This window comes from Catharus ustulatus, chromosome 1 (assembly GCF_009819885.2).
Source record: "Catharus ustulatus isolate bCatUst1 chromosome 1, bCatUst1.pri.v2, whole genome shotgun sequence".
Taxonomy (NCBI): domain Eukaryota; kingdom Metazoa; phylum Chordata; class Aves; order Passeriformes; family Turdidae; genus Catharus; species Catharus ustulatus.
This window is the reverse complement of record NC_046221.1, coordinates 50367840-50656197: the sequence shown is the minus strand read 5'-3', so window position 1 is coordinate 50656197 and position 288358 is coordinate 50367840. Positions and strand designations below refer to the sequence as shown.

Here is a 288358-nt window from a genome sequence, read left to right as displayed (position 1 = left end):
AATCGGGAACCCACTAATGACCCAGCAAGCATTACAGAAAGCAGTTCAGATGACAACATCATCCTGTCCGTGCAACACCACTGTGTTAGCAGCCCCTTTCCTCTGACTGGAATAATTTTCCCTAAGCTCTATGGCCCTGATGCTAGAGCACTGACTTTTGTAGGGCCTTACACTGGGTTTTGGACACTCACACAGAGACCATACGTAACAGCATTTCTGCTGCTGTTCACCCAGAGGTATTCTGCAATCTGTTAGACCTCACTGCTGGGAAATATTGACCTGATGTCCAGTCTAGACTCTGTTCTCAGATATTATCCATCCTTGTACTCCCAAGCTGTGGTAACTGTAGGTGGGCTGCTTGGTCATCAAGTGGCTGGTTGTAGGATTTTTAATTTCTCTTATGTAAGATCAGCTTGAAAATCTGATAAAAGCCTGTGCTGTCTCCTCGAAGGGCAAGATGCAGTAAGAAGTTTTTGACAAGGACCTGTCTCTTCCCAAGGCAGAATGAAGGGCTGGGTGTAACAAACACTTCAAGTGTCATTGCCATTACTACACTTTTGTGATTAAGTCAAGTTGCATATTTTCAATCTGTTCCCCAATTACTCCTTTTCTATTCAGTCCAAGAAGCTGAAGCAGGAAGAAACACAGTTTACTCCCTTGTAAAGGGCTAGGAGGCTTATCTAACTCTTTGTATTTAGATGTCGTTTACATTTATGAGCTTACCCAAATCACAGAAGGGGCAAAGATACTTAGCCTGCTGATTGCTTTGGTCATATAATTAGCATGGACAAAAAAGTCCCATCATTAAGCTGTTGTACAATCACTCCTACACCACAGAAGATGTCACCAATCTACTAAGGGTTAAGGAAACAATGATTGTCATGTAGAGAGACTTAGGAAACAGCAAACTTCAAGGATCAACCAGATTTGTGGATCTCAGCAGAGAGCTGCGATTAAGATGTAATATTACTTAAGAGGTAACATTTTCTTAAGTTCCCCTAACCCAGTGTTACCGTCCATCAGTATTACAATGGAAATTTTTGCTTCTCCGTTCTCTACAGAGACAGTGTACCTTACCAGCAGGAAAGATTAAACTGTCTAGCACAACAAGCTGTCCTTTTCCTGTTCTTCTATTATCAAAACCCATTGAGATTAAAGCCATAAGAAACTGGAAGAAACACATTCATTTGCTTAAAATTCATGGTCTTACAAAGTTAGATTCCTACATACCTTTAACAGAAAAAGCAGAATTACAGCAGTTCCCTCAACGGTAGTGAGAGAGTTTGAGAAATATTATACGCATTTCTTGAAAGAACTTACAATATAAAACATATTCCTAGGATGCCCTAAACCAGCAGACACTCAGAGAATAAACAATTCTAGGCCTCATTTGTTTAAAGATTAAAAGTACTTATCACATTTTCAAGATCAAAAGGGGCTTTGAGCAGCTTTCCCTTCGACAGGATTCTTACCCACCATCTTCCACGCATACCAGTCAGCAAAATTGTCTGAAGGTGAGGGATATTTCAAAATGCTTCCCTGCTCCACATGCCATCACTCAAAAAGCCATTATGACTAAGACTCAAAAATACAGCCTTACTACATCAATTACACATGTTCGATCATACTGATCTCAATTTTACATTAGCAAGGTGCTTCTAGATGCATTGCTGGTAAGCTCCTTCTAAGGTCTGAAAACCAGAAAAAGTCACCGCATTGTGCAGTCATCTCATGATTGTTCTCCTGTCTAATACTCCTGTTTTTCATTCACTTCAAAAGGCACCCATCAGGCCAGCTGCAAATCCCCTAGGAATAGAACTACTTCTCAGGTGACAGTCCTCCTTGACAATTAGTAGAAGTGATTTATTTGGAAAAAGGCCTTTTTGCTTTCCTTGGGCTTGAACAGACATTATAAACCCAAAAATATTTTTTTTTAAAGTAAATACATCAGTTTTTCCAGCTAGCTCAACACAGCTATGGCCCTTTCACAGGCAAAGCCAAGCACTCTGAAGGGATTTGAATCTGCCCAGGAGCAAAATTTTGTGACTTGGTTCCAAGTGATATCCAGAAAATCACAAACGCCTGTGCCCCACGTGAGCTAGTTATTAATTTAGTCAGCAAAGTTGCAAAACTCCCTGGAGCATCCCAACACCATGACAGTGGGAACAGCCTAAGGGACAAAGGATAAAATAAATGGCTGCACAGAGAAAAATGCTGTGGGGAGCTCTCTGTGGCACTCTGTGTCAGAGCATAGGTACTTTCCATTGATTTTGTCTGTACTATCAATAAGATTATCTCAATCTTTCTGGAATTGTGCTCAAAAGCAGAGAAGTGGCCCTTCCAAGATCAGAACTATATAGGGAAAGAAGGCCCTCTAGGGTGTCCCCATCTTTTTGTGCAGCCTCCACAGACAACACAATGAGGCAAAACCCCATTAATATTGTCTCGGGTTACAATACAGGGTGTGATAAAAGGTCTATTCTATCACCATCTGTTGAGGGTGGGGGCAGTGATGCTTATCTCCGTGAAAGATGTTCTGCTAATGGGCCATCCATTGAAACCAGACAGGAGCATTGTTCATCTCTTCACAACCCATCCTTCCTCCAAGGAGGTATCTTCTGCTAATGGCCCATTGAGTCCCAGTGTGTGACTGATAAAATTACTTCATCCCATTGGAATTTGCTCCAGCCGGGGGAAGGGCCCAACATTTATTACCAAGATAAAACAGAGGTTTTGGGACACTAAGGCAACCCCTTCTCCACTGGACACAGGGAAGCTGGATTTCTCCACATCACCGCTGGACCTCCGGAAGGAAACTGCACCTTCTACAGGACCACTGCTTCAACTGAATCCCGTCTGTCACTACAGAAGGACCACAGCCACCATTTAATCAAACTGCTACCAACACCCTGCCTGATGGGGTGTCAGGTTGTACTCTGACTTTGTCAGGGCTTGGGGTCTGTTTCTTTGTAGTATTGTATTTCTATTTTAATTTCCCTAGTAAAGAACTGTTATTCCTAATTCCCATATCTTTGCCTGAGAGCCGCTTGATTTCAAAATTATAATAATTTGGAGGGAGGGTTTTACATTCTCCATTTTCAAAGAGAGGCTCCTGCCTTTCTTAGCAGACACTTGTCCTCCAAACTAAGACAAATATACAATTGCAGGAATTTAGGGGAGCATTTTTCCTATAAGCCTTAAATAGATAACATTTATCATTCCTAGTCAAAAACACCTTTCTTCTACTCAACTAAAATCACCTGCTACTTAAAAAGCAAAACTGCCTCAGAATAGATGTGTCCCTGTAAAGAAACTATAGAACACAAATTTGGTGTCCATCCCTTCCTTCACCAATGAGTCATGTCCTCAGGGGTGACAGCCAAACACAGAGAAAATAAAAGCTTTCACAGCCCAGAGAACAGTGAGAAAAAGCAGAAAAGTGAAAGAATGGAGGGCTGAAAATATTCACTCCACAAAAAGGTCAATTTTTAAACTCTCTGCTTTGCCCATGCTAATCAGCAGCATGAAAACTTGTATACTCAGATCTGTGTTTCAGCCCAGAGGAATAGGCTCAATAAATACAGCAACCATGAAACTGCTGAGGACAGGTAGCCATAATTCTTTTTACAGCTTTAATCTGCTAAATGATAAAGTATATGACTGTTTGTGTTTCATTTTCCTTTCCATTTTAATAGGGAGAACAATAGCTACACACCCTTACGAAACTCTTCAGCAGCTTTAGACTGCAGAAGCCAGACTTTCGAGTTTCATAAATTGAAGCTGGGTGAGGATCTACTTCCGTGCTGCTGTGACTAGACACCATCTAAATCTCTAGTGTTTCTGTTTCAGATATAACAAAAATGCCTTTTGCTTTGCCCATCTCCCCTCCAGCCTTAGGCCTGGTAGTCCATACTAGAGGCTCTGTTAGAGATCATCTTTGGTGGAAATGAGCAGATCTTGCAGCAATCATATTCAACTCGATTGCTGCTGTTGTGCTTCAGCCTGGCATTGACCCATGTTGCCACTCCCCCACATAGGAAGAGTTCACTGCCTTTTGCAGGATACTGTGCTCTAGATTTCACTGCACGTATAACAGCACATCTCCTTTGAAGCTGTCAAGACCTCATCCCATTGATGATTCATTAGTAGCAATAGAAGACCAAAAATACCAAAATGGATTCCTCAGCCCTGGTCATATTTTGTAAAGTTACTTTAGCTACTGCTAAAACATGTGTACCCTTGTCATTATGAGATTATCTTTCAGTCCTAGTACAGGTAAATGTATTGCTGAAAGCTATTTTTGAGTGAAGGATTCACTTCACCAAACAGACAAAGGCAGGTACTACGGGGCGGGGGTGGGGGGGGGAAACAACACTATGAACAATAGGAGACTTTTTTCCTTGGCAGGATTCAGCAAATTATATGTTACTGAAATACATATAATTGCTCAAGCCAAGCACACACAGAAACAAGGAGACAAAGCCAAGAAAAGACTGCAGTATAAGTTCATGGGGAGCTTTTACACAGCGGGGCTGGGGGGCACATATGACCTTAATAAAGAAACAGAGATGCTGATTAACACAAAACCACCTGTCTAAATTCCCAGCAATGTGAAATCAAGCAATTAGAGGCAATGACGTAGCATCAATTCACATCAAATTACAATAGCCAGAGCATAGGCAGAAAAATCAGACCTTAAAGGACACATGCTAAGAATGCCCCAAAATTTATCACTTATCTCCCCACCCAAAATTTTCCAGCAGCAATCACCACAGTAGTCATTCTTCCTGTCAAAATATACAGTAAATGACAGGAGAAGTAAAAAAAAAAAAAAACAAAACAAACCTTTCCACAAAAATATATTCCTAAAAGAAACCCAGCAGTGAAGAGGAAAAAAAAATGCAATTCCAATCCATCCCTTTTCATAGAGTTTGACTTGATGATCCTTGTGGATCACTTCCAACTTAGAATACTCTGCAATCCTTATTAAAAGCAGTTTCCCTCCACAGATGTTAACAGACAATAACCAAGAAACTTAATTCTCACTGGCTTCAGCTGTTCAACCCTAATCAAATATACTTACAGCAAGGTAAGGAAAAACAAACACTGTGTTATGACAGACATCCATAACACTTTCCTGGTCAGGTTAACAGCTGGACAACCAGCAAAGAAACCAGCTGGAAGGTAGCCAGGCTTGTTATCCTGCAGCAAAGCTGCTGTAATTTAGCTGGCACCCAGAGAAATCTGCAAGATTTGAGGCACCTGAGAGACCACAGTTGTTTTGTGACAAAAGAGGAGAAAAATCCCAATTTTTCAAGTGATGAATGGAAGAGGTAGAAAAGTGGTGCAAACACCTGCAGATATCAGCAGTTCTGCAGTCACCAGCCCCCTTCTGTGGGAACCACAAATTAATCCACAAGGAACCTATGTGCAGGAGCAGTGAATCCAACCTAAGATCTTCAGTTCCGAAATGAACTCTTAATGACTAATTAAAGGCCAAATAATATTATCATTACTCACATTGCCCAGTATCTTACACCATGATTAGTCCCTTTGGCTTCAATTAGTTGCTACCCTGATGGGTGCTGACTAAATGCCCAATCTTAGATAATTCTGAAAAACTGCCTTACTCAGTGAGTTTTCCTACCAAGTGCATGGTTGCTCTGCAGACAGTTGCCTCATTCATGGTGAGTAACCCAGAGCTTTGAAAGGTCTCAATTATACCCTTCTTGTTCAAGAAAGCTGCTTTTTCCTGGAGACAAACTTTATGAATCATCACTGTATGCACGACCTGGGGAACAGTGGCTCACGTGCAGCCTCACCAGAGGGGTTGCAAAGTTCGTGGAGCATCTTTTCTCACCTCCTGAGAAGGTACCATTTTTAAAAGCCCACATTGCTAACAATCAGCTATGTTCAGACTGTGATGTGGGAGAGTGCACTGGAGAAACCAGTTTCTTATGTTTTGCTTTCAGATTTTAAGAGAGGTAGGGTAGACACCATAATGTCAATTATGTTTCAGTGAAGAGCCTGCTCAGAAGCATATAAAATGTTTCAAAGAGGCATTTTACAGCTACTTATCTTATATATACACCTTCTGCACATGGCTGTGTGAATGTCGAACACAGTCCAAAACAAAAATACCTAAGGTATTTATAAATTCCCAGGAAGGAAAATGCATAAAAATCATCTGTTATTTTTAATTTTGTAGCTTTCTGAGTAACTTCAGAAAAAGGGCAAAGAAGTCTTATTTTTTATGACATCTTGTGGCTTCTGTTGAGCACAAACATGATGCTTTGTGTTTCTTGTGCAGCCATTCCAGCTTGCACTGGAATAAGACATTGGTTTGCATTCATTTTGTATCCAAATATCTTCATTTGTGTATAGCACTGGTCTTATTCCATAGCAAGACCAAATTGACATGATGCTCTTGAACACTTCATGTCTTTCAATTTCATGGAGGAAAATAACACGAATTCCTTTTAGACTGCTCTTCTCCACCCTTTCCTCAATAGAAAGACAGGCTTTCCCATGACCCCTGTGAGCAAAGACCATCAGAGGATTGTTTGGAGAGCAAGCCATGGGGCAGCAGCATGATGAAAATAATTAATTATTTGATGAAAAGTTCCCCTTTTCATCTGTAACTTCAAACCATAAAAATCGCTCAAATTTATTTTGTCACCTTAGATGAATTTTCTAAGCATGGAGGACCTTTTCGGTGCCAGGGTGCTCAGGATGACCCTGCAGGTCCCCATAATGTTCCAGAACACACCTCTAAAGCAGAGGGTCAAGCACACTCTCCAGAGCTCCCATGGTGACCAGATGGTCACACAGAGCTCATTTCCTCATTTCCAGCTTTGCTGCTGGGCTTATTTCACAGTTGGGTAAGAGGATTTGTCTCCCCTGTGGTAAGTAGGGAAGGTACATGGGAGCTCAAATTGCAGAAATTTCGAATATGTCATGAGCTCTTTTCCAGGTTGAGCCTTAGCCAGCTGTCAGACAAGCAGCAGCTGCCTTTGCTAGCAAGATATAGGCAAATGAGGAAAAGTGCTGTAGGGGGTTGGGGAAGTTTTTACTCTTTCCCTCGGTGGAGAAAAATCTTTCCATTAGCATGTTAAAGGAACGTGGCCCGGGCAACTCCCTGGTTTCTAATTACTCAAGACAAAAGAGGGGGTGGGGATGAATAGCTATAAGTTGCTTTGTCCTTGTGAGGAGCCACTCGCGCTCGCCGGCCCGAATGCGGAGGAGAGAGCTTCTTTTTTTCTCCGTGGTGCGACCAGACCCTGCACTCCGATGCTGCTGCAGCTTCCTGCTTCTGAGAACAGCGCTGGGAACCGGGACAAAAACAGTGAGCAGAGGTTTCTTTTCCTTCACCCTTCTTCCGCCTGGGACCCCCTGCCGCTGCTGCCTGCCTACTTCTGCAATTGCCGTGACTGAGAGAAGAGAGAAGGCCATTCCGCCCCCGCTCCACCGGGACTGTGAGGAGGAGAAGAGCGTCTGACTGGACAAAAGGACTGAGACTGAGTTTCGTTCTGTTTTGTCACTGATCTTTTCATAGCTGATGTTGTTCTTGTTTATCTTGTAGATATATCAGTAAAGAACTGTTATTCCTATTCCTTTTGCCTGAGAACTCCTTAATTTCCAAATTATAATAAACTGGGAGGGCGGGAATTTTCACTCTCCATTTTGGGAAAAAGCTCTCACCTTTTTCTTTTCTGGCAATACTGTCCCCTAAATCAGGACAAGTGCCCAAGTGAAATAAGAGAAAAACCTCTTGTCTTCCTTCCTCACATCTTCCGAGTTGGAGGCTCAGGGTTAGAGGGTCAATTGGCTACAAACTGGGGATACAGTCCTGCTCACCTGCCCCACCTTGAAGCCAGCAGCTTTTCCAGGTTTGTTTTTTTTAAATATGACTGAGCCAGCAGCCAAGAAATCTGCCACTAAAGGTGAAGAGAGCACATTAGCAGTTCCACTGTGGCTAAAGGAACATAGCTGATAGAAATGTGATGTAAAGTGTAGGTACATCTGCAAAGGACCATCAGAAGGGTGGGAAAACACAAGTTATTCAAAGCATGGACTAGGCACTTCCTAAGTAGCCTGTAGCCATTTAATCGTACCAATCCTTATAATTTTTCAACAGCAATAACAACAACACAAAAAAACAAACAAACAAACAAAAGCAAACAAACAAAAAAAACCCCTGCCAACTAACACCACTCCTCACCTATTCTCACCCAAACCCCTGGACTGTGCATGCACATCTCCATTCAGAGCAGTAAGACCTGAACAACCCTGGCAATGACAGAGCATCCTCCAAATTCACAGAGGGCTCTGTATGACCCAGGAAAGCTCATAAAACAACACAAACATAGCAAAGATTTTAGTAATTAAATGGAGACCATCAAAAGTCCTTAAAGTTTTAGTTTATTAAGGGAAGCTGATGCAGTTCAATGGTTCCTGAGAGGACCATACCAACAGAAAGTTTGCAGCATCTGGAGTATTTTTGTCTACCAGATATTTGGCAATGTATCTACGTACACTTATTAAAAGTGAAAACGTATACAAACCTTGGCAGTCTAGACACCCGCCATGGATTTATACATGCTGTTCCTAAGTCTATTTATTTTCTCACATGCCTAGAGCAAGCCCAGAAGGCCTCAAGTAAAACCTGCTAGGGTGCAATACCACTGCCACAGGCAGAGGTAGAAAATAAATGACTTCAGGTGCTTTGGGAGCATTAGCGGTACTGCAGGCAGAGAGGCAGGCAGTGAAAAATAAATACAGCTAAACAGTCAGAAATAGATTCCTCTTGCTCCTTCTGACTTCCCACTGGGGAAGTGGATGGCAAATAAAAGCCCGGAAAGGGCTCCCACAGTTATCAGTGGCCATAAATGAAGAAACTAGCACTTTTCCTTTTAAATTCTTCAGCTAACACAGTAAACATTGTGAAAAAGAGACACTGAGCTGGGGACAAATCCTGCACTGCTGCCATGACCAGGACATGGACTGCCTGAGAGCAGCCAGCTCCAGGGCCAAAACAATTTGGTCACGAGGGAAAAGTAATGCATCAAGTTAAGGATTCTTTGAGTTGCAAATTAAATGCAAAGGAGACTGGTGGCTTTACAGACACTTTACAAGCAGCCAGAGTTAGGGACAGTGACATTCTGTAGGTAGGAGAAAGGCAGCACTTATTCCCACGTCCTTTTCAGGGATCCCTTCTCAGAGGGCGATTTCATTTTACCGTTAGATTTCAGCCACAAAGAATTCCTTTAGAGAGCTTGTGAACTCAATTAGTCTGGACTGCAACACTTGCTATTTCAGGAAGTGCGTAGCTGATGGCTTTCAGAGGCTTTCAGATGGCTTTTCAGAGTATCCGTCACTCTGCACACCCAGGCTGGGTCTAACAGGACAAGCAGACTAGCGCCTGCCATGGAGTAAGTGCAAACCCCACAATGACTCAAATTATCATATACCTGCCACACACACAGGCTCCTGGAACACGGTCAGGGGTGCAGGACTCCAGATGAGGGCAGGTGCTGAGGGGCTGGTGTGGTCCTGATGGAGGCATTGCCTCCATCTGGTGCTTCTTGTTTGCTGCTGGTGGTCTTCAGTAAGAAAGATCCCAAACAAAATGGAGCTCATTTCTTCTTAGAGTTGGACATGAGGAAAAAGCCCAACTTCCTGATTTGTCCGTGGGCCTTCCATTATAGAGGTGGCCGCAGCAGATCATGCATTTTCTGTAGGTGCTGACTGGGAACCACCAAGTTGGGTTGTTTGCAGCTGCACCCCTCCAAACTTCATTCTTTGGGAATTAAAATTCAACTTCCCAGAACTGACCTGGTACGTCTACCCATTCTGGTGTTTAGAAGGTGCAAATTCTGTTTGCCAAGCTTTTTCAACCTCTTTTTAATCACATATAATTTAAAGATATTAAGAATGCTTTCCTTTCTTCCATATACAATTTCCAGCAAAGTATTTCCAGCTCAGTCAACATACTGCACCTAAGAACAGCTAAACTGTTCTAAGTCTGTGTTAATTTGCCAAAATGCCCCATATCAAAGGTTCTATGAGTCCATTAAGTATCACAAAATAAAGAACAGCTTTTGAGCTGTATGAAAAAACTAGATGTATGCTACCAGTATGAAAACACATGAAGAGGAATCTATGTGTGACTACAGTCACCCATCTAAGCATCCAACACCATGCCAGAGTTTACTATTTCCAAATATTCAAAGACTTCCGTCTCTTCAGGCTTTTTACATCAGGTAATCCCATGGGAAATTTAACCACCTTTTAGAAAGAAAGAGAGAAAATATCCAGCTTTTCAGGCCTTAGAAAATATTCCCATACAGACCACAAAACTCAGAGCAAAGATTAAAAAGAACCAATGTGGTTATTCTCTTCCAAACCTCATACCAGGGCATCATTTGGAGCTGACAGCCCACTTACATGTAATCAGCACAGAACCCTCACTGAGGGTTGCAATGCTGCAGAGCTGGCGCAAGCAACAGAAAGACAAAAGCAAATATGCTAACTTTCATTGATTTCATCCCACACTCCTAAGGTCTTCGGGAGAATCATTGAAAGAAAGAATACCAGCAGCTTCTCGATTAAAATCATCAGCAAATTAAGAATTTATGAGTTGTATTTGATTTTTGGCCTTCTTTATGGAGAGATTTTTGAAGTAGCACTGTAAAAACATAGCAAGGAATTTTAAAAAGTAGTAGCTTGCATTATTAACATGAATGAATTTTGAAACACCAGATTTACTTTTAACTTCCATGCTGCTCCATTATTAACTTCACTGTATGCTGTACTTGCTGTACTGTGTAGAAATATGCTGAAGTAATCTAATATGAAGATGTAAAAGGCTTGGATGCTTAGGACAAGTTCACATCCATCTTTAGAAATAATGTTCTTGCAATCCTTTTGACCACTAGGAATGAAAGAATGTCATGGTGTCTGTATCTAGCAAGGTTCAAAAAGGACCACTTAGTCAGAGAATCACTAAGTCAGAGGAGCTCAGAACGGTATAATCCACCCACGTAGGTGCAGCCAGACCCACCCCCACCCTTACTCAGAGCAAAGTATACCAGCTGGGCTTGGAAAATGGGTGTCTGCATGGGGAAAATGTTAGGTAGGAAAAGCACCATGTTTGGGGTTATCTGGGAGCACTCAATAGTTGCCTGCCCTTGCTTCCAAACTGGCTGTGACTCCAGGTGCTCTCTGCCAGTGGGAAATGGCAGGCTGGCACCCTCCAGAACCTGGCAGATTACATGACAAGCCCTTCAGAAAATCAACCTGGGCATTATGCTATCAGAGCCTACTTCTTCCAACTCAGAAGCTGCCCTCAGCTTTTGGAGCAGGGTCAGCTTCTGGAAGGTTGGAGCTTCCCACGTGCAGCAGCACAGACAGGCACAGAGAGAGAGAGAGGGTAGACATCCCACAGGATGCAAATGAGGGAGATCTTCTGCAACTCAGAAAAATAAAGCTTCACTGCACCATGCTGCTGAGGCTCAGCAGTGGTGAGGCTACAACAAGCTGTGTGTGTCTAGGGATGAAAGGGGTTTTATTTTGTGGTGAAAAAGGGAGGAAATGCTCAATTTACTAAAATTTTACTTTTAAAACTACTTCTCATTTAGAAGCAGAATATTTAGTGAGATAAGATGTGGCTGTATTGAAACAGCATGGCCAAGAGCAGGCTGAATTTCTCTGCAGCAGACATGCATTGTTTTCTAGGTAAGAAAAGGTTAGTAAAGTTTTCATGTGGATGCAGGAAGATTTTGTGGCATTTAGAGAATTAGCATGGAGGAGAACTCCATGGTTCAGGATATTTCTAGTACATATTGCAGCAGAACTGCAAGAAAAAAGAAAAATGAAAAAACAAAAGCATTAAAAATATGTGTCGTTAAGCTACCAAAACAGAGAAAAACAAAACCAATAAGAAGGTGTAAAATTCTTCACAATGCAATGGTTTGGGGGGGAAAAAAAAAAGCACTTAAAAAGAGATTTTATACTGCCATGCCAAAATAGAGCCAGAGTTACAGTAATTTCACGATTATAAGCCCACCTGATTATAAGCCGCACTTCCAGGTGTCGGCAACGTTTAGTTCTTTGTCCATATATAAGTCACACCGGATTATAACCCTCACTTTTGTCCGCAGTGAGGATGCTCGCACAACTTTCACAAAGTTGCCAATTAGTAACAGAATTGCAGGATCACGGGGTTTACTGGTTCACCGCCAGGGCCATGTGGGCTCGGATCAGCAGCACCGCCCTGCCACCAGGGCCGGGTGGGCTCCGGCTCGGCTCAGGGCTGCTGCAGACTCACAAGTTTGGGTTGGGGGTTGGCAAATTTCTGAACTTCATCCATATATTAGCTGCTCCTGAGTGTAAGCCACACTTCCAGGTTGGGACCAAAATTTTAGTCAAAATGGTGTGGCTTATAATTGTGAAATTACTGTAATTAATGGCTATTCAAGAAGAGTACAGTAAATTCACGAATACAAGCCGCACTGAGTATAAGCTGCATCACCAGGTGTTGGCAAACATTTTGGTTTTTGTCCATAAATAAGCCGCACCTGAGTATAAGCCGCTCTGTCGTTCACAGCGAGGACCCGTGTGCAACAAAGTTGCCAAATAGTAACAGAACCGCAGCAGGGCGGGGTTTACTGGCTCGGCTCGAGCCATGAGGGCTCAGGGCTGCCGACAGGGCTGGGTGGCCCAGCTTGGCACTGCCGCTCGGCGGGGCCGCTCGGGGCCGGCCGCCGCTGCTGCTGGGCTCGGTCACCCCAGCCTGGCGCTGCCCCGCGGCGGCAGTGGGGACACAGAGCCCGCCCCCGCACCTGCGGCGGTGATGGGAGGCAGGGATGTAGCCTGTCTGCTCCTGCAGTGGCGGCACGTGGGGACGGGAGCCCCCCGAGCTGCGGGGCCAAGCGGAGAGAGCTGCCCCACCTTCCCCCGAGCCGCAGGGCCAAGCAGGAGAGAGTCCCCGCTTCCGCTGAGCCGCGGGGCCAAGCAGGAGAGAGCCGCTGCTTCCCCCAAGCTGCAGGGCTAAGCAGGAGAGAGCTGCCCCTGCTTCCCCCGAGCCGCGGGGCCAAGCCGGAGAGAGCTGCCCTGCTTCTGCTGAGCCGCGGGGCCAAGCAGGAGAGAGCCGCTGCTTCCCCCGAGCTGCAGGGCTAAGCAGGAGAGAGCTGCCCCTGCTTCCCCCAAGCTGTGGGGCCAGCAGGAGGGAGCTGCCCCGCCTTCCCCACCCCCTGTGCTGCCTGCATGGAGCAGCTCCACCCGCCGCACAATAGAGTAACCAATTTGTAACAACCGCGTAAATGCAAGGTTTTACTGGCAGGAGCTCGACTTTGCAGTTTGCACTGACTTGGTTTGCACTCCCGGGATTGAAAATGTCAGAAAATTATTCACATATTGGCCGCTCCTGAGTATTAGCCGCATTTCCGGTATGGGAGCAAAATTTTGGTCAAAACAGTGCGGCTTGTATTTGTGAAATTACTGTACTGTAAAAATGTTAGTTAGAAGGGCTTTCAATTAACAAAATGCTATTTGTAGGGAGAACCCTAAGAAAAAGATTAATCTTCTTTTGGGTTTAACAAAATGATCATGAGGTCTAGTCTGGAAGCCCTAATCAGATCTTATTGCTCACACCTTATCTGCTGGAGTTCTTTGGGGAAAAAGGTGAGCCAAGCCTTTCAAAACTGCAGAGCTTCTGAAAATTTTTGTTACCAAGAATAAGACTCTGTTTAGCTGAACTTGCAGCACTGGGTGATTGCAACAGAAGAGTGAGATCAGTATTTTCTAGTCTGAACATTTGATCTGAGGCAGAAGTGTCATTTGCTTCATTTTTGCTTTCCAATCTGAAATACAGCCCCCCCATTCTGCAAAACACACTCCTCCTGTTGGTCCTGACACAAGTTTGGCATGGTAGTAAGGAAAAACTTAGAAAAATACTTAGAAAAACACATGGCACCAAGATCATGGTGTAGCTCTTGTAGGAGGGGAAACACGGAAGAGAAAGAGAGCATCTCCTCTCAGCAGAAAAGCAATCTCACTGATGAATGAGACAAGATAACTAATAGCTCAAGGAGAGCAGATCAAAGGCTGAAAACTAAAATCAAAATACTAATACGAACCACCCAGGCAGGCTCCACTAGCACAGAGCATGGTACACAGACCCGTGCAGGCAGGAGGAAAAGCAGCAAGCTTGCTTGCTTTGACCTCCATCAAGTAGGAGAAGAAGAAAACCGGAAAGTCAGGCTTCAGCACAAAGGGGTGCAAAAGGAATCACAAGCTACAAAGTCCAACCTGAAAAGGTAGCCCACAGGTAGAAGCAAGGGTCTTGTCTTTGCCATCTCACAGCCAAGCCTAATGAGGCCCCAGCTTCACTAGCTAAAGGCATTTCACGATGTTTCCTCAGGGAAAAGAACATTTGAGAAAAAGGACAGTGGCACACACAATTTTGCATGATTTTGTGTCAGAGAGCTGATCATCTCCCAGGGCTGACTTTAGGAAACTTGAAGACTTACTGGTGAAAGGTAGAAAGTTTGATTTAAAACCTAACAACAGAACTTGCTCCAGAGGGTTTGAAGCACATTATCCTTTACATAGCCATGCTGACTTGCACTGGACTGTTAGTAAGAAATACACACCAGAGAGAGAAAATATATTCTTCCTCAACACTGCCAGGGCAAAATACTCTATGCATGTCATCAGATGAAATGATTCAAGTTGCTTAGAACATGTTTTGTAGAAAGAAAATAAAACAAAAGAGAAATACCTTTTTTGGCACTTATATGTCTTGCCTGAAGCCAAAATGTAAAGCAAGACTACAATAGGCAGCCTACCCCTTAGATAACTTTGTCTTGAAATTCGGTTTCCTGAAAAGGGTCTGTGGTGCTCTGAGGAGGGCAGAATTTACAAGCAACTTCTCTGGAAAGTTGCTAAAAACCGTCTCACACAACTGTCAACTGCCCACAGATCAAAAGGATGAGCAGTCAACTCAGCTAGCTGAAAACTTTATTGACTTTTGCATGGCTTTGTCTGACAGGAAGTAGGACAATCCTTACATTTGGAAGAGGTGAAGGGATTGTTATGTTTCTTTGTTTCATGTAGAAGAGCCTGAAGCATATCCGATGACACTGCATTTTGCTTACATTTGTACTCTGAATATACCCCTTGGGACCATGAAGTTTGTGCTAAGAAAAGAAAAAGAGCAGAAGAAAGAAGCTTCTGAAGCCACATGAAAATATTTGAAAAATCTGATGAGGATGGAAAGAGCACAAGAACTTGCAGTGCAGCTTTCTTGTCAGGAGACTTTCAGAAAAAGATCTGTCAAATTAATGCTACTGGGATGATAAAATTCATATCACACTGTGAAGGAAAGGAAAATAACCCAGTAGCAAAACCTGGGAATAGAAAAAGAAGTTAAAGAGTTCTTCACTGCAGCACTTTACCTTCTTGTAATGTTTTGCCCACATATCTATGTACTAGTATCTTTTGATCTGTATCCTCTCTAAGTCAGTTCACAGTGGGCTGTAAGGCAACATGCAGAGCAGAGCAAACCATCCAGTTCACATACAGACTGGAAGAAGACAAGGATTCAGGCTCCAGGAGCTGACACAGCAAGTGTAAAAGGTGCCTTGGCTTTTACCCACTGGCACCCTAAGGCTGTTTGTAGCTCAAAAACTTCGAACTAAAAGCATTTTCATCAGCATTTCAGGAATGCCTGTGCTATTGATCTGCCCAACTGGAAAGCATCAACTAGATTGTTTAGCTATTCATGCCAGCTACTGAAAGGCACATTTGCCAAAACACTAAGGTAGAATCTAAAACTGGTCATATTTCAGAGAAGAAAGCAACAGCAACAACCCACCAGCACTAAAAGGCAATCTGGAGGGAGACAGTGGTTCTCCAAACCCACCAACATTTAGCCATCACAGGGTACTTAGACCAGATTTTGCATCCAATGACTGCATCAGACTCGGAAATCTTTTTATTTTCTCTTCTTCTTTATGTATTTTCTCTTTTTTTCTTTTTATTTCTTCTTTTTTATTTTTTGCTTTTTCTCCCCTCACTTTTTTTCCTCTTCCCCCTTCTTTTCATTTTTTTTTTTTAATCTTGGACAATAACATGCATATAAAAGCAGTTCCAGCTGCACAGCCCCTCTGGACCTGTCTAACCTTTGCCAGCCTGTCAGCCCCAGCAGGCTGTATAGGCAATAATAAGCAAATCATCCTTCTCTCTCCACCAGCAACCTGTTTCCCAGACTTATGTGCACCAGGAAGGTCTGCTGGGAGATGTGTTACTTGTAAGCTGTAACTAACTAACCACACCACCACCTTGATATTGAATCCAAATTCTTGCCTAACACAGTATTGGCCTAAATATTTAGTACTTGTTAGCACAGATGGCACCTCTTATCATGCATTTCCGAAGGAGGAAGAAAATCTGAAATAAAAGTTCTTATGTGGAGAGTCATTTCATGTCTGACACAGGGTGGTAAAGAGTCACAGTTAGCAGAACTTACAGACCTTAGAAATTATGCAGATGGCGGGAAAAATCCCATCATCTCCTTGTGCAAGCAAGCTGATGTATCGGTCATCTGAGAAGTAATTCAGCAGCAGAATAGAGCACTGCCTGAACCTGTTCTGCTAAGCAGCAAGTTTCAGCTGCTTCTTTGCATATTACCTCTCTCTGCAGGTTGCCACAGAATAGTGCCCTAAATTCTGGCAAAGCTGCTATATCTAAGTGAAGAAAAACTTAAGAATTTTGTCCAACCCCTAATCCCTCAAACAGGCCACCAGAAGGAATGCTGCAGTTTGGCTCTTCAAGAAGTTAGGCAGGCTGTGACGTTCACTAAGCATCCCCTGCAGCCCAAGCCCTACAGCATCCATGCAAACCCTGCAATCTGTTTATTAGGTCCCTTACAACAGTGCTGCAGAGGGATGAAAGACCTTATCAAAAACTGACTTTTTTTTCAGGAATGAGCTAGCTCTGTCTGTCAAGAAATATTGAACAGTTTTGATGGTCAGTAACAAAGGCATTTGAAATCTCATTGCAGCTTCAAGTGTTTTAGTATCTGGAAGCTCAGTGTATTCCTCCAAAGGTTTGCAGGCACAGAATTAACCAAAATACATCATCTCTCTTGCAAATAGCACTGTTTCTGATATCTTTAGAGATAATACTACAGTAATCCTCCTGATTCATGTGTTTAACTGCTCTAATTACATTCCCTACAGTTTAATAACATGAGCAGTGAGACTATAGGTGTATCAACAGAGTTTTGGATTTGTGAGCAAAGAAAGTTTGGGATTATTAGTAGAATGGGAGAAAAGAAAAGGTCACACACTCAACTATGCCTCTGAGGACACTGCTGACAGTCTGTGAGGCAAGAGAAGTGATTTCTCAATATAGTATCATGAGTTTTCTGATAAGAAGCAGCAGGGACTTTACTAGCAAAGCTGTAGATCCATCTTGTCACATCCAGAGGGCTGTGGTTGTAAGTTTAACCCATTGAAAAAAAAGGCAAGCACATTTTGTAACATCTGCTGTTTAAAGATAGTAGCTGCAGAATGTACACTCTTCATGTTCCTATTGGCTGGAGCAGAATCATTTTTTTTGACAATAGCTCCCATGGGACTAAGTTTTGGATTTGTGCTTTCAAAAACAGCATTGATAGTTCAGCAATGTTTTAGTAACTACAGTAATTTCACGAATACAAGCCGCAGCAATTTGACAAAAATTTTGGTGGGAACCCGGAAGTGCGGCTAATAGTCGAGGGCGGCTAATATGTGAATAATTTTCTGACATTTACAACCCTAGACGTGCCAGCCAGAGTGCCGAGCCAAGCACCTGCCAGTAAAAGCTGGCATTCCGCGATTGTTACAGTGTTACTGTGTTGCCCTGGCTCCCTGCAGGCAGCACGGGGGGCGGGGAGAGAGGCAGGAGAGCTCTCTTCCCTCCTCTGCCGCAGCCCGGGGGAGGAGGGGAGGGGGGGCGCCGCCATTGCCGCTGTTCGGGGAGGACGGGGGTGGGGGGCGCCGCCATTGCCGCGGCCCGGGGAGGAGAGGGTGGGGCCGCGCTGTCATTGCCACGGCCCGGGGAGCCGACGTGGGGGGGCGCCGTCGTTGCCGCGGCTCCGGGAGCCGACGGGAGCCCCGTGCAGCCATTGCTGTGGCCCGGGGAGGCGGGTGGAAGCATGCGCCGCCATTGCCGCGTCTCGGGGAGCCGACGGGAGCCCCGCACAGCCATTGCTGTGGCCCGGGGAGAAGGCGGGGTGCTTTGTCCGCGCCCGCCGCCGGCGCCACGGGCGCGGGAAAGCTCTGTCCCCGCCCGCCGCCGCTGCCGTAGGAGCGGGGGAAGCTCCGTCCCTGCCTGCCACCGCGGGGCAGCGCCGACCCGGGGTGACCGAGCCCAGTGGTAGCGGCAGCCGGCCCCGAGCGGCAGCACCGGGCTGGACCACCTGGCCCCGTCAGCAGCCCCTAGCGGGCCGAGCCTGCACAGCCTTAGCTCAGCCAGTAAACCCCGCCCTCCCACGGTTCTGTTACTAATTGCACGTGGGTCCTCGCTGCGAACGACAGAGCGGCTTATATTCGGGTGCGGCTTATTTATGGACAAAAACCGAAATATTTGCCAACACCCAGAGATGCGGCTTATACTCAGTGCGGCTTGTATTCGTGAATTTACTGTACTTAGCAGTGCTTAGACAGGCGTCAAGTCCCTTTTTGCTTCTCATATTGCCCTGACACTTGGGCAGGCTAGGGGTACTCATGTAGGTGGAAGGGAACCCCAGCTGACCAAAGGAACCCATAACCTATTGCAGCATTCCAGTATATGAAGCTGGGGGGAAGAAAGAGGAAGTGGGGACATTGAGTGATGGCATTTATCTTCCCAAGTCAGTGTTACTTATGATGCTCTCCTAGGGATGGCTGAAGACCTGCACCCCCATGGGAAATGGTGAATGGGTTCCTTGCTTTGCTTGCATGTGCATCTTTTACTTTACCCATTGAACTGTCTTGATCTCAAACCACAAATTTTCCCAGTTTTACCATTCAGGTTTTCTCCCCAGATCTGCCATGGTGGGAGTGAGCGACTGTGTGTTTCTTAGCTGTTGGCTAAGGTTAAGCTGCAGCATAACTGCAGTAGTACCTAGACTTTTTTAATCATTAATAAGAAGCTTACTTTCATTGGATATAAAAACCTTGAAACAGTGGTCTCAGCAAAATGATGGCTGTTAACTGCACTGTTGGTCCTTCTGTCCAATGCTTTTCCCAAGAAGGTACTGTATCCTGCCCTTTCCACAGAAAGTGTTTGGTTGGTATTTTGTGGAGGAAAGCAGAGAGGTAGCTAAAGAACTTTATAGCTGACATTATGAGCTACTAGTGAGATTAAACATATTTTTCCCAAGCACATTTACCAGAGATAATACAGAATAAGTTTACAATTCTATTGTTCCAGCTCGCTGTGCTTGTGAAAGTGCAGAAGACAATCTGTAGCTTCTTATTTCCTATCTAAGCAACTGTCAGACTCTATCTCTACTAATAAGAAAGGGTATAATTACATGCTGCTACTTTAATTAGCAGCAGATGCCTATGCTTATGAAATAAAATGTAAGATTTTTCTAAAGCACAGAGCCTTGTGCCTTGCAAGAGCATTTTTGCAGCTTCTGAAGGCTTTGTTTGGCCACTTCAACTTGCTTGGGGCAGGACATAGGGCACTCACAGCCAGTTGTGTGCATTAGACCACTGGCTCAGAGCCCAGCTGTCCCAAACACATATTTGGGAGAGCTGCAGGGCAAGGATAAATCAGTTTCTAATGTGCCTTTTTCACACTCCCAGTGCTGGAGCAAAGCAAGTTCTTGTCCCTGATTCAAAGACCAAGAATGCACAGCTTATTTTGGACTACCTACTGCAGTGTCCCAGAGGCTGTTTTCTGCAGGATGTGGTTGCAGAGCAAACAACACAGGGAAAAATCCTTGACATGAATTTCTGATCTTATCAAGGTGCTTCAGCAGCACACAGTGATGCAATGCAGCATTTTTCTTCAGAAGGAATAACAACAGGGGCTATTGCTGAGGGTCCTTCTTTGCATATAAGAGGAGAAGAGCACCAACAAAACAAAATAAAATTCTGAAAACATATGCAAACAGAGAATATAGATGAGAATAATCTTGTTCAGGATATAAAGTACTTGTTAGATGAGTTTCTAATTTCCATTATTCAGTATTTTTATCCTTGTTTCCATGGAAACAGCACTTGTGCAACAATGCTGTCCTGCAAGGGAGCAAGTGGATGCATACATACTTCTGTACCTCTGTGAATTCTTCTCCTGGCCTCCAGCAACTTTGAACAAACCTGCCAGTAAAGCTGAGGTTCTGAGGACAGTTAGATGGAAGGAGTTTTGTGAAAATATTCAGGTAAGGGAAAAGTGATCTTGTAAGTTTTCCAGCCAAAGAAATCTCACTAGATAATAGAAAATTTGCACAGGAGGAGAACAAGGCCACCCCCATAACTGCTGCAACTTCGGAATGTGCTTCAGTAGAAAAGCCCATAGTTTCTTGGACATTCAACACTATATCACACTGCCTGCCACAAGGCACAGATCTGTGGAAAATCTGTTCTTGGGTTTGGAACTCAAGGCTCCTGCTTAGAAACTGTCAAAATGCAAGAAAACCTGCATGAAGGCTTGCCCATTCGTTGAGGTACCATGCCCTGTCACCTATACCCAAAGAAAATGAAACAGGTAACTAAGTTTACCCCATCTCTTCTTTCCTCCAAAACAAAGTACCATGCTGCCTCTCACAGTCATGTACACAAGAAAAAGTCAGATTATCAAAGTAAGTTTAGGGGAAAAGGTGAACATCCATCACTACGTTCCTCATTTCAGGAAGATATTAAATCCTTTAGTATACCTTTATATTCATAGCTTTTATGCTTCCCTGTCACAGTTGGTAAGCCAATTACAAGAACTAAGTTATACAAGACTGCACCCTAGTAGGTTGCAAGAGCATGCAAGTGTATAACCCTTACCTTTGTCTTCTTTTCCTACACTTCCCAAAAGCTAATCTGCTCTCCACGAGCACTGCCTAGCTATTTCTCTGCTCGCTGCAGTAGATGCTGTCAGCAGAGACACACACCAGATGCTTTCCCAGAGAGCACAGTTTTGCTCTTGCCAGTACTCCGTGGCTCTCAACCAGAAGTCAAGGTCATTCCAATCGTAAATTTCTGTTTGTATTTGGTCCTCCCCATGCACAGAGTTAACTCACAGAATGCAAAGCAAAGCTGCCCACAACAGGTATCACTCAGAGCACATATGGAGGCAAAAGAATCTGCTTGAAAGAGACACTTGCAAGCTGGAGCATTTGCATTTATTCCAAAGTTTTAGGGACTAGTTTACCATGTAAGTTATTTGTGACAAAACTTCATCAACCTCATCTTGAATGGGCTTTAAGAAATCATCCATGCTTAAGAGTAGCTGTATAAAATCCCTGTGACCTGTATTAATCGGCATTCTAGGAGATGAAAACTCTATTTACACCTACAGTCATTTTCAAAGTGACCTGTATGACTGTTGAGCAATATTTGAGGATTATCCTGTTCTCAACAAAGGCTTTGTAATTTCTGCTATACACAGATAGTTTCAGTAACCTGTGTGCAGGTAACATGCAGTAACAGGGAAAAATCGACTGAGTGTGGTCCAAATGCCTGCTCATTTTCTGTGACATGTGATATGAATATTATTATAGCTGTGCAGGGAGCAGATCTCCTCAGACCACCTCAAAAAAACAGCAAGCACAGCTCAAGGGAAGTACACCAGGGCACAAGAAGTTTCTACTCTTATTACCCCGAGCTTCCAGCGCACACCCTCCCACTCCTCTCCACAGTGGATGAGAGGCCACACAAAACACAGCCACCATGGAGCAACAGAAGGCAAATAGTCCAGGTAAATTCTCCATGGGCATAAACTCTACCATAACCAGCCTCTTAGAGCATGTATCATATTAAGGACCCTACCATCAGCTCTACCTCATGGTATAAACCAGTACAGTTTCAATAAGCACCTTTGGGACACTTTCCCTTACCCAACAGCATAAACAGCTATCCAAAATTGCAGCCCTCATTCAGAAGGGAAGACTCCCATGTATGCTATTGCCCCCTCTTCAGAGATTAGAAAAAGTGTCTAATACTAGCAAGATTATTAAATGATGGTGTGGGTCATTGCTATCAGTATTTCACACAACCTATTGCCTGTACCTTAATTAAAAATTAAGGCACAGGGTGTTATTTTGCAGAAAATTAGGCTAGGCTGGAGGGACTCCATTGTTAAGTCCCATTGACAACCCTGTGATGAAATGCCACATGTTTAACATAGCCAAAGTGTTTGTGTATGTGGGTGTGGGTTTTCCGTTTCGGTCCCTGATGAATTTGCCAGGACCAGAGAGTGCTAACATGTAGCTATCTCTCAGAAAACCAACATTTTTCATCAGCCGAGAAAGACCGGAGGCCACACTTGACGATTTTCCACGAGAGTTTATTTCATGCGAAGGGAGTCAAGCATGGATTGTCTCAGAACAAAGGGCAGACGCCTATATTTATAGGTTCAAGAAAGATTCAAACTACAACCAATAGAAGTTTACACAAAGAACAGCATCCAATCTAAGTGAGAAGTTCTAAAGGTAAACTAACCAATTAAACATCCTAATTTCTAACCAATTATCTTCCCAAGTGTTAGGAGAGTGACCAAATTCTTAAGGAATCTGGCTCAACCTTGGTATCTAGGATACCTTATCTATTATAGCAAGTTCCAGGGGCCAGAAGCAGAAGGTTTTGGAGGAATTGTATTATCCACATGTGGGGACTATGAAAATTCCAAAAACATTCTTTCTCTAGAGACTTACAGGTAGCACTCCAATTTCTCTAATATTTTCAGAAAAATCTCTTTCTGCAGCAGAGCAAAACTTACTCTCCCATCAGCTTGCATCAACTTTGTCTTGATTCTTAACAATGCAGCTCAAAATTTTCCACACAAAACTGATGATGCCGGTGAGATGCAGAGATTTAACAGCAGCGCAGTGCATAGTGGATGATCAGGGTTTGTGTTATGCCTTTCCATCTAATGCCATCTAGTGCTAAGGAACTGCCAAGCACTCTGTTAGGTATTCCTTCTACATTTGGGCATTGGAAGTGCCCTGCAAAGTTTTGTTTACTTCAAAGCAAAATGAAAAAGTGTTTCGATGGGGCCATATAACAATAGTGGAAAACAGCAAGGTACCGGGGGTGTTTTTAATCTGGATCTACAGCTGTTTCTGTGATAGATAACATACTCCTTTCCTCCTTATGGAAATTAATACTTGCTGGAAGCTGCTGGCTAATGAAAAATTTATTAATAAAATATAAAATGTTCCTTCACTAATGAAATATAACTAGTGACTGCAAGAGGCTGATTAGAGAAAAAATTCAGATTTCTTAAATAAGAAATTAAATTTGCTTTGAGATACTCCCATCTAGCACCAGGTGTTAGGCTCTTGCACCTTGACCTGCTGTCTCTCCTTTGCTTTACAGGCTGCAGGTTTACACCACCCCTTTTTGACTCCAATGCTGAAAAAAATAGTTTCCTTCACCTTTAAATTTCTTTTCTGAACTCTCTCTGTACAGCTAAAGCTCCTTTTCCCCTCTCCCTTTGCCACCATTGATTTTTCTTCCGTTTCAGTTAGTATTTCAGTCCTTTCAGCTTGAATTCTCCTTTCCTTGCACCACCTAAAATGTTATGATTCATGTTGTCAAAGTCTTGAGGCCTTTCTTCCATGCTTCCTTCTCTTCCAAAACTCATTTTATTTACAGTAATTTCACGACCATAAGGCGCACCGGACTATAAGGCGCACCCGCCGGGAGTCGGCAAAATTCGCAACTTTGTAGATCAGATAAGGCACACCGGACTATAGGGGGCACTTTTTTTTTGCAGTGAGGCTCCGCCCCCAGCTCCCTCCGCGCGGTTGCTGGCCGAGGCCCCGCCTCAACCCGGCAGCCATTGGCCCCGGGGCCCACCTGTACCTGGGAGGGGCGGTGCCGCGGGGCCCCAGGCCCGCCTGCATCCGGCGGGGCCGGGACATGGCCGCCACCCCTCCGTGCTGCCTCTCCGGGGCCGGGCTATGGCCGCCGCCCCTCCGTGCTGCCTGCACGGGGCCGGGGGGTGCCTGTGTAGGGGCCGTCCCGCCTGCACGGGGCTGGGGGATGCCTCTGGACGGGCGGCTCCACCTGCACGGGGCCGGGGGGTGCCTCTAGAGGGGCCGTCCCACCTGTACGGGGCTGGGGGGTGCCTCTAGAGGGGCCGTCCCACCTGTACGGGGCCGGGGGGTGCCTCTAGAGGGGCCATGGTGCCTGCACGGGGCCGGGGGCTGCCTGTGTAGAGGCGGCTCCGCCTGCACGGGGCCGGGGCGTGCCTCTGGAGGGACGGCTCCGCCTGCACGGGGCTGGGGCGTGCCTCTGGACGGGCGGCTCCGCCTGCCCGGGGCCCGGGCGTGCCTCTAGAGGGGCCATCCCGCCTGCACGGGGCCGGGGGGTGCTTCTAGAGGGGCCGTCCCGCCTGCACGGGGCCGGGGGGTGCCTCTGGAGGGGCGGCTCCACCTGCACGGAGCCGGGGCGTGCCCGCCGCTGCTCCGCCCCCCCTCCACCTGGCAGCCATGGCCTTGCCGGCTCCCCCTGTGGCTCGCAGCTCGCACTTCCGGGTAGGCAATTTCTTTGAACTTTGTCCATCAGATAAGGCGCACTGGACTATAAGGCGCACTTCCGGGTTCCAGGGAAAATTTTAGTCAAAAGGGTGCGCCTTATAGTCATGAAATTACAGTACTTCCTATTTCCTCAATCATCTCTCCCTCAGCTTTCCTTCCATTTTCTCCTGGCCCCTTCTTCTCTCCTCCACTTTGACATCTTCCCTCTCTAGGTGTTTTTCATTGTCCTAGTGCAACCTCTGCTGTTAGCATTGCCCCCGCCGTGACAGAGCGGTTACTGCCAACACACTTTTCTCCTGCCAGCAGCACAGGACCTTTTTTTCTACTCCTCCTCTTAGAATGGGTTATGATGACACCCACCCTCCACTTTGTTCCGCAGTCACCTCATTGCTGCAGCTGTTTAAACCTAATCAGTTAATTTTGAACTGCTCCAGGTAAGCAGACATCTTATCACGCCAGATGAACTTAAATCACACTGGGTATATGCAGAAAGACACTGACCAAATACACAAACTAAAAGTAGAAAATTTCCCAAAACTTCTTAAATTCAGAAGGCCAATAAAGCAGCTTAGGATGACCTGTAATCACACCTATCCCTTCACCTTGGCAGTACAGTGCTCCAAGTTCGGTGTGCAGCTGGTCAAGAACGTGGGTATGGGCAGCTGATGGAACTGTCCCTGCATTTGGCTGGTTTTACAGTTCAGGCTCCAGGTCATTAAACAAGGAGCACTCATGGTATCTACACATAGTTAAATTTGATGATGCTTAATTAAAAAACAATTTGCCTATCCTCCCACCAACATAAATTTCAAATCTCTTTTTGCATGTACAGTAATTTCACGAATACAAGCCGCACCGTTTTGACCAAAATTTTGCTGTCATACCGTGAAAGCGGCTAATATTCAGGTGCGGCCAATATGTGAATAATTTTCTGACATTTTCAACCCTGGGAGTGCAAACCAAGTCAGTGCAAACTGCAAAGTCGAGCTCCTGCCAGTAAAACCCTGCATTTACGCGGTTGTTACAAATTGATACTCTGTTTCATGGCAGGTGGAGCTGCTCTGTGCAGGCAGCACAGGGGGTGGGGAAGGCGGGGCAGCTCTTTTCTGCTAGCCCCGTGGCTCGGAGGAGGCAGGGGCAGCTCTCTTCTGCTGGCCCTGCGGCTCAGAGGAGGCAGGGGCAGCTCTCTCCGCTTGGCCCCGTGGCTCGGAGGAGGCAGGGGCAGCTCTTTTCTGCTGGCCCCGCAGCTCAGGGGGGGGCAGGGACAGCTCTCTCCGCTTGGCCCCGCGGCTCGGGGGGTTCCCGTCCCCGCGTGCCGCTGCCGCAGGAGCAGGCAGGCTACATCCCCGGCTCCCATCGCTGCTGCAGGTGCCGGCGGGCTCTGTGCCCCCACTGCCGCCGTGGGGCAGCGCCGGGCCGGGGTGACCGAGCCCAGCAGCAGCGGCAGCCGGCCCCAAGCATCCCCGCCGAGCGGCAGCGCCGAGCTGGGCCACCCAGCCCTGTCGGCAGCCCCGAGCCCTCATGGCCCGAGCCGAGCCAGTAAACCCCGCCCTGCCGCGATTCTGTTACTAATTGGCAACTTTGTTGCACGCGGGTCCTCGCTGCGAACACAGAGCGGCTTATACTCGGGTGCGGCTTATTTATGGACAAAAAACGAAATGTTTGCCAACACCCAGCGCACTTATACTCAGTGCGGCTTGTATTCGTGAATTTACTGTATTTGCACCAAAAAGATATGTTGGTTACATGGTTTCAGTCTGCCCTCTGCTGCAGGCTCAGCAGGTAGCTCTGTGATGTTGCTCATCTTCTGAGAATATAAACAGTATGGGCTGGCTCTGTCTTACAACTCATATTTTGTGCGCATATATGTGTGTATACACAAATGTATATTCAACTCAGAAAAGTCTGCTAGCAAAAAGTAAGAGATGCCACCATGTGAGGGGAGATTTTAAATCCTTTAGTAGGAAATAACAGAAAAACAAGAGCTAAGTAGGCCCACCCTCAACCTGACAGTGCTGCAGTGAACTCCCCAAGTGTAAGGTAGTTGGCATTTACACCTCAGCCTCCCACCTCACATGCCACGTACACTCTTGTTGACAAACACTGAAAAGCAGGCAGAACAACAGCAAATCTCATATTAAATAACCTGTAAATATTGTACAAGCCAAAACACAGGGTAGTTATCTATCTCCATTCCAGTGGAAGCCAGACACTCTAGCTCACACATCACAAGCAAGTCTTCCTGTCATCTGCTTTGGCACCAGGGTTGTAGGTCCACAGAGAACCCCACTGCCAACACTGAAGCCAGAAGGGTCTCCCCACTGCTAGCAGCATGCCTGAGTTGGGGCAGGAGAAGCTGGAGCTCAGCCATGGAAGAGGAAGCCATTTGCCTTCATATTGTTTGTATAACAGCCCAGTGCTTTCTCCCTGGATCACACAATGCTGCTTGTCCCCAACAATTTCAAAGGCATCCTTCCAGAGTGCACCGAGGCCAGGCTGTGTCATGGGACAAAGATTACTTGAGATTAAAGGTTGCTTCTGTCCTCTGACCTGAAGTTACTTGATGTCAAAGGTTGCTTTCTAAGGCAGATTTCCAGAATGAGATTAAGTCCAGACTCTGTCACAGGACAGCAGTTAATTGAGATCACGGGACTTGCTCAAGGAGAAAGGTTACTGGAGTTCATAGGTTGCATGAGGCCAGAATACAGAGGTTATGATGGGTCAGAAGTCCTTTCAGGACAGATTACTCAAGGTTCTGCAAGGTCACAAGGCCAAGGTTAATTTATTTCAAATGTTACTGAAGGCCAGGGAGCAGAGTTTAGGTGAGGTCAAAGCTTACTTCCAGTCAAAGATTAATTGAAGCGACAGGCTCCTCAAGGGCAAGTATTACTTGAGGACACAAGACAGAGGATCCTCAAAAGCAAAGGTTACTTGACGTCCAAGGACAGATGCTCCTCAAGAGCAAAGGTTCCTCACAGTCACACAACAAAAGTTACTCTGGGACAAAGGTTACTTCAGATCACCCAACAGGTTACTCTGGATGAAAGGCCACTTGAGGTCAAATCTGGTTTTGGTATAAATCTCACCAGTGCCCACGATGCCATAGCCACGTCTCAGCACGTTTCTGTCACCTAGATGCTGTCAGATGTCACGTGCATGTGTTCCAGGAGCACGATCCAAGACCAGCTGGTCTCGCCAGGGCCATACCCATGTGCTTGCTCACTACCTCAACCTCCAAGGAAAGGGACTGCAGGCAAGCTGCCCACTGGGAACGGTCCTTCCACTGCTCTGCTTTCCCAACAACACACCACACTTTGCTGGAAAATGTGCTGTTAGGAACAGGCTACCTTCACACCAGCAAACACTCCAGCAACCTAACAGCACTCCAGCACCCAGGAATACTTTAACTTGGAACTGCAAATGTAGACAGGCACTGCCATACAGAGCTGCTGAATAGATTAAAGGCGAAAGGACTGAAGGGACAAAAAGCAGTAATTTGTGGTGAAGCTTGGTTCTGATTTTGCAATGGCAGGTGCCTCTTCCTTTTCATGCTTAATAGCAAAGAGTTTTTCTTCACAACCTGTCTAATAAAACTGCTGACCGGCCTCTCACAAGGATTTAGAAACACTAAAAAAAACCAAACAGGAAAAGAAAAGCACAATATGACAACTGAGATACAGTTGTTGGCACCAAGGACTATTATACTCAATATGGGGAATTAGATGCAAGATTAAAGTCATAACTTGAGATTAGCAATAACTCTATGCTTGCCACTAAGTTACTAGAGTTACAAATTTGAGTGCAAATCAGAAAAATGTCAACTTGAGTATAAAGTTTTTGACTGTCAGAACATAAAAGTGTAAGGGTAAATACTTAAAGCAGTGCAACTAAAAAAACTAATACATTTTTTAAATCTAGCAGTACTTAGCTATCACGATGAACAAGAAGTCACTTTAAAAAAACCAAAAAAGCAAAAAAACAAAAACCTGGCCATTCCAAATATACTTTTCAAAAGTCATAGTAAACCTAAAAAGTTAGCATATTAAGTAACATTAGTCAAAAGCAGCAAGAACCCCAAATCCTTCCCCATAAACAATACAAAAAAGCAATTTTGAGTGTTGCTCTGCTGTAATAGCTCATCTTTGCAGGCACCGAAACTCTCAAAATAATTTCTTTTAAACTATACACAGTGAACTCCTGAAAATTCAGGCAGTTTCACTCAATAGTATCAACCAAAACTCAAACCCACAATTGTTCAGCCTAATGTATTTTAATGGTCTGCCAGGAAAAATGCATGCCAGAAAACAGCTTCTGAGATGCAAGTAATTTCAGAACTGTTTTGGTAACAAGCAAGCATTGCTCTCTGCATCCAGTAATGCAGAGAAAAAAAAAATCCTTTTCCAAAGGATTTTCTTGTGGTTTTCAGCTGACAATGGGTGAGATTGTTACAGTATATCAAGGTTCAAATATTGCCTCAAGGTACTCTAAAATAGCAAAGGACTCCATTCAGTCCAATTCAAACTAAATCTCACAAATCTAAAAGCACTCAAAACAATGGGACGACAGTAAAAAAATCACCATTAGCTTGCAGTGTCACATTAGTGCTCAGGAAAGAAGACACTTTTTGCATATGGGCTAAAACCATGTTAATAAAGAAAAAAAAAATTGAGGAAAGACCCATTAGCCCTGCAACAGTTTGGTATTTTACTGATGATCTGCTATTAGCTTGCTTCCTAAAACTTGCCTGTCTCACTAACTGCATTGAAAGCTTTCATACAAGATAAAATAAATCCTTGACTTCAAAGTCTCTGAAAGGATATGATTGTAAACTTTTCCCTCCACACGGCAATTGAAACAAGCATGGCATTATAAAGTTTTTTGAAAAAAAATTTAAAAGAAATTGACTTCTTCGAGTGCCCAAGGGGACAGTTTATCTGCTGTTATTAGCTGCCCTTATAAACCCTTTTTCCTGCTACCTATGCTTTAATATCCACGACGCTGGGAGTCTCGTGTAAGCCAGCCTGAATATGAGTTAACAAAAAAAAACAAACCTTGGAATACAAGTTTCTGAAGGCAGACAACCATTAAATGAACCTTAATTATTTCCTCCTCATATAAACAGAGGGAAATACACTCCACCAGCTTTGGAAATAAACATAACTACCAGGATCTGGATGTGGCTGTTATTACAGAGCAGCTGTACACCTTGACCACAGCACAAATATCTTGGGAGCCCATTACTTGTTTCCATCCTTTCCGAAAAAACACTTGTTTGAACCCAAAGGACTCAAGAGAAGCACCATGAAATCAGGTTTTCTAACTGATTTTTTTAATAAACTATAGAAGAACAAGGTAACATTTCAACCAAAGTCATGATAACTGCATGCTTAAAAGCACATACATAATACGTCTCTGGATTTTTCTGTTCTGTTTAGGAAAAAAAAAAAGGAGAAAAACTGAACATAATGCCTAGATTTCTACACATATTCAAATAATAGACTAAAGCAAGCAGAAACAAAACTGGAAAAAAATGTTTTGACAGTAATTCCAGATCTATGAAATTTTAAAAAGTAAAATTTCAGTTCTAAGAATCTTTAAGCTGGAACAAATTACTTTTTTATACAGCATGAAAATAAGTTTTATCAATTGAGGCACTATAAACAAACTTACACAACAGCTCAAATGCATCTAATGTGTGAACTGAAAAACCTACAGCCCATGGCATACTAAAAGTTTAGAATTTAAAAGGTTGTATTAGACTTTCACTTGCTCACATTGACACAGTGAAATTAGTGGAAAACTACTGTTTTTCCAGTTAGAATAAAATCAGGTTCTGATTGCTGTTTCCAGTTATCTCCCTAGCTTTTTCTAATTGTTCTCGCTTGCCTCAAGTCTTCTTACCAGGAAAAAAAAAAATGGGGCGGTTTCTGTGCCACCCCATTCAGCAATGTTTACAAAGAAATGCAAAGCACCTGTCTTTATGCAGCAGTTTCATCTGTGGTGCTGTATTCCCTTACTCCATCATATTCCCCACATCACTGAGCTTCTACAGATTTAATAAATTTGTTTAGAATTATGTACTCAGTAAGTTCTATAAAGGGTACTTATTTCTACCTTTTGTTCTACATTTTCTATGGAGGTTAGTGATTAGTATTAAAGACAAGGAGGATCCACAAAGTAATCAGGATGATCACACAGCAAGAGGAACTTGAGACAAAAAGAAAGGAGCTCATATGAATTTAAATGCTGCTTTCTTTATGAGGAAAAATATTCATGATCCAGGGAGATTTCCACCCAGATGCTAAAATAACTGGCACCCCTAAACACCTACAATAAAATATACCTCAATATCTCAATCAGGCACTTTAATAGAAAGACAAAGGAGCAACTTTTAGCAACATAGGTACTGTGATAGTTATTCTGTAAGGCCAGAACATCTTGTATGAAGTATTCAGGAAATTAACTGTCCCCATAGAACCAACTCTTTTCAAGAGCTAAATGAGAGTCCCGCCCAAGCCTGTTAGAAAAATAAAAAGCTGAAAAATGGTTAGCAAATATTTGGTAGAAGTCATTAACCCCAAACTCAGATTCTTCACTATCTTATGCAAAATGCAGTGCAAGGTTATTTATCCCTTGAGATGATGGATCCAAAAGTCAGCATTCAATGTGGTTTATTTTTCAAGATTTTCTTCCCCCCCTTGCCCGAGAAATTTTTTTCCACTGATAACAAGCTCCCTGAGGGAATACAGAAAATATTTCAAGGGAAAAAAAGCAATCATTTAAAAAATAAATTGCAAAGTCCCAGCAATCAATAATTGCCCTATTTTGAGCAATAACACATTTCCCACCACCACTTCTTTGCCAAACAAAGTCAGAACAACTACTCACTGGTCCTGTAAGATCTGTGACCTCCCTTCTTTTACATAGTATCCTGCACATGACAGTAACCATTCTTTAAAAATTGTAATAAATGTATTTTGGTTCAATGCACTTCAAAGTTATTGGAAAACTCTACCTGTAAGACTTTATCTACCAACACTTAAACAGTTATTATAGATTCTGCCACAAAAATACAGAATCAAGGAAAAGAGGTGGAAATTCACTTGTAGGGCTAAAACCTTGAGAACTTATTTATGTTATGCAAGTCAAGGGATAAATGAAACAATCTACAGACACACAAAACACTTTTTTGATAATGAGAATGCCAAGTGTTTAAACCGTTCTTAAGTAATTTATTTCTTTTTATTGATGATTTACAAGGCCTTGATTATTAGACAAAATAGCATATTTTAATTAAACTAATTAACCTAAAAAAATACAAATGAAGAAGGAAATGCTATATGGTTCTATAGAATATATCATACCCAGTGCACACACTGCTTTTTTTCATCTGAACCTATTTGTTACTTACAGGATTCTCGCATACAAATATTTTGGTCTAACCAAAATATAGTATACTGCTTCAGACCACTGAATTAGGCTCAAATTCTGGCATTACTCTATGGTCTAAACCACTGCAGTAGATCTTTCAAAGAGTTTAGTGTCATAAAAACTGATCTAGACATTTTGGAGCAGTTAACAAGAGACAGGAGTTATAGCTACATACAGTTCAGTATGGTGTACACCAAAGGAAGCTAGAAGTTTTAGTACACTTATTGCCAACTTCTCCCAGATTTTAACAAGCAGAGTTTCTCTGCAGAGACATTATTGCTGATGGTAATAAGGCTGTTGAGGAAAAGGGTATCCAGGTTGTTGAGGTGGTGGATATGGTGGTTGTCCAGGAGTTTGATATACAGGTGAAGGTGCATATGGCAGATTATACTGACCATACATGTATGGATTATAGCCCATTGGCATTGGCATCTGGCAATACCTGTGTGGGGGCAAAAAAAAGAGCATACCTGAGTTGAAAAACATTGAAGATGGTAATTTACAAAAACAACTCATTAATAGATACAAACACACCGTGCAATCTCCACAAACGTTTTCCTTTCATCTTCCTTCAAGTGTAGCAGGAAATGTGGTAACTTTCAAGGAGCAAACATGAAAACTTTTACAGTGTGTGGAACAGAAATGACGAGAGAAGGTGGAGCAAAGGCAAGTTGCTGGAACTAGAACTTATCTAAATTGATTCTTGAATGTTTAGTAACACTGTGCATACTTCAACAATTGTTGAGCCTCCTACCCATGAAGAGTACAGTTGCCTTCAATTCCTTGTGATGACACCAGGAAGATGGGAAAAAGCATCAGAAGAAAGCACACTACTCAACTGGAATTTTATCTGTATTTTTCATTATCTTAGTATCATACTAAAGACTTGAAAAATTAGATATACCAACGGTTTTGAGATAAACATCACCAAATGATAATACAAGTGTTGGCAATAATCAACAAACTATGGTTAAGGAAATGCAGTCCTATTTTCCTTCTCCTTTAAAGACGACAAACTGTAAACACTTAAAATGAACCTTCCCACAAAAGGAACAAGCAAATGATTCCTACAAGAGTTACATGATTAAAACTAACAAAAGACTAAAAAAACCCCAACCCAAACAAACAAAAAACCCCCAACCAACCAAAAAACTAACAAGCAATAAGACCCCTTGCTTTAAACAGCAAACACATCTTCAACTTTAACTAACGTTAAAATGTCACACACAAGAAAAAGTGGTTTTAAGTAATACGATAAAAATCTGCTTAAGTGCTCCCACAACTTACCCTGGGTAACCATGATAAGTTGGGTAAGGTGGTCCCTGTGCCTGTGAAGATGCAGTGCTTGCTGCAGGTGCACTGGCTCCTGGAGCAGGAACTGGAGCAGCAGCAGGAGCTACAGTTGTTCCAGAGGGGGCTAATGCAGAAGAGGAACTGCCTACTGCAGAAATCACTGGTGGTGGTGGCCGTGCCGGTGGCTGTGGTTTAGTCCCCTAGCAAGAGAAAGTGAATTAAGCTGGAGCTTCTTTATTGAAGTCTTGGAATCAAAAGCTCTGATTATATGATTGACTTTTATTTTCATTTTAAACAGACATTCTATATTTCATCTATACAGATAACACAAAGTATCTAAAAGGTAGTAAGCTTTTAATTTCTAATCTAAAAAATGATGAGCATGAGTAGTACATAACACACCTCTCTGCAAAGCCTTAAGAATTTGCCCTCTATTTCACTTCAACACATTTCCAACTACACCAGTATATTAAGGAGTGAAACACATGAATTGCAGATCAGTTTAGAGCTCTCAAGTACGGACCCAGTATTTTCAACCCACTAATTCTGCAGCATGTATTTACCACCATCGTTCTTGGGGCTGGAGTGGGAGCGGGTGATGCTGCTGGCTTATTTCCTGCTGCTGGAGTGGTCTGATACATAGGCAGTGGAATGGAGGGAGCGCTGGGCTCCCTAGCAATGCTTTGCTGCAAATCTCTATTTAAAAAAAAAAAAAAAAGCAAACATGCAGCTTAGTTTAAAAATCATTTGTTGTACACTGCATCAAATTAAGCCAAAAAGATGCCGTACACTAAATCTAATATTTAAAGCATGATCACTGAGCTAGCTCAAACTAAATTTGGAGTCCAAATCACTTCCATGGAAACCATCCTCTAGCCAGCTCTCTGATAAACTGTTACATGTATTTTCTAATAAAGTCTTCAAGTTTTAACTCAGTGCTGAGTATAGACCACAACATTGGCCAAAACAGTCAAAGAGCACAGTAAGACTCAGCAGAATGTTTTATCAAGACTAACCCTACAGCCTTAACACTGAACATAAACATAGTAGAATTGTGAGATATTCAGACTCTGCATTGGTTAGGTAGCCATACAGCTTCCAAACTGCATGAATGTAGGAAGCCAAATAAAGGCAGAAGGAGTTGCAACACAGACTTTGTTTACAAGCACAGAGCCCAGAACAACACTACACAGGATCAAGTTAGGAAAGGTAAAAATTGAGGGTTGAGCAATCCATTTCTAAGATGGCAAGTACACAGAACAACTGCAGTTTCACCAACCAAAATTCCAGTAACAAGAAGTCGTTTCTTATGAAAGGCTATGTACTTTGCTAAAGAACACTTATTAAATGGCAAACTTTCTCAGTTATGCTCTCCTCTTGAGAGCCTAAAAATCACATCTGAAACATACTATACTGCATTTGATCTCATGTAGGGGACAACGACAGCATCAAACACTCCTCCTCCCACAAAGGACAACATCTGCTGCTTTCCCCAGCATTGTAAACGATCCACATATCTAAGCAATGATAAAGTATGAGACTAGAGCATACTACAAAGCAGAATTAGAATACTAATGCTTTTCCCCCATCACACTGAACCCATGGAAGAAAATAATATGATAAAGCATCTAATTTCTCAAACTAAATTGACAGCAGGAACAGGGTGTAGAAATCGTAAGTTCCTCAAAGGAAAGAATAAAATTACTAACAAATGCATGCCAAAAAGAACAGAGAGTGAAATCACAGCATGAAACAGATTCATGGTGAACTGCACATAGGAACAGTAGAGCAGACTTCAAAGTAGATTTTTCCATTTATTTCTCCTATCACTTTCCTAGGAAAGAGGAGAGTAGGACTAGGTTTAAAGTACAGAGGTAATAGGCTTAGCACACCTGTTCTTCCTTTCTCATTTCAAGTGCCATAATAAACATGACCCCAAAGAAAAATTTCTGATAAAACTTTAATGTTTCTGCAATGCTTAAACAAAACATCAAAATCTTACTTGAGCAGTTCATCTCTTTCAGTCTTGCGAGCAAAGATAATGTCACTGCACTTGTTCTGGAATTTCAGCAGGATTTCTGTCAGCTCATTGTAAAACTAGTAAAGAAAAGTAAAAATACAATATGCTAAATCAATACTTCCAGACTCCACACTTGCATACTTCTACATATTGACCCAGTTATAGGCATCATACTATTACAGTGCCCAGAACCTGCCATTCCAATAAAGTTTACCAGTACATTCTATTACAGTTTTCATAAGCAAAATTAGTCAGCTGTTGAATATCACAGAATTTTGTGGGGGTTTGTGTGCGTGTGTAAACATAAAAATAGTCTAGGATAACTAAAAAAATTTATTAAAACCAGAGCAAAAATAGATATCTTCTGGCGATGAGCTATTTATTTTTGTAAAGGATAATTGTTTATTGTTAATATTATTGCTCTCAGTTCCATGCATTTCATTTGTACAGATATCTCAGATGTTGAGTTTTTCCACCTAATGAGTTATCAATAAACCAGTAAAAAATACTCAGTACAGAAGCCATAATACAGCTTCCAGAAACCCAGATCAAAAAAAGCAAGTTAAATACAGCTCTCATTATTTCTCATGTATGGAGTAACAACATTTAAAAACCAGCTTTATAAGGTGATTAAATACCATGGGAGAATAGATGAAAGAATTTCTCAGATAAAATGGCTCATCTGGGTGCTTCAGCATAACTTACCTGTAATTAACAGCTTATCCTATTGCTCAGAAAAGCTTACTTTTCAGATAGGAACTAAGCATTTCACAGTTCTTGAAACAAACAAAATTCAAGCAACTCACTGTTCTTGTTTCAGCAATAAAATCCTCAAAAATGCACCTGTCAGCTACCAAAGTTTATTATGATTTTTGATTAACATCTCATTGTACACATGAAAAAAGTCATTTCAAGCATTACCATACCTTTGTGCCTTCTTTTAAATTTGCTACAAGTTCCACAAAGTTGTCATTCGCTACAGCTAAGTTCTTCAAGACTTCTTCTCTTATATTAGATTCATTGTTTGATTGTTTCATCTTTGAAAAATCCTGATGTGCATTCTTAAAAGAAGAAAACAAATAAACATGCAAATAATGCAAGCTAGTTCCATGTAAGATGTTCTATGTTTTGTTTTCTTTTTCCTCTTACTCATTGCTTCTGTTTTCCCCAACACATGCTTCTCCTCATCTCCCGTCCACACTGGACTTCCATAATTGCAGTAATTTCACGATTATAAGCCACACCATTTTGACTAAAATTTTGCTCCCACCCCGGAAATGCGGCTTACACTCAGGAGCAGCTAAAATATGAAAAATTTTCTGAAATTTCCAACCCCGGAAGTGCCAGCCAGGGTGCTGAGCCAAGCACCTGCCAATAAAACCCAGCATTAAGCAATTGTTACAAATTGGTTACTGTGTTGCACAGTGGGTGGAGGCAGGTTCCCTGCTGGCAGCGTGGCGGCGGAGGGGGGGGAAGGGAGGCGAGGGCTCCACGCTGCCATCCCTGCAGCTCAAGGGGGAAGCAGGGGGCTCCGTGCTGCCATCCCCGCGGTCCGGGGCAGAGGCAGGGGGCTCCTGTCCCCACCTGCTGCCGCAGGAGCAGGCAGGCTCCGCCCCCGCCTGCCACTGCAGGAGCGTGGGGGCTCCATTCCCACCTGCCACCGCGGGTGCTGGTGGGCTCTGTTGCCACCTGCCGCTGCGGGGCAGCGCCGGGCCGGAGTGAGCGAGCCCAGCAGCAGCGGCGGTTGGCCCCGAGCGGCCCCGCTGAGTGACAGCGCTGAGCTGGGCCACCCGGCCCCATTGGCAGCTCCGTGCCCACATGGCCCGAGCCGAGCCAGTAAACCCTGCAATTCTGTTACTACTTGGCAACTTTGTTGCACACGGGTCCTCGCTGCGAACAACAGAGCGGCTTATAATCAGGTGCGGCTTATGCATGGACAACGAACGAAACGTTGCCAACACCCGGAGATGTGGCTTATAGTCAGTGCGGCTTGTAATCGTGGAATTACTGTACTACCTGCAAAGCGCAGTGACTATTACAAAGTGTATTTCAGAATTGTACATATGTTAACTCACTGGGAGTAGGTATCACCAGTTAATTATCCATTCTGTTGTGGGCTGCCTTTAATAATTCTCAAGACTCATCCTGCAAACTGTCTTTCCACGGCTATACTAATTTGGTTCTCTCCTGTGCTAACTTCCGTTGATATTCATAAAATCATACTGAAAATCAATATTTTTAAGAAGCATTACTTCAAATTTGGTTGATATTGACAAGCTACTAAAAGGACAGGGAAGAGGAAAACTTACTGAAGGATCACCTATTTACACCTAATTTCTTACAAGAAAATAAACTAGCAAACTCAGACTGTTTCAATGGCCAAAGCCAACAAACTCGAACTCCAGGACATTCAAACATTAAAGTAATACCCATCAAGATTTTTAAATATCCAAATATAAAATCCTTGCTAAACATGGTGCATATGGTAATTTTTTCCCTATTGGAAAAAGTCTCCATCATTACTCAAGTCTTTCCTCCAAGCACTAAGGCTTCCTCTTTTGCCAGATGTTTCAGGTACCTGCCTCTGATAAATTAAGACTGAATTTATAAATAAACTTTGGGAAATGCTATTAAGTTTTACTTCAATAAGCTCTGCACACACTGGAAGTCAAGCATATATTGTAAAAAGCAATAAATAAACTAAGCTGTACTTCAGAGATCCAAAATGTCTTCTAGTAGACAGTAAGGACAAGTCTACTATTATCCCAGACAGAACTAAAATGGAGTGAAGGGGAAAAAACAAAACAAACCCAAAAACGTTTTAACACACCACTTAAAGCTTCTTTCAAGGACAAAATCATCTGCAGAATTGTGCCAAAAAAGGTCCAACAGAATTTACACTGGAGTTGCAGGGAGAGCCTGCTAAACATTCCCATTTCTTTCTAGTGATCACAAAGACATCTCTGCATTGATTGAGGAGTATAAAGGAGTATCAACTGACATATGACATATGAATAAAAAGCAAAACAGACCAGAAAACAAAGTGAGACTTCCAAAGTACTAGACAGGTAGAAGCGTCATTGTTCTTAGTTTAGGAGAAAGGAAAACATGCATTGTACCTGAATGTTTTTGAGAAGTTCTTCCTGCTTTTCTATGGACTCCTGAACTTTCTGTGTGTAACTTCCATAAATTCTGTCCAACTCAGCCACAGAGATAGCCTCCTCATTTATAGCACCATCCTGCGCAAGTGCAGTCAGGAATTTGCTTGTCATGTCAAAATTAACAGATTTCAGGTCATTTTCCAGTTGTTCTCTCTCCTTCTTAACTTCATCCAAATTGGCCAGCAAAGTTCTTAAGACATTAACAACCTAGGCAGTATAAATGTCCTAAGTCAGCAAGTTTAGAGGAACTATTGGGGAAGTATAACCTATTAATAACTTGTTTCCATCTTGCACTACTCACAGATGCTGCTGGCAATATTTCTGCATGAGTATTTGTTTATGAATGTGTTTAAGGTGAGAAACCAGGAAAAATGTGACAAAACAAAAAAATTTCGAGAGTTTCTCCATCTATATTCTCTTCTACATGTTTGCTTTTGCTAATTGAATTACTGCAAAACGTTAGGAGTTTTTTTTTGTTGATCAGATACCTTCCAATAGGATATTCTAAGATGGCAGCCAAAACCATTGACTTCAAATCATTACTATGAGAAAAATAATATTGCTGTAGATGAGTCATTAACTTCTTGGAAAGCAAATTGATGTAATTTCCTAATACTTTAAAATACTGAGCCATGTCTTATGTTGCCACAAGAAGCCACGTACTACATCCCACTTCCCTACGCAACAAAAATATTCATTGTTCCTTTTATAATAGTTAACGAGTCTGTCTTACTGTCCATGGTGATTGACTTCGTTCATATTAAATGTAACAAACTATTCTCAAGAAGATTTTAAACAAGAAGACAACTTCTTTTCCAAATGTTAGGTACCTCATGTATCAACTGAGACAGAAACAAGAGCAGTTAGGGATCAGTTTTCTTACCAATTCATGCAAGTTTACTTTGTTAGACAAATAGCACTTCTATTCAAAATAGAGACAAATTTCACTGCTTTACCTCATTTCCCTGCAGTGTTTTTGCTGGGTTGGCAGAAGGAATGGCTGCATTGAGTTCTGCCTCTGGCTTACACAGAAGTGCAATCGTATCCCGGTGAGTCTGATAGCGCTCTTTCACCTGCCCATCTGCTTGCATAGCTTTATTCAAAATATTATGGTAATTGGCTCCCTCTGGGGGCAGGAGAAAAAAAAAAGAGAGTTTATATAATTTCAAAATTTGTTTCAACCAATCTTGCACCTCAGCAGCTCTTGTGTTTTTCAGCAAGTCATCACACATTTTTATAAGCCTGCACAGTATGTAATACTTTTATATAACACTTAAGCTTCCAAATTATGCTTTAAGAAGTGCATAAACTAGGCACCTCTATTAATTCTCTAGTGAAGCATACAAAGGTATATGAATGAACTCTGGTTTGAGCTACTCTGCAGATTTAAACCTCTAACTTTGCAAGACCAAGTCAGTGGTATCAGTCCCTTGTTAGCTTCAGAAAATAACATATATCAGGCACACAGAAAAATTGGTATAGTGATGGTCTTAAGTAGTTTGACCTAATGCTGGGGGAAAAAACCCAAAACAAAACACCAAATTAAAGAGACAACACACTGATGGAAAAAAATGTTAAGAAGGAAAAATACATTGAAGTATTTAAGAGGCAATTGAAACCAGATCCTTAGGAAGGCAGTCATTTTTCATTTCATTTGCGTTCTGAAACTTCAGCATGCACATGTATAAAGCAAAGTGACTCAGAGTCCCCAGGCAGGTGCAAAGAGGAGTTGCTTTACTGTAAAAACCAGGCCTTTTAAAGCAGTTAGCCCATTATCAGTTTACATAGTTTTAAGGCACAACAAGCCCAAGTCAACCAGTCACCATACACCACTGATGTGGACATGTGGCAGTCACGCAGCATGTCTCTCTATCCCTATTCCAGCTGAGTGACTCTCCCATAACTCCCTTCTACACAGCCTAAGTAGCACGCCTGGTGCCATGATTTTGCAAGGATAACAAGGCCCTTATTTTATAAGGTTTTACCTATACGCAACATGCATGTACACACCAAGGGTGCAAAAGCAGCAGCAAATTCCCTGCTGTCACATCCTCTTTCAGCTCCAAGTAACAGTGCAGACTGTAATCAGGATATTTCGACATAACCTGTCTAAACTAAAATTTGTGTATTTATAGATAATATCAAAGCACTGAAAACTACTTTAATTGACACTACGGACATCTTTAAAATCCAAAGCAAGAAACATGGACTTTACCTGCCCTCAGAGGCTTATAGAGTTCATTGGATGGTGTTCTCTGCCAGCGTTCTTTGAATTTTGTTCGCAGGTCATTGTCTGTAGCTTCTTCTTCATCTAATAATCTCAGAGACTGCAAGAATAAAAGGTTACATGCATTAAGAGCTGTTTTAAACATAAAATACCTTCAAAATAGGCAGCTACTGTAGAAAACAAAATCTGCCTACACATTCTTGTAAAATATACAGTAATTTCACTAATATAAGCTGTACCCCTTTGACTAAAATTTTGGTCCGAATCCAGAAGTGTGGCTTACACTCAGGAGTGGCTAATATATGGACGAAGTTATGAATTTTGCCAATCTGGAGGTGCGAGCCACGAGAGCTGCAGAGCCCCAGCAACCATGGATCCCTGCCAACCCCGTCATCCCTCGCACCACCTGCCACGTCCCCGCCCGGTCCACGCCCAGGGCTGTGCGGTGCTGTGGGCCCACCAAGGCCTTGCCCGCTGTGGATCTGGCAGGCTCGGCGTGGTGCCAAGCTCACCCCACGCACACAGCACAGTCGCGGACACCGGCAGGCCCAGGCTCCACACTCCCACCTGCTGCTGTGCGGCGCGCAGGGCAGGGGTCAGACAGCGGCACTTCCACCCACAGGGCCCCTCCAGGCAGCTCCGCTGGGCTTTCAGCCCCTGACACCGGCAGGCCCGGCCTCCGCGTTCCCACCCGCTGCCGCACAGCGCCCAGGGCAGGGCACCGGCTCGGCCAGAAAGCAGCGGGGCTCGTCCAGTGCTGGGGCCACCCTGGCACCGAGGTGAGCCGGTACGGCACTCAGGGGCGCTCCACCACTTGCCAGGAAACTTTCCTGCCTGTGGCCCCCACCGCCTCTGACAGTCCAGGGCAGTAGGTCCCCAGCCCGCACGGCCCCGTTGTCCTCACCCGCCTGGGCCATGTCCTCCCTTCACCTGGGTGAGAACAAAGCCAGTAGGTTTAATAAAAGTGAGTGATTTTTCTCTGTATTTTTTTTTTTAGTTTTTAGGTTGCGTTTAAAGGCTACCCCCGATCTGTGAAAAATGTTTGCCAATTGAGCACCTGCCAGTAAACACCGCGATTGCGTGATTGTTACTAATTCATTACTTTGTTGCACGTGGGTCCTCGCTGCGAACGAAAGTGTGGCTTATAATCTGGTGCGGGTTATATACGGCCAAAGAACAAAAAGTTGCCGATACCCGGAAGTGCGGCTTATAATCAGGTGCAGCTTATAATTGTGAAATTACTGTAATTTGACAACTAAAATCAGGCATGAAAGGGACAAATCACTCAAATTTCTTTAGAATATTTTCCCAGTGCTTGCCCCTCTCCACCAACTCTTTTGAAAATAAAGTATTTGTAAGGAAGCATATGTTTGTCCACATGTGGCAGTACAGTTTTTGTATGGGTTGAACACTTTAATAGCATATTTTTAAAGTTATAAGCAAAGTTATTAAAGTTAAAAGCATTTGAATAATTGTACACTTTTCCCATTGTCATTTAAAGCAAAGCATTCAGTGAAGATGTATTTTAGAATGCTTTAGGGTTTTGGGCTTACTTCATCTAGAATTTCTTTGTTCCTTTGCAGCAGTTCAGGTAGATCTTTGATCAGTTGATCAACAGTCTCAATTCCCCCCTGCTCAATCACAGACTTAGATTTGTTCAAAATAGACTGAGGAACAGTATCACCAGACACATCTTCAATAGCAGCAGGAAGATTGAGGGAAGCCAACACACTAAAAAAGTCAAGATGTTAAATTAAACAACTTTAAACAACTGAAAATAACACTGCTATCTAAATAAACAATCACAGAGTCAGCTATAATGGAACTGGAGAATAATGTATGCCTAGACTGAAATTTCAAACACACACCTCACTAAAATTACATTTCAAAGCTCTTAAAAAGCTAAATCCTACTCTTTCAGCACTTACAAAACACGGCAAACATTTTAAGTAATGACTGGTAGATAAAATTAACAACTGCCTTAAGTTACATTGCTATCTCTCAGCTTGGTACAATTTTTTTTATAATTATTTATTTTAAAGAACTTTTTTTTTTAATGGTCACTGAAATGATGGCTTGGGTTTTGAAAAATCCTTCTAGATTAATGGTACTGGAACTTTTTCTGAGTAAGTGTTGGACTCCTAAAAATGAGGAAAGATGGAAGAAATATAAATACTACTTGTTTTTCATAGACTTTCAGATTTAACACCTACAGAAAAGCAGTTCTAAATCCCCCCGTTATGGTTTAAATTCGCCAGCTTACTATACAGTAACGAAAAAACACTACTATAATCTGGACATCCACAGGTTGCAAGACACCCAGGGTTTACAGGCCATGCACGACCCCTCTTGATAAACTTAAGAAGAAGCCATATTTACCCATTTGCCAGATTTGTGGCTTCTCTCATCTGGGCTATTGACCTGTTTACTAGATCTGCCCTCCTCTGGTTATAAACACTCACAGATTGCTGCACTTGCAATGGAACCATCTTCTCAAACAGGTCTGCAATTAAAGTAGTATAAATTATACAAGCTGTAATATGAAAGTAGAAGCACAAACATCTTGACAGTTTTTTTGTACAGGTTGTACTACAGAGACTGACTTAACAGCTTAAGATAGTCTCCTTCTACTCCCCAAGATATCTTAAAAACAATCTATTTATAAAGACCTTCAGATTTCAGTTTTCAAGGTTGAATTGAGTTCAAAATATAGTAATTTCATGTGTATAAGGAGAATCCTTTTGACTGAAATTGTGATCAGAACCCGGAAGTACGCCTTATACGCCGGTGTGCCTTATATATGGACAAAGTAAGGAAACTCGCCGGCAACCCGGAAGTGCACCTTATACTCCAGTGCACCTTATACTCGTGAAATTACTGTAATTTAAAGACATTATCTTTACACCAATTGTAGGGTTACAAATCAGATTTGCCTTAAGGCTTCATATCTAATTTTGTTTCATTAAAGGAAAAATACGAGAAAGGTAAGAAAAAATGTTTTCACAATTCATCTGTAGAGCAAACAAACTGAAATTTTTCAGCTTTGAGAGAGCAGCAACAAGGTTAGTTAATATTGTATAACTTGGTACTGTTCCCTACAGAACTTCTCCTTCTGAAATTAAAAACACTGGTTTAATATAGAAATTTTAGATATAGAATTGCTGATAAAATTGTAGAAAGATCTTTAAGAGAACTGAACACTTCACGTAAGATGTTTCAACCAGTGCTTTATTACACTTATAAAGAACAACAACAACAACGTAGAGAAGAAAAACAGCAGTTTCAAAAACACAGTTGTACACTTAATAGAATGCAAAAAGTAAATGTTTAATTTTTCATGGTACAAATGAATTTTGTTGACCATGTGTTTCAACACAGCAAGCACACTACAGACTTCGCTTACCAGTGAATTTCTGACTGAGTGGAACAACAACTGGAGTAGACTTCACAAGACTGGCTTTTCCAATGGACTCCAAATCTTTCAGGTCAGGAACCCGGTCATGGTAAATGAAGTCGTTATCTTTTTTGGCAGCTGCAAGTGCGCGGTTGATTTTGTCAACCAGATCTTTAACATTTATATATTCATCATAACGAGATGCTACCGTTTTCACCAAATCTGCTGCATGCTAAAAAAAAATTTAAATACAGTTAATATAATAAATTTTCTCTCTTTCATATATTCTTAAGAAAACAGATGAGTACACAAAAAGAGGTTTCAAGCTCCATCCTGCACAAAGTTGATAAATGCATAATGGTAATTTTCAAGATGTCAACACGATCGTCTTATAGAAGTCTGTCAAATTTCCTGCACATCAGTAGATACACTGCACATGGATCTTCGCAATCAGTTGAAGCAGCATTTCACATATTTATTTTCCAAAAGATTTGGGGACTTGAAGGAAGTAGTTCATATTAGCCATTTTTTCCCTACTGTACTTATAATATGAGACCACCTTATTCATTTCAACATCTCTAAGTCCCTCTAGAAACCAGTTTAAGGGGGTAAAAAATATAAAGACTAAAAAGAGAAGTGTTTATATGATTTTTAAAAATTCCTCAGCTTTAAAGCAGAATATCAGCAAAAAAATGAGGTATAGGTCAGATAGACTTTAACTTTTGGGGGATTTTTACAAACATTACGTAGGAAAATTTATCAACAAATCTGTTGTATCAGCTGTACTGAGATATGAAGGCTATGCAAACAGATTTAACACGTCAAGCAGTATCAAATTGACCAAAAATCACTAAAACACATCTTTAAAAAAGTTAGAGAGGTGTCTTTCATCTTTCCAGCTGATAATAACTTAATTTGTGCGATAAACATGCTTAATAATTTCTGAATAAGTTTCATTCTTAGTTATTTGGATTTCAGAACTCCAATCAGCTTTTCAGGATTAAAAGCTTTTTTCATATTTTTCAGAGAAGAAAGTTACTCACCTGTAATCTCCCAATTTCTTCACCAAATTTCTTCTGTTGTTTTGCCAGGATAGACTGATGATATTCTGCATTGGCCTGCATAATGCAGTGCTTTGCAGCCAGAACAGGAAACACCTCCTGGAAATAAAAATACTGACCAGGGGAAAGTCCAACCACATAAACCACCACAGACAACATGGGATGCAGGAAGAAAAAGGAAGAAGAAAGGAAATTAGGATCACCCAATTAATGGTTTAGATAGGTTAAAACATTAGATGTAAATGTCAGAGATCACGTGGCTTTGCATGGATTAATTATTTGTTTTAAACTGCTGTTGTAAAATTCTTGGCATCCATTATTGTAGATGAACCATGATTTAAATTCAAGCCAGGAAGTCACAACATTTACTTCGAAGATAAGAAATGCATGTATGTAGTAGAAAGGACACTTGCAAGAACACTCCCAAACACCCCCAGACAAAGTCAAGACTGTGTTCTTAAGAAATGGAGGTGGGTGGAAAGATAGGTCTTCTAGGGGTTTTTGGTTTGACTGTTTTTTAATTAAACAAAGTAACTACACTTAAAACAGCAGCAGACCTATCAAGAAAGCAATTACAATTAAGAAAGGAAAGAACAAATAAAGAAGACCAGTAACCACTGACATGGAAAGCAACTTAAGTCATTTTAGATTTTTTATAAATGCACTTATCTTTGCAGGAGTAGCAACCAAGACATGATGAAAACATTACACTGCAGCACACAGACATAGTCTTAGATCAAGGATTTGGCCTTACTGTTTTATTTCTTAAATCAAGGAGCACTGGAAAACCAGAATAATGCTTTAAAGACCTCAGTATGCAAACACCTGCTTCTTCATATTTGTACAAACTTGCTGCTCCCCCAGAGATGGAAAAACAACATTTAAAAAAGGGTAAATTTGGATGACAAAGTTGTCTGGAAGGCCTTGCAACTGGAGTCCGATGCATCCAATCAACCTTGATGTCACACTCCTAAACATGTAGCTGTTCTCAGAGCTGATGTTAACCAGCAAACCTTACGTTCTTTCAAATAATCACTTGACAGATTACTGGAACAAGGCTTAGAAAGGTACACAACAATGAAAGATATAGTAATGACTTTATTATATCTCACTGCCTGTTAAAAATCATCGCAATGTAACACCTATGTGAGAAATGTTCAAGGAACATGAGAAAGATCTTTCTACCTCTTCCAAAACCGACAGCATTTAAATGGGATATTTTACAAGTATCAAGATTGTTTTGGGGTAGTGCAAGAGAAGGCAAGCAGAAGGACAGAAGACACACACTGACTTCCAATCGTGTTTCTTGCTAACAGGTAAATGAATGAATACAGTACCTCTGTATTCACGCTGTACTCAGCATGAGAGTAAATTTCACATGGAAACACTAAGAAGCCAATTAAACCCAAATAGAAAGTGTAAGTTTGTAAACAGATTTAGCAAGGCATTAAGTTCTAAGAATACATCCTCAAATAACACCATAACCATTTCAAGTTAACTTTAATGAAATGCATTACAAATAAATGCACTTCATGTAATAAAATCTTGCTTATTAGAAAAAAAACCCACACTCTTTTGCCCCCTCAATTCATCACTGTTTTTCAAATTACAGGTTCATTTCCCTTAAAAGCAGCAACATGTCAGCTTGAGAATATATATTTTAAGTGTCTTTCACTAAGTCCATTGTAAATAATAACAGTTATTTACAAAAAACAACATATCCCTCATCATTTCCATGAGTTACTAACCTTGGGCAAAGTATCTTTATATTGACACTGTTTGTAAGCATCACCATAGTAATCTGCAGCTTGATTTGCTAATTTAGCTATGATACCATCTTTCATTTTATCTGTGGTGAGAAAGAGAAAAAACAAAGAACAATTAAGATCATTATCAGTTTTTATAACTGAACAAGGGATTAGTTCATCTTCAAATAGCAATAACTGCATTTTAAGTGTACAGCTTTACATTATAACTCAAAGGTGGGATCCCATTCGTCCCTCTTGACATCCAGCAGCAGTTTCCAGAATTTCTACTTCAACTATGACACCAAAGGTTCAGTCAGTTGAACAAGAAATCTTCTGGCAGCTGCAAGCATTTATGCAGGATTAAGAGTAATGCTTTACCTCAAACCAAAGGCAAGCTGCCAAAAAAGCCACAACAACCCCACTCACAAGTCTACCAGCTTGCTCCCAGCCCTTCCTTGTGCCAGCACAAGCACTTGTATAGCCATAGTCAAAGAATTTAGCTGAAATCTAGTTAGCAAAATAGGCTTTATTTTCAGCAGGATCTGTTCCTAACCCAGTTCCATGTCAGGACTCTGAAACAGAGACTGGTCCTTTCCATTGCAGTCCACACCACTGCTAGCTTACAGCCAATACAGAAACATCATTCCCAGACATAAATAACCACAGCTCCTCAAAGTCATATACACTATTCTTATCAGCACATATGCCTATCTGCAGTGGTATCCACTGCCTCACATCCTTATCCTGCTCCTGAAGCCAAAACTGCTGGAACTCTGTCTCCTTTTACAAAGGAGATCTGCACTATTGGTAGTGCAGGCCAGAGGTTGTATCCTTTTATAAAGAAGATAACCTCTGGCCGGCACTAGCAATTCAACCTTTCAAGAGAAGGTTAGTAATCAGTGAAAACACTGGCTGTCTGCTCTAAAAAGCTGCCCTAAGAAACAAGCACCCCCTGACACCGTGACCCTTAGGTACTGGCATACTGATAAACGTGACTGTGGACTATGGGGAGATTAGGAATTCTGCAAAGTATGCTTATCTGCCAATATTCAACCAAAAGAATTCCCAAGTGACATGCTCATATCAGCATATTCACATATCTATCTACAACATTTCAGACATGAGCCGTTACATAATACATTTAGCTTCTATGAGGTAAACATGTTTAAGGTATGCCAGAAAGATCTTTTCACTGTGGAAGAGGATTTAGAGGACAAACTAGGAAAAAATAGCTTATGAAATACACCACATGTCTTCTTTGCTAGAATGTTCAAGTCTGGTGCAATACATATTGAATAAAACTAAACCACACAAAAAACATATATAACTTTTCTTTCCAGTCCTACCAATTGTGCAGTAGTTGCATCTTCCCTCCTATAGCTGGACCATTACGAAAGGAAAAAAATACTGGCATATTAACTACATTTCCATTAACAAAGAAAATGTTAGAGAGACTCATTTATCCACGCAGAGAACTCAGAACATATCTTTCACCATCAGAGGCTTTAGTTTTCACTCATGTATCTTTAAAATATTGCAGCTACAATGTAAGCCTTAATTCAGAAGAGCAAACATGTTCAGACTTAAGACACCTAAAGAAAACATTAGGAAAGGCTCAGAAATTAAAATAACTAGGTCAATAGTTATGTAATTTGTAACCAGTTTGTCTTCTGCCAAACACTCCTGCTTTCTTTCAACTTCTAAATAAATTCAGTTCTATCACAAATACCATTGTAGTTGGAAAGTCATTAAATGGACAAATCTCATATGAGAGAAAACCCAGAAAATTCCAAGTAAGATAAATAGTCAATGCAGCAAGAAGCTTAATTTCTGTTCTGAAATCTAACTTTGAAGGATTTGCATTTGAAAAACAGGTTTTTGAAGTTAATCATATCGTAAAACATGATTGTTCACAAAATGTCTTTCCCCTCAGAGAAAAGAATGGAAATCCAGCACAATCTACAGCCTTCATAATCAGATGATTATTAACCTTACTGTCCTTCAAACACTGCCAAACACTTGTGATCTTAGGAGTAATCAAAAAAATCTTCAGTTCACTGGGCACATCTGGGGTTTGCATTAGCCTTGTTTTGTCTTTTTCATGTTTTTGAAAAGAAGAAGTCAAGATGGTGACAATCAATTTGTCACACAAAATAAGGGAAGAACCTGCTTCGCTCCTGAAGGAAACATTTCAGGCATTTGTTGTACAAATTTATTTCAAAGCAATGTCCAATCAGCCATGGACTAAAATACCACTACCAGCATGATAACAAACAAACATAATTTATCAGCTGGTTGAAGGATGACAGTTTCTTGTTGAGATTCTCCTAAAGGAAGAAAGGCTACAAGAATTTTCAGGGACCTTCCCTGTGAAGACAAGAAACACCGCAGTTAAGATAACCCACAGTAATAATCCAAAGTATTCCAAATTATGTCAGGAGAGAGAGCCATCTGTGGGCAATCACATTTGACATCTATGTCCTTAGTTCTACTTTTAAGTATCTGTAACTTCTAGATAAACAACTTTTCCTAAACAAAGAGAGAAGAGCAGAAGAGTAAGAAATTTTGTATCAAAGATAGTACCATTTCACCGAAAAATTCCTTGAACCATAAGTTCTCGAACAGTTATATTAAGATAGCTAGACTGTGAATGTGTATTTCACAATCAATCCTTAACATCTAGGGAAATTATTTTTTTGTTCTACCTGCAGAATTTCCCTGAGTTCAACTGGGCATTCTAAAAGATTTGGTAAAAGAGTTCCTCTCTGAAAGCAGGAGCAACAAAACAGAATTTGTTTGCCTTCAACTCTCAGAAAAATACCTTTGTTTCTAGCACACTAGTTTCTTTCTAAATTCTCGTGAAATAACTCCCTAGACAAGGGAGAAGGGAAATACTTGCAAAACCCCTTATGCACCATTTTTACTACCCTCAGTTCTTTCAGAGAATGTCTTCTGTTTTCAAAGGGGGAAGGGAAAAATATTATTATATCATTTGTAAAGATTAAGACTAATGTTTTGGATGTAAAAAAGTAGGTAGAACAACTGCACTGTCAGGTGAACCTTAGACATATTCTTAAGGGACATTTGTATTTTGTGTTTAATGACCTGCAAGGAGCATGGGGAGAATCTGAAAAGGCAAACAAAAACTTCTGAAACACCCTTAGTGTCCTTAGTGCAGGCCCTTGGTAACTTAAAACACTTCCAATTTTTTGGGGAAGTTGTAACATACACTTAAATATACAAGCCAAAAACTAAAATATACCTCTTGTCGCTTTCAAAAAAAAGACTTCTTGAGCTTGAGCCAGCATAATAAGACTGAGAGTCCCAACTGTATCTGGAGAGATGTCCACTGTAGGCTCTCGATTCAAGGCTGACAAAACTGTGTCTTTAATGTGTTGAAAAGCACCACTAGCAAACTAAAACAAAATAACATTAGCATCCATTCTTTACATACACATTTTCTCACTAAGAAATATAATATATATAAAAATACCAAAAAAAGTTTCTTTGGTGTATGGTCTCCCATTTATTGTTTAGCCAACAAAAACAACTTCTTGAGACTTCTTGTTCTTGTAGCCAATGAGACCGTGTCTCTTACAATGAGACGATTATCATGACAAACTCTAAATAATGGCATATTGGTTACACTTAACAGCCTAAGATTTTAACACATTCCAGAAAGAAGTAAGATTATTACTGCAATATTGTGAAAACTAAAATTTATACTAGCTAAGATTTTTAAACCTTAAGGTGAAAGTTTAGTTACCAACTTGCTTGAGAGGGAGTAAGTACACAAGACCAGGTTCACAGTCAATCCATCTTTCCAATTAAGGGCAGGAAAATATGTACATATATATATTAATATACGTGTTTATAGTTTTAAAATTGAGAGATAGTTGTTTGATGTTTTAAGAATATTAATTCTGAACTCATTAACAGAAGCAGGGAGTCGCTGTACCTGATAGTGCTTAGCTGCAGCTTTTAGTCCTTCATCGCTGTCCAGATTCTGTTCTGCTGCAATCTGGCTTGCCAGTGCTCCACAATTGAACAAAACACAGGTCTTCTCATATCCCAAACTTGCCAGAGCTGCACGCAAGACAGACAGTTAGCCAGACTTTTAAGAAAATAAACTTCACTTCTCTAGCATCCTACAGATGAGGCCGACACTATTATTATCAGTAAAGGTATCAATAGTTTCAAGTAAAAACAAACAAAACCCCAATCTTACTGAACTTTTCAAGTTGAAGTCATCTTCATTCTGAAGGCTTTGCAAAGTCTAATTTAGTACTACCACAAAATGTTTCCATGCGAGTAACTACATAAAGTGACACAAAGCATAAAATCAACAGCATGAAAATGTATATAAAATAATTTTGAAGTCTCTCTAACCAGAGTGCAGCTTTCTTGCTCTTGAAACATTACCAAGCAGTCATCTGGAAACATGAACTTGCACACATTAATCACCTTGCAATAACTGACCAATTACAAAGACTTTTACATGTTCTGTTTTCTATGTATTAAAATGTAGGGAATTTTTCACTTTTAAAGCTATTGTTTCAGCTGAAAATGCTGACAAATATCTTCTTTATACATGTAATGAAACAGTTAAGGATTTACATGATTAAAACTTGATCTCACTAGACAGCAGTGTAGACTGTCCAGAAACGACCCCTGCAGTACTTCATAGGCCCAGAGGATGGAGCCCACACCTCTAGAACCAGAAATACCTGAACAGGAACCATTTTGATTATTAATTGCTTTCAAAAGGTTAGCTGCCCTACACAAGTGCTTCACAAAAACAAATAGTATAGATATTAGGTTCCTACTAGTGTCAAAAAGTGTCCAGACATTCCCCTTGGAGGACTCTTAGTCCTCCAAGAGGTGACAGACGGTGAATTTTCAATTTCACAAACCTAGGTACAGTTATCCTTAAAACATGAAAGTACTAAAGACATACATTTGTTTCATTTCACTGACATCCAGCCTCCTTAAACAGCTACACATTTATCTAACACTTCTCTGAAGTTTCTATGTTAGTGCTCACTAACCTGCACTAAGTTTTCAGCAAGCAAGCCTAAATCTGACATGTTATTTTTCCCACTAGTTTCCAGCGTAACTCACTGACACTGTCATTATTTTACCAAGATAATCCCCCTTCTTTAAGTTTATTTTCCAGAATTTTTCTAAGAATAAGTTCTTGAATTCAGACAAAAGTTGTTTAGACTTTGAAAAGACTAAAACACAAGACAGGAAAGAAAATAAGGCTTGAAAGCTTCTGAGATGCAGAATTACTTTGGACCTCAAGTGTGATTTACTATAGTAATACAGATTCTCCACAGACTCACCTGCTTACGGCACCACTTATTAACTTAGTTAATATAATTCAGATTACATCCCATGCTGTGAACTTGGTCACTTTTGAAGCAGTCACAGCAGTCAGCTACCACCATGACACAGACTTTGGATCCAACGAGGGTGGGAAGCAAACAGTTCAGCACCACAGCAGGAGCCAGAACTCCTAAGTTGCATCCCTGCATCTTGTTGCCATGGAATTCTCAGGAGTTTTACACTGAATTTTATTCTAGAAACTTCTCTTAGAAGTCAAGAGAAATTTTGCTTCCTTGATTACAGATAGCTTTGTTTTACACTGAGAAACCTCACCACCAATTCTGTTCTCCTTTTGTTAATTTCTTTCGACCAAGGTCTGCTATAAAGTTTCAAAATGACCCCTATCCCGTTGCTTGTAAACTGCACATCACACCCACATCTAAATTAAAAACTTTTTTGATATTTGACACAGACTGCTGCCAGTCTCTGGCCATCTACCTCGCAGATGATTTAGACTAGTATATAATTAACCTGCAGACAAGCAAGTTTCCTCAAGCTGCAGTAGTATCACATTTATTCAAATTCTTACAGTGAACATAATTGTTATGGCTACTGATTTTTTTTCTCACAATTATTACAGATGTCTGGTGATTCACAGACTATGTTTACATCATAACTAAATATTCTGAACTTTACAATGAAACAGATTCAATTCTCATTAAATGCTAGGTCCAAAGAAGAAAGATCAAACCAAATTCTGAGGAAAAAAACAAAACATCTTCAGGAAGCTTTCCAATTATCCAGGACTTCTTAGAATAGTTGGAACAGAAAGCAAAGATCACCTGAGTATGTATGCATAGGTATGTGGTGTATTGTTACAGATACAATTCACACGAGCACAACTATTAGTATGTGTATTCAGAACACAGAAAACTGCAAAGACTTCCCATAGTTGCTAATGGAGAGTTTAATAAAGTAGGCAAAAACTTTAATAAAAATAAAACCAGAGTAAAATTCAAATACTTTTTCTAGACTTTGTCAAACTACAAAATTGCAACAGTCGTCTTGCAATGCCAATCATGATGAACACTTAGGTATAAATAGAAATATTAAAGAATGATGACACCTAACCGAACCGTTCCTCACTTACTCAAAAGGAGTCTTACTTCTATATCGGTAAGTGTCCCAAATCCATTTCATGACCCTGAATTTGTAGTGCAGAATTGTCCCTCTATGACTACAACAAATCTGACTTAAATTCGTTTTGTTAGTGGGGAAAAAACACAATTTTTTTTTTCAAAGTGTTTCAAATCTGTATGACATATTTCAGAAAGAAGTGATAGAAGAGTAATTTTGGAGCACAGGCAAATAATTTTATTCTCTTGAACAAAATGTGGTATCAAGACTAGGTTACTGAAGCCAGCTACCATCACTGCCCTTCTGGAACAGACAGACTCACTCATAAGCACACTTCCTAATGATCTTACTCATTTAGGACAGGAAGAGCTGCATTACCCAAAATTTACTGAACCTTAACAATCTAGATTAGTATCAACTGGAGCTGTTCCCAGAAAACATCTGAGAAGCAGACAGTACAGCTACTCTCAGACTGTACATGTATTTGTGCCTCTGGAAATCTAATATAAAATCTCAATTTTATAAAATATTTTATAATTTTATAAAATTTTTTGCATGGTGCTTATTTGTTTATTATCAATGTTGAAGTGATTAATTTGTTACCAATATAGTTGAATTAATTTGAAAAATATGTTGAGAATGCTAGAAAGATTATTAATTCTACTACATAAAAATATTCTCAATGTTTGGTATCATTAATACTTGCTTTTTTGGTACATTCACATACCCAATTTGGCAGATCCTCCAAAAAGTGATCCTTTATCAAAAGCATCTTTCCATGTAAACGTTACACAGACCTGAAAGTTGTGAAAAATAAAAATCTTTACCTCTAAAATCAAATATAATCTTAAAATACCCCAAATTTATGCATTTAACCCTTATATTCTAATGGTATGAAACCTTTCATTCACTTTTTGTAACATTATAAACATTCTGGAAGTTTCAGGAAATCTTCAAGAAGTACTCAAAACAAAATTATTCTACATTTTTTCCTTCTTGTTAGTTTCCTCAAAACACTTCAAGTAGACAAGATAGAAATTCTCAGAACTATTTTTCAACTCTGTTCATATTCTGAGCAACAGATAAACTTGTTTCTGAACAAGGTACTCCTCTCCCAGCAAGTCTGATGGGTTGGTATAATCAGTTTTATAATCAGATTTTTTTATAAACAGTTTAAGGAAATCACCCAACCAGGCAGTTTCCAGTGTGCCAAATAACCTGTGTATTTGGATCTGTTGTGCAATACCAAAATCGACTCATTATGAGCGAATTCAATAGCAGCATTATCAGGAGATGCCCTCAGGAAAGAGAATGAAGTCAGAAACAGTGTGTTTTATTTATACTCCTGGCACATACTTCAGAGGCCCTGCAAATACTTAATAGAATCTGCTTTCAAGTTCCACAATTCAATTTGTTATTCACCTGATCAAGTAATTGTAGGCAACTGGTATCAAACCAGAAAAGATGGCAAACTTTCTCAGTTTAAAGGGCTTGGGGAGAATTACTTCAGGAAGAGCAACAGCACTGCTTGATAGTGTATTGTCATCTTGCAGCAGTGCTAGTGCAGCATGTTTGATCCCCAGCTGCATTGCTGCTTCCACTGACTACTTCTCCCTTAGGTGGAACAGTTTACAGACATGGAGATTTGCTGTCTTAGTTTTCCAGTTTTCCTTGTCTCAGGGCTTTTAGATTACCATGGCAAAGGATTTGCTCACTGAAAACCAATGTGCAGTTCTTGGCTGTAAGTGAAGGCAACTACAAGTTCTTGGTTGCAAGCAAATGCAGCTACATGCAAAACTCATGTAGAAGAAAGATTCAAATTACAGTAAGTTCACGATTATAAACCACATCTGATTATAAGCCGCACTTCTGGGTGTTGGCAACTTTTCGTTCTTTGTCCATATTTAAGCCCCACCTGATTATAAGCCGCATGTCACAATACAGAGTGCGATAAAATGTATCTATTCTATCACCATCTGTTGAGGGTGGGGGCAGTGATCCTTATCTCTGTGGGAGATGTTCTGCTAATGGGCCATCCATTGAAACCAGACGGGAGCATTGTTCTTTATCTTTTCACAACCCATCCTTCCTCCAGAGAGTAATTTTCCGGTAACAGCCCATTGAGTGACACTGTGTGACTGATAAAATTACTGCGTCCCATTGGAAGTTGCTCCAGCCAGGGGGAAGAGCCCAGCATTTCTTACCAAGATAAAAACAGAGGTTTTGGGACACTAAGGGAGCCCCTTTCTCCACTGGACTCCAGAGGAAAACCAGATTTCTCCACATCACCTCCGGAGGGAAACTGCACCTTCTACAGGAGCACTGTTTCAACTAAACCACATCTGTCACTGCAAGAGGACTGCAACCACCATTTAATCAGATAGCTACCAACACCCTGCCTGACGGCGTGTCAGGTTGTACTCTGACTTTGTCAGGGTTTGGGTTTGTTCCTTTGTAGTACTGTATTTCTATTTTAATTTCCCTAGAAAAGAACTGTTATTCCTAATTCCCATATCTTTGCCTGAAAGCCCCTTGATTTCAAAATTATAATAATTTGGAGGGAGGGGGTTTACATTCTCCATTTCAAACAGAAGTTTCTGCCTTTCTCAGCAGACACCTGTCCTCCAAACCAAAACCGCAAGTTTTTGTTCTTTGTCCATATATAAGCCGCACCTGATTATAAGCCGCACTTCGGGTTCGGACCAAAATTTTAGTCAAAATGGTGCGGCTCATAATCGTGAAATTACTGTACTTATAATCTGAAAGACTGAAAGAAATTTCTCCCTTTAATAATAATACTACCATTTAAGTATGATTTGTTGATTTGATAAAGAAATATAAATTCAGTCATAGTTGCAAACACACAGAAAGTAAACCCACACCTTTTTCTAACAAAATACAGGAGCCTACAGATCTACTCCAGCCTCCACCTGAAGAAGCCGTCCATAGGGAGAAGTCAAGGTGAATTTCTCTCTAGAGGCATGACATTAAAGAAATATGGTAGGAAAAAAACCCCAAACCATAATGAACACCATACCTATATAAAAACTATGTCACGCAGAGACAGAAATAGTGATAAACTCTTAAATGGATTATTCTGTTAACTATTGTGAAGGAAACATCTGTCCTGCTTCAGAAAACAAAGATCATATTCCATCCATTTCTACAGGTTTTCCCATAGAAATTATAAATTTTAAATCCTTTAGAACATAGTATGAAATAGACTTCTTGGAAAGCAGAGAGTTGAAGAGGAATCAGCCCAACTCTTTCTGCCCTAGACCACAGTGATAAGTAGTCAAAGTCAAAATGTTTCTCAATCTATAAAACAAAAGCAACTATGGCCACTAGAGGTGAAGTTTCAGCATAGACTGTATGTGAGCACCAACTATAAAATAAACAGAGATTACAAAAATAAGGCTCAGAGAGATCAGATGTCTTGTTCAATAAAAGTACTCGTTGGAGGATTAGGTACAGGCTTGGAAGTCACACATCATAGGTAACTGGTTTGGCAGTCTTCTTACCTGATTTTCAGAGAATGGAAACTTTGGTTCTACTGAACACAGCTGATCATAGTATCTACAAAAAAAAAAAAAACACACAGCTATTAGATAAATGAAATTAATAGTTTTGGTTTATCAAACTGGCATATATGGTAGGGAGAAAGGCACAAAAAATCAACATGCAAGTTAAGAAGCTCATTTGTAGCAATGGACGATTTGCAGGACAGACAATTTCTTTCCAAAGGGATTTTTTTCAGTAGAGGGACAAGTTCAGCAAGAGGTAGCTTTTCAGAGAAAACATGGGAACCCTGTCTCAGTCAGAAGTAAAACAGTATCACAGACAAAGCTTATCCAGATATCACTAGCTGATGGATGGTGGATTACTAAAAACTATCATGAAAAGGAGTCCCTGTATACATACAGGCAGACAATGAATACATTAAGTCATGCTGCAAAAGTAAATTAAGTACAGCATTAAACATAATATTAACATGCTACACTGTACTCTCCTGATCTGAACATTATAACCCAATTTCAACATCTTTGAAATAGATGCCATTTGCCTCGTACAGTATCAACTGGAGAGACTAATAATTGATAAAATTCTTTAGTTGTAAACTTAATTTTCATTGGAATATATTCTAATAGTCACAGTGAATTAAACCCACAATTTCTCCGTGCCAATATTTTGTCTAGTCACAGTGGAAGACATTCAGGAGAGGATACTAGAAAGATAATACACTAAGTATAGCATAATCCCTCACACAATCTATCCAGGCAACAGTAAGGAATTCAAAGTTTTCTCATGTGCCCTACACTGGCACCATTTGTTAAACATGACAGGCTAGATGCAGAACATGTAACCTTTAGACTGCTAAGAACACATAACACGTGAAGCCTGCTTCCTGTACTCTTCCTGTAGCACTGGCCACACAGGTATATGCTCAACATTACACTGGTCAAATTGTTTTATAAAGAATTTATATTCCCAATATACAAAACACCTTGCAGTCTGTGAAACAGGACAAACATTGTTCCCAGCTCCTTACAATATTAAATACTGATCACAACAGATACAGGCATGAGATGCATGTGTAAGACCTGTGTTGTACAGACAATAAATGTTCATTTAAAAATTCAGTAAAAATTTTCAAAACTAATATACAGTATAAATAGTGTATTTTTCAGTTAATAGTGTATTTTTCAGTTAATTGTACCTCCAATATATATTAGACTATAGGTTTCAACTGAGCCACTGCAATTTAAGATACAATATACTGAGTCATATCAAAAACTACAATAACCTGCAACAGCAACAGGACTTCCATCAATAAATTGCCTGTAAGGTTAAAAAAATAAAGTCGACAAAGATTTACTGTGATGGCAATTTAATCAAGATTAAACGACTTAACTATACCTTTCATAAAACTGGTAAGAATAATAACTAGTCCTGAAGATCACTGCAACCTATATATTTAAATATACTTCCTCCATTGCCTTTGTCTGGTCTCAACACACTCATTTTCACATAGTATCACAAAGAAAAGGACACTTTGCATGCTGTCTCCTCTTGACTCAATTTGTTAACCAAAAGCCTTTGTTAACCTAAAGCCAAGCTGTCTTCCCACATTCCACTAATACACTGTCCTCACCTGGCATGAGGATGGAGCAAAGGACCAAAGCTTGTCAAATGGCCTTGAGAAGCTGGGTGTGCCCAAGCCTTGTCTCCCTGAAAACAGACTATTCTTTGTGTCAACATAACCACAGACAAAATAAGCCAGAGAGGTGTGTGCTCCTCTAAACAGGGCTTTTGGTTTGGTTAGTTTTAAACAAGTTCAGAATTTCTATTACTGTTTTCTTTACTATTTTAAGCATATTATGCTATTTCTTCTTATTAGAGAACTTGAAATTCTATTCAAGATTTAAGAGCTCTTTAAAACTCTGCAGATAAAAAAGAAAATCCCAAAACACAACCAAGTCAAATTTCGTAGTTTTATAAATATCAATGGTATAAATATAACAGTATGCATAAAACTAAACATGTAAAAATGGTAAATGAAGATGTTAACCACAGAACAGCACAAAACTATAAGTACAAAACCAGAAAGTAATACAGAAGGAAAAGCTACAAAGGATGCGTAAGTCAGTTATACACAAAAGATGATAGTAAGTACAAAGGTGTGATTTAAAACTAAATTTTCAGTAATTTAAACTATCAAGATACAGAGAACACAGGGCACAACACAGAGGAGTACTGTGTTTGGCTGTGCCAGTGAGGAACTACAACTGCAGCAGTGAAAGAGGGGGTGCACATGTCAGCAACACAGATCTAGTTCTCAAAATACAGCAATCTCTCATCAAAACCAGCATTATACACTCCTAAACACTAGTAAAAAACAGTCATCAAATGAGTAGGAAGTCAAGGTTTAAATTAGAATTTAACTAAAATATATGTATGGCATTAAACTCAAATACTGTGCCTCCTCCAAAGAATCATACAGAAAAATTTCATTCAAAAGAACATCAAAAAGACCAAAGATCTGTCTTTGCTCTTCAAGATAAGAACCAGAGTCCTGAACTCATAGCTGGAAAACACGACTGCAACTTTCAGCCCTAAGAGAATTCAAGCATTCAAAATAAAACCATGCATTCCCCCACCCCCGCTTCTTTTTCTTGATTTTCTTTTTTAAAACCAACTGCAGGAGTTGTTACCAGAATTAAAACAATTAAACTTGCACCAATATTCCATGTCTCCAGAAAAATGAAGTGAAGTCCAGGCTGTCATTAATATTGGAGGAAACAAGGAAACCCTTGAAGTTAAAATTATACTCAGAACTGAAAAAAAAAAAAGAAAAAAAAAAAAAGAAAGAAAAACACCACTAAATCAAATCTGCTATGACAGAACTTAAGGAGAAACATCTGTACCAAGCTCACCTACATTACCTTCAGAGCACTCAGATTCTCACAAAACAAAGAAAGCTTGGAAGTAGGCTGAGGTCTTTCCCAGTCACCCAGTGAAAAGGGGCACAGTCAATCTCAGATGCTTCTCCAAGAGAAGCATTTGCATTCAGCAGTTGAACCGCAGCACACCACACACTTTCAAACTTTATTGGTCAATGCCTGTCTAGCAAATGCGGCTGCAAGAGTTTATTTCTTCCATTAAAAAAAAAATCTGTAGTGACTACGCAGCAAAACAAGGGCTCTAGAAATTACAAAACCATGGACAAATCCTAGATTAGGTAGCAGAAGACTAAGCCCTCATTTCTTAACAGTTAAATGGTCTACAATGCTCTACTAGGTATTATGATCTATAAAAAGCCACAAGGAAGTAAAACTATGCAAGCGGTAGTCATGTTCTAATTAGTTCTTCTAACCTTACTTCACTAACAAAGTTTTAAACTCCAGCTTCAATGAAATTAAACATTAAGACTGAGTATTGCTCTTAAATACCAAAAGTAAAACACTGGAAGTTGGGAGCGACAAGGAGATTTTCAGAGGAAACACAAGGCATTTAGGCACTTGTGTACCTCAGCTGTATATTTCAAACTTCTAGATACGCAGTTTATCTGTAACTGTGCCTTACAAAATAATTAGAGAAAATATACATCAGAATATTCTTACCAAGTAAGAGCAAACCTATTTTCTGGCAACTGCAATGAATATAAATGGTCAGTCATGGACCAAATACTCATAACTTGTTAGAAATAAGGGAAAACATACATCTGATTGTTTTATCTTCTCTAACTTACAGTTAATTCAGGCCATCTTATCTCACTTTCACTATAAAAGGAACAAATATTCTCAAGCAATAAAATTAAAAATTCAGATGTTTTAAAATAGGAACTTCTGCATGGGCAGGATATCACTTCATGTTTACACCAGTTCAAAGCCACATTCAACAGCTAAAGTTTACTGCAACAGCATCTGGGCCAACTATATTCGTCTGCTGATCACTAATCACCAGCAGAGAGAACAGATCACTGCCTATGAAATTGACTCAAACCTGGTAGTTATGCAGTTGCAAATGGTTTCCCTTGATTATTCAGACAGAAAAGCTGAGGTGAAGTTGCATATTATGAAAAAATTCATTTAATAATCTGCTGGCTCTGAAACAGAGAGTTCCTATTCAGCCTCTTGGTCTTCCACAACACTACTTTTATTTATTTTTGCACCATCTCTAATGTTCATCTGACCCTCCACTGAACTCATTCAAGTTGCTTGGAATACCATGCACACATCCTGCATTCCAGAAAAGGTGTAAGGATTAGAACTTAAAAGTGCGCTGCCTTCTTTTGGTGCTGCAGAGTAACTATTGGGATGAAGACACGAAATGTGGCTGGGCCAAACAGGGATTTCAGACAGAAACTAACAACAAATCTGACTAGCATCTTCAGAAAAGGAAGCTCAACTCCAGCATGCAAGGGTACATAATAGTAAGCTTTTCAATTTGGCTACAAAGTCCCTCTTTCAGTTCACAGATGCTCACAATTTCCCCTACCTTCAAAGGCATAAACATGAGTATCTTCAAAACACACCCAGTCATAGACAGAAATAGAAAAGGGAACTACAAAGCTACTGTAAAACACAACCAATAGAGTCAGAGCTTTTACAGCCCAAATACCCAGTGATGGGTTGATAAGCACCAGTAACTTAATTCACAAAACTTCCTTCCTTTTTGGGAAGGCATTTGTTAGGTGGGTTTTGAACATCTCCAGAGAGGAGATTCCCTATTCTTCCTGGACAACCTGTTCCCAGGCTCTATCACTTTCAGCATAACCAATTTCTTCCTCATGTTAAGGTACAACTTCTTGTGCATAAACTTATGGCCATTGCTCCTCATCCTGTCACTGGACACCACTGAGAAGTGACCAGCGCCATCCCCTTAAAACTCGCCTTTGAGGTATTTATCTGCACTTGTACAATCCTTTCCAGTCTCCTCCAGGTTAAACAGGCATAGCTCCTCAGAAGAGAGACACTTCAGACCCCTAATCATCTTTGTGGCCCTCCTCTGGACTCTCTCCAATAGCTCCTTCTTTCCTCTCAAAACTGTAAACTGTAAGTGTTCTAGAGAGACAGGTCAATGGAACTATTAGTCCGAGTGCAGGCTTTATGCACTTCACCAAGCAAAAGGCACAGATGAATTTTTTTGCTCATCTAACCTATGGTAACCCCAGCACCACAGAGATCCCATTAAACTTTCTGATAGCAAACCAACCGTGTTAAGCTGAAAAAAAGAAAGTATGTGACTTTGCAAATATATTAAGAAGCTGCTAAACATAGAAAACAAAAGGGAATTATGCCAGTAACAAAATACAAAAACAAATCCACACACAGAACTGAAAAGGAAGCAAAAGAAAAGCTGTAATAGCAAAAGGTAATGCCGAAAAGAAACACCAACCCTCTATGGAAAACAAAACGGTCTATCATAGGTACAAATTGGAAGAGGGGAAATTTACATTCGAAGAAACTTCTTAGTGTGAGGGAGGTGAGGCACTGGCAGAGGGACGTACCAAGGAGGTTGAGAATGCCCCAACCCTGACACTGTTCAAGGCCAAGCTGGATAAGGCCTTGAGCAACCTGGTCTAGGGGGAGGGAGGTAAGTGTCCCTGCCCACGGCGGAAGCGGAGGGAGGGGGGACGAGGGAGGGGCTGCTGGGACTAGGTGATTAAAGCTCTCTTCCAAACCCTTAACGTTCTGTGGTTTTACAATTTATACCTACATCTAAGAGCTACTGGCACGACACAAACTGGGAAGGGGATGTTGATGGGGACAAGGCCTTCCCACTCCTGTGCTGCCCTCATGTGACACCCCCACGACACCCGAGCGGCGCGGCGAGGGCCGGAGACCCTGGGATGCTAGAGGACACCCGAGTGCCGGGCCGCCTGTAACCACAGGCCGCCAGAGCCGGCCCAGTAGCCTCGGCCGCTTCCTCCTGGCAGGAGAGGCCGCCCACACCTGGGCACGCCCGCACCTGGCTCCGGCTCCGTTACGCCCACGGCCCGGAGCTGCCGCCGCGGCCCCGCGGGGAATCAGGGCTCGGGGAGACGGAGGAAGGGGAAGATGACGGGGTTGGAGGGGAAAGCCTACCTGAGGAGGGTCTCCAGGGCGCTCTCATGCTTGTCGAGCGGGCGGCCGAGAGCGCTTTTGCGGAGCCTGCTGAGCTCCTCGGCGGCGCGGCAGTGCTCGGCCTGCGCCTCGGCGCCCGGGTAGCTCTGCTGAATGAACTTGCACAGTGGCTTGGCCAGATCCACCTCTGAGGCCTTCTTCAACTGCACCGATATGAAGTTCGTCATGTCCGCTGGTGCTGCCGGGCGAGCAAAGCCGCAACCGCCGCCGTTCCCCGCCGCCACCTCGGGCTCCTCTTCCCAGTCCGCCGCCGCGCTTCCGGGCGCGCCGCGCACGCGCGCGCCCTGTCCCGCCTCCAACGCCACTCTCCCGGCACCGCCCCCGGGAGTGAGGGGTTATCGGGGCGGCTTGTGAGGGGAGCGGTTTCTGAGGGGAGCGCCGAGTCGTGATCTGCGCAAAGTGAGGGGACGGGTGGTGCCCTACGAAAGGCGGGTTCACCGGTCATCAAAACTTTACGCTGTTTACTCATATTAACAAACGAAGGCATATTAATTAGTACTCAAATTCCTATTTTCTAGTTATATCTGTCGCTTACGGTACTAATTAATCCACAGGCATTGTTCTTCCCTCCATTTGAGTCGGGGGACTGTTGAGTTCTGCCGTCCTCACTAGTGGTGGCTCTTGCCCAGACTTTTTTTTTTTGTCCAGACGTTTTGGGATTATCTTCTCTTATTCTCGAAGCAGAAGGTTAGCCAAGCGTGCGAGCAGACACACTGACAGAATCGTTAGGGTTGGAACGAAGATCATCTAGTCTAACACTCCTGCCAAGGCAGGGTAACCTAGAGTAGGTAACATAGGAGCATGTCCAGGTGCCTGTGAAATGTCTCCAGAGGGGAGACTCCATGAGCGCGCACGGCAGCCTGGTCCAGTGATCTGCCACCCTGAATTTGAAGTTCTTCCTCCTGTTGTGATGTGAAACTTCTTGTGTTGTAGTTTATGGCAATTGCTCCTCACCCTGTTGCTGAGCACCATCAACAAGAATTTGGCACCATATAGTGCTCACAATGCAATTACTTAATCATACCAGCCCAGCTACAGCTATTGATTAAAAGTATCAAAAAAGGTACAAAATTTAATTCAATACCCTTCAAACATTGAGGTACTCAATACTTGATAGGCTCAGTATCATCCCCCCTCTAAGATTATGAGATGCAGGGTTCGGTATCAGAGAAGGGCACAGTGGTCCCCAGATAAATCCTTGGCTGTCAGAGGGTCAGCACATCCAGTGGGTCCCCAGGAGGGCAGTGACCTTGAGCACGCAAGATGTGATTGCGGAGCTTGGCTGTGGCAAGGGAAAACCTCACTGACTGGGAACACAAGCTGTGATGTGGCAGTAAAAGTGGTGCAGCAGTCAGGCATATAATGCCTCACAGGGTCCTGTTCTCAACCCACTCTAAGAGTTACTGCATTAAATTAAAGTGAAACATGGCTTCTCCGTAGCAAAAGGAATGGATTCTTGTGTTGTGTAATCATGGATCCCACGTCATGCCTGCTTTGTGCTGACTCAGCCCAGCATAACTCAGAGAAGTGAAACAGGAACTCAGCCTGCCAGGCTGGCTGGTCTGGGGACTAATGCAAATATTCTGCTCTTGTGCTCATCTCCCCCTTTCTTCTGCCCGTTATTCCAGACAGTTAAATCTCCAAGCCTGATATTTTCATAAGCTACCAGGTGATGACACCATAAAAGGAATGGTAGGAGTGCTTTTAAAATTATGTATTTGTTCTCATGTTGAGCAGACCATGAGTTTTTCTGTAAAGCAGGAGATCACTCCAAACTGAAAGTGTTCTGTACTAAGTAGAGGTGTCAAAAGTTGTGTGACATTAAAGGAAAAAGGTAGAGCATGGGAAATCAGTCTTTACCACTCCTCTCACCACTGGGAGGGGCACCTTGTCCAGTATTAAACAGTCCTGTATGCAAGCCAAAGATACTGTGGCAACAGTAGCCAGGCCTTCCCAGGCACAAGCATAGGAAAGGGGGTGATGGAGTTGTCCTCATTCTGCTGCATCCAGTCACCTTGAGTGGGGCCCAAGTGGGTATCCTTTGGAGCTCTGCCAGATTGCTTCTGCTACAAACTTTGCTGTAGTGTCAAAATATGACTATATGTTACATAGTCTACAGTTACATAGTCATACAACTGTATGTTAACTGTTCCTGGGTGTGTTCCTGCATCCCTGCACCAAGTAAACCCCTAGCTCAATCAAAACTGAGTTCTAATTTGACATTAGAAAAAGATATTTTTATCCTACAATGAATACAAAAAGTAGGCAGTCACACCATACTTGTATCTGGGTGCATGACCTCCTCAGTGCTTTTTTTTCCCTCAAGACTTTATTGCCTACATAAACTTGCAAGCATTTTGGTCTCTTAGCTTGAGTTGAGCTTGTACTGGGCGCACTATCCTGTTCAGGGAAAAAAAGCTCACATTCTGATCCATCATAAAATAGACTCTTTAGTCTGAGCAGTTTCAAATATCAAGACCTTCTGGAGTATAGTTAGCCTATACATCATTACAAGATATGTGGCTGCCTCTATATGGAAGATGGAAGCCTTCAATACCTTCCAGAGTAACACTCATAAACACAGGAAGGGTGTGAACAGGGAAGGGCAAGAACTGCAGCTATGACATCATAGTTCTACTTCAGAGCTCCAGTGACCTTTAGATGGCTGTTGCTTAATGAAGGCAATGACTGATACTTTGCATTCCTGAACGTCTATCAACATAGCAGAGAAACTTTGTCTTGGAACAAGTTTCCAGAACTTCAAACAAGTGATTTACTTCTTTCCCACAGATCTCTTAATAAATCAGTACTCCTGAAGGCTTTATTCTGATTATTACAATTACAGTGTTGTAAGTAGTAGCGACTTGTCTCCTTGTTACCTACATCTAGTTAAGTACTATTTCCCAATTTAAAGATGAGGAGGTCACAGTCAGTAGTTATCAGTACAAGGGGCATAATCTACATCCTCTGACTCAGAGTCCTGTGCTTTAAACAGCAGACCATACTTCCTTCTTCAACAAATTCATGATAATATCTAAGGGAACCACTTTAAGACAAGTTCCCCTAAAATGTTTAAAGTCATGCAACATAAACACATTAAAGTCATATTTAAGCCTTACTATGGTCACTGAGGCATTTGATTTTAGTGTGGATATTAGATGTCCCCAGCTTTCCTCTTTTTCCTAAATAACCATTTTTATTCTTTACAGTTTGATCATGCTACTTTATTCATAGTGTAAGAACTGCCCTGTAGCAATTGCACTAATTAGCAAAGAGATGCTACAGCAAACAAATCAAAAATCAGAAAAGGAAGTGATAAGACAGCTAGTTGTTCATTTCATTAAATCTGATGGTGCTCTTGCCTGAAGTTTTATTTTATCACTCAGACCCAATCCCATTTTGGTACTCCTAACATAATTTTTTGGTGATATAGGGTAAGTATTTTATCACCATTATCTTTCGACCATGAGTTTCAGGAGTGGTTATCATCACTTACCAAAATGAAGGAATGCAGAAAAAAGGATATCTGTCTGATTTGGTCTGAATAACCCATACAGTTCTACTATCCATTCAGAAGAAATTGTAAAATTCTTATGACCTATGACTGAATTTTCTTCTTAGCATCCCATAGTCAAAAGCACAAGGAAAAATTCTTACTGTTTCCTTCAAGTTTGACACTCCTTTACTTTGTGTTTCAAAATTTAGAGGCATTATTAATCCGAATTTCCTCAATTTGTGATTATGAAAGTTTTATATTTCTCTTACGTGAGGACGGATCTGCTCCAGGAGATGCATTGATAGCGAGCTCAGCTGGAAAGGGGCCATGCTTATCTTGGTGCTTGTAGAGCTGCAACCACAAGTATGCTCAGTATGTCATCCTACCCTTGTTCCAATGCTAAATAAGAAAAACACATATTCATAAGTACGTCTTCAGTCTACATTCCAGATGTGATACAGGTTAGGATGAAGAATAGAGAGGCTGGAGAAGTGGGAAAACATGTCTACATCAATATTGTTGGTACACTTAGAGTATAGTGGCAATTACAACCAAGTTGCCTTTCAGCCACAAGATAAAGATAGTAAGTATGTCTGATTTTTGCTTGAGGAGAATCATTGGTTGAATCGTTTAGAATGAGAAGAGCATCACATGCTTAGTGCCTCGGAAAAGAACATTGTAGATGTTTGTAGGAAGATATTATGCCAGAGCTGGAAACTGTTGGCCTAGGTAAATAATTTTACCTGCTGCATTGCTCAGCATGAGCTGGCAATGTACACTTGCAGCACAAAAAGCCAACTTTATCTTGGGCTGCATCAAAATCAACCATATGGCCAGCAGGGCAAGAGAAGGTATTCTGCCCCTCTACTCTTCTCTGGTGAGACCCCACCTGGAGTGCTGTATCCAGCTCTGGCACTCCCAAAATAAGAAAGTCATGGACCTGTGTGAAGGGAGCAGAAACCTGAACTAGGCATCCTTGGAGAGAAATTCCTTAGACATGAATTGCTTAGCTAGAGTGAACTAATCAAAGAAATATTCTCTTGTTACTAAGCCCCCCTTTATCTCCCTTGTAGATTTAATTAGTTATAATTTCCTAAAAACCCCTAGTTATTGGTTCATTTTCCAAGCTACTCGAAACCTATAAAACCCTTGTTTAAACCCAACCCTCTGGACAGAGCTGTACTTGGACCCTTCACAGGACAATAAACACCTGTGGAACCCCACGCAGCTTGTCTTGGTCTCTTCTTTCTACAGCGACTAGGCTAGGTCTACCCAAGACGCCAGGAAGACCCTACTGCATGGCAGCCAGGGGTCTGGCCCCCCCAGACCCCAACAGCTAGAGACCTGTTGGAGCAAGTCCAGAGGAGGCCACAAAGATAATGAGAGGGCTGGAGCGCCTCTCCTGTGAAGACAGGCTGAGGGAGTTGGTTTATTCATCCTGTAGAAGAAAAGGCTTCACAGAGATCTTAGAGCACTTTCATTACCTAAACGGGGCTACAACAGTGATGGAGAAGCACATTCAACGAGGGCATACAGTGACAGTACAAGGGGTAATGGCTTTAAACTGATAGAGAGTAGGTTTAGATTAAATATTAGGAAAAAATTCTTTACTCCATGGGTGGTGAGACATTATGACAGGTTGCCCAGAGAAGCTGTGGATGCCCCATCTCTGGCAGTGCTCAAGGTCAGGTCAAACAGAGCTTTGAGCAGTTTGGTCTTGTGAAATGTGTCCTGGCCCATGACAGGGGGGCTAGAACTAGATCAGTTTTAAGGTCCCTTCCAACCCAAACTGTTCTATGATTCCATGATGATTGTAGATGAACTAGAGACAAGCAAACAGGGAATCCAACCAGCAATATTTTCCATATTTTCCATAAATGCTTACAAGAATATTAGCTATTACAGCACAGCCTAGAATTTTCCTCAAGTCTCAGCAGGCTTTAGAAATATGCCATATTACTGATCACATAAAGATAGGACCTGTGCTTGTTAATCATATACCACAGAAATATGAAGGAACAGCTTTTCTGTCTCACATCATGGTTTGTAGAAGTGGATCTTTATATTAAGCACCATGGCATTGCTAGAGTATTTTCATATATCCTATTTAAAATGTTACTATTTTTACTACTTAGACTATTCATATCACTCTAGTTCTAGAAGATTTACGAAGTGGAAGAGCTTGTGAAAGACAGAGCAGTTTCTAGTTCAGTAGGAAATAGTTGAGACACTATTAAAACATGTTTCCCAAATGCTGAAGATCAGAATTAGTTCAAGATGTGTGAATACAAATATGAAATGTTTTTTCACAATGTATTGCATAAAATTGCTTTTAATTAGCTATATTGCCATAGTACTGTATGTTAGGGTGCAGTCATGCTCTACCTCCACATACACAAGAGACAATGATTACAGAGGTAATTGTCCTGAAAGAAAGCAAACCATAAATGTGCAGTGCTATAGATTTACTGATACAAGTCAGGTGAGTAGAAGGCCCCAAAATTCTACTCTGAATGAGAGCATTTGTGAGGATATAAGTTTACACTCTATTTCCCCTCTATTGGTAATGGAGCAACTATGCATAAGAAGAGGATGCATATAATTGTAATATAATCCTGGGCAGATTATACTTATTACAGCTATTTGCTGAATCCAGGGTTGCATATAAGTTTCTGAAAAATCCAAAGTCATGCTTGGGTGTTTGATTTAGATTATGGCATGAAAAATCTGTAATCAACATATTTAATTGCAAGGTTTGTGGTGGGCTGTTAAAAGAAGGTTCAGAGCCTTCCAAGTTGGATGGGGCTTTGAACAACCAGTTCTAATGGAAGGTGTCCTTGCCCGTGGCAGGAGGGTTGGAACGAGATGATCTTTAAGGTCCCTTCCTACCCAAACTATTCTAGGATTCTATAATTCTGAGTTTTTTGAAATGAAGTAAAGGTCTACTCTAATTTCATTCAGTGTTCAACCACTGATACTACTTAGTAAATCATTAATTCTACTTTACATATATAAATTAGGGAGCTTTAAAAAGTTTTGACCCTTAGGAATGCAAAACAAAGAACCTGCCATATTGCATTAAAACCAGATGAAAAATCAAACGTCTGCTTTTTGTGATAATAGACTAAATTTTCCCTTACTTTCCACTTACTCTTGCTATGAACATTTATTTGAAGTGTCATATGATTTCAGAAGTCCCAATTGGAGATGGGTGGTGTTCTAATGTTATCATATTTTTAATTAAATGTTTAAAGAAGAAAGAATTCATGACCTTGAAACAGAAGAGTTTTGCAGTATAACCTTCCCCTAACTATGCTGTGGTTTTATTTCTTATAGTTTTTAAATAATGAACAACTGAACCTAAGTATGTGATTCTTCATTCATTCTGGAAGAGAGAATTTTTTTCTTTTACAAATTGCTCTTACAAGCTTTGGTTAAGCTAACCCTTAAGATCTGAAAGTCACAGTATTTTCACTTAAATTCTGTATTAGTAAATAATACAAACATCAATAGTGGAAAATAACAAAATAGATGAAAGATACTTGGGTAACTTTGAATCTCTTAATTATCACATATTAGGGTATACCTAAAACAACAGCTTCAGTTTATTCTGTTTAAAACATTGGTTACTTTAAATAAAGCATTGTATTTTGTATTTTATAAAGACTTTTGTTCAACTATGTCATCAATTCAATCCAAATACTTTTTGATCCAAAAGACAGAGTAGCCTTCAAAGAAACAGAAATTATTATTTCTCCTTTGTTGATATTTTACAACATGTAATTGAATTTTTTATTAGTTTTGTCTGTATAATCAATGCAAGAAAAACAACTTTTTCTGTTTATTCCACTACAATTACAAGGCTTGGCTTGAAAACTGCTTGTATAATTTGAAGACTGCTAGGTATATTACATTGAAGATATGAAAGTAATTAAACTTGGTTTAATTTTGGAAGATTCTTTCTAAGTCATCTTTGACGTAGCAGGTACTTAAACTGTAGTATTTATTCTGAAATCACTTCTAAAATATTCAAATGGAAACAATTTTACATAGTTTGCAATACGTCTGGATAGAGGTAGGGAATTAGGTAGTCAGTCATTATGCAGAATAATGCTTGCTAGTACAGAGACATCACTTCTTGCTACATGGAACAACAGGAAAATAAAAAAGATCCCAACAGAAGTACCTCCACTTGGTAATTTCCCTAAAAAACACTGCTGAAATTCAGTTCTGTCATTTCACTGATGCTTTATATAGCAGGTGAGAGGTTCACACCGCTAAGTAATCCTCTCTATTGGCAATGAAGCTTTTATTTTCAACATTTCAGATAGGGAAGAGCCTGTACGTTTCTGTTCAATAATCTAGAACTCCTTTACTGTACAAAACAGCATTTTTTGGAGAAGACAGTAAAATAAACTTTGTCCCTCTTGTGGGCTGCGTGCTTGTGCCCTAACAGAGACAAGCATGTTGCTCTTCTGTGGGGTGGGAAGCATCTGTGCTTTGGCTGGAGGCATGTGCCTCTACTCCTGTGCCTGTAGCAGTGGCTGCCAAAGAGGCAGCTCAGCTGTTTGCTCGCTGACAGTTATTTGCCACCTACTCATATCCAGATACAGAATGTGCTATTCCACTCAGTAAAGGATGTGACGAGTTTTGAACTAAGGTGAATAGAAAACCAGACATACTTTTGAGTATGCTCGTGTGGGCTGATCCTCTGTATATCCGCATCTTTGCATATTGCAACTGTCACTGCACACATGAAATCTATTCTGTGAAAGCACCTTGTAGAAGGAATTTGCCATTCTGCTCTGAACAGAGCAGAATCACTCTGCTGGAAGATACTAGGAGATGACAACAGGGGCCAACGCCTTATTTTAGGTTCAAGAGGGATGGCAAGAATGTAAGGAGGAAAGCAAGAATGTGATTTAAAAACTGTCAATTTAAAGTTCCTCCTTCTTGTCAGGAAAATTAATCCACAAACACTAGAGGTTTATGTCCAAAAAGGAGACAGAGAAGTTCCTTTTGCTTTATTCGAATAAAGGGAGAAACCATGGGGCATTCCTCTGGGATCTCTCAAATTTTTGGAGGATGCAGCCTCCTTTTTATCCTGTTTTCCCAACTGCATTTCTCTCTCTCTTTCCCCATTGGCTGAGGTAGTTGAGAGGCACAGACTTCCCTAAACATCTGATGCCTGAGATTCCCCTCTAATGCATAACCCTCCCTTCTAATTTTTAATTCTTATAGAATTCATAGTTTTCTCCCATTGTTTCTTTCATCTTTCAATACCCAGTTTCATTTATCAGCAAACCTACAGTTTGTTTGTAAAGGCAAATGTCCTTTCCTATTTATCAATCAGTGGAATCAATCCCATTGTTTCTTCCATCTCTCAGTGCTAGTCTGATTTACCAGCAGACCCGCAGCCTGTTTGTAAAGACAAATCCAACATTCCTCTCAGTCTAATGTGAGAATTGAATGAATCATTTCCCAGGCGCATGGTCCATGAAGCACAGATGTGGTCCTTATTCTCTGGAAAAAACACACTTTGGTGCAAAACACTCTGAGACCTTACAAAAAATGGGAAGATAAACAAAAAATGGGAAAATAAACAGAAGATGGAAGATGCTGAGCTCAATGTTGTTCCATAGTCCATACAGTGAGGAGTTTATGACTTTTCCCAATTTAAAACATCCTCCTTAACACACATGCTGATGGGTTTAAAAAGAGCTACATCTAACAACTTCTCAAAGCTGTGAAGGTCCTCATGTCCTGCTGTTAAACCTGTCTATAATATGAGGTTTTTGTCTTACACATTCCTATAATGAATAGGAACAAGGTTTCTCTGGTAAATAGTGTAACAAATGCCAGTACAGGCAGCTCTTTTGAAAAGTTTGATTTGACCACAAAAATCTGGGGATAAAGAACTGGCAACAGGATTTCCTGACTACACTGCCAGAGGATTCCTCCTAAAGGTGTTTGCTTGGCAATGTTCAAAGGAGGAAGTATAGACAAACTTGTGCTAATGCAATCTGCAAAAAAATAAGATGCAAAAAATGTTTAGTCTTCTATTTCATTGTTCTCCTGGCTGTATAAAAATGTATGTGGTACAAGCAAGCAGCAAAATGCAGCATTAGTAGAGTGGTTTTGAACAAAAAATGGAAGGAAATAATGACTTGAAGAAGGACATTTTTACCATACTTGCATTTTTCTGGTTTTTTTTCCATCAGGGGAGATAACTGTGGCTTACATTGTTTCTCATTGTAGGACATTCACAGGACCTCCCATTGTCTGATTCAGACATTAAAGAGGAGAGTTTGAGTGCCTGGATGAGCCAGTTTGTGGTATGACACTGCACTTCAGTCAACACCTTTGCAAAAGTTACATAAATTAGGGCAGATTTCAATGCACCATTTGTCATATATGATTCATCCTGGCATAAAGTAGCTAGACAGGGCTTGACTAATGCTACTATGTAAACCTTACAGTAAGGAATATATAATGCAAATTATATTCTACAAGCCCATGAGTTTATCCCTAATACTTACTTCATGGATTCCCTCTGCAGGTCCAGAAAGTTATTGGTGTCACATACACAGACTGAAATTTTTGTAGTGAGTTTCTTAAGTAGTATTTCCTTCTGTAGAATCCAGCATTCAGCTGACTTGTACATGCAATTTCCATTCAGGCTGATGTGTAAACTACAGTGTTGCATTCCTTTCAAATTAGTGTGTGTTGATAGACCTAGGTACTTAACACTGTTTCCTTTCCTTTCAGATACAGAGGTGGTGACATATACAAAAAAGGTATTTCAAGGAATATGAGATAGGTTACTCCTACTTCCAATATTATATTTAAATGAATGCTTAATTGCAATCCACTCTCATGCAAGCATTGACAGGCTTATTAGCAATCAGCTGGTATTACCTCGAACCTACTTAGCCAGGAATTTGACTATGACTAGGCAGAAGTGACATTAAATTGCCCTTGGAATCACTCTAGGATAGCAAGTGAATTTCACAAAGTTAAAATCAAAGGCTAACCACTTCTCTACTGATAAAATCCCTCATGCTTCTATAACTCTGATAATACCAGATGTACATGTATCTGTCTACTTTCAGGCTTCTGGTCTTGTATCCTTTTTGTTTCCTTGTAGCTACATGCACTTACAGCATCTGCTTCCTCCACTTTTCACAGGCTTCAGAGAACGTACTTCAGATTGGTTAGCTAGATGCAAGTCATCATAGCAGGTCAATTAATTTTCCCATGGTGTGTTTTGTTCCACCCTATGCATGTCACTTTTTCCACTTTGGTCTTACCAGTATTATCTTCTTGGCATAGTAGTATTTTATCAGTGCCTGTTTGCAGGGATGAAGCAGCTAAAGATATTTTTGTCTACTATGCAGATGAACTAAGCTATTTGACTCTGCCTCTGTTATTGAGTGTTCTCAATATTAGTGTGCTGCAGAGGAAGAAAACAACTGCATGAAATAGTGCACATGCAAAAAAAAAAGAAATTCTGTCTGAAGCACCATATAACTGTAAAGAGCTAACAGATGAAAATAGATGAAAATGTATGAGGTCACTTTTTTAATGTGCAGTGCACAGATTCCTGAGGTAGCCCCAGTAGAAGTCACAGAGGCTTTTTTTCTCAAAGCAAAAGCCTCTAGAAGGACTGCTGCAAGCCAATTAGCTCTGCATTACAACACAGAGGCAGCTGTCAACACCACCACTGTTGGTGTGCAACACACAACATTGTCACCGTCAAGGGGAAAAATGCACTTTACTCCTTCTAACTTAAAAACTCACTTATAGAAAGGAATGAAAAAAGTTTTAAAAACAATTACCATCACATTTCCACCATTACCATCAGCTTTGCCTAAATAAATAGGGGATACTGATAAAAATGATAGTGAGCTCATTTTTTCCTAGCCACGAGATAAAGTTAAAATATTCATGCCATGGTTTTTACTTATTTCCCAAGAGAAGTAGTGTATCTCTTGAATCTACTACCAACTGCAAATGCCGTGCTGATAAAATTCATCTCTCAGAATGAAAAGATTACACTGTAAAAAACAACTATATAATTTAATATTGGATTTTCTCCTTGTTGCAAGATTAGCTCTCTTTTTATGATAACTGACACATTAAATGAAGAACAGTGACCAGAACTCTTTTTAAATTGAGTCAGATTTTATTGTACAATGGACATTTATCAGAGTAGGAGAAAAATAGGGTTCATAAAACCAACAGCTAGTTAGTGGTTATGGAAAGAAAGTAAATCTAAAATTAAACTGCAGCGGTGGTACATTAAATAGGAGTGAGTAACAGTAGCTGAAATTAGTTTATTAGAGCTGGAAATCATTAAAATAGCTGGAACAGTTTTATGCTGAAATTATATGATGTGTTTTGGCTTGATTGCTCTCAGATGGCCCACTCCTGTACAACCCTTCAGGCAAAACACCTTCTGAGATCTATATGCTTATAAGGAGAGATTACAGACACACTTTAAAGCTGATAAAGATTGGAATCAAGCAATGATTACATAACTATTGCTCAGTTCTGTGAAATATAACTTGCATTATCTTTCCTTTTTTGTGGGAAAATATTGTGTGGATTGGTCATTCATATGGACTACTGGACACAGTTATGACTCAGGAAAATTTGTGGTAACTGTGTTCTTGGCTGTTCATGTAATGGCCATGTCTCAGCAAGGAAGCTAGAGTATATTTAAAACAAAGGTTTCAGATGAAGGTTTTGTGGTCTAAGCTGTATTTCCATTCTAGATTGCACACTTCCTGAGACCAGAACCTCTGACTGTACATCATCAATTACAGTAATTTCACAAATACAAGCCGCACCATTTTGACTAAGGTTTGGCTCCCAAACCAGAAATGCGGCTAATACTCAGGAGCGTCTAATATATGAATAATTTTCTGACATTTACAACCTCAGAAGTGCCAGACAGAGTGCCGAGCCGAGCAGCTGCAAAGCCAGCATTTTGCGATTGTTACAAACTGTTACTCTGTTGCGCCGCGGGTGGAGCCTGGCTGCCTGCAGGCAGCACGGGGGGCGGGGAGAGAGGCGGGAGAGCTCTCTCCTTCCCTCGTCTGCCGCAGCCCAGGGGAGAGACGGGGGGGCCCCGCGCCACCATTGCCACGGCCCGGGGAGGTGGTGGGGGCCCCACGCCGCCATTGCTGTGGCTCGGGGAGGAGGCGGGGTGCTCCGCCCCCACCCGCCGCGGCAGGAGCAGGCAGGCTCCATCCTGGCCCGCTGCCGCCGCGGCAGGAGCAAGGAAACTCCGTCCCCACCCGCCGCCGCTGCCACGGGCGCGGGGAAGCTCCGTCCCCGCCCGCGGCCACTACTGTAGGAACGGGGGGGGCTCCGTCCCTGCCTGCCACCGCGGGAGCAGCACCGGGCTGGGGTGACCGAGCCCAGTGGCAGCGGCGGCCGGCCCCGAGCAGCCCTGCCGAGCGGCAGCGCCGAGCTGGGCCACCTAGCCCTGTTGGCAGCCCCGAGCAGGCCGAGCCTGCACAGCCTTAGCTCAGCCAGTAAACCCCGCCCTGCCGCGGTTCTGTTACTATTTGGCAACTTTGTTGCACGCAGGTCCTCGCTGCGAATGACAGAGCGGCTTATACTCGGGTGCGGCTTATTTATGGACAAAAACCGAAATGTTTGCCAACACGCAGAGATGCGGCTCATACTCAGTGCAGCTTGTATTCATGAAATTATTGTATTTATGCACACCTTGAGGCAGAGAGGGCAACCTCAGTAAAGCAGCAGATGATTCTCCTCACATGTCCACCAGTGCGTGCAAGAGGGAGGTCTGGGCCCTGCTGAAAGGACAGCAACAGGGCCACACCACACACAGCCTGCACCACCAGTGCCCACCTTCACATGCCATGTGCTTTTTTGGGTATCCTTGCAGCACAGGTGGTCTATTCAGCTGTCCTGTTTGCTAGGCTGACTACGCAGTGAAAAGGCACAGGAGAGGAGGTCACACTCCAGTTCCAGAAAGGCCGAGTGCTTGGTGACTCTTGGAGCCAGAGTCTGCCCTGCACTTACAGTGACAAGCACAAAGCAGCGTTGGTAGTAGACAAACACAACCAGAGCAGCTGCATACCTGTTTTCACTTTGGCTTTCATCTGCAGCTGCAAACCTTTCTCCAGCAAGGCCAGCTGAAGGCCAAACCCTGGGACATCAACCACTGCCAAGCAAGACTCTCTGGAGCTGACTGTGACTGTGACAGGCTCTGACTACAATTTATGCTAGTGAGAACAAGAAAAGTATTTTGTATTGAATAACACTCCTTGAATAAAGCTCCTGACCTGGCTAGGAATATGGTCACATAACCACACAAATATTATTCTTCCTGCAATATTGTCTTTCCTGCCTTGAAGGCAGCTTTTGGTCCGCACAAACATGGATCTTGAAACACAAATATGTTCAAAAATATTTTCAAAGCCAAAAGGTCTGATCTCTCTTTCTGATATAACTATAGCATATTCCTTTGTATGGACATCTCTGGAAGCATGCTGCAGTCAGCAGTGTGAACATGGATAGAGTAACCTCAAATGCAGTATAGACATAGCCAGTGTGTATCTGCTTCATTCTCTAGGCTCAAGTTAGCTCTTCTTGAATCAGCATCAAAATATCAATTGCATTGCATCAGAGAAGGAGCATATTGCTGGTCTAGTCTGTCCCTGTGAAACTCAGAGAGCATAGTCATTGTGGAACTTCCAGGATCCCAGGGAAAAGAAGGTAGTGCTACAAGATGTGACAAAAGTCACAAGTTTTCCAGAAGTCTTTCAGTTAGCAAAATCTGATTGATTAAAGTGTTTTCTTGAAGAACTAAGGTGGATTATTGGAAAGCACCTTACACACTTCAGAAAAATAAGGTTGGGAGAATAAAGAATTTTCTGTTGGCATATGCCTTTTTTTTTTTCCAAATATACATATAACTGGATGCTAGCTTTGAAAATGTCAGCATTCCCCAGGATTGCTTTCATAAGTATGAGGAATTATAGCCATTTCCAAGATGTGCTTCATTCCTATTTTTTGGCATACTTCAGAAGTTCATACTTCAGCAACTCACTGCACTCAAGGGAAATTGTGCTTAGGTAAGAATTGACATTAAGCCTCATCAAAACAGGATTTTCTGGATTTCTGAATCTCAATGCAAGTCTGCACCTGAAGTTTTGTAACTAGTCCTTAGACTTCCAATGGTCCTACAGCAACGCCACAGAGATGAATAAAAGTGAACTGTGAGTGGAAAATAGGATTCTGTGTTGAAATTTTAGATGTTGTCATTTAGGTCCATCTCAAATCCATAGTTTGGATGGTCTGGTTCTATTGCTTTTCCTCCTTTGCCATGTAGTGGGATAGGAGTTCTACATTCAAATGTTGAAAGTATTTCAGACAAAAGAGCACTTGCATTTTCATACACATAAAGAAACATGTATTTTTACACTTCAGAAAACAAGACAGTATATACAGACGTAAGAAACTAGTTTATTTTAATTGCAAGCAAGAAGTCAGAGACCACAAAAATACCATTAAATCCATTGTATGAGGATCCTTGAGTGCATTCCCCCAGCAGAGGCCTGACTCCCTGTGCTGGAAGCCAGCAGTAATGTGATATAGCTGTACTAGTTTGGATCATATGGCTGTGAAAAGCTGGTGGGTGAGGAAGAGCTGTGAGAAACCTCCTTGGAGGCCTCCTTGTCTTCACTTGGGAGCAGTGTTTAAGCTCCATCTGTTGCTGTCAGCAGAGGTACATGGTGTGCCCAAGTCAGACACCTGTCCTGACCTGAAATCTGCCTTATGACTGCTGTGGCAGACCCCCAGCTGCTGGTTGACCCTGGCACTGCCAGGACACAGCTCTACTCACCTTGCTCCAGCACAGGTCTCAGTGGGATCCCTACTCCAGCTTGCCCAGCTGGTGGGTTTCCTTCCCGTACAAAGCAGCCTGCTCCAGCTGCAGTCCTTGCTGCAGTGATCCTTGTACCGTTCACAGGATTTGACATGAACCTATTAGAGAATCCATTTGTCTAATACTATGATCCTTGAATAAAAGTTACATTGTCAAATACTAAGAATAAAGAACATTGTTTTATTAAAAAAACACAAGCTACTAAATTGGTCACTAAATTGATATTATTATAGCAGAGGTTGCAAAGTCTTTTTCTTCCAAAAGGATCAGGCTGTAGATTGGCATTAAAACTAGTTTAAAATGAGCCAAAATGTTTAATGTAAGCAGGTATCTAAACTGAACAAACTAGAACTCTGGTGGTAAACTGTGTTTTTTGTCTCTGGCAGGTGTTTTACCAGGACTTGAGGGCGCTGATATCAATCAGCAACCCCTCAACGGTTCACATTAGCCAGCAGAGAAAGACCGGAGGCCTTTGCAAGATGTGTTCCACAAGAATCTTTATTTCATGCAAAGGGTGGTCTAGCAGTGATCCCTGAGACAAAGGGGAGACAGTCATATTTATAGGTTCAAGGAGGATTGAGATTACAACCAATAGAAAGTTATACAAAGGACGGCATCCAATCTAAGTCAAAAGTTCTAAAGGAGAACTGACCAATTACACAAACTAATTTCTAGCCAATTATCTTCTAAAGTGATAGGAGAGTGACCAAATTCTTAAGGAATTCAGCTCAGCCTTGGTGTCAAGGAGACCTTATCTATTAAACTACATGCTAGGGGCCAGGGACAGACAATTTGGGGGGAACTGTATTATCCGCATCTGGTTATAGATGACTTTTTTTAGCTAGTCATGCTCACTTTTATACATTCTTGATTTGCTATGAGTGTCTGGCATGGTAACTATTAGAGTCAACACACGGGATGGTTCAGACAGTCACTGCAAGATAGGTGTGTACCATGTTGGGGATGGTAGGGCTTTCCCTCTGCTGTCACTCAGAGCACTGACATGCTTGCCCACTTATGCACCGGGTGTATATTCTGGAAAATCCATAGCACACAGTACGTCTGTGTGCAGAAACACTCGTAGGCTGAAATTTTTATTTCAATAGGAATTTACTACTAAATAGGATGATTATTGTCTTTAAATCCTGGCAATGAATACAAGATGATACAATGCTGTGACTCATGCAATATTGAAAAAAAAGGGAATTCATAGTTGAGACATTGCAGACATCATCATTACTCAGTCAAAGCAAATTAAAAAGAGCCTGCTGTTGCTGCCACAAATTTGCATATTACTTGTGATTTTCTATTTTTTAAAAGTTATCATGTTTCCTATATTGTGGCATAACCTTTCTTGATTCATCTTTAGTGAAATAGTTCCCCAGGTTTGCAGTGTGGATAACTGAGTTCTCTCAGTGGAAAAATAGAACCTCTAAAAGGGGAACAAAATCCCTATTCATAATCTGACTCTAAGAAATTTTGTCTCTTTAAAGTGTCTGTGTTTCCAATCTGTACATTCACCATTTCTCTTATAGAATGTAGAAATGGTAAAGTACAAATTTTTTAAATAAAATATCAATAAATTGGCAACTAAGCATTGGCTTATGGAAATTCTAACTGCAACTTTACGGATTAGGGCAAATGAATATTAAATTCCTTATATGGGTGTGTAGAAAGGTATCTGCTAGCAGCAAATAATTTAAAATCATGGCATCATTTAGGATGGAAAAGAATTTTAAGATCAAGTCCCATGATTAACCCAGCATTGTCAAGTTCATTACTAAAATTCGTGGCTACAGCATGTATTTGGAAGTAAACTGAAAATCTACATAGGTTCAATAAACACCAAAGAAAAGCTGGAGGCTGTTCTGAATACAGTAATTTCACGAATACAAGCCGCACCAATTTGACCAAAATTTTGGTGGAAACCCGGAAGTGCGGCTAATATTCCGGGGTGGCTAATATATTAACAAAATTCTAAAAGCTGCCAACACGGAAGTGAGAGCCCGCGGCAGCCCCAAGCCAAGCTGGAGCCCGGCCGGCCCCGGCAGAGGTGGGAAAGCCTGGCAGAGGCGGGGCCAGCAGTGTGGGGGGCGGGCGGCAGAGCCTGAGCCAGCAGGGCGGGGCAGGGAGGGCGGCAGAGCCTGAGCCAGCATGGCGGGGGAGCCCGGGAGAACTGGGGCTAGCAGTGCAGGGGAGCATGGCAGAAGCAGGAAGGCCGGCGGGTGGGGCTGCCTGGCAGCGGGGGAAGCCCAGCAGAATCGGGGCCAGCAGCGTGGGGGAGCCCGGCGGTGCGGGGGCCTGCAGTGCCGGCCAGGGTGAGGAAACGCGGCGGCGGTGCAGACGGGAGGGGGCGGCCGGCGAGCCTGGTGGCGGCGGCGGCAGCCCTGCCGGTGGGGCGAGCGAAAGCGGCGCTCGCGAAAGCGCCGCTCGGCGAGCCAAAGCGCCGCTCGCGAAAGCGCCGCGGGGCAGGCGCGGCGCGGGGCGGGCGCGGCGCGGGGCGAGCGAAAGCGGCAGCGGGGCGGGCGGCGAGCCCGGCGGCGGCAGCCCTGCCAGCCGGGCGAGCGAACGCGGCAGCGGGGCGGTGCTGACGGGAGAGGGGGGCCAGCGAGCCCGGCGGCGGCGGCAGCACCACCCGGCCAGCCCCGCCGAGCCGTGGCGCTGAGCTGGGCCACCCGGCCCCGTCGGCAACCATGAGCGGGCCGAGCCTTCCTGGCCCCGCCCCGAGCCAGTAAAGCCCGCTATGCCGCGATCCTGTTACTAATTGGCCAATTTGTGAAAGCTGCGCACGGATTCTCGCGACGAACGAAAGTGCGGCTAATATTCGGGGTGCGGCTTATCTATTGACAAAGACAGCAACATTGTCGAGGCACCGGGGGTGCGGCTTATAATCCGTGCGGCTTGTATTCGTGAAACTACTGTAATTGTTTGAAACATGGTGGGCTTATAATTAAATTTGTGCATATATATTTATATAGCAATTTCTCTTTTAAGTTATAACAATTATATTCTATTTTAACCATTACATTTTCATTTTAATAAAATTTTATAGTACTCTAAGTAATTATTACTTATTTCCACAAGCTTTCTTTAAGCGATCACATCACATACACATCCCATTACTACCTCATCCTCTTTCTGCAAATAAACAAAAAAAACCTGCCAAAATAACAAGCCCAATCCCTGATACTGGTCAGAGTCATAGGATCTAAATGCAGTCTTAGTTTGCAAAAATTGCGTGATTTTGAGCTGCTTGGATTCATGTGGTTTTGTTACTTGTTTTCCAGTTAAATTACAGTAATTTCACGAATACAAGCCGCACGGACTGTAAGCCGCATCCCTGGGTGTTGGCAAACATTTTGTTCTTTGTCCATAAATAAGCCACTTCTGAGTATAAGCCACTCTGTCATTCGCAGCGAGGACCCACATGCAACAAAGTTGCCAATTAGTAACACAATTGCGGCATGGCGGGGGGTTTACTGGCTGAGCTAAGGCTGTGCAGGCTCGACCCGCTCGGGGCTGCCGACGGGGCCAGGTGACCCAGCTCAGTGGGGCCACTCGGCGGGGCCACTCGGGGCCGGCTGCCGCTGCCACTGGGCTCGGTCACCCAGGCCCGGCGCTGCCCCATGGTGGCAGGCAGGGACGGAGCCCTCCCCACTCCCGCGGCGGCGGGCGGGGATGGAGCCTGCCTGCTACTGCCGCGGCAGGCGGGGGCAGGAGCCCCCCGCTTACCCCACGGGCTGCAGCGATGGCAGCACGGAGCCCGTGCCTTACCCCTGGGCCGCGGGGATGGCAGCACGGGGCCCCCCCATCTCTCCCTCGGGCTGCGGGAGAGGAGGGAAGGAGGGAGCTCTTCTGCCTCTCCCCCCGCCCCCCATGCTGCCTGCAGGGAGCTAGCTCCACCCGCAGCACAACAGAGTAACAATTTGTAATAATCGCGAAATGCCGGCTTTTACTGGCAGGTTGCTCGACTCGGCACCTCAGTTTCCACTTCTGGGCTTGGAAATGTCAGAAAATTATTCACATATTAGCCACTCCTGAGTGTTAGCCGCATTTCCGGTGTGGGAGTAACATTTTAGTCAAAATGGTGCGGCTTGTATTCATGAAATTACTGTACCTTTAGATGAGACTAAAAGTTGTATTTTCTTGACAGGGCAATCTTTCTCTTGATCATTAAAATATCATTAATTCAACTCCTTGTAATTTAAACAGTCCAATTCAGAACCCACATACACAAAAACAATCTTCTGGTCTTCCCCCTTAATCTGCCTTACTTTCCCCACTATTTTACTAGATTTACTATTTTTAGAGTTAATATTTCTGAGCTGCATTTACAGCTATTTATCCCATTTAAATATTCCTTCTAAAATGTATAATCCCACCTAGCTTGGGAGATTTATACAGGTTATCACTTTAGCCATAGGAAAACAGGGTGAACTGGTGCACTCTGTGCATTCTAAGAAGCAGCACTTACATCGCTATGTCGGTTGATGTAGGAATTAAAAAGCCATGACTCAGCATCTCTCACAGGAGACACAAAGAGCCGGCTGCAACGGCCCCCCCACGGTGTGTGAGGTTTGCAGGGTTTGTGACTACTGCTTTAGCCCGTCATGCTGCAGGTGCACAACTTTTCCCAGATGAGGTACAGGAGGTCAGGATCTGGGGTGGGGGAGGAAGGGAAGGAGAGAGGAAAACGCCTGAACTTTTCTTTCTGAAACTTTTAGTACTTCTACACAGAATGGGTGACAGTTCTGAACTGCAAATAAATTTAATAAAAATACATCCTTGTACAGCACAGACCCATAACAGTGGGTATTTGGTCAAAGCTGCTGATGGCCATAGTAATCTCAGTCTGCTTTAAGCAGCAGGTTCAGCAGCACCAGTTACAACAGACCCTAAACTATTCTAGAGAAGGACAGTAAGTTACTCTTTGCAGGGCAAAAAAAAATTAAAATAATTAGTGACAGGCTTTTTTTTTTCCTAGTACACAGATGAATATTTGCATTTCTTTTATACGTATACTCATTTACAGAAATTCCCCCCTAAAATACTAGTTGATATTTGCATCCATACAAACCAGTAGGTTTCTACATGAAAAGCACGGACAACCAAGCAAAAAAAACCAAAAATCTGCAACTGCAAACTTGGCTACTTTCGTTTTCTGCGCAGCCTGCACAGGGTTATCCGTAATAGATATGGTAGGTAAAGTTCACCACGAGAGGGAGCCCTCAAGCAGCCAGACAAACACGTCAGAATCAGGCAACAGCCAAAAACATTCAGTCAGCTTAATCCCAACACGTAAACGCATACAATTCTTTATGGAAAAAAAAAAATAATTTTAAACTATATGTATGCAAATGAGTCTGTATGCGTTAAACCACATGTATGTTTAGAAAATGTTCTGCCCATTTGAGGAAGAACCCTGCAATCTCTTACTTGAGAAAACCTTCCTTGGATCAATACTGCTGATTGTAGGAATTCCATGACTAGTAAACGACTGCTTAGTCTGTCCTATTTAAAGAAGGACTTGCATTACAGAAACCAAAGCAAGCCCAACCAGAGGCCAAAAAATCAGATCATTTTTCTCTTCCCCTTCTCATTCCTATGCAGTGAGAAGTGGGTTGCTTTGTGTAAATGGGGGCAGCCTGGTTTGGAAAGTTGTGTCTTTGTAATGAGAAAGACTTTTCATATGTTTTTTCATATCCTTCCATGTCTTCAGTGTCTTGCAGTCTTCCTGCAGATAATGAAAATGCCATGATTTGTTTTGCAAGAACAGAGATTTTGCCATTCCAAGGCCAAAATGCACCCAGCTACATGTCCCTTGATACTGCTCTGCAGTACACTGTGTCCTCACCAGCTTTTACTTTTCAGGTCAGATGACACAAGTAGTTTGGATCCTTTTCTAGTTCTTTGATGCTGCTGTTACAAAGAGTAGCATTACAATACAAAGGAAATTGCATCTATATTGAAATAATTCTCACAGGTATTTTAACTAAAAGTTTTATTTATTAAGTTTAAAAATTCAGAAAATTTTACATCAATGGACTATTTCATCCCAAATTTTTCCAACATGACATGAAATCATTATACAGCAATTAAGGTTTTACACAGAACACTGGCATACTATATTCCTCCATAGAAATTTAAAGATAGAAAATCATAATTGATAAAAGTGTAGCAAATAACCTGCTGCACAAAAGAGAAATAAACCTTTGCTTGACAAACCACAGTCAAATACTTCTATAGCTAGAGACAAATATCTCTGTTACTGTGCAAGAAGGGCATAAAAGATTCTAAATTATGCACCAGTGTTTTGAGTAATTATATAAGGCATGGTAGACTAGCATGATGAAAGAGAAGTTGTTACATGTTAATTCTGACACTATTTTTCATTGTTGTAGTTTTTAATTTGTTCTTCCTTGTCTATATCATATGAATCAAGAATATTAGCAAATTACAGTAATTTCACGATTACAAGCCACACCTCCGGGTGTTGGCAACCTTTCGGACTTTGTCCATATATAAGCCGCACTGTCGTTCGCAGCGAAGACCCACATGCAACAAAGTTGCCAATTAGTAACAGAATTGCGGGATCACGGGGTTTACTGGCTCGGCTCAGAGACAGGCGGGCTCGGTCCACTCAGGGCTGCCGACAGGTCCAGGTGGCCCAGCTCGGCGCTGCCGCTCAGCAGGGCCACTCAGGGCCAGCCACCACTGCCACCGCCGGTGGGCTCACTCGCCCCGGCCCAGCGCTGCCCTGCGGTGGCAGGCGGGGACGGAGCCCCCAGCCCGCTCCCGCTCCCATGGCAGCAGGCGGTCACGAAGCCCTGCTCCCACGGCGGCAGGCAGGCATGGAGCCCCGCTCCTGTGGCGGAAGGTAGGCACAGAGCCCCCAGTCCACTCCCGCAGCGCTGGTGGGAGGTGGGCATGGAACCCCCCCCGCTCCCGCGGCACTGGTGGGAGATGGGCAAAGAGTTCCCGGCTTCTCCCCCAGGCCACAGGGCTGGCAGGAGGGAGTCCCCCACCCCCACACTGCCAGCATGGGGCCCACCTCCACCTGCCGTGCAACAGAGTACAGTAATTTCACGAATACAAGCCGCACCAATTTGACTAAGATTTTGCTCCCAAACCATAAATGCGGCTAACACTCAGGAGTGGCTAATATGTCAATAATTTTCTGACATTTACAACCTCAGAAGTGCCAGCCAGAGTGCCATGCCGAGCTGCTGCAAAGTCGGCATTTTGCAATTGTTACAAATTGCTACTCTGTTGCACCGCAGGTGGAGCCTGGCTGCCTGCAGGCAGCATGGGGGGCGGGGAGAGAGGCGGGAGAGCTCCCTCCTTCCCTCCTCTACCACAGCCCGGGGGAGAGACGGGGGGCCCCGCGCTCGAGGAGGAGAGGGGGGACCCGGGCCACCATTGCCGCGGTTCGGGGAGGCGACGGGGGACCCAGGCCGCCCCTGCTGCGGCTCGGGGAGGCGGCGGGGGGCTCTGTCCCCGCCCGCCACCGCCGCCATGGGAGCGGGGGGGGCTCCGTCCCTGCCTACCACCACAGGGCAGCGCTGGGCCGTGGTGACCGAGCCCAGTGGCAGCGGCGGCCGGCCCCCAGTGGCTCCGCCGAGTGGCAGCACCAGGCTGGGCTACCTGGCCCCGTCGGCAGCCCCGAGCGGGCCGAGCCTGCACAACCTTAGCTGAGCCAGTAAACCCCACCCTGCCGCCGTTCTGTTACTATTTGGCAACTTTGTTTTACGCGGGTCCTCGCTGCGAATGACAGAGCGGCTTATATTCCAGTGCGGCTTATTTATGGACAAAAAACGAAATATTTGCCAACACCCAGAGATGCGGCTTATACTCAGTGCGGCTTGTATTCATGAATTTACAGTAGTTTCACGAATACAAGCCGCACGGATTATAAGCCGCACCCCTGGTGCCTCGACAATGTTGCTGTCTTTGTCAATAGATAAGCCGCACCCCGAATATTAGCCGCACTTTCGTTCGTCGCGAGAATCCGTGCGCAGCTTTCACAAATTGGCCAATTAGTAACAGGATCGCGGCATAGCGGGCTTTACTGGCTCGGGGCGGGGCCAGGCAGGCTCGGCCCGCTCATGGTTGCTGACGGGGCCGGCCGGGTGGTGCTGCAGCCGCCGCCGGGCTCACTGGCCCCCCTCTCCCGTCAGCACCACCCCGCCGCTGCGTTAACGTAGTCGCCCTGCCGGCGGGCCAGGCACTGCCGCCGCCGGCAGGCATGCCGGCCGCGTCGCCGCTGCGTTAACGTAGTCGCCCTGCTGGCGGGCCAGGCACTGCCGCCGCTGGCAGGCATGCCGGCCGCGTCGCCGCTGCGTTAACGTAGTCGCCCTGCCGGCGGGCCAGGCACTGCCGCCGCTGGCAGGCATGCCGGCCGCGTCAGCGCTGCGTTAACGTAGTCGCCCTGCCGGCGGGCCAGGCACTGCCGCCGCTGGCAGGCATGCCGGCCGCGTCGCCGCTGCGTTCACGTACTCGCCCTGCCGGCGGGCCAGGCGCTGCCGCCGCCGCCAGGCTCGCCGGCCACCCCCTCCCATCTGCACCGCCGCCGCGTTTCCTCGCCCTGACCGGCACTGCAGGCCCCCGCACCGCCGGGCTCCCCCACGCTGCTGGCCCCGATTCTGCTGGGCTTCCCCCGCTGCCAGGCAGCCCCACCCGCCGGCCTTCCTGCTTCTGCCATGCTCCCCTGCACTGCTAGCCCCAGTTCTCCCGGGCTCCCCCGCCCTGCTGGCCCGGGCTCTGCCGCCCCCCCTGCCCCGCCCTGCTGGCTCAGGCTCTGCCACCCGCCCCCCACACTGCTGGCCCCGCCTCTGCCAGGCTTTCCCACCTCTGCCGGGGCCGGCCGGGCTCCAGCTTGGCTTGGGGCTGCCGCGGGCTCTCACTTCCGTGTTGGCAGCTTTTAGAATTTTGTTAATGTATTAGCCGCCCCGGAATATTGGCCGCACTTCCGGGTTTCCACCAAAATTTTGGTCAAATTGGTGCGGCTTGTATTCGTGAAATTACTGTACTGTAACCAATTTGAAATAATCACGCAATCCCGGGTTTTACTGGCAAGTGCTTGGCTCAGCACCTCAGCTTTCACTTCCGGGTTGGGAAATTTCAGAAATTTTTTCATATATTAGCCGCTCCTGAGTGTAAGCTGCATGTCCAGGGTGGAATCAAAATTTTAGTCAAAATGGTGCGGTGAATTATTTAATTGAAGTGTTTACATGTTAAAACATATTTTACAATAAGGAACCAATTAATGCCTTGACGTGATCCAGTAATCAGACATCGGACTGATCCCCCCTCATACCTCATTTCTGTGATCAAGTTGCCTTCATATGTGCAGGTAAAATAGAAGATTACTAGTTTCAGCTCCTGACCGTTTCATAAATAAACATATGAAAGCAATCTCTATTAAATATGTAAGTTCAAGAGCATTTATGATACAAGTGTAAGTATAGCTGAGTTCACCAAGTATGTTTGTAATACAGTTACATCTGATTTCATCTTTAAGACCTTGTGAGAAAAATGGGCAAGTCTTCAACTAGTTGCAACATCATCATCAGAATATTCCTTCATGAATTATTTATTTATATTCAAAGTATATTTATTAATTAATTGTTCTGACATCGTTAATCTCAGAAGGAGGAATTCAAGTGATACTTTAAAGTTAACCAGTGATAAATTCAGCTTGAAAGGACACACATTATTCTTTTGCAATGAATGGCAGAAAAAATGCAAAATAAATACCTACACAACATGGATAACAAAGTCTGACACATTTCTGCTTAAAATAGCACAGTTTTTTACCGCTTGACAGTATTGAGAAAACCCTCAGTGTGCTGCTCCCCAGTTTATAAAAAAAAAAAAAGCCTGTGGTTTTTCCAGAAGACATTAAATGTGGTACATGACTGAAGGACACTACCTCCAAGACGCAACCTGAACATTTTATTTAAGTCACCCAGAGTGGAAAATATTGTAGAAGTGCTGACCCAGCTCCTGGAGAATCCAACAGGAAGCACAACTTTTTCATTTGTTTTGTTCAGTGTCAACCTAGGCTACATCAAGTGTAATTTACGGGAAGTTTCTGAGTGACTTGTTTAAATTCACTCTATTTTTATTATTATGGCCTGTGTTTGCTATTTGTGATTAAGAGAACTTCTTATCACAGCCTTTTTAGGGGATTTTTATGATTCTTTCAGCAATGGGATTATATCCTCTGTGAAAAGGGTTTCTCAGAAGGGGAAATCAGTCTGTGGAAGTAGCTTTTCTGCTGCAGTGACTGACAGGTCTGCTACAGAGGATTGATAACCAGGTTGCCTGAGTTCTGAGCCTGTTAATGCTTACTGCTAGCAAAGGAAGGAGGGTAGAACAAAGCCAAAAGCACGCTGCGTGCTTTCTTATCAGACAAAGGAACAAAGAGCACGGCATCCTCCCTCTCCAGTCCATTGGTAGGGTTCTTGCCTTTTTTAGAACAGGATGATACACAGGAGAATTGTGCAGCACACTCAGATAGGATGAGGGTGTAGCAACAGGTTTGGTGTACAATTCAAGTTGGAAATGTGCCTCACTGTATTAATGTCATTTACCTCAGCTCCTGCAGTAATGGCTTTCATTGCTAGCAAGTCACATTGAGAAGATTGAAGGAAATCTTGATTCTGCATTCAATTACAGGGCTTAATTGCTCTACAAAATATTATGCATTGTACAAATACACAAGAGCAGTGAATTTATGCTCACATGCTTGGCTATCAAAAAGAATATTGCATTCTGAAGGAATCAATCTCCTTAACTGAGAATAAGAAGCTTTAAAAGATCTTTGGCTTGAATGAAAACGCCTTCTTTTTGGAGCCCAGCCTACATTCCTAGGTATAAAGTCCACTAGGACTCTGTGAGAACATCTACAACAAAACCATGTCCTTTGTCCAAGCTGTGGGACTGCTCTAGGTTCAGTGCTGGAGTGCTACTCTTGCCTTGCTAAAATAGGAAATGAGTATCCAGAAGCTATTTGTTTGCAGAGGAAAAAGTCAACCAACATTTATTGATCATGCACACACAAAAAAAAAAAAAAAAAAAAAAAAAAAAAAAAAAAAAATTCCTCTCAGTGCTAGGTTTCAAATAAAATTGCCTAAATCTCCTTTCCTAAACCTCAGGAATAAAAAGGCTACCCATTTTTGGCGGCTATATCAATAACAGTACATCAAAACAATATATCCATAATCAGTACTGCATAAATGCACTAGTCATGGCAGGTAGTCACAGAATCACAGGATAAAGTACAGTGCTCTAATCCTCTGATTTTACAGCAAGGCAATTATTTTATACTGTGGTTTTTAGGAAAACACTTACTACGCAAAATGGAAAAAAAGAGAAAGGCCACATAGCCCAGCATGATTTTTTGCCCTTAGCATAGCTTTGCAATGCTGTCTTTGAGTTGACAAAATAGTTTTGATATTTCAAGTGCGTATCTCATTATACTTTACCCTCCCTCTCAGTTTCAGTGCTAGTCACAGCAACTGGATTACCTAGTAAGTGTATTTTCTTTGTATTGAGAGAAATTAAAAAAAAAGTAGTGCCACAACCTTTACTCCCTCTTTTTGCTTAGGATTTTCTCTCTTCAGAGATTGACCTCAACTTGGACAGTAATGAAAAATTAATTTTATATCACTTGGTTGTTTTTTTTTTTTTTTCAGATAGTTTGGACAAGGACAGAAATTGTTTACAGTTGTTAATACTCCAAGAGGGCAGTATCATCTACTCAATTCTTTTCTATATAGCCAATATCATTAGGTCAACAATTACAGTAATTTCAAGAATACAAGCTGCACGGACTATAAGCTGCATCTCTGGGTGTTGGCAAACATTTCGTTCTTTGTCCATAAATAGGCCACATCTGAGTATAAGCCGCTCTGTCGTTCGCAGCGACGATCCGCGTGCAACAAATTTGCCAAATAGTAACAGAACCGCAGCATGGCAGGGGGTTTTCTGGCTGAGCTAAGGCTGTGCAGGCTTGGCCTGCTCGGGGCTGCTGACGGGGCCAGGTGGCCCAGCTCAGTGGGGCCACTTGGCGGGGCCGCTCGGGGCTGGCCACCGCCTCTGGGCTCGCTCGCCCCGGCCCGGCGCTGCCCCGTGGTGCCAGGCGGGGACGGAGCACACCCCGCTCCCACCGCGGCAGGCGGGGGCAGGAGCCCCCCGCTTACCCCATGGGCTGCGGGGATAGCAGCACAGAGCCCCCCGCCTCTCCCCCGCTTGAAGGAGGGAACTCCCCTGCCTCCCTCCCCACCTCACGCTGCCAGTGCTGAGCTGGCCCCACCCGCCACGCAACACAGTAACCAATTTGTAACAATCGCAAAATCCTGGTTTTTACTGGCAGGTGCTTGGCTCGGCACCCTGGCTGGCACTTCTGGGGTTGTAAATGTCAGAAAATTATTCACATATTAGCCGCTCCTGAGTATAAGCCGCATTTCCGGTGTGGGAGCAAAATTTTAGTCAAAATTGGTGCGGCTTGTATTCGTGAAATTACTGTACTTTTAAAACTTTCATAGCAAGATATTTACTTTTTAAACATACAACACCAGTGAATCAAATTCTATCGAATAGAACCAGATTAATCAGATAGAATCAGGTGAATCAGATTACAGTAATTTCACAAATACAAGCCGCACTGACTATAAGCTGCATCTCTGGGTGTCGGCAACATTTTGTTCTTTGTCCATACATAAGCCGCACCTGATTATAAGCCACTCTGTCGTTCGCAGCGAGGACCCGCATGCAACAAAGTTGCCAAATAGGAACAGAATCACGAGATTGCAGGGTTTACTGGCTCAGATCGGGCCATGCGGGCTTAGCCCGCTCAGGGCTGCTGACGGGTCCAGGTGGCCCAGCTTGGCGCTGCCGCTCGACGGGGCCGCTCGGGGCCAGGCGCCGCTGCCACCAGGCTTACTCGCCGCGGTGGCAGGCAGGGACGGAGTACGCCGGCACCCGAGGCGGCAGGAGGGGAAGGAGCCCCCCCGTTCCCGCGGCGGCAGCAGCAGGTGGGGACGAAGCCTGCCTGCTCCTGCAGCGGCGGCGGCAGGCGGGGGTGGGAGCCCCCCACCTCCCCCCTGGGCCACAGGGCTGGTAGGAGGGAGCCCTCGCTTCGCCCCCGAGCCTCGGGGATGGCAGCACGGAGCCCCCCGCCTCTGCCCTGGGCTGCGGGGCTGGCAGGAGGGAACCCCCACCCCCCCCTCGAGCCACGGGGATGGCAGCATGGAGCCCCTCGCCTCTCCCCTGGGCTGCGCTGCCTGAAGGATGGAGCCCCCACCTCCCCCCCACCCACACTGCCAGCACAGAGCCCGCCTCCACTCGCCGCGCTACAGAGTAACCAATTTGTAAGAATCGCGCAATCCTGGGTTTTACTGGCAGTTGCTCGGCTCGGCACCTCGGCTGCACTTCTGGGGTTGGAAATTTCAGAAAATTTTTCAAATATTAGTCGCTCCTGAGTGTAAGCCACATTTCCGGGGTGGGAGCAAGATTTTAGTCAAAATGGTGTGGCTTATAATCGTGAAATTACTGTAATCAGGTTAATCAGTGTCTTGGGTTACAATACATGATGTGATCAAAAGTATCTATTCTATCACCATCTGATGAGACCAGGTGGAGCAGTGATCCTAATCTCCATGGGAGATATTCTCCTAATGGGCCATCCATTGAAACCAGGTGGGGCATTGTTCTTTATCTTTTCACAACACATCCTTCCTCCAGGAGTTCTCTTCTGCTAATGGCCCATTGAGTCACACTGTATGACTGATAAGAAGACTTCATCCCATTGGGAGATGCTCCAGCTAGCAGGGAAGAGCCAAGCCTTTCTTACCAAGATAAAAACTGAGATTTTGGGACACTAAGGTAGCCCTTTTTCCATCTGGACTCCAGAGGAAAACCGGACTTCTCCACATCATCACTGGACCTTTGGAGGGAAACTGCAGCAATCTACAGGAGCACTGCTTCAACTGAACCACATCTGTCACTTCAAGGGGACTGTAGCCACCATTTAATGGGACTGCTACCAACACCCTGACAGACAGGGTGTCAGGTTGTATTCTGACTTTTCAGTGTTTGGGGTTTGTGTTTTGTATTTCTATTTTAATTTTCTGAGTTAAGAACTGTTATTCCTAATTCCCATATCTTTGCCTGAGAGCCCCTTGATTTCAAAATTCTAATAATTTGGAGGGAGGGGGTTTACATTCTCTATTCTAAAGAGAGGCTCCTGCTTTTCTTAGCAGACGCCTGTCCTCCAAGATAGGACATTCAGATATAGCAATCCAGTTTTATTTTTCTGAAATTTTTTTTTGACTTCCACAAGTTTCTTGGGTCTCATTTTCCTAGAAAAGCAACCCGTAATTCCATATCTTCATAAGTGGCAGTGCATGCACAAGACAAGAACTATTCAGCTCCAAAATTCCTTTTTTTTGTAAGTGCATAGGCAAATCCATTGTGAAAACATGATGAGCAGTTCATAATATTTATGTAAATTATAATAAACTCAAGTAAATACATACATTTCTGTTTTAAAGACATCTTCAATCTTTTTAACCATCTTCATTATTGTAATGCCTGGGGATTGATGAAGCATGGGATCCTCAATTTGCTCCATCTCACTGAAATCAACAAAAGGCTGCTTGTTGTTTTGCCTCTCGCCAAGTAGGAACACTGTAGTACCAATTAGTTTGGTTTACACTGCTGTGAAGCAGCGATTTGCACGTGTGGTTCCTCAGTCTAAATCCAGCAACCAAATGAAGGGAGTACCTTGCTTTCCTGCTGGTTCACTCTTCTCCAGTGTAAGGACTAACAACGAAAGTGAGACCACTAGACTCTGCTGTCTTAAAATTAAGTTGAGTTTTCATAACACAAAGGTTGTCATTGAATGACAGCTCTCATCTTCCCCATCTATTTTCCAGCTGTCTGCTTCTACTTTACCTGCTCCAACTCTGGTACTTGCTTAATCCCAGAGTGAGGAAATTTTGGAATCTGAATCAGCAAAAAACGATGCGATTTTAAAACAGGGAGAAAAATGAATAAAAACATTACAGTAATTTCACAAGTATAAGGCACACTGGAATATAAGACGCACTTTCGGGTGTCGGAAAATTTCTGAACTTTGTCCATACATAAGGCACACTGGCATATAAGGTGCTTTTTTTTGAAGCGAGGATCCGCGTGCAACAAAGTAACGAATTAGTAATGCAATTTCGCTATCGCGGGCTTTACTGGCTCAGCTCGGGGCCGGGTGGGCTCAGCTCAGCTTGGGGCTGCGGTGGGCTAGCACTTCCAGGTCGGCAAATTTCCAAACTTTGTCCATATATAAGGTGTTCCAGGGTATAAGGCACACTCCTGGGTTCGGACCAAAATTTTAGTCAAAAGGGTTCACCTCATATGCGTGAAATTACTGTATCTTTTTGAACTGTTTAATTGAAGATAAATAAAAAACAACTCTGGTGTAAGGAAGAGAATAATTGTATACATGACAGCAGGGAAGAAAAAAGACTGCCTGTATCAGCAGTGGCCTTCAGCATAAGGTGAACCCTACCAATATCAGAGGGGCAGGAGGCCAACATCACTCTCCACTGTCACTGATGGAAGTTGTTACACTTCCCGTCTTCTGAGTCCCATGCTTCTGCCCATAGGACTCATGAGCCAGCCCAGCTCACCGACACCAGCTTTGTCATTTAGCCCATTAAATCAACCCAAATGGTCAGTGTGTGCAGGGTCTGGCACATGGGACAAGATGGGGGCCAAGTAGAGCTGCTTGAGTGGGAGAAGGGAAAGAGGACCTACTCGGCTTTCCTTTCCCTACATGTGAAAGCCATAATCGTACCTTCAGAGGCCTCCGAGGCCAATGCCAAAGATGGACAGAGAGGATAGAGCTGCCTTTCCCACCATCAAGGGGAGCTTGGACCAGTTTAAATTGGCCCTGAAACAACACCTAAAGTCACAGCCCCCCACTTAATGGTCTCTGTTTTAATTCAAGTGGATTCCTGGCAGTCTGCATGTGGGTCAACCATGCTGAGAATTTACTTGGGAAATTGCCATCTGTGAACTTCTGGGCTTCTCAGCACAAAAAAGACAAGGAGCTACTGGAGACAGTCCAGCAGAGGGCCACAAAGATGATTAGGGTTCTGGAGCATCTCTTGTTTGAGGAGAGACTGCAGGTGCTGGACCTGTTTAGTCTCTCTTTAGAGAAGACTGAACAAGGATCTCATTAATGCAGATAACTATCTCTAAGGCAGATGTCAAGAGGAGCGTGCGGGATTCTTTTTCGGTGGTGCCCAGCAACAGGAGCAGCAAGGGCCATAAAATAAAATCAAGAAGTTTCACCTCAGCATGAGGAAGAACTTGTTTATGTTGAAGGTGGTGGAGCTCTGTATCAGGGAGTTCATGGAGTCTCCCTCTCTGGCAACATTCAAAACCCATCTGGACACATGCCTGTGTTACCTGCTTTAACTTGGCATGGGGTTGGACTAGATGATCTCCAGAGGTCTCATTCAACCCTGTGATTCAGTGATTCTGTGTAAATAACGGTGCAGAAAGTCCGGTGGGTTATGCTGGATTCATGGAATAGCACTAAGTACCCAGGCTTTGCAACTCTGAATTTAATAATTCATGTCTCTCTGGAGTGTTGTTTCGCATTTCAGATATGGAACCCGATTTTGTGGGCAGCAACGCGGCAGAGCCAACCACACTGGGAGTACCGGAATGTCTCCACGGCGATCTCCCCACCTTACGCCTGGGCTCTGAGCAAAGCGGGAGGGGTTGCAGGGCATCGCTGGGGGAAGCCAGGACCGCGCTCGGAAGGGGGAGAGAGGAAGGGAGGAGAGCACCCAAGGATCCCAGCATCTTTCACATCTTTTCACCTGTTCTTCCAACACTTCTCCTGTCTCCCCATGGGCGCCGGACTGGCCCCGAGACGATCAGTGGGGCAGAGAGCGCATGCACCTCCCACTGCCGCCGGAGTCGACCCGCAGGGGTCCCGAGGGAGCGCCCGGCAGGAGCCCGCCCGCCCATCCATCCATCCATCCATCCATCCATCCATCCATCCATCCATCCATCCATCCATCCATCCATCCATCCATCCATCCATCCATCCATCCATCCATCCATCCATCCATCCATCCATCCATCCATCCATCCATCCATCCATCCATCCATCCATCCATCCATCCGCTCGCAGCGTGGGGCTGGAGGTGCCGCGCGGGCGCGTGCTCTCCTAGGGGAAGCGAGAGCCGCGGCGGGAGGCGGAGCCACGCGGGCCACGCCCGATGTGTCCGTCTGGCGCCGGCCGGGGCGGCAGCAGACGCAACTTTCACAGGACGGCGGTGGCGTTGTCGCCGCAGAGCCCGGCGGGGGAAGGCGCGGCGAAGTGTGAGCGGTTCTTTGGGGGACTCTCCCGGTCTGGTCCGGTCCGTCTCGTGGAGGGGGGGAGAGGACGGCCCTGAGACCCGTCGGGACGAAAGTTTGGGAGCCGCCCCGCGGGCGGGCAGGAGGGGCCGGAGGCCGCGGCGCCAGGAGCATGAAGGGTCCGCCCCGGCCTTGCCGCTGCCTGTGAGAGGCGGCCCGCAGATCTCCTTGGGCGGGAGGAGAGAAGGCAGAGCGAGCGGGGGCTGTAGCACCTACCGCGGGGATCCCCGAACTCGCGGCCGGGGTGCCTGCGAGCCTCTCCAGCCGCAGCGCCTGTTTCGAGCTCTACTTCCCGTTCCCTGGCGGGGGAAGAGGACGGGCGGCGGCGGGGAGCCCTGTCGGGATCCCTCGGGACGGCGCGGAGGCGACTGGGAAGCCCTGAGCAGGAGTAAGCAGCTCCCACCGAGTTCTGCGCAGCGCCGCGTTCCCTTCCCGCCGGGAGCTTCCCCCTGCGGGGGTGTGAGTGCGCATGGGGGTGGCGGGCGCGGAGCCGGGGCGAGGAGGGCCGGGAGCGACTCCATGAGGACGGCAGGCCTGTCCGCGACCCCGCCGCCCTCCCTGCCCTACCCACCCTTCCCGCGCTTCCGACCCTGACGCCCTCGGTTCGTCTACGAGGAAACTTTTCTGCAGCGTCCGAAGATGGAGCCGACCGGCATGGATTATTTCTGCGAGCAGGTACAGCAGAAGGACGTGAGCCGTAGGATGCAGGTCGGCCAAGAGCTGCTGGAGTACCTGGGCGACCCGGCGAGGTCCCCCGATCTGGAGCAGGACCAGCAGCGCCTTGCCAAAGTGATCGACGAATTAACAGCGTGGGTCAACTCCAGTAATTTTAAGGTAAGGGTGCTCGGCGGTGCTTGGTATGGGAAGACCATGATTCATCATGGTAAGGAGGTGCAGATCTCCGGGTTACTTTTTAATCAGGTTAGAAGAAGAAAAAAATTGCATTTCTGCCAGTTTTACCCCTCCTCGCACAAAGGGGAATTCCGAAATTTTGGAAGGGTGGTTAATGTTTTATTGTTTCTATCTGTCTGTCCTTAAAGCAGCAGTAATAGGGCTTTTGGTTTTGCCTTTATCGTTGTCTAGGTGGTGGTTTGGTTTTGTTTTGGATTTGAGGAGTTTTTTACAACATAATGTTAAACACAACATGCCCTCCCCCAACTCTGATACACACTCAGAAACAAGACAGGTGATGAATTTATTTTCTCGCTACCACTCCCATTCTATGGTCTCTATACTTGGGTGTAACGTTTAATGGGATTGCCATCGTTTTCTGCAGGCCGTAGAGTGCTGCTCCACCGGATTTGTATCACGCTGTGTGTGTTTTAGACGATTTAAGGAATAATGGGCTTCTTGGGGTTCCCACTGTAAGTTTAAAATTGTTTCCCATATCTGGGAAGTTATACAGTATCCTCTCAGCGGCCCGATGATGACTCACGTTTCGCTTTTTCCTTCGTGCGTCTTTTAGACGGAGCCACAGGAGAAGAGTGATCATTCCCTCACACAGTGTTAACACTTGCGAGTTGTTCTTATGTCGGTCAGCCGATAAGGCGGTTGACAGCACAGTTTTAGTGCCAAAGACAATCGCGTTCGCATTAGCGATTTTTAATATTTTTTTTTTTTTAAATTTTCCCCTCCCGTGGTGCGTGTGCGCGGCGCGGCTTGGCAGGCCCGCCTTGCCGCCGCCGGGAGGCGTTGGCGGGCCACGCTGCGTGCCCGGGGTTCCCGGCCGGGCCAGCTCCGCCCTGCCCTCCGAACGTGATCAAGTCGCACTTTGGACCTTTGAACTCACAGCAGTGAGCTTGTTCTCGCTTTTTTTTTACTATTTTCTGAGGCACAGGAGGAGGGCGCAGAGTAACCTCGAATGTTCCTGAAATGGAAATTTCTTTTTTCCCCGCCATTGACTTTAATCTGCCAGCCTTTGCACGTAGCAACTTCTGAGTTTGAGGCCTGAACATAATAAAGGCTCAACTCCATTTGCGCATATGATTTCTTTATTCTGGAATCATGTTTGTTGGTAAAAGTCGGGCTAGCTTGAGGAAGTAGCGTGTGCTGGACAAATATAATTTATTTGCCTTTAAATTCGTCATCTGAGGGGAGCTGCTGGTGATAAAATTGATTACTGTGAAACCTAGACAGGTCTTTAAAAATACTCTGTTTTGTGAAGAGGGCTAGCTACTTAACAGGGTAATGTAGAAGTTTTTTCCTGCTCTTGTAAATTAAGAAAGTTAGGCATTAAGACTAGAAATTCAAATTTCAAGATGTATTTTTCATAGTGCAAGACATTTTGCTTGCCGTTGATGTAAGATACAGAACTCCTTACTTGTTTTGACTGTAGGATGAATGAGAGCTATGCAGTGCTCCACAAACATCAGTCACAGGAGGGAGATCCCATAGTCCAACCTCTCTGCTAAATCAGGTTCACCTACTAGAGCAGGTTGCAGAGAATCACAGCCAGGTGGGTATTGAATATCTGCAGTGGAGACTCCACAACCTCTCTGGGCAGCTTGTTCGAGTCCTCTGTCACCCTCTAAAGGAAATTTTTCTCTTTTATTCAGATGGAACTTCTGTGTTTCAGTGTGAACCTGTTGCCCTTATGTTGCTGGATATGTCTAAAAGGAATCATGCAGAATGAGAGTATTACAAATTCTAAGAATTTTGAAGATAGCTTGAAAAATCATTAAAGTATTTTTGTTACATCTTCTCTGTGTCCACTTACTGGTGGCTGTGTTATGTTTCCAAGCACGTCACGATCATAGTGTTAGTCACGGGTTTGATTGCTGTAGAGGCCATCACTTAAGAACTGGGCTTGATGATTCTTGTGGGTCCCTTCCAGCGTGGAAGTGTCTGTGATTATATCAGTGACAGCAGCACAAGATCTTGGATGTTTTGCTCACGATCAATTACAGTGACTGCTGGCATACGGTGCTTCAAAATGAAGATTTTTCTAGAAGAATGACTTGTGTTTTACTTTTGCATTTTGTCTTATGCAGGCATAGATGTTGCACTTTACATGTTAAACATTGCATCCTATTTTGTTTTTACACTCAGGCCTTGAACAATAGAAAGTAGTGAATGCCACTGACTTACGTGTCTTCTCAAAAAAAGCCCTAGTGATTTTTGATTGCTGTATTATTTGACATATTGTTGGTCACCCTTTACTGAGAAATGGATACATAAAGCACTTACAGTAATTTCACGACCATAAGGCGCAACGGACTATAAGGCGCACCCCCCGGGAGTCAGCAAAATTCACAACTTTGTAGATCATATAAGGCGCACCGGGCTATAGGGCGCACTTTTTTTTTGCAGCGAGGCTCAGCCCCCAGTTCCCCCCGTGCGGTTGCTGGCTGAGGCCCCGCCTCAACTCGGCAGCCATGGGCTCTGGGCCTGCCTGGACCCGACAGGGGCGGTGCCGCGGGCCCCCGGGCCTGCCTCCACCTGGCAGGGGTGGTGCCGGCTCCCCCCATGGCTCACGGCTCACACTTCCGGGATGGCAAATGTCGCAACCTTGTATATCATATAAGGTGCACCGGACTGTAAGGCACACTTCCGGGTTCAGGGGAAAATTTTAGTCAAAAGGGTGATCCTTATAGTAGTGAAATCACTGTAATTGTGCTTATCATTTTTCTTTTGTGTCTTGCTAAAGGTCTTGCAGGTCTCCAGAGTCCCAAAGTAATGAATCCCCTCCAGCTGACATGACTGGTGGTATCACAAGCAGTGATAATGGCTGGAGACTCAACTGCTGAGCTAGATGAATTGGAGATACGAGTGGGGAATGCTGGAGGAAGTTTTGAGAGGCAGCATTATTTGTGTTCTTGGTGATGGGTATGGATAATAAGGGGATAACTGATGTGACTTGCCCTGAATGTGCAATGTATTTTATTTCCACTGAAAGCTCAGTTCCTGCATATAGTGCACTGTGCTGATCATACTGGAAGAGGAGCTGCATCATCTGGGAGCTCTGGTCTCAGCTCTTAAAATGTGCTGTGAGGAGAAAAGTTTCTATGATACGCCAGCCTAGAAAGTTTTTGGGTCGTGTATCCAGAAGGGAAATACTCTGGAGGTAGTTGGAGGGTTAGCTTAGCTGGCTTGATAATGAGTGAGGGGAAAAGAGAATAAGCATTCAGTAAATAAGCTGAACTCAGTGATCTTAAAGGCTTTTTCTGAAACAATTCTATAATTCTAAATGTGGGCTAGTTATCAGCAAGGTTAAATTAACTAATCTCCAAAGGATTTTGGCCACATGAAACAGACAGTGCTTTTGCTGTTCTGAAGTTCGCAACTCTTTATAGTTATTTAATAAACAACCTGGCAATTACAAACTGAGAGAGCAGATAGGAACATTTCTGAGTTCATCTAGCTCATTGAAAGAAAACATAATTATTAGCTCGAGTTACTGGTAAAACATAAAGGTGGGATTAAGAATGTGTTTGTTTATCTGCATGTGGTTCAGAGTTGTAGTGAAATTTGATTGCAGAACATAGGGAATGATCTAGAGAGAGATGAGTCAATGTTGAATTATGAGGACTTCAGTTAGGATGTCTGTGCAGTGATAAATTGGCTTACAAAGACTCTAGAAAGCTTTGCAATGTCAAGGAGTGCCCAAAATATGTGCATAATTCCAACTTTCATTTTCTATCTTAATAGAATGAAAGAATTCCTTGCTGAACTAAAAATTATTTGCTTGGTGATCTGATTTATTTTGTATTGGTTGGGTCTAATCTCTCTTCCTCTACAGTGCAGAGATTTGGGTATATATCAATCCCTATCCCCCTCCCTCAACTGTTTTCCAAAGGCTGTGAGGAATAGGAGTAGTTAAGTTAAATGCTAAGTATTAAGAGTTGAGTGATAGAATTATTCTGCTGGTATTTGGTCTCAAACTGAAATATGTAGTAATCTCAGGAAAGAGGGACAGTGCTATTGTTTGTGTTTGGACTCTCAAGTGAACTTCAAACAGTAAATTAGTTACCCATTCTGAGAGTGGTAGTTCTGATAGATATTTTCTGGTGTTAGCTTGAATCTTCGTCTGTATATACATGAGATTTTAGGTCTCTCTCATACTCAGTAGTCACTTGAAATAATTACAATATTATCTAATTGTGCAGTCTGGTGACTCAAACTGCTCTATATCTGATTCAAGTAATATGGAAATCTGCTTTGAATTTCTGCTGAAGAGATGTGGGATGGGGAAATACTGCTTTTAATGTAGAGCCTTGCAAATCTACTCTTGGCTGTTAGCATGTTGTGGAGTCTTTTAAGAACATCAAAATTGAACAGTTATCCTCATTAAATTTTTTTTTTGAGGAATATGGTCACCTTTTAGTTCTTTAAACAAATCACATCTGATCAGAACTAACAAAACCTTATGACTAAAATGGTGATAGTTTCTCAAGGTAATTTTATATGAGAATAGTAATCAGGAATGTTTGTGACAGTGAGTTACCTTTGGATTTTTTACCTTTGTGGTCAATATCATAGCTTGTTTTACTCCTCAGCTGCAGTAGAAAAGTAATTAATAATCACTAGTTTTATGCCAGAGCAGCAGATTGTTTGCCATGGGGAGAAGAAAATCTGATTTCACTCTATCTCTTTCTGATAGTGTGGATAGGCAAATCCTTGGAATTATCTCTTATTCTATGCATCTTGAAGAGTGAGATTTTTCTGAAGTTTGTTTGTCCCAAATAACAAAAATACTAAAATACCAGTAATGTTGGTGTTGCATTTTTCTGTATTTCCTTGTTTGGCAAGTATTTGTTTTGTCTTTAGTTCGACAAAAGGCCAGTAGGAGGAGCTTTCAATTTCCAGAACGGGAGGGAAGATTTGAACTGTAATTTTGAAAATAGGTAAAGAAGTGGTTAGGATGTTAGTCTGAAGTACTCGCAAAGAGATGGCAGCAGTTAAAACTTGACTGACTGCACATATGTGTGTGAGGTGGAAGCTACAATTTAAAATTACCTGAACAAAATGGAGACACTGAAATCTGAAAAAATAGAGTTCAGAGATCAAAAATGTGAGGTCGCACATTTGATTGCAAATAACTGAATGCACAAATGCAGGATGTGGGGCGTGTGATTGAGTAGCAGATTTTAGGAAGAAAATGTGTGGGGTGTCTTGGATTGAAGTTGAACACAAGCCAAGATATGCTATACAACAGCAAAGGCCATGGTCAATTGTAGGACAGAGAAAGGGAATGAAAGATGACTCAGCTAAACCTTTGTTTTTCAGTTATTGTGTAAATGTCAGTATTTCCTTAGTCTTTTGTTGGCAAACAGAGGTAATTTAAATGTCTTTATTAAAAAAGAAATGAGCCCTTTGATGAATTTCATTCTTTCTTCAAGTTATGTTTAATCTTGCCTGTGTGGGAGCTACTTTTTTTTTTCCGTGTAATGAAAATGTGGTTTGACCTGTCTGCAGTATGAAGCCAGTTTTAGTTTTAAAATTTGATTACAATAATTTCAGGACTATAAGGTGCACCTCTGGGAGGCGGCAAACATTGCAACTTCGTACATTATATAAGGCGCACTGGACTATAAGGTGCACTTTTTTTTTGCAGCAAGGAGCTGCGCTGTGTGCAACAAAGTAATGAATTAGTAATGGAATCATGTGATCAGGCGGTTTACTGGCAGGTGCTCAATTTGCAAACATTTTTCACAGATTGGCGAAGCCTTTAAACGCAGCCCCAGGCACCCTCCCCGTGCCACAGGCCCTGGCACTCCCGCCTGCCCCCGGTGCTGACTGGTGTGGCTTGGGGCTGCTCGCGGTCAGGGGCGGCTCGGGGCTGCCTGTGGTTCAGGGCTGCCCGTGGTTGGGGACGGCTCAGGGCTACCCGCGGTTCAGGGCTGCCCGTGGCTGGGGACAACTCAGGGCTGCTGTGGCGTGGCCGTGGCTTGCACTTCCGGGTTGGCCACTTCCGTGGCCACGGCTTGCGGCTCGGGGCTTCTGTGGCCACCAACTACCTGTGTGATGGCTGGGGCCGCCTGCCTCCCTTCTCGCGTGGCGGCTTGGGCCGCCTGCAGCGGCTGGCCGCCTCTTGCCCCACGTGGCTTCTGCCGGCTGCGGCTGTCTACTCCCGCTCCCCCTCGCGACTTGGTGCTCCCACGGCAACGCCCCCCCCTTGCGGCTCACACTTCTGGGTTGGCAAACTTCGCAACTTTGTCCATTATATAAGGCGCACCGGACTATAAGGTGCACTTCCAGGTTTAGTCAAAAGGGTGCACCTTATAGTTATGAAATTACTGTATTTGATGCTTTTAGTCAAAAGGGTGCACCTTATAGTCGTGAAATTACTGTATTTGATGCTTTCTTGAGTAATAATTCCTATTTTTTCATGTATTATTTATGTTCTGTTAATGATACTTTAAGTTAACAATGGAATATTAACCAAATAATTAAGCAGATCTCCTACAGACATGGGACACTTCCAAGAAGTTTTAATTATTTTAATTAAAACTAATTTTGTCTGGTCTTTAGTTGGGAATGGGGAATATATAAATATATATAGATAGATATATAGATAGTCTCAGAGTAGTCTCAGGTGTCTTCTCCAGAGGTGGAATTGACAGTTCTCAGTTGTTTTGCAGCTTCGGTTTGTGTTATTCAGACCAGCTGTACTGACTGTTGCAAAAGCAGCTCTGCTGCTCCTGTGGTCAGGTGTTCTGTTCTCATTGTTTTTCTTGAGGCAATTACAGTAATTTCACGTGTATAAGGCACACCCTTTTGACTAAAATTTTGGTCTGAACCCGGAAGTGCGCCTTATTCCCTGGAGCGCCTGATATATGGACAAAGTTGGGAAATTGGCCGACCCGGAAGTGCGAGCCGAGCTGCGGAGCCCGGCAGCCACGGAGCCCCGCCTACCCCACCATCCCTCGCGCCACCAACTGCGTCCCCGCCCAGCCCGCGCCTGGAACCGTGCGGCGCTGCGGGCATGCAGAGGCCCCGCGGCCCTGCCCGCTGTGGCTCCGCCAGGCTCGCAGCCCCCAGTGCAGCACCACACTCACCTCACGCACACAACGCGGCCATGGATATCGGTGGGCCCGGGCTCTGTGCTCCCACCCACTGCTGTGCAGCGCCTGGTGCAGGGGCTGAGCATCAGCACCTCTGCCCACAGGGTCCCTCTGGGCGGCTCTGCTGGGCTCACAGCCCCTGACCGGCCACGGACATTGGTGGGTCTGGGCCCCGCGCTCCTGCCAGGTGTGCCCGCCCTACCCTGGGGTCTTCATGGTGGCGGCCTCAAAGCCCGCTCGGCTCGGCTCCGCAGCTGCCAAAAAAGTTTGAGTATTGAAGGGCTCTCAAAACAATTTCTGTTTCACATTGCGCAGCAACAAACATGAAGCTCACAATTAAATGATCTGGAGCAGGTATGTGCATGTGTTGGGGGGTTTTTACTTTTTCCCTCTGTGGAGAAATTTTTCCCATTTTCATGCTAACAAAGCTGGCAGGATGGCTCCCTTAGCTTTTAATTGCTCAAGACAAAAGAGATGGGTGTGTGCTCAATGGCTCAAGTAGTTTGAGGGGTTTGAGCGGTCAGGGTGGATGGCCCATGATTTCCTTTTTTCTCCCGACCCGAACGCGTTTTTTTTCCTGCAGTCGGATCCGCCCTGCAGAAGGGCACTGCTGCCGCAGGGTCCCAGGGCGCAGGGGCCAAACACGGGCAAGGTGATTTGATTCATGTTACAGGAGATTTAAGTGCACCAGATCAAATGTGTCTGCAGGTCAAGGGGGATAACAGGAGCATCACTTTTAGCTTTCAGATTGACTTGGGTGTGGGAAGAGAGCCTTTCCAAGCACTATGCAGTGTGTAAGAGAAGTGCATCCTTCAGAGTGGGGCTCACAGCAGTCAGCGCATGTAAGCCAAGCAATTTTAGCAGCACTGCTGATTCAAGCAGTTTCTGTCCCTGGCTGAGGAGTGGTGCTGGTGCGTCATGCCTGCATTGCTCTGATGGGAATGCTTGTGAGGCTGCACAGGTAACAGGCTCGGGGAGGAGGTAGGGCTGAGAAGAGGCCTTCTCTTGTTCATTTTTTGGACTGGTTTCCTAAAGTGGGCTGCTGTTTAGCTGCATGGATGCTTCTCTTTCCACAGTGAAGGAGCTATTGCAGAGGTGAGAGTACAGTAATTTCACGAATACAAGCTGCACCAATTTGACTAAGATTTTGCTCCTAAACTGGAAATGCGGCTAATACTCAGGAGCGGCTAATATGTCAATAATTTTCTGACATTTACAACCTCAGAAGTGCCAGCCAGAGTGCCATGCCGAGCTGCTGCAAAGTCGGCATTTTGCAATTGTTACAAATTGCTACTCTGTTGCACCGCGGGTGGCGCCTGGCTGCCTGCAGGCAGCATGGGGGGTGGGGAGAGAGGCGGGAGAGCTCCCTCCTTCCCTCCTCTACCACAGCCGGGGGGAGAGACGGGGGGGCCCCGCGCCGCCATTGCCGCGGCTCGGGGAGGAGAGGGGGGACCCAGGCCGCCCCTGCCGCGGCTCGGGGAGGCGGCAGGGGACCCGGGCCGCCACTGCTGCAGCTCTGGGAGGCGGCGGGGGACCCGGACCTCCCCTGCCACGGCTCGGGGAGGTGGCAGGGGACCCGGGCTGCCACTGCCGCGGCTCTGGGAGGCGACAGGGACCCGGGCCGCACTGCCGCGGCTCAGGGAGGCGGCGGGGGACCCAGGCCGGACTGCCGCGGCTCAGGGAGGTGGCGGGGGACCCGGACCGCCACTGCCACGGCTCAGGGAGGTGGCGGGGGGCTCTGTCCCCGCCCACCACCGCCGCCATGGGAGTGGGGGGGGCTCTGTCCCTGCCTGCCACCACAGGGCAGCGCCGGGCCGTGGTGACCGAGCCCAGTGGCAGTGGCGGCTGGCCCCCAGTGGCCCCGCCGAGCGGCAGCGCCGGGCTGGGCTACCTGGCCCCATCAGCAGCCCCTAGTGGGCCGAACCTGCACAGCCTTAGCTGAGCCAGTAAACCCCGCCCTGCCGCCGTTCTGTTACTATTTGGCAACTTTGTTTTACGCGGGTCCTCGCTGCGAACGACAGAGCGGCTTATATTCAGGTGTGGCTTATTTATGGACAAAAAACGAAATATTTACCAACACCCAGAGATGCGGCTTATACTCAGTGCGACTTGTATTCGTGAATTTACTGTAAGTAGCAGAGAATGGGGGTCACTGTATGTTTGATATAATTTAAATAAGAGGAAACGGGAAAGGAAATAAGGGACCTTGGGCACAAAAAGAATTAAATTATTTTGAAACAGCTGAGTCCTAAAATAAAGTATTTCTTTGTTTTGCATCATCAATGTGCTTAGAAAGGCTTTTGACTGCAATTTTCTTTGGGGGAAAATAAAGTTGATTTTAAAAAAATTATTTATTTGAAAGTGAAATACCGTACATCTCATTGTCTTCCCACTGAACCCTGCTTTTAAGGAGGCTCTGTTTTGAACCTTTTTTCAATGTAGTACATAAAGTTTTACCCAGACAATCTCAAAAAAATGACTTACATTGTCAGGTGTTGCTGCATCATATACTTATGAATTTTGCTCACAGTCCTTGGAACAATGTTTATGAAAAAATTATTACAAAAGGTAAGGGAAGAGTGATGCACATGGGAAGCAAACTGGAGATGCTTCTGTAATGGATCAAGCTGGAGGAAGTACACAAATTATAGAATACGGTACTGTCCACATAGTACAGAACAGTTTGGAGATCACACTTGCAATCTGAATTCACTTTGAAGATCATGAGAGATTTTGAAATAACAGAAGGTTGTAAATGTTTTTTTTTCCCAGTGATCATTTCGAGTGTTACATCAATGTGCTCTTCAGAATTGGCTAAATGTTTATTAATGCAGGCAGACATGATAGGCAGCTAAAGTTTCCAGCTTGGGGAAAGGGCATTAAAACATATTCCCGTTTTTGTTTTTATTTTTTTAAATAACCTCTAAAATTTTCATGAGACCACTACACTTGCTTGTTCTGGCTGCAATACAGGAGAGGTCAACGCAACAGGGACATTCCAGAATTGTGCCTGTTGAGAGGTCCCCAGAAGAAACCAAGCCTTTTCAGTGCAGAAACGCACTTGTCCCTCTCTAGATAAATACGATGTGGTTGCTTGTGATGCTGGAATGTTCTGTGGTTGGCCATCACAGGAGAATTATGAAGGGAAAGTTATCAGAAGTTTGATAGTTTATATCCCTTTTAAGACAATGAGGTTGCAACTGATACATAGTTTTAACAGTACCAAAGAGTGGGTACTTAGGAGAATCTTGTAATCGGAAGTATAGTTTTAAAACATAATTTCGAGGGCGATAGCCTTGCGGTTTTAGATAGAGGGGGCTCTCCATTTGCTAATGAACTTGGACTTCAGTTGTTGAGCTGGAGACTTTGTTAGATACCAGCAACTCTGCTCTCTTCTTGCAATGTGATGTATGTTAAAAAAAACCCCAACATACTATTATAATTGGAAGTGTGTCATTAGTGCCCTTGAAGGTGAAACAAGCTAGTGAATGGAAATAATACTTTATTGTGAGCTAAAATATTAAAGTATAGATTGTATCTGTGGTAGTTTCAGCAGCTGGGTCTGCAGTTTTGACTTCTGTCAGCAGAGGCAGCTGTCTGACTTCTGCTGAGTAGCAGGGAGAATGGAGTCTGAAGATGACATGGCTGGGACTGAAGAACCACACAGGTTGAAGGAATGACCCACGAAAATGGAAGTGTCCCTCTGCGCATGGGACCAAGAGCATGCTTAAGTATCTCTGCAAGCTTTTGAGTTAAGGGAGGGAATGGCATGGGTAGATCTTGGCAGAATGGGGGAAGTGGCAAGAATTGGAGTGGGAAACAGTAAAGGGTGCAAGAAGTATGGAACAGGGGAGCAGAAGTGTGTCCTGAAGGATTAGTAGGAAGAACTAAGAATATAGATACTGCATAAACATAAATATTTGTATTTCACATTGAGCTGCTTTCAGAGTTCTTGAGATTATGAGAATTAAGAAAGTCTTCCTTAGGTCTTGGCTGACAATACTTTAAAAAAAAATCGCAAGAAATTTTTGCATATATCTTGTTCCAGCAGTGCAGCACTGGAACAGTGCTTCCTCTTGCAGGTCGTAGTTATTTGGCATGCTGTATCCTGTTTGTCAGTAATTGTTAGTGATACCACAGCAGTCCCCATGGTGACAGGAAGTCTAATGCCTTAACTTCATTCTTTGGAGATAGTGACCTCCATTAGATTCTCATGCCTAATTCACACATCCCAATCTACAGAATCCATATTTCCACGTACAGTTCAGAGATCCTCTGGCCAAATCCAAGGACATTTGTATTAAGGTCATTTGTCAACTTAGACAAGTAGAGATGTTTTCCTGGTAATGTCCTGCCCCTAGATGTCCCTGACAGGGATGGGAAATTAAAGAATCACAATGAAAATAACAGTAAGAATGCATGGTGTCCTGGTTTGGGGGACAGGTACTGCCAGAAAAAAAGGCAGGAACTTTTCTTAAAATGGGGAGTGAAAATCCCGTCCCTCTCAGTTTACTATAATTTGGAAATTAAGGGGGTCTCAGGCAAAGGTATAGGTTTAGGAATAACAGTTCTTTACTGATATATCTACAAGACGAACAAGAACAACATCAGCTATGAAAATCAGCTACAGAACAGAGTAAAACTCAGTTTCAGTCCCTTTTCCAGTCGCAGACACTCTTCTCCTCAGCACGGTCCTGGTGGAGAGCGGGGTGGGCCCCTCGAAGCCGCGGCAGCAGCAGGCGGGAGCAGGGAGGCGGAGGCGACAAGGTCGTGTCCCAGACGGGAGAAGGGTGAAGGAAGATTCCACTCACTGTTTGGGTCCCAGTTCTCAGCACTGTTCTCAGAACCAGGAGGCTGTAGCAATGCAGAGGTGCAGGGCAAATCCGACCACAGAGAAACCTCTCTTCTTGGCGATCGGGTGGCCAGCATGTCCCAAACAAGGAAAAAAGGAAAAAAAGACCAGCCACCCTCCACCCATCCCTTTTGTCTTAAGCAATTAAAAGCTGAGGGAGTCGCCCAGCAGACTTCCTTAGCATGATAATGGGAAAAATTCTCAACAAAGGAGGAAGAGTGAAACCATCCCCCTCCCCCAACCCCACAACACATGGTTATCCAGGTATAGTTTGAAGAACAGTATTTCTTTTTCTAGCAAAAAACTTAGGTGCCTGGAAGTTGTCCACAGAAGGGAAGGGGCAGTGCTGGAAAGTGTGTGCAGAAGGAGACCGGGAAAAGGAGCAAGCTGTAGAGCAAGAATAGGCTCTTACTAATCATTGGTTCTATTCATAATAGTTTTTTGGTTGGAACACCTTGATTTCACCAAAGAGTCTGGTCTTTTTTTTTGTCCAGAACAGATACAATATTTCTCAGTTGGTATGGCATTCATTGTGTTCTGAGAAGTCAAGGATGGCCTTAATATTGGCTTGTTAAAGAGTAGCAACTAACCAACTCCAGTTGAAATGAGCCTAAGTTTCTTTTCCCCTATCAACTTTAAAAGCGCTGCTCAAATGCTTCAAACAATGGTGAGCTGATGAATCAGTCTCAACATACAAAGGCTCTTTTTAGACAACAAGCAAAATGCTTAATGAATGCTGAGTAAGAAACAAATCCATTGATTTTAATCCCAGAAGGCATTCATCCTTCATTGGAGCTGTTAGGGAAAGAGCAGTAATGCTGGTGAAAGGTTTTTCTGTTGATAGTGGATGGCCTGTGATGGTAAATGGTCCCACACAGTGCCTCAGAATTTGGAACCTCTTTGTTGCAGGTTGTTCTGGTTTATGGCAAATTTGGGAGAAAACTTTTGTATGGGGTTTTTCCAGGAAACAGATTTAAGCAGTTCCTTCTTTAACTGGCTCAGGGAAAATTTTTTTTTTTGAGAGAAGTGAAAATAAAAACGTGTTTATTTAACAGTCAAAACACTTTCTAACGCAAAAATGAACAATACTAAACAGTAAAACTTATTGCCATTCTGAAGAGATGACAAATTTAGAAGAGTCCTTTTTGTGGGTTGCAGCTTGCAGTTTGTTTTCAGTCTTTCTGGTGCTGGGAAATGCTGCAGCTCAGGCCAGGCCTAGTGGGCTACAGGCATGAGCTCTTGGTACTTTTTTGGGTTTACACTCCAGAGGAAGTTTAAACAATTTTAGGAAAAAGGGAAAAAAAGCCAGAACAGTTCAGGGAATTTTTTGCTTTAGCTAGCTAGAAAAATTAACTGAAAGCAAAGGAGAGCTCTTTTCTGTTGTTCATTGCAGACAACAGTCTGTGTGAAGAATGTGGGGGAAGCAAATGTAGTTTCTGATAACAAACTTTGTACTTCTTCTCTCCCCCTTTACTTTTGAAACTAGTTTTAAAACTGCAGAACTGAATATTTAATACTAACAGAACAGACAATTTGGGGATACAAGCATCATAAAGTTACCCTAAGACATTCTATCCCTTATTGCCATATTATCAGTTTACTACTGTATTTAATATATACTCTAATTTTATAAATATATATATCATATATATATATTTATAAATATATACAGCATACAGCTATATACAGACAATGACAGTGACATTTAATAGCAATATTTACATATGGTTTTCACTTAACAATCAGATTTTTTTGAAGTATACATTGCGTTGTTCTATTTTTTGCATTATTTACCATGTGCAACTTGGTTCTTGAGCAAAGATAATACTGTGAATGGGTTTGTCTGTATTTGAGGCAGATTTGATTGGAACTGTCTTTTTTAACAAACTTCTGATACGCACTACTGGGATTTTACTTTTGTTTACAGTAATTTCACGATTATGAGCCGCACCATTTTGACTAAAATTCTGCTCCCAAACCAGAAGTGCAGCTTACATTTAGGAGCAGCTTATATATGAACACATTTTGGAAATTTCCCAACTAGGAAGTCCTCGCCAGCATCCACCCTGAGCCAAGGCGGAGCCCGCCCGACCGCCCCTGGGCGGTGGGGCAGTGATGGCGCAGCGGCAGCACTGCCCGGCCCTGGGGGGCATGGCGGTGGCACCGGCCGAGCACGCGGTTCTCCCTCTTCCCAGTGGCACTGGCCAGGGACGCCCCTCTCCCTCCTCCCGGCGGCACTGGCCAGGGACGCCCCTCTGCCTGTTCCCGGCAGCACTGGCCAGGGACGCCCCTCTCCCTCTTCCCGTTGGCACTGGCCAGGGACGCCCCTCTCCCTCCTCCTGGCAGCACTGGCCAGGGACGCCCCTCTCCCTCCTCCCGGCGGCAGCAGCCAGGGATGCCCCTCTCCCTGTTCCTGGTGGCACTGGCCAGGGACGCCCTTCTCCCTCCTCCTGACGGCATTGGCCAGGGACGCCCCTCTCCCTCTTTCCAGCAGCACTGGCCAGGGACGCCCCTCTCCCTCTTCCCGGTGGCACTGGCCAGGGACGCCCCTCTCCCTCCTCCCGGTGACTGCAGCTGGGCATGCCTCTCCCCTGCCTCCCGGCGGCAGCGGCAGCGAGCGGGGCTGGGGCCATTCCCTGGCAGCCACCCCAGGCAGGGCCGAACCAGTAAACCCCGTGATCCTGCGAATTTATTACTATTTGGCAACTTTGTGAAAGTTGCACACGGATCCTCGCTGCGGACGAAAGTGCGGCTTACAATCTGGTGCAGCTTATTTATGGAGGAAAACCGAAATGTTGCTGACACCATGGAAGTGCGACTTATAATCGGTGTGGCTTGTAATTGTGAAATTACTATACTTTATGTAAGGACTTACAATGGGCAGGGCCTGCTTGGTTGGTGTTTTTTTGCTAGATGCTGTTTTTAATTTTTGAAAGATATTTTTTGTTTGTTTTTAATGTTTTAAGGTGGTTTTTAACAACAGTCTATTGTACTTTTCTACTTTGCCTGTAGCTGATGTGTGGTAGGGGATATTAAATGTTATTTAATACTTACTTAATTTCTGCACAACTTATTTAATGTCTTGTTCTTTAGACTAGGTGTGGATAAGGTTATTTTTGAAATTAGTCTCGCTGTTTGATATAATTTTTTTTAGGGGTACTATGCCTTTAAAGAACTTGCGTTTTCAGGCTTAGGATGGTGTTCTGGGCAGTGGTGTGAGGCACAGGGTAGGTTTTTAACTATTTAGTGGTGGCTTTTACTATGGTTAGCACATAGCGCTTGTTTTGGTGTGTTTGGGGCAGTGTGACGTAATTAATTTGCTGGGCCTCCCCATATTTGTATTCGGACTATTGCTCACTGTATTAGAGGGGTTTTACTTGTTTGGCTTGCTTGATGGCAGCACACATTTTACAGTCATGGATAACTTGAGAAATACAGTAATTTCACCACCATAAGGCGCACCGGACTATAAGGTGCACCCCCCGGGAGTCAGCAGAATTCACAACTTTGTAGGCGCACGTTTTTTTTTTTGCAGTGAGGCTCCGCCCCCAGCTCCCCCCACACGGTTGCTGACCGAGGCCCCGCCTCAACCCGGCAGCCATGGGCCCTGGGCCCGCCTGTACCCAGCAGGAGGGGCATCACGGGCCCCCATGCCTGGCTATACCCAGCGAGGCCGGGGCATGCCCGATGTTGCTCCGTGCTGCCTCTCCGGGCTGGTCTGTGGCCACCACCTCTCCGTGCCGCCTCCCTGGGGCCAGGCTATGCCCACCGCCCCTCCATGCCCCCTCCCCAGGGCCGAGCTATGCCTGCCGCCCCTCTGTGTCCCCTCCACGGGGCCGGGACAAGCCTGCCGGGGCTCCTCCCTGCTTCCATGGGGCCGGGCTATGCCTGCCGTCCCTGCGTGCCTCCTGCCCGGGGCCGGGCTCTGCTGCCCACCCCTCCATGTCCCCTCCACGGGGCCGGGCTATGCCTGCTGCCCCTCCATGTCCCTTCCACGGGGCCGGGCTATGCCTGCCAGGGCACAGCCCCGCCTCCACGGGGCCAGGTTATGCCTGCCGCCCCTGTGTGCCCCCTCCCCGGCGGCTGGGGCTCCTCCCCGCCTCCACGGGTCTGGGCTATGCCTGCCGGTGCTCCTCCCCGCCTACACAGGGCCAGGCTATACCTGCCGGGGCGCAGCCCTGCCTCCACCTGGCAGCCGTGGCCCTGCTGGCTCCCCACGGAGTTCGCAGCTCTCACTTCTGGGTTTGCAAATTTCTGAACTTTGTAGATCATGTAAGGCACACCGGACTATAAGGCCACTTCCGGGTTCGGGGGAAAATTTTAGTCAAAAGGGTGTGCCTTATAGTTGTGAAATTACTGTAATGTTTATGGTTAGATTTACCTTTTGATTTTGTGCCCACTCACAGGTGGCATTTCTGCCCTGATGACCTGAGGCATCATGGGCCTATTGAGCCAGGAACAATTATTTTTTGTGTTGTTAATTTAAGTCTGTAGTTTATTTTTGACACTTTTATTTGTGCAGCTTGATTTACTTGCTTGTTATTTTGGTGCTCTTCATTAGTTTTATTTTTGGAGATACGGATATTTGTATGACGGACTTTTACAGGTAGCTTTTTTACTTGAGTGGTAATGGTTTTTTTACTTATTTGCAGTCCAGATTTTTTTTTTTTTTAATGTTGCTAGCTAGCCCTTTTTTACTTTTCCAGCCAGCTCTACAGAGCATTAGCTACTGTCTACAAATTGATGTAGAGTTTTGGCCACTTTTTTCTTTCAGCAATGTTCAGGGCCAGCTGAACAGCTTTGAGTTCAGCAAGTTGACTTGATTCTCTTTATTTTTTAGTAGTTTGTGCAACTTGTTGTGTGGGGCTTTATACAGCTGCTTTCTACTTCTGGTTCATTTTTACGATGCAACAGGAGCCATTAGTAAAAAGTGCGTAGTGCGTTTCATCTGCTGATATGGTATGTATGTACGGTGTTATATGGTGAGGGTTCTTCAGTCAGTATGTGTTACGTGTTCTTGTTTTTTTTTTTTTTTTGTTAGTGAGACTAAGGTTTTTATTTTCGGGCTAATTTGTAATCACCTGTAAAATTTCAGGGTGATTCAATTTTCTAATATGGGTGCGTTGTGTGATGAGGGTAATTCATTTGCTCTATGTAGCGTTGGTGGTGTGGTGTGTAGAGGGAACTTTTGCTTTGAGCATGTACCCAGTACTGGTGGTCAGGGTGCCAAGAGGAGTTGTGCTTTTGTGCCAGTTACTTCTGAGGCAGCTTGAACTTCTTTACAGGCAGTCAATATTTTCTTCTTTTGCGGAAGTGTAGTTGGCTTCAGATTTTTTGTAACTTGACTCTAAAATCTTAATGGCTGACCTCAAGTCTTACCAGGCACCTTTTGCCACAGACTGTGGCTCCTGGCGGTAGAGTTTAGCACATTCTTCACATCTGGTTCCGTCTTGGCTAGGCTAAGGGCTACTGCTTGGGTGATTTTTTGCTTGATTTGGGTAAAGGCTTGTTGCTGCTTAGGGCCCCAGTGGAAATTGGATTTTTTGCAGGTGACCAGGTAAAGAGGGCTCACAATCTGGCTGTACTCAGGAATGTGCATTCTTTAAAAACTTACAGCACTTAAGAAAGCTTGTGTTACAGTACAAGTTGGCTTGTACTGGGCGTCTGAATTGGCCATATATGGGAGAAGCACTCTGGTGGGACAGACCACCAGGGACCAGGGATAGGACAGAATCAGAAACAGACAAGGATTTGAACCTATGGTTCCTACCTGGGCTGCAGAAGCTATTGGTCAGAGGGCTGGGCAGCCTGAACTCTAAACCAGTAGGAGTACTTGCAGAGATACGTTTAAGAGGTTATAAAAAGAACTGTGGAGAACAATAAAAGGCTTTTGGTCAAAAGAATCACGGGTGCCTGTGTCTCTCTCAGGGGGCTCTGTTACTGAAAGCAACAAGCTTGTGGGATTTTTTTTGTTTGTCGGTGGAGACATTGTGGTGATTTTATTGATGACGTTAGTGGGAATTTGACACTGTTTGTTTTGCCACTTTACTCCCAGAAACTGGATTTTTCAGGCAGGTCTTTTGACTTTGCTTTTCTTGATGGCAAAACCAGCTCCCAGCAGACTCTGGATGATTTTTTCTGTTTTCTGAAATACTTCTGCTGCCGTGTTTCCTCACACAATGATATTATTGATGTACTGCAAATGTTCTGGAACTTCACTTTTTTCTAATGCAGCCTGGATCAGTCCATGGCTGATGGTGGGGCTGTGTTTTCACTCCTGGGGCAGTTGGTTTCAGGTGTACTGCACACCCCTCTAGGGGAAAGCAAACTGAGGCCTGCACTCTGCTGCCAGAGGAATGGAGAAAAATGCATTGGCAATGTTAGTGGTAGCATACCACCTTGCTGCCTTGGACTCCAACTCATACTGGAGTTCCAGCATGTCCGGCACGGTAGCACTCAGTGGTGGAGTCACTTTATTCAAGGCATGATAGCTTACAGTCAGTTTCTATTTTTCATCAGACTTGCGCACAGGCCAGATGGGGTTGTTGAAAGGTGAGTGGGTTTTACTGACCACTCTTTGGCTTTTTAGTTCACAGATTATCTTGTGGATGGGGATCATGGCATCTTGACTCGTCTGGTACTGCCTACTGCCGGTGCTGCACTATTGAGGTGGAAATTGCTACTTGTTGCTTTTCTACTTTTAGGAGTTCTATTACAGAGGGTTTCTTTGACAGTCTAGGCAAGGTGTTTCATTGCTTAATGCCTTTTGCTTTTACAGCAGTTATTCTAAAAGCTTACTTGGGTTTTTTTGATCTTTGAAATACTCATTTCGGAGGAAATTTATGCTTAAAATGTGTGGGGCCTCTAGGCCAGTCACAATAGGGTGTTTCTTCTACTCATTTTTAGTCAGGCTTACCTCAGCTTCTACCAAAGTAAAATTCTGTGATCCCCCTGTCACACTAGCAATAGAAACAGATTTTGTTTTTCCATGTCTTGATGGAATTAGTGTGCACTGTGAATCAGTGTGGACTAAGGCTTCATATTTTTGTGGTTTAGATGTGCCAGGCCAACAAATCCACACAGTTTAAAAAACACGGTTTTCCCCAGCCTCTACTTCGCTAGAGGCAGGGCTTCTTTAGGCCTGGTTATTCTTTTTTTCTTGGGCATATGTCTTAGAGGTTTTTTCAAGGGGATCGGACATGCCATTATCATACTTGGCTGTTTGGTTACGGGCTACTGGAGCTGTTTTTTTTTTGGTGAGACTTTGTGTCTTGCTGTTCTGTAATTCAACCACCCATTTTGCCAGAGCAACAGTTGATTTTATATCCCACTTCTTAATGGCTTTTTTGGAATTACACAGGAAAAATCACAGCTCAGCTTGTGAGATGTTTCTTGTCGCCCTATCTGGGATACGTTTACATTTGGGACCAGAACTTTTGACCTGTACAGCCGAGATTTGGAGAAAGGCCTCTTCTATTTCTTCTCTTGAGTTTCTTGTGATTTTCCTTTATTTTTATGTTCTAATTTTTGCAGACATGTTTTTACAGTTGTTATTCTGGCATGTGTTGGGCCATGCACGGCATCTGCATATGTTTGGAGTTTCTTTGCCATATTAAGCATGGTTTTCTCCCTGTCATTTTGCTTTATTATTGCTAAAGCAGAAGTGTATTCTTGTCATACAAGTTGTACAAGTTTTCCCCACATCACGGATGTACATAGTACCAAGTCTGGATTTTAGTTGTTAGGTCATCTGGAAAGACAATCTCTGCTACTGCCGTTTCTTTCAAGTGCTGAGTCCCTTGTTTTATGTTTTGTTACTGGGTTTGCTACATATAGAGATTGTCTGTACACAGATATCTTTGTGCCACACTTCCTAGGGCCCGTGCCCAGAGATTCTGAGGGTTAGCCCCCTCATCATTCCTTGGTCAATAACTGGATTATGTGACAGGAATTCTAAATGCTTCACTTCAGTACTGTTTAGAATTGTAGTCTTGCCTGCAGGATCCCAAAGACGGACTGGTTAACTAATTATAGATTTATGAGGTCGTCGGGTGTAATAGTTTTTTAGGCCATGGAGGTCTTTCAGGGATGAGGACTCAATATTGGCTTATGATTTTGTGTCAGTTGCTCTAACTTCTGATTTTGTATCAGGATCCTGCTTTGAGGATCCTTCCCCTGGATTACCATTGTCCACTGGCCGATCAGTTTTGCTGATGTGCTTCCTTCCTGCAGCAACTGCCAGTGGCTTGGTCTCATTGTCTTGTTTAGCTGCTGGCTTAGGTTTACCATTTGGTTTAGCTACAACCTGAGTAACTGGGGTGTTGGTTAATTTATCTCCCTGCCCCCTGGCCTTTTTTTGTTGCCCTACAGTATCTAGCAGCATGCAATAAGCATATGCCAGGGCCTAGCTTACTGCAATGAGCTTTTTCTCATTATAATTATTATGGCACTTTTTTTCCAGATATTTCTCCACCTTGTCTGGGTTCTGAATTTGTTCACATGAAAATTCCCAGGCTGGGGGGATCAGAAAATTCCTTCAGGGTTCAGCCTATTCTTTCCTATACCCTACACAGAGTTTTCTATCCCTGGGCCTACTCCTGGGTCAGGGGTCTTATCAGCTTCTCTGGACATTTCAGCTCTTATTCTAGAGAGGCTGCAGACTGTATAGAGGAAGCCTACCAGATGAAATACCAGGAAGGTGGTGTCCTTGACATTCAGGGGAAACAACATTCTCAAAAAATGACTTAACTATTTAAAGGAGAAGAAGGAAAGGCTAGAAAGCCCCATCTCCTGCTCTTCCTCTAACAAACTGGGTGCAATTACTAATAAACCCCCAAAACATGCTATTGGAACTGGGATGCAGGGTAGGATGAAGAAACCATAAACCAAACATACCTGGAACGAATTCCGATAGGTTTATAAACTTTCTATAAATGATTATCACCAAGCCCAGCACAATAGCTATTCTAATCCATGTTCCTCTACTGAAGAAACTACATGTTAGAGACACTCCTGGAGCTATCTCCGGCTAAGAAAATAAGCCTAGGGACCAGAAAGGTATTAAAACCTTGAAAAAGGCTAGGGATGTAAAACACATGAAAGTCTCCACCCTGAGAGACATTATGAATTAAACAACATGGTTGCTGAGTGCTTTACCACAATACAGAGTAAGTACAACCAAAATGCAGTCAGAACAGGTTTTTTTCCACTTTCTCAAACCCCACATTGGGCACCAATAAATATTTGTCCTGGTTTAGGGCAAATCTGGGAGGAAACCTCTGAATGGGGTCTCTCTAGGAAACAGATTCAAGCAGTCCTTTCTCTAACTGGTTTGGGGAAAAATATTTCCTCGGAGAGAAGTGGAAAAAAACCTGTTTATTTAACAGGCAAAGCACTCCCCAGCACAAAAATGAACAATACTGAACAGCAGAACTTCTCCCACCTCCGAAGAGATGACAAATTCAGAAAAGTCCCCTCGTGGGTTGCAGGTTGGCTCACTCAGTTTGTTCTCAGTCCCTCCAGCGCTGGGAAATGGCTCAGCCTAGGCCAGGCCTGGTGGGCCACAGGTGTGAGTTCTGAGTGCTCTTCTGGGTTTTCAGTCCAGAGCAGGTTCAGACAATTCCAGGAAAAAGATAAAAACAGTCCAGGGAGCTTCTTTGCCTTAGCTAGCCAGAAAAACTAACCAAAAACAAAGGAGAGCTCTCTCCTGCTGTCCACTGCAGACAACACAGTCTGTGTGAAAGAATGCAGGGGAAGCAAGTGTAGTTTCTGAAAACAAACTCTGCACCTCTTCTCTCCCCCTTCACTCCTGAAACCAGTCTTAAAGCTGCAGAACTCAATACTCAACATCAACAGAACAGATGATTTGGGGATACAAGCATCATAAAGTCACCCCAAGACACAGGTGAACCTGTGTCTGCAGAACCTCTAAGTTCTGCATCAACTTACAATTAATTTTTTCTTTGAGTGTGTTTATTTGACCCTATATAAATTAAGGACTCTTTCCATAGGGCTGCTTGAATACTGCACAGATGATACCTACTAGGAGATGCTGAAGCCTAGAGCATTGTATATCAGAACAGAGAAATATTAAAACTGATTTACAAAACCAGCAGGTGGTAGTTCACTTGCTATCCTCTGTACTTGTGTGGTTCAACTGACTTATTTTGTGATTTGGAATGAAAGCAAATTTTGTAGCTAGAGCCGTTTTCCTTTGCTTCAACTTGTGGCCACACTCACATTCTAACTCTCTAGTTATCGTGAGTTATACCTGTTACCTTTTCAAAGTTGCAGACCACAGAGGACTCATGCAGGCGTGCTTTACTCTTGTTTCTGAGTTGCTGTTCTTCATGAGGGTAGAAGTCTTCAAGACAGATTTTGAAAAGATTATCAAATGTGCAGAGAAGAGAGAGACTTGTAAAAAAATATCTTTACAGAAGGAAAGACTTCTGTTTGTGCAAAACACTTGCATGGAAAGGTACTGTAAAATTGTCAGTGGAAGTCTCAGGTGGGGTTTGTAGTCAGGAAACAGAAGCATAGAAGAACAATGAATCCAGAAGGAATTGATTTCTTTCAAACTGTTTTTTTGGATGGAGTTTTTGACTATGGTTTCATATTGCTTGATAATCTGGAAAATAACATTAAAGGAAAAACATTGTGGAAAGCCTTGACATTACCATAAAAGCTAATTATTGAATTTTTTTTTGTCTAAGTAAGTTGCTAGTTATATTATTCTGTCTTCCTAATCTGTAGATAGAGTTACTTGTTGGCAATATCTTAATTTAAGCCGGTGATACCATCCACTTATATATGCTATCCTGTGTTTTAGTATGTCATAGAATTGTGTCCAGGTAAATTGTATTAACTGCAAACTAAGTTTTATATCTCCTTTTTAAACGAAGATCTGTTGTACTAATACTGAATTTATTAAAACCAGCTTCACTGTGCAGTTGCTTCTCATCCTAGGTTTTATGGGAACCTTATTTGTCTAGTGTCCTATGGAAGCAAGGCGCATATGATGCGGTGTGTGTGGGCCACGTGTACCGCATGCATATCCAGTCAAATTTTTTTCTGGCCCGCTAGCTAGTGTGGACAATTGTGACAGATAGGGATCTAAAGGAAACAGAAGGGTCCAAAAAAATGGATCCAAAGTTTATGACAATAAACAGCTAATAAAGGAGAGGAATTCTAGTCAGGAGCTCGTGGGGGAAAATGTACAGTGCATATCTTACTAGAAAATAAAGAGGCAGAAAAGCTGTAAGGAGCACTCAAGCTTGAGGAGGTTCTTCTTTGACAAATGGTTGTTCCATTTGCACCTTCATGGGTAGCAGCAAATTGAGGTAACTACAAGTTGCGAAAGTGCAGGTTCTGGTGTTCCTTATGAGCTGTTGCAGGAAATACAGGAGGAAGTCTTGAAACAATACGCAGCATAGTAAACAGGAAAATAAGTGTCTCAACTTCTTAAAATAATTTAGTCTAACTGAAACTTTTTTTGTGTTTTTGTTTCAATATTATTGGATATTGTTGTCTCATCTGGCTTCTGTTCATGGATGGCAAAGTCCTCAAAACTCCAGTAGTTTTATTACGTTTTGGTTTGGTTTTTGTTTGTTTGGTTTTGTTTTTTTCCCTATTGTTGTGGATTGAGTTGGATTTTGTTTGGATTTAATTTTTTTGTTTAAGTTTGCTTTAAGTGGGTTCTTTATTCTTTTAACGAGTAAGTGAAAAACCAGGCTTCCCTAGCTTAAGAAGCAGGTGGACAAATGGTCTAGTCTGGACCACTAAGGAAAGCAGAATTAGCTTCCCAGTTATTTTCTTTTGGGATTTTAGAAAATGATGTAATGACCTTAGTGGATGAGCTAAGTGACCAGAAGTAAGCTTTTGGAGTAAGCATCTGGGAAACCTTTAAACCATGTCTTTGTTTGGGTTTTGTAGTTGAAAATACAAAACCACTGGATTTCTAATATTTTTTTCTTCTGTTTTAAGAGAAGAATTGAAACATCTGAATTGCTCTGGTATATGTAAGTTAATGTGATCCATTCCAAACATATTCTGATAACTTTGTCTTGATAGGAACTTTGAAGGAATTATTTAGCTCTTCAACTGAAACTTTAATTTATGTTTAAGTTAGCTTTTCAGCATACTTGCATTTATATGTCTAAGTTATTTGCAATGCATACTAAAAAATTCCTCATTGATCTGTTTTGTTTTTTTTTTCAACAGGTAGCACTACTGGGTTTAGATGTTTTAGGTACCCTTGTTGACAGACTATCAGGATGCTTTAAACCCTATATAGGAACTGGTAAGTGAAATACAACTTTTTTTTTCTTAAGACCAAACGGTAAAAGACACTTCCTCTTGTAGCAGCTGAAGTGGAACATGTTGAAAACTTACTGAGCTAATTATAATGTACTGACAGGCATTTTACTGGTGTTGGAATTGAAATAATTGTATAGCATCATGTCAGTGATCATTTGTCACTGATTTTTTAAGTAGTGGTTGGGATTTTTTAAAGGTTCCAGTAATTAGTTTCATGCTGTATGGTTGCTTACCATTCCCTGAGACAGGCATCTAAAATTTGCATTGAAACACAAGTGTTATGTTTAACTTGAGTGAAGGTTTTATTTGCAGATCACTTTAATCAGAGCTTCTTTTCTGCTGAAGCCTGTAGTCTCAGAGGATTATGTGGTACACCCCTTGTTAGATAACTAGACTGTAGCTTTTAGTAATCTAAAGTTTTAATGAGATAAAAAAAAAGTATTGTTATTCCTGTGTGAAATGTGTTTACTCAGATGAATTTCAGATTAAAGGATCTACATGTGCTGGACTATGAGAGCTCTTTTCTGGGAGATATAATCAAAATACACTAAGCAACTAATTTTGCTGCTGGCTTTGAAAAGAGATAGTGATATTAGGACAGGGACATTGGTGTTACAGCACTGGCTGTTTTTAACAGAAGTGTCTAGTTAATGTCCTTTTCCAAAGTTTGCATGAGATAAGTTACATCATGTTCCCTGATCCCCAGCTATCTCAAATTGTCTGTTAAAATTTTAAGCTTCCTCTTCTTTACATGTCTAGTTCTGTATTTAAGGGCTTTGAAATGAAATGTTCAGGAATACAAAGTATGATTTATGACAAACTGCTAACTAAATTAATTGAAAGCATAGTTCAGTATTTTGTGGAACTACTGCAGTAGAGTGCAACAGAATTTAAATATATTTCATTGTGGAAAGTTTTTCTTTGACTGGTTAATTTTGTATTGGAGCAGTGTAAGGGAACTGGAGGCGTATTGTGCCATGCACAGTATTGATTTCTGAACAATCTCCATTTGTAGCTACAAACGCTGTTTTGCTCCAGAGTTTGGTAAAGTTTTGATTTTTATTTTAAGAGTCTGTAAAACCTAAAATTATAGTAACATTAAAGGAAGGTTGGGAAGCTTATTCAATTTTTCCTCTCTTAAGTATGAACTATCTGAGAACAGTTTGAAAATCCTGTTGTTGGTTTGGGCTTTTCTTGTCACAGTGATTGGGTAGTCTGAGATTATGACCAAATTGTAGATTTAAATTTCAGCAGTATTTGTATTAAAAAACAAGAGAGAGAGTACTGGCCCTGGGTGACTGTCAAACACATGTAGCATCAGAAACTGTATATTCTAAAAGTATTTTTTAGTTAAGCTAAGTAGTAGTGCCTTCAACTGAAATTGGTCCTCAGAGCATCTCCAGAATCAAGACTTCTAGAATATACAAGTTACTGTGGTTCATAATCAACTTCTGTATAAACAAAGCTAACAGATGCTGAAATCTTAGTCTCGGTAAAGGCAGAAAACAGTATTTTAGGTTACTTTTTAAAAGAATGATATGAATTCTCAGTTGATAGCTCTCTCTCCAAGTTTCATAAAAAGACTGGAATAATTTCCATTTTTTTTCAGTGAAGCAGTAATATAAAAACATTATTGTAAATGTCTGGGGTTTGTATATTCCAGGGCTTATGAGAGTAATTTAAAGCATATTGGTGAACCAGAAAACTGCTTCTTTCAAGAAACCTAAAGAACCAGGAGTTTCCTAATTCATGTTCTGTTGACTCTGCATATTTGTCTTCTAATGTAATCTAAGTCCAGTAAGTCAGACCAAAAATTTGTATTTGTTTGCAGAGGCCTGAGAAGGTATGGATGGGAGAAATAGGCAGTGATAACTCCTTCATCAGTAGGAGTTGCCAGCGGTCTTGCAGGTTAGGGCCAGCTGAGGCAGATGGTATCTTCAGTGTTTGCCCTGTCATTTCATTTTCTTTCCTACAGCTTTATCTGTTTAGTTTCTGACTCACATAAATCTTTGGTTTTTGCAATGTTCTGTAGAAGTACTTAAGCATGCAAAACTCTTTTAGACTGGTTGCCTGAAAAACTTGGTTCCTGCTAGATCTTGTGTTACAGAGGTGAGCCAACATTTCTTACCTTCCTGACTGCCAGGTTCTATTTATGGATTTCTTCCATGCCTGTCTTCTGCTATCCCTCCTCCTACCCCAGCTCAGACACAATGGGGCTGTTTCTTGCATACAAATTGTTTCCCCTTTCAGTGCCTTTCTGTTGTGATGCATTTGAGTTGAGGCAGCCATACCATCTGTCATACCATATCAGAGAGACAGCTTATGTTCATAGTGGCATAATTGTATTTGTTTTCATTTGTTGTCTGTTACTTTTGTAATTATTGATAATAGATTTCTTTGTTGCATAGCTCCTTCCTGAAAATTGACCTAATATGTGCATGAGACTGTCTATTGCAACAATCTGTTTCCTGTGCAGTGATGGTGGATGTGGGGCCCACTCTCCAGGGCAATGTGTTTCCTCCATGCCTTTATCATTACGGCAAGACCCCTTCTTGAGAACTGTGTGAAAGTCCAAATGCATTCTGATAGCTGAGTTATCTTCTGCACAGCTGTTTGCAGAGAGCTCTTATAGGCTTGTGAGGTACCACTTCTATTTTTTTGACTTCCGACGCTTCGCCCACCTGTAGCACTTCATGGGGTCGTTGTGACCCAAATGCAGCAGCCAGTATTTGGCCTTGTTGAACCTCATACCATCCATATCCATAGTTATGCATTTGACAAGAATCAAGTATTCTATACAAACTGCCATTTTAGGGGGGTTTTTTGGGTTTGTTTTGGGGTGTTTTTTTTGCTTTGTTTTGTGTTTTTGGGGAGGCGGAGAATTTTTGGTTTTGTTTGGGTTTTTTGCTTAGATTTTTTGTAACTTTGTTATGTCCAGTTAAGTGATTCTTTGATATGAATATTGTTAATGAGGTATATAATCGTGTATTGCAGATGTGCAGTGTGTTCAGGTGATAATGAGGAGAAAATAAAAAACATGTAATCAAGTTTGAAAATGTTGGGAAATTTGTAAGCAAAGTAGTTCAGCTAAGAAATAAGTTCTTAGGGCCCTACAGGCCATCTTAGTAGTATTTTATATGGTAGGATTTTATTTTCTCTAGTTCGATTAAATAAATGTGAGTATATTATTTTTGGAGGCAAACATAACAGTTTTTTTTCTAGAAATTCAATTATTACTTTGAAATATTCAAACTATAGTTAACTCCTCATTTATTGCACTAAGCTGTTGTAGATACTTGCATTCTCAAAATAACCCATAAGGATTGCACCATGACTATAGCAAAGGAAGACAGATGTAAAATACTTACCTGCTTTGTTCTCTGCCTTTTTTAAAATACAATGCATCCTCTTTTTTAGGTGAAGTTTCATTTTTATAGCTGTTTTCACTCATAACATAGCTGCGACATTAAATGCATTTTTCCTTTGATAAAGAGTGTCACATTCTGGTGACCCTGAGATGTTTTTATTTGTAAATGACGGAAATATAATAATATTTCATCCAACTGCGATATGGGAAAACATATTTGACCTTTCACACCCCATCCCCATTTAATTTCATCTTCTGTTTTGATGGGGATGAATTTCCCTAAGTGCGGAGAACAGCTAATGTCACTGAATATTCACCCCCTTAAGCATTACAGGCCTCTGCTATGAAGTGAAAAGCATGAATGCTTTACTATTACTTCAACCTTAGCAACCTACATATATGTCTAAATTACATTTCGGCAAAATCAATACAAGAGTTGTAGGGCAGATATTTTCCAATATTTCAGAGAGCACATTAGTGATCTTTGTATTGAAGTAGCATGCCTGATAAGAGACTTATTTCAGTTTCCTAGGCAACCATCTAATGTTGCTTTAAATTTCTTCTAAGGTGTTATCCTTTTGTAATTAACCACATTGAGCGCATTCTGCAGCTGACATCAGTGTTCTGAGAGCCTAGACACACAGATTTGGAATCTTTCTGTTAGTACTTCCACTTAAGATCCTTGAAAATACTTAGGAAGCAATAAATATCAGGGTATGTGTTCTTTCGTAAGACCACATGTCTGTATTCTGGGAAAAAAAAAGCAGTATTTTACTGTTACATCTTTTGGTATTTGAAACTACTGCTTTTTCTGTGATTGAAGAGACATTACATAAGCGTACATAATTACTGTATCACAGTCTCTTTTCCCAGAGGATTGCATTAATTATTGAAATAATCATATATATCCAAAATAAAAGAGACTATTAAAATTATGGGCATATGTGTCTGGATGATAGGATTTCTGGGGAAAGTGTCCACTCATACTTTCCTAAAACAAGTGAATATAAGTTGCCCCTGTTATTGTCAAAAGGAAAAGAAGGAATATAGTAAAGGTATACAGAATCTGTTTCAGTTTTACTGGGCAGAATTACACCATGATATAATTTTCTGCAGATATTGAACTGTCCATTAGTCTGTTATATAACTATATAGACATTAACTTTTACATACAATCTTACAAGGTGTTGCAGAATATTTTACTTCTCTGAAAATTAAAGGAAATGTAATTGACAGCCAAAATGACCAAACACAGGTTATATTTGTATATGTACATATATGTAAGTCTCAATAGGGGTACACATTTTAAACACAAAAACTCCATATGTAAATCTGTTTATATGTTTAATAGTAGTTGCAAATTCATGTTACTGTGAAAAGAAACCACTGGGCAAAAATAGTTTTGGAAGATAGTTGTAGTGCCATATACTAGCACATGAAACAAATTTGAAGTGTTTTAATTTTTTACCAGGTAGATTCAAGAAGTGTTGGAAGAGCATTTAAATTAGTGTCCTCAGACTAATTTAAATGTCTATCAAATCTGTTGTTATAATGAAGCATGCAAGTGTGGCTGCTCATGCTCATATCCTGGATGGGTGCACTCTTCACTGGCTTAAAAACTGGCTGGATGACTGAGCCCAGAGGTTGATGGTCAGTGGATTTAAATCCAGTTGGTGACTGGTGGCAAGTGGTATTCCCCAGGACTCAACACTGGGACTGGTTCTGTTTAATATTTTTATCCATTATTTGGATAAGGATGTGGAAGGCACACTCAGACAGTTTGAAGATCAGACCAAACTGGACAGGCATGTTGATCTGCAGGACGGTAGGAAGGTTCTACGGAGGGATCAGAACAGGTTGGAGCAGTGGGTTGAGGCCAATGGTATGAGGGTCAGCAAGGCTAAATGCTGGGGTCACAACCCCAGGGAAGCACCTACAGGAAAAGCACCTGGGTGCGCTGCATGCCATGAGGTGGAACATGAGCCAGCAGGTGGCCTAGAAGGCCAGTGACATCCTGGCCTGTATCAGGAGTAGTGTGACCAACAGGATCAGGGCAGATTATCCCCCTGTATCCGGCACTAGTGAAGACACACCTCAAATCAGTTTTGGGCCCCTCGCTGCTAGAAGAACATTGAGGTGCTGGAGCATGTCCAGAGAAGGGCAGTGGAGCTGATGAAGGGTCTGGAGCACGAGTCTGATGAGGAACAGCTGTGGATTATGTAGCCTGGAGGCACAGAAGGAACCTTACTGTTCTCTATAACTACCTGCCAGGAGGTCGTAGCAAGGTGGAGGTCAGTGTCTTCACCCAAAAAACAATCAATAGGACAAGAGGAAATGTCCTCAAGTTGTGTCAGGGGAGATTTAGATAGGATAAGAAGAAAAATGTTTTCGTTGAAAATGTTGTCAAGTACTACTACTGGCCAGGGAAGAGGGTGAGTCACCATGCCTGGAGGTATTTGAAAGTCATGTAGACGTGATGATAATGAAGGACATGGTTTAGCAGTGGCCTTGGCAGTGCTAGGTTAGTGATCGGCCTTGATCTTAAAAGAGTTTTTCTCACTTAAATGGTTTCTGTGTTACCTGAGGTGTTTTAAAGCAGTTGTAAGGACTTGCAAACATGAATTAACTTTTTGAGTGAATTTGGGTTGAAAGCAAGTTGGTACAAGAATTTGGAAATACCTGTTTGAGGAAATCAGCATTCAGTGACACTCATATTGTAAGTTTTTGGTTTTTCTCTTAATGGTTGAATTTTTTTGGTGGAAAAGACTTGAATAGGCAGTTTATTCAAGCTGTGACTCTTTAATAAAGTGGTTTTAATGTGGTATGAAGAAGTGCTTTGAAAATCCATGAAATCCATGCAAACTAAGAACTTTATTAGCATGAGCTACCATGGATTATATAACATGGAGGAAAATGCTGGATCTTCAGGTGTCAGGGCCTGAGTGAATTTTGTTCTCATTTTTGATTTTTATTAGTTTAATTGAAACATTGAGACCAATGGCAGTTTCTGATGGTGATTCAGGATTAAAAATGCTTGCAAAACAACTAAACATAAAACTTGGAATAATTAGGTTGGAAGGGACCTTCAAAATTATCTGTTCCATGTCTTGTCTTAAAAAATGGCCAAGCTATGCTGTTAGAGAAAGCTTGGAAATTAAATCAAATCAAATAACTCAAGAAACTGAGTTGCTCAAATAAAGTAAAGTAGGCTTTTCTATTTATGTCGAGGATGTCTTGTCTCAAGGATGCCTTGTTGCATCTAAATGCAAGTCATGTGTTTTGTCTCATACTGCCTTTTCATTTTATAGTTTACTGTCCTCAGGAAAGGCTGTGTTGGATTGTTGAAGGATTTTCTTAAACAATAAAATGCTGACTCTTCATATTTCTTTTGTTTTTTGGAAAAGGCTTTTAGAGGACAGTCCATTATTTGTATTATTTTTCTCCTTAATAGCTGCTTTTGTATTTTCAAATGTAACAAAAATACTAGCTTCTTGCAACACCTCAGAAAATCCTTACATTTTCTTTGGTTTCCTCTATAGTTAATGGTCGCAGATAAAGGTTGTAACTGATTTAAGCTGCAACTTTTTAAATATTTCTGATTAGATTATCTGAAGTTTCAGTTAACAAAAAAAAAAGTCCTATGCAGGCTTTTAGTTTGGTTTTTTTTGTTTGTTTTGGTTTGTTTTGGTTTTTTGTTTGTTGTTGTTTTGTTTGGTTGTTGTTGTTGGTTTTGTTTTGTTTTATTTTTGTTTTTTTGTCCTGGCTAGCTAGTGCTGGAGTCTATTAGTAGTGGGAATTCATTTTAGCTGAAGTGATCCATGCTTGAGTGATAGGCTGTGATTTAGAGTATGTATCTGCTTCCTGTCCATGGCCATTTCACTGTATGACACCTAGAAATGCAGTGTTTTTAACTCAAAGTAGAGAAATCCTACCCTTCTTTGGGTTTTGCTTAATTCTAATTTTTCTGGTTCTGTAAAAAATCTAGTCTAGAGCTTAAAAAATTTCAGAAGATGACATGAGCATTTGTTCCAATCTTCTAGTCTTCTTTCAGGTTTAATACACCTCTTGAAACTTTTTGGCCTTTAAGACTGTTCTCATGTTCCAAGACTGACACCTTGATAGGCTCATGGATAGATCATACAAAAAAAAGTGTTTGTTTTTTCCTCTCTGTTGCTGATGATGAACACTATGTGTCATTAATCCCACTAATGGTTTTCTTAATTAGCTTCTGGAGAGACCCCAAGCAGCACATTAATAGCTGAAATTGCTGTTGATTTAAGTGGCCAGGACTTTATGTTGAGGAGGGGAGCACTGAGGCCCTGAGAGCCTGGTTATGATTCTTTGCTTAGAAGTAACCCCTTGACTACATGTATCTGTCAGGCTCCACAGGAGCCCCTGTGGGATGCCTTTCTCTCCTGTGCATCCTGCCCAGAACAGAGACTGCCCTAATTCCAGAGGCAGCTGTTTCCCTCCCTCCTTTCTAATGACAGCCGTTCAATGCTGCTGCCTGAGCTGGCAAGGTTTCTGAGGAAAGAGGAAGATATTGCTACCTAGCTTTAATCTCTTTCTGTCCTCAAAGACATCAGTAACTTTAGTAACAATTTTTTGCCGGCATTGATAATGTTTCTTTAGTAAAGATTCTTTTTTGTTTAATGCTTTTTTTCTAAGCCTTCAGTAAAGGAGTATCTGAAGTTGGTTCATAGAAATAAGTAGACCTGAGACTTAAAGTGAGCACAGGTATACAAAGAGCGAGCAGGTGTAAGTGGTCAAAAGAGAAGGAAAAGCAACAATACAAACTGAAAAGGTCCAGAAGGAACTGATGTTAAAGTTTAACATCAACAGCATTCTTTGCTGCAGGAGTTGTAGAGTTAAACTGCTCAGGTTTTTGGAAATACATTGTGTGCCATTCTAGGCAATTTCTGTGATTTACTTGTTTTATCATCTTCAATCCTGGTAGAGGAAATTAATATTTAATCTTTTAGGCTGTATTCTGATTGTGAAGGCTGGTTTTGGCCTTAATTTGTGCATCTACTGTCCCAACTAGTGGTGATAAAATTATTTGGTGAATTTGGATCAATGAAAATTTATTCACATTTACGGAGATAAGAGCAGGAAGGCAATGTAAAAAGAAACTGGTGGGATAATAAGCTCTGTTGTACAGCGGATAGGGAAAAGGCATAAATAGCAGCTCAGATGTAAATGCCCAGCATTGCAGTCCAGTTAAAGAGTGTGATTGTCCAACTCTGCTCTGCACTGGGCTTGCCTCACCTCAAGTGCTGAGTGCAGTTTTGGGTACCAGAACATAAGAAAAGTCATGAAGTCTAATTAGAGAGTGTCCAAAGGTAGAGTAGGACCCACAGCTGGTCTGTGGGTTAGAGAGGGTTAATGAATGAGGTTTGTTTTGAGAAGTATTCTCTGATCAAGGCTGTTGGCATGGAGACCAAGAGGAAAAGAAGGAGGAAAGAAGATAACTAGGAAAAAAACCCCACAGCTGTGGCAAGTATTTTTAGAAAGGTCCTAGGAAGAATAGGGGTGGAAAAACTTTCCGCCAATGATTATGTTGACCAATTGTGACCAATTAAGAAAGTGTAAACTGTGTAGAGGGTATAAAAGACAGTGTGATGTTGTAATAAACAAGTATTAGCTTTCTAAAGTGTAGCATGACTTTTGTGTGTCACACCTTCCTCTATAGTGACACAAAGGAGGCCAACAAGGATAATGAAGGGTCTGGAGGAGAAGCTGTATGAGGAATGACTGAGGTCACTTGGTCTGTTCAGCCTGGAGAAGAAGAGACTAAGAAGACACCTCATCACAGTCTACAGCTTCGTTGTGAGGGAAGAGAAGAGGCAGACACTGATCTCTACTCAGTGCTGCACAGGGAGAGGACCTGAGGGAATGGCCTGAAGTTGAGCTAGGAGCAGTTTAGGTTGGATATCATGAACAGGTTCTTCACCCAGAGAAGTGTTTGGGCACTGGAACAGGCTCCCCAGTGAAGCGGTCACAGCACCCAGCCTGACAGAGCTCAAGAAGTGTTTGGACAATGCACTCAGGCCCATGGTGCAACTCTTGGTGTGTCGTGTGCAGGACCAGGAGTCAGACTCAATGATCCTGATGGATCCCTTCCAACTCAGAATATTGTATGACTATGAAATAGCAGGTCAGTTTGAGGTAGATCTGGTAGAATTAATGTCCGCTATGGAATATTTTTGGTATCACTTTTGGGTTCTCTTCATTAATCAAAACATGTAAAATTGTGATATAATGTAGAAATCTTAACAGGAAAACCTCAGGAGAGGCTGGAAATGGGTAGAAGTTTTGGCAATATACTAAAACATGTCGAGAAGGCAAGTTGAACGAATACATGCTTCACAAAAAATAAACAACAGTTGAAAAAGGAATCACTGTCTCCTAAATTTGTCATTTTTCTCAGCATATCAGCAGAAATAAATAACAGAAAGATGTCATATGTTATTAGGTTTTCCAAAATCCATTTGAAGTAAGTTAAGAATATAGGGAAGAGAAGATAAAAGATGGAGAAGGTTAATATGAAACAGTAGAAATGTGTGAGTTCAGACTGCATGTGACAAATTATATACCTCAATGAGTAACTTGGCTAGGAGGCTACCGCAGTGAATACAACCTTTCATGTGTGGTCCTGCTTCTCCTTTGTCACCCTTAATTCTGACATCTGTTTGACATTGTTGAGTTTGCAGCCTGATGACAGAAACAATGAAATTGTTGTATTTACATTGCAATATAAAGAGGGACACTAATTCGATAATGCTGGTGAGAAAGCTTGTGCATTTTAAAGGAAAAGTAACAGCCAAAATGATGTTCAGTTTTGAACCTTGATCAATAGGAAACCCAACTTCCACTGGTTTCCTGTTGGAGCGTATTCTGACAGAAAAGATGAACACTGAAAACTAGCTGGTGGTCCCAGCATTCAACAACCTAATTTCAATTGTCCTGCACAAACAGAATATATCATGGCTTATATGGGGACTTACAGAATCTTGAGTTTTAGGGGGAAAAAGCCAAGCCTGCAGCCATTTGGACCTTTAACAACTCGCACAGTGTGCTGTCCCTCTGTCAGAGCTCCAGGAGTGGGAAAGGCTTGTGTGTTCGGTAGCTGCACGCACTGAAATCTGCAGGCTGTGTCATAGCTTAGTTTAACTTGGTGACCTCATCTCTGTTCAGCGGCTTCTGGTAGCTGTTCTCTGTGCTTGCCTTGGTGATTTGAGCAGAACCCTGGTATCTGCAGCTCCATCAAATGACTCAAAGTGCTAATTAGTCACAAAGGAGCCCTGTTCTCACAGGACTTGCACTGGATGTGTTTGTTTCCTTCTGTGTAAAGCTAGAATTGCCTTCAGCTGCCCAGCAGTCAGGTCAGTGTAGAGACATCACTAGCAGTGTAGGGCATGGGGACAAGGTCAGTTCAGAAGTGCTGAAAATGGACATGAAAAGAACTGTTGGCAAGAAAAATGTAATCAGTAGGTATATGAGTGATTGGAAGTTCATGGGAGTGTTCAGCTGTGTACTCTCAAAAATAGCTTCTTAAGTTCTGGATTTTTTTCTCTGTTCACAAAATGGAAAAATTCCCCCGAACTAAACCCAACCACCAGACAAAACAGAAATACCCTTTAAAAACCTAAACCATAAAGTCTCACACTATCCAAACAACAGCAATCCAACCCAAACAAAAGAACCCCAGACTCTTCTTTTCAAACTGTAAAGTGAAAGTAGCTGTACTAGTTGCTTCAGAGAAGAAAGGGTAGGGAAGATAGATGAAAACCACAAAACCTTGGTAATGGTGGCTGAAGATGTCAGTGGACTATCCAAAACAAGTAGAACTAAGTACTCAGATCAGGATACTAACAAAGCCTTCAGATATTGCAGGAGGAAAAAATTAAAACTTGAGCAGTGTATTTGTCAGTAACAGTCACCGTACAGACATGGCTGCTGTTTTTAGTTGTAGGAACGGGGGATTCAGAAAACCTCCTCAGAATGTATAATTCTGTTTATTTGGCTGGCAAATCTATTGTTTAGTTATTACTACAAAATCATTAAGTGCTGATAAAATTACAGTAATTTCACGACTATAAGGCGCACTTCCGGGTGTCAACAAATTTCCAAACTTTTTCCATATATAAGACGCACCAGATTATAAAGCACACCTTTTTTTTTTTGCAGTGAGGATCTGCGTGCAACAAAGCAACCAATAAGAAGTGCAATAGCGTGAGCTGTGCCGACCTGCGCGGCCCTGCACCAGGCCCCGCCAACCCACGCTGCCCCGCGCGGCTCGGCTCGCTGCTTGGCTTGCAGCGTGCACTTCCAGATTGTTGACAAATTTCGGAACTTTGTCCATATATAAGGCACACCGGATTATAAGGTGCACTTCCGGGTTTTGAACAAAATTTTAGACTTTAAGGTGCACCTTATAGTCGTGAAATTACTGTACTTCAGATCTGCCTTTCAAATAATAGCCAAATAGTTATTTCTTTAGTGAGTAGAAATTATTTAGCAGTCTACTGAGGTCAGGCAGCAACTGTAAAATACTCTGAGAAATGTTCAGTGATGTAGTATGAAATGTAGCAAAAAATTGTTTTAGTTGTGAAGATATATTTTCTACCTGGAATACTTTAAATCACAGTCCCATGAGGGATGAGATCACCGATTCCACCAACTCCATCAGTTGTGCTTCCTGAAGGAAGGCAACACACTCAGTATCATCACCCTTTATTTGGGAGAAGTGGTGCTGAAAGCAATCAGGGGAAGAATCTCACAAAGAGTTGGGCCAGAGGGAAAACTGGGAACCAGTACAGCAGCGTGTCTTGCACGACATTGAGCTGGCTATGGGTTCATTGTGATATCTTTCCTAATATCATACCATTAATTTATCTGATGTAATTATAAACTTCTGTCTAGAAAAGCAAGCAAAAACAATTGGCGAGTCCATTTATTTTGATTTTTACTGATTTTTAGGGTGTGAAATCATCAACTGTCATGCAATTTTACTTAAATATTATTTGAATATTCTTGTTTTAACAGAGTAATTTTTAACAATGCTTTTGCTGAAATAATGCTGGGTTTCCAGGAGATACACTGTGTGAATAAAGCGATTTAAAATTTTGGATTTTCTTACAATAAACAGCAAAGTCGCACTGATTTTAAATTTCACGATTATAAGCCGCACCATTTTGACTAAAATTTTGGTCCGAACCCGAAGTGTGGCTTATAATTGGGTGTGGCTTATATACGGACAAAGAACGAAAAGTTACTGTTTTAGTTTTGAGGACAGGTGTCTGCTAAGAAAGGTAGGAGTCTCTCTTTGAAATGGGGAATGTAAACTCCCTCCCTCCAAATTATTATAATTTTGAAATCAAGGGGCTTTCAGGCAAAAATATGGGAATTAGGAATAACAGTTCTTTTCTAGGGAAATTAAAATAGAAATACAGTACTACAAAGAAACAAACTCCAAACCCTGACAAAGTCAGAGTACAACCTGACACCCTGTCAGGCAGGGTGTTGGTAGTAGTCTGATTAAATGCTGGTTGCAGTCCTCTTGCAATGACAGATGTAATTCAGTTGAAGCAGTGCTCCTGTGGAGGGTGCTGTTTCCCTCCGGAGGTCCAGTGGTGATGTGGAGAAATCTGGTTTTCCTCTGGAGTCCAGTGGAGAAAGGAGCTCCCTTAATGTCCCAAAACCTCTGTTTTAATCTTGGTAGGAAATCTTGGGCTCTTCCCCCTGGCTGGAGCAACTTCAATGGGATGAAGTAATTTTATCAGTCACACAGTGGGACTCAATGGGCCATTAGCAGAAAATGACTTGCTGGAGGAAGGATGGGTTGTGAAGAGATAAAGAACAATGTCCTCTTGGTTTCAATGGATGGCCCATTAGCAGAATATCTCCCACGGAGATAAGGATCACTGCCCTCACCCTCAACAGATGGTGATAGAATAGATACCTTTTATCACACTCTGTATTGTAACGTGCAGCTTATAATCAGGCGCGGCTTAAATATGGACAAAGAACGAAAAATTGCTGGCACCCGGAAGTGCGGCTTATAATCAGGTGCATCTTATGATCATGAAATTACTGTATTTTAAAATCATTCATATCAGTCATATATTTCTATTCCCGGTCTATTGCCTATCATTATTTTTTAGAAAAGCCAGACATTCTGAAGCTAACTAGAACACTTTTTGAAGATGAAATAAAAGTCATTCACATAGTTTTGAAGATGGGAAGCTTGCTTTCTTTTTAACCTGTTAAAAGTTATTATTTTCCTCCATTTCAACCTTATGCATTTGGTGTTAATCTTACAAAATACTCAGAAATGCACTTGAGGCTTTAAAATATTGTGGCCTACTTCAACTTAGCTTATTTTTGAATGACATGTATATTACACCTGTTTCAAATAGTATCTTTAAGCATTAGAAAATCTCCATTGGGTTTAATCTTTACTTTCTCTTTTTCCCCTCTCCTGTAGTTCTCCTGCCTTTGATAGATCGTATGGGAGATGCCAAAGACCAAGTTCGAGAACAAGCACAGAATCTTATATTGAAACTGATGTGTGAAACAGCACCACCCATGGTATGATTGCTTAATGCAGATTCAGATGGAGGCTTCCAGTGAGCTTATGAACTTGTGTATGAACTTTGAACATGTCACAATGTTATGGTGACTGTTAATGGTGTAAATGTTAAAGATACTCTTAACAGATTGACACTGATATATTGTTCAACTAAAAATAAAAATCTTGGCACAATGTGATTCTGCATATTTTGCACATCATAGTTAAATTCTGAGTAGATGTTTTTATGTGACAGGGCTTTGTTAATTTAAGCATGCTTGACGCATCTTCAGGATTTGGACAATGGGAATAAATAAGTTTAATTAGCTCTAAATTTATTTGAAACTAGATTTGTATTTGAACATATAGGTCTAGTCCTACTAGCACATTTTCTAACTTAAGAGAATCTGGTTTCTAACTGTAGGACACCGATGCTCTGTGAACCATGGACAAACTGAGGTGGGGATAAGTTGCCCTCTGGCTTGTCATTTTTGGTTGCAAGGAGGCTTGCTTGACTCAGCCTTCAGGTCCTAAGCATTATGTGGCTTTGGACTGGTTAATCTTATATCTTTACTCTGTGAGTCTGAAAAATAGAGGACTGTTTAACAAGATTGTATTCTTGAATAGTGATGTTACTTGGAAGTCTGGAGACTCTGGATGTGAGTAGGAGCTTACTATTTGAGTTTTTAGTTCCTGAGGAAAATCTGTTTCTGAATTTTAGTTCTAGAAGTTAATAGGGAAAAAATGGGGGTTTGTATGTACTAATTCCTGTCTTTTTTTATTCATAGATGCAAGTTTGAATGATTGTGTGCAGTGAATAAGATGTTGACTTTATCTGGAGTGAGAAAATTATAGTCAGCTGTTTTATTTTCCTGATAAAACATGTAGGATGCTAGGCTATTATAGAAGACGTTTATCTCCCTTTGGCTACAGATCTGATTGGTATTTAGGCATCAGGGTCTAGTAATATCATCCACAATGATGTGCCTTTATCTGTTCACAGGCTGCACTGTCAGTCATATTCATTTAACAAGAGACATGGCAGTATTTTTTTGTGTCAAAGTGCCAGTATTTCATAAATGATATGTTACTGTGCTCAAGATGCTCCCGAATACCTGACATACAGATCAGAACCTCTACAGCACAAACAGAGCACCTTGGAGATACCTTCATTTGAACAGTTGCTGATAAAGAAATTGATGGTAGTTGCTTTGTGTTAAGCCCTTGTCAGGAAGGTTTTATATTGTTGGTCCATCGTTGTGCAGAGTTGTTAGGCTGTACATAGAAGTGATGGAAGGAAGTTTCCATCCCCTGTGAAGATGTCTCTCAGTGTCAGAAAGCATACGAGGTTTGTGGATGTTTTGGTTTGAAAGATAGGTACTTATTAAGAAAAGCAGGAGCCTCTCTTGAAATGGACAATGTAAACCCCATCCTTTGAAATTATTATAATTTTGAAATTAAGGAGCTTTCAGGCAAAGGTATGGAAATAGGAATAACAGTTCTTTACTAGGAAAAATTAAAATAAAAGTACAGTAATACAAAAGAAGAAAATAACCTGAGAGAGTCAGAATGCAACCTGACACTCCATCAGCCAGGGTGTTGGTAGCAGTCTGATTAAATGGTGGCTGCAGTCCTGGAGGGACAGATGTGGTTCAGTTGAAGCAGTGGTCCTGTAGAAGGGTGCAGTTTTCCTCTGAAGGTCCAGTGATGATGTGGAAAGGTCTGGTTTTCCTTTGGAATTCAGTGGAAAAAGGCTGTCCTGGTGTTCCAAATATTATTTTTTTTCTGTGTAGGTAATGCTTGGCTCCTCCCCCTGGGTGGAGTATCTCACAATGGGATGATGTAATTTTATGAGTTATGCAGTGAGACTCAATGGCCCATTAACAGAAGAGTTCTCCCTGGAGGAAGGATGGGTTGTGGAAAAGATAAACATGACTGCCCCACCTGTTTTTAACAGATGACCTATTAACAGAAGATATCTTTTTTAAAGATAAAGATCATTACCCTACCTGGTTTCAACAGATGGTGATAGAATGCATACTTTTATTTACATCCTGCTTTGCAAACCAAGACAGTCGGTCCAAGGAAGAGCATGTGTATGTGAGAGAAGGTATGACTCTCCTGGAAACTCCCCCAGGGTGTGAGAAGCCTGGCTTTGTGGTTGTTTGCTCTCTGGAGAGCTTATGGGTCATTACAGCTTTGGATGAAAAGAATCAGTCATCCTCACAGAAGGGACCAAAACAGTAAAATCTTTTGTGTGCCTCCAATACAGAGTTTTAGGCTCTGTGCTGCAGAGAAACCTCCTGTCCCGGTTTAAAGGGACAGTATTACCAGGAAAAGGAAATTCAGGAACTCTCAGGTACAAAAAAGGTATAGATTGGGAATAACAGTTCTTTACTGATATATTTATAAGACAAACAAAAACAGCATTAGCTATATGAAAGAAAAAAAACAGTGACAGAACAGAATGGAATTCAGTCCCAGTCCCTTTTTTCAGTCACCGATGGCTCTCCGATGGAGCAGGGCAGGCGGCCTCTCAGTCGCGGCTGCTGCAGGGGCAGGGGGGCGAGGTGGCCTCACTGCCCCAGGTGGAAGAAAAGGTGAGGAACTCTGCTCACCGTGGGCGTCCCAGTTCCCAGTTGTTCAGAGGAAGCAGGAAGCTTTAGCAGTCCAAATCCAAGAAGCCTGATCCCAACAGGAGAAAAGGAACCTCTCTCCTCGAGTTCGGCCTTCGAGCTGTAAGAGCTTTCCTACCCCCAGTGTCCTCTTACTTGCCGAAAACAAAAGCAGGACTCCACCTTTCCCTAATGGAGCCATCAGGTTGCTTCAGCTATTCTTTTGTCTTTAGCTCTTAACGGCTAATCGGAGAGCCATCCCGGCTAGCTTAACATAATAATGGGAAAAATTTCTAAACCTCGCCAACCCACAACACCTCCCTTTAAAAGAGCTGAATGGATTAATTTTTTCAGGATGAGTCCTGTAAATTTCTTTGTAGTCAACTCATCTTGCCTCTTCTAGCATATTGTTGAATAATATTTAATTTGTCCTGTTGTTAAGCCCCTTTACTTATTCTAGGTAGTTGGGTTTTTTTTGTTTCTGGGCAAGAACTAGATGTATCTTTATGGGTGGAAGGCATAAAATTATAGGTGGTATAAAATGTGCATGAAAGGGACAAACAGAGGTTGACATCAACTCTTGCTAGGAACTTCTGAAAATTAAAATTTCTAAGCAGCTGTTTCAGTTTCTCTGCTTAAAAAAAATCAGTTCTTAAGGGATAATTCAGTGAAAGACTAAATTTCTCTTTTGTCTGCTTTGCTTGTTTCAGTAGTCTGCAGTTCCCTCTCTACCTGTATTTTTATACATATAACAAGGAGATTTCCTTTTTCCCATGTTTGTTCATGACAGTGGGTTAATTGGAAGGATGTTTTCTTCTGTAAAATCTTGTTCTTTGTTGTTAAAGCTATGCAGTTTTGGCAAGCCATATCCTGCTTGTCTAAGGTTTGTTTTCTAAATGCAATGAAGTATAAAACAAACAAAAAACCACAGATGAGAAAATTATCAAGCAGGGCTCTAATTAGAAAATTATATGTCTGCTCTGAAGCATGCTACCTCATTAACAAAGAGGATGCATATTCCCTGCTCTTATGCTCTATTTTTGTTGATCCACAGCTGTTTGTGAGGGCTTCCCCCTGACCGCCCCCCCCCAGAAAGCCGATTGCAGTAATTAGTATGTAATACATTTTAGCAGCTTTGTGTGGCATCATTATAGGTTGCAGTTGCAGCACTCCGGGGTGCAGTTGGCAGGAGGGAGGTGCCTGGATTGCAAAGTGTGCAGCTCCTGGCAGTGTGCAGCCATCCATCGCTAGGCAACGCTGCCCGGATGCTGGCCGGGCTGCAATGGCAGCACTGCAGCTTGGGCAAGTTGCAGGCTGAACCCACGTCTGCTCGCAAGGAGAATCCCAGAGCTCCTCACCTCCACGTTTGCACTTCCAACGCCCTGATACACAGTTAGAGCACGGCGAGGAGATGGAAAGGTAACGGGATAAACCCAGGAGGCAGAGAGCCAGGGCAGAAAGAGAAAAACGAGTGCACAAGAAGGTGAATGAGGGTTTAGGGAGCCAGGATCATACCACAGGAAGTGGCACCAGCACGGAGAGGAGAAGTGAAAGCAGAACAAAAATGGAAGCACAGGAATTAGAATGAGGGGGCAAGAAATAATCAAAAAATGAAGAAATAGATCTAAAGCAAAAGTAAGGGAGTAGTAGGACAACAGGACTATAGATAAAGACAAACTAAAATGGATGTGAGAAAATTTTGACAGGGAACCAGAATATGAAACAAAAAGAATATAGTAACTTCTATAGCTTGAGTCAGTAGTTTGTAATGTTAGTATTTGTTTTATATGCATTAACTGTAACAATTCTGTATGTTTTGAGAGCTGTTTCTCAGACAAATAAAATACTCAGCTTGATTGCTAAAGGATGTTTTTTAGGAATTGGTTTTGGCATAGAATTAATCCATGTTGTGTTTCATATTGTGCATTTCATAAATTAATTTTATCACTTTTCCAGTGGACCTGCCTTCTGTTATTTTTTTGTAATTATTATGAATGTAATTATATGGAATAGAATTACATTGTATTGTGCGCCTGGTAATTAAAGACCTTATTTCTGCTTTTATAGTACATTTGGGAACGCCTTGCTGTTGGTTTTAAACACAAGAATTACCGATCCCGAGAAGGAGTGTGTTTGTGTCTTGTTGCTACCTTAAACATGTAAGCTTTTTGTTTCTACGGAGCTGTAATGGTTCTGTCCTTCTTCTGAAGGTCGTTTTTCTCTGAAAGTAGTTCTTTAGGGAGTCTGGTTCAATTAAATGAATACATGGGAAATATCAAATTAAGTACTGGGCTTTCTGAAAGAAGGACTAAAGTTAGAGTTTTTTATCTTATTTAAAAGTAGATAAAGAAATAGTAAGAGAGAGACAGAGCTTGATTGATATCAGTTTTTATTCTATAAAATCTAAGCCAAAAGTTCACTTTCTGCAAAAATAGTTTTTTGTTTTTTTTCTTTAAAAATACACCTTTTTTTTTTTTTTTTTTTTAGTTGTGGTGCACAACCATTGATTCTCAGCAAATTGGTACCACATCTGTGTATTGCATTTGGTGACTCCAGCAGTCAGGTAAGGATTTCAGTACTTACTGGCCCTTGAACAACTATACTTTGACAGAGCAGTGAAAGCAAAATAAATATAAGCACTTAAATAAAAACTATTAAGAGTGCTTGTGTACAGCAGATTATTTTCTACCATAAGAAAAAGTAAGCCGAATTTCTTCTTAATCAGTCTATCCACTGGAAGATGAAAGTAGAGTTGCAAAGGCAGCAGTGTCACGATATAGTGGTCTCTTTAGTTTTGTCTTCAAAAGTTGAAACTCAGTAATTCAGTAATTACTGAAAGTAGTTGTTTCTTACAGAGCATGTTGAAAGGAAATAAATAAAAAAAGAAGTATTAACACAAAAAATTACAGTAAATTCACGAATACAAGCCGCACTGAGTATAAGCCGCATCTCTGGGTGTTGGCAAATATTTCGGTTTTTGTCCATAGATAAGCCGCTCTGTCGTTCGCAGCGAGGACCCGTGTGCAATTAGTAACAGAACCGCGGGAGGGCAGGGTTTACTGGCTGAGCTAAGGCTGTGCAGGCTCGGCCCGCTAGGGGCCGCTGACGGGGCCAGGTGCTCCAGCCCGGTGCTGCCGCTCGGGGCCGGCCGCCGCTGCCCCTGGGCTCGGTCACGCCGGGTCGGCGCTGCCCCGCGGTGGCAGGCAGGGACGGAGCTTCCCCCGCTCCTACGGCAGCGGCGGCGGGCGGGGACGGAGCTTTCCCGCGCCCGTGGCGCCGGCGGCGGGCGCGGACAAAGCACCCCGCCTCCTCCCCGAGCCGCGGCAATGGCGGCGCGCACTTCCCGCCCCCCCCCCCCGGGCCGCGGCAATGGCGGCGCGGGGCTCCCGCCGGCTCCCCGAGACGCGGCAATGGTGGCGCGCACTTCCCCCCACCTCCCCGGGCCGCGGCAATGGCTGCGCAGGGCTCCCATCGGCTCCCGGAGCCGCGGCAATGGCGGCGCCCCCCCCCCCCCCCCCGTCGGCTCCCCGGGCCGCGGCAATGGCGGCGCGGCCCCCCCGCGTCCTCCCCGGGCCGCGGCAATGGCGGCGCCCCCCCCCGTCGGCTCCCGGGGCCGCGGCAATGGCGGCGCCCCCCCCCCCCCGTCGGCTCCCCGGGCCGCGGCAATGGCGGCGCGGCCCCCCCGAGCCGCGGCAATGGCGGCGCCCCCCCCCCCCCCGGTCGGCTCCCGGAGCCGCGGCAATGGCGGCGCCCCCCCCCCGTCGGCTCCCTGGGCCGCGGCAATGGCGGCGCGGCCCCCCCGAGCCGCGGCAATGGCGGCGCCCCCCCCCGGTCGGCTCCCGGGGCCGCGGCAATGGCGGCGCCCCCCCCCGTCGGCTCCCCGGGCCGCGGCAATGGCGGCGCGGCCCCCCCGAGCCGCGGCAATGGCGGCGCCCCCCCCCCGGTCGGCTCCCGGAGCCGCGGCAATGGCGGCGCCCCCCCCCCCGTCGGCTCCCCGGGCCGCGGCAATGGCGGCGCGGCCCCCCCGAGCCGCGGCAATGGCGGCGCCCCCCCCCCCGGTCGGCTCCCGGGGCCGCGGCAATGGCGGCGCCCCCCCCCCGTCGGCTCCCCGGGCCGCGGCAATGGCGGCGCGGCCCCCCCCGAGCTGCGGCAATGGCGGCGCCCCCCCCCCCCCCCCCGTCGGCTCCCCGGGCCGCGGCCAAGGCGGCGCCCCCCCCCCCCTCCTCCCCTGGGCTGCAGCAGAGGAGGAAAGAGAGCTCTCCCGCCTCTCTCCCCGCCCCCCGTGCTGCCTGCAGGGAGCCAGGGCAACACGGTAACACTGTAACAATTGCGAAATGCCGGCTTTTACTGGCCGGTGCTTGGCTCGGCACTCTGGCTGGCACGTCTGGGGTTGTAAATGTCAGAAAATTATTAATATATTAGCCGCACCCGACTATTAGCCGCACTTCCGGGTTTCCACCAAAATTTTTGTCAAATTGCTGCGGCTTGTATTCGTGAAATTACTGTACTTCCAGAAGCAGCCCTTCTAAACCTGCAATAGTTTGCCAAATTTTCTGAAGATAACATTATTATGTGTAATTATTTTCCAATTGGAAGCCAAATTGGATTTTGAGAACATACAAAGACTGTCATTAGAATCATTAAACTAAGCAAAAGCATCTGCAGTGAAAATCAGGAAGTAGTTCATAATGGTGACATCTGAACTTGAGAAAATCTTCCAGTGGAAATGGTTAAAATATCTTGATTTATCTGAACTTGTGTTTGAGGAAAAAGACTATGAACACAGTAAGGGAGAAGATAACATTGGTAGGAGATGGGCTTATAAACAGGATTTTCTTTATGCTTAATTTCTGAATGCAGAAAAGTTCTTGTCTCCTCTGTGCTGCATAGCATTATTCTATTCTAGAGAAATTCTGTTGAGAATTTGTCCTGTTTGTTGATCATTAGTAAAGATGTAGTTCACATCTTGCTAGAGCAATTGTGTGTTTACTTTGAACTGCTGCAAAGAACAATACTAAAGTCATTCCAGACATTATGGCATTTATTAAAATTAATTTTTGGCAGTTTTTATTGTGATGAGCATTGTTTAAAAATTTTAAAGAGGCACTCTGCCTCCTTTCTTTAACTGTTCTGTCCCCTTCCTCTGTCCTGCCCTTTTCCCTTTCTTGTACTGATGTCATGCCACCTGATTCCAGCTGAAATAAATAAAGAAAATGCTGATCACTTTGGTCCACTCTTGAGAGCAGTCTTAGTCTTCCAGAAGGACCTTGCTGTGTGTAGAAACAGATGAAAATGAGGTGAAATGTGAAGACTGAGTGCAGGAGCTAACTTTTTAAAGTATTGGCTGTTGTGAGCGAGTCCTAGATAAAACCCATTTTTTCCAAAAATGCTATTCTTATGTTAGATCCAGAAATTCCCTCTAAAGCTGTTGTTTCTAGGATTTTTTACCATCTGGGGAGCTCTAACTTGGAACAAAGGCCATCTTGATGTAATAGTTGTATTTCCTTTCCTTTTCATCCTCGCTGTTTCAACTGAACTGGCATACAGGACCATAGAAACTGTAAGATTAGTGGCCTATCAGCAAATGTTGTTTTTGTTTCTGTAACCCTGAAATTGACAATTTAAACTGTTCACAGGTGAGAGATGCTGCCATATTAGCCATTGTAGAGGTTTATAGACATGTGGGAGAGAAAGTGCGAATAGATCTTACAAAAAGAGGAATTCCTTCTGGAAGGTGAGCCAGTTGTTCTGATTTTGTAATTCTGAGCCATTTGTTTTACTGTTCGTTATCTGAACTTTAAACTCAGTTTCAAAATTTTGGTTATTTTTATTTTATAATCTAGTTAGCTTGCATTTCAGTATGATATTACTAGAGTTTCTGGCTGTGTTGTATATTGATTAGTTTATATGAAAGAAAATTAGCCATTGTTTTGTTTCTACCTTTGACTTATCAAGAAAGCTAGACAGAATTTGAAATTGTACTTAGTGAGGAAGACTGTTCTATAAATTTTTTTTAAATTCGTTGTTAACTTTTAAAAATGTGTTTACCCCTTATGTATTAACATACCACTTTATCATCATCTTCATTCACTTCTTGATTTTGATAAAGCTGAATATGTTTACTACTTGGTGTCAGAGAGAATACCAGATGAGTGCCTAATCAGACCCATCTAAAAAACTAAGAGCCCTAGTTTTTAATGATTTATTTATAGGATAGCAAAATGCAGCTTGATAATATATCAAAATATGTATTCAGCTCTGGGGCCCCCAGCATGAGGAGGACATTGACCTGTTAGTTCAGGGGAGAGCCATTAAATCTATTAGGGTGCTGGAACACCTCTGCTATGAAAACAGGCTGATTGTTCAGCCTGGATCTTAGGAGACTTTAGAGCACCTTCCAATACTTAGAGAGGGTATACAGGAGAGCTGGAGAGGGACTTCTTACAAGGACATGGTAGGACCAGCAGTAAGGGCTTTAAACTGGAAGAGGATAAGTTTAGGTTTGATATTATGAAGCAATTCTTTGCTGTGAGGGTGATAAGACACTGGAGCTCATTGCTCAGAGAAGCTGTGAATGCCCTGTCCCTGGCAGTGTTCACAGTGAGGTTGGAAGTGGCTTTGAGTCACCTGGTCTAGTGAAAGGTGTCCCAGCCCATGACAGAGGGATTGGAACCAGATGATCCAAAACCATTCTATGGTTCTATGAAAGCGTCATTGGAGAAGGGTGTTGAATTTATTGTTTTGCATTCCAGGCAGAGTTCAGCCTGTTGAGACACAAGTTTACCCTGCCTATGAGAATAAGAAGTTGTACACTCTTCTATTCTCTTCTATTGAATGATAGTCTTGTTTTTAGACTAGTAATGGATTATATGGTTACTACAGAAGTTTAGGCTATATTATTACTACAATTAAAAAAGTTAAGTTTCCTAGCAAATAAGTGGACTATATCTTCCTTGCATCAAGATAGGCCCTTGGACATCTTTTGGAGTAGAGAATAAAAGTGCAGATAACAGCCTTTTTGCAATGAATGTTGGGTCTGACCATAAGTTTACAATTCATGTGATACAAGCTGAGTACATCTTGGGATCCAGCTAGGATTAAACACCATAGGTGCTTTGTATCCTCAGGACAATCAACAGCTTCTAATTTAGTTGCAGTAGGTGCCAAGTTGTTGTTTCTACTGTCTGAATCAGCTGAATACAAAATTCCCCCTGATCTGAAAGCAAGCATGGTTGTATAATTTGCATTTACATAAAGACGCAAGACTCTACTTGGTGCCTGTTAAATGGGTTGTTGCCACTAAATCTCCAATAGTTTTGCACCTGACATGCAGGACTAGTGTTAAATAGTACGTGAGATGAGTGTCAGTACTGTGTCCTCCACAGTAGGTTGGGATAAAGTGGGGAGTTATGATTTGCTTCAGTTAAACATGAGACTGCCACTCTGTACCATCTATCCTTGACAGAAAGCAGAGTTCTTGTAGTCCCTTCTTGCTCCTTCATACAATTAAGAAGCCATCTGACAAAGCTCGGGAAAAACAGATTAGCTCTGTGGTAGCTCAGACTGTTGTTCCTTCAGAGGCAGACCTAATTTTAAGACATTTCTTCCGCCAGGCCTGTCAGAGGTTTTCTCTTTGCTAAGATGCAGTAAAATTTTCAGGTACTTATCCAGGAGCTATGATCTGTGGAAAAAACCTTTGATATAGAGTATCATCATTATTTTGAGGGGAATCTGTGTTCATGTTTGTGTGTCCAAGTATTTAGGTATTATAGATAATCTGTAGTTCAGACACGGCTGCTTTCAGTTGTTGAGTTCAACCTTAAAGAACTGCATTGCAGCTCCTTTACTGTAAGTCAGTGCATTAAAAATTACATGTAAATATACATATAAATACTAGCAGCAAAATCTATTACCTCAGTGTATGGTATGAATGAATAGAATGTAAGCTTGTTTAGTTTGCATAACAAATTACACATTACAGAGCTGTGTGTTTCTGCTTGAATGCACTCCTTCTAGAGCACTGAAAATAAGAGCTCCTGTCTGCTGAAAGGAAGGCAGGAAAGTTAATCAAGTATTGTTTTGAGAAATTGTTCAACTTCCTTAAATATGCAAATGGTATACATATGTTGTGTCTATATAAAGCCAAATACAGTCAGTACTTTAATAACAGTAGGCTTAAAAGGTCTAGTAATCTGTACTCAGTAGGGTTTGCCTTTGTGGAAGATACTGGATTTTCTACAGGGATTTACTGGACCTGTCAGAATCTAAGTAATGAATAAAATACGGTGTCTTACTTTTGTAGTTCAATTCTACTTATAGTAATTTCACGAATACAAGCTGCACAGACTACAAGCTGCATTGCCGGGTGGTGGCAAACATTTCGTTCTTTGTCCATAAATAAGCCGTACCTGATTATAAGCCGCTCTGTCGTTCGCAGCGAGGACCCGCGTGCAACAAAGTTGCCAAATAGTAACAGAATCGCAGCATGGCGGGGTTTACTGGCTCAGCTAAGGCTGTGCAGGCTCGGCCCGCTCGGGGCTGCCGACGGGGCCAGGTGGCCCAGCTCGGTGGGACCACTCGGCGGGGCCGCTCGGGGCCGGCTACTGCTGCCGCTGGGCTCGCTCGCCCCGGCCCAGCGCTGCCCCGTGGTGGCAGGCAGGGACGGAGCCCACCGGCACCCGCAGCAGCGGGGACGGAGCCCCCCCCCGCTCCTGCAGCGGCAGCGGCAGGCGGGGCTGGAGCCTGCCTGCTCCTGCCATGGCAGGCGGGGGCAGGAGCCCCCTGCTTACCCCACAGGCCGCGGGGATGGCAGCACAGAGCCCCTGCCTCCTCCCCGAGCCATGGGGATGTCAGCACAGAACGCCCCGCCTCTCCCCTGCCTGAAGGAGGGAGCTCCCCTGCCTCCCTCCTCCTCCCCATGCTGCCGGCACTGAGATGGCCCCACCCGCCGCGCAACACAGTAACCAGTTCATAACAATCACGAAATCCTGGGTTTTACTTGTGGGTGCTCGGTCGGCACCCTGGCTGGCACTTCTGGGGTTGTAAATGTCAGAAAATTATTCACATATTAGCCGCTCCTGAGTGTAAGCCGCATTTCCGGTGTGGGAGCAAAATTTTAGTCAAAATGGTGCAGCTTGTATTTGTGAAATTACTGTATTTATTTTTCTTCAGTGCATTTCTGTTCTTTACTGAGATTAATTGATGCGTTTGTTTATACATCAATTCAGTGAGTTCCTCTTGCTATTTGTTATTTTTCAGCTTAGAAATCTCAGAATACTATTATGCTTTTTGTTTGAAGCACATTCCTTTTCCAGAACAATCAGTATGAAGTCAGTGGTTAGAAATTTGGATGTTGTTTTCCCTTCTGTTATAATTGCCGCCAGAGAGGTTTGACAGTCTTTGGTGTCAGACCTAAAAGCAGTAGTGTTAATATATTTGTGAATAATGAAAATGGATGTTATGTTTATTGTTCAGTGAGCCAAAAATACTGAAGAGGTTTTGTTCTCTATGGGCCAAACTGAATGTTTTATGGTATGGAATCTGTGTGGCTGATCTTCCCTGAACGGAAATAGTATACATGGCTCTGTATAGCGGTTATTTAGTCTGAATATTAAAAGCTTTTATTATTGAGGAATTCATCTGACAAATATCCCCACTGTTGCTTGAGAAGCAGAAATGTAAAAAAACAGTCATTTGTTTAGTACTTATGTCTAGGGCCACAACTTCATTTCCTAAAATGTTGAAGCTAATTGCAGTATGCATTTCTGAATACTACTCTTTATGTGGTATGCGCATTCTACTTATCTGTCCAGTTCAAGTTGTAGATGAGGTCCATCTGTGTGTCCAGATGTGAATACATGTCTTCAGCTGCAGAGTTTGCCATTTCCTGCTTTAGACTCAGTTTGGACATAAACAGTTCCCACCTGTTCTTCTTTATTCCTCTGCTGTTGATAGGTGAGTGGTGCTCTTTTGCCTCTTCACCACAAGGTCCATACCTTTATCCCCCTCTGCCTTGTCATTTGAACATTGAACTCCATCAAGCATTGTAATGAATAACAGCTTTTCAGAGTGAAGTGTTGTGCACTTTCTATGGAAGCATCCGTGTTTCCATGCATGCATGTCAACTCAAGCTGTTGAAGGGTACATACATATTCCTCTTATTGCCCATCCTCACTGAAGTATGTTAATATTTTGATAGAGATCTGTCACCTGCTGGAGGACAGGGTTTGTCAGGTTGCCAGGAGCTGCCATTTAAAGTGCTACAACTTCATGCATTCATTCATTCACTGACAGCCCATCCAGAAGTACTTGCTGTCCCAAATGAGGTTTTTGTCAATGGGGATTTTCCCGTCTCTATGAAAAGTTGCAGAAGAGCTGTCTATGCTTTTTTGGGACAAGAAGGCATAGACAGGCATATTTTTGTCTATCAGTGACGTGTGGTGACTTCAGTGGTTGATAATGATTACCACATCCAGAGCTAGGCTTGCGGATATGAGATGAAGGAGTAATAATGCTTCTCTTCGCAAAGAACATCCCTCATTGCCAGTAAAACTGTAGAATTTCTTGGATTCCTGTTGGCAGGCTCTCTTTTGCCAGGAGCTGAACCTCTTGTAAACATTCCTAAATTGCCTGCCTTTGCAACAGTTTTAGAGAATCTAGCCCATACTACCTTGCTGCCTATGACCGTATGAAGAAATATGAGAAGAGAAAAAGGTAGTAAGAAGAACAGAGTGGGAGGAGAGGGAAGGAGAAATTTTTTGGGAGAGACTTTGCAAGCTAGTAGTTACAGATCGTGTAAACTCTTTAGAAGAGGAGGTTGGTTCTACAGTCGTGCTTTATCACGTTGACAGCTGTGTTATGATGGACTCTTCTGTTGCTGTTGCAATTATGACAAATACTGTAGAGTGGGCCTCTGATTGTAAAGATATGCTTTGAAAGTGGCAGTATTTTTTGTTGTTCTCCAGCCTGCACTACTGACAACATAGCATCCAGTGCTGACACTTTTTAAAAATTAGTACTTTGTCAAATGTTTTGCCCAGAGTGAAAGGCAACATGTATGTTATTATAGCATATTTTTAAGGAAGCATTTGGCTTTTAGCTTCTGTTTAAAACACTCAGGAAAGCATTTTTGAAAACAGAGTTGAAAAGAGCAGAAAATTTTTTTTTTCATTTGAATTCTTTACAATATTTGTGGCAAATGGATAACATCAGCTTTACAGGATATAAAAACTAAAATGAAATTGTAAGGCAAATCTGTTAATCTCTCTAGTCATATTCAGTTTCTTAGTATGGCAGTTTTAGCCTTTCAGATGTACTGTTAAGTCTTCCTCAATAACTAGGTGAACTGTTAATGCAGTGTTTGCTATGGAATCCAGCACTTCTTGTTATGAAAGCAAGATGACCTAATGCATTATTATAGGTATTGATTCTTGTGTGAACTTCTTGCTTCGTACAGTTGAAAGCACATAGCATGTTAATGGGATTTCATGTGTAATTAGTAAATTCTAGTACCCAAAATGCCTTTCATTTCAAAAATTTTATTTTTTCAAGTCAAAGTGCAGAAAACCCCATTTCGGTATGTATTTCCTTTGGTTTGCAAAATTGATCTTTTCATTGAAGGACTTGTGGTTTGATAGTAAAGCAGTGAATGCTGCTGTGTCAGACATTTTGCTGTGGCAGCAGTGGTTGGAAATCCAATGGCTGTGCAAAAGGGAGAGTGGATAATAGGTTCCAGAGACAAGCTGGCAAGTATGCTAGGGAAATATTAGGCAAACTTCTACTGAACTACATATAGTTCTGAGATAAGTTGAGATGGTAGAATAACTGATGGTTTATATTAGGGATTATTGACTTAAATGATTAAGAGGGTTTTTGGTTGTGTTGTTTTAGATGCTTGCAGTAGGGTAGGCCTTTTTGTGGAGATCTGTGTAGTTCTTGTTGTGGGCCTACTAAGTTCAGGACCAATTTGTTTTGTAGCAGATTGCTTTGAAATATTTGTAAAGTGAAAATAATGCATCCTGAGAGTCCTAAATTGTTGGAAAATTGGGGGGGAAGGCTCAGATTTTCTATGTTGTTGTGTGTCTGCATTTCATTATTTTATCACATTGTTCATTATTATGTAAATGAGGTTTATGAGATAAATGAGGTCCCAGTGAGTGAAAGGGATATGCAAGTTGCAGAGAATGTAGACTATGCAGTGAAAATACACTGCCTCTCTACGTCAATCATAAAAGTGGTGTGTGCAGAATGAAATGTTGAAGTGAAATCTTCGTGTGTCTGACTTTTCTCCTTGTGAGAATTCTCATACCTGGATGTAGTTCTTACCCATTTTTCCTGTTTTGTCATAAAATAGTTTGAATTGTGAGTTGTAAAGACAGCCTTTCAGTGCAAATTTTTGTTAGATTTTGAATTGGGTAGGATAGTATCTAGTTCTTCTGATGTAGCTAAATTGTACCTGTTTGGAGACCTGCAGACTATCTTGTGATTTGTAGTTCATGACTTTGTTCATTTAAAATCAGGATTGAGTCCTGATAGTCCCGGAGCTAAAAATTCCATGCACGTTACATATTACGATTTCCCAAATAGTCTAAAATGCAGACAAGTCTTTGGAGAAATATAAGAAAATGTTCTCAATTGTTTGCCGCTGAAAAATGTATTAGGTCAGTACAAATCTATTTCTAATGCAATAAGGGATCACGTTTTTCTGGGATATACTTCCACTGCATTTTTTGAGTTTTCTGCAGAAGTGATGAGAAAGGGCTGAAGTGTTTTGCCAGCTTTCTTGATTGAACACCATTTTTTGCCTTGTGGGACTAGATTACAAATCAAGGATTGTGGAGTTTTTTGTTTTGATTACAGTAATTTCATTATTATAAGCTGCACCTGATTGTAAGCCACATGTCCGGGTGTCGACAACGTTTCGTTCTTTGTACATATATAAGCCGCACCAGATTGTAAGCTGCACTTTCATTCGCAGTGAAGTAACCAATTTGTAACAATTGCGCGATTGCGGGTTTTACTGGCAGGTGCTCAATTCGCGAGCTTGGCTTGGCACTGTGACTCGCACTTCTGGGTTCGGAAATTTCCGATCTTTGTTCATATATTGGCTGCTCCTGAGTGTAAGCCGCGCATCCAGGTTGGGACCAAAATTTTAGTCAAAATGGTGTGGCCTATAATCGTGAAATTACTGTAATTTGGAGTTTTGTTTATCTGTTTGCTGTTCATATGTAGCAAAGCATTTGCAGTGTATTCTCTACTGTGACAGTTAAAATCGGTGGTGTGCAGGTAGGACACATTTAAGTGTTTAGTGTGTCTTAAGTTTAGAACAAAGTTTTGTTGTTCGGGGCTTTTTCCCCTGTGGAAGTGCGAACTACCACAGAGCTCTTTTCATAACCAAACTGAGGAAATTTTGTGGAACAAAAACTTTGAAGAAAATTAGTGATAGTCTTAGAACAAAGTAAATAGCACCCCTTTTTTTCCTTCTAAGTGAACATTACATAGTTAGAATTGCTACGTTTTTTTGTTGAGTATGAGTAAATATATATGCGCTATATATACACCTAATGTGTGCTATTACCGAACCTGGATTTTGGAAAGTTATTTTTAATCATACTAATAGTAATAATATCTAATTTTTGTTCTTAGTTAAGTTTACTTAGTTTTCTATGCATATCTGTAAAGATGCTCAGCTAAAGAGGAATCCTTTAGGAATTGTTTCTTCATACACTAAATCCCTTGTATATTCTACATTGCTGCTTTATATATGCTAATAAACTGATTTCTGCTTTTACCAGTAGCTGGTGGGATTTCAGAGATGTAAAAAATCCTTTGTTTTTGTTCTTTATAGGTTGCAAACCATCTTTGCAAAATTTGATGAAGTAAGAAACTCTGACAATATGATTTTAAGTAACGTCAGTGGTGAGTATGAAAGATCATATATTTATAATCAGCTTTAGATTAATGCAATGTAGGTATTTAAATACTAGCGTTATCAATGTGAGATGGGTGAATAGAAACATGTAAAAGCTAAGAAAATGAGACACTTGGTGAAACGAGCTTGTACACTTTACTGGAAGTATTTGCTGAATTGTGGTCAGAATACAATTGGAAAAGGTGTTGAAACTGCATGGAAAAAAGCAGCGAACGTTAAATGAGTTACAGATGTTCTCAGTAGAGGGTAGAAGAATGCTGCAAAGTGTTCATATATGGGGAAAAAAGAACAGATGAACCTTTATCCTTAGTATGTTTCTAAGAGAAAAAATATACAGTAATTTCACGACTATAAGGCGAACCGGATTATAAGGTGCACTTTGGAGTGTTGGCAAATTTCTGAAATTTGTCCATATATAAGGCGCACCGGACTATAAGGCGCACTTTTTTTTGCAGCCAGGATCTCCGTGCAACAAAGTAACGAATTAGTAATGAATCTCATGATCACGGAGTTTACTGGCAGTTGCTCAATTTGCAAACATTTTTTCACAGATTGACATAGCCTTTAAACGCAGCCCCAGGCACCCTCCCCATGCCATGGGCCCCGGCACTCCCGCCCACCCTTGGTGCTGGCTGGCGCGGCTCTCATGGCTAGTGCAACTCGGCTCACGGAACAGCTCGGCTCCCGTGGCTCTTGTGGCTTGCAGCTCGGCTCCCATGGCTGCCACGGCTCCCGGCTCAGCTGCCGTGGCTGCCACGCCTTGTAGGTCGGCTCCCGCAACACGCACTTCTGGATTGGCAAATTTCTGAACTTTGTCCATATATAAGGCGCACTGGATTGTAAGGTGCACTTCCAGGTTTCAATCAAAATTTTAGCCAAAAGGGTGTGCCTTATAGTCGTGAAATTACTGTACTTTAGTGATGGATGTGTTTGATATCTTCTCTATTAAAATGATGCATTATGATTATAATACATGGAGCTTTAAACTATAGAAATAGGAGACTGCAGCATTCAAAGACAATTGTTGATGTTAAGACTTCATTGAGCTTGAGCTCCTTATTCTGATGTATTTCAAGAAAAGGCAACGTGTTATGCAAAGAATCCCTGTTGCTTCCTACTGCTTTTTGGCTACCATATTTTTTAGTATAAAAATTTTATTTAAAACTGTAAATTATGAAAAAAGTTACATAACAGTAAACAAAGGAGGTGCTGTGGCAGTGGCTTTAGTTAGCATAGCCAGTTTTGGAAGCCTCATTGTCTTCTGAAAGGAATCAGTACATACTGTTTTATTGGGAAGAGTTTTCTCATGTTAATTTGTCTTTCAAAGTACAGTAATTTCACGATTATAAGCCGCACCATTTTGACTAAAATTTTGGTCCAAACCCAAATTGCGGCTTATAATCAGGTGCGGCTTATATATGGACAAAGAACAAAAAGTTGCTGTCCTAGTTTGGAGGACAGGTGTCTGCTGAGAAAGGCAGGAGCTTCTCTTTGAAATGGAGAATGTAAACCCCCTCTCTCCAAATTATTATAATTTGGAAATCAAGGGGGTTTCAGGCAAAAATATGGGAATTAGGAATAACAGTTCTTTTCTAGGGAAATGAAAATAGAAATACAGTACTACAAAGAAACAAACTCCAAACCCTGACAAAGTCAGCGTACAACCTGACACCCTGTCAGGCAGGGTGTTGGTAGCAGTCCCATTAAATGGTGGCTGCATCCTCCTGCCGTGACAGATGTGATTCAGTTGAAGCAGTGCTCCTGCAGAAGGTGCAGTTTCCCTCTGGAGGTCCAGTGGTGATGTGGAGAAATCCAGTTTTCCTCTGGAGTCCAGTGGAGAAAGGGGCTACCTTAGTGTCCCAAAGCCTCTGTTTTTATCTTGGTAAGAAATGTTGGGCTCTTTCCCCTGGCTGGAGCAACTCCCAAAGGGATGCAGTAATTTTATCAGTCACACAGTGGGACTCAATGGGCCATTAGCAGACAATGACTCCCTGGAGGAAGGATGGGGTGTGAAAAGATAAAGAACAATGCCCTGCCTGGTTTCAATGGATGGCCCATTAGCACATTATCTGCCGTTGAGATAAGGATCACTGTCCCCACCCTCAACAGATGGTGATAGAACAGATACCTTTTATCACACTCTGTATTGTAAACTGCGGCTTATAATCAGGTGCGGCTTATATATGGACAAAAAAACCAAAAAGTTGCTGAAACCCAGAAGTGCGGCTTATACTCAGTGCGGCTTATAATCGTGAAATTACTGTAACTATGTGGACTATGGTCTTCTGTATCTAAAAAGTCTTAACTATTCCAGAGGAGAAATATTTTGAGGAATTCGTATAATTCCTTAATGTACTCAAATTTACCTTTTTAATTTTAAATTTTCTTACCCTTTTCTTGTTATTGTGAAAACAGAAGTGACTGTAAGTTCAGAGCAAAGTGCTCTTGTAATCTTTTCTTTGACGTAGTAAGTTTCTATGCTGCATTTTGCTTTGAAATAAAACATTGCTATTCCTAAACACTTAAAAATTGATTTGTAGAAATTTATATTTTAAAAAAACACCCTGAAGCATTCTAATTTGGGGAAAAATGTTTTACATTAACATGTAAATGTTTCTGTTCTGCTAGATTGTAAATTTACTCATTATGAAAGGGTAAACCATTATCTTTTGCATTTTGCATTAATACAGCTGCATAGGTTTCATAGGTTTGAGAAATTAAGAAATGCATTTTACATGTGTATTTTTTCTGTTGGTAGTTCTCAGGAGAACAGAGAAAGTCACACAGGAATATAAACATTAAAATAATTTAAATATACGTACCACATTGCTGGTACATTAACATGGTTGTTCTGTCCTTTTTGTCTCTATTTAAGAAAGTTAACAGTGTTTATTTTGAAGCAATAAACAAACAAAACACAGATGTTAATGCTGATTTATGAGTATAAACCATGTGTTTTGTCTTGTAGGTGGAAATTTGTGTGCAAAAGTTACAGTGATTCTGTTTCGGTACCATAAATTACAGAATCCCTCTTAATACATTGGTTTCAGTATTTTTGCTTGAAACTAGTTCATCTGTTGCTTCCATCTAAGCAGTTTTTTCAATGTTATTGAAAGGTGTTCTTCCACTGTTAGTGCTTTATCTTGGCTTTGTACTTCATTATTCTCTGAAGGACAATTTGTATTTTACTGCTTGCAGGTGTAGATTTAAAGTTACTGTTGAATTCCTGTGGCCTTGGTCTTGGTTCTGACTTTTCTTTCAGGAGCTTTGTCAGACATCTCTGGATAAAGGTCAAATTTTAGTGGCTAAATACATCTGTTACAGTGTTGAAGATTCTTAAAATTTTTTTTGGTGCTTTGGATATTTTGTAGTAGGGTTTGGGATGGTAGGGGGGAAATAGGGCTGTCTTTCCCAAGTGGGGGAAGGCAGAGGCAGGATGGAAGGCACAAAAACACTTCAACTGGCTTTAATATAGTTAAACTCCATGGGGGGTCTTGTTAACAGCAAAAGGAATGGCTTTTTGCCAGGTGGAGTTACTGTCCCAAGTAGGGTGACTGTACTGACAGGGGTCCTGTTCACTGTGTGATGGATAGGGAGGAACTTGTTAATACAACCTTGGATGATGTCTCCTCCATAGTCCAGAGTGACACTGCTGTTGTAGTGAATATTTGGTGTGTTGATGTAGTTTCTGAGAATCCAGAGATGTGACTTAGGGTTGTTCAGTCTTTTTATCCAGTATGTGCTTAGGAAGAAAAAATGAATAAAGAGTCAAAGCTTGCAGCTTTAAACAACTTGAATACAAAAATGTTTTCCATAGTATATTAATAGTCAAAACAAATACATATTTTTAAAAATGCATTTGTACTAACATGATTTAAAACTTGAGAGTTTTAAAAAATGTTGTGTTGGTATGTGGGAGAAATACAGGTAGAACAGGAAAATGTCTCCTTCCTGCCACCTTAGCACACTGGTAGATTTAATATCTTACCCTTTTGAGTGTGCTAGAGGGGATCTAGTGAGAACAGTCTTGTTGCCTCTTTCCTTTATTGAATCTGATCTATGATGGAATGATAAAAGAGGAGGAGGAGAACAAGTTACCATTAGGGACTGATAGATCCTCTTGGATCTTGGAGGGTAGATGAGGTGGAAAGCACATTCAAACACTTAGGGATGGAATAAATGGGGTAGGATGTTAAGAGGAGTTTCAAAAGCCAACACACAAGGAGGTACCATGTCTAACAAGGGAACTGGGCAGGAATCTTAATGCTTTTGTTTTATGAGAGTGGCTTACAGCCTTAAATAATATCCCAGCTAGCTTGCCTCTCCAGCTGACCTTTGATTTTTTTGTTTTTCACTCTCAGATGTGTATAGTAAAGTCAGAGATAATTTCTTCAAAGTGAATTATGTGAATGAATGAGCTGCTGTGCAAACCTTAGGATTTGTTTACATTCATAATGATGATATTAGAAGAACAATATCAGAATGTTTGCCTGTTAAGCAATATCTTACACATGCTACTGGTTTTGCCCTTTCATGCCACCAGATGTGTATGCAGCCTTCAAAACTGGAGAAGATTTTAAAAAGCACCCCTCCCATTTTTCAGCAAGTGAATGTTCATTTCTATGGAAACAGAACTGGCAGCCAATCCCAGCATTACGAAAGCATTTTTTTCTGCTGCCTGAGATTTGTAAATACTGTTTTTTCTAGATAATTCAAGCAGACTCCTGTATCAGATAGTAGTGTCATTATTGAGACAGAAAATTAAAACAAAAGTAGGGAAACTATTAATACTGACCTCCCTGCTGCACTCAGCAGACTGATTTAGCTGAAGAAAAATCATACATCTCTATGCAACCCATGCACTTTTTCCATTTTAATGTTTCATGGCTCAGAGGACTGGCTTTACAAACACAAAATGTGACAGGGTATGTGATGTTAGTATCATGGTGCAGGGGAGCTATGTTTTGGGTGATAAAGATGCAGCCGAAATACATGTTCTCCTGGAATAAAAAGGGGAAAATAAAAATTCATAGCACTAGTGTGTATCTGTTTTTTCACATTACACTATTGGTTTTTTATTTCCCTTTGCTGTTTTCTATTTGGAAATACAGTTACTATGGAGACAGTGACAACACACACCAGCGCAGCACAACATGAATATATATTGTTAGGGAATACTGGTGATAACTGCCACGATTATTTTATAGAGGTTTTGAGCCCCATGTATTCCTTTGGCTTTCTCAATGCAAGTGGTCAAAATGAAGCCACATAATTTTCAACTTCAGCTGCTCTTGCCAATGGCTTATCATTTTAATTAGGAAAATTTACTGACCAGTGAAGTGTGTGCTGGTCAGTTCAAGCCCGTTTGGAAGAAAAGGACCTCATCAGGCTGATTCCTCTGCTGGTCTTAAGGAATTTGACTGAGTTTTTGGATTATTACTACAGGGGACTGTAGTAATAATTTGCTCCTTGCAAATGTGTGGTTCCCTTGCTTTGTGCAAAAGCATATGCAACAGTCTTCCTGATTTTTTAAACTTTTCTGTCGGGAAGACTAAGTAAGTTGGTACTTGCTTGCTACTTTTTTTTTTTTTAATCTCTGTTGGATTGCACTCTACCCTCAACTCGGGCTCTTGGCAGGCTGTCATTGATGCTTCCCAGCATGCGTTGGACGCATGCTTTGGAAGCCGTTTCTCTTTTAAAGTGTCGGGGAGGGTATGGTGTCCAAATAAGTCTTCCGAAAACTCAAAAAAAGAGGCAGCAGCTTTCTTCAACGGAGCCCTTTCCTACTTCCTGTGGCTTTATTGTTTTATTTCGTGTTGTGTTAACGTTTTGGTTGATCCCTGTTCTGTCGAGTGCTCATCTTAACCAAGGCTGCTTGATTCTCCTCTCGCTTCATTTTCTGTGGTGGTGGTGGGGAGCAAAGCTTCCCCGTGGGGATGTGGGATGTCCCCTCGTGGCGGGGGCTCCGGCGAGGCCGGTGTCTTCCGGGCGCTGCCGGGCGGCGGAGGGATCCGGCGGGCACATGGCGGCGGAGGCGGAGCGCTCGAGGGGCCGGGACGGGGCCTGGCCGGCGCGGAGGCTCCCTCGCAAGGCGGGACTTTTATTTTGAAGCGAGGCAGCGGCTGTAGCGGCAGGGAGCCGGCAGGAATCCGGCGGGGATCCGGCCCGGACCCGCCGCGCCCGCCCTCCTGCGGAACCGCTGGGCATGATGGCTGTGGGGGACGGTGAGTAGGGACCGGCGGAGGGCTGCGGAGCACTCGTGGCAACCCGGGGGATCTTGGGAGGTTGGTATGGCAGATGGGCATCTTTGGCTGACGGGCTTTCCGCCCGAGCCGTGCGTTGGGCGATGGATGGATGCTACGTGCAGTATCCGTAGGGTACCGGGGCACCGAGCGTGGCAGTTCCAGCCCTTCTTGGAATTTTAACCGTCCGTTGGTTTCTGGGATGGCCGTGATCTCAATTATTTACTACTCTGGCAGATTCCGCTGTGCATTTTCATGTTGACGTTGTTACCCCTTTCGCCTCGGTATTATTTGTATTGGGCACCTCTGCAAGATAAGGCAGAATTTACTATACTGCTTTGTAAACAAGCAGATGTTAACCTACCCTGTTATGTGAAGAAATTCATACTTATTTAGCATAGCCATAAGAGTAGAACCTTGCTGCTGGAGCTGGAGATGTATATTTAATAAAGACATGGGATGTTAATACATTTGCTTCTCTGTACAGTGTATTGTTACACAAACCAATGGAAAGTAGGTCAGTAAAGCAATACTGACTATATGGTTGTGTTTTCGTTAAAAACTAGACATATGTTTTATCTTTATGACACCTCTTGGGTTTGCGTGTTAGCCAGGTTCTCTGAGCTAATCACCTTGGTGACTTTTTTAGAGAGACTTGAGACACATTCATTGGACTTGCAGCAAGTTTAGGGATGATGGTAGGATGGCTGTGCTTTTACAAGTGACTATATATGCAGAAGATGGTTTGTAAAGATCACAGATTAAATCTTTTATCTGAATTTGCTGAAACAGTAGTTGTAAGTCCTGAGAGAGACCCTTTATTGAGGCGACCTGAAATGTCTGTTTTTCACTTAGTTCTTTCATGTCAGAGACTGAAAGAGATAATGAGTGTGACCAGAGCAGTGAAATTATGTTTAGACTGTACAGTCTAAAAGAAAATCTGGGCAACTCTCTGATGCTTGTATTTTTGTCATTTGCATGGTGTGAGGGAAGTTACAGTCTTTGTAGAATTGAATATGTACCAAGCTCACTCTTCCTGAGATTTTTTTATTTTGGAAATGTTTTTCTGCATCTTTGTTTTCTTCCTGTGGAGCAACACTGTTCTCCATGGTGTAAACATGAGTTGTTGTAACTTGCAGATTAAGAATACAAGTTGTAGCATGTTAAGAAATAGCTGCATTCTCTAGGCAAAGCTGTAGAATTCTTCTCGTTCTGTAATGGTTGAGGTTTATAAAGTGAGGGTGGTTGTGGAGCTCTCCTCTGTATAATTTAATTCATCATTAACAAAGGCACTAAGAACAAAGTACTGTTCAGGCAGTCAGCTGGCATTCTGTTTAGGAGCTTTGAGCAATAATGCCAGATACAATTAACAGTGTGTAGGATGATTATGTAGCTGTTGGTCTCTCTTAAAACTGCTGCTTACCACATTTACAAGGAGTTTGGGTTTCTGATGTGTTATTATTAAACTGCAAGGGAAAACAAAAACCTTAGTTACTATTAGGAAAACTTCTTAATCTTTTTTTTCTAAGTTTAATGATGGTTTGGCTGCAGTCTTTTGTTTTGCAAATATTCTGTATAGCCTCCTAATACATGCAACATGGAAGAAAATGTTTTAAGGTTAGTGATTCTGCAGCCTTCGAGAAATGTCTTTTCTCAGCAAAATGTCGCTTTGTTGTGGCCAGTATGTATGTTTAACAATGTTTGTGAGACTTGGCTGAAGGCATTGTGCTGATACTCCAGAGAACAGATTTTTTTACTTGCCTTGTTTGGTTTGCTCACTTAATCAGCCTAGATGTATTACACAATTGCAGGGCATGTTTGGAAGTGCTATTTAGAAGTGATAATGTCAATTTTATCTTGAATGCAAGACATTGGCTTATTGGAACCTTTTGGATGTTTTTTTCCACTTTTCTTTAGCCCAAGCAGAAATGTAAGTAAAATGTGATACTTAGCAGTTGAATCTTAATGTGATTTCTCAAGTGAAGATTAAAGGGAAGAACCAGATTTCTGTTTGCCCCCATGTTAACTTTCTCAAGCTCTCCAAGCTATTGTTGGAAGAATGTAGAGGGAGAAAAAAAATCTTGTGCTTGTGGCCCAGCAGACAAATAGACCGTAACTTCTGCTGTACTGAATGCATGCCAGTGGGAAAGCGTGCTCTGCCCCAATCTTAAAGGCATTTCACATACTTGTGTGAGTAGAGGTATGAGCTTGCCCTGCAAGTTGTGTTCAGAGGCTGCTGAGGAAAACCAGCCAGGAAGTGTTCCTCACTTTGGTTTCCTTGTTCCTAGGAGAGGATAATGTATTTTTCCATTATACGTTGGAAACCATATTAGGCTGCTGAGGAGGTGGCAAATGGAATCGCAGTGTGCACATCGCATCGTGCGTTCTCTCTTCAGGGTTTGTAATTCAGCAGCTTCCATTGGTGTTTCCTCACCTTGTTGGCAGTCTGTGCTATGTTACCTTGTTATATGTAGGTAAGGGACTGCCTTGATCCCACTTGAACAAGGTAATTAGGGTAAGGACAAAATTATCTGCCTAAAACAACAAGTGGCTTTAAAGGGAAGATTAGACGTAGGTTTTCTTAAGATGTACTAAACATATTGTAGTATCAGACATAAGGTGTTTGAGGGCTATCTAAAAGCATGTAATCACCTTTGTAAGAGGACATATTTGGTACACACATTTGTTGTGCTAGTGTATACTAAGTATACTGTTTTGTATTGTATAATGAATAAGCACTTCTTTATTTATTAGTGTATTTTTATGTAAATGGCATACAATGTAATGATGTTTCATGACTTAAAGCACTTGTCAGATTTTAGATGATAAAGCAGATGTGACTGGTTTATGAATAGAAATTATCCTTCTATCTTACTGCATATGCATATCAAATTTTGTGTTTTGTCTTCTTTCAAAACACTTGACTAATGTATGCATGGTCCTAAAGCATGAGAACAATTATCTTCCAATCCCTGATGTTCTTCTGAGGGAAGGCTGTCTTCCTAAGTCTTTAATCTGATTAACTAGTTTCTGTGAAGTGTAGGTGCTGTACAGCTTTAATATTTTACTTTTTACTGGAAAAGGGATTGGACATATTAAAGGCACAGAAGCTACAGTGGTGTTTGAGACATTAGCTTGTTTTAAAATATATGTTATTTTAGTGCATGTGGATTTCTGAGGTATATTTCTGGTTTTTGTTATACTCTGGTAGGAGACTTTTTAAACCAACAGAGTACTGTGAATGATGATAATAAAACAATTGCTAAACTGGCCTAGAAATTGGTCAGGCTGTAACTGTGGTGCTTTGTACCATTCCGAGCTGCCTCTTGGGTATGGGAATATAAATAGTAGCAGAAGTTCTTGTGTGGGATAGAAGCATATCACTTGTTCCCTTTTCTTTTCTTGTTTGGGCGTGTGTTTTCTAACATGCTGATTGCATCTGCACTGGCTCCTTTTCCTGTATTGCTCCCCACCATTCCTCCTTTATCAGCAGTTGGTGTGTACATTGGTTTGGGAAATGGCTTTACTCGCTGTGCTTGAGAGAGGTAGGACAGGTACTGTGAGCTGGAATGTGATTTCTGTTTTGAACCAAACAAGTGCAAAGCTTATTTTCAGAGTAAGGTCATATGCTACTTCAAGTGATTAACATAGTTTCTGAGTTTGTTATGTCTATGAAGTGCAAGTACTGTTGCTAATAGCAGTAAAAGAACAGTGGGAAAGTTAAGCAGCTGAGTGGGAGAGAGAAGGAATGTGTGAATAACCCAAGGACTGTATGAAAAGACACAGTTTCTACTAAGAGAATGGATAAATATAGCAAGGTTCAAGACTGATGTGAATAGAAAAATAATTAAAAGAAGAATTCAAGGTGCAACTCAGAGCATTTTTTTATTTAAAAACAAAGCTGCAAACATATGACAGACACAGTTGTTTTCTCAGAACTAGCATAGCTTCTAGAATGATAAATGCACCCAATTTTTTTATATATTCTAGGATAATAAGTACAAGTAAGTTTTGTCTTCCTGTTTCTAAACAACATCTTCAAAGTGTCAAGGAATTTTGTGCGTGGTGGTGGTTGTTTTCATTAAACATGAAACATGGATTCATTAAAAAGATTTCCAGATATGTTTAATCTGTCATCCTTAAGTGTTGGTTGTCTGGAGTGCTGGAGTAAATTTTTATTAGTTTTTTAGAACAAATTGCATGATAAAAAAAATTCTTTTGGTGTTTTCTGTTCTAGCTGCATGTTTTTGATTATTCCAGACTATTGGTAATATTACTTGTTTTTTGGTTGTTTGATGGGGGTTGGGTTTTTTTGTTGCTTTTTTTTTAAAGGCATATTTTGAAAATAAACAAAACAAAAAGGCATTAGAATTGTCAACAGCCACAGGAGAAATGTAAGGCCTACTAAAGGTTTTGTTTGACAGATGTTGCAAGAATCTTCCACTTGACTGATTGGATATTTGCCTTGCAGGGTTTATTTTCACCTTTGTTAGCTGTGAAATAGAAGGAGTATTTCCTTACTGTTACATGTTATTTTTAATGAAGTCTTCCTGTAGTAAATACTGATGAGCAAGTAAGCTGTATTTCGATCATTTCAGTATCTGAAATGCCTTCAGAGGTGAAGGGTCTCCTGTAGATTGACCTGAATTAGAAATTCTATTCTGTATATTCTGTTTATAAAAACATCTCAGTTTTAAAGACTTGTGTTTTGGATTTTGTGTCTGCTTTATTTGCCCAGCTCGTTCATCAAAATGCACTTTCATAGCAAAAGCTGGAAAGAGTAGTCCATAACTTGAAAGTGCCTTTTGAAGACCAGCTGTGTATGTAGACTCTTACAAGAAGTAACTACAATTCAAAACTCACAGAAGTTTCTCAGCTATATGGAGTGTAGACAACAAGATTTTCATGGCACCAGAATTTCTCTGGTACCTCTTCATGTACATTTAATTGAAGTGAAAATTCTTCTGTTCAACTGAGGAACACTTAAAAGCCATCAAAGTTATGGGTAGTTGGAGCCTGAGGAAAGGTGAAAGAAAGGGCTGAAGTTGTAGAACAAAGCTCTTAACAGCCTGCATAAAAACGTTATTTTCTTCAAATTAGTTGTTAAATGATTAGATATTTTTGCTTTCATCATTTTGCTTTCATAGAGGAAAGATGAGTCAAGAGCTTCATGGTGTTCCATGATTGCCTAAGCAATGAACATGAGTAGATTTCTATTTGCCAAAAAACCTTTTATCATTATGGATTGTTTTGTTTGTTTACCTGATAAAAGTCCTTTAGTAAATCAACTTACGCAGTGTAAGGTTTGCTATTGAAGATCGAACTTTCTACATTTCTGTGCAGATTGTTTTTGTTCAAAATTTCTTTGCATTATTGAGTCGATTTTTACAAACTCAGCAAGAAACAGTCTCTGTATATTATTTGGGGGTAGGATCATATTCCCACAAAGTTAGAGAAATGGCAGCTACTAAAGCTGCCTAGCCATATATCAAACACTTCAGATTTTCCAGATCTGGTGTGAATTTTGTAGCTTCTAGGGTGCTGGTGGATGAAAGGCTGTATATGAGTTGGCAATGTGGGCTTGCAGCCCGAAAACCCCATTCTGTCCTGGGCTGCATCAAAAGCAGTGTGATTAGCAGGGCAAGGGAGATGATCTGTTGAGTTCACAGGAGGCCGCAAAGATGATCAGAGGGCCAGGGCACCCCTTCTGTGAAGACAGGGTGAGAGAATTGGGATTGTTCAGCTGTGAGCAGAGGAAGTTCCAAGGAGGCCTTACAGCACCTTCCTGTATGTGATGGGGGCTGAAAAAGGTGTATGTAGACTAGAAATTCTTCACTTGAGGTGATGAGGCACTGCAGCAGGCTACTCAGAGAAGTTGTAAATGCCCCTTCCCTGGAGTTCACTGCCAGGTTGGATGGAGCTCTGAGCAACCTGGTCTAGTGAAGGATGTCCCTGCCCATGGCAGGAGGGTTGGAACTAGACAATCTTTAAGGTCCCTTAAAACCCAAACCATTCTATGGTTCTGTGTTTAGAAGTCCAGTTTGAGGAGAGTTGACTCTTAAAACCACCAGTTTTATTACAAGTGAAGTGGCAGTATTAAGAGTAAAATAAAGATAATTTGCCATATTTTCTTAATCTCTACTTCTGACTATGTGAGGCAGACATCAAGTGGGTCAGTGAGCTGAAAGGCCATTAGCAACCCCTTTCATTCTATGCTGTGGTGTGCATGTTTTCATGTGTAGATACTAACTTTTAATTCCTAAACTACATAGATCTAAAATTCAGAAAAATAAATCTCTCAACGTTTTAACTGCTGTGTGCTCATATTACAGTTTCTGCTTCTAGGTTCTGTTTTATTTGCCAGTATGTCTTGATGTTTTACATTTTCAACATGCGTATTGCGTTAATTATGCAGAAATTTGCCACACTAAAAAATAATGCGAATGTTACCTGCTATCATGATCTCTCTGATGGTAGAATTACATCTGTCACTGTCATGCTCTAATAGTAAATCACAATTTAGGCTCCCTGTTTGTAAACGTTCTCACTGATGTTATTTATATTTGATGCTCCTTCCCTATCACATATACTTGTGATAGACATTAGATGAATGAACATGGTACTTGTGAGTGCCTCTCTTATCCTTGCTGTCATGTAATTGATAGTTTGAAAATTCAAGTTATTAAGCCCAGGTGCTTTTCTGTGAATGAGTTAAGTACTGGAAGTGTTCTGAACTGAATCATTCCTCAATGGATATCAGTTGTTTGATTGATTTAGCATCAGATGGGTAAATATGATGGTCCTTTTTTCTACATTTCTGAGCTTAAATACATCAGTAATGCTAGTCATATGATTGTAGTTTATGGATAGTGGTTTCTAGATAACATGTATTTTTTGTGATAAATATATTGGTTTTAAAATGGTCATCAGATTTACTAAAAAAATGCTGGTGCTATTTGCGAGTTGGATACTTGATGTATAAGCAAAAGGAATTTGTGAAGAAAGAAATAAAATGACTGCTGGAGCTGAGATAAAAAGACAGTAACCAAACCAGGCCTGCTGAGCAAAGATTGGCTGGTGGCTTACAGAGTATTTTAAATGCAAATAGTGGAGTTTGTACTTCAAGAAAATACTTGAAGTTGGCCGCTTTTTTAAAGGGCAGCTTAAGCAATGGAGTGAAGGGTTTGGCCACAAGTGAGGTCTGAATTCAGACAGGCTACAACACTTTTGATAGAAATTTATAGTCTTTTATATGTAAATTGGCTCACAAAAATTAACCAGGCATCAAGAAAAAATTTGTTAGAGCTTTTAATTTTTTTATCACAGTTTTAAGTGATTATCTGCTTTCATTTTAATTGGTGTCTGGATAGGGAAACTGAGGGAGTACTCAGTCATTTAGCAGAAATCTTGAGTTCCTCAGAAGTTACTGTTTTTCTCAGCTTTAATTATGATGTTTCATAAGAGAGCAAAACATTTCTTCTGTGGTAGGCTTGTTTTACTTTGTGCTAAAATAGAGGAATATCCCATCAATTTCTGTGTTACAGGTAATGTATGTTCAAAATGTCAAAAACTTTCAGTTTTTGATTTCATATGCAAGGCAGGTCTGTGTCCTTTCTACACCTTTTTGCCTTCCCCCTGTCCAAAGGGCACCTGACTTAACATTTCAATGCTGGACATAGTGCAGTGTGGTCCAAATAGCATGGCCTAGAGCAATAACATAGTATAGATGTTGAAGAGCAATAATGTTACATAGTTCTATTTTAAGCCTTGCTGTTTGTCTTGAATCCTATTTTAAGTGTTCCTTGTCATGAATTGTGGAAAACTTAATTACCTTTCTTTTCCCCTTTTACTGAGAAAATGGTACTTCATTTACTAATAGGTTGTAGACTATCAGGTGTTGATTCAGAAGCTATTGAACTTGCCTCACAAAAGATGTAAATAAAGTGAAATTGATGGTTTTTAAAGTACAGTGATATTGACTACATCTTCGGTTTTCCATAAGTTTGCTGGGAGTAGTATTTGGGAAATGTTACACATGTATAACAAAGGAAACTCCACTTGCAAGAATTTAGAAAGGACTAAATGTTTTATAAATTGATTTAAACATGTGGACTATGTTAATTTTACAGATGCTGTAAAAATATAAAATACGTCAAGATTTGCAGAAACTGTCTTAAACTTTAATAGGTAAAAATTAGGAAAGTACTTAGCTTTACAGGAGATATTCTAGAGCTAGAAATGGGAATGAAGCTTTACTAGGGAGCAAAATTAGCTCAGTTGTTGATTTGAGCTTTATTTGAAACCTGTAGTTAAGTCCTGTCTTTCAACCAAACAGTACTCAGATAAACTATAAGAGCAACTTTTCTTTGGGGTTAGGAAAATAATACTGGGGATATGTTAATTTTTTTCTGAATTAATCTTACTGAACATAGTCCTTCATGAAACAATGAAACATAATGGATAAACTACTAATGTCATTAGAATAGGCCTGTATTAAATGTAGGTAATTATCGTGGCATGTGCCTTTGCCCCTTCTAAATACTTCTTTTTAAAAAGTCTGTTAGGTCTATTATCTTCTTCCATATTTTCTGTCTTTTGTCCTATTCGTTGAGGGTTATCTTTTAAAAAAGACCAAATGCATACACCAAAACAAAAAAATCTGAAAGCAGGTATGAACCTCTTCCAGTGCTCTAACTGATTGATGGAAAATAGGAGAGCTGTATTATGCTCTGCTTGTTGAAAAGTTAGGGGAACTTTATTAAAATTTGAGATTGGATCAACCTTATTCTTTTTACCGACTCTTGCCCCCTTTACTTCCTGCCTTTTTGATTTTTCTGGTTTTTTTAATACACTAGTTCCCTGGAACTGCCTAAAAAATAACATGTGAAAGAATGTTTGACTTAAGAACTTTGGGGGATTTTTGAACTAAGTTTTGTTGTTCTTTAAACACTGTTCTCATTGGCATTTTTTATCTCTTCTATCCCCTGTGAGGTTACTGCAGAAAAAGGGGTGTCTTTTGGTAGAAGTTTGAGATTCTGCTGATGAGCATCAGCATATATTGCACAGAAGAGTACCATTTTCTGACACTGAGTCATTGGTACAGTTGCTTCCTTCAGGAAGGCAAAGAGGAGCAAAGGCAGTAACATGAAGTACAGTAATTTCACGATCACAAGCCGCACCTGATTATAAGCCACAGCTCTGCATGTCGGCAATGTTTAGGTCTTTGTCTATATATAAGCCGCACTGGATTATTAGCCGCACTTCCATTTGCAGCGAGGATCCACATACAGCTTTCACAAAGTTGCCAATTAGTAACAAAATCGCAGGATCACAGGGTTTACTGGCTCGGCCCTGCTCGGGGCGGCTGCCAGGGAGCGACCCCGGCCTCGCTTGCCACTGCCACCAGGAAGCGGGGGTGTGGCGTGCCCGGCCGCTGCCGCCAGGAAGCAGGCGAGCGGCACGCCCAGTCGGTGCCACCGGGAAGAGGGAGAGCGGCTTGCCTAGCCGCTGCCACCGGGAAGCGGGGGTACGGTGTGCCCAGCCGCTGCCACTGCCGGGCCCCCCGGGGCCAGGCAGCGCCGCCACCACCACCCTGCCACCCAGGGCCGGGCGGGCTCCAGCTCGACTCGGGGCTGCTACGGGCTTGGACTTCCGGGTTGGGAAATTTTCAAAATTTGTTCATATATTGGCCGCTCCTGAGTTTAAGCCGCACTTCCGGGTTTAGAGCAAAATTTTAGTCAAAATGGTGCGGCTTATAATCGTGAAATTAAGTAAGAGTTAAATCCATCAGCAAGTGGCTGTATGCTACTTCTGTGCCTCCACTATTGTCTGTGGAAGAGATATGCTCCATCTTTGTGGGGAGCAGGCTTTTCTTTGGGCATGAGAATTTGTCTCCTGATGGTTTAGGATCCTGAGACCTGCTGTGGACAGGACAAATGCCAAGGAATCATGCCTTTTTGGTAGATCTGAAACTTCTTAGGTGCAATTCATCTGTCCAGCTGTAGGTAGGTGTCTCGTGCCACTCAAGGTGCCTTGCTGTATCCACAGTAGCCATGTGGAGCGAGCAGGTGTGACATGAGACCTGCAAGAGATTTGTGGCCTTCTGGAATGTCAGCTGGCTGTCAGACAGGATGCTCAGGACTGTCTAAACTGGTTTTAGATGACTGTGCTTAGGCAAATGAATCCTGTCCTTTGTGTCAGGACAAACAGATTTGGACTGTATGGAATGCCTGATGTGTAATAAAGTTCTCACTAAGGGGTGTGGGGGCATTGGCTTGAAGTATGGATTAGAGGGATCAACTAACTTGATGCATATGTAATGCTTGTGGCTTCATTTTCATGCTTGACAGAAGTTGTTGTAGGCTGCACCAGTTCTTCTGGAATTGAGCTAATGATCCAATCCCAGATGTTCCAAGTAATTGATGCAATCTGTGTTTGTAAGTCACTGAAGGAAGACTGGCGGTGGTTGTCTTGGGTAGGCACAGAATGGGGGAGTGACTTGGAAATTTAAAAAGTTCATCTACTTGGGATTTTTTTTGCTTATACAGGATTTTGCAGTTATCCTCATAAATATTTTGTGGTGTAAAAGAGGAAGTGTTAACAGTGGGTAAACTCCAGTATTTGTTAGCAAAGCTTATCTTGATCAGTTATGGAAGCAAAATTGATACAAATGTTTTGAACAGAAGTCAGTATAAAAGCAGCTTTATTAAATATATAACTATTAAATATACTGTGTTCTCTGGTTTGACTCATCAGTCTACAGTAAAATACTGCAAGTTGATATTTACAACCCTAGTTTTGTTAGATATGTAAAGTGTTGCTACTGAAAACAGTATCTAGATTTGCCTTTACTGCCTACTTTAGTTAAGTGTTGCTGCAGGGGATCCAGTTTTTTTGCCCTCATGGTGTCACTTGAGGATCTGCTTTAAGTCAGTTAACTTCTGATTTCCTGCTGCTGAGAAGCACAAGGAGAATGTAGGTCTTGTATTTCTGCTGTGTAGGTGATACTGTGTTTCATTTTTCTGTTATTGACTGTGATTTACAAAATGTTAGATTCCAGAATGTCACATTAGTTATACAACTCTTCAAACCAGCTAAGGTGGAGGCATAAGCTGCAGTAACAATTAATGTTAATCTTCTTTGAAATTTTTTTTTCTCTCTAGATATTAAAAACTTTAGATTTCTCTCTAGATACTCCTTGTCACTGGATATATCTTTACATTTACTGGATACGTAATTACCTTTACTGCTGTATGACCAAATCACAGTCAGTAGACTGTTTTGAAGTTTAAAATATTGGGAGTACTAGAATGTCCTTTGAATATCAAGTTCCATTATAAATGTTTATGCTTTGATCTTTCTGAATACTTCAGAAAACATACACTACATATTTGTGATCTAGCCCCAAGAGTAATGCTACAAGGCAGGAAGATAGCACATTTTTTTTTTTTTTAATTTTAGTTCAAATGACATAGTTTGTTTCTTAAGAATTTTAATATTTCATGCTCTGTAATAGTTCAAGTTTTGGTCCATCTGCCTGGGTTTAATCTTCAAATAACTTTGGTAAATCATAAGATCTGAAAGTGTGATAGACTTTGGGTTCTGGTGTGTCCTGCAGGTTGGTTTGGAGGGTCTTCTACTGGAAAGATTTTTAGACAACTCTTGAAAGATTTTGAAATAAAAATTAGGTTTTTTAATGATCCGAAAAAAATAATCTAAAAATTACAGTAATTTTACGATTACAAGCCACACTGACAATAGGCCGCATCTCCGGGTGTCAGCAACTTTTCGTTCTTTGTCCATACATAAGCCGCACCTGATTATAAGCCGCTCTGTCGTTCGCAGCGAGGACCAGTGTGCAACCAAGTTGCCAAGTAGTAACAGGATCTTGGGGTTTACTGGCTCGGCTCGGGCCGTGCAGGCACGGGCTGCCAACGGGGGCCGAGTGGCCCAGCTTGGTGGGGCCGCTTGGGCTGACCACCGCGGCCACCGGGCTCGCTCGCCCCAACCCTGCGCTGCCCTGCGGTGGCAGGCAGGGATGGAGCCCGCCAGCACCGTGGTGGTGGCAACAGGTGGGGATGGAGCCCGCCAGCACCCACGGTGGCGGCGGCAGGAGGGGAAGGAGGCCCCCGATCCCGTGGTGGCAGCAGGTGGGGGTGGAGCCTGCCTACTCCTGCGGCGGTGGCGGCAGGCGGGGTGGGAGCCCCCTGCTTCCCCCCCAGGTGGCGGGGATGGGAGCACAGAGCCCCAACCTCTGCCCTGGGCCGCGGGGATGGCAGCATGGAGCCCCCCACCTCTGTCCCAGGCCGCGGAGAAGGCAGGAGGGAGCCCCTGCCTCCCCCTCAAGCCGCAGGGATGGCAGCATGGAGCCCCTCGTCTCTACCCTGGGCCACAGGGCTGGCAACATGGAGCCCCCCGCCTCCCTCCCCCGCTGCACTGCCAGCACCCGCCGCGCAACACAGTAACCAGTTTGTAACAATCACACAATGCTGGGTTTTACTGTCAGGTGCTCGGCTTGGCATCCTGCCTGGCACTTCTGGGGTTGGAAATTTCAGAAAATTTTTCACATATTAGCTGCTCCTGAGTGTAAACCGCAAAATTTTAGTCAAAATGGTGCGGCTTATAATCGTGAAATTATTGATTGACAGCAGTTGATTGACAGCAGTTCATTTGGTGCACTGTACCTGCAGAGAATCCTCTGTAGTACAGATCTTTGCTCTCCATTAGAAGAGAACTTCTAATGCTCAGATTTTGAATCCTGATTTCCGAGCTTTGTGAAGATAAAAACAACCTTTTCTTGAATTTTTAGTTCCCCCGCTTTGAAGTTGTTCGTCTGGAAGAGAGCTTGTTAGCAGAATGAGAGCATTTGTTACTCATCAGGTTACTTCATGAGTATTTGGCACTACAGTATTCCAGGCTCTTCCCTGTATGGTGTGGTTACCTCCAAAACTCCTTATCCACTATGGTTTTAAATACTACATATCAAGTACAAGAACAGTGTTGTGAGATTTTACTGAGGATCAGTGTCTTTATGTGGTTTCCCTTTAACATGTTCTGTGGGTTGCTAACAATTTTTATTTTTAGTACCTTGGAGCTTTGTTTTAAAACACTATTTGGATAATGCTTACTCAGCTGTCAGGTATATTTGCATATGTAAAATTTGATACTCTGAAAGTGGTAAATTACCTAGAATGAGCATTATCCAACCATTTTAGAATGAAAAATGTTTACATCCATCAGATGGCTTTGTTTTGAAATACTAATTACATTTAGGCTTTTATGACTTTTGTTGTAGAAGTATATCTTGTTTGTAGACTGCATAAAACTAACAGTAGAGGTAGAGTTTGATACTGAAATACAGCTATCCCCATAGTCTGTGTGTTGACTGTCAGGAGCTCCATCCCTGGTGCTTTTGCCAGCCAAAGGCACATAATAAAGCCAGACTGAGTGGAACTACAGTAATTTCATGATTATAAGGTGCACCCTTTTGACTAAAATTTTGGTCCGAACCCAGAAGTGCGCCTTATAGTCCAGTGCGCCTTATATAATGTACAAAGTTGCGAAATTTGCCAACCCAGAAATGCGAGCCATGAGCCGAGCCGTGAACAGGGGGCGGGAGTGAGTGGCTGCGGCCAGCAGGAGCCACGCGGGGTGCGTGGGAGCGGGCGGCCCCCGGCCAGCAGGAGCTGCGCAGGCTGGATGGGACAGGGTGGCCACGGACAGCCCCCAGCCGGCAGGAGCCGCATGGGGAGAGAGGGAGTGGGCAACCGCGCGCTGCCCCGAGCCACTGACGGCCCCGAGCCGTGGGCGGTCCCGAGCCACCTCGAGCCGTGGGCGGCCCCAAGCCGTTCCGAGCTGCAGGCAACCCGAGCCGCGCCGAACTGTGGGCAGCCTCGAGCCACCACGAGCCGTGGCGGCCCTGAGCTGCCCTGAACCACAGCAACCCCGAGGTGTGAGCCATGACCACCCTGAACCGTGGCAGCTGCGAGCTGGGTGAGTGGGAGTGCCGGGCCCCGTGCACAGGGAGGGTGGTTGGGGCTGCGTTTAAAAGCTACACCAATCTGTGAAAAATGTTTGCAAATTGAGCACCTGCCAGTAAACTCCACAATTGCCGGATTCCGTTAGCAATTAATTACTTTATTGCGTGCGGCATGGATCTTCACGGCAAAAAAAAAGTGCACCTTATAGTCCGGTGCACCTTACATAATGTACAAAGTTGTGAAATTTGTTGACTCCAGGAGGTGCGCCCTATAATTCGGTGCGCCTTATGGTCGTGAAATTACTGTACTCCTTGATTATGCCCTGGGGAGCAACAGTTACAACTGGAGCTGGGCTTCTCCATACTAAAATACAGTAATTTCATGATTACAAGCCGTACCTAATTATAAACTGCATGTCCGGGTGTCGGCAACATTTTGTTCTTTGTCCATGAATAAACCTCACCGTATTATTAGCCGCATTTTTGCTTGAAGCGAGGATCCCCATACAACTTTCACAAAGTTGCCAATTAGTAACAGAATCATGGGATCACGAGGTTTACTGGCTCGACTCGGGGCTATGCGGACTCGGCCCGCTTGGGGCTGCCAATCAGGCTGAGTAAGCCAGCTCAGTGCTGGCGCACAGCGGGGCCACTCGGGGCTGGCTGCCACTGCCGGGCTCACTTGCCCTCGTCTGCACTGCCAGCGTCGGGCGGGCTGGCCCTGGCCTGGCACTGCCGGTCCCGCTGCTGCTTTGTTCGCTCCCCCCGATCCGGGACCTGGTGCTGCCGGCCCCACCCCCGCTGGGCGGGCTGGCCCTGGCCCGACGCTGCTGGTCCCGCCACCGCCATGTTCCCTCTGCCCGGCCCCCGCCATGTTTGCTACCCCCGACCTGGCGCTGCCCCGCTGGGGCTGGGTGGGCTTGTCTCGGCTCGGGGCTGCTGCCAGCTCGCATTTCTGGTTGGCAAATTTCAGAACTTTTTTTCACATATTAGCCGCTCCAGATTACAAGCCGCACTTCCGGGTTCGGACCAAAACTTTAGTCAAAATGGTGCGGCTTATAATCGTGAAATTACTGTACATGGAAATGCTTTTACAGGAGCTACCAGCAAGTGGGTCATTGCAGATGAGTGATAGGACATGGAAGTTGCAGTGTAGGGGAAGCAAATATAATGCTCTGTTTTCATTAAGTGCTTTAAATACAAACTTCTGGTTTTGGATCTTCACAGTGTAAAGCATGTTTCTGAAAATGGAATGTCTCTAAAGATCATTTGGGATTTTGATGGCAAATCCTAGGGAAATAAAAGTGTAAAGGCCAAAAAGGATGGGGAAAACCTCTGGTTTCTTTAAAAGACAGTATGAAATTCTCCTGCTTATGTTTATTTAAAAAACAAACAAATCCAGAACAAAAGAGGCTCAACTGCATTATCACTTTAATAGAATTCATACAGATACTTTTCAGCCATTAATTTTACATGCCTATGGTACTGTGCTGCTACTTTGGAACTTCAAGTAACTGTACAACCATTTTTAATTTATTTTAACATAAACCATGATAAGTCTGGTTCAGAACACCCATGTGTCAGTGGTTTAAATCAGTTCTGTGTATCTTAAAAAAGGCATTTATGTTAAAAAGATGAGTTTCATGAGGACTGAAAAGCAGTATAAAACTGTTTTGTAGTGTAGATTTTTAATCCAGAGTTAGCAATATTTTAAATGTATGAAAAAATATTCTTTATCTAGGCAAAGTAATTTGACAGTATTACCAAGAACATTTTTTAATGTATCCTCTAATACACACATCAGTAGGTCAAAACATTTTCCTTTGCATTTTTTTCTGAAATTCTATTTGCACATTTTGGGGTTGAGCAATAACTTCTACAATTACTCATATTTGATACTCCTTCATAAGGAATTGTTTGGTCAAAACAAAATTAATTTACCTGAGTCACTGGTTCCCAAAGCACACAGTTGTTTTGGGTTGTCTAGAGTTTTCTTGATTAGGAAATTTTGTGTAAATGAGCAAATGCTCATTTTCAATTTCTATGATTGTATTGCAAATAATTTCATTGTTTCAAAGGCTTGTGCAGTATTTGCATATCAGTGCTGCATTGTAGAGCTGTTGGGTAGTCTTGTTGGGTAGCATGAAAATCTTGTCTGTTTCTTCATCAGATTTGAAAGTGCAGCAACAGAACCATTTTTATTTGCAAAGCATATATTCACTTTTAGTTTGTTTTCATGATTCCATACTCGCGTGTCAGTATTGACCCCTGACCATGCTGTTCAAAAATCTACAAGATATTTCTATATTAAAATAGATATATATCTGTCATAGATATTAACTCTTGCCATTTACCTTTCTGTGACAGTGTTTAAGAAATTTCACTTAATCTGGCTTTTATGCTAGTGGTTTTCCTTGCTTGAAATCTTGAAGTCTGGTTCTATTTAAGATAGTGAGAGTAAAAGCATCAGGAATCAAAATGTATTCTGGTTCAGCCCGTATGCTGAGCAGGAGTGCTGTTTCCATGGCAACACACAGGCCAGTGAGGGGGAGGGCTGATGCCTTTTCCTCATATTCGGAGAGTTTACAGATCCAAACAGTTACTCTTAGCAAGATTCACTTAAAAATCGGTGTTTATAGGAGAGGAGGAAATAACATTAATGAAAATGGGTTAATACGCATCTGTATTTTTCTTGTGATGGTTTGTTTCTTTGATCATGGAGATTCATTAGTGCAAAGCACAGCTTTTGGCAAATGATAGAAAAATGTACTGACTATAGCTGCAGTGATCTTGGACATTAAATGCAAGGTGTTCTTGCATTCGATGTTCCTGCAAATGCTGCTGCACAAAGCTTGGCTACACACTTCAATGCAAGCTACCTTCCTCTGGGAGGCTACATTGTTAAATATAGTTGACATTTCCTGGGAGCAAGTTCTGTATAAATGAAGGTTAAACAGTTAACCGTTTCAGAGATGACGAAGTTTTGCATTTAATTTTTTTTGTTTGTTTTTTTCTTTTTTAAACAAATGGCAGGTTTTAGAGCAGGTAATATGCTAGATTGTTCTTTCATTACTGTAGTGCAGCTGTGTCTCAGCCTCGCCCATTTTATTTGTTATAAGAACCATAGGCTAGTATGTTTTCTGTGCTCAAGCTTATACATAAATCCTTCTTCCCTAAGTTGGTGGGGAAAACACAATGTTCTACTGTTGGAATATGTTGGGGTTCTTTTAAGATGCAATAATTTGAATTGAGACTATTCAGTCACTAGAGGTTAATTTCTTTCATGATTAAAAATACACAAACCTGAAATTATAGGAAAGAGGAGTGCAAATCCTGGAATATTGCCTGCCTGTCTAATTTTTTTAATGAAGGATTAGAATAGTGGCAAATACTGTGTCTGGGAATTAATTTATTTGCATGGAGGTTTTTCACCTTTTCCTCTGGCGTTGGCTCCCAGAAGATGATGTCACCTTGCAGCTCATTGGTTGTGCAGCACCTAGTGCAGGGAAGGGAGAGAAAGATGCCGGCACAAATCTCAGTGGTGGATCTAGGGTGCTTGCGAGCAGATTTTGGTAGAATCTGTAATTAGTATTAAGAATTTACTGCATGTGGCCATGTGAGGTGCTGGGTCCGTCCTAGGGTGAGGGGATTGAAGAGCTATCAGAGGAATGAGGCGACTGATCTGCAAGAGGATCTGTGATTGTAAGTTGAAAAATCTGGGTGGAAGGGAGACAGAGAGTGCTAGTTAGACACATTGTGGGAGGAAGTGTAGCAGAAAATGAATGCATGAGTGAAAGAAGAAAAAGGAAAAGCGTTTTTCTTTGGTAGACTGGAATGATCAAAATTATATTACGATTTTTCCTTTTGGAAAAATATTAAGAAAGGGTTAAAAAATTCAGTCTGTGCAAAGATATCTTTCTGTTGTGAGAGTGGATGTGTAGGATTCATTTTTATGCTCAGTTCTACTGTGGTTAATTATGAAGGTAAAATAATATTTTATGAGAAATTGAGATGTAGAAAATGCTGTTTATCTCCCATTGTCATGTTTTTCCTAAGTCAGAGACAGGACAAACTGAAAAATACTTACTTTTATTTATGCATTTTGTGAATTTCTGTGAAACGTTAAGGAAAATAATTGGTTAGGAAATGAAAATGCACCCATTCTAATAGTTCTATTTTTATTTGATGTATCTTTTTCTAGACAAAAGCTTTGATGATGAAGAGTCAGTGGATGGAAATAGGCCATCATCAGCTGCTTCAGCCTTCAAGGTTCCGGCACCTAAAAAGCCAGGAAATCCTTCAAACAGTGCAAGAAAGCCAGGATCAGTTGGTGGGCCTAAGGTTGGAGGTAATGTAAAGCTATTCAGATTCTAATCAGTATTCCCAGAAACCTTGCCAGAGCAGGCACAAAACAGAGAACTTTGGAAGGTAATGTTTAATTCATGACTGCAGTATTTTTGCAGAGCTGAGAACAGTAAGGGACCCTGTTTTATGTAATTATTAATCTGTAAAGGTGTGTACATGTCTGTCTGTTTTTCTGAGTGTGCACTGAACTTATTAAGGTCTCACATATTATAAATGAAATTAATGTCTGGAGATAGCATTTATGTTGGTGAAATGAATACATGTATGGGTGTCTCTGCTGAAATCCACGCTGTACTTATTGTGTATATAAATATCCCATCAAATTCTCATACATCTGTGTAGATTAAATTTTTACTATAGTTCTGCACTGTTTCACATGGCTAGAAAGGATCAGCCATCACCTAGAGCCCTCATCAGAGGTGTATATTACATCTAGATGACTTATATTATTATTCTTTTAACTGTCAGTATTGAGAAATTGGTTGTGAAAGATAAAAAATGAGGACCGAAACCCTTGGCAGGATTTTTTTGCATGGTATGATTTCAAAGCAGTGTCATGAGAAATGCCCAGTAATTATGATCTTAGAACAGGGAAATCCGCATTTTTTTAGGGCGGGTGTAGTCTTAACAAAAGCAACTGTTTACTGCTGAAGATGTGGCTGCTTTTTTTGATGGTTCATGTGCACATTCAGAAATAATACATAATTCTGTGGAAATGCACCATACTTCAGGTACAAGGTTTTTATGAATAAATGATTCTTTTAGGGGGGTTCTTGTAAAAGTAGATTTTCCATGTTCCTATTCATGTAATCCCATATCTAATCTGCAAAGCAAATATAAAATTTGGGAGAAGATATATATGACAAACGAGCTGCCTTAAGTATTTTCAGCTTACTAATGTTTTGAAAATTTACTGTTTTTCAGTTGTGACCTTAAGAATTCCTAATGAATTGAAAAGATTTTCATAGGGCTGGATCAACACTGCCATAATGTAACTGTGAATTGATAGCAATATATAGCAGAATAGTATAGAAAATACCACCTAAAATACTCCATAAAGGAAATTGTCTCATTGATATTTATTATTGTTGTTACTATTGCACATAGTAAGTACTATAAATAAGTAAATATAAATAAATAACTAATTGTAATGTAATCTGCTTTAACCTGAAGCATGGTGGTTTTTGCATGCGAGACTAATATACATAGTACCAGAATTGAATGCATAGGATTTCTGTTTATTTCAGTATGGGCTTTTAATAATATTTTATTAAATATGGATGGTTTTTATTGTATTTTTTTTACATGTAGGCTTTCACTTCACATGCTCTGCAGTAAAGACGTGGAGATACGAGGTGAAGGGAGATAAGAACAGAATAACCACTCACTGATTTTTCAGTTTATCTAAAAATGCAGTAGTAAAGCAGATTAAAACCCCAAAAATTATTACATTGTTTTTTCTCCTTTTCCTGTATTGCCAAACTTAAAAACAATTAAAATTAAGCATGCCAAAACCAGAACATTATCATAGATGCCAAATGTGTTTCTTAAACAATAAGGTAATAGTCTCTTCCAGAAGTGAGGAGTTTCCTGTAATAATCTTCATATGAACAATGACTCTAGGTCAAGAGGTCTGGGCATTCCACTGTCCCTTCTGACAATGGTCAGAAACATCTACTAGAGACAGGTACGGGAACAGGAGAAGTGTCTAGAGGCATACTGTCATTATGGGACATAATGCTGGATTTAGAAAGTTTTATTCCTCAGAGACTCATGGTCTTTGGAGAGTCCAGTTAGGGCATCATGTTCTGCTTCTCTAGAGACTTCCTAGATCTTTATGACTACAACAAAACCTTGATGCTCTTACACATCCAGGATGTACTTTTCAGGTGCTTAAAGAACAATCTCTTCTTGAGATTGTTCTCCAGCCTCAAAATTGCCATTTCTGTGGGGTAAATTCATAGTTCTGGAAGTTGTTTGCTCTTTCTGATGTAGTAAGGTTCTGTTGTATCTTCCAGTCCCAAATCTTTGTACTCACCATTGCATTTCAAGTGAGGAGTCAGTGGGCATGCCATTTCTCGCCTTTTCCTCATAAGCACTGGATGAGTATTTCAGGCTTTCACTGCTCACCTTGTGCTTTTGCCACCTGTTGGTTCTGCTTGTCTGTTTCTTGGACTCTCAAATACCCAGTAATCATATTCAGAAGTTGCAGTTCAACTTTGGAGGAAGAGCTAGAAGCAGTTCCTTTAACCATGTTACTTTTTATTTCCCTTTCACAAAAATCTCCAAAATCATACAAGTGACCTGAGGTTGGAGCAAGTTTTTACTGCAGTTTCTTCTCTTCAGACTTCTATGACCAGGCAGAATTTAGTGCAGATAAAAATTGTGTTGAGCAAAGGCTGAGATTACTGCAAGTTCTATTCATTTAAACTGCCTTTTGTATTTTAAAGGATCCCAGAGATCCATTTCATAGGATGTTGCTTGACAAAGGTGTATTTTCCTATGAATTGTAGATAGCAAAGTACGTTTTTTTTTTTCTGGGTCCAGAAAGGATTTGAGGCTACCCTGTCTTGATGCTAAGAAAATGGAACTCCTTAGCCATGCTGCTGGCTTTCTTATCTGCTGAAACCTGCTGAATTACAACTTGGATGCCTGTGTGCTTGGCTGTTCATTATATGCGTCATGGAGATGGTTCTCAATGAAGAAATGGGTAATTCCACCACTGCCCAGATATGCTGCTTGATGAAAGGACCAATCTGATACTAAAAAAAATTAATTTCTCACGGTTTTGGGCATTTTCCATTTCATATAGATAATGTACTTAGGTGGCACTGAAAGTTCAACATAATTTTCTAGGAAGGCAGGTGAAACAGGTAATTATATAAGCAATAGCAGTGTCCTATTCAGCCAGAAATTCTTTCTTCTTGTGTTGGGAATGATTGTGCCAGACATTTTCCTATTGGCAGTCGGGATGGGAAGCTTGTAGAATGTGTGAGTTTGCTGACAGGCGTGATCAAGCCTATTGAAGACAGCTTACCAAAAAAGTACCAGATCAGGCAGCCCCAGTGGTTTACTACCCTGGAGTGAGGAATCCAGCAGGCTGTTTCTCCTCTGATTTTTCTGCTTGGAGATGTTCAGACACTGAGCTTCTTGTTAGTGATGAATGAGAATCATAGGTCTTTGACTTAATGGGACAGTACAGTAATTTCACAACCATAAGGCGCACCGGACTATAAGGCGCACCCGCCGGGAGTTGGCAAAATTCGCAACTTTGTAGATCAGATAAGGCGCACCGGACTATAGGGCACACTTTTTTTTTGCAGCGAGGCTCCGCCCCCAGCTCCCTCCGCGCGGTTGCTGGCCGAGGCCCCGCCTCAACCCGGCAGTCATTGGCCCCCGGGCCCGCCTGTACCTGGCAAGGGCGGTGCCGCGGGGCCCCAGGCCCGCCTGCATCCGGCGGGGCCGGGGCATGGCCGCCATCCCTCCGTGCTGCATCTCCGGGGCCGGGCTATGGCCGCCGCCCCTCCGTGCTGCCTCTCCGGGGCCGGGCTATGGCCGCCGCCCCTCCGTGCTGCCTCTCCGGGGCCGGGCTATGGCCGCTGCCCCTCCGTGCTGCCTCTCCGGGGCCGGGCTATGGCCGCCGCCCCTCCGTGCTGCCTCTCCGGGGCCGGGCTATGGCCGCCGCCCCTCCGTGCTGCCTCTCCGGGGCCGGGCTATGGCTGCCGCCTCTCTGTGCTGCCTCTCCGGGGCCGGACTATGGCCGCCACCCCTCCGTGCTGCCTCTCCGGGGCCGGGCTATGGCCGCCGCCCCTCCGTGCTGCCTGCACGGGGCCAGGGGGTGCCTGTGGAGGGGCGGCTCCGCCTCCACGGGGCTGGGGGGTGCCTGTGGAGGGGCGGCTCCACCTCCACGGGGCCGGGGGGTGCCTGTGGAGGGGCGGCTCCACCTCCACGGGGGCGGGGGGTGCCTTTGGAGGGGCGGCTCCGCTTGCATGGGGCCGGGGGGTGCCTCTGGACGGGCGGCTTTGCCTGCACGGGGTCGGGGGGTGCCTCTGGAGGGGCGGCTCCGCCTCCACAGGGCCGGGGCGTGCCCGCCCCTGCTCCGTCCCACCTCCACCTGGCAGCCATGGCCCTGCCGGCTCCCCCCGTGGCTCGCAGCTCTCACTTCCGGGTAGGCAATTTTTTTGAACTTTGTCTATCAGATAAGGCGCACCGGACTATAAGGCGCACTTCCGGGTTCCAGGGAAAATTTTAGTCAAAAGGGTGCGCCTTATAGTCGTGAAATTACTGTACTTTGACCAATTTCTTATTCCATGGTCAGTACACCTGCCAAGTTAGACGTTTGCTGGCAAGCACACAGCTCATCTACTTACTTCTGATACACTTGCTCTCAGCTCTTCATTCAGGTGGTAGATTCTCTGGAAATAACTCTTTGCTTTCAAGCCTTCTTACTGAGGATGTGCACTCTGTGTTCTGCCCTTGCATAAATGGAAATTCAGGGGTTCTTTCTTGGCAATATGGCACCAGCAGCTTTTTAATCATAAGGGACACCATAATTTATAGTAGAAAAGGACATGAGTGATGAGCTGTATTTCTGTCCCTGTGCTGTTTAAGATCTCTTATGGGTCTTTGGCAAGTTTTCTTGCAAATGTAAAAGCCCTGTTACAAGTCTTCTAGGGAATTGCCTGCTTGTATACCATTTGGAAGCTTTATATAAGTGTTAGTAGGAAATCTCAGACTGCCTCAACAAGAACTCTGGCGTCTTCTCTTTTCCTACATGTCAGTTTAGGTCAGTAGTCTTTAAAATGGATTAAATGTAGAAATGGTGATTGTTCAAAAGAGCTATGTGGTCTTTGGAAGAAATACTTGCTGATGAACTTTTTTGTATTTTTTTATGAAAACCTCTGTGGGGCTATTCTTATTGTTATAATTTGAAACAAGGTGAGCTTCATACTTTTTGCGGTGTTCTCAGCAGGAAGATAACTGCATGGTGTATTTTAATCTACAATTCATTGGGGTTTTTGAAGTCTTCAATACATTGACAGGATGGCAATGTTATGAATTGATTATTGTTTAACACTGACAACACTGTTAACACTTTCTGAAACAACATATCTGTAGAAATCAAGTAACTGGAAAACCTGGTTTAACCAGGTGAACAGTTTGGCAGTAGAAGGCTGTGGGAACTGTAGTAATGCTATACATGAAGGAACTGTAGGAAGCTGTTCCCAGCTTTAGGAAATTTTAAATTATGTTTATCTGTCATTAGTCTTTTTTCCTCTTCTCAGTAACAGACATACAGCTTTTTGTTGAAAAATATTAAAATGGTGCTTTTTTCTTTTTTTTTTTTCCTTTATTTCCTAGCAGAAGACATTTTGGAACCTTTAGAGGCTTTAGTAGGAAAAAGTTTAAATTAAAAGACTCTGCATAAAACAAATGTGAGACTGAAAGGTGAAATCTCAACCAGTTGAAGTTAACCTCATTAAAACTACATGCTGTAGTTAAGAAACATTTGTGTTAAAAGGGTTTCAGTAATTGTGGAACTGTAAATACAGATTGTTAGTGAATGGACTTGAAGCAAGATAGACTCATGCTCACTGTATCGATTGTCTCCAGTCTCAAGAAAGTTCGTTCAAAAAACGAAAAAGAATTCGTAATGAGCAATGCCTGCAAGGTTTTTTTTGTTTTTTAATTTTGAATTCTTCAGAAAGTAAGTTTAAGAATGTTTCCTCTATTTTTCTTGTTAGCCCTCATGAAGTGATTTCCAAAGTGCTGTATATGTTGTGTAAAATAAACTAGGATTTTTTAGTTTTCCTTTTTCTACCCTGGCCCTTTGTATGACATAAAGCTACTCTGAGGTCATATTAGTCAGCAAAGCACCCCTGAAATTCTGTGGCACTTTGTTTCCTTTTTGATTTCTAAGTGGTGGCAAAAATCAAGGGTTTTTCTTCAACATCCAGTTAAAAAGTCTTTTTGTCATTCTGAGCAGCCTTAGAGATTAGCCTTGGGTATCAGAGTCTGAATCAGAAAATTTGCTACAGAATGCCTGTTTGCTTCCTTTTCCCCACAGTTAATGTCAATTAACTTCCATCCCAAGAGATCCTTGCCCATGGGATTCCTGGATTGCAATCCTCTGGTCATGAACTGCAGCTTTTTTAACCTTATCCAGAGTTTAGGGAGGTAGGAGGATTTTCAACTTTCTGTATCCTCTGAGAATGATTCAGTTTTGTTGTTGTTTATTCCCCTGAATGTCACTTGAGGTTAGGGTTCCCTTTCATATGATCAGTGCTCTGTTCTCCTTGCACTGTTATAAATGGTTGTGCCATCACTGGGGCTTCCATTCCTTTAGCAACCTTCCTTTGCAGCTGTGTTCAGCAGGGGGATTGAAAAATCCACCTTAATAAGGAATCTGAATGAAAACAAGCAAACATGTTTATTAGTCTCTCTATTTTTTGTGTGTCACCCAAGTGATAATTCATATTAGCCCGTTTTTCACTTAATTTCTAGAAGTTTCAGTTAGATTGTAGCATTCATTATTGTTGGTATAAGCATGATTTTATATCAGACAGTCTTACATCAGACAGATAAATGGTTAAACAGGGAGATTGTACCAGGGGAATTGAATGAAGAGGTCTGGAGATAAAAGCACACTGCAAGATGTAGCCCAGCCTGCTTGTGAACATCTCTACCTGGGGTTCTGGTCCCAGACATCTTACTAGCAATCATGGTTGCACCAGACAGTGATGAGAATAAGAAAGACAACCCAGCTCTTGTTTAGCTGCTGACACTGAGTACTAAGTATTTCAAGCAATAGGAAGGGGAAGCAATTTGTTTATATTTACATGCAAGTTAATCTAGAGGAAAAAGAGAAAGGAGGGAGGAGGAAGATGGACTAATATCAGTTGACCCTACTGCTTGGAGTCATTGTGTATTGTGTCTGTGTTGAAGAGTAAGCAAAGACGACCATTCCAAAACGTTCCTGCATTGCTGCTTTGCATAGTAGCAGGTGTGATTCCTCTTTGTAGGGTGGTGTGTTGGTGTGTGGGAGAAGAGTCTTAAGAAACCTGTTTAATTTCTTTTGACAGTGGTATATGCTTTCAAACAGAGAAGCAAGCAATGGAAATTAGTTTTGTAATGCAAATATTACACCTGTGTTGGAAATGGTTTTTTGGAACATAGACATTAAATGTTTTTTAAAAATAAGACAAAACCCAACACATTAAAGTCAAGTTACAGTAATTTCACGATTATAAACTGCACCATTTTGACTAAAATTTTGTTCCGAACCCGGAAGTGCGGCTTATAGTCAGGTGCAGCTTATATATGGACAAAGAATGAAAAGTTGCTGTTTTAGTTTGGAGGAAGGGTGTCTGCTGAGAAAGGCAGGAGCTTCTCTTTGAAATGGAGAATGCAAACCCCCTCCCTCCAAATTATTATAATTTTGAAATCAAGGGGCTTTCAGGCTAATATATGGGAATTAGGAATAACAGTTCTTTACTAGGGAAATTAAAAAAGAAATAGAGTACTACAAAGAAACAAACTCCAAACCCTGACAAAGTACAACCCATCAGGCAGGGTGTTGTAGCAGTTCGATTAAATGGTGGTTGCAGTTACAGATGTGGTTCAGTTGAAGCAGTGATCGTGTAGAAGGTACAGTTTCTCTCTAAGGTCCAGTGGTGATGTGCAGAAATCCTTTTTTCCTCTGGAGTCCAGTGGAGAAAGGTGCTACCTTAGTGTCCCAAAACCTCTGTTTTTATCTTGGTAAGAAATGTTGGGCTCTTCCCCCTGGCTGGAACAACTTCCAGTGGGATGAAGTAATTTTATCACACACAGTGGGACTCAATGGGCCATTAGCAGAAGATACCTCCCTGGAGGAAGGATGGGTTGTAAAAAGATAAAGAACAATGCCCCGCCTGGTTTCAATGGATGGCCCATTAGCAGAATATCTCCCACGGAGATAAGGATCACTGCCCCCACCCTCAACAGATGGTGATAGAATAGATACCTTTTATCATATCCTGTATTGTAACCCATGACAGGTGCCGACACCCGGAAGTGTGGCTTATAATCAGGTGCGGCTTGTAATCATGAAATTACTGTACTTTGATCTTCTGTCTTGCTCTAGTGAACTTTTAGACGTAGAAGATAAAAATGTATTATCTAGAACTTGTAAGAATGGTAATTGTGTCATTTGTGGTGACAGGTGATGTGAATTGTTGTTAATAAAGTGTCTGTTTAAATTATTCCAGAATGGAATACACAAATGGGTACCGACAACAGTAATGAAAGTTCTATATTACTGAAACTATTATGTCACAGCATCACAAATCTCATTCTGTTTTGGCATCAGAATTACAGATGATACAAATCAATTGTTTTTGTTTCTGTTTGTTCTCAGTAATTTCTGTAATGTAAAATAATTAGTGCAATTTTCCCCATTCAAATAAAACTAGGATCAAATTAAAGTAAAATGTAAGTAGGTTATTAAATAGGAGTTACATTAAAAACTGAAAATAAGACTAATGCTATCATGTTCAAAAATTAGCATAACTTCAAAACTTACCTGTTGAACAAATGGACCAAGGCCACACATGTATGTCCTTTTAATTATTTATGAAAATTGAGTGCCAACAGAGAAAAGAAATACATGAGTGCTTTGAAAGATTATCATGGGAGCATGAACATTGTGCATGAGTTGAAAGATGACTGCATGAGCTTCCAGTTGAGTAGAAACCAACATTAATCAGTTTGAGATAAGCCTAAAAAGTCAGGCATCTGTGTTCTTGCTGCTCATGGAACTACTTGTGCTCCTCCATATCCAGGCTTCAAACTTTACAGTATGTGTGATGGTGCTGTTATCTTCAGTATACCTAAGAATTATTTTGTGTTTCCTCTTAGTACTGGAGTCCTGTATTTGTACCTGATTAACATGTCACACGTCAAGACTTGAGATGTGCTATTCTAATAGTTGAAAACCTGACACCACTTTCTTCCTTGTGAGTGCAGCTCACTCATAATTTCTGCTTGTTCCTCCTGTTCTCTCATGGCGTGTATAATTGTGTGGAGACATCTGCTTAGTGTCTCAGCCGTCAGAGACAGCATACTTACTGGTTGGGTGGAAACTTCTGTTCACGAGCAATGTTTCTGGCTTGTAGGAGGAATGTTTTAATGGAACAGGCGCAATACAGGTGGGCTGTCTTGGGAAGTTCTCTACCCGTGTCTGCCAAATTTCTAGGCAGATAAAGTAAGGAATTCAAGGTATTGTAAAGGTATTTTAAGATATTTTGCAGTTTTGTTCAGTTTATACTGCTGTTTCAGTTTGAATGACTTTCTGGGTGCCTCAGGGACAATGACTTTTGGCGTTGGAGGAAGTTGGGTGGACATGTCAGTTCAGAGTGAATGTCAGTCATGGGGCTGAACATGACAGAATTAATCTGTCAATTTCCTTAAAGTGGGCTTTCTAGTGAATACTTTTCTACTCTACTTAGTCCCTTGAATTGTTTTCTAAGCTGGTTAAAAACAACAGGAAAGCTTTGCCAGTCCAGATGCTGGCAGGGGAAAGGGATTTGTTTGAGTTTAGTATTGTATCTGATGATTTAAAACACATTTCTGAAATTTATTTCAAAAACTGGTGGCTTGTGTTGGAACAACTGAACAGGTTTGCTGATGCTAATTGTCTACCTGGATGTCTTTGTCAAAGGCAATTTCAACTTCAGTCAGAGGCATTGTAGGCTGATCTACTGAACCGTGAACTACAGCAGCCAATGAGACTGGTACAGATTCCTTTTGCTGTTCTCTCACTCTCCTGTTTCCCTATATCCAGTTTAATAACTACCATAGGACAAAAGTATTGAGCAACCCAATAAGGTAATTTCTCAAGTTTAAAATAACAGAGAGATTTTGGAGAATGAGGAGTTACTTGTTTGCGGATACAGTTGCTGTTTTCTCAGGAAATGGACACAAGGCAGCTGAAATTCAGTTGATGAAAACTTCTGTCTAAGCTAGGATTGCTGCAGCTCTTCATGGTTTGGTCCTTCCCCAAAGTTTTACTGGGAGACCTGTGGCAATTAGCAGCATGATCTCTTTCTTAATTTGTATAGCAAAACCAGTAAATGATGCTAACACTACAATTTACTTAAATTAACCTACAGTAATTTCACGACCATAAGGCGCACCAGACTATAAGGCGCACCCCCCTGGGAGTTGGCAAATTTCGCAACTTTGTAGATCATATAGGGCGCACCGGACTATAAGGCGCACTTTTTTTTTTTTTTGCAGTGAGGAGCCGCGCGGCACTCAACAAAGTAACGAATTACAGGCGGGTGCACAATTTGCAAACATTTTTCAATGATTGGTGTAGCCTTTAAGTGCAGCCCCAGGCACCCTCCCCGTGCAGCGGGCCCCGGCTCTCCCGTCTGCCCCTGGCGCTGGCTGGCACGACTCCTGGCTCCCACTGCGTGGCCGCGCTGCGTCCCAGCTTCCCCCGGCCAGCGGTGGCGGTGCTTCTTGCTGCCTTCCGGCAGCGGTGGCCGCACCGCTTGTGGCTGCTTTTCCACGGCAGCTGTGGCGGCGGCGGCCGCGCCCCTTTTTGCCGCTTCTCCGCGGCAGCAGTGGTGGTGGCGCCTCTTTTCGACGATATTTGCTGCTTTTCCACAGCGGCGGCAGCGCCGCTTGTGGCCGCTTTTCTGCGGCAGCGGCTGCACCTCTTTTTGCCGCTTTTCCACGGCGGCGGCGGCTGCGCCGCTTCTCCCCACTTTCCCACAGCTGCAGGGGCTGCGCCACCACCGCTTTCTCGCGGCCGCAGGGACCATGCCGCCACTGCTGCCACTTTCCCACAACCGCCCGGGCCGTGCTGCCACGTCGCTTTCCCCCAGCCGCCTGGGCTGCGCCGCCACTGCTCCAATGACGCCGCTGGGCGGGCTCTGCTTGGGGCTGTTGCGGGCTCACACTTCTTCTTCCCCCCACGCCCGGGCCAAGGCTGCCCAGCTTCTCGTTTCCCCCGCACCCGGGCCGGGGCCGGCACCGCCCGGCTTCTTGCTCCTCCCACACCCCGGGTGGCGCCACCCGGCTTCTTGTTCCGCCCGGGCCAGGGCCGGCGGCAGCTCCTTCCCTCCCCTCGCGGCTCCTACCGGCCGTGGCTGCCCGCTCCCGCCCCACCTCGCGACTCAGCACTCCCACGGCACCGCCCCCCATTGCGGCTCACATTCTGGTTTGGCAAATTTCACAACTTTGTCCATTATATAAGGCGCACCGGACTATAAGGCGCACTTCAGGGTTCAGGGGAAAAATTTAGTCAAAAGGGTATGCCTTATAGTTGTGAAATTACTGTGATTTTATCTAAGTCCATCTAATTATATCCATCCTGTAGGATTTGTCAGTATAACTATCTGAAACTTGTTTAAAAAAGAAAGTCTTGTCTAATGTTGATCAAAGTGGTTTTTTACTGGAACAACTGCTGCTTCTTAGTTACTCTCAGATGTTTTCCTAACTTAAGCAGGTAAGCTGAAAGCATCTTTACTGACTCTGTCACCTGATGATGAAAGAACACCTTTGTACTTCATACAGGTACTTTAGATTGAAGAATTTATTTACTTGTTTTATGGGAGGTTTTTAATCAAGTTTGTCAGATGAGGTTCACAGATCAGATTCTCAAACATGAAAATGTTAGAATCTGTTAATACATCAAGGTCTCTATGTGCAGTATATCAAATGGCTTTAGTTAACTCAATACAGTAATTTCACGATTACGAGCCGCACCGATTATAACCAGTACTTCTGGGATGTCAGCAACGTTTCGTTTTTTTTCCGTATATAAGCTGCATCGGATTGTGAACCGCACTTTCATTTGCAGCGAGGATCCGCGTGCAACTTTCATGAAGTTGCTAGTTAGTAACAGAATCGCGTGATCACGGGGTTTACTGACTCGGCTCGGGGCGACCACCAGGGAGTGGCCCCAGCCCCGCTTGCCGCTGCCACCAGGAGGCAGGGGAGCGGCGTGCCTGCCCGGTGCTGCCGAAAAGAGGGAGAGGGGTGTCCCTGGCTGCTACCACCAGGAAGCGGGAGAGGGGCGTGCCCAGCTGCTGCCACTGGGAGGAGGGAGAGGGGCTTGCCTGGCCGGTGCTGCGGGGAAGAGGGAGAGGGGCTTGCCTGGCCGGTGCCGCCAGGAAGAGGGAGAGGGGCATCCCTGGCCAATTACGCCTGGAAGAGGGAGAGGGACGTGCCCGGCTGCTGCCACCGAGAGGAGGGAGAGGGGCTTGCCTGGCTGGAGCCGCTGGGAAGAGGGAGAGGGACTTACCCGGCCAGTGCTGCTGGGAAGAGGGAGAGGGGCGTGCCCGGCTGGTGCCGCCACCGCGCCCCCTGGGGCCAGGCAGCGCTGCCACTGTGCCACCGCTGCCCCACCGCCCGGGGCCGAGCGGGCTCCGTCTCAGCTCAGGGCTGCTGCTGACTCGGACTTCTGGGTTGGGAAATTTCCAAAATTTGTTCATATATAAACCGCTCCTGAATGTAAGCCGCACTTCTGGTTTGGGAGCAAAATTTTAGTCAAAATGGTGCGGCTTATAATCGTGAAATTACTGTAGTCTAAAACCTGAAGGGAATTTTCAAAACTTTTCAATCTCCATCCAATTTTCTGAACATTTGGTTCCTGTTTTATAAAAGCAGACTTACAAAAAGTGCATATGAAAAGATGCTATTCTAGACTATATTAGTGATCTTATGATACCTGAAAAGATAATGAGACTCCTTACTGAGCTAGTGAGATTGAAATCGGTCTATACGAGAGGGCATTATCAGAGTCATTATCTTGAAAGTCACCCTTGTTGTAATTCAGATCATGAAGCACTGGAAATTTCCTTCCCTGGCAGCCAACAGATATCACTTTAAAAGTAAGTAACAAGGCCTGACCCAAGGACAAACAAGTAGATTTTGCAAAGACTGAGAGCTGCAGAAGATTCAGGAAAAATCTCGGTTACAGAGACCAACGGACAGCAGAGTGTACATTCAAAGAAATAATTAAATACAGCCTTTGAAACATTTGCCCACTGTGGCTGGGAACAGAATGTGGTTATTATTGCAAGTACCATGCTGAAGAAACAATTAGGTTTCATGTCTTGGTCATTGGTATGGTTGTGATCTGTTATTTATAGCTTGTCTGTGTGCTTTGGTTTGTTTGTTTGTTTGTTTATTTTTGTTTAGTATCAGCACTTTCCTTAGATCCACTCAACTCAGTATCTTGTGAGAGAGGCTGTTCATTTCGCCGTGTAGCTTCTGCTGTTGTTCTTCCTTGAGTTAATTTTAAATATTGCTCTATTCTCCATAGCCTATACTTAGACTTTCAGCAGCTGTATGTTTTTAAACTGTCTGGGCTAATTTCCTTCCCTGTCTTTGCTAGCTTATTTGTATCCTGAGTCAGCCACTGGACTGTGTTGCCTTAGTGTTTGTGTGGCCCCACAGTGAGGCAGACTAGGGAACTTGCTCAGTGAAACTATTCATCTTGGCCTGTTTATTTTATTCTCAGTTTAGCCCCTCCCTTTTGTGACCTAGTGCTCAGCTGTACCAGTTCTAGAATGAGAGAGGTCAGTAGGAGTGAGTGGAAGTTACCAGTTAACCTATTACATGAAAAACTGAGTAAGTCCTTGAGCTTATCCTGGCCATTTATCCCATGCAGAGCTGAAGCTGCTGTCTGTTCCTGATTTGCTGCTGATTGTTTATTAACCTACAAAACCAAAAGGGTAACCGTAGTTTTTTCTTTCAGTCCAGAATGATCTGCATTTTTTGCTTCAGTCTCTGATAGATAAGAAATGAAGCTTTTGAATTAGCTGAGATGAAGGTGTGTAACATTTTGCTGTCATTCAGAAAAAAAAATTGTAGTTCCCATCATTTTATTCCAGATATGTTCTTTAGTAAGATAGTTACTGCCTGCAGTTAGAGATTTCTGAGGGATAAAAGACATCTGAGAAACAGTATGCCTTTCAGCATTGACTAATGTTAAATTGTGATGCATGTTGTATTGGAAAATAGTTAAATTTTTTTTAGGGAAATATTTTGAAAAAAGAATTTAGGAACAAAAAGTGAAACAAAGTTTTAGAGTATTTTTTGATCCTAAGTTTCTGTATCAGCTTTGAAATGCCCTTTTATCATAGGGAAATTTTTTGTTATGAAATTTTTGTCAAAAGATTTGCTAAAGTAGAAAAAAAATTAATTTGACTGGTAAAGGTCTGTTACCAAATATAAATTGAGCAATATTTTTTTGTACTTTTAGCCCAACATTTATGTACTTTATTTAACAGTTATGTTCTGAGCATCGAACGAGCTGTTTGTACCACGTACTTTAATATGATGCCTCTGGATCAAATTACAGTAATTTTGTGACTATAAGGCGCACCAGATTATAAAATGGACTTCCAAGTGTTGGCAAATTTCCGAACTTTGTCCATATATAAGGTGCACTGGACTATAAGGCGCACTTTTTTTTTTTCCAGCGAGGATCCGTGTGCAACAAAGTAACGAATTAGTAACGGAATCGCGCAATCGCAGGGTTTACTGGCAGATGTTCAATTTGCAAATATTTTTCATGGATTGGCATAGCCTTTAAACTCAGTCCCAGGCGTTCTCCCCGTGCCGCGGCCCCGGCACTCCTACCCGCCCCCAGCACCAGCTGGTGTGACTCTCACAGCTGGTGTGGTTCTTGCAGTGCGTGGCGCTTGCTGTTCTCGCAGCATGCGGCTGGCACGGCTCTCGCGGCTCTGCTCGCACCTCGCACTTCCGGGTTGGCAAATTTCCGAACTTTGTCCATATATAAGGTGCGCCGGATTATAAGGCACACTTCCGGGTTTCGATCAAAATTTTAGTCAAAAGGATGAACCTTATAGTCGTGAAATTACTGTACTTCTTTCAAGATTTCTCTCCCCAGAATTCTGCTCTGATGAGGGTACTCTGAAGAGCTGTACAAGTTTATGTGGTAGAAGGGTGTTCTGGGTGTAAATGGATCTTTTCCTGTTCATTTTTTTAGCTGGTCAAGTACTCATGAACTTTATGGAAGGGTTTGTTCCCTCTACTCTCTGAAAGGAGAAGATGGTTATAATTTCTTCTTTCTCTACTGGTTGCCACTGGCAGTTGTGACAGATGGTGTTTGAGATACACGTGTTGAAATGTGTTGTGTACAGCATGTATTTACAGCATCCTTGAGCTAAGGCACTCAAAATCTGTTAGTTGTTCCTATATCATCCTGCAGATACTGTATCCAGATTCTGTGGTTTTGCACTAATGAGCCATGAGGGTATGTGAGAGATCTTGTTCTGCCCAGCAGTGTTGAAATCGAGTAAGTTTGCCACCAAATTTGTAGTAGTAGTGCATCCCTTGTGCTGCCAAACTGCACATGTATACAAGCACAGCAGACATGATTTCCTTCACTATAATTAAAAGATCAGGGACTGTAAACCACGATTCTTACAGTGCAACCACCAAAAATTTGATTCATCAAGAATTTCTAGCTTTTTGTGCTGGTTGACCACTCAGCCTCTTAAATGCTTTTTCTTTATGGTTTTTATTTGTTTTGTAGTTAGCAAAATATGTGTCTTCTCTGTGTGATGCCTCCATTGCAGTTGTATTCTGTTTGGGAGGACATTCTGCCATCTATCCTGTTGGCCTTACTGTGAAATAGGCACTTTTCCCAAATTCTCATTTACTATGACAGTTCGTTTTTCCTTTCAATAAGGATATGTTCACCTGGACTGATTCTGTGCATGTAGTTACAGTAATTTCACGAATACAAGCTGCAGCAATTTGACAAAAATTTTGGTGGAAACCCGGAAGTGCGGCTAATACTCGGGGGTGGCTAATATGTGAATAATTTTCTGACATTTACAACCCCAGACATGCCAACCAGAGCGCCGAGCCGAGCACCTGCCAGCAAAAGCTGGCATTTCGCGATTGTTACAAAGTGTTACTCTGTTGCCCTGACTCCCTGCAGGCAGCATGGGGGAAGGGGAGAGAGGCAGGAGAGCTCTCTTCTTCCCTCCTCTGCCGCAGCGCGGGGGAGAGACGGGGGGGCCCCGCGCTGCCATTGCCGCGGCTCGGGGAGCTGACGGAGGCCCAGCGCCACCATAGCTGCGGCTCGGGGAGGAGGAAGGGGGCCCGAGCCACCATTGCCACGGCTCGGGGAGGAGGGGGGGGGCTCTGCCCCCGCCCTCCGCCGCTGTGGCGGGAGCAGGGGGTGCTCCGTGCCCAGCCGGTGCCGCGGCGGGAGCGGGGCGCGCTCTCCGCGCCCGGCCGGCGCCGCAGCGGAAGCGAGGCTGGGGCGAGCGAACCCAGAGGCGGTGGCCAGCTCCAAGCGGCACCACCGAGCTGGGCCACCTGGCCCCGTCAGCAGCCCCTAGCGGACCGAGCCTGCACAGCCTTAGTTGAGCCAGTAAACCCCCTGCCATGCCGCGGTTCTGTTAGTATTTGGCAACTTTATTGCACGCGAGTCCTTACTGCGAACGACAAAGCGGCTTATATTCAGGTGCGGCTTATTTGTGGACAAAGAACGAAATATTTGCCAACACCCAGAGATGCGACTTATACTCAGTGCAGCTTGTATTAGTGAATTTACTGTAATATGTTTTGTCATATTACCTTCCTGATGTAATTATTGAAGATACTTAGGATTCTGCCAAGCTTCACCTTCTGCTTGGAGTTCTAGACTTGTAGCATAGCCTGGACTTGATGATCTTATTCTTTGATTTGATAACCAAACTTGAGCTAATTTCTTTATAAAAGGGGGCTTTCTTGATAACCTGAGTTTTTGCAGGAAAGCAAAATCCAGGCATTGTTTTCAAATAGTTTCCTTGTTTAGAGTTGTCTTAGCTTCTGCACAAGATTTTAATGAAATGTGCAACATATATTGCTGTGAAACTAGCAGGTGGTTACTTGACAGTGTTCTTCCCTCGTCCTTCTGCTGGGCATCTTTGGGTGTAAGGGGAGAATAGTTCCATCGTGAGAGGTCTGAAAACAAGGTCACGAAAGTTCAGATTTTGTTCCAGTACAAATTCTTCTCAGTGTCTTTTCTTTCGTTGTTGAAGCTGTTGTAACCTTAAGACTAAGAAATGTACGTCACACTTCTTAGCTCCATGTGAGAATACTGAAAAAGACAAAAATCAACTCCCAAACTTTCAGGGCTAATTACTTAAGGCACATATGTTAAGATGAAAATTCATCATGAAGAATTCCATTTAGTGATGAATAACTCTTTGCTCTGGTGAATAATTTTAAATTTGGAACTTTATTGTAGAACATTTTTATTGTCAGTGTGCTGGTCTCAGAATTGAATGCAAACGGCTGCTAGAGGATTGTTATATGAAACATGTTTCCAATTAGACACAAAAATAAAAATTATGACTCCATTAAAATCTGTCAAATTGGAGATTACTTGGAATTGTTCATTTTGGGTAAAAAAAAAGGTTTTTTTCTTATGAAATCAGAGTTCAAGGTCTTGTGATTCTACACATCGTGTACAATTCTACACAAAAGTGTAGCATTTTAAAATACATTAAATGTTTGATACATCTTTAATATATTAAAGATATATTGAATGTTTGAAAGTAGGTATGGTGGTAGATGGTTGTAAGAGATTTAAAACCTTGATGTACGTTACATCCTGTTTAACAGTATTTTGTGTTTATTTAGGTTCCTCTAAAGAAGGAGGAGCTGGAGCTGTGGATGAGGATGATTTTATTAAGGCGTTTACAGATGTTCCTACTGTACAGGTAAGATGCTCTGTATATTCATGTTTGTCTTTGGAAATATCTTATGTGTAATAATGTGTTAACCTGCTTCTAAAGTTCACGTAATGTTGCAGTGTTCTAAGCAAGCATCATTACTTTTCCCTCTTTCTGACCCTAGACTATCCATGGAAAGCTCTTTATATTTTTCCAGTAGTTATCAAAAAAGTGCCATCTTTTCTTTATTGTCCTACTAATTATTACCACATTCTCTTTTGGCTGAAATGCCTTACTGCTTTGCACAAATGTTTTCAGGGAGCTGATGAAATTAATTGGATGTTTTAATAAGAAAAAGATTAACATAAGATTTGGAAAGTTTAGGACTGCAATTACAAGGCGTAATCAAGTAATAATAATATAGGCAAATAATTTAAACAGCAATAATTTTGTTTTCAAATTTGTAATTGTAATGTGTGTCTGGTATACATATCCTTAATCTAGCAATCCTTTAAAAAATTAAATCTAGTGCATTATTTTCATACTAATGAACTTCTTGGATTCTGAGTTCTTAATTAAAAGATCAGATTTAATTTCTATTCTTTTAGTGTGGGAATTGCATGTATTGCATACTTTCACAAAGTTGAGTCATTTAATATAATAGCTTATGAAGGCTATTTTGAATAAATTTTCCTTGGGCAGTTGAGGTGTGGAACACAACTAAAGACTCACTAAACCATGGTTCCCAAATGACAGAAGGGTTTTGTAAGACTCCCTTTTCTTGCTATGTACTTTTGTTCATTTTTTGTTTCCCAAACATAGTTGTTTGTTAGATCTGCTTCTGCAGGCAGCAATACTGTCTGCTTTCATGAGTGTGCGCTCAAATCTCCATGATCCTTGTCATGTTATGGAAGTCTTTGTCTAACACTGTTAGAGCTTTATGTACAGTAAATTCACGAATACAAGCCGCACTGAGTATAAGCCGCGTCTCTGGGTGTTGGCAAATATTTCGTTTTTTGTCCATAAATAAACCGCACCTGAATATAAGCCGCTCTGTCGTTCGCAGCGAGGACCTGCGTGCAACAAAGTTGCCAAATACTAACAGAACCGCGGCATGGCAGGGGGTTTACTGGCTCAACTAAGGCTGTGCAGGCTCGGTCCGCTAGGGGCTGCTGACGGGGCCAGGTGGCCCAGCTCGGTGGTGCCACTAGGGGCTGACCACCGCCTCTGGGTTCACTCGCCCCGGCGCTGCTCCCGCCGCGGCGCCGGCCGACACGGAGAGCACGCCTCGCTCCCGCCGCGGCACCGGCCGGGCACGGAGCACCCCCTGCTCCTGCCACGGCGGCGGAGGGCGGGGGCAGAGCCCCCCCTCTCCTCCCCGAGCTGCGGCAATGGCAGCACAAGCTCCCCCCCTCCTCCCCGGGCCGCGGCAATGGCGGCACAGGGTCCCCCCGTCTCTCCCCCGCACTGTGGCAGAGGAGGGAAGAAGAGAGCTCTCCTGCCTCTCTCCCCTCCCCCTGTGCTGCCTGCAGGGAGCCAGGGCAACAGAGTAACACTTTGTAACAATCGCGAAATGCCGGCTTTTACTGGCAGGTGCTCGGCTCGGCGCCCTGGCTGGCACTTCTGAGGTTGTAAATGTCAGAAAATTATTCACATATTAGCCGCCCCCGAGTATTAGCCGCACTTCCGGGTTTCCACCAAAATTTTTGTCAAATTGCTGCAGCTTGTATTCGTGAAATTACTGTATCTTTGCTCTTCAGGCTGTGTTAAGAGTTCTTTGGAGGACGAAAACGTGCAACAAGCTCTTAATAGTTTTTATCCCTGTTATTGAGCAGAGCCATATTCCACAGAACAGAGAACATGATAATTGTAGTTCAGTGCCTTAGTGTTTGCAGTCCAAAGCAGAGTTCTCTAATTACTCAGGCTGGTTGGTAACATTGCAGGAGCAAAAGTGGGGTGACCAAATGACAAGGATCAACATGTTATTTTCTTTCTGGCTGCTGAATGGCCTAGGAAGGTAGGTCATTCTCTACACTGCAAGAGATAGAGGAGAAAGACCTTTGTCTTTACTAATCTCCCTGGAGCTGAGGTGAGGAGACAGAAGAGAAATGTGTGACTTACTCCAAAATTACGTATTTGTTTCATGGATGAGCATACAAGGAAAAAAAGCATTATTTTATTTGTTTCCTTAGGAATATTGACTTCCTGTCCAAGGAGGTCATTATTCCTTCTTCCAACTTCATGCTTCTGGTTGTGGACAATCTCTAATCTTTCAAGAAAAAATACCAAAGCAGATTTCACATTTTGCAACCATGTTAATTACTAAGGAAGTGGAAAATTTCTCTGTTAGACTTGTGAAGAAAGAATGTTTATGACCTGTAGTTTACCAAATTATCCTTAAAGCAAAGGACAGCATGAGGAGAGAGAGTTGTTTGGACATTTCTGGGCCTGTGTCTCTTTTGTCTTCATTACATTTATGGTTTTGAATACTGGCTTCAGTGAAATTAAGAAAGTAAACTGTATGGAAAACCAGATTCCATTCTGGATCAAGATTCAATGCATCTGAATTAATCAAATAAATTGAGGTTACTTATAGTATCTACCCATATGGTGGGTATGTTTTAAGTCATCCTTAAAAGTCTCCAGTGGTAGGTCTGACTTTCTAATCAGCTGTTCATATATATGACTGCTCATTTTGTTTAGGAATGTCATATTGTTTACTTGTACCCAGTTTTTAATGCCCATATTGAAAATACTTTCCATTTGTATAGTTACTATTCTTACTTGTGTTTGAGCTTTTGATTTTTCTGTCTTTGATGTTGCAGTTGCCTTTAATGAGGTGTATGTATGTTGTATGTATAGCAGCGGTTTATGAAGAAGATGGGTGATTTTTAGATGTAGTCTGATGGATCTGTATGCCAAAAAATACTGTAGTGACAGGACTGTGCCTTCATATTCAAGATTACAACCATAATGTTTTTACATCTTAAACCTTTGCTGAAATGAAAGAAAATTCTGTGTTCTGGTTATAAGGATTAACTCCTATTAATAGCTAAATTTTTTTTTAAAACAAGTTCAGTTCCTTTTGTAAAGTCTGATGTGGGAACTTGTGAGGAAAAAATGCATTATGTCATTGGCTGAACATAATCTCATCTTGACCTCCTAGAAGTATAATTAGTTGAGGGCAGGGAAAAAAGAAATTATTAAAATACTGTCTTTTATTCCTGTGAAATTAAAATAGGTATGTATAACCTTGAAAATAGAGTATTTTTCAGTGGAATTATGGTATTCATTTAATGACAAAATAAAATCATACCATTTATTCAATTCTACACTGCAATGCCAATTTGAATATTTTTCAGTCCATTTCTATTTGTGCCAGGTAATTAAAGTTTAATTCATTACCTAGAAATGCTAATAGGGTGGACATTAACCCATTGAACAAGTTGTTTCTGTATTTGTCTGGTGCCCAGCATGTTATAGTCTTGCAGCAGTAAGTATACAGTATGGTCTCTTATCACACAGAGGCTGACAACAAAAAAGTTCTATTTTCAGAATTTGCTTAATGAAACAGCTTGAAAAGTTTTTTGTACCTTGACCAGGACTTCAGACTGAGATTTGAGTATGCATTTAGCGATCCGCAGTTAAATACCATATCATTAAAAGGCATCATCCTGTTCTGTTCTTGTTGCAATGCTGAGTTTCTAGAGAAATTTTTCTGTCTCCACTTGTAGGATGAGCTTTTTGTACATTAAAGCTCTGAACTGAGCAAGAGACAGGTCCAAGTGGGTTATGGTAAAAGGAGATCCTGAGGAAGTTGAATCATGTAATGAATTCTGATGGCATGAAGTGTCACAGTAATGTAAAGCTGCATCTTGAGTTAATCAGTGATTAGTCCCTCACACTTTCAAAGAAAAATAAAAATATTCTTTCATAATGGAATATCTTTTTGATAAAAAAGCTTATTGAGACACCTGTATGGTAATTTCATGAGTATAAGGCGCACCGGAGTATAAAGCACACTTTTGTGTGTCGGCAAATTTCCGAACTTTGTCCATGTATAAGGCGCACCGGCATACAAGGCGCACTTTTTTTTTGCAGCAAGGATCGACTCGCAACACAGTAACGAATTAGTGACAAATCACAGATCGTGGGGTTTACTGGCTCGACCCCGCTCAGGACTGTTGCCAGGGAGCGGCCCTGGCCCTGGCCCCTCTTGGGGCCGGGTGGGCTGGGCTGGGCTCGGGGCTACTGCAAGCTCACACTCCCGGGTTGGCAAATTTCCCGACTTCGTCCATATATAAGGCACTCCAGGGTATAAGGTGCATTTCTGGGTTCATACCAAAACTTTAGTCAAAAGGGTGTGCCTTATACACGTGAAATTACTGTAATTTTTTTTTTTAAGAGTAAAGTACTTACAGAATTAGTGTAAGAATAAACTAGAGTTGTGTAACAACTGCTAATAGGCTACCAGTATACACAAACATATTAAATGGTGATAGAAAACTTCTGTTGGTTTTGTGGGCAGTGGAGTAGGGAATCTGTTACACTTGGACCCGATTTATTTCATTAAATCATTTGTTCATTTTAAGTTAGTTATACAACAGATGTTTAGTGACTTCTAGTGAAGGAAACAGTAATTGTGAGAAATAGCTTTCTAGGTTTATAGATGCAGTCACATCTCCTGTATAGAGCTGCAAAGCTGCTTCCACAGTGTATTCTGGAAGAGCTCGCAAAGCTGTGTGGTAATAAAAATCTCAGTTTTGTTGGTAAAGTATATTCAGAAATAATTTTCCACCTTTTAGTGAAGCTGGTCTGGGTGTACTCATTAATCTGTTTCTGAAAAAGTTCCTACCCTCTTTATTCTGAAAACCCAATATGAAGGTGTTTCAGACCTCTGATGCCTTTCACCTCCTCCATAGTCCAGCATGAAAAATGCACACCTCCATAACCATGTTCTGTTAAGGTTTTGGAAAAAGAATAGATGTCAATATAGTTAAGGTTACGTATCTTATGTAAGTTAAATTACTTTGTTATGCTCAGGAAACTGGAAAACTAGACTGTGTTTGAAATAACCCTTTTAGTAACGTGAAGATGCCTGGGAAATTAAGATATTTTTAAAGAAAATAATAATTCAGCTTAACTGCAGAACAGAAGAAAGACATTGCATTGTTTTAATGGCAAGATCAAAGACGCATATATGCATGGTAGAACAGTGTGTTCAAGAGACAGAGCTGTTAAAAAGTAAGATGTCCTAACCGCTGGCTCTTGTTTACTGTGTGTACTCTTGCACATACAAAAATTTTATCTTGTACTTAAATAATGAGGGAGCATCATGCCTAGCTGTTTAGGTGCTACCTACGTAAGTTATCATGCTGGAGTCCAGCTTTCACTGTAGAAAGCTATGAGTTTCCTTGAAGTCCTGACCCGTATCTGCCAACCCTGTGTCTTGAAGGTGTCTCAGGTGGCGCCAAAACATGTGATTGAAAAAACTGGAAATGTTTAGCTGAAAATACTTTTAAAAACCCCAAAACCCTGACCAGATTAAGTTTCTGTTTAGTAATTTGCTTATATTCTCTTAAATTTGTTCTCAGTCCAGAGGAAAAAAAAAAAAAACCTTTTAATTTTGCATATGCAGTAGAAGCAGAAAAAAGCATCTTTTGACTTATGTTCAGTAAAATAGAAGGGAATTCAGCTTATTTGACAACAATATTTTTTCGTTTTATTATTGGGTTTTTTATTATTTTCTTCTTTAAAAATCTTTTCTTATAAATGGTAGTTTTAAAGTAACATTACATAGAGAAGCTGTGGAAACCTTTTAATTTCATTTTTCAGACAAATTATAAATTTTAGTGTTCTTACAGCTTCTTGGAGAATCACAGCTCCAAAAGAGTTGCAAAAAGTTAAAATGTTGGTTTTCATTAAAAGAGTGAGTATAAAAATGCAACTGAGTTTCAATAGTATTGCAGCAGGTTATCTAAAACCTCTGCTCCTATTGAATTATTTATTTTTAAGTGGAGTTAATGAAGTAGTGGATATGATTAGCTCATCACAAAGGAGAAGAGTGAAATCTTTGTGATGAACTCAAAGGAAAGGAAAATGTTAAAAGGCAAATGTGGCTTCTTCAGCCTTTTTTTTTTTGTCATGAATATTCATTACTGGCTTTTAAAATGCCCATTTATAACTCTAACCCAGATCTCTGGAACTTTGAGAGTAAGATCTGTGGGACTAGAATTGTACACTCTTCTCAAACTGTTTCTCTTCATCACATTACCTGGGATATTAACAATATAAAGTTTCTGGGGTTTTTTATTTTTAATATTTCAGATCTATTCTAGTCGAGAACTTGAAGAAACATTGAACAAAATCAGGGAAATTCTCTCAGATGACAAACATGATTGGGATCAGCGAACTAATGCGGTAAACTTTTTATCTGGTTTCAAACTTGGGTGGGTGTATTTCATAAAGCATGGACAGCCAGATATTTTAAAATGTTTTTTTCCTAAAGTCATTACACTCCAGGTAATGAAAGAAATTTTATTTTAGTTTTTGTACCTTGATTTTTGCTATACTGAGTAAGTTTGAGTATTTTTTAAAGTCTAAAATATATTTTTGGTGACGTTTAAGTGGAAGCTTTTCTAAAAGCTGTCATATATGTTTAAGTTTGGTGTTTATGGGAATACGTATTCTACAGGTTAACTGCTTGCCTCTGTACCTCATGTGTGGCTATGAAAAGTTCCACCTACAGGGTTAACATGTTCGTGTGTATGTAGCATTTATATTTTTAATCAGTTTTGTAGCATCTTAGTTTTTATAAACAGGCATGTGAATAGAATTGTGTTCATGTATTTGTATTCTCAGATTTCTTCTTTTAAGCTCTAGAGCTTAATATAAATTTTGTACAGATTTTTTAAATTACTGCCATGTATTCTGAAAATTTTGCTTTAAAGACATGCTTATATGTATTTTTGGACAGTGAAGCTGTTCATTTTTTAAATTTTTAAATTCATAGTGGCAGTGTCGTAACCCAAATGCATTCATTTTTTTAGCTGAAGAAGGTTCGGTCCTTGCTTGTTGCTGGAGCTGCACAGTACGATGGGTTTTTCCAGCATTTACGGCTGTTGGATGGTGCTTTCAAGCTGTCAGCCAAGGATCTCAGATCCCAGGTTGTTAGAGAAGCCTGCATTACTGTAGCGTAAGTACAGTTTGTGTGCCTTTGTGTACCTTGCAGGGTGTTAATGTGGGGCTGGCTTAGAGGTGCTTTATCAGTGTTCCAGGAGAGATTCTGTTGTTGACGTGCTGTACGCTAGACCGATAAAGAGTCAAGCCAGGGTCGGAAGCTGCAGAGTAAAAGAAATGCCTAAAGGAATTTGTTGTCTTAGGGGACACATGTAGTTGATATTCCTGCAACAAACTGTATGAGAATAACCAAGTTACCATCATTGCAAAGTCATCATTAGTGCAGTTTAATACAAGCGGCTATGAATAATATTGGGGACTTAGGATCACATGCCTGGGTGACAGGCACAGCACTTTGCTGAGACTGTTTGTGAAAACAACACAAATAGCGCTATAGTGGTTTGAGCAAAGAACATTTTGATGAGGTAATACCTCTCATGGAATCATGGAATAGGTTTGGGTTGGAAGGGGCCTTAAAGATCATCTAGTTCCAACCCACCTGGCAATGCAGGGACGCCTTACACAGGACCATGTTGCTCAAAGCCCCAACCAGCCTAGCCTTGAACACTTCCATGGCTGTCTCTCTGGGCAAGACTGTGATAATTTTAGAAACCATGGCTAAACTGATGTGAAATCTTCACCATTAGCATCTTGTGGACTACTTTAAATTGAGGGGCAGAGGAGAAAACCAGAATAGTCTTTCCCATTTCCATGTTTTCCATAACTTTTTTTTATCCCCTGGAAAGACATTAATGTAATTCCTGTTTTTCAGTAGTCACCTGAAACAGGAACACCACAGAGTTCACAGTTTGCTATTCTGGTCTCCTGTTTGAACAGACTGAGGGGAAATGTTGAAGCATACAGCTACCTTCCCAAGCAAATTGCGACTTTGAGAAAATAACTTTTCCTAACATGAAGTCAGGAGCAGTGTAAATATACTCTGCAAATGTTGTCATCCAGGCCTAACAACCTGGAATTTTCCTTGATCCCTAAAATTTTGATATATTTGATGTATCATTTGCTGCTGGCTACAAATTCTTCTTATGTAGTCTTTCTGCACAAAAAAGAAGGATTTGTTTTCACCAAGTAAAGTTAAATTACTCTGCGTGGCATGTGTATTTATATTTGTTAAAACTGAAATAGTACAGTAATTTCGCGACTATAAGGCGCACCCTTTTGACTAAAATTGTGGTTGAAACCCGGAAGTGCACCTTATAATCTGGTGCGCCTTATATATGGACAAAGTTGGGAAATTTGCCAACATGGAAGTGCAAGCTGCGAGCCAAGCCGCGAGGTAGGACGGTGCCACAGGAGCACCAAGCCGCGAGGCGGGGCGGGAGCGGGTGGCCGCAGGAGCCCCGAGCTGCGGCAGCCCCGAGCCAACCTGGAAACGCGAACCATGGCTACCCCGAGCCACGGCCACCCCCAGCCATGGTGCAAACTGCGCCTCGCCTGCCGTGCCAGTCAGCATTAGGGGTGGGCAGGAATGCCGGGGCCCGCGCACAGGGAGGGCACTTGGTACTGCGTTTAAAGGCTACACCAATCTGTGAAAAATGTTTGCAAATTGAGCACCTGGCAGTAAATCACACGATTCCATTACTAATTCGTTACTTTGTTGTGCGTGGCGCAGATCCTCGCTGCGAAAAAAAAAGTGCTCCTTATAGTCCGGTGCACCTTATATGTGGACAAAGTTTGGAAGTTTGCCGACACCCGGAAGTCTGCCTTATTATCCAGTGCGCGTTATAGTCGTGAAATTACTGTAACCTTTAAACAGACAAGGGAGTCAAATTTTATGGTTGGCCGATTGTAGTGAGTTTAGTAGTTCTGCCTGCATTCAAAAGAAAAGAAACCTCAATAATTTATTGAAAATTTTAGATTATACATCTCAAAGTGTGTTAAAAAGCAAAAACACAGTTATGCTTTATGTGGACATGAAAATTTAGGCTTTCCAGTTGTAGCATTTGTTTTTCATGATGAAATAAAGTTATTCATGTTTCAGTTCTTAGCGTGCCTGGAAATTGAGAATTTTTTTTTTTAAGATTAATCTTTAAAATCCACAATGAAGTTTTTTATTTTAAGACTAAGAAATAATTTATGTTTTCTCTTAACAGCCACCTTTCAACTGTTCTGGGAAACAAGTTTGATCATGGAGCTGAAGCAATTGTGCCTACTCTTTTTAACCTGGTTCCCAATAGCGCCAAAGTGATGGCAACCTCTGGGTGCGCTGCCATCAGGTTCATTATTCGGGTAGGTATTCCTCTCTCACTTTGCCTGCTAGAAATTTTCAGATAGTGGCTCTTGGCAGAGATAAAAACTGTTCTGAAATGCAGGTTTTTAAATAATTCTTAAACAGAGGAGTAATGTTTCTCATGGGTGGACAAATATTATATATCATTGTAACCAATTGGCAGTATTGTCATAGCAAAGATGGAAGAATATGTATGAAAAGCATGTCTGTTTTCATTGTTTTGGATTTTTTTTGTAATGTGTCAATTGAAAAAAGACCAAGTGTGTTTCAAAGTATAACTGCTTTTAACTGCCTTTTTGAAAAACAAAATTAAGCTAGTAGTTAAGAAACTTGTGAGAATTCGCATGGTGCAAAAAACAAAATAAAGGTATTTCTTTCTGCATACATTCCCTCCCCAAAAGAATTGGAACCATGGAGTTAATGATAAAATGTTGAAGAGGCTACGCACACCTGGATGAGTTCAGAAAGCACAACTTCATGAAAGAAAAATCCAATGGAGACTTGAACTTTTTAATTCAAGAACTTTCTAAACTGAGTCCTTAAAGCTATAGCATATGGAACAGAGAAGTGCTCTATCTTAGCTGTTTTCTATAGAATGTTCTTTGAGCATCTTCTACTGACTGGTGTCTCAAGCAAGATATTTAGAATTTTGGGACTTGTATTGGTATTTTTGTGTTTCACATGAAGTGGGAGATATCCTATAGCTTCTTACATTAGAAGTTGCGGTTTTCTTAATGCCAAGCACTTACTGCACTTACTGTGATCTCATCCTTGGGTTTAATTTTGTAAGTCGTTGGAAAACCTAAGAGGTTTCATCACTTACACCTTTTCTTGCCATCTTCAGTATGATTTGGAATGTGTACTTTGTCTGTCTGTGCCACTGCAAATGTGCTCTGAGACCTCTGTATGCATGACCTTTGCATCTGCACTTGGTCTAAGACAGAATACCTTGGCATTTTTTCCCCAGACTCTTATACTGCACTGCGAGATGGCACAAACTTGAGAGTGAGGAAATGAGTACACCTATACAGCGTAGTTAAAATTATAAGAGAACAGTACTGTTTGCAGTAGTGTAAGACAAGATCAGGCATGTAAGAAACTATAAACATTAACCAATTATATTAAATTGGCTTTATTGGTTCAATTCATTTGAAGACAAGCTTACTTATCAGCTATAGTTGCCCTGATTTTGTTTAAATTTCTGTTCTGCCTAACTGTGATTTAACATAGTGGATTTGAACCATAAAACCAAGAAAATCCTATCCACAGTGTTCAAATATCCAACCAATAAATGGCATATGTGAGGTGTTTTGGCAGAAAATTTATATTTCAGAAATAAATATCAATAAGAAGTGCAGCCCCATGCCCCTTTGGACTTTTGTCCTTTGGACTAAATGAGTGTTGGTCAGGGGGTCTTGGATCAACTGAATATTTAGTACCCAAGGTACTGCAGTTTTTGGAGTCAGTGTTTTACTCGTCAACTCCCACCAGAATCCAGTGACAACCAGTTCAGTTCCTCGAGGCTGTATTATACCAGTGATCTTGAAGACCTTAAACTCATCTTTGTGCCTTCATTGGATTTCATATTTCTTCTCCAGGAAGCTCTTACACTGCAGTCTGATTTCTCTTTCTTGACACTTACTATGTCAGGAAGACAATTAAAAAAAAGGTGGTGGGGCAAGGACAGAATCATGGAGAGATGGCATGGTGGCAGAAATCTTTTTCAGAAGGAGGTGGGATTCAGGTTTGTCAACTGATCTTCAAGGTGGTTTGTGAGGAAGCACAAATCGTTGCATCCTCAAAGGAGTAGCAGATGAAATGTGCCACCTTAAAAACTGAATGAAAGCAACCCTGAGGTTTTGATTCCTCTGCAAAATGCTTTCTAGAAGTTACAACATTGATAGCACCGAAGACTTTGAATGTACAGGTTTCTCCATCTGTAAAAAACTTCATTTTTACTCCCAATTTGCCCGTTGTCCCTTTTTGGAAGTCATATGCCTCTTTTCAACTTGCAATCTATGCAAAATACAAACAAACCCCCTAAAACTGTATTTAAAAGTGTATCAGAACAAACAAATGTAACTGTTAGGCTCTTCTAGAATTTTTGATTAATTCCTTCCTAATTCTAAAATTGGCAGTACTCTGTGAGCTGATGATTAGCTCTACTTTTTTTGTGATTGGTATGTTTATATCCTGTAGCTGTAGTGATGCACGAGAGTAATAATTCTTCAGTACTGTACTTCTTAAGATCTTGGATTTTTTAAAATTAACCTACTGTTTCACACTGTATTTGGGACTGTTTATTGTAGGTATTTAATCAAGAAAGGACTAAAGAAATTAACTGAAAATAGATTTGTTTGAACCACATTACTCTTACTTGGAATTACAATGGTAATGGTTTATGTCTACAATTAGTTAAGAAAAGTTGAAGTAAGGCAGCTTTAATTCTGAATTCTGTAATGCATTTGGATTTAATGTAGTTTAATAGTTTTCTTCTCCCATCAGGTATTTCCATATATGTATAAGCTTGCTTATATGTCAGTGCTTTTATGACTTTGTTGACATACTTTGCATTTAAGGAAATTTGATCCTTGTGGCATTAATCATACTGATCATTGTAAGAATGCCCATATTTTCATATTTATTGATTCACTTTTTGCTCTAAAACCCTGACTTTCAAGGCAGCAATGTCTATGGCTTTTTTTCCTGTGGCAAAACTAAAATAACATCAGTTTTCAACTCCTTTGAGGATACAGCTACATTTGAACTTCTTGTATTACTTTTGACAGCAAGGTATTGCATATCATGATGTGGTTGTTGATGGCACTGGAAGTGGTTTTTGCTTGACCTTTTGGAAGAAAATAGCTTTAATCAATTGGCATGCTGCAGTGGTCTTTCATTTAATAGTATTCTATGATTTTGTTTTGGTAAGCATTTTAAATTATTGCGGTTTTTATAAGGTTGTTAATTCTCTTTGAATTAATTAGTACAGGAATGCTTTTCTCATTAACTGCTTTGTCCTTTTTTTGTCAGCATACTCATGTGCCACGACTCATACCTTTAATAACAAGCAACTGTACTTCAAAATCAGTTGCAGTTAGAAGGTGAGTACATTATAAATGAAAATTATTAAAGCTGTTGTTTTTTAAAATATAATTATCATATGTTGAAAATTAAGACATTAAAAGATTTGTGGCCATAAACTCTGAACACACAAAACTGTTACCTGGTAAACTGCAAACTACAAACATTAACTTCAGCTTTGGTACAATGGCAGCTATGTTAGGACATGGAGCATTGTGTTCAACAGCTCAACTACATCTCCAGCATGTTGCTTTCTCAAGAACATGATGCTTGAACACTTGAATTGGCTCTTGAGAAAATTGGTTTTTGACAGTGTTGTTTTCTGCACTGAATCACACAAAAGCAGTTAATGCTGTTTCTGGACCAACTCTAGTCCTGAAAGTGATGCCACTGTGTGTACATAGGAAACACTTGAGCATCTGAATTACTTTCTTTGAGTCTAAGATGCTTTTGCATCCAAAGCAAGTATTACCTCAACCCAGATTGTACTAACCTGCCACAGCTTCTGGTTTGACTGCAAAACAATTCACAGGGCTTCAGTGCCTCCACATGCTGTGGCTTTACCGAGGAACTGTAAGTGGCTTTGGTTCTGCAGTTCACAATCCAGTTAGTATCAGGAAAGGCATTGTCTCCATACTGCTTTCATTCTTTTGTAAAGACACCAAAACACTAGATTAGCTGTAATAGCAAAAAGTATTTCAGGGTTTCTTGCCATGGCTTGTTGGTGTCCAGAGGATGTGGACAGAATCAAAACTAAATTTATCCCTCCAGAACAGGTCCAAAATGCTGAATAACCAGAAAAAGTGATAGTTTCAGACTGTCAAGTTCACTACGTGTTTGAAAATTGTTATCTACATCTCCCTAATCTGTGTCAGTTTGATTTTTCGTCAGGATCTAGCTTCAGACGTAGTTTAAAATATTGCCTTTTGCTAATGGTGGTCTGCTAAATTATCAAGATTCTCAAATTAATAATGAATACAGTTATGTATCTTCATTAATATAGTGCCAGAAAATCTTTCATAGTGCTTTCTATATGCAGAACCCTCTGCTAATGGTCTCATGTTTTCCTTTACGCTAATACTCAGTCGTGACAGATGGATGGAAATAGTGTTTAGGACAGAAGTATACTGCCATAGGAATATGCTATTGTGTCTTTAATATTTTTTTTTATATTAGGAATTTGTACTCTGTAAAATTTTTTCAGTTTCATTACTTTATGTCTGTTATTTTGTGACTGATAAAGTTAACATTGGGTATGTGTAGTAACATGACTTGAACAGCGCATTGTTAATTGAACCACATCTATTATTTTGTAGTTTAAGATTAGTTGACCTGCATGTTTGCTTAATATACAGAATATTTTAACTTTCCAATAAGGTAACCTTATTTGACAGATAAATGTGCTTTTATTTCATTTATTTTCCTCAGGGGAAAGAGTAAAGTTAGTGGTTATTCCACAAGCATGTTCGAGAAATTAGTATTTAATAATGACTTCTGTATTTTTAGGCGCTCCTTTGAATTTTTAGACCTGTTATTACAAGAGTGGCAAACACATTCACTGGAAAGGTATGGGCCAGTATACTTTTTACCCTAAAATAAACTACAAATGTAATTTAAGATAGAAATATTGTTGTTGAATCCTAATTGGATTGTTCAGTGTTGGCCAGCTTTTCTGGCATAGGCAGTCTTTTTAGCACAGTAGGTCACGCAGCTCATTTCAGGCTCATTCAAGGAGAGCTCTGGTCCAGCCTTGCCTTCCTGTGGCCTCATCTTGCCCTCTGCCTCTCCTATCCTGCGTGTGAGCAATGCATACACATGTAAGCATCTGTCTTTTCTCCTGGAAGGAGGAAATTGTGTGTTTGCTATGAAAGAGGGCAGGTGGGCTTACGTGGCGAAATTTTTTGTGGTAATGAGTAAGGGCACACTGTAACTTTTCCAGGTAGATGGAAAAACAGTACAGTAATTTCACAATTATAAGCCGCACCACTTTGACTAAAATTTTGCTCCCACTCCGGAAATGCGGCTTACACTCAGGAGTGGCTAATATATGAAAAAAGTTTGGAAATTTCCAACTCCGGAAGTTCCAACCAGGGTGCCAAGCCGAGCACCTACCAGTAAAACCCGGGATTGTGCGATTGTTACAAATTGGTTACTCTGTTGCACCGCTGGTGGAGGCAGACTCTGTCCCCGCCTGCCACTGCGGGTGCCGGCGGGCTCCATCCCCGCCTGCCACCACAGGGCAGCCCCGAGAGGGCCGAGCCTGCATGGCCCAAGCCGAGCCAGTAAACCCCGAGATCACGCAATTCTGTTACTACTTGGCAACTTTGTTGTACACGGGTGCTCGCTGCGAACAGCAGAGCGGCTTATAATCAAGTGCGGCTTATGTATGGACAAAGAACGAAATGTTGCTGACACCTGGAGATGCGGCTTATAATCAGTGCGGTTTGTAATCGTGAAATTACTGTACATGCATGAGTTTTGCAGGATCGTCACTATAAACACACGGTAAGAGCAAAGAGACTAAAGGACATCCAGAAAAGGCTATGAAGAATTCATCCAGCTCCACAGTCACATTTCTGTCCCCCAGGGTGGTCCTGAGAAAGGGAGTGATGGGGAAATCACTTCATTTATGCCGAAGTGTCTAAAAAACACCCACAAAACCCACCACCTCTCCCCCACCTCCCAAATAACAAACTTCCGACCCAAAACTTACCTCAAGTTAAAACTTGCTTATATTCTTAAGTTTGTGTTCTGATGGGTACTTTGCTGTTTGTTGAACTTGTATTTATATTTAGAGCTTGTATGCCAAAAGCTTTCAGAGCTGAAAGAAAACGTATTCTTAATTTTTCCCCATTTCTTACTATTAATATAACAATGGAAATAATTTTTCCATTTCAAGAGGGCAGATGTCTTAAAAAATATATTTTTAAAAATACAACTTTTTAAGTGTGGTATGTGGACATATGTCAGAAAAGTAGATTAAAATCCTTTTAGATTTAAGGAATAAGCTGACCTAAACCTTTACAGAAGGTACAGTTATGTCACTGGTGTGCTTAAGTGTTTGTTTACTGCCTGTTTTGGAAAAAAAAAAGCATTGCGGCTGTTTTTACTTGGTGAAATGTTAATTTAAGTGTGAAGTCTAAGTTCTGCTTAGAATTTGAAGTAGCAGAATAGCATGAAGAATGTCTTTCTTCTAGGCATGCAGCTGTTTTGGTTGAAACAATCAAGAAGGGCATTCATGATGCTGATGCAGAAGCAAGAGTGGAGGCAAGAAAGTGAGTTTTGATTAATTTTGGTCTAAAAAATTGCATGTGCTTACATGAGTGATAGAAGGCTCTAATTCAAGGTGAGATGCTATCTATGGCTGAAAAGGAGGACGCAAGTTTGTTTGAAAACTGACATTTCTGTCCTGAATTGCTACCTAGTTTGTTTTGCAAAAGACATTCTCAAAGCTGAGTCAGTCAATTCAGTTGTGCAGCATTTGATGGGTCCACTGAAAGAACAGTGAGTTGATATTGCTGCATGGTCATTCTCCTGCCCTTAATTAAGTCTTCAAACAACTGCAGCGCTTTGATTAGTGAGAAGGCCAGGAAACGATTCCTTTTGCTTCCCCGCGCAACTGGTAAGTGAATGTGAGACATTCAGAGGATATATTTATTTTGAAAAGATTAATTCAGTCAATGTAGCTGTTTTTTTTTACAACTTGATGAGAATTGTTGTGTGCTTTACATACTCTCAGTTCCTTTCACTCTCATCCATGGTTCATTCTGTAATCTTTACTTCCTGACTCCACCCTTTAAAGAAAATACTGAGCATTTACGTGTGGTTATTCTTTCTTGCAGGGCGTATCTGGGTCTTAGAAATCACTTTCCTAATGAAGCTGAGACTCTGTACAATTCTCTGGAGCCACCTTATCAAAGAAGCCTTCAGACCTACTTGAAGAATTCTGGCAGTATAGCATCTCTCCCTCAGTCAGACAGGTCATCCTCTAGCTCACAGGAAAGCCTCAAGTAAGGGTCACTTTACTGCTTGTGAGCTAAGAAACAAATGCAGTTTCTCAAAAGCAAATTATCCAGATTCCTGTTTAATACAGAAAAGCTACCATTTTATTTTGTGACATCTAATTTTATTAATAAAAATTTCTTCTATGATGTTTTGTTATACTACAGTGTTACCCCAGCAAGGTGAAAAGTACAGGCAGTCTTTACTGGATTTTGGCATGCTGTATTCATGCATTAATTCCTTGACAGTGCTTTAAACCCAAAAATATCTCTAAGGTTCATATTGGTGTCCAGCATTCTGATGCACTGAATAGGTCTAGAAAAGCTATAATGATGTTATTCTTTTTTTGTCTCTTTTCACTGGCAAGCCTGAAAAAGGAACATCAACAATGAGATTCATTGGAGATTGGTTTGGGTTTTTTTTTTCCCCCCTCTCTTCACCGTAGTGAATATGTATTAACAGTATTTTGCAACTCTACGAGTTAATACTGGGTGGGTCTGTGCTGCAATCAGTGATGTATTAAAATGCATAGACAGTCTTAAGCTGAATAAATTAAAGTTTTCTTCGGTACAAATAGCAAAAGAAATCTACTGGCTTTTTAGCAGATATGTGAAGTAGTAGTATGTGGTGATTTTTACCTTTAAATCCTAGAAAGCTTCCTCAAAATATTTCAACCTTTTAATATTTCAAATCTTCATTACCAAAACCAGAGAGCATGTCTGCTCACTTTCAAATTGAAAGCAAAGACTGCTTCTCACATATTGGAAGTCGCTTTTTTGGGGTTTTTCTTTTTTTTGGCTAATGCCTGAAATACCAGAGGTTTACCTTATCTTTCCTGTGGTACTTGTAATTCTAAAAAATGTTTTAAAAAATAATTGTCTGTGATGCAAGCAATCGCCAGTACTTATTTTTCCACAAATGTTTATTCAAAGATTAAATACTTTTTTAAAAAATTAATCTGTGTTCCCCATCTGAAAACAAAAGTTCTGTTAATGAGTTACTAGTAATATACTGTTAAAAAACTAAATTGCAGGGAAATTAGAATCTTAAAATACTCCTAAATCTTGAAATGTTTTTTCCCGTGTTGCAAGATGTGTATGTGCTACAGTACAGAAAGTGAAGGGTAAATTATGAAATGAACAGAAGAGGTGATGATATTGGAAATTAATGGAATTTAATTGATTTATTACTAACTTTGCATTCAGATGGATATTTTTACTCTATTACCCAAAATTTTATTTCTGGCTTTTAGTATAGATGCTGAATTCCCCCTGTATAGGCTAAATTAGGAAATATGGGTATGATTTTATTCAAAGTCTGATCATCTCTGATTTTTGACCTTCTGAACTTACATCTCATACAGATCATTAATTCAAAATTGTTTTAGAGAAGATGGAGGAATGAGAGAGAAGTATGGTGACTTCTGCCTACCTGGGTGAAACTTCTTATTTAAAATGTCAATCGCAATACATTGTGGCAGTTGTCTGGGACTTCTGTTTGGAGCGAGTTGTAAGGTCAAGATGCACCCAGGAGCTCTGCCTCAGCCTCCTCACCTTAGCTGAGGCAATGTACCTTCAAAACACTAGTTACTCATATCAGAAAAGCAAGTTTATTCAGAATAAGCTGCAAACTCATGAGGATTTAGGTAATAGTGTCGACTTCTACAGTACTGCTGAGCACCTGAGCTAATAACTGGGGTAAATACACAGTATGAGGCATCTCTTTTCTCTCCTGCTTTTAGGTTTAAAATTAGAGGAATTACTTTACTAAAGCTGAGACACTGAGTCGGCTTGTAATTTGACTATTGATCAAATACTCAGCTATTTCATCAAATACAAACTTTCCCTGTCAGATATTCAGTCAATGAATATGCTATTCATTTTCTTCTACCAGTCTATTTCTTTTCTCTGGTCTCTCCAGCTGCCAAAGGATGGCCTCACAATTAAACTTGATGAGACTGAAAGATAGTGCTTCAGTAACTACAGTAATTTCACAATTATAAGCCACACCATTTTGACTAAAATTGTGGTTCGAACCTGGAAGTGTGGCTTATAATCAGGTGCAGCTTATATATGGACAAAGAACAAAACGTTGTTGTTTTCGTTTGGAGGACAGGTGTCTGCTGAGAGAGGCAGGAGCTTCTCTTCCAAATGGAGAATGTAAACCCCCCCCCCTCCAAATTATTATAATTTTGAAATCAAGGGGCTTTCAGGCAAATATATGGGAATTAGGAATAACAGTTCTTTTCTAGGGAAATTAAAAAAGAAATACATTACTACAAAGAAACAAACTCCAAACCCTGACAAAGTCAGAGTACAACCTGACACCCCATCAGGCAGGGTGTTGGTAGCAGTCTGATTAAATGGTGGTTGCAGTCCTCTTGGAGTGACAGATGTAATTCAGTTGAAGCAGTGCTCCTGTAGAAGGTGCAGTTTCCCTCCGGAGGTCCAATGGTGATGTGGAGAAATCCCGTTTTCCTCTGGATTCCAGTGGAGAAAGGGGCTACCTTAGTGTCCCAAAACCTCTGTTTTTATCTTGGTAAGAAATGTTGGGCTCTTCCCCCCTGGCTGGAGCAACTTCCAGTGGGATGAAGTAATTTTATTACAGACAGTGGGACTCAATGGGCCATTAGCAGAAAATGACTCGCTGGAGCAAGGATGGGTTGTGAAAAGATAAAGAACTTGCCCCGCCTGGTTTCAATGGATGGCCCATTAGCAAAATATCTCCCACAGAGATAAGGATCACTGCCCCCACCCTCAAGAGATGATGGTAGAATAGATACCTTTTATCACACTCTGTATTGTAACCCAAAACAGTTGCTGGCACCCGGACGTGTGACTTATAATCAGGTGCGGCTTATATATGGACAAAGAACGAAAAGTTGGTGACACCCGGAAGTGTGGTTTATAATCCTGAAATTACTGTACTCATTCTTGCAGTGAGAAGGAAATTAAGACAAAACAAAAAGGAAAAGACATGGCCTTTTTATCTTTTTATAAGTTTGTGGGAACCTCTACATTCCAACAGGGGAAATAGAGGTGGAAGCATCAACATTTCCTTTTTTAATATATAACCTAATTCTTGAGACAGCTAGGACTGGAGGAGGCTTATGAGTTGGACACCTCTTTTTCTTGTTACTGCAGACACTACTTCACTTAATGTCTTTCACAAATAAATCTTTATGGGTAGCTCTCACTGTTCTTATTTGACAGCTGATGAGATCAACCCTGTGGTTAAAACCTCATACTGACTACCTTAAATGTTTCTGTGACTAAGTCTGGAATGTCTGAACTTTGCTAGCAAAGTGTGCCGGTTGGTAGCTGAAGGGTTAGTGCTTTGTGATAAAGATCTCATTTTATAAAATATAAAGGATAAGATAATTCTGGTTTTATCATCATTCTCTATTTAAAGTATTTTTCTATAAAATGTGCTGAGAAGGTTGAAGGGGAGAAAAGAACAGAAATTTTGTTTTTTCTCTCTTATTTTTGGCTGATACATTAGACTTACTGAATTTTTAAACTTTTTTTTCAGTCGTCCTCTATCATCTAAATGGTCTGCAGCCGGCCCAACAAGTCTTGCAGGCAGAGGTAAGGTGCTTGTAATGTAGTGCAGTGCATAGTTATTGTTCTTCAGATTCTTTGAATTAAAAGTTGTAAATCCAGTTTGAAATTTGACTCGATCAACATTTACCCTCTTTCCAAGATAAATAATGGCATGTGTCACTACAAACTATACCTGGAGCTAAGATTGCCTCACACTCGCTTCACGTTTTATGTAGTTTCGGTTGTTTCAAGTGTAAGACATATTTCAGTATTAACTGATCATCTGTCCTGGAGTTTTGTCATGGAACAGTCACTCTCAAAGAAACAAAACATTATTCTTTGGTTTATTCATGATTATTCATTATTATTTGGTCTATTCATTTGTAAATTAAAGACTCACTTTCTCTTTCATCTGTTCTCATGTAGCTATTGCTCTTTCTAAATAAATAAATAAAGACCATCAGCTAAACTACATATTTGTAATTCAAAGAGTTTAATTATGTGTTTAGTTTTTGAAATTTAATAACTTCAATGTATTTTCGCATAATGTCTTAGTAACACTTTGAGAGTAAATCATTGAGCTGCTTTTTACAAATGGATTGCAATTAAGAGTGGATATTGAAACTGATAAGGGAGACAAGTTTAGAAGACCTAAAACAATGGTTAAAATTGAGTGAATAGTTAAAATTCTGTAAGTAATAGGAAGTGAATACGAAAATACCAAAGATTAGACCCTAAAGCATTTCAGAGTATACATTCAGTTCCCCCATCTGTGGGTTTACCTTAGTTGAAGTGTGGGAATATTTTCTTCCCTCAGTATCTCAAGGAAGAATGTGAATTTTCTTACATTTGTGAATCATTCAATAATGTAATAAATCACACAAAGGTTCAGAATTACATCATTTGTGCTAGGGTGGGAACAGACAGTTTGCATTGAGTAATGTTACAAATTCATGCTGAATGAAGATAAATACTACTATAAAACAAACTGTCCTTTATATGCAGTTCATGGCAAGACCAGATCTAGTTTGCTTTTTAATCTCAGTAATTCTTGGTCTAATACTACAGTAATTTCACAAATACAAGCCACTCGGACTATAAGCCGCATCACCGGGTGGTGGCAAACATTTTGTTCTTTGTCCATAAATTAGCCGCACCTGAGTATAAGCTGCTCTGTCGTTCGCAGCGAGGACCCGCGTGCAACAAAGTTGCCAAATAGTAACAGAATCGCGGCATGGCGGGGTTTACTGGCTCAGCTCGGATTGTGAAGGCTCAGCCCGCTTGGGGCTGCTGACGGGGCCGGTGGCCCAGCCCTGGCGCTGCTGCTCGGCGGGGCCACTCGGGGCAGCCGCCGACTCTGGGCTCGCTCGCCCTGGCCCGACACTGCCCCGTGGTGGCAGGCAGGGACGGAGCACCCCCACCTCCTCCCTGAGCCGCGGCGATGGCGGCACGGGGCCCCCGCCTTACCCCCGAGCCATGGCGATGGCGGCACGGGCCCCCTGCCTCCTCCCCGAGCCGCGGCAATGGTGGCACGGGACCCCCGCTGCCTCCTCGAGCCGCAGCAATGGCGGCACGGGGCCCCCGCCTTCCCCCCGGGCCGCGGCGGTAGCAGCGCGGGGCCCCCCCATCTCTCCCCTGGGCTGCGGCAGAGGAGGGAAGGAGGGAGCTCTCCCGCCTCTCTCCCCGCCCCCTGTGCTGCCTGCAGGGAGCCAGGCTCCACCTGCAACGCAACAGAGTAGCAATTTGTAACAATTGCAAAATGCTGGCTTTTACTGGCAGATGCTCGGCTCGGCACCTTGGCTGGCACTTCTGAGGTTGTAAATGTCAGAAAATTATTCACATATTAGCCGCTCCTGAGTATAAGCCGCATTTCCGGTGTGGGAGCAAAATTTTAGTCAAAATGGTGCGGCTTGTATTCGTGAAATTACTGTAATTTAAGCTTTTTTACATAGATTTTGTGCTTTCTTTCAAGTATGCTGTGGCATTAGAACATGTTAACCTTTTAAATATATTTCATTCAATATCAACTCCTTTCTATTTTTTTCCCCCTTTTCTGGTAGTGTCAGGCAGCACCAAGGGCATCCCAAACCTGGGTACCCTGCAGAGGTCTCGCAGTGACATCGATGTGAACGCTGCCACAGGTGCAAAGGCCCGCCATGCTGCTGGACAGACAGCTGGAGCTGGGCGCCTGTCAGCAACTGGGCTGCCCCCGGGGTCCTATGCCTCCCTAGGTAAGGGAAACACCTCTGCATTGCTCTGGGAGGTTCTTGTGATTTTCTTTATCAAAAAGTTACAGTGCCATGCTCCTTTATTTGAAAAGCAGTCCTTGTTAGTACCACTGGAGTGTCGCAAAAGTGCATGTGTTCTGAAGTAAGTTGCAAACTTTCATAGATGCTGTATTTTTCTTGTGCTGGAAGAATGCCAATGCAAAGTGTATGTCCATACTATGCTCTTTGAATGTCTTAATCTAGAATTAATATTAAGTGTTGGAAGGAGTGGTACCTTCACTAAACAGCTTGTGGTGATCATGGCTTTCTTTGTTTGTAAAAGTAACAGAGAAATGAGTGTGAGAGCTCTTGATTTTCCATTTTTCTCAGCTCTTCAGGTTTTTTACAAGAGTAAAGAGACACCCTGACAGTTAGAGGTGGCTTCTTCACGGAACAGTGAAGTGTTTTACACAATAACTTACTACATTGAGTTAATAATTTCTTCCTAAGGGCATTGATAGAACTATGTGTATGCTTTACCTAGCTGACAGTCTCCATTGATATTTGCTGTTAGACATAGGAAGTGCTACAAGTGGTAAGAGTGCAGAAATGTATATGATAGTGGTGGTGGTGGTGTAGGTGCTGGAACATCCACTAAGTATCAGTGGTAAAGGCCTCTGAACTGTTCTTATTCTAAATGTTTAGCTTATCTGTGCTGTAGGGATTACAGTGAGGGAAGAGAGGTTCAGTGTTCACAAAACTGTTTTTTTCTTCTCAGCTTCTGTGCTAGCTAGATCACTAAGGAGAGACATTTTCTAATTTTAGTATGGCCACAGATGATCACAAGAGACAAAGAAACTATATAGTTCTTCTGATTTCCATTGTGTTTGGGTAGATGTTAGTATACATGTAGGCTGTGGTTTGTGAAGGTTTTGGTTGTACTTTTTATAATCAAAACTTAAAAGCTATCTAAAATTAACTGACTCTTTTTGTCATCAGGGCCTGCTTGAAATGCTGTGAGCAGCATTGATTTTAGTGTTAATTTAAAATTGAGCAATATCAACTTCAAAGGAACACTTGGAATAGCAGTTTTGGATGTGAGCTCCCTCTGGTGACCATAGAGGAGGCAGCAGAACCTGCTGGCTTCCAGGTGGACACCCCTGTGGGGCTGCTTTGTGGGGGGATACACTGGTGGTTCCCCAGGGAAATTGTGTATGCCCCATCCCTGTGTTCAGTGCCAGGCTGGAGCAAGCTTGGAGCACACCACTCCAGTGGAAGGTGTTCCTGCCCACAGTAAGAGGGTTGGAACTTGATGATCTTTAAGGTCCCTTTCAACTTAAATCATTCTATAATTCTGGAACTTTCAGTTCTTCCTAACTTAATGCCTAAAAGCCTGGGATTGGGATGATTGTTTTCTAAGTTGGAAGTATTGTCTGGTTGTTTTGACGTGCAGTAAAACATTTTGAACCTCAAAGTTAGCATTCAGAGAAGTAAAGGTGGCGCAGAGCATAGTGACAGAGGGAAAAGTCAGATGGATAACAAAGAGATAGATCCTACTCGGTTAATATCTTTTCATGCTTCTCAAATGGACTATAGTATCTTAAGACTTTTACAGAAAATTAGCTGTCGATTGGAGTATTGGTTTGCTTTTAGAGCATTTTGAGCAATATCTGATTCATGCCAAGAATTTTATAAGCAAGGGTTGAGAAGGGCACAGAGGTTTCCTGTGAAGTAGACACTGGTGGATTTATGCAGGAAAATAGCAGAAATAGCTTATTCTCTTAGTAATTTATTGATTGGACAAGTGAGGATGGGGAAGAGAAATAATAAGCACTAAGTCCAGGTCCTATTTGTTTGAAGGATTTGAGTTGCTGGAAAGCTTTACCTTTGTAGCAGATGGCGTCATGTGGGAAGAACAGTATGATGGTCATTTGAAGTGACGAAATAATTTAGTACTGGCAAAGTACAGTAGAAGTCAAATCCTAGTGCAGACAGTGAAAGGGCAGTAGTAGTCAAGGAGACCAAGGTTTGTTTGCAGTCACATAAAAGCAGTACTGCTTCACTGATCTTGACTCAATCTCCTAACAGGTTTTTGACTGTGGTAAGGTGATTTGAATGATGCATACCATGTAGACAGTGTTATTGTTGTTTGTTGTGGATTAGCTTCAAACTATTGTTTACTCCTGGTTTTCAGAAGGTAACCTTAAAATGAATGGAGTGCAAATCCAAACAAGTGCCATGTTTCAGAAAATGGGCTAATTTGTGAAGTTATTTCCTCTTCATTTTAAGGGATTTATTTATAGTAGCCCAAGTATGGAAAGTTAAATGACAGAACTATCAAGCTAATGCTGATCATGGTCCAAAAAGGCCTAGGCAATGTTACTTTATTTCTGTAATGCTTTCCACTTCCTTTAGGTGTTGCAGTCAGTACCAAAATAAATGACATTGAATTTATTTTCAGCCTAGCTTGCAGAGAAACGTCCACCTTTGGCTTACACAGCTACCAAATTTAAAGCCTCAGAAGGCCAGAAGCTTATAAGCATATAATAATTGTGTTCACCCATCTTTTCCCTTTTCATTATTAATAGAAGAACTCTTGCTTATTTATGATATATTAAAAGACTATTCTAGAAGCAGAACGATATTCTCTAGCTATTTTAAATGTTTACTATCTCTGATATCCTTAAGTATTAATGTCCTTATTGAGGAGGCTTGAGCTGTAATTATATGTCTTGTGCTAAATATTCTGATTTTGATTGTTACTGTAAGAGTATTTATGTGCTACCTTCCATCTGAACTGGTAAATATTTACTGCTTTTAAACCAGAATGAAGCTTTCTCTCATTTTTCCTCTGTCTTAATTGTGCTATTTTTTCCCTGTTGTCCCTTACCCCAGGTTGGGCTTCATGCTGAGAAGCAAATTTCGTAAGAAGTATAAATATGTGGTTCAGTAATGATATAAATATGTACCGATACTTCAGTTTACACCAAGAATGAAACCATTTGTAAATGTTTTACTGTAAGGATTTTCTCAAATCTGGGAAGTACAGAATCAGTATCCCTGTGCTGGGTACTTGTACCCTGTTTTGTAATTTTGTATCTTTCACTGAGCAAAACCAACTTTGCTTAAGGTAGCTTATACATGCATTAATTAGATAAACATGTCTGCTGTATTTAATATTAATGTATTTTCCTCAATTAATGTTTTATGGCTCTGCTGTGAACACCTTTATTCTAACACACTAAGTTTTCTGTATTTCTTTGCCTGCTTTTTCAACAAAGAGGATACTTCTGACAAGATGGATGGTAAGAAATTATTTCGTCTATCCTCTAATTCTATTAAGTATCTAATAAAGTGTCTTTTATGTAAAAGTATTGATGTTTAATATATTTGTTTGTTCATTAACAAATTACTATGCTGTTTCTATTAACCCCTGTGTAATCTAGATGTCTTTTTATATGTGTTATTGCTGTCAATTTTTTATTGCTGTCAGTGTGTCAATTGATTGTGAATTTTGTGAATGTTTGGTCTGTGTCATCAACATTATCAGAAATCTGACATCCCTCTTTTTTAAAAGAAGTTCTGTTAATTACAGAGCAGTTTGGTAATTGTTATGTGGTGATTTTAACTAGTTAAATACATGTTTTTTAAATCAATCTACTTCCAATTTATTCCATAGTTTTACATGTAAAGTCAATTTTTTGACTTCACAGAACAGCAGTGGGACAGTAAAAGATGCTTTACCACATAAGTATGAAAAAAGCAAAAACCAAAAGAATTTCCTCTGTCAAAATCTAGCCTTACTACATAATTTTATGTGCCTGTAAATTCTGCAGTACAATGTATTTCTATTAAAGAATCATTTGTGAAGAAGACCTACCTGTTAAAATAGCTTACCAAGTATTCCACCTAAGTTTTAGCACTTGCTTTTTCTTAATTCACTCTGTTACAAACACATGAAGGGACTGCTAAGCAGTTGAACATCAAGCTTCTCATAGCAATTATCTGTTTCAGCTGTGTACAAATAATGCTTCACATATAATAAAGTGACAATCCCAGCCTACTACTTGGTGATTGTAGTTCTAATTTATTGCTTGGGATCGCTTAAGGAGCACTTAAGTTTACTGCTTACTCAATATTTTGTATCACATATTTAATAACTGTGCATGTTTGGAAGAATAAGATTGGAAGCAAATGTATCTCATAAAAATGAAAACTAGAAGAAGGCAGATTTCTAAACCAGAATCTTGAATAATTTCAAAACACCAATGCTTCTTGAAAAAGTTGGAGCTGGCTTTGAGCACTGAAGATGTCAAGACTAGTTTAATAAAATGTAGAGTGTTTCTACAGGGCAGTAGAGTCTGTATTGCTTATTTCCGTGTTACGTTTCCTTAGGCTACATGTTGCAGGCTTTGTTTATAGCTGTTATTTATAGCAAATCTTGAGCTTTGGATATTGTCACCAGAAATAAAGGTTCTTAGGTCCATATAGGTCTAAGAAACATGGCCTTTTCTTTTTCTTTTGTTCTGACTGGAAGTCACAACTAATGATATGTTGCAAATTTCTGTTTAAATTTAACAAGGGAAATGCTATACAATTGATCAGAGTACAGTAATTTCACGAATACAAGCCACACCAATTTGACCAAAATTTTGGTGGAAACCCGCAAGTGCGGCCAATATTCCGGGGCGGCTAATACATTAACAAAATTCTAAAAGCTGCCAACACGGAAGTGAGAGCCCGCGGCAGCCCCAAGCCAAGCTGGAGCCCGGCCGGCCCCGGCAGAGGTAGGAAAGCCTGGCAGAGGCGGGGCCAGCAGTGTGGGGGGCGGGCGGCAGAGCCTGAGCCAGCAGGGCGGGGCAGGGGGGCGGCAGAGCCTGGGCCAGCAGGGCGGGGGAGCCCGGGAGAACTGGGGCTAGCAGTGCAGGGGAGCATGGCAGAAGCAGGAAGGCCGGCGGGTGGGGCTGCCTGGCAGCGGGGGAAGCCCAGCAGAATCGGGGCCAGCAGCGTGGGGGAGCCCGGCGGTGCGGGGGCCTGCAGTGCCGGTCAGGGCGAGGAAACGCGGCGGCGGTGCAGATGGGAGGGGGCGGCCGGCGAGCCTGGCGGCGGCGGCAACCCTGCCGGCGGGGCGAGCGAACGCGGCGTGGGGCGAGCGAACGCGGCGCGGCGCGAGCGAACGCGGCGCGGGGCGAGCGAGGCGCGGCGCGGGGCGAGCGAGGCGCGGGGCGAACGCGGCGCGGGGCGAGCGAACGCGACGCGGGGCGAGCGAACGCGACGCGGGGCGAGCGAGGCGCGGGGCGAGCGCGGCGCGGGGCGAGCGAGGCGCGGCGCGAGCGAACGCGACGCGGCGCGAGCGAACGTGGCGCGGGGCGAGCGGCGAGCCCGGCGGCGGCGGCAGCCCGCCGGCCGGGCGAGCGAACACGGCGCGGGGCGGCCGGCGAGCCCGGCGGCGGCGGCGGCAGCCCTGCCAGCCGGGCGAGCGAACGCGGCAGCGGGGCGGTGCTGACGGGAGAGGGGGGCCAGCGAGCCCGGCGGCGGCGGCAGCACCGCCCGGCCAGCCCCGCCGAGCCGTGGCGCTGAGCTGGGCCACCCGGCCCCGTCGGCAACCATGAGCGGGCCGAGCCTGCCTGGCCCCGCCCCGAGCCAGTAAACCCCGCTATGCCGCGATCCTGTTACTAATTGGCCAATTTGTGAAAACTGCGCACGGATTCTCGCGACGAACGAAAGTGCGGCTAATATTCGGGGTGCGGCTTATCTATTGACAAAGACAGCAACATTGTCGAGGCACCGGGGGTGCGGCTTATAATCCGTGCGGCTTGTATTCGTGAAACTACTGTAACAGGGTTGGGTTTTGTTCCAGAGGCTATCTCTAGATATGATCTGCAAGATGGAATGAAAATAGCTTAGCTGTCCAGCTGTAGTTGTATGATACAGCTGTTCTGGTCTAACCACTACCAGGACAAACTAGTATTTTTTTGTTTTCCCACTAACCTTGTCCACATATTTTTTTATCTCTTCTTTTGTTAGCACCTTGTAATTATTATTACCCCATTATTATTATTAATAATAATTATTATTGTTATCCCATTATTACTGTAGAGGAACAAACTCCATAGAACTGATTTCATGAAAGTGACTAATGTTCTGTTACTTCATTTTTGGAACTGCCAGAGAGCCTGTAGCCATCCAGACCAGGTGGTAGCACAAGGCTGAGAGCAAAGAGAGGCAGAAGCACCGCTTTTAGGAGCAGCTGTCTGATAGCCTGTCTTAGGTGTTGCGTAGAACCTGCCTTCCAAGATCAAACTCTGCAAGACTGTTGGATTTGAAGGGGTAGCTCAGGGTTTGGTTTTTTTTTTTTGGTTTTGAGTTTTGCAAACTGGCAATAGTGATCTGGAAAAATTTGAGGCACTCCTACATGCGTTTTACTGTAACTGATTTTTGTGAATAAGCATTGAAATATACACTGAACTAGTTTTTTAGAAGTTTTTTAAAAATAATTCAGTGAAGATACTGTAACAAGAGAAAACTTTCCCAGCAAATCTGACTCATTCAGGCTAGCCAAAGACACTAACAGATGTTTTCATCATTGTAGTTCTCTTATAAGGCAGAAATGGTAGAGAGTGAAAATAAAAATGGAAGTACCCTTCCGTTTTTTAGGGGCATTTAACATTGTCATTAGTAGTATGTATTTTATTCGGTAATAAGGTCTGTTTCAAAAGAACTTAAAAAGAAGGACTGACAATGAGGCAGGGTCCCATCAGTTCCTAGGTACTGATGGCAGAAAGGTTTGTCTGACTCTCAAGCCTTTTTAAACTTGGCATTCTTGTCCAAGTATGATCTGATTTTAGCAAGCTCATATTCCTTCCATGTTGCTGAGCAAGATTTGATCTTATGTATATGTATCTTCAGAGTAATCACAGGCTTAATTCAGAGATGTCTTCTGTACTGGAAGTTCCTATCAAATTATTGCTGTCCAGTGTGGGAAACACTGTGTCTGTATTTTTCTCTGAGGTTATGTATGGTAGTATGTTTCATATTTTCAGAAGAACTTGCATTACAGTATTTTTAATGTCTGTTTTGATCTGTATATGTAATTTTTTTGACTGATTTCATAGATTTCATAAATGTAGGTTTTTTTCTATTGAACTTCTTGTGGTTTGGAAGGCAGTGATGTGCACTGCGTTCTTGTAAATTGCTATCAGTGTAGTATGCATATTTTCTTGATAATTTTACTTCAGTTGTGGAGTTGCAACATAAAAGCTTTAGCACTCTTGATTTGATAAAATTTGTCCAGATTACCAAGATTAATCTCAAAAAGAAATTTGCAAGACATAGTATTGTTTGGACTATCATGTATTTTATTATTCTTTCTGTTTAGGAACAGCTTCTGAAGATGGTAAGAAACTACTTTGTTAGACTAGTTAATATTTTCAGCTTCATATTTTCATTGATACAAATGAAGCTTTAAAAGTAAAACTTGGTGTTTCTTGGGCTTTTTTGAGGTTCATTACAGATATGGCCTTATGGACTAACAGCTTATGCATCTAATACTTGGTTGTCATGTACTATTTTTAAAATTCTTTTTATTTTAATTCTCAATTACTCATCTGCAGTCTTAAGTATCATTGCTTAACATTTATACTGTGAAAATTCAGGGGCTTTATAATTTTATGTTTATTTTTTAAAACAAGTCTTGTCACAGAATATTTCATCAAATGTGTTCATGCTCTGGGAAGCAGGTGCTACTATTAGTCATCTCGTTGAGACTTGAAAGCTAATTTTCAATCTGTTATTAACATTTAATGCTGCCATTAGTGAATGGATGTCGAGACTACAAATGAGTTAACAGTTCATTTAACTCAGATACACAAACTGTTTTATTTTACATTGGTGAAACTGAAACAGGTTGCAGGTGATATTTTAACATAGTATTAAAATAGTGGCACTCTGTATTCCTTGGTTTTGGGCCAAATTCTGGATGCAGTTACATGCCTTGCAGTCTTACAGCACTTAGTGGGAAAACATTGCCATTGCATGGGGATAACTAGTAGAGTTTGGACTAGGTAATCTAACCATTCTTGTTAAGCCTATTGTTTTCTAATAGTTTAGTTAATAACCTCCTTTATCCTGATTCTCTTCTTATAGACTGTCATCTATGGCTATTCCCTCTACTTGGATGAATAATATTAACTTGGTTGGTCTCCAAAGTCTGCTGTGGAAAGCCTAAAGAGGCTAGAACCAAATAGCAGTCTTTGTACCTAATTCTTCTAGGTCAGATATTGACTCAAAATGTCTAGGCAATATTTTAATTATGCTGTGTTCCAAACTGTTGAGTTTGTTGAGCTAGACCCACCCTTTTGGGGGTTTGTTCTTGCAATTTAGAGGAATTATGACTAGTGTGAGTTTGGTTTTGATTTTATTTTTCACTTGTTTGAGAGGTTGGCTTAGGAAGTGTATACAACACCACTATTTTCTTTTATGAATGATCTTTCAGTTAGCTGTAGTTCAGACGACTGGGGTTTATCTTCCTTTTGTCGTTCCATTTTATATGCTAGATGTTATAAGGAACATGGCTAGCAATGCAAAAATGTTTCACCAAACCCAAGAGAGTTTGCCTTTTGCTATTTGACATTCTAGAGGAAAGTGAATCTCTTGTTTTATTTGTAGATAGTTTAATTTATTTCTTGCTTGGCTTTTCTGTCTTTTGGGGAGAGTAGTATTTCTTTATAACATGTTGCCATGAAAAGTACAGTAATTTCACAATTATAAGCCGCACCTGATTATAAGCTGCACTTCCAGGTGTCGGCAACTTTTCGTTCTTTGTCCATATATAAGCCGCACCTGATTATAAGCCACACATCCAGGTGTCGGCAACTGTCTTGGGTTACAATACAGAGTGTGATAAAAGGTTAACTATTCTACCACCATCTGTTGAGGGTGGGGGCAGTGATCCTTATCTCCACGGGAGTTATTCTGCTAATGGGCCATCCATTGAAACCAGGCGGGGCATTGTTCTTTATCTTTTTACAACCCATCCTTCCTCTAGCGAGTCGTTTTCTGCCCATTGAGTCCCTCCATGTGACTGATAGAATTACTTCATCCCTGGAAGTTGCTCCAGCCAGGGGGGAAGAGCCCAACATTTCTTACCAAGATAAAAACAGAGGTTTTGGGACACTAAGGTAGCCCCTTTCTCCACTGGAATCCAGAGGAAAACGGGATTTCTCCACATCACCATTGGACCTCCGGAGGGAAACTGCACCTTCTACAGAAGCACTGCTTCAACTGAATTACATCTGTCACTCGAAGAGGACTGCAACTACCATTTAATCAGACTGCTACCAACACCCTGCCTGATGGGGTGTCAAGTTGTACTCTGACTTTGTCAGGGTTTGGAGTTTGTTTCTTTGTAGTACTGTATTTCTTTTTTAATTTCCCTAGTAAAGAACTGTTATTCCTAATTCCCATATATTTGCCTGAAAGCCCCTTGATTTCAAAATTATAATAATTTGGAGGGGGGGGGGTTTGCATTCTCCATTTGGAAGAGAAGCTCCTGCCTCTCTCAGCAGACAGACACCTGTCCTCCAAACGAAAACAGCAGCTTTTTGTTCTTTGTCCATATATAAGCCGCACCTGATTATAAGCCACACTTCCGGGTTCGGACCGGAATTTTAGTCAAAATGGTGTGGCTTATAATCGTGAAATTACTGTACTTAAACGTATTTAGTGTTTGCAAAATGCTCTAGAAGGTTTGGAAAGTCCTGTAGAAGTCTGTATGACTGGGGCCACAAAACCAGTAGAATCTTCAGTAATTAAAAAAAGCTAGTATTTAGATTCCTAAAAAGAGGAGTGAAGTTAGAAAGAAAGCTCAGAATTCTATTCTGTAGTTTCATGACAGCAAAAGTAGAATTACAAGCTCAAGTAATCATGAGAAGACTACCTGATACAGCAGCATTAGTGTTTGCATTGCGTTGTATTGAGTAAATTTCTCCTTTTTTTAATGTAATCAACGTGTATATGTTGGAAGGAAGAACTAGCTAACCAGTCCAGTGTGTTGAAGGTGTAATATGCAAATTTTTTACTGAAACAGGGAGCATCAGAGGAGAAGTATTTTGCTTCCTCAGCTATTAAATTCCTCAAGGTGTTCAGATTTCTACTAATTATCCCAAGCAAACTGTCACCAATTGAGTTATATTGTGCTTCTTTTTTATGCAGAAACTTAAGTAAATATTAGTAAACACTACTGGTGTTCTGCTTTGTATATGAGTGTGAAAAACTGGTTTAATGCCATTTTTCCTTTCTAGGTCGTATACGATCAAAGCTCTCAACCCCTTCTGTTGGTATTGGAAATTCTAAAACAGATTCCAGAGGACGGAGTAGAACCAAAGTGGTGTCACAATCTCAGCGTATGTATTTTCTGTTTATCAGATATACCTGATAAAGAGGCCAAATGCTTAAGCATATATTCATTGACCAATGGCTACAGTCAAAGTTATTTTTTTAAAAAAAGCTACATACTGAGTTGTTGTTCTGTGCCTTAGGTTCATCATCGCCAGACCAAAATGAAGGTATTTTTTTTCAGTGTTTTGGGTCAGTAGTATTTGCATGCTTTTCTGATTCATGTTGTTTTTCTCCAGACAAAATATTAGGTTAAGTCTTAGTTTGCCAATTAAATTAGATAATGTAATAGGAAGTTGAAATCTATTCTTAAATTCTGTCTTCAATTATAACTTCTCAACATTCTTTTCCCCCCTTTTCTGACTTCCCCAACATGAAAGGCCAGTAAAAATGGACTAGTAGTAGAGAAGAATGGGTAGGTCGAATGGTGTCTTTTACTGTTACCTGTGAGACCTAATTTTTCATCTTTAAACTAGTCTTATTTTAGCCAGAAATACCCATTTTCACTTTAAGTTAGGCAGTGCTGTAGCTCTTGGATATAAACTCCTTTTTTTCATATTATAGCTCTTGCCTTTACGTAACTCTTCTTTGAAAGAAAAATAATAATCCCTCCCTTTACAATCATTTATTTAACTTGTGTTGAGTCAATTTAAAACAAGCAATGTAATGTGTGTCAGCTAATCCACAGTAATTTTCTGTATGTGTTTAGTAACCCAAACAGATGCGATATTTTTGATCTAGCCAAGCACTCAGTCATTAATTAAAATGATCTGATTACCTCACACTCTTTGGCACTGGCTGACCTACAGAAATACGTCCATACATCTGATGTCTCCCAACAGACATTTTCTGACTAAGCTCTGTAGCATTTTCTGATTCTTATCTTTGTCTAATTAGGTGGAATGCAACTAAATGAATGAAAGGAAGAAAAATGCACAATAAAATTAAAATTAACTTCCCACTTTTATAAATGGTCAGATCTAGTGTTCTAAACCAGTAAATTTCCACATGTTTAAAATTTTCAATACTGTTATTTTGCTATCACTAACCATATCCACTTTTTAAATAAAAACCTTTAATCATGTTTTTAATGGCAGAAGCATTTGTCTTCATTACAATGACTGCATCTGTCATAAATTGCATGATTTTAGAAGTCTAAAAAGCAGGTAGTAGTTGTTTTTGTCCTGTTAGAGTTCAGTAATTTCACGACTATAAGGCGCACCCTTTTGACTAAAATCTCCCCCCAAAACCGGAAGTGCGCCTTATAGTCCGGTGCGCCTTATCTGATCTACAAAGTTGCGACATTTGCCACCCCGGAAGTGAGAGCCCGTCGGCATCGGGGCCTCCCCCGTGCGGGGCGGGTCCGCCGGCATCGGGGCCTCCCCCGCGCGGGGCGGGCCCACCGGCATCGGGGCGTCCCCGCTGGCATCGGGGCCGCCCCCGCGCGGGGCAGACCCGCCGGCTTCGGGGCCTCCCCCGCGCGAGGCGGACCCGCCGGCATCGGGGCGGACCCGCCGACATCGGGGCCGCCCCCGCGCGGGGCCGTCCCGCCAGCATCGGGGCCTCCCCGCCGGCTTCGGGGCCGCCCCCGCGTGGGGCGGACCCGCCGGCATCGGGGCCTCCCCGCCGGCATCGGGGCCGCCCCCGCGCGGGGCGGACCCGCCGGCATCGGGGCCTCCCCCGCGCGGGGCCGTCCCGCCAGCATCGGGGCCTCCCCCGCGTGGGGCCGTCCCGCCGGCATCGGGACCGCCCCCGCGCGGGGCGGACCCACCGGCATCGGGGCCTCCCCGCCGGCATCGGGGCCGCCCCCGCGCGGGGCCGGCCCGCCGACATTGGGACGGCTCCCTTGCGGGGGGTGTGAAAACCGCAGGAATCGGATCGGCTGCTGCGCGGGGGGGGGGGGGGGGGCGGCGAAAGCCCCCGGAAACACGGCGGCCGCCGCGCGGTGGGGGCAAAAGCCCCCGGAATCACGGCGGCCACCGCGCGGGGGGGGCGAAAGCCCCCGGAAGCACGGCGGCTGCCGCGCGGGGGGGGGCGAAAGCCGCCGGAATCACAGCGGCTGCCATGTGGAGAGGGGGAAAGCCACCAGAATCGGAGCGACTGCCACGCGGGGAGGGGGCAAGCAGCTGGAATCGGGGCAGCGGCGGCACGGGGCAAGCCTGCCGGCATTGGGTCACCCGGAGCGCCAGGGAACTCCCAGAACAACGGGGCCCTGGGGATGCTGCACGGAGCGGCGGTGGGCGTAGCCTGGCCCTGCCAGGTACAGGCAGGCCCGGGAGCCAATGGCTGCCGGATTGAGGCGGGGCCTCGGCCAGCAAGCGCGCGGGAGGAGCTGGGGGCGGAGCCTCGCTGCAAAAAAAACCCGGTGCGCCTTATAGACCGGTGCGCCTTATCTGATCTACAAAGTTGCAAAATGTGCCGGCTCCCAGGGGGTGCGCCTTATAGTCCGGTGCGCCTTATGGTCGTGAAATTACTGTACTTCCCATTTGGTTTTGCATAATTTCATTTGCCAACAAGTACAGTTGGGTCAAACCTGATGCAGTGTTTACAGGTTTTCAGAAATAAAGCTTTCAAACAATGTGAACAGAGAAATGTAGCATTCTGAAATTCAGTAGAAGTTCCCTTAAGTGCTCTAGTCCCAAAAGTGTTGTGAAATGAGCCTGAAAATGAGTCGTTATTGGCTGGGACAAAAGTTCTCTAAAACTTGTTTTACAGATGGCTACAGTATGCCATAAGCAAAGAATATGTGAATAATTTAAGAGGGAGGGAAGGTAAAGTTCCTTCTAATCCACTTTTCCCCTCTATGAAAAGCTGTAAGCAGTGTCTGTAACAATTTTTTCATTAATATTAGGAAAGTTTGGAATTAAGCTTTTTGAAAATACTTTTGTACTTTGAAGAGTTTTGATAAATTCTTAAAAAGTGAAGATGGTTGATAAATGTCTGGGAGAGGGGGTAAATTTAGGTAGCAGCACAATAAATTATAATCACTGTCATATAGCATTAGATAACTGTATATCCAGAGTAACAAAATCAAGCCTTTACAGTTTTTTACTAATAATGACAGGGTTGTTGGGGGTTTTTTAATTTTTACACAGTATTAATATCTAAAGCAGTAAATTGATATTTAAATAACTAGATCTGACTACATATGATGATATGTGAAAATTAAATGTGTTTATGCATCCTTACAGCCTTTTATTACTACTTCTATTCAGAACTAATTGCTTCACGTAGTTCATTATAACCTGTCAGTGGGGGAGAACAAGAATTCTGAGATGTTCTAAGGAAGATAAACAGGGCAAATACAAATGGACAGGTGAAGGAGAATTCTCAGGCACTGTATGCCAGCTATTTGGGTGATGCTTCTTTATGTAACTGAAAATTTTCACAGTATTGTGTGAAGCGTGATGCTTAATGTTTCCATACAGGGGATTGTTTTAGTTCCCCAGCTTATATAATGAGAGAATAGCTTCATATTAGATTTAAGCTATTTTTTAAAAAAAACCACTGTAGCACAAATGCTTTTGTTAATTTTTGGGTTACAGATATCTTTTGTTCAAAAATCATTTTATGAAAGACTTGCAAATTTGAATGCTTTTACAAAAAATATTTTTTGGGGGGATTTTAGAAGTCCTTTTCTATTTTTAAATTAACGTAAAATAAATGCCTCATTATTTTATTCTTACCTATGGGAAAAATGGTTACATTTTTTCCTCTTATTTCCAGTTTGGTTGTTGGATAATTCAACAAGGTCTGCTAAAATTGCATTACAGTCGCCATTCAGAGAATTTCTGAGTAGAAACAAATTTTTCCTTTTATACTCAAGATTAATTTTAAAGAGGAAAATGAAAAATTCTATGCAAGTCTTTTCAGTTGTGCCATTGTGAATTTGGTTTTTGTGTTTTGGTCATCCACTCCACCTGCAGCTCAGTTCCTTTACTGTTGTGTCTCAAAAAACAAAGTTTTGATCTTGTGTGTAATTTTTGTTCAGCTGTTGAACTTCTTGAGCCTTTTTTGGCAATGTAATATTCTTTTCAAATAATATGCAGGCTACAGTTTCCTGCTTAATTGAAATTTAATTCTTCAGTGTTGAGTTGTTGATTAGAAAGCTGAAGAATTGTAATTTGCTTATGCAACTTTGCTTCATCTGCTTTGTACATAACATCTGAGTTTAATTCTTCAATTGTGGAAACTACTTAATAGCACTGCTTTAGCATAACCACCTTGTGGCTTTTTTTCCCCGTGTGAAATGACTAAAGCTTTCTTATTTCCATTTGCCATTCATTTTTTAATCTGCTCTGCTCCCTCCCTCTTCATGGATTATAAATCCCTTCCCCTAAACTGCCTTTACACTTGTTCAGGATCACAGTCTGCTAACCCCATTGGTGGTAAGAGCCTACAGAGTTAATGTACATATCATTGTTTGATCACCTGTTTGACATACCTCATTTAAGGATCCTATTCAGCAGAAATTCTGGCTGGGTTTTTTCCATACACTGGGCGTAATTTAACTGAGTGTAATCCTTCTGTAGAAAGCAGGAGAGATGGGAAGGGTTTGAAACAGTGCCTTAGTAATTTTTCTTTCATCGTTCAGCTCATTTCGATCTGCTGGTACTGGTGATACTGAGCAAGAATATGCTTGTACTATTACTAGCATAGTATTTTCAGGCTATTTAGCTGCATTCAGTTCATTTACACTGCAGTGGTGCACTTTATAGGTCACATTATAGAAAGATTAAATAAAATACTAGAACAAGAGGTTGCATTTCTTCTGAATATAAGAAAATGTACAAGTCTACAGCACCGTGAAATCGTCTACAATATTTTCATTGTTTTAAATAGATACTAAACAGGCAAAAAACTTGGTAATATCAGATCTGAATTGAAATACCCTGGTATGAAGAAATTGTCAAACCCTTAATTTTTGCACATCACAGCAGTTTTCAGGCTTGCTTTTTCTTCTGTTGCTATAGAAGTTGTGTTTGTTTTTTTCCAGATTGTATAATACTTTATTTATCATTTCTGCTGAATAGGTCCATAGTTTGGAAAAGGGATTTTGCTAAATAATCATTTCAAGTTTGAATTCAAACAATGAATCCGAAAGTATATGCATGGTGCATTTTTTTATTTCTCTCTTCCACTCAGCATATATTTTATTTCGTTTGGGGTTTTGTTTCTTTTCTCATATAGTCAAGCTTTAGTCAACTTGTAACCCATGAAATTCACTTGAAAAGTTGCATGATATCTGTAAATCTGATAGCATCACTGTGGTCATACAGTTACCTGATCATATTTTAAAGATTAATGAAAGGTTCAAATATATATGTAATTAGTCTTTGGTAAAAATTCTGTTTCGGTTTTTATTTGCTTGTATTTCTTGAATTCTGCAGTTGGAAACAATATACAGTAATTTCATGAATACAAGCCGCACGGGCTATAAGCCGCATCTCTGGGTGTTGGCAAACATTTCGTTCTTTGTCCATAAATAAGCCGCACCTGAGTATAAGCCGCTCTGTCGTTCGGAGCGAGGATCCGCGTGCAACAAAGTTGCCAAATAGTAACAGAACCGCGACATGGCGGAGTTTACTGGCTCGGCTCGGGCTGTGCAGGCTTGGCCCGCTCGGGGCTGCCGACGGGGTCAGGTGGCCACTGCCTCTGAGCTCGCTTGCCCCGGCCCGGCGCTGCCCCATGGTGGCAGGCAGGGATGGAGCACACCGGCACCCGCAATGGCGAAAGCAGGAAGGGAAGGAGCACCCCCGCTCCCGCCACAGCGGTGACAGGCGGGGGCAGAGCCTGCCTGCTCCTGCCGCGGCAGGCAGGGGCAGGAGCCCCCCGCTTACCCCACAGGCTGCGGAGATGGCAGCACGGAGTCCCCGCCTCCTCCCCAAGCTGTGGGGATGTCAGCACCGAGCCCCCCGCCTCTCCCGCGCCTGAAGAAGGGAGCTCCCCTGCCTCCCTCCCCCCGGCAGCCCGTGCTGCTGGCGCTGAGCTAGCCCCACCTGCCGCGCAATACAGTAACCAATTTGTAACAATTGCAAAATCCTGGGTTTTACTGGCGGGTACTCGACTCGGCACCCTGGCTGGCACTTCTGGGGTTGTAAATGTCAGAAAATTATTCACATATTAGCCACTCCTGAGTGTAAGCCGCATTTCCGGTGTGGGAGCAAAATTTTAGTCAAAATGGTGCAGCTTGTATTCGTGAAATTACTGTATTAGTATTAACTGGTGTTACAAATCAGTTACAGCTAGGGAAGAATTGAATTCTTTGTTAAGAACTTAGAACTTAAATGTTCTGTAACTGGAATATCAAAATTAAAAATAAGTGACCAGAGTTTCTGGTAGTGATGCAGTACCTTGAGCATATATAGTAATTTGTAACATACGGTTTTAATTAACAGGAATTGAAGACACTTAAATATGTCTTAATCAGTTTTTTAGCTTGCTTAAAACTAATTGAAGATTTTCTGTAATTTGTGGGGTAATGTCCACAGAAATGTACATGATTGCTTGTTGTCTTCAGTCACATTTTATTTAATGTCAGAATAGTGCTTGAAGACCCCACCCTTTAAGAGCAAGGGAGAAGAATAAATGTTAGGGAAATCACATTATTTAATTATAACATTGGTTGCAGTGGAAGAACTGGGATAATTATGAAATCCTAATTTAAAGTTGCTCACTTTAGCTTTCTAACAGGTTTGTTTGTTTTTCTTTATTAACAGAGAATGTGATAAGTGAGACCACATAGCTTAAAAAAAACGAATACAACAGCGTTCATTTTAGGGACCATGGAACTTTTGACAAAGTCCACAAATAATAATTGTGGTTTTTTGAGCTTATGTAGTGCTAAATACCGTGTCAGGTGCTTCCTTGCATCGATAATTTTAACTACCTTTTATGCAGTACTGTGAGAACTCAGACCAAGGCATTCTATTTCTTGTTTTTACCTTTTAAGTTTTTCCTGATCATTTCAATCTACCTCCATCTTCTCATTAACTTAAGGAATTATTTTTTTTTTAGCCATGATTGTTTGTCCACTCTGCTGTTACTAATATTTATTCATTCTGTCTTCAGCTGGCAGTAGGTCTGGGTCTCCTGGAAGAGTTCTGACCACAACCACACTTTCCACTATGAACACAGGAGTTCAGAGAGTGTTGGTGAATCCTGCAGCTGCACCAAAACGGAGCAAAATCCCACGAAGTCAGGGATGCAGTAGAGAAGCTAGTCCTTCTAGGCTGTCAGTAGGTAAGACTCACCAAATAACTCTTCGTTTCTTTATAACCCTTCTTATTTAAATGCTGAATATCTACAGCTGGTATTTAGTTATAGATGGATGAAAAAAATAGAATACATCATAGAATGTAGCTGTTTTCTGAGACTAGTTTTTGATGTATAAGACAGTTTAAACTGAAGCTAAAATTTGAGGTTTTTCTAATCAAAATGTTGTAGTTGTCCTTTTCCTCAACTCCCTTTCTTCTCTTTTTTTCACTTCATGCCCAAAATACCCATATCCTTTGAATGAAAGTGTGATACCATGTAGAAAATATGTTCTTCATTACTTCACGTCTTCTGTGTGTGTGCGCACATGTGTAAATGCTATGATGCTAAAATGAAAGTTACATGTTTTCAGCCTCACAGTATAATTCAATTACACTTTATTACAAACAGTTACTGAAAAACATCTGTTGATTTTAACTGTATTGATTCTGTTCTTCCTTTGTATTTTTTATTTTTATTTTAGTTGCATAATTTTTTTATTTTCTGTCTTTAGAAAGTTGTGGGGTTTACTATTGGTGCTACTGTTGAATAACTTGATCTTGAGCACAAATTCTGAATCATTACTCAATGTTGCTTGTTTTTTATCCATCCTTTCCAAAGGGGCTTTCAACCATTCTGTTAAGAGTTGGTAAATTTCCATTTTAAGATGTGCAAAGAAATAATTTCATTGAACTGGCTACTCTTAGACTAGTCCAGCACAATCATGAAAGTCTGTAATAAAGGTTATGACTTAAAAAGTGACATAATCATCAATGTCTTTTCTTAGAAATGCATCTTTGATCTTACTGCATAACAGAATTCCATTAAAACTGCAACTTTTCTTATGTCTTCTCCCTTCTGTGCTGCTGTTTGTCTGCACCCTGAATCATACTAGCACGAGGCAGCCGCATTCCTAGGCCTAGTGTGAGTCAGGGCTGCAGCAGGGAGGCCAGCCGTGAAAGTAGCAGGGACACAAGCCCTGTCCGCTCTTTCCCACCCCTCGGTAAGTACTCGGAGCCCTTGTCGTGCATGGCTGTCCCTGCCCTTGGTTACGTGCAGCTAAAGAATCTGTGCTTCTTTCATTTACCTTGTAGCTGACTATTGTGTTCTCCCTTCCTTTGGCTCTCCTCCCACTTACCCAATGGAGAATTGACCAATGTGTGAATGGGCTGCACACGGGGAAAATACAGACTTTGCTAGACTTAGTCTGAAGTATCAAGTCTAGAGAGGTGTGTGTTGCACAGTGTCTAGATGCCATTTTAAAAAGTCACTCCTTTTTGAAGCTATGTTTCTCTTTTCATTGCAGCAATCATTGCCTGGGGACTTTATTGCAGGGTCAGCTGTTGCTCAAAATTTTCTATCTAGTCAATGAATTATTTTAATGCATAAGGAGAAAATACACTTAATTACATCCCCTTAGCTAAATGGTCAGAAGCTTATTGGTCTGACACAAATTGCAAGGTTTTACAAGATTATTAATCTGAGATGTCAATAAGGCATAAGAATATTAGTTTATAATTACCTTAATATGTTGGTTAAGGATTAGGGAAGGTTTTCATCTGCATATATCCTTGTCAAGATGACTACAAAGTTGACAGTTAATTTTGCTTAAAATGCTTTTACATACTGGGTTTGTGGATTGGTTGGCTTTTTTGCTTGTTTGGTAACCAAACTCTCTCTGTGCAATTGAATCTGAAACAGATCTTTTTGGTGTTATGCTTGTCTGAAATAGTCTTCAGTGTGCATCCTTCTTATTTAGTTTGTTGAATATAGCTTACAGTTAAGGACTTTATAATACTAGCTGTTAAACATAGTCTGAAAATAGTACAGTAGTTTCACGAATACAAGCCGCACGGATTATAAGCCGCACCCCCGGTGCCTCGACAATGTTGCTGTCTTTGTCAATAGATAAGCCGCACCCCGAATATTAGCCGCACTTTCGTTCGTCGCGAGAATCCGTGCGCAGCTTTCACAAATTGGCCAATTAGTAACAGGATCGCGGCATAGCGGGCTTTACTGGCTCGGGGCGGGGCCAGGAAGGCTCGGCCCGCTCATGGTTGCCGACGGGGCCGGGTGGCCCAGCTCAGCGCCACGGCTCGGCGGGGCTGGCCGGGTGGTGCTGCCGCCGCCGCCGGGCTCGCTGGCCCCCCTCTCCCGTCAGCACCGCCCCGCTGCCGCGTTCGCTCACCCGGCTGGCAGGGCTGCCGCCGCCGGGCTCGCCGCCCGCCCCGCTGCTGCTTTCGCTCGCCCCGCTGCCGCTTTCGCTCGCCCTGCGCCGCGCCTCGCGAGCATCGCGCCTCGCGAGCGCCGCACCCACCCCGCGCCGCGCCCGCCCCACCCCGCGCTGCTTTCGCTCGCCGAGCGGCGCTTTCGCGAGCGCCGCTTTCACGAGCTCCGCTTTCGCGAGCGCTGCTTTCGCTCGCCCCGCCGGCAGGGCTGCCGCCGCCGCCACCAGGCTCGCCGGCCGCCCCCTCCCGTCTGCACCGCCGCCGCGTTTCCTCGCCCTGGCCGGCACTGCAGGCCCCCGCACCGCCGGGCTCCCCCACGCTGCTGGCCCCGATTCTGCTGGGCTTCCCCCGCTGCCAGGCAGCCCCACCCGCCGGCCTTCCTGCTTCTGCCATGCTCCCCTGCACTGCTAGCCCCAGTTCTCCCGGGCTCCCCCGCCATGCTGGCTCAGGCTCTGCCGCCCTCCCTGCCCCGCCCTGCTGGCTCAGGCTCTGCCGCCCGCCCCCCACACTGCTGGCCCCGCCTCTGCCAGGCTTTCCCACCTCTGCCGGGGCCGGCCGGGCTCCAGCTTGGCTTGGGGCTGCCGCGGGCTCTCACTTCCGTGTTGGCAGCTTTTAGAATTTTGTTAATAGATTAGCCGCCCCGGAATATTAGCCGCACTTCCGGGTTTCCACCAAAATTTTGGTCAAATTGGTGCGGCTTGTATTCGTGAAATTACTGTAAATCTCTGGTTTCTATCTCAAATTGAGGCACCCGACTATACTCCTAATTAGCACTGGACGTATGTTGTGATCTGTTGGGACTTCCTGCCAGCCATGGTTTTATTGGGAGAGTACAGATTAATTGAATAAAATCTGTTTCAGTAGCTAATGCTAGTTTGCCCAGATGCTGTTTTATTGGGAAGTGATACTAAAAGTAGATGTTATGAAGAATCCATTAAGAAACCTGTATCTTTTTTTTTCTGAAGCAGAGCCGGAAGACTGTGTTTAAGTACACGTGTACCTTCTGTTCTTTTAAAAACAAGGGTACAGTAGTTTCACGAATACAAGCCGCACGGATTATAAGCCGCACCCCCGGTGCCTCGACAATGTTGCTGTCTTTGTCAATAGATAAGCCGCACCCCGAATATTAGCCGCACTTTCGTTCGTCGCGAGAATCCGTGCGCAGCTTTCACAAATTGGCCAATTAGTAACAGGATCGCGGCATAGCGGGCTTTACTGGCTCGGGGCGGGGCCAGGAAGGCTCGGCCCGCTCATGGTTGCCGACGGGGCCGGGTGGCCCAGCTCAGCGCCACGGCTCGGCGGGGCTGGCCGGGTGGTGCTGCCGCCGCCGCCGGGCTCGCTGGCCCCCCTCTCCTGTCAGCACCGCCCCGCTGCCGCGTTCGCTCGCCCGGCTGGCAGGGCTGCCGCCGCCGGGCTCGCCGCCCGCCCCGCTGCTGCTTTCGCTCGCCCCGCTGCCGCTTTCGCTCGCCCTGCGCCGCGCCTCGCGAGCGCCGCGCCTGCCCCGCGCCGCTTTCGCGAGCGGCGCTTTCGCGAGTGCCGCTTTTGCTCGCCGAGCGCCGCTTTCGCGAGCGCCGGCGCTTCGCGAGCGCCGCTTTCGCTCGCCCCGCCGGCAGGACTGCCGCCGCCGCCACCAGGCTCGCCGGCCGCCCCCTCCCGTCTGCACCGCCGCCGCGTTTCCTCGCCCTGGCCGGCACTGCAGGCCCCCGCACCGCCGGGCTCCCCCACGCTGCTGGCCCCGATTCTGCTGGGCTTCCCCCGCTGCCAGGCAGCCCCACCCGCCGGCCTTCCTGCTTCTGCCATGCTCCCCTGCACTGCTAGCCCCAGTTCTCCCGGGCTCCCCCGCCATGCTGGCTCAGGCTCTGCCGCCCTCCCTGCCCCGCCCTGCTGGCTCAGGCTCTGCCACCCGCCCCCCACACTGCTGGCCCCGCCTCTGCCAGGCTTTCCCACCTCTGCCGGGGCCGGCCGGGCTCCAGCTTGGCTTGGGGCTGCCGCGGGCTCTCACTTCCGTGTTGGCAGCTTTTAGAATTTTGTTAATAGATTAGCCGCCCCGGAATATTAGCCGCACTTCCGGGTTTCCACCAAAATTTTGGTCAAATTGGTGCGGCTTGTATTCGTGAAATTACTGTATTTTGCAGAAGACTTTGTGCTTTTGCTGCCTTATAGCTTGATTTCAATTGCACACTGGCAAGATCAGATTTACATTTTGTAATTGGTTGAATGCTTTCTATCTTAAGTCTGTATTAGGCAATACCATGAGATTGCTAGGATAGACACCACTGGAGGTTTTATTCTTATTCAGGTAGTTCAGTTTTATAATTCAGATATCAAAACAGGTATACTGGTGGAATTGTCTGATAGCACAGAGAATGCAAAGTAACATGTATAGGAGTGCAGCACTGGTTAAAAACAAAAAGAGAAAATTATACTGGGACTAAACGAAGATTCCTTTTAGAATGACTTTTTAATTGAATGATTTAAAATGTCATTCAGTGTTTTGTTGGTACAAGTGAAAGATTAAGGCAAATTCATCTCAGTGTAGAGCTAGAGGCAGTTTGACATGGGGGTGAAGAGGAGAATATAATTTGTATTGTCTCTCATAAGCTCAGAAATATTTACTTATGAGCACAAAATAAAATGGCTTTTATCCCCCTTTTGGGTATAAAATTACCTAAATACTACATAATTGCTTCACTGTATACATTGGTATTAAGTGTTTATGTAATCTCACATCTCAGTACAATGTTATAAACTGAGATAAGAACCATTTACTTTTGTTAAATATAGTCAATATTAGGTATCAGACTAGTATAATGTCCATATTTTAGCTAAGAAATCATCATATTCTAAGTCCATTTAAACTCTTATTTTGATTCATCCTTTAAAAAATGCAGCAGCAAAAAAAAATACTTCACAATTTCTACAATTTGAGGGGTACAAAGAATATTCTTGAAAATGTGTTTTGGAATATCAGGTATGTTTCACCCAATATATAGTACTTTTTTTCACCATCTTAAAAACTTGTCCAGCATATTTCAAAAGTATGTAGGGGCAGGAGTAATTTCTTGCTTAAAGTTTGAATTTTTAGTTTTCAGTTGAACATTTAATTTTCAAGGCTCATTGATGGAAAGTAAGGGGAAGGTTTGTCCCATTAATGGTTGTATTTAAAGAGTTGTCAGCCATGATGTCTGTGTTGTGATATCCTCAGTCCTGTCTCCTTTTCCATGCTGATACACACTTTCCAAAGAACTAAGTATTCCATGAAGCATTAATTCCAAACTAAAATGCCCTAGCCAAACGTCTTCATGTAAGATTTGTTAGATTACTTAGAAATAAAGTATATCAGTGTACAGTGATTTCACGAATACAAGCCACATGGACTATAAGCCGCATCTCTGGGTGTTGGCAAACATTTCGTTCTTTGTCCATAAATAAGCCACACCTGAGTATAAGCCGCTCTGTCGTTCGGAGCGAGGACCCGCGTGCAACAAAGTTGCCGAATAGTAACAGAACCACGACATGATGGGGTTTACTGGCTCGGCTCGAGCTGTGCAGGCTCGGCCCGCTCGGGGCTGCCAACGGGGCCAGGTGGCCCAGCTCGGCGGGGCTGCTTGGCGGGGCCACTTGGGGCCAGCCACTGCTGCCACTGGGCTCGCTCACCCCAGCCTGGCGCTGCCCCATGGTGGCAGGCAGGGACAGAGCACACCGGAGCCCGCCGGCACCCGCAGCGGCGGGCGGGGACGGAACCCCCCTGCTCCCGCAGCGGCGAAGGCAGGAAGGGAAGGAGCACCCCCACTCCCTCCGCGGCGGTGTCAGGTGGGGGCGGAGCCTGCCTGCTCTTGCCGCAGCAGGCAGGGGCAGGAGCCCCCCGCTTACCCCACAGGCTGCGGAGATGGCAGCACGGAGCTCTCACCTCCTCCCCGAGCTGTGGGGATGTCAGCACAGAGCCCCCCACCTCTCCCCTGCCTGAAGGAGGGAGCTCCCCTGCCTCCCTCCCCGCCTTGTGCTGCCGACACTGAGCTGACCCCACCCGCCGCACAACACAGTAACCAATTTGTAACAATTGCAAAATCCTGGGTTTTACTGACGGGTGCTCGGCTCGGCACCCTGACTGGCACTTCTGGCGTTGTAAATGTCAGAAAATTATTCACGTATTAACCACTCCTGAGTGTAAGCCGCGTTTCCGGTGTGGGAGCAAAATTTTAGTCAAAATGATGGTGCGGCTTGTATTCGTGAAATTACTGTACTTTATGTAGGGAATGGAGAACTTGATGTGAAAAGATACAGTGTTGTTTCTGGATCTTTACAGGACTTAGGATCATTGTGGAAGTGTGCTCAGTTGAATGGTCATGTCACCATTACGTGATTCAAATCAGACTCTTGAATGGTCTTTGTTAATCAGAGAAAAGAATTATTAATTTGATATGGTTTCTGTTTATGCTACTTTATATATCCAGAAGGAGTAAAATATTTGCATTTACAGTTATTTATTAAATCATAAGATTTTATCTGGAAGTTTTACCACTGTGGAGACATTTGGGTCCAAGTTAAAATTGTCATTTATGTGGCGATAAAATTCTAACTTAAGTGAACTGAAGAAAAAAGTTGAAATGTTTAAAAACACATTTGATTTAAACATTTCTTGTTTTAAGAAAGAAAATACTAACAATGGTGGGTCAACTTCTTCAGAATCACTAAAAAAACAGTTTTGTATAAGTGCCATAAGAAGTGGGGTACTCAGTTTTATTTAGAAATCCCTAAGGATGTTCAGTTTCCAGTTTCCATAACTTTAAAGAGTCTTAATAAGTTGTAGTAAGTAACAATTTCAATTCAGTTTCAATTTCACATTTTATTTATTTAAATAAATCAGTAAGTATGTGAATTACTAATTTAATTGGCTGGCTTATGTTAAACTTTTAATTATAATCAGATAATTTTAACTTTCATTTACATAGTGGCAAATTTTTACTGAGGTTGAGTTGTCTGAAGCCTAGGCAAAAATTCAAGTGTGTACAGATTGTCAGCTGCCAGCACAGCTGGTTTGTGCAGGGAACACTTTTTGCAGATAATGTTTGATATGTGAGCTCTGGCTCTGATTTGAGCGCACAGAATTTAGTTAAATCCACAATGCAAGACCAGTATCAGTTCACTGGTAACTTTTTAGGTATTTCTGATGATTCTCTTTTTGTGTGGGTGTGTGCATGTGCACCTTTTCTTCTTTGAATTTAATACTTGCTTTTACCCTTCTCTGAATCTTGTAAATAAAAAAAACATTATGCATGAAATGTCCAGTGTACACAAACCTATATAATCATATTTGGTATAATCAAAGAACTTATCTGAAGATTTTTGCTTCTCTTTAATATTCAGTTTCTTGTGCTTAAGCTGCATCTTTTTGATAAATATTCTCTTGTTCATCTGAGCAGCTATTGCAGCACTTCGATTCCATGGTCATAGATAGGGTTTTTTTAATCCTGTTATTGCAGCTTCCAGACATCACTCCAGATCTACTGGTGCCCTCTACGCTCCTGATGCTTATGGGGCCACAGGTGAAGGATGAGTACCCTTTGCTGTCATCTGTGCAGTCATCCTGGATTTTTTTTTCCCACCCACATGGTTATTCTCATAGTTCAGTTTTAGAAAGCACTGTTGCTATTAATTTGAGTTTGTGGTTTTAATAATCCAGATAAATGTGTTTATGTTGCTAGATTTTACCTCCACCCTCACCCCCAATGTTAATACATTTCCTTAACATTTTTTTACTTGCAGAACTTTTGTTAGTTTTCCGTTTTTTAGTGTTTGTAGAGCATTCTTTATGCATGTAGTTTTCTAATGAACAGTCTCAATAGCCTTCCTATTGTATTTGTTTTCTCTCTAAATGAAAACAAAAACCCAAAATGAAGAAGACATTAATCTTTTAAAAAAACAAAAGGTTTTACAAATAAAACCATTGTTTAATAGGGTTTTTTGCATGTGATATTGGAACAGAATGTTTGTAGTTGACTGGCTTTTGACTTGAATCTTTACTTTTGTATGTACCACTAAAGACTTCAGAATGAAAATGGTTATTTTATCCACTACGTAATTTATTAAAAATGTTAAGCAAATGCTTTTCTTCTGCTTGGGTTTTTATAAGTGAGTGTGATATATCCCAGCTTTCTATTCTGATTGAATTCTTTGTATTTATTTTTTTGTTGTTGCAACAGGTACTGGCTTTGGAATTAGTCAGTCAAGTAGGTTGTCATCATCAGTCAGTGCTATGCGAGTTCTGAACACAGGTTCGGATGTGGAAGAGGCAGTAGCAGATGCTTTGGTAAGAATCTCATACTTACCTTGTGTAGGTTGCAGGCTCAAAGTGTTTGGTTCCTGCACATTAGGCATGCAGAAGAACTTCTCATTTATTGTTTTATTAGCTTCTTGGGGGGAAAAAAAAAAAGAAACTGAGTTGCTGGAGCTGTAAGTATTGGAATTTTCATTCCCTACAGGAGTTTTAACTTTTGAGATGTGTGCTTTTTTTCATGGCAGACAGGAAACAGTCTTTGTTGTGTTGGAGTGGCCCAAGAAGCCACTTGGAGCAGGTAGAACTAACCAACAGTTTCTCACAACGGCTAGAAAGCTTAAGGGTAGGTTCAAGACTTCTTACAGCTGGGAATGATGGCATCTTGCCCTCTGCTTACTGAAGCCTGAGTGCCATTTAAAGTTTTTCTGTCTGACAGCAGGTGAGGTTGATGCTGAATAGAGAAAATGATAGCTGGGCAGGCAAGCCCCACACAGCCACTCTCTCTCTCCCCCACCACTGGTATCAGAGAGAGAATCAGGAGGTAAAAGCCAGAAAAAGATAAAGATAAAGACAGTTTAATATGGAAAGCAAAACCCATGCACCCAGGCAGAGCCAAACAACAAATTGATTCAGTGCTTCCTATGGGCCAGCCATCTCAAGCAAATCAGGGCCCCATCATGTGTAACAGTGACTTAAGAAAACAAATGCCATCAACTCCAAACCATCCCCCTCTTCCTCCTCCTTCCCCTCACTTTACAGACTGAGCATGATGTCACATGATCTGGAATGTCCCTTAGGTCAGTTTGGGTCACCTCTCCTGGCTGTGTCTCCTCCCATTCTCCCATTCGCCCCCAGCTTCCTGTCCAGCAGTAGGAAAAGCAGAAAAGGCCTTGGCTCTGTGTGAGCCCTGCTCATCAAGAACTAAACCTCTCTATATTATCAACCCTCTGTTCAGCATAAATCCTAAACACAGTCCCACACCAGCCTCTGTGAAGAAAATTAACTCTAGCCCAACCAAAAGCAGCACAGTAGGTAGCATCTCATAAGTTTAATTTTTGTTTTCCTTTGCTTTCAAAATGTGACACTAAGTTAAAACTGGTTATGCCATTCTTTCTTAAGCTGTACTATTCTTTAAAAGGGTGGATTTGGCTCTTCTGCCTTCCTCCCCCAAAAGCCAAACTGAACACATGATGTATTTTGGTATTCTGACATTTATATCGGCAAGCTGAAATTCTCCATTAATTTAAAATACTGATACTATGAATCAGATACATTTTTATCAATTATTGTATACTATTTGCATATCATTAAATACTTGTAAATACCTGTTTCCTAGTTACCAGAATGCTTTAAAGAAATGGTTATTTATCTGGTTTAAGATAAACTGTTATTTTGAAAGTTAGTAAAAAACAACAAATTAGACTCTAAATTACAATCAGATATAACTGAACAGAGAGACAAAATACAAAGAACTCTGTCATATTCTTAGTATAACTGTTTATTGATTTCTTGGTTAATACATTTTTCTTGACATATTGTTTTAAATTTTGTGTGCCTTCATTGGCATAGAGATCAGCATTAATGGTGAAAATGCTGCTTTGTAAACTGAAAGTCAGTCTGAATTTTGAAATAGGGAACAATAGAAAAACAGTCCATGGAACGTGGAAATTCTCTGTCTATAACTGGAAAGCCTGTGCTATAGTTCTCTCCACACAGATGCGTCACAAAGAATATCTTTAGTACTTTTAGCAGCCTCCTAGTTTTCAAATTTGCTGGGCAAATTATGTAGTAAGAATAGAAGCTGAGGAGAAATTAAGGTTTGAATGACTGCTCTTGAGGCTTGAATGTGTCTGCTTTGTTGAAGCAATAAAGCTTCTTCAGAGAAATTGTTCTGCATTACCTGGATCCAAAATATCATGATACTGCTAGAAATGTTAGAGGAAAATCAGTGTGTATATTTTTACTAGAGTCTGACATTACAAAAAAGGATCAAGAACTGCAGCATTTTATTATTGTAGTATTCGGATGCCTGGTTCCTTCCTCTAAATGGTACAAGTTGTCCTGTACAAATAACTCCATGTAGATGGAAATCTGGTAGTAAACACCCTTATTGTTTTATCATACGCTGAAGATTCACACATATAATGGTATTTTTAAAAGGTGGAATATAGAATTCTGACATATGTATATAAATATAAAAATAAAAATATTCCAGATTGTGTGTTACTCTTTTCCATTTTATGAAGAATAATTGACCAGTTTTAGAGGTGGTGAAGTCAAAGAGGTGTCAGTCTTTTGCCTAAGATCTGTTTTAAATATTGGTGTGTAAAATACAGCAATAATGGAAATCTTTATATATTTTTATGTCTTCTACTTTAGTACCATCCTTGGCATTTCCAATTAATTTATTGAAAAATCTTTCTTTTTTTCCTTATGGTATCTCTTTTCCAATACACTTAACATCTCTGTGTGGTTTTTCCCTTCAGTTATTCTGTTACATATGTATGTATGCTCGTTCTGTTGTCAATAAGCCTACTTGTTACCAGTTGTATTGATTAGTTTGTGATTCGTATTGTGATGTCCTTTAAGTTATTCCATGGTTAAAAATGAGAACCCTGTGCAAATGGCAGGTAGTTAAGGGGAAAACAATCACACTACTGGTTCTCTCAGTATGTAACGAAACTGAGTTTTTAAATGCTAACTTCAACTCCAAAGTTTGAATGGCAAGAGGTGTTTTGCAGAGGTGTGTGGTTTTTTCATTTTTAGGATAAACAGGGGTTTTTTTTCCCCTCTGATCTTTGGTATGTGGTGTTGCGTTTTGTTGGCTTGTTTTTTTATTTTAGGGGATTTGGTATTTCGCACCATGTAAGCAGTTTTTTTGTAGAACATTGACTATAATTGTTGCAATGACAAAATTTAGATCTTAAACAAGTACAGTAGTTTCACGAACACAAGCCGCACGGAGTATAAGCCGCACTTCCGGTGCCTCGACAATGTTGCTGTCTTTGTCAATAGATAAGCTGCACCCCGAATATTAGCCGCACTTTCGTTCGTCGCGAGAATCCGTGCGCAGCTTTCACAAATTGGCCAATTAGTAACAGGATCGCGGCATAGCGGGGTTTACTGGCTCGGGGCGGGGCCAGGAAGGCTCGGCCTGCTCATGGTTGCCGATGGGGCCGGCCGGGTGGTGCTGCAGCCGCCGCCGGGCTCACTGGCCCCCCTCTCCGGTCAGCACCGCCCCGCTGCCACGTTTGCTCGCCCTGCCGGTGGGCCGGCCGCCGCCGCCGCTGCCAGGCACGCCGGCCGCCCCGCTGCTGCGTTTGCTCGCCAGGCCGGAGGGCTACCGCCGCCACCGGGCTCGCTGGCCCCCCTCTCCTGTCAGCACCGCCCCGCTGCCGCGTTTGCTCGCCCGGCCGGAGGGCTACCGCCGCCACCGGGCTCGCTGGCCCCCCTCTCCTGTCAGCACCGCCCTGCTGCCGCGTTTGCTCGCCCTGCCGATGGGGCAGCCGCCGCTGCCGCTGCCAGGCTCGCCGGCCGCCCCGCGCCGCGTTTGCTCGCCAGGCCGGCAGGGCTGCCGCCGCCGCCAGGCTCGCCGGCCACCCCCTCTTGTCTGCACTGCCGCCGCGTTTGCTCGCCCTGGCTGGCACTGCAGGCCCCCGCACCGCCGGGCTCCCCCACGCTGCTGGCCCCGATTCTGCTGGGCTTCCCCCGCTGACAGGCAACCCCACCCGCCGGCCTTCCTGCTTCTGCCATGCTCCCCTGCACTGCTAACCCCAGTTCTCCCGGGCTCCCCCGCCCTGCTAGCCCAGGCTCTGCCGCCCCCCCTGCCCCGCCCTGCTGGCTCAGGCTCAGCCGCCCGCCCCCCACACTGCTGGCCCTGCCTCTGCCAGGCTTTCCCACCTCTGCCGGGGCCGGCCGGGCTCCAGCTTGGCTTGGGGCTGCCGCGGGCTCTCACTTCCGTGTTGGCAGCTTTTAGAATATTGTTCATGTATTAGCCGCCCTCGAATATTAGCCGCACTTCCGGGTTTCCACCAAAATTTTGGTCAAATTGGTGCGGCTTGTATTCGTGAAATTACTGTATTTCAAATCAAGGTTTTGTACTTAAATAACAATTGACTGCATGTGTTAAATTAATGGGTTCATGCTCAAATGTCACTGCATAAGACACACAGATTTTGACAGAGAAGTCTTTGTGACCAACTGATATGTAATATTTTCTTGGAAACTGAAGCTTAGCAAACTACTTCTTGACAATGTGTGATGTGCTAATCAGACACAGAGACCTAAGAACAAAATTTACAGTAAGATTATATGTTGTCCAGTGGCAGGGAGTTTATTACTCACAGTGCTGCTATGCGTTACCTTCCTGTTCTCAATTTCTGTTTCTTTTCAATAATTTACTGCTAACAGCTCTTAGGAGACATACGGACTAAGGTATAGAAACTATTTTTCTTCTTCAATAGTTTAATATTTTGCTCTTAACATGTTTGATACAAAATGAGTTGAAATGTCAAATTATGTGTAGACTTTGATTCTTAAATTTTGTAACATACCTAAAGCTATGAAGTGAAATAACTAACTTGCAACAGTCTTTTGTCACCCTATTATGCAATTTTATGGGTTCTTGAAAGAAGACCTAAAGCTAAATATTTCATCAAATACATGTCTCCTGTGCATTTGCTTTGGGTTTATGTTTCGAATACTATGTGAAAACCATACTTCAAAATATTTTCATCAACTTGGTTTTACCTGCTGAATGGTTGGAGCCATTTGTCACTGCAGGGAGTAGGGGTCACACCAATTATTTAAACTGTTGCTCTTTCAACCCATTATGGGTATGTTGTATTGCCTGTTTGAGAATCAGTGCTGACCTGGGGTGTCTCTGTACAATAGAAGAAGCCTGTGCGAAGAAGATATGAGTCGTATGGGATGTACTCAGATGATGATGCCAACAGTGATGCATCAAGTGCCTGTTCAGAAAGGTCTTATAGCTCCAGGAATGGGAGCATACCGACATACATGAGGCAGACAGAAGATGTGGCTGAAGTCCTGAACCGCTGTGCCAGCACCAACTGGTCAGAGAGGAAAGAAGGCCTTCTAGGCCTTCAGAACTTACTAAAGAACCAAAGAACTCTAAGGTAAAATCTTAATAAGAGAAACATCTTGTTTCCATGTTGTTGGGGGGCAGGGGGAGAGGGAAGGCAGTGTGTGTCATTGAGAGTAAGATGGGGGAAGCAAGGAAACTTTTATCACTTCTGGCTACTAGTGTGTATTTATCTACTAGTGGATATAGGCAATTCAAAATTGAGCATTCTTGCGATACAGAAAGTTCATGAGATGTTTCCATCTACTATCAATGGCAGACCTTTTTTTTATTACTATAATTTTGGGGTATTTATTCAGAAGAAATTGTTTACTACTCGCTACTAAGAACACCTTTTTCAGTATCTCCTCTGTTACAAAAGTATGGTGTAATATATAAGACAGTTTAAAGAGACATTTGTAGGTTTAAAGTCTCATTTTAGATGAAAGCTATTACATATTTACCCATGTCTGGAACAAAACAGTTTCCTCTACTTAATTTACTAGATTATTTGACTCAATACTTACTCTTGATTTCACTGATTGCTATGCATTAGTGTTCTAGCAGAACAAACAAGGGAGTTGACTAACATATTGTTGTTTTGACAGTCGTGTTGAGTTGAAAAGATTGTGTGAGATCTTCACAAGAATGTTTGCTGATCCTCACAGTAAGGTATGTGTTAGTTTTTCTTATTTACAGTAAATGTCTGAAAACATAAAAGAAAGGCAGTTGCAGTAAACTATCAGTGATAATTACATATGTAAAATTTCACAAGCAAAAGCAGTTTATGGTATCAGATTTTTATTAATTTAATTTCGAGTTTTGAACAAGGCAATTTCCCTCCTTCTTCTGCAGGTTCATGGAAATAAAGTGAAGGTTAATGTCATAAAATGCATTGAAGTAGTTCAGTGGTTTGTGCTCAAAATCTGTGTTTTTTAAGAAGTTGTAGTTTACAGAGGCCACTTCAACACAAAAACAGATTTGCTCTCAATTAGAAAAAAAGGCTCTGCAGTAATTTAAGTTACAAATGAAGTTGTCTGACTAAGTCATACATAATCAGATAAACTATGCCAAATGTGAACTTATTTATCTTTTCCAGGACATTTTGTATTATCATAGCTTATGATGTCTTACCTGAATTTCATAGATAGGGCTGTCAGTTGAGATTGGTGAATAATTTTTGCATCATTTTTTAATATTCCATAAGGAGATTGTACTTTGGTATAAAAGAAAATGTGACATTTTTTAGTTTTACTTAGGTAAAGACTCAATATGGATGATAAAACAAGGAAAATAATAGTTCTGTTTTCTAAGACTGTTAAAATCTTTTAAAATGAGTTACTTTGCATAATAGTATTTTTACTATTTTTGTGGGAGGTGGCTTACTAGTGCAGCTTGATTAACTGCCACAATTTCTCATAGCAGATGGAATGCAGGTAAGTAATAATAAATGTAATAATACAAAAAAAACCCCATAAATTTATATTTTAATTAATTATAGGCTTATTTGGAAGAAGTGGTACCTTCTATGTTGAGTATAACATGTCCCACTTTGTGTCCGTATTTGAGAATTGATAAAATTATAAAGATAAATTCATAACAGGGTATTATTTCAGAGTATTGACTTCCCCAGAAGAATCCTGAAAAGCTGCTTTGATAATGCCATACTTTTTACATATTTTTAAGTCTTCCTTATTGCTGCAATGTAAAATTAAATTCAGAGTAAGAGGTCTTGACAGGTTAATTTAGTGTTCAACTGTCCCCTCTATTTGTCCTGTTGGAAAAAGTGACTTAGCTGCTATCTCTGACACCATGTATTTTGGAAATAACATGCATTGCAAACAGCAGTGTGGTAATAAAGTTGATAATACACTGCAGAAATCCAGAAGAAGAGACTAAACCAAGCAGTTAAAAAGAAGAAAATACTACATCAAAAGAAAAGTCGAAGCAGAGGAAAGAATTTTCAATATTGGAATATTGCTGGAGTATTTACTTTTTAGATTAAGTTATGACTAAATTGTTAATAGCAGCTTGTTCTGTCGTAATTAATATTGCAGTAATGCATATGTCAGAGCTACTGTGAAGATTTTTGTGTAGCATGGGAACCAGCAGTAATTTCACGATTATAAGCCGCACCATTTTGACTAAAATTTTGGTCCGAACCCGAAGTGCGGCTTATAATCAGGTGCGGCTTATATACGGACAAAGAACAAAAAGTTGCTGTTTTCGTTTGGAGGACAGGTGTCTGCTGAGAAAGGCAGGAACTTCTCTTTGAAATGGAGAATGTAAACTCTCTCCCTTCAAATTCTTATAATTTTGAAATCAAGGGGCTTTCAGGCAAAAAATGGGAATTAGGAATAACAGTTCTTTTCTAGGGAAATTAAAATAGAAATACAGTACTACAAAGAAACAAACTCCAAAGCCTGACAAAGTCAGAGTACAACCTGACACCCTGTCAGGCAGGGTGTTGGTAGCAGTCCCATTAAATGGTGGTTGCATCCTCCTGCAGTGACAGATGTGATTCAGTTGAAGCAGTGCTCCTGCAGAAGGTGCAATTTCCCTCCGGGGGTCCAGTGGTGATGTGGAGAAATCCCGTTTTCCTCTGGATTCCAGTGGAGAAAGGGGCTCCCTTAGTGTCCCAAAACCTCTGTTTTTATCTTGGTAAGAAGTGTTGGGCTCTTCCCCCCTGGCTGGAGCAACTTCCAGTGGGATGAAGTAATTTTATCAGTCCCACAGTGGGACTCAATGGGCCATTAGCAGAAAATAACTGGCTGGAGGAAGGATGGGTTGTGAAAAGATAAAGAGCAATGCCCTGCCTGGTTTCAATGGATGGCCCATTAGCGGAATATCTGCCGTTGAGATAAGGATCACTGCCCCCACCCTCAACAGATGGTGATAGAATAGATACCTTTTATCAGACTCTGTATTGTAACGTGCGGCTTATAATCAGGTGTGGCTTATGTATGGACAAAGAATGAAAAGTTGCTGGCACTCGGAAGTGCGGCTTATACTCAGTGCGGCTTATAATCATGAAATTACTGTAAATAAAATGTTCCAAACTTCAGTTGTATATATCAGAAGAGCATTTTACCTTTTAAATAAGCCTCTAAATTGTTACATTGACTTATTCTAGCTGATTGTTCTGTTTACTGACCACTGTGATATGAAATAGTGTGATTTCAAGTTTGAAAGTTGGCACTGTGTTATAACCTGTTGGTACAGCTGATCCAGTCACTGAAGCCTTGCCTGCTTTTTGGTGTTACAAAACTATTAATAGTTATCAATATGTTATCCGGAGAATCCTTTAGGTATTAAGAGTTCATGAGCTTTTCTTTTTTTTAATCGCACCCAGATGTGTACATAGATCTCATCTTAGACTCTACTCAAGTGTCTGTATGAATAATTCTGTCATCACTTTTGTGGGGTTTTATAACATTTACTTTAACTTGATATCTGGATGGAGGGAGTAACACAGAATAAGAGAGTAATAATATTTGGAGGAGAAAATGGGAGAATGACTGAAGGACTTGCTAAGTGGTTATTTTAAAAATACATTGGGTATCCCAATAAAATTACTTAAAATTTGTCATTAAAGTTTTGAAGTACCTTATTTGTTTTATTTTGGTTATATTCCTTACAGGAACTTTGTATTGATGGCCACTAATTTGTGTGTTTTTATCTTTTTCCCTTTTGTGTTGTTTTGGGTTTTTTTTGTTTCATTTTGCATGCTGTCTCCTGTGTTGGAACTCTCTTTAGAGAGTAAGTTGGTTCAATATTTTTGGAAGCCTAACCTTACTTGCATGATGTGCAATTAACCCCTTTTCTCTGTTTTTCTTCCCCAAAGAATTCATGCAGTGTCAAGCCTTTTGCAATCATAAAATGCTGTAAACAATTAGTAAAATGTGTGGTAGTTTTGAGATGTGCTTTAGCTACTAATTAACTGACATTGTTTGGTTATGTATTCCTGCTTTATATTGTGGTGGTTGGCACATCTGAAATAATTCACTTTAGAGGTAGATCATTTATTTCCATATGTTTTTTTTTTCACTGTCAAATTATTATGAACTTCAACTTTAAATGGTTGATTTCAGAATTTTAGGTTGCATCATAAAAATGAAAACTGCAATTTTTGCAGTATTCACTTACATTCTTCAGGATATAGGTGGCTGAGTTCCATTTTCCATTACAAACTCATCCTTTACCTTAAATGCTCTTTCAGCCTCCTTAAATTCTTCATGCTGATTTTTTTTTAATGCAACATACTTGGCTTACTTTCTCTAGACATTCTCAGTGGTAAATCTAAAATGAAACAAAGCTTGAAAACAAAGCTGATTTCTCAGTTACATGTATTTTTAACAGCTAAAACATCAGCACAGGCTCTTTAGAGTACTTTTGCAACAGTGAATCATAATTCACTTTATAATGATTTCAATTTAAGCCACTTTACAAGTATGAAGTGTCATAAGAAGTCCATATTACTCCATCAAGTCAAGAGCTTGTAACCAGTTTGTTCGATCTACCATGTTTTAATGGGAAAACCGTGTGTGTCAGTGTCTACAAACTCAAAGAAACAGGTGCAGGTTTAAATTCTTCTGAGCTGTGTAGTTCAATTTGAAGTATTTTGTGAGACGCCCCCTCCACACACACAATGTAATCTTTATAGCACCAGAATTAGTTTGCTTGTTTGCCTAAGTATATTTTCTGCCTTACTTTAGGACTGTGAAAGCCAAAGACTTCATATTACAGTACAGAAAGTGCATATTGGTTTGATTTTGCCTCTGTCTTATAACTATGGCTACTGCTTGTGAATCCACAAAATTATGTATTGTTTCAGTTTAGCCTGAGGCAGTAGATGTTTCCAGTCCTGCACATTAAAGTCTTGTCCCACTACTGACAGGGTAATTTTGAAACCTCAGACTTGAATATAGATCTATATAGACAACCAACAGAAGTTGCAATTTTTTTCCTCCTGATTTTTAATGTAAATTGTCCCAAAAGAGAAGTTAATTAAAGTAGCTATTCCTGTTGGGCTTTATATTAAGTAGGGGTTTCTATTGTTTTGTTTCTACCACAGATTTTCAGTATTTAAGATATCTACTAAAAAATTTCCCAAGTCTCCAGTAGATCCTGAAAAAAATCATAAAATACCTGGTTAAAAGGGAACCTCAGGGATGATCTGGTCCAACCTCTATTGATAAAATGAATCTGAATTTCTTTTTTATTTCTTGTGTAAGTTTGGAGGCACTTCTTTAAGATATACTTGCCTGGATTTTTTCCACTTTATGGTGTGAGTTTGCTTTCCTTGACTTGCTGATCAACATGAAAAGAATTTAATTTCTCAGCGAAGAAGGCGTGCAACAGCATATGCCAGTTCCTCCTTATTTGCATCAGTGGAAGAAAGTCTACTTCCATGGCGTAGTGTGTGCAGCTGTGTGAGATGTGATCATAATTTGGGATTTTCCATTCTCACAGAAGCAGCAGCTTTTGGCCTAATGACAAAGCAGATCAGCTGCGGGAGGAAGTGGGTTTCCAACCCTTGCTCTGCGCCAGCCACTTCTAGCCTTGCACCCATGCCATAAATACTCAGGAGGCAATATCTGTCCAACCCTTTTTGCACCACAGCAATACGTCTGTGCCCAACCCTCTGCTCGAGCGTATACAGTAATTTCACGACTATAAGGCGCACCCTTTTGACTAAAATTTTGGCCCAAACCCGGAAGTGCACCTTATAGTCTGGTGCGCCTAATATAATGTACAAAGTTAGGAAGTTTGCCAACCCAGAAATGTGAGCCGTGAGCCATGGGGGGAGCCAGCAGGGCCGCGGCAGCTGGGTGAAGGTGGGGCTGCGGGGCCACGGCTGCCAGGTGGAGGCGGGGCCGCAGTGCCGAGGCAGCTGGGTGGAGGTGGGGCTGCGGGGACGTGGCAGCCAGGTGAAGGCGGGGCCACGGTGCCACGCCTGCTGGGTGCAGATGGGCCTGCGGGGCCTCAGTGCCGTGGCAGCCGGGTGGAGGCGGGCCTGCGGGGCCGCGTTGCTGTGGCAGCCAGGTGGAGGCAGGGCTGCGGGACCGCGGTGGCACGGCTGCTGGGGGCAGGCGGGCCCATGGGGCAGAGGTGCCATGGCAGCCATGTGAAGGCGGGGCCGCGGTGCCGTGACAGTCGGGTGAAGGTGGGACTGCAGGGCTGCGGTGCCATGGCTGCTGGGTGAAGGCGGGGCCGCGGCGCCGTGGCAGCCAGGTGGAGGCGGACCCACGAGGTTACAGTTCCGTGGCAGTCGGGTGGAGGCGGGCCCAGGGCCCCGTGGCTGCCGGGTACAAGCGGGCCCGGGGGCCCACGGCCGCCGGGTCGAGGCAGAGCCTCGACCAGCAGCCGCACGGGGGAAGCTGGGGACGGATCCTTGCTGGAAAAAAAAAAAAAACAAAAAACGAATGCGCCTTATAGTCCGGTGCACCTTATATAATGTACAAAGTTGCGAAATTTGCCGACTCCCGGGGGTTCGCCTTATAGCCCGGTGCGTCTTTTGGTCGTGAAATTACTGTATTGTGAAGGAACCTTTTTCTGCCGAAACACCCATTTTTGTTGTCAGAGAAACAGGAAGCACAGGACCACTCAAGTATAGAGTGTATACATCCTGATTTCAGTCTTAGGTCTGGAAAAAACTTAAAATTAGTGAGACATAGTACAAGAGCTGTTTAAACAAAGTTACCTGTTTGTCACACCCTCCTTGACCCCTTCCCTCCAAAAAGCCCTTTTTCCTGGTGTGAGTCCAATTAAAAAATATATGGTTTTGGTTCTTTTGGTTTTGTTGTTTGTTTGGGGTTTTTTTTTTTGGTTGGGTTTTTTTTTGTTGGTTTTTTTTACCTTATGCAGTCTTTTCAACATTATTTGTTGAAAAGAAGACAATGGATGTTTTTACGAAAGTACTTCTGTGTTTTAAACGCCTGCCAATCTGAAATCTATTGTGGCTTTTTTCCCTACTGTGGTGAATAATTTTGGGATACCTGCAATAGCAGAAAAAGCTTGTTCTGTTCTATAAGTATTTTATGTAAAGGAATTGGCCAACTGTCATGATTTTGCAGTATTTAGTAATGCAGATATTTACAATTAATATTTTTCTAAAGAATTGTAACAGCTTTTTTGGTTTTAAAGAGAATGTGTGTTTGTAGTCTTTGAGGAATATGACAAATGAATTTATGATGGAGCTTGAAAGGGTGAAAAATTAAGTTTTACTGGAAAAATTGAGGTTGCGCCAGCCATCACAGTAAGCATTCCTTTTCTTGACGAAACTGCATGGAATACCTAGTTGTCAAACTTCTACAGAAGTCGGCTAACATTTCCAATGTACTGTTATATCAAAATCCAGTGAAAAAGCAAGGCAGATTTCTTTTTTTCCTTTCTTTTTTTTCTTTTTTCCCCGCTTGGCTGCAAAACACTGCCTTTCTCTGCCTCTGATTCCCTTACTGCTTTCTTCGTTTGTAAGTTCAGCATATGTCAGTGTTGTTCCCTCTTTTGCCCCATCCTACCCTCTTTCCATCTTCTTCTGCCTTTTAGGTGTTCAGTATGTTTTTGGAGACACTGGTTGACTTCATCCAGATCCATAAAGAAGATCTGCAGGACTGGCTGTTTGTGCTGCTGACACAGCTGTTGAAAAAAATGGGTGCTGATTTGCTTGGGTCTGTACAAGCAAAAGTCCAGAAGGCACTTGATGTCACAAGGTAATGAGCTCTTAAGAAAGTAATGGTAATGTAATTGTTAGCTATTTTCAAGGTTTTTTCCTGCTTTAATTTTTTTAGGTGTGCTGTTTGATTTCTGGAAAAATGCACAGCTCATAGCAGATCTTGAAACTTTAGTACACCTTGTTTCAGCATTTTGGTTTCATAAAATGACTCTTAATTGAAAGGGTTTGAGTCCTCAGTGCTGAACAATTAATATGATTACAAAATGTGCATCTGAGCCATGTATGTTTGTTGTATCGCCTTGTGTTCAGTGATGTAGAAATTGTGTTTAAACTTCTATATTTTGCGGTAAAATTTTCACTGGAATATTCATCTCTGTATCAGCATTAACTTTTAAGGAGTCGTGGTAATAATGGATTTGCTTCTGTCTTTCCTTCCTTCTCCCCATACTTCACTAACAGCCTGATTTAGAATCAGAATTCTAGCATATCATTATTGTATCATTCTGCATTACTTGCATTATCTATTCTAGCTATAATTGTTTTATAGCAGGAATTCCTTAAATCTTGTCCTTAACATGCTAGGTAAATGTTTCTGAAAGGTCAGATACAGTGGCAACTGGTAGCAATTTCAGTTTTGATGAGAATCGTGAGGGCTTATTTGGTGCCTCTCAACAGTTCTTAAAAGCATAACTTAACATTATTTTGTTTCTTTACAGGGAATCTTTTCCAAATGACCTCCAGTTCAGTATTTTAATGAGATTTACTGTTGACCAGACTCAAACACCTAGTCTGAAGGTAAGACTTTTTAGGCTTGCTTTGCAAGCAGAAATCATCATTAATAGAAATTTGCTTGTCTTAATTTTGAATTTGGATTGTTATTTTTTGTTTTGTGTAAAAACAAAGAAAAAAAGTTTTCAATTAGTGGATTTTGTTTTTATAAACTTTCAGACAGTCAAGCCAGCACTGCAGGACCAGCTTCGCTCTTTTTGGAGCTCAAAGGTTTTTGTCTGAATTACTGTCGTTATTCTTAACCCTCTGTGAAACTCTTACAGTATTGCCAATAATTTTTATTTGAATGCAATGTATGTTGTTACTAACCTTTGCGGGAAACTTTAAGCATGCGGATGCTCAGTTTTAAACAAGACACTATTATGAAAATGTTTGCTGCGAGAGAGATCTAATAAAAACACAGTACAGTAAAAATGAGCAACAAAATGTGGCTGCCTAACATCAAGCTGGTTATGCAAACCTCTATCACGTCTTTTCTAATTTTATGTTTGCAATTTCCCATACTTTTTGCCTAGTTCATATTTGTTTTTGCCTGTGTTCAGTCTGATAGGCCTTGAGTTATTTTAAATTATTCTAATATTAACGTGAACTTGAGTTACTGTTTTAAAAATCAGCTCCTTCTGTGGTACACTCCACTGAAAACAGTGTGTAGCTTTATAATTATACACACATTTTTACCTAAGAATCTGTAGTCTATAGACCTGCCAGCATGTCTGAAAAGTAAAAATGTATTCTGTAGTACATTTACAGTTCCAAAGAGTGTTGATTTTAGAACAAATGCATCAAATCCTAGGGAGATTTATAAGTGACGAGAATGGGGAAATAACAAGCATGTGATACCTGGCAACTTCTGCTCTATCCTGCACGAAATATTTTTACTCAGTTTGATACTGCACAAGAATATGACTTTTCCAGAGTTATGTTGAACCTAAAGTCACATAATATGCCTTTTTTGTCTACAATACAGTAAAACTTATATTTTTAAGCTTTTGAGGACAGTTGATACGTTGACCACTGTTGCTTCATAGAGCTGTGTTAAAAAGGGACTGCTGTCATTTATTGAAGACAGCAAATGAGGTAGTAAAAATCAGTTTGTTGTTTAAATGAATCCTTGGAACACATTGAGAGTGGTTTTATTTCACTTGGTTTTCTGCCCAGGAAGGTGAGTTTCATAGTTGAGATGTTCTTTTTCCACTACTACAGTAGTGTATAGCTGTTAAAGGTGTATCAAGCACATTTCAAAGCTGAGAGTGTAGATTTGGAACGAGACATGGACTTCTACTAGACTGAGTTCAAGATTGGCCTAGAAGGAATTCAGAAATATGAAATACTTGATGGGAAGACATTCTGAAAATGATTTTGAGAGGGAATTCTGAAATCAGGATGCTGGTAAAAGTTACCTCCATAGAAGAACACCTGTTAGTTTAAAGCAAAATCAAGAATATTTAGAATGACGTTTTGGGACAGTAAATTATGTAACTGTTTAAGAGAAGGTAAACTTTTTTCCAGAAGAAAGTGGAATCTGCCCCCTACTTCCTTTTTATGTGGTAACTACAACTTCAGGATTCAGACAGTGAAGTTATTACCCACAGATCAGAAGTATCTATTTAATATCCACATTATTGAGTATTTTGCCTAAATGCCATCTTCAGTGCACCCAGATAGAATAATTGATATAATCAGTTGAATAGTTGATGTGATCAAAACCCACAGAATAATTGATAATCCTAGAGGACTACTCCAGTTCTTGAAGTCTTGAGCTTTTGTTCTTTGATAAATGATTATCTCATTGCTTTTCTTCTAGGAATAATGAGAAACAGCATTCGATGTGACAGAAAAAAGTCAGAGAAGGGATTTTCAGCATCCCAAAAGATGGTCAGATAGGAGGGATGGTATATCAGAAATTCGAGCTGTGCAACAATTCCCTTCTACAAATGACATTTCCTTCTGGTTTTCACATGATAGTAGTAAATAATCCTGATCCTTTGGAGTAAACTGTCATTGTCATCTTACACTTAGAAAGACAGCTAAGTCTCAGACAATAAAATTGATCTTTTAGAGTGGCCACAGAGGTGGATTTGGATAGCTGGGCAGTAAGAACACCAACCACCGAGAAGATAGAATTCTACTGAACTAATCTCTGGAGGATGCAATTTAGTATAATGTGCTATCTGTCATACCTCTACAGTCATTTTACACTTAAGCCTGGTGAATAGCTTACACAATTTAGAGGTGCCAGCTGTATGTTTGGATGGGCATAGGAGTTAAATATTCTAGGTAGGATATAGCCTATTTAGCTTATTTTTGTTAGTGGAGAATATATGGTTTCCAAAGGATGGGTATTGTCCTGAAATACCCTTCCAGCCATCACTTCATTTTTCTTGGGTTTCATATCACCCTCAGTGGGGAGTTGATTTAAGCATTGTTACCAAAGTTCAAGTTTCTGGACCCTTCTTTACTTTGAAAATACTGATTTTTTGACAAAATTTTTTTGCCACAGTTGATGAGAAGATTTTTTTTAACCTAAGTCAATATTAAAATTTCTGGATTTAAAAAAACCCTGAGTACCACAGAGTCGCAACTATGAGAGTGCCCTCCGAAATTTATCTTTAGTGTATATTTTAGTCATTTGGTTATATAATGGCACAGGCAACCACTCCTAAGTATTCAGTAACTTAGAGACAGATGCCTGGGATGTGGCACTCTGAAAGTGACAGTATTGAACAACTTCATAGAGAGTGGTTTCATCTTAACACAAAATTCATTGTAAGAATTCTGGAGATGCTTTCATTTCAGTCCAGAAATCTTTCTCTCAGAAAGATTAAATGCTTTATTGAGGAGTGAAACAGATTTTTGAAAACGCTAGCCTTTTTATTTCTACATTTCAACTCTGTATATAGTGACCTGGAAATATTGGAAAAGATACTTCTAAAGTAGATTTGCTGCTCTTATGGAGTTTTACTTCAGCGTGGGGTTTTTAGTCTGTAATAATACTGGCTATTATGTCTGACCACAGAAAGGTGTAACCCTTACAGAATTTCTTACCTCAAAAGCAATTAGTAAAAAATGCTTTTTTCAAAACAGCTGTCAAGTTCAGCTTTGGGAATCTGTCTCACTGTGAAAACTCTGTTACAAAGAACTCCCTCCCTTCATAGTCTGTTCAGTGCTGTTCTGTTTGAGAGCCTCCATCTTTGCAGAAGGCTATGCAAGTTCCTCAGGAAGCAGTTCAAATGCTAAATAATCCTGCTCTCTCAGATACAACACTTCAGAGTCTTCTTCAGTGGGAGAAATGCCTCTGGGTGTTGCAGTCCTTAACAGCAACCTTTTCAAGTCTTACATTGGATTTATTTAAATCCTCAACTGTCAAATTCAGTGGTGCCACAATGGTTTCCCTATGTAATCCAGAAATGTCAGTTATTGCTTTAAATTTGGAAAGCCATGTGACCTAAGGTTTTTTTGCTGCAGAGATGTTCATGGCTGGTTTTTTACCTTGGAAAATTGCTAGCAAATAGTATGCATTTGTGGATATTGAGCTGCATAAGATGAAAGCCTTCAGCTGCTGCTTGATATAACTTCAGAGAAGTTGAGCATTAACAGCTACTTTGAAAATGAAGTGTATCTTGAGTTTTTAATAGCTTGCAAGTTCTATGACCAAGAGAAATTTCTAAATGGCTTTGCTCAGAACACTTGTATTACAAACCGTGAATGACCAGAAATACACCCAGAACTCTTTTTCTTTAATAATGATGGACACAGGTCTCTCCCTCCTGGCAGGTGTTTTTGGTTTGCTATAATTACTAGTGGAAATAAAAGCAGCTAAATCTGATAGATGTCTTTCATTGATAGATTGGGTGACAAATTTGAGGCAGTAGGAGCTGAGGAAGTAAATGTTTTAGACATGTACAGGCATAATAGCCCTTTGCCCAAAACTGTACAGTGGTGCAGTATTGAAGAAACAAGAGAGAGGCTGCAGTCTGGGATGTACAAAACAGCAATTCTGCATAAGGAGTAAAACAAGCTTGTGGAGTAAGAGAATGATCAGATAAATGAGGGGGTGCAGGAGGTTTTCTGTCCTGCTGGTAAATCCATGTCTCTATCATCTAAATATATTCAAAACAAAGTGTGCATGTGACATCTTAAATCTTTCCTAGAAATTCTATTCCATACGTTTTTAGTATTTAATGGGAAGATTCCTGTGACTTATTTCCAGAGACTGTGACTACTCAGCCTGATGTTTTATGAAAAAGCACTGGGTGTTAATTACCTGATAGGAGCTAGTAAGAAGTGATCATTGATTGATCAGATGGTGTCCATTTTTCATTTAAGTACTTGAAAAACTTTCTTAATAATTCTGAATGAAGCTTTTCTTAATTTCTTTTTTAAAATATAAGCTTCTGCATATGCAATGATTTCTGTCTTTTAGTTGCTAACAGTGAAATGTAAGCTTTCTATGAGTATTTGAATTTCTGTAGAATAACTTCCTTCTTCAAATGTTAAATCCACTTGTAAATTGTTTTATTACAAAAATATATATATTAATGCTGAAAATATGTAGTTTAATTGGAAAAAAAATCTTTGTTTTAGGGAATGAACACTCTAGTCTGTGAGCTCAGTTGTTCTTGCAGCACACCATTTTCTTGGTCCACCTGACTCTGTTTCTCTTTGCAGGTCAAAGTTGCAATCCTTAAATACATTGAAACTCTTGCACAACAAATGGATCCAGGAGATTTTGTGAATTCAAGTGAAACTAGGTTAGCAGTGTCTCGAATTATCACCTGGACCACAGAACCTAAAAGCTCAGATGTTAGGAAGGTATGTTTGTTAATGTGTCCTTAGAATTGCAAAACATTCCAGGTAATTAAGAATATTTAAGTAAAAATTTTAAATTAACATCTCAAAACTCTCCATTACAGTTGTGTTTTTATATATGTTAATATGTTGAGATTCTGTTTCATAATATATCATTCTTCATTGCAAGTACTATCTAGTACTAAAATCCCTTCAGTGGCCATTTTTTGTACAGTTTTAATATTACTTCAGAGACCACCTTCTGTGATACTAAATAGCGTATTTGTAACAGGAGTGAGTGGTAAATTTATTAGATAACTCAGTCTGATATATCTGTTACATTCTCTAGAGTCCTTTATTTTTAACAACAGGTATGTAGATAGCTGTTGGACAAAGAAAGTTGGTGCTTTGATAAGGTAGTATCATAGACTTACTCTTGTAATGCGGCACTTCCAGTGCAAACCTCCCTTTTCCATATAATGGTGTGAAGTGAAAAATAACATTTGTGAGCTACATAGATATAGCAGGGATATTAAATAACCATAAGAAATGTAGTACTGCAGTCTTCGGAAGGGGTTTCTAAACAGGACTTCAATTTGTAGAAAGCAAAAGATCTTTAAATTTTATGTGCAGTTTGATGGAATAGTTTTGTTGCTCTGATGGTTACAGATCATACTGTGTCATTGCCATTTCCTGCATGTTAACCCTACAAAAATGTTTTATCTTATATGGTTCCTCAGTGTGTCTATGACACAGACAGCTAACTCTTCTCTCTCTTTTTCTGTCTATTTCTGCAGTTAGAAAAGGTGCAACAATTAATTTCTTTAGATTTGTTTTGCTAATTTCAATTAAGTTTGAGTTTTAGCAGGTTCATCTTTCCTGGAAAGAGCAACTTCCTTTGTTTAGGAGGGCTGTAGGAGAGAATAATAGAACTGTCTTAAAAATTGCAATGTGAAAAAAACAAAAATAACTTACAAGACTTCTTGGTATCTAGAATGTTTGTAATACATAATAAAAAACATCAGTGAGTTTTTATATTGGAGGTAATGTTGTAGTCATTTGCTTCTTGTAAAATGTCATGAGTTTGAGAAAACAGTAATAGATTACATCCAGTGAACTTTTCTTGCCTGGGTATCATGTTCTAGTAGGATATAAAAGATCATAAAACAGGTGGAGAATTGAAGCAGCACTATCTTCTAAATTAGTGAAGTTTTAGTACTAAGACACGTGGCAAGCTGTCTTATCTGATGGTTCGTAACTTATAAGCATTTTTATGTCAATAAGTAACTGAATTATGGAAAGAATTACCAATGAGTTAAATCATCTGGAACACCTTAATTATGTAAATTGGATTTTATTTTTTTGTTCTGTAACACAGCTCTTTGAGGCAAATAACTGCATTAATCCTTAGCTCTTGAAATTAGAATTTTGCCAGCAAGAAGTCAAAAGAGTTATTCTGGTAGTATAAAATTTTTAATTCTCTTAACAATCTTCTCAACCTGCTATCACAGGCTTTTTAATTTTATTTAGTTTAATAAGCTTTATAGCGCTTTGTGTGATTTCTTTAAATTAAAAACTTTTTCTCAGTAGTTTCTGTATAATTCATGGATTTGGTTTTTTCCTTAGCAAAAACAGTTCCAGTACTAAGTATTATGAAAAGTCCTAGCTTATTAGTCTGAAAATTGGGTACTCTTAGTGTTGTTCACTTGGCATGGGACTTCTTTCTGGAAGGTAAAGTTCTGTTTCAGAACGCAGATTCCTTCTAAGACTAGAATACTTCTGGAAAGAGTTTGAATCTATTCTTAAAAATCTTCTAAGAAGAACGCAAAACCAAAGAAATATTTATAATCCTTATTTCAGTCTTTTAATGATGATCTCTGTGTGAGTGAATTTAAATGTCAGGAGAGACCTTATGCTGGGGAGAATAAAACCTCCAAATACTCTAAAATGCGGGGCTTCTTTGTTGAGGAAGAGAGAGAAAGTAGGTTATTGTGTTAAACCTTCAGCAAGTCAGTATCAATTCTGATACTTCAGGGAGAGCTTAATTTTAGGCAGACTTGATGGTATCAGTTTGTATCCTGATACAATCCTTATTCTCTTTTCTTAATAGCAGTTTAAATAGACTGTGTTTCAGTACACAGTATTAAGGAGTGGAGACTGGCTAACCAGAAAGTGGTGATTCCCAAACCTCTGCTCAGCTGCTGGATTTATCTTGGTTTTGCTTTGTGTCAATTTTGTTTAAAAGACTGACCATTAAAAATTACAAGGACAAGAGAAACATCAGACTACAGAGGACATTCAGGGTGATCACTTGAAGGGAAGTTGTCAAAGAGAAGAGGAAATCAATGTTAAAGAAAACAACCAGTCAGGAGTATGCAAAAGATAATTTGTAGCAATCTGACATGCTAGGATTTTTGTCATTAATACTGAGATCTATGAAGGTATGTGTGCTCGTACCTTGGCTTTCCACTTCTAATTTAAAAATGCTCCAGTTCATTGCTCTGGAAACAAAAGGAGGGAAATAAATGTCTAAAAGAATTTTCTAAACTACCGTAATTTCACAATTATAAGCCGCACCATCTTGACTAAAATTTTGCTCCCACCTCGGAAATGCGGCTTACACTCAGGAGCGACTAATATAGAAAAAAGTTCGGAAATTTCCAACCCTGGAAGTGCCAGCCAGGGTGCTGAGCCGAGCACCTGCCAGTAAAACCCGGGATTTTGCGATTGTTACAAATTGGTTACAGTAATTTCACGAATACAAGCCGCACCAATTTGACCAAAATTTTGGTGGAAACCCGGAAGTGCGGCTAATATTCCGGGGCGGCTAATCTATTAACAAAATTCTAAAAGCTGCCAACACGGAAGTGAGAGCCCGCGGCAGCCCCAAGCCAAGCTGGAGCCCGGCCGGCCCCGGCAGAGGTGGGAAAGCCTGGCAGAGGCGGGGCCAGCAGTGTGGGGGCGGGCGGCAGAGCCTGAGCCAGCAGGGCGGGGCAGGGAGGGCGGCAGAGCCTGAGCCAGCATGGCGGGGGAGCCCGGGAGAACTGGGGCTAGCAGTGCAGGGGAGCATGGCAGAAGCAGGAAGGCCGGCGGGTGGGGCTGCCTGGCAGCGGGGGAAGCCCAGCAGAATCGGGGCCAGCAGCGTGGGGGAGCCCGGCGGTGCGGGGGCCTGCAGTGCCGGCCAGGGCGAGGAAACGCGGCGGCGGTGCAGACGGGAGGGGGCGGCCGGCGAGCCTGGTGGCGGCGGCGGCAGCCCTGCCGGCGGGGCGAGCGAAAGCGGCGCTCGCGAAGCGCCGCCGCCGCTCGCGGAAGCGCCGCCGCCGCGAGCGAAGCGCCGCCGCCGCGAGCGAAGCGCCGGCGCCGCGGGGCGGAAGCGCCGCCGCCGCGAGCGAAGCGCCGGCGCCGCGGGGCGGGCGCGGCGCTCGCGAGGCGCGGCGCAGGGCGAGCGAAAGCGGCAGCGGGGCGGGCGGCGAGCCCGGCGGCGGCAGCCCTGCCAGCCGGGCGAGCGAACGCGGCAGCGGGGCGGTGCTGACGGGAGAGGGGGGCCAGCGAGCCCGGCGGCGGCGGCAGCACCAGCCGGCCAGCCCCGCCGAGCCGTGGCGCTGAGCTGGGCCACCCGGCCCCGTCGGCAACCATGAGCGGGCCGAGCCTTCCTGGCCCCGCCCCGAGCCAGTAAAGCCCGCTATGCCGCGATCCTGTTACTAATTGGCCAATTTGTGAAAGCTGCGCACGGATTCTCGCGACGAACGAAAGTGCGGCTAATATTCGGGGTGCGGCTTATCTATTGACAAAGACAGCAACATTGTCGAGGCACCGGGGGTGCGGCTTATAATCCGTGCGGCTTGTATTCGTGAAACTACTGTACTCTGTTGCGCGGTGGGTGCTGGCAGCCAGGGGGAGGAGGCAGAGGGCTTCTTCCTGCTGACTCCACGGCCCAGGGGAGCATCCCCGCCTCCCACCGGCGCCGCAGGAGCGAGCGGGCTCCATGCCTGCCTCCCACTGGCGCCGCAGGAGCAGGTGGGCTCTGTTCCCCCCTCCCACTGGCGCCACGGGAGCAGGCGGCCTCTGTGCCCACCTGCTGCTGCGGGAGGTGGGGGACTCCATGCCCGCCTGCTGCCGCAGGAGCAGGGGTGGTCCATCCTCGCCAGCCGCCACGGGAGTGGACCGGCTCCATCCCCGCCTGCCGCCACAGGAGCAGGGGAGCTCTGTCCCCACCTGCCGCTGCGGGACAGCGCCAGGCCAGGGCGAGCGAGCGCGGTGGCAGTGGCAGCCAGTCCCAAGCAGCCCCGCTGAGCGGCAGCGCTGGGCTGGGCCACCTGGCCCCATCAGCAGCCCCGAGCAGGCCGAGCCCACCCAGCCCCAAGTCGAGCCAGTAAACCCTGCGATCCCGCGATTCTGGTGCTAATTAGCAACTTTGTTGCACGCAGGTCCTTGCTGCGAACAACAGAGCGGCTTATAATCAGGTGCGGCTTATATATCGACAAAGACCTAAAGGTTGCCAACACCCAGAGCTGCGGCTTATAATCAGGTGCAGCTTGTAATCATGAAATTACTGTACTTACTTGGAGTTTATTGGTGGTTAGGCAAGCTGCCTCTCATTCTGTTTAGCATGAGGCATTGTTTCTCTCCAGTGCATGGCAGACCTTGATGGTGAGCTGTGTACACGACACATAGTTGGTTAATCTTGCTACCACAGTCTTACTGCAAATAAGTAATTCTGGAGAACTTCCTCCAGCTCTTTTTTGCACTTGTTAGTTTAGTTACTATGATGACAGGTGTGTTACACTATCCACTGAGTCTTTGTCAAAACAAGCATTACTTAAGTCATTCAATCAACAATTCTGGTGATACAGAGAATCCAACTATTGTGTAATTTACTGTGTTGCTTTGTCAGGAGATATCTCATTTTTTTTACTGAGGAGAAAAAAGCCCAAACATATGTAAAATATGCTGTAGGATGAAGGTGATGGTAAAGATGAACTGATTAAGTTGAGAGTATGGAAGGTGACATGCAGTACAAACACTCTCCACAGTTTTCATGTTCAGAATATGTAGCAGTTAAATTTAATTGCCCATTATGTTTGCTTACCTTTTAGAAATGTTAAGGGAAGCAGAGGCACTAGCTAACTAGCTTGACTGTAGGGTAAGTTCCAAGGATTATCAAGTGATCTGCTGTGATCACTACCATCTCATTCCAGATTAGGGTATCTTGTTTGATTGGGTTTGTTTTAATTTCTGCAGTGCTAACTGTTCCTTTTCAAGCAAGTGTGTTACCATCTGTAATTACCACTTGCAGAACTCAGTAGAAAAGATCACTTGCTTGCTCCTGCCTGTGTGTTTCATTTCTCTCTCTAAATTTTTTCACCCAAACCCTTAACGCCGTTTTGCAAATTCCTTTTTTTTTTTTCCTGAGTAAGGATTTAATTTATCAAAATCAGAACTTCCAGCTTACCAGCAAATATGAATTTCTTTTGTTCACATTTGTTAACATCTTTATTCAAGCTTGATTAAGACTTGAGTCACATTTTGTGATTGCCACTCATTATAGCATCTTTGGCTGATAATATTACTTTGAAACTCTAATTAATGTCTTCAGTTTGTGTTTTCGTCTTGTAGGCTGCACAGTCAGTGCTGATTTCCCTTTTTGAGCTCAACACTCCAGAGTTCACAATGCTGTTGGGTGCTTTACCAAAAACATTTCAGGATGGAGCCACAAAGCTTCTCCATAATCATCTCCGGAATACAGGCAACAGTGGTCAGGTATCCACACTTGTGTTACTCTTCTTTCTGAAGTTACTATGTAGATACCTATCTTAGTAGCTCTCCATGGAATCTCTATTATTTTACCTCTGGGGTTACAGTTTCTGTGTTGCTTCCAAGTGACTTAATAAGTTTGAATGTGCTTCCTAAAAGTAGTTTCTTGTACTTTCTAAGTTCAAAGTTACAAAGGGTTGAAGTTACTAGTAATGGGTTAGACAATCCAGGAATTTACTTGAAGTTCTTTAAATGTTTCTGGGCACCAGAAAATAAATATAATAATAAATGTAATAAGTTGAAGGGGAAGCTTTTAGTCCTACTAGAGTATCTTTTCTCACCTCTCCTCTCCAGGGATCAGTGGGAAGTCCTTTAACAAGACCTACTCCACGCTCCCCGGCAAGTTGGGCAAGTCCTCTCACTTCCCCAACCAATACATCACAGAACGCTTTGTCACCAAGGTAATGTAGGCTGGTGGTGTTACAATTCCACATCTAAGGCTTATAACACATTGTCCAAAGATGTAACCCCAACAATGAAAGCGTGGGCAAAATTTTGCACAAAATGGCAGATGCTCAGAAATAATCCCCCTTCCTCCATAGAATATCAGTGAGCTGTTCAGCCTCCCAGAAGTGCCTGGATTTAGCAAGAGAACCAGCCAAAGGGTGCTTCTCTTAACAAGTGTTAGAATATGTCATCTCATGTCATGGTTTAACCCCAGCTGAAACTATGCATCACACAGTCACTCAGTATTCCTGTGATGGGATACAGGGGACAATCAGAATATAGAAGAGAAAATAATTAGATAAATACACTTAATTAGGTAAAGCAAAAGCTGCATATGTAAGCAACAGACAGACAAGGAATTCACTACTTCTAGTGAGGGGTCACCCTATGTGAACAAACCTGTTTCCAGCACAAATCCAAAGCATAGCCCCATACCAGCTACTATGAAGAAAATTAAGTCTATTCCAGCCAAAACCAACACACTGGATCATCAAACCAGATTTAATATTGGGGAGACTAAAGAAGTAATAGCTAACAAATGTTTTTATAGTAATGATGTTGTCAGCAAAGTAGACTTTGTAATTTTGCTTTTACCAGTCAATTTGCTGTTGAGTTTTATCAATGCTCCTTACCATAAAACTTTTTTCAGAATAAGAGGATGGTGTAACAATTCCAGTTGTTTTGCATTCAGCAGAGTAAAACAGAGCAGAAGTTTGTTTCTTCAGGCAGATGCTGTTACCTAATGTGGCCTTTCTCTTAACTTTCAGTGCTTTCTGAAACAGGGTAGTACACTTACTAAGGCATGCCATAATACAATTTTGTATTATGAAGAGACAACTTTCTTAGTGTATTTCAAGACAAGTAATAATTTTAGTAATATTTTCTGAGTCTCTGTAGTTGCCTTCTAATGTGATTTAAAAGTACAGAATGACAAAATAATTCCATCTTTCTATGTCCTTCTCCATGGCTCACAGTGCATTTGACTATGACACTGAAAACATGAATTCTGAAGATATTTACAGCTCTCTTCGTGGAGTCACTGAAGCCATTCAGAATTTCAGTTTTCGTAGTCAGGAAGATATGAATGAGCCTGTAAAACGAGATGCTAAAAAAGATGATGGTGATTCGGTGAGTATTTAAACTCAGTCCACGTTGGTATCAGCAAACTAAGCTAGTGTCTGATTGATTACAGATAAGAAAGCATCTGTTTCAGGAGGTTTATATTATTTTTTAATTGGACATTTCTCCTGAATTACAGTAATTTCACGAATACGAGCCAAACCATTTTCACCAAAATTCTGGTGGAAACCTGGAAGTGCAGCTAGTACTCCGGGGCAGCTAATATATTAACAATATTCTAAAAGCTGCCAACACGGAAGTGAGAGCCCACGGCAGCCCCAAGCCAAGCTGGAGCCCGGCCAGCCCCGGCAGAGGTGGGAAAGCCTGGCAGAGGCGGGGCCAGCAGTGGTGGGGGTGGGTGGCAGAGCCCGGGCCAGCAGCAGCGGGGCAGGGGGGGCGGCAGAGCCCGAGCCAGCAGCACGGGGGAGCCCGGCGGAACTGGGGCTAGCAGTGCAGGGAAACCCAGCAGAACCGGCACTAGCAGTGCAGGGGAGCCCGGCAGAACCGTGACTAGCAGTGTGGGGGAGCCCGGCTCCGCAGGGGAGCATGGCAGAAGCGGGAAGCCCGGCGGGCAGGGCTGCCCGGCGGCACGGGGAAACCCAGCAGAACCGGGGCCAGCAGCGCAGGGGAGCCCAGCAGAACCGGGGCCAGCAGTGCCGGCCAGGGCGAGCAAACGCAGCGGCAGCGGTGCAGACGGGAGGGGGGACGAAAGTGCGGCTAATATTCGGGTGCGGCTTTTTTATTGACAAAGACATCAACATTGTCGACGCACTGGAAGTGCGGCTTATACTCTGTGCGGCTTGTATTCGTTAAATTACTGTACTTAAGAGCTTTAGAAAAATATGTTCCTAGTGTTGAATCACATTTTGAAAATGTAAATGCAGATTTTGAGTTGCACTGTCTGTTTGTTTAACGTATTAGCAGTTTAGAAACCAGTGATCTTGCATAACAGCTGAAATTAATTTTTTGAGAAGCTTGCATCCTAATATATGTTTTTCTGAATGTTTTATTTTATTTTCTACACAACCTGTGGGTTGTTAAGATGCTCCTGTTTCTGTGGAACTCTGGCAGTAAGATTTGTTGAACTTGACATGTATATATGTTTAAATACATTTTAATTACTTTGCATCAAACTTATAGTATAAAATACAGCTATTTCTAGTTTATTATTTCTTTTGGACAAAATGTAATTTCCCCTTTATTCTGTTTTTGTTTTTTTTAAGGAAAACAACATTTAGGGAGCTAAGACTTCTTTTTTGAAGTCTAGTTTGAGAATTCTAAGCATTTTGAAATTTTTAAGTTTTTTCTACATAAATGAATTAGCGATGTAGTTAATGGAAAGGTGTAAGAGTGTATTTCACATGCTGATGTGATACTTCCTCTCCTGCAGATTTGCAGTGCTTCTGGAATAGTGGACATACGAGCAGGAAGTGGTGTGAGTGATACAGGTCGGACAGCTCTGGATAACAAAACATCATTACTCAACACGATGCCTCCCCACTCCTCACCACGCTCACGAGATTACAACCCATACAATTATTCTGATGGTATCTGTCCGTTTAATAAATCTGCTTTGAAAGAAGCCATGTTTGATGATGATGCAGAGCAGTTTCCTGATGGTAAGATTCAGATTACATGCTGTGCTAGAAGAAAAGAGATGAGATTTTCTATCTTGTGGTTTCTGAAGTTATTATTAGGAATATATGTATATATGTATATACGTATATATATGTGTATATGTATATATACAGAAATTTCACGACTATAAGGCACACCCTTTTGACTAAAATTTTGACCCGACCCCAGAAGTGTGCCTTATATATGGACAAAGTTCGGAAATTTACCAACCTGGAAGTGTGAGCCGCTGGAGGAGCTGGCAGGGCTGCGGCAGCCGAGTGGAGACAGGGCCGTGGGGCCGCGGTGCCGCAGCAGCCAGGTGGAGGCAGGCCCACGATGCCGCAGCTGCTGGGTGAGGGCGGGCCCACAGGGCTGCGGCAGCCGGGTGGAGGTGGGTCCATGGGGCCACGGCAGCCAGGTGGAGGCGGGGCTGCGGTGCCACGGCAGCCGGGTGCAGGTGGGGCCGCAGCAGCCGGGTGGAGGCGGGCCCGTGGGGCCACGGTGCCATGGCAACCGGGTGGAGGCAGGCCCGCAGGGCTGCGGGGCCACGGCTGCTGGGTGGAGGCGGGGCCGCAGCCAGCAACTGCGCAGGGGGAGCCAGCGACGGATCCTCACTGCAAAAAAAAAAAAGTGCACCTTACAGTCTGGTGCGCCGTATATATGGGCAAAAGTTCGGAAATTTGCCGACACCCAGAAGTGCGCCTTATAATCCAGTGCACCTTATAGTCATTAAATTACTGTATATATATCACTTATATACATATATGTATGTATGTATTTGAGAGGTTTTTGCAAATGCTATATTTTGAATTAGTTTATTTGTTAGTCATCTCTTTGAGTTACATTGTTGGATTACCCGATATTTGTAGAGACTAAGGATAAAAATGAAGGAAGTGCTGAACTGTGTTGTATACTTCTGGTATACATCCTGAATCAGTATTGGCAGTATAAATTTACTTATCAGATTGTTTTATGATTAAAATTTAAAGCAGGAGGGTGGAGAAAAGATTTACAGCAAGGAAGTAAAACTGAATCAAACCAGTTTGGGAATTAGGTGAAAGATTAAGTATTTTGTTAGTAATATATTTCTGTTTGAAACATGACATTGGCATTTTCTATTGATTAAACTTTCTTTTTAAATGAAACAAAACAAACCAGTTTTTTACCAGGAAGGTGATTCATCTGGCCCATGTAAATCTAGGAACATGGGTTGCTATTTAGTAGGCTTCCAGAGCTTCTTTATGATATTTCTCTGTATATCTTTGGATGAATTTTTTATCTGTATGTTAAGAAGTTTCCAAAGTACCACTACTATCGTTATTTTAGTAAACAGTTAGTGGTTCTCATAATGTTATTCACTGTTGTTCAGCTATAGATTAAGTTTTTAAGTAAACATTCTTGTAACAGCAGGGGACAAACTAATCATCTCCCTTCTACCTGTTTTACTTTTGTTATTCTGCAAAAGATGTGTTACAGAAAATGTTGAAAAATAAAGTTATTTTTGATATCGTGTTTTATTCACCTATTCTGTAAGTTGGCTTTAAGTTTGTATTGAATTAATGCAAAATCCAAGTATATGGTGCATTTTTTCTTTGTTTTTTCTTACATGTAATGAAGAAGCATGTAGAGTAGCCAAATATCTTCTGAAAAAGATGAAGAGAAAAACACTGTTTCACAGATCATGTCATGTACATATTAATAATTAAATAACTTTGCCATTCACTTACAGAACCAGGTTATGTTTGAGATTCTGTATTAAGGGGTTTTGTTTTACATGGGAGAAGCCTCCTTCTACCTTCTGACAACTTTGTCAAACATTCATCCATTAATACAGAGGTAGCAGAAGTGTTTGCTTTCAGGTGCTGGTGCTCCTGTTTATTCATGCAAAACAGAATGCAAATAGGAATGTGGTGTTCAAAACCGGCATGATTTTTACAGTAGATGATGTGTGATATTAAGATATTCTGTTATATTCAGCTTTTACTGTTTTCTTTGTACAAGCATTTTGTACAGCATTTGTAAGTTACAGTGCTGAATATAGTAATACAAGATGTTCAACGGTTGTGGTTTCTCAGTGTATGATATAATTAATTTGCTATGGAAGATGTATTTCATATGTTAGCTAGTACATGAAGTCATTTCAGGAAAGGTGCAATGCATTGCATTGTGTGCCAGAACTTCCAAAATTTTCCTTAGGAAAAGGCATGTTTCTGTTAATTTATCCAAAAGTTTCAGTGCAAAGATGGAAGCTCTAAACTTTCCTTTCTTAAAGGCTAAATGGGTCTTGATGATGGAATAAAGGTACTAAGTTGATACTCAAGTTTTCATCAAGACCATTTTAAAGTTTCTTGACTGTTTGCGGATCACTCTGTTGGCAGTCCAGTGTTTACAAATATAAGTTGTGTTACTAATGTGTTTTTCCATTGTCATGGAATGCTCTCTAATCAAAAAATCCAGAGCCATGTCTTAATGAATTGATTTTGGGATCTGTGGGACCAATAACCCTGGTTTTCCTTTATTTCAGCTCTTTTGTACCAAGAACCATTATTGTACTTTTTTTCCCACCTGTTTATTTTAGCAACCTAGCTATTGTGGTAGAATCATGGCTTACAAAAGTCTAAATAATTCTGTAATACTACCAGAGAAAATAAAATTTTTCATCTTTAATAGAAGCGTCATATGAGAAAGATAACCTTTCATGAAAAGGATTTAGCGTACTTAGTGGGTACTGCAGGCCTAAAATCTTCTGCAGTAGACTAGCCTGCAAGGGGGTTTTTGCACACTCATTGTAGGGGTTGGGGGGGGATTATAATCTTGTTCAGCAGTGTTGGCTGCGCTGAAATATAGTAGCCAAATGGTAATTCTTGCAGGCAAATGTGGGCAAACAAACAAAAGCATGCTCGAAAGAGAGCCAGTCACTTTAGAAAATATCCTTTAGTTGTACAACAGGCACTAATATTTATTTGCAATAATGGTGTTTGTGTATTTTTTTTTTGACAGAACCTCCCATGGACCATTCTGATCTGGTTGCAGAGCTACTGAAAGAGTTGTCAAACCACAATGAGAGAGTTGAAGAAAGAAAGGCTGCCCTGTATGAGCTCATGAAATTAACTCAGGAGGAGTCTTTTGGTGTTTGGGATGAGCACTTCAAAACAATACTACTTCTGCTGCTTGAAACGCTTGGAGATAAAGAGGTAAATTCAGAAGCATCTCGTTAAGAATTTTAACAAAGTACATGGCTTACTTTCAGTACCTTTGACATTTGTATTTAAGTTGTAGAAATGATTTACCAAAATACAAGTATTGGTCTAATACCGATACTCGCCTGTGATGGACAAAAGACTAACAATTTAAAGTTAGAAAGTGTATGTTTATTCAGCGTTGGGAGCAGCATGAGATAATCCTCTAAAATGCGGTGCAAAATCACAGGTGATCACAGAGTCTATTTATTGACAAAAGGTTCAAACAAATACATACTCATAATACTGGTCCCTCCCATTCCTCACTTCCCATGGAAATTGATTTGAATAGCTATTAAGCATGCGTGGTTCGCTTATTGAATTAAGTCTGGGATCGTTTTTGTGGGAAGGGGTCTTAAAAGGAGGAAGTAAAGCAGATCTTCCTGTCCCTGAGCTCTCAACCCTTTTCTGTCAATAACAGTTCGAATGGATTCTGGGGATAGTCCAGTTTTTCAAAGAATATGTTTCTGGTTGCTTTTTTCATATCTCTTTGGGTCTGCTAACTAGTTTTGTCTTTTCATATTGTTTGCACAGCTGAGCAAACATAAAATGACAGGCAATCAATTAAGTTTCAGATAACTATCTCAAGCTCAGTTTTCTTCTAACTTTCAATTATTTTCAGCAAGGCCTATCTATCCATTTGTTTTTTAAATTAATTCTAGTAAATAACTAACTTTTAACTAAAATCCTGATTTTTCTAAAATTAGTGTTTCAGAAAGGACACAAATCCCAGTTAGTGGTGGAAAAACAAACAAAAAAGGGAAATAAAAAAATTCATGAAGTCCATATGCTCTATGGTGAAAAGGGCATCGGTGATATTTCTCCAGGATTCCTATTTGTTGATTCTGACATGGTAGATTGAATGAAACATTTTTGTACTGAGATTCAAAGCTTATCTGTTTATTGCCTCTGAATGAATCTAGAATATCAAAACATCATGTGTGGTGAAGCATTTAAAAAATTATTTCTCAAATACGGTAATGGTCATTGTGAAGAGACTGAGTTCTATGTAGTAGTTCTCTACAAAGGCCATGTTTCTGAAATTACTGAGGATCAAAAAGACACCAGTTCTTATGTTTGATTTTTAAAATAATTGCAAAAAGAAAAAGTAAATAATACATTTGCATGATGGTTTTATTAGCCCTTGTATTTGCAAATTAACATAGATAAGTCAAATTAGTTTAGCAGTGTATTTAGGATATGTCACCTGAATTTTCTGCAAAAAGGGAGATTGAAGAGATTTTTTTCCTGATTTTATTTGTTAACACTAGATTCAGACTGTGTAAAAAGTCTAATCTGATATTTTTCTATTTTTTCCATTATTAAAGACTTTTCTAGCAGCTGAAGGAATGTTACAAGCATATGTCTGTTTAAAGATGCATAACTCATTTTAATATTGAATCTTTAGCATGCAATTAGAGCTTTGGCACTGAAAGTTCTAAGAGAAATCCTAAGAAACCAACCAGCAAGGTTTAAGAATTATGCAGAGCTCACAATCATGAAGACATTAGAAGCGCATAAGGATCCTCATAAGGAGGTCAGTAATCAGTAATTGTATATATAACTTATATATAAGCTATGACAAATTATTACAAAATGAAAGAGCTGTCCAGAAAATGAGAAATAATCAGTTCTTACTGAGTAAGTAATTTTTTTAATAAGCAAGCATATTATTGTGTGTTTAATAACAATAGTGTTACTAGCTAACATGGGTATGCAAGGAAAAAAAGCCCTGCAGTTCTAAAAGCTCTTGAATGGTTAATGTCATCCTCAATAACAATTGCCTTGAGTGCCATTCCACAGGACAGTGTAACCAACAGTTACAGATGCCTGCATATAAAATAAAGGACAATTCATGTAGATGTAGGAAACACAATAAGTAGCGAGCCCAATATTCAACTTCCGACATTAGTGTCACCGATGCTGTGGAAATGTTTATTACTAAATGAGTACCTCTTCCCCATGCAAGGGCACTTTGTGGAATATACTGTGGAGTTTCAGGCTTTGAAGTTGACTGTGATTCCTCCTATCCCATGACTTTATCACTCATTTGATACTCGTTTCTCTTTTTCCTGTGCTGTCTGGATTTGTTTCATTGTATTTATTATAGCGTAATTTCCTCGTTGTTCCTTCTCTGTTCATGTGCTTTTTTCCCTCTCATCATTTTGTATGTTAGGAGTGAGAGATTAAAGGATGGAGAGAAAATTTTGGAGGTTTTTGTACATCACTGTGTACAACCACTCATTTTGTACAGTAGTTTCCCTTGTTAGATGGCAGATGCCAGCACAGCACTAATGAGAAGATCACATGTTAATTTTCTCTGTAGTGACCTTGATGTGTTTTGAGCTTGTGTACCTGTTGAAGTCCTACCTAATTGTTCTTGTTCTGCTTATTCTGCATATTCTTCAGGCTTAAAGTACTCTCCTGTCATAGTTTCTTTCAAAATTATAGGGGAAAAAAAACCAGCTAGATTGGCTTCTACAACTAACAGTCTAGATATGTCATTAAACACACCTTTGAAATGAAGGTGAAAACATGTTTTATCAGTGATCACTGACCTAACAAGCAGTAACAAGTGACAACACAAGGAATTACAGGTTTACAAAAGTGGTGGTATTTCAATATGTAGTTGGAGGGTATGCAGAATACAGAAATTTCAGATCCTATTAAACAAGCAAGTTTGAAAAACTGATGTGTATTATTAAGGGCATAGTAGTCACAGAATATTGGGAAGAATTGTATTTTTAAGAAATAACGTCCAACAGCTGGACTCTTTACATATTTCTATAATATCGCAGAGGTCTGATAGGAAATTTTTATGCTCAAGACCATTACTGCCAGAAAACAGATCACAGAGTAAGAGTCTCATATAAATCACTTTTCTGTGTCTTTTTCTTTCAATAGGTGGTGAGATCTGCTGAAGAAGCTGCTTCCATGCTGGCCACTTCCATTAGCCCAGATCAGTGCATCAAAGTTCTCTGTCCAATTATCCAAACTGCAGATTACCCCATTAATCTGGCTGCAATCAAAATGCAGACAAAAGTTATAGAAAGAGTGTCTAAAGAAACCCTTACTCAACTTTTACCAGAGATTGTGCCAGGTCTAGTACAGGTAAGGAGGGAAGAAAGAAGAAAATAGAGGGGGAAAAGACCAAACAGATTAATAAAAAGAAATTGTATACACACAAATTGCAAAGACTTTTAAAAAATAGTACACTTGGTTCTTACAAAGGATTTCACTTGTCTGATAGTTGATGGCTGCTTTGACCCAGAAATACCTTCAACAGTGGGAGCAATCCCTTTGATTAGCAGGGAGCTAAATTATAACTATTATTAGGACTCAGGGAATCTCGGCAGGATATAAGGTCCTGGTTATAGGTGAATTTGGTAGACACTTTTAGTTCTAAAATAGTTCTTTATTGTTTGTACCTTTTTCCAAGTTACAAAATTCAGTGTGAAATTGACCATGTTTTATTTGTGCATAATTGTACGGTTTTGTCAGATGGGGCTTTTGGGAGGCAAGAGGAAACAAGCAGTTTTATAAAGTTGAATAAAATTAGAAGGATATCTGAGTTTTCCTTTAAAACTGAATTTTTTAACCAGCTTTTTTAAGTTATAATAAGAACCAAAAGACATTAATTTCCTTCACAGATCAAGACTTTCTGTAGTTGGCAGCTGCATTGTGCCGATTTCTGTCTTTAATGACTGTGATCCACTCCTACATGTGTAGGAAGATAGAGGCAGAGAAGGGCCCTCTGAGAAGAGAGTCTGAGTGAGATAGCCAGGCATGGAGTGATAGAAAAATGGCAAAAGATACAAAAATCATTGAAGAATAAGGTGGGGGTTAACAAAAGAATCTTTAGCTGTTAAGAGAGTTCATTCAGAGAGTCAGGAAGCTCTAAATTGTAAGTGGTCTTTTGCTTTAAGTGAACACTGCATAATCTAGAAGAGTTCTCTTATGTGCTCACCTATTGCATGGCAGCAGCTCTGTTTTCAGTGTAACTTATGAACAGGACTGTGTGGGTTTTAAATTCAGCTTAAAAAATTATTATCAATGGTGACTAATAGGCAACCTGCTTTTTAACTGCATGCTCTGTATATGTGTCTGGTTTTTTTGTTGGTATGCTTCATTGGGCTACACTGAAATTAATTTACCATAGACTTCAATGTATTTATTATAGTAAATAAGTACAGTAATTTCACGAATACAAGCCGCACTGAGTATAAGCCGCATCGCCGGGTGTTGGCAAACATTTCGTTCTTTGTCCATAAATAAGCTGCACCTGAGTATAAGCCACTCTGTCGTTCGCAGGGAGAACTCACGTGCAACAAAGTTGCCAAATAGTAACAGAATCGCAGCAGGGCGGGGTTTACTGGTTTGGCTCGGGCCATGAGGGCTCGGGGCTGCCGACAGGGCCAGGTGGCCCAGCTCGGCGCTGCTGTTCAGCGGGGCCACTCGGGGCCGGCCGCCGCTGCCTCTGGGCTCGCTCGCCCCGGCCCGGCGCTGCCCCACAGTGGCAGGAGGGGCACAGAGCCCGCCGGCACCCGCGGTGGTGGTGGGAGGCGGGGATGGAGCCACCCTGCTCCTGTGGCGGCGGCACGCAGGGACGGGAGCCCCCCGAGCCGCGGGGCCAGCAGCACAGAGCCCCCTGCCTCCCCCTGGGCCATGGGGCCAGCAGGAGAGAGCCCCTGCCTCCCCCCGAGCTGCAGGGCCAGCAGGAGAGAGCCCCTGCCTCCCCCCGAGCCGCGGGGCCAGCAGGAGGGAGCTGCCCCGCCTTCCTCACCCCCTGTGCTGCCTGCACGTAGCAGCTCCACCCGCCGCGCAACAGAGTAACCAATTTGTAACAACTGCGTAAATGCCGGGTTTTACTGGCAGGTGCTCGACTTTGCAGTTTGCACTGACTCGGTTTGCACTCCCGAGGTAGAAAATGTCAGAAAATTATTCACATATTGACCGCTCCTGAGTATAAGCCGCATTTCCAGTGTGGGAGCAAAATTTTGGTCAAAACGATGTGGCTTGTATTCGTGAAATTACTGTAAATAGCTTTCTGGGGCTTTCAATCATTAACTGATAAGGTATTCATGTTAATTTCATTGCTTTCTAGGGTTATGATAATTCAGAGAGCAGTGTTCGTAAGGCATGTGTTTTCTGCCTTGTAGCCGTTCATGCAGTAATTGGTGATGACCTAAAACCACATCTCAGTCAACTCACTGGCAGTAAAGTAAGTAGAAGATATTGTTTAAAGAAATCTTGGTTCATAATTGCATCTATGAAATTGCATTTTGGTTACCATTGCCAGAAAGTTTCAAAGAAGTGTATACTTGAAAGAGAATATCAGTTATATTAATATGACTTTACTGTAAATACCACCATCATCAACTCTGACTAGAGGCTTAAACCTCAGCATTAACTTAAAAGAAAATCCCAAACCACTATCATATTTAGAAAAGCATTATAATTGTAGGAAAGTACTCCATTCTAGCTACTTTTTATCCTACTCTTCCTTACATCCTCAGAGAAGCTTGAGCAGTTTTCTTGTGACAGATTTTACTTGTGTTGTTTTCCACTGGCATGTTATGTTCCTTTTGAATCAACTGTGTAAAGTGCAATTTTGCTTTTAGAAAAAGATTAATGTCTATTTTGTTGTACAAGTACTGTAATCAGTCTGTACAGTTTGCAAATACTAAACAGAATTAATTTCTGGCTTTAATTTGTAGATGAAATTACTGAATCTTTACATCAAACGTGCACAAACAGGCTCTGGAGCAGGGGATACAGCAGCAGATATGTCTGGACAAAGCTAATGAAACTGACAAGAGTTAACCAGCTCTCCTAAAGCAAGGGCCCTCTTCAGTGAAAAGAAAATCCTTACGTGCATCTTCTGGAACTTTTTTCTTGTTTTGTTTTGGTTCTTCCCCTCCCTTTCTTTTGTTATTTTTCTTTTGTTTGGGGTTTTGGGGTTTTTTCTTTAACCGACAGCTGTCCTCAGCCTGCATGAGACTGTTGCAATAGAATTATTCCAAACCTAAGGAAAAACAGTATTAACATCAATTGATCAAAGCAGAATAAAATTCTAAAATAATCTTACCCATCAGTTATCCTGTTCATAATCCTCTGTGTCTTCCCATTAACTTTTGCCAGTGTTACTGTATTTAAAAAAAGAGATTTTTTTAAAATGCTAAATAAAAAGGTATGCTTTAAGCTTCAGAAGTTAAAATATAAATTCTGTTGCTTTTCTTCAGCTGCAGATAACACTACCTTTTTATTGCTGTTTTGTTTGAGTATCATGTCCTTCACTAGAAACAAGAAGTGATGTGAAACAAGGCTGAACTGCAGTGAAACTCATTCACTGTGTTGGTGGTTCATCATCTTATTTATAGCTTGTTTTGGATATTCTGGAGATTGAGAAGTATGCCTATAAAAGAAAACTGGATTGATCCAGTTCCGTCACAGTGATATTGTTCATCAGTTGTATGTTTGTTGCATAAATAAGAATTTAGTGTGCACAGCAGAGGACTGGTACAACCAGTACCTCTTAATGTGAAAGACAGCCCTGTCAAGGCAGCACTGCCAACCTAGTGATAGTGTGGCAGCCTGCTGGTGAGCAGCAGAGTTCATGGTCATTTGATGGACGTGAACCATCCTTGTCACCTTTCGTTCTTCAAGCAGGATGCTTCAGAATGGAGTGCTCTACCCAAGCATGCTCAGTATGTATTTATCACTAGAATGTTTCCTCTCAACCTAATTGCTGGAACAAATAGTCTCGTATTGTAACTCACATGGGGTCTTATGACAACAATGCAGACAAAATATTTATTCCTTACCTTCCAAAAAGCACCAAGATTTTCTGCATTGAATTTAAATGGGGGGAGGGGGGAATAGTCACAAATGCTATGGATCTCACCACCTTTTAATTTAAAGAAAAATATGTATTTTGGATGAGTAGAAAAAGCTGCACCAAATTATTTGCATGGTTTTCTCGAATAGCATCCTCAAGACCTATCTGGATTAAGATGTGGAAATGTTTCAGGGGTTTGTTTTTCCATTTTTGAAAAAGCGTTACTATATTGTGAATAATGGTTCTTTGTATTTATGAAGTTGATAATGGAAAGAGAGCAAAGATAAGTAAATGTGTCCCTAAATGTTGTCTTTTTCTTTTTTTTCTTGTTTTTTTTTAATATAAGCAGCAAGCTAAGTAAGAAATGGGATTAAACAATGCCCTTCCCAGGAATATTGGAACCTTTTTTCCTGACTTTTTTTTTCCCTTTGACTGTGATGTTGTCTAGTTGTAGGAAGTGTATCTTGATAAGAGAGAAAAAGAGAAAAAGAGAAAAGTGGTGCCAAGAGTGATGATCTATGCCAGGCTAAAATTCTCTCTGCCTCTTCAGGGTGACTAATTTTTTGACCGAGCTGCTGCATAGCGCCTAGTAGAAGAACTATCTACAGAAAAGTCTTTTTCTTTTTTTTTCCCAAATTATCACTTAATATTATTCAAAACTTTATTCTTCAACATTGCAGCCAAATATCGTAAGAAACTACTTACACACTACCTGCTAGGAACCCTGAAAAGCAAAACTGAATCAAAAATTAAGTCATACACTTGTAGTTAAAAGGAAAGATTGTTTTTTAGTTTGAAGTGAAAGTGATAGAAAGAGCTAAGATGTGGTTATTCAAGAAGCGATACCATTGCAGAGATTTATTTGGAGGAAAAGTTGTAGAAATATACGTAAAGACTTAAACTCAAGACTGTCATAACTCGTTGCTAGCCCTTTTTAGCAGCTACATGAAGAAAATAGTATCTCCTCCTTTTTTTCCTTTGTTACATGTAACATCCTTGTTGTTTTCTACTGTTTAATTACATTGTGTATTTATAGTTCTATGCTTCCATTGTGCATATACTGGCAATAAAATGTACATAACATTACTTAAAAGATTAGCAATGTATACATTCTGGTTTTTCTGTTTTATTTCATCACATGCTCTAAGAGAAATTATAAATGTGATTCCTACAACATTGGTTAAAAAAAATTATCTTAATTTTTATGTTTTGTGTGTCCAAATGATGTTTCTTTATATAGTCTTATTACTAAATCTGACTTGGCATTTGAGAACATGCTGTGAATATAGGTATATTAGACAAATGTTTTAAAAATGGCATAGAATCTTTATGAACACATCGTTTCTTCAAAGAAAGAGCTTTTCTTCATTTAGGTAGATTTTTTGTTTGTTATTTCATTTATTTGTACATTATACATAATTTGCATTTTATTTTTTTAATACTGAAAAGTATTTTTCAGTCTACAGTCTTGTAGTTTTTATATTTTAATAATACAAAAGGATACTTCAGAAAATTGCACAAATTCTAAGCTTAATAGCCCTGTATGTTATTCCTGCATTTTGTATAGGCAATATTTATTTTCAGAGAATCATTGCAAGATGACAGTTACTTGTCATCTTTTTGAAGATGCTATTTCATACTGAAAATATAAGTTATTTAAACATACAATACATATTCTGAATGAAACCTAGTTTTTTTACATGTAAACAAAAGATATATTTTTTATTCCCATATGACTGAAAAATTTTGCTCCAGGTAGTGGGGAGGAAGATATTTACCCAAAGTTTGTACATCAGTTTTGCTTTTAAGCTGTCGTTAAGTGTTTTAAGCTAAGATATCCCATGTATTAAAAATCTCAATGCAATATATTTAAATGAATATTTTACTGATTATATGACTAGTTCTGTTTCCTGCAGAGATGGGGTTGCTATCTTTGTAAACAGATAGAATCTATTTATATTACATGAAGCCATGTAATGTAATAATGAAATGTATGAATGTAAGAATTTGGAAAGAAAATTATTTCCACAGCAGCCAGTTTATCAAATTCACTGCATTGCTTTTTGCCTTCATTTCCTATATTATGAGTAGATATTAGCTCAGTTAAATTCAAGCAATTGAAGGAAGTGAAAACTCAAGCAAATTCAAGTCATGCCTTATGTTCCTGCTGGAGGTGATTTCTTTAAAGGATTAGCATACAGATATGGAAAAAAATAGGACAGTTATAAGTTGCTGTTCTTTCAGAAAGGGTTTCTATATGTTCCGTCTAATATCCTGTGAAGATAGGTCATTGCAGTCATTTGAATAGTGAAGTGTAATTCGTAAAGGTTGGGTTTGGGCTGTAGAAAAGAGGAAGGAGAAGAAAAGCTATATGCAGAATCAGGATGGGAAATGGATATCATGGATATCTGACTTGGATGTCATTTGCTTCAAACAATTTTGAGTAACACATCATGTTCAGATGAAGTCTTAGCAAGGAAGTTGGGATAATAAATGTAAATTGAAAGGAGAGCTGATCATGTAAATTTTCCCAAGTTGGCCTGCTTGCTTTGGTTTTTGTTTTTTTGTTGGTTTTTTTTTTTAAGATAAAGGTTGGAGCAGATTGAGTTGCGTTTATTATTTGCCGTCTGAATCACAGAGCAAAAAGAGCAGACATCTGGATCCTGAAACACTTACATATGCTTACTGGTTTATATGTGTGTTTAAATGTTTAAGTCACAAACATACCCAAGAAAAAAATTCTATTGAGAATACAGGCCTAAACTGCTCACAGTTTGAATTTTCAGCAAAGGAATTCAAATGCTGAATGTAATGTCTCTTTGAACACAATCATAAAAGAGAAAATAATTCTGAGGAATAAATCTGTTGAGTTACACTATGGTTACTCCCTATGGGAGGTGAGTGAGAATGGTTCCACTGGCTGTAGTAACTTGCACTGTGTTAGACTGGAACTTCACAAACAGAGAACATAATAAATGTAAATATGATGGGGATGCATAAGCAGTTTGGAACTGGAGGACTATCTGGAGAAAAAAAATCTGTTGATTTCTCACCATTAAAACAGTAAATTGATGAGTTTTGCAATTTCAGTCTAGTTCCAGGTAAGATAAAAGTCAATATTCATATTGAGTTCACTTAAGAAAACATCTTAAAATTCTCCCCATGTGAGTTTTCCAACTCACTAAAAGAACATACTTCAAAGATCTGTTCCATACTTTATGTATGTTTTCTTCTTTTTTGTCAAAACACAGAAGATTTTCAGAAATGTGGGAAGTTTGAAGAAGTAATTGTGCTGGTCTGGCAAAAAAAATCAAACTTCACTTAGTCTTTTTCTATATTCTGTTCATGTTTCTATGTTTTAGTGTACTTTAAGAGCTCAGAGTTTCCAAGCTGCGCAGTTTGGATTATCCCAGTTAAAGACATTTCTTCATTTGCTGATGGGATTTCAGGATAATAAGTGTATTTACTAAGAAGTTTGCAAGCAGTATTGAATACTGTATGGTTTCTGTAGAATATAAAAATTCTGCAACTTTTGATGTATTTTAGATAGCTATAAGTCATGCTAGTGGAAATACTTTGAGGGAGTAAGACTGGAAAAAATCATGGATGGTGAAACATGGAAAATATTTCTTCAGTGCAAAAAGGAACATATGTGCATGTAAATGTTTGATATCCACTTATACTGGTACAAGGTAGGAGGTAAAAAAGTAACTGAACTTGATCTCAGGCATCAGTTTTATAAGTTTTCTTTTTCAGTATCTTTTCTTTCCTAGATCATGTTATTGTCCACCAAGGCTAATCTTTGGACCTCTGTGAAGTCATTACAACCAGTAGTGGAGATGGTTCTGCTAATCTTATGTCAGGATAAATTCAAAAGTAGTGTCTGTCTGTCCTAGGAACACCTGTAGCAGCTAAAAACAAGTAGGTAGATTTAAGTTATGCAGTAGACAGATATTCTTAAAAGTCAGATGGACTGTTTTAGGTATTCCCTCACCATCTATTCGTCTGCCTGTGGCAGAGCCAACAGAGTACCTTTGTGGGAACTTCCTTAATCTGTTCTCCAATCTGATTTGTCTGGAATAATCTCAGATTGGTCCTCCAGCAACACCAAGGGCTCACAAACTTGTGCCAGGGAATGAACGAATGTCTGCCCTGGGCTAAGAGGGTCTGCCTGTATTGGGGAGATGGGGCAGTGGTGTGGGAGGAAATACAGGAAAATCCACCTGTTCCTTAGACAGTGTGTTCAACCTGAACACATATAGCTCATGTCAAAATACTAGGGAGGATGAAGAAACTGTTGATTTCTGCTTGGATAAACAGCTCAAGTGCAAGTCTGTAGGGGAATGGATGTGTGTTCCATTTAAAATTGCAGATCAGCCTGTTTTAAAATGCTTAATTAATTTATATGCTAGTCTGAAATAATACATTTGAAATGTACTATCTGTGCAACTACAAAAAGCCTCTAGTCTCAAAAACTAGTTATTTCTGGCCTGTTACTTTGTGTCCTTTCAGCACAACTTAAACTGATGCAGATAAAACATTTTTACACTATAGTAAACATCTTCACAGATGGTTGTATCTTACCTAAAGAATTTCTGAGCTGTTTAATGTGGTTTTTGATCCTTGAGATGACAACTACATCCACACTGGCCAACTAATCAATTGAAATACTTTTCCAAGACAAAACACCCACTTTCCCTAAGGAATTTACATGCATTACCATTTATATAGCTTGTACCTGCCCTAGAGAAGACATCTAAATTGGATATTAACCTGATTGTTCAGAAAGTGCCAGCTTAAACTTCTTAAAACCATACTTGAAGAGCTGGTACTGTCAGAGGCTGACTTTTCTCAGAAATCTGTTACAGTAAATTCACGAATACAAGCCGCACAGAATATAAGCCGCACTGCTGGTGTGTTGGCAACATTGTTGCCTTTGTTAATAGATAAGCCGCACCCGGAATATTAGCCGCACTTTAGTTCGCAGCGAACTTTCACAAAGTCGTCATTTAGTAACACAATCGCGGATTGCCGGGGTTTACTGGCTTACTGCCGACCTCGGAAACATTGTTTCCAAGTGAAAAAAGACACAGACGATAGCTGCGGCACCATTCCCTGCAAGTTTTATTTACAAGCCGAAAAAGACACGAACAATAGTGTGGTCATTTTGCAAGCATTCCCAATGGATCCGTGTTGCCTTTAAACAGCCGCTGAGCCGCGCGGGCGGGCAGCCAAGCACTGAGCAGAGCCACATCTCCGCGCCGGCACGGCCACCCGCTCAGCCCCGCGGGCGAGCGGCCAAGGTCCCCGAACTCAGCTCTTTCCCCGTCACACGCATCAGCGCGAATGCGCCTGTCCTGTGAGCTTAGCGAGCGCCGCCCCGCCCCCGCCCGCTCAGCCACACGCCCCCCGCCCGCTCAGCCGCCCCGCCCCCGCCCGCTCAGCCGCACGCCCCCCTGCCCGCTCAACCGCACGCCCCCTGCCCACTCAGCCGCCCCGCCCCCGCCCGCTCAGCCGCACGCCCCCGCCCGCTCAGCCGCCCCGCCCCCGCCCGCTCAGCTGCACGCCCCGCCCGCTCAGCCGCCCCGCCCCTGCCCGCTCAGCCGCACGCCCCCGCCCGCTCAGCCGCCCCGCCCCCACCCGCTCAGCCACACGCCCCCTCCTCCGCGTGAGCCCAGCTACCCGCGCAGCCGCACAAGGGCGGCCAACCACGCAGCCGCAGAAAACTGAAAACACTTAAAAAAATACAGAAAAATATCACACTTTTATTAAACTTTTAAACAGTTTCATTTTTCATTCATCAGCCGCTTCATCAGCGGCTTCATCTTCCGTGAAACCGTCGAAGTCTTCGTCCTCCGTATCGGAAACCAGCAGTTGGGCAATGGTGGGATCCTGCGAACGTGAGGCGGTTTCGCCTGCACCTTCACCATCAGAGTTATCACTTTCAGTACTCCCGATGGCATTGCTGGTCAGTCCAGGAATGATGTCGGCTTTGGCGAACCCTCGGCTGATAGTTCGGGTAGTTACTTTACCCCAGGCATCCAGTATCCACTGGCACACTGTAGCGTAACTTGCCCTGCGCAGCCTCCCGGTGTTGGTATAGGAGTGTTCGCCTTCCAACATCCACTCTTCCCACAGAGATCGCACTTTAGCCTTGAAGGAACGAATAATACCTATGTCCAGCGGCTGCAGTTCTTTGGTCAAGCCACCCGGTATTACAGCAAGCTTCGTCTTCTTTATTCTCATGATTTCTTTCACGGTTTCTGTCGTATGGGCACGCATGGAATCCAAAATTAGCAGTCCCGGTAACTGATTAAAGAACCTATGCAATGTGCCACCGTAAACTTCCGTTAGCCAAATCTTCATTGCGTCTTCAGCCATCCAGCCTTTTGAATTAACATGAACCTTTATTCCCTTTGGAAATCTGTCTTTAGGGAGGGTTTTTCTTTTAAAAATGACCATGGGGCGTAATTTCTGCCCAGCTAGCGAAACGCCGAGGACGACCGTGAACGATGTCTTTTCATTCCCCGTGGTTCTTACCGGCACCGTCGGTGTTCCGGTGTGCTCCACGGTCCTCGTCAGCGGCATATCGAATGTGAGGGGTACTTCGTCCATGTTAATAATACAATGCGACTGTATACTATGTTCAGAGATCTTGTTTTTGCAGTAACTCCGGAACCTGGCTACCTTTTCTTTGTAGTCCGCCGGCAACCGCTGACACACCGTGGTCCGTGTACGGACAGAGAGCTTCTGTCGCCTCATAAAGCGGAAGCACCAAGACGCTCCTGCTTGAAATTCTTCTATATGCAATTGCTTTGCAATTGCTTTGGCTTGTATCCGAATGGCAACAGTAGATACACTTCGGCCAGCTGCCCTTCGCTCAGAAATCCACTGATAAAGTCTTTCTTCCAGCTCTGGCCATTGTGCTCTGCGGCCACGGAAACTTTTCTTTGTCTTCCTTGCGAGACGAAGTTCGTCCTCTTGCTGTCTCCACCTACGTACCATGCATTCATTAACGTGGAACGCTCTAGCTGCAGGTCTATTCCCATGTTCTTTTGCATAGCTAATCGCTTTCACTTTAAACTCCGCGTCGTACGCTACTCTCTTCTCCGCAGCCATGCCGAGGGAAGAAGTCGCCGAGGGGAGAACGAGCCAAGAAGAGAACACGCTGAGGGCAGAGCACGCCGAAAAAGAACGAGGCGCGGGAACTCATCCTGCTAAATACCCCCCCGTCCCCCAGTAATGCCGTCATCCACAGGCAGATAATAAGCTGTTCTCTGATTGGTTCATCGTCGGAACAATGGGAAACCATGGATTTCAGACAGTTTTGGCTCGGGACTGGACCAGCATGATACTAGGTAAGGGCAGATATCACATTTTTGTCCATAGATTAGCCGCACCGGAACATTGGCCACATTTCCGGGTTTCCACCAAAATTTTAGTATTCTTGCTGCGGCTTGTATTCGTGAAATTACTGTAATTAGCCACTGCTAGAATCATGTAAGATTTTTGCATGGTTAGGAGGTGGAAAATGCAGGGTTGCTAGATAATAAGAGGAGAAACACATGGTGTGGGTACGTAATTTAACCCCACGTATGTTGCAGCTAATGTTCTTAAAATCCTTATCGCCCCTGTGTGATTTGTAATGTTTTTAGGAAGGGAATTTTCTTGGAATACACCATGTTTCGCTTTCTCCTTTGGGAATTGAGAGAAAAACACTGATGTTGGAGGACTTTATTTACAAAACCAAGTCAGCCCAATGCTAGGTACCAGCTGCCAGGTACCAAAGCTGCCTCAGAGCCTTACGTAAAAGGGAGGTCATCCTTTAGGATTGAGAAATAACCAAGCTCTGTTTTCTGTGTCAAGCAGCCTACATTGCCATAGCAGTCTGGGAGTCCAAATATTGACTTTTAGGCACAGAATAGCAGAATAACAACTACTTGAATTTGTCCACCTTTACAGACTTCTCAGTCATCTAAAAATAAAAACGACTCCACCCTTTGCCACTATCATACAAACCTGCTAACTTAAGTTTAGATTCAGGTGTGATGTAATGGGTTAAGTCAAAATACTCTGGTCAGTGATGCTGTTTAAATCTCAGTGTCTACAAATGATCTCCATGTCATAGGTTTCTTTGTAGACAATGGTCTTCCTAAAAGGCAGCAGATGGAACAGAAGAAAGCTAAGGTAATACTTGCCATGCTCCAACTTGTAAGATGTGAAGCAGTAACACATTTATTCCTCAGTTCATACCTCAGCACTTAACTGCATTCTGAGATTGAGAAGTAGGTAGTGTGAGGAATATGACTATGGAGGAATAAACTACAGACCAGAAATACCATGCAATGGAGACTTTCTTAAAAGGGGACAAGACCACATGAGGAAAGGTGTAGATTCTGCTGCATTCTTCAAAAACAGTGAAATCTGTTTTTTGTAACCTCACACTTGAGCATTGGAAGCAATCCGTGTTTCTCCTTTACTTTGAGTGCCTCATTCGTATCGAGGAGACACTGAAGCAAGTCCAAGCACAGGGTCTGCTCCATATCTGATGTATTTGATGAAAATGTTTAGAAGGAGCTGTTGAAG

At 42.1% G+C, this 288358-nt stretch overlaps 2 protein-coding genes across 37 annotated transcripts; one reads left to right on the top strand and one right to left on the bottom strand.

The window, feature by feature from the left end:
* Window positions 1-30037: 30037 nt before the first annotated feature.
* On the bottom strand, window positions 30038-63445 carry LOC116998609 (programmed cell death 6 interacting protein). 2 transcript variants are annotated; one of them, XM_033064504.2, is made up of 18 exons: window positions 63118-63445; window positions 57052-57106; window positions 54258-54327; window positions 51024-51151; window positions 50328-50481; window positions 47066-47166; window positions 45300-45431; window positions 44266-44488; window positions 43242-43365; window positions 42416-42593; window positions 40851-40962; window positions 39592-39761; window positions 38594-38842; window positions 36401-36535; window positions 35457-35551; window positions 34018-34150; window positions 33449-33654; window positions 30038-32603 (listed from the first exon to the last, which is right to left on the bottom strand). In XM_033064504.2, exons 1-18 carry the CDS (start codon window positions 63321-63323, stop codon window positions 32435-32437), a joined length of 2640 nt encoding a protein of 879 aa, XP_032920395.1. In that variant the 5' UTR covers window positions 63324-63445; the 3' UTR covers window positions 30038-32434. The 2 variants fall into 2 exon arrangements, with proteins under 2 accessions (XP_032920395.1, XP_032920405.1); XM_033064514.2 differs by having other exon boundaries at window positions 45300-45416; window positions 63118-63425.
* Window positions 63446-96558: 33113 nt separating this feature from the next.
* Window positions 96559-280870, top strand: CLASP2 (cytoplasmic linker associated protein 2). Of its 35 annotated transcripts, XM_033057552.2 has the most exons (43): window positions 96559-96848; window positions 121089-121167; window positions 135041-135144; window positions 139807-139898; window positions 140227-140302; window positions 143376-143473; window positions 151586-151656; window positions 176091-176237; window positions 193916-193995; window positions 200275-200367; window positions 200997-201142; window positions 203238-203373; window positions 206408-206478; window positions 207965-208024; window positions 209656-209733; window positions 210301-210468; window positions 213992-214047; window positions 216063-216233; window positions 219491-219514; window positions 223588-223605; window positions 226511-226612; window positions 226748-226774; window positions 230966-230992; window positions 233676-233846; window positions 234754-234861; window positions 241570-241632; window positions 242290-242396; window positions 246774-246797; window positions 247257-247501; window positions 248055-248118; window positions 250928-250930; window positions 254995-255158; window positions 255838-255916; window positions 260579-260722; window positions 266315-266458; window positions 266807-266913; window positions 267934-268087; window positions 269469-269697; window positions 272696-272889; window positions 274343-274471; window positions 275839-276045; window positions 278039-278155; window positions 278652-280870. In XM_033057552.2, exons 1-43 carry the CDS (start codon window positions 96654-96656, stop codon window positions 278736-278738), a joined length of 4659 nt encoding a protein of 1552 aa, XP_032913443.1. In that variant the 5' UTR covers window positions 96559-96653; the 3' UTR covers window positions 278739-280870. The 35 variants fall into 35 exon arrangements, with proteins under 35 accessions (XP_032913443.1, XP_032913456.1, XP_032913482.1 ...); XM_033057565.2 differs by lacking the exon at window positions 223588-223605; XM_033057591.2 differs by lacking the exon at window positions 226748-226774.
* Window positions 280871-288358: the final 7488 nt, after the last annotated feature.

Excerpts from the sequence above, each read along its gene's own strand:
- CLASP2 (XM_033057552.2), top strand. The coding sequence starts at position 96,654 with ATGGAGCCGACCGGCATGGATTATTTCTGCGAGCAGGTACAGCAGAAG. Across the intron at positions 208,025-209,655 it reads CAAACACATTCACTGGAAAG|GCATGCAGCTGTTTTGGTTG; the intron begins GTATGGGCCAGT and ends TCTTTCTTCTAG. Across the intron at positions 242,397-246,773 it reads AGGCAGTAGCAGATGCTTTG|CTCTTAGGAGACATACGGAC; the intron begins GTAAGAATCTCA and ends TACTGCTAACAG.
- LOC116998609 (XM_033064504.2), bottom strand. The coding sequence starts at position 63,323 with ATGACGAACTTCATATCGGTGCAGTTGAAGAAGGCCTCAGAGGTGGAT. Across the intron at positions 57,107-63,117 it reads GCCCTGGAGACCCTCCTCAG|ATACTATGATCAGCTGTGTT; the intron begins GTAGGCTTTCCC and ends TTTTTTTTGTAG. Across the intron at positions 35,552-36,400 it reads ATTTAAAAGAAGGCACAAAG|TTTTACAATGAGCTGACAGA; the intron begins GTATGGTAATGC and ends TTTCTTTACTAG.